This window comes from Melanerpes formicivorus, unplaced genomic scaffold, assembly GCF_026170545.1.
Source record: "Melanerpes formicivorus ecotype bairdi unplaced genomic scaffold, bMelFor1.0.p_v2 SCAF_131, whole genome shotgun sequence".
Lineage (NCBI taxonomy): Eukaryota > Metazoa > Chordata > Aves > Piciformes > Picidae > Melanerpes > Melanerpes formicivorus.
Window position 1 is genome coordinate 76,810 of NW_027142483.1, and position 288,358 is coordinate 365,167.

Below are 288,358 nucleotides of genomic sequence, written 5' to 3' on the forward strand. Positions count from 1 at the left end.
GAGCGCGGGGATAGGCTCTGATTCTCAACTGGCCGCTGCCGGCAGCGGCAGCTGCTGCCGTGCTGCACCGCGGGCGGTGGCAGCGCCCGGCGAGCCGGGACTGCAGCTTTGGGGCAGGGGGCTCAGAGCCCGGCCGGGAAGTAGAGATAGAGTTTTGCTGGGGTTTTCTTCCCCGGTGATTGAGCTTTTTTATTATCGTTATTTTTAATCCCTCCCTCCCATCACCACCACCCCGCCCGCGGTGCGTGTGCCACCGGGGAGGATGCGCGCCTCCCCCAAACCCTTCCCCGGCAGCTCTCGCCACGGCGGCGGGGCTCGCGGGGGGACGGGGCGCGCGGGGCCGCGCGGGGCCGCGGCCGCGTTGGGCCGCACCTGGCCACGCCGTTCTGCGTGGGCTGCACCCTCCGAAGTCCCCCGCCGCTTCGTGCCGCCCCTCGGTGCCTGAGCCCCAGCTCGCCCGTCTCCAGCAAGGCGCAGACACGCACGGAGGCACTCACGCACTCACTCACGGACCGACTCGCAGCACTCTCCCGAGCTGCCCAGGCTGCCGAGCAGCGCAGCGCAGTCCAACCGGAGCCCCCTCCCGTCTCCCCTCCCTCCCCGTCTCCTTCCCTCCCTCTCTCTCTCTCTCTCCTCCCTCGCTCCCGCCCGCCTGCCGCTCTGAAGGATGCCCGGTAAGTAGCAGCGAGGACCGGCACCTCTGCCGGTGCGTGATCTGACGGGTTAGGGACCGCTTTATAATGCAGCTGCCCGCGGCGGGGGGGAGAGCGGGGTAGGGGGGGGAGTGGGGAGGGCGAGGGGAGGGGAGGTGACTGATCCGAGGCAGGAGGCGGCGGGGCTTGCCGGGTGCTCCTCAGAAGGACTTTTAGCTGCGCGGCCGGGGCTTGGATGTGGGCACCGAGGGACGGGGTCTGTGCACCGCAGCGGGCACCGGCCGGGGCGGGGGCCCTTCTCCTGCTCTGCGGGTTGCTGCCTGCAGCACCGCGGTGAGTACGGGGCTCCGCGCCGCGCCGGGGTCCCCCGGGGACGGGGAAGGTGTGGAGAGTGCCTAGCCTTGCTGGGGGAATCCCTTCTCGGCAGCTCTTTGCGACTTGTTGGGGCGGGGGAGAGAAGGGCACGATGCCCCCGGCGCACCCCGGGGACTCTGCCGTGTTTCTTCCCTCCTGGATTTTGGCGACGTCCCTGGGGCTGACAGCGCGGTCCAGTGTTTCACGAGCCGTGGTGCCGCGGTCCGGGCAGAAGGAGCGTCGGCTGGCGCATCACCTGCGAAGGGGAGCACCCAGGTGCTGCCCGCCGGGACGCGCCGGGGCGGAGAGCTGAGGTCGGGCACCGCAGCAGAAGGGTGCCCGCATCTTCCCTGCCCGCTCCCCGTCCCGGCTACTCCTTCCCGGGCGCTGCAGCGGGTGCAGGTGGCAAACCTCTCGTCCTTTAGGGGAAGCTTAATGTTCGCAAAATGTTTGCTGCCAGTTTGTGCCTGGCTCCGCGAAGCCCGGGACTGCGCACCTCTGACTCCTCTAGGGCTGGGGTTCAACTCCGCATCCTGGGTACTGGGGACACCTGGCAAGGGGCTTTTTGTTCTGCTAGGCTGGTGAGATTGGTGGGAAACAGAGATGAAAGCTGACTCTTGCTGGAGAATTTTAACTGGATTTTGCTAAATAATTTCAGTATTTTTTCTTACTTTTACGATGTCTACTTTGACAGTGTTATCTTTTCTCACTGCGTTTTGCATCCTGGGTGTGATGTCTCCCACTGAAGTCGATGGCAAAACTCCCAGTTGACTTCAGAGGAAGAAAGCTCTGGCCAATACTGAGTACTTTTTGAGTGAAATGGACTGGGCAGAGGGTTGATAGATGGCAAAGCGAGAGTGATGTGCAAAAGAAACTTCCTTTTTAAAGGCTAGCTCTTCAGCAAAAAAAATATTTAGCTGCACTGTGTCAGAAATGTCTTCTAGATTTTCATTCCATTTTCCAGTGGAAAAACATCAGAGTGATTTCTTGACATATTTGGTGTCAAGACAGACAGAAGTCCATTGTTTTACCCACAGACACTATATACTATTACCATATTAACACCTTATACTTTTCTAGTGCTGTGTATCTTTTTCCTTCTGTATTTTTTGGTCACTAAAAAGTTGCAAGCAGGGGGAAACCACTGAGAAAATTGGATGGGTTCCCATTGACTTCAGTGGCCTGTGAATCAGGCCCAGAACAGCTCAATAGAGAAGTAACAAGAGAAATGTAGTGCAGTTTGTAGGGAAAGGTGTTGCATAAGCATTTAACTCATAAACAGCCACCCTCTAGGGAGGAGAAAAATCTAAATGTACATAAATTTTTTATCCTGTTTTTAAGAACTCTTTTGCAACACAGATACAAATAAGAAAGAATGCTTCTGATTAATAATTAAAAGGCTCATATTCATATGGGCTACAAAGAAATTTTGTGGAAAGAAAATCCATTAGCAAATGGAAATTCTAGTCCTCTGATCAGTGCAGTGTTTAGACTGAGAGCAGTCAGATATATAATGAAATAGCAAATAAGATTCAAATGGCAAAAGCTGCTTCTATTCCTGTAAACTGACTAAAAAGTTTCAATTGCTTGGAATGCCTTAAAAAGGAAAGTACAAAGACACACTTCCCCCCCCCCCCACCCCCACCCCCCCCAAAATCTGAGTATTGACAGAACCCAAAAAATACTGCATGTAGTCAACAACTTGTCCAGTGTCATACTCCATGAAGAATGTGACAGTTACATTGAAAAGTGTGGTGGGTTGGCTCTGACTGGAAGCTAGGTGCCTACCGAGCTATTCTCTCACTACCCTCCTCAGCTGGACAATGGAGACAAAATGCAATGCAAGACTCATGGGTCAAGCTAAGGACAGAGGGAGATCACTCATCAGGTACCATCAGGGATAAAACAGACTTGACTTGGCAAGATTTATTACCAATCAAATCAGTGTAGAATAAATGAGAAATAAAAGTTAAGTCTTCAAACATCTTCACTCCACCCCTCCCTTTTTCATGGGCTCAACTTCACTCCTATTTCTCTCCTTCCTCTCAGAAACACAAGGGAACAAGGAATTAGGGTTGTGGTCAGTTCATCACACCTTGTCTCTGCTGCTTCTTCCCCTCCTTCCTCCTCGGGGAAATATTCTTCCACTCTCCCCTTTCTCCAGCATGGGGTCACTCCCACAGGAGACAGTGCTCCATAAATTTCTCCAACATGAGTCCTCACAGTCTGAAGTTCTTCCACAAACTGCTCTAGCATGGGTCCTTTATGGAGTCACAAATCCTGCCAGCAAACCTGCTCCAGTGTGGGCTTCCCACAGTGTTACACTTCCTTTTGGGCATCCAACTGCTACAATGAGGGCTGCTCCTTGGGCTGCAAGTGGTTACCTGCTCTACTATTAACCTCCAGTGGCTGCAAGGGCACAGCCTACCTCACAGTCTTCATCCTGGCTGCAAGGGGAATCTCAGCTCCAGTGCTTGAAGCACCTTCTCTTCCTTCTTCTGCAGACCTTGATGCCTGCAGAGTTGTTTCTCTTGCACCTTCTCACTCCTCTCTCTAACTGTGGTTGCTATTGCACAGGTTTGTTGTTTTTTTTTTCCCTTTTTCTCGAGTATGTTATCACAGAAGTGCTACAACCACCACTGATGGGCTGGGCCTTGGCCAGTGGCAGGTCTGTCTTTGAGCTGGCTGACATTGGCACTGTCAGACAGAGGGGAAGCTTCCAGCAGCTTCTCTCAGAAGCCACCTCTGTAGCACCCCTGCTACTAAAAGCTTCCCCTACAAACAACACAAAAAATAGCCTTTCTCAGTTGTGGTCCAGCAATGATGTTCCCTCCTGAGCACAAGTTTGTGCTAATAGACACAGACAGAAAAAGTTTGAGGTGTTTTATTTGTAGGCATCTGATGGGACTGTCATCGAACGGAACCGAATGTGGTACTGGTAACAGATCAAGATGACCATGGTACAATGGAAAAAACCCTGTACAATGGACAAACACTTCACCCTCTTCTCTCTTTGCAACTACACAGAGTAGACAGAAACCTCCTTTTTAAATTGTCCTATTACAGATTCCTTTCTCATTTCCCTGTGAAATCAAGTCCTTTTACTGTGTGCCATGTATGGAGGTGAATGGTACGTGTTTTGTAGGACACTGCATGGAGAAAAGTTTTCTTTGGGTTGCTTTGTTGCTTCCTGTGTTCTCCACTCTCTCTACTATTTACTAACACATCATAACACTACAATCTAGTTTTGTTCATAATGCATCCAGTTTGAGTCAAATGTGAAAAGCAGTGATTATTTCCATATTGAGAGTTTTGGATTGTACTGGGCTAGCCTGATGGGTTTTTGTTGGGGTTTTGGGGGGGGGGGGGGGGGGAGGGGGGTGAGGCAGTTAAAGTTTAAAGCAATCTTTAATCCTCTTTGCTTACTTGGATGAAGAAAGGCAGAAGTCCTTAAAAATATTTGCATAAACCCTCAGTTTTGTCCTGGGAGCCACTGTTTGAAATTCTATATTCTTTTAGTTTTGGTATTCCAATATTTGTGCATATGGAAATGCAGCCAGATGTTCTTGTGGAGAGCATCTCTAAAATAGAAAGTTAGGTATCTTGGGGTCACCTGTAACTGAAAAGTATGGAAAATCTGAGAATTTCAGCTGGGGTTGAAACAAGCCATATAAGGAAGTACCTGGCATCTCCAAGACGTGATTCTGAATCTCTATTACTCACTTTCAGCATGTTTATAAACCTCATCCTGCTTTGAGGAATGAGCAATGTCCATCTTTATTCAAATATGTCTTTTTTTCACTGTCCCTCTCCTGACTCTGAAACACATTTATGGCATTGCATTGCTATGTTTTTTGAGTGAATGGCAGCAACTCTTTGCAAGCCTCTTAATACTGGAATCCAGGAAGCAATATTAGTGGGATTGTTGCATGCCACCTGAATTTTGCAGTTATTGCTTCTAAAAACTCTATCTGATTGCCAATGCTGCAACACATCCCTCGGCTAAGTTCTTTGGGACTATGTTCTTCCATCCAGCAATTTAAGAACAAAAGCCTCCACTGTAGCTCAAATCAATCAAAATATTGGTTTTAGGTTATACATTGTGCATATGGAACCTGGCATGTAAAGCAGATGGTATGTAAAATTATGCATAGCATGTCTGGAGAGCCATGCAATATCTAAATGCAGTGCAACAGAACAAGGAAAGAGTGTCACATGGAACTTAAAATATCGATTACTGGCCTACGTCTAGTCTCAACTGTGCTTTGTTTGTTTGTGTGTGTGTGTTCCCTTTTCTCTTCCTTCCATCAGGACATTTCCTTTGATATTCCCCAGAAAAAAAACCAAAAACATGCCACTGAAACGAAGATGCAAAAATAGTTTAGTTTGGTTCAGAATAAAAAATGCATTCAAATTAAAAACCAAAAAAAAAAATCCCAGAAAAAGAGAATTTTTAATCTTCTAAGGGAAATGGCCAGCCACCATTTGCTACCAAGACTGTGTTTTTCCTCTATTATTTATGCTCTTGGTTTACCCAGCCCAACAATAGCACTTAATAGTACTTCTGTGCTGTTGTGTAGGTACTCTGTTGTCTCCACACACTCTCTCTCAAGGATTACAAACCTGTAAGCAGAAAATTTCCTCCTGAACAAACAAGCATTGCTGTGCATTGTTAACACAATCAGATGAAATGCTAATGGCAGGAAGATTCACATCAACAAACCCCTTCACTAAATGTTAGTCTTTAAGCATGTGCTGACCTCACAGGGACCTAATCATGTCTTTTGTTGAACAAAGATGCTTTTGTGACCAATGACCATGAAATATATTAATTTTCCCAAGTTCATTCAAGTGTTTAAATCCGTGGTTGTACAATATTGTTGGCATCAGACAACTTTAATTCTTCACTTCCAGGGGAACAGCTTTAAGGGTTTCGATAGGTTGGACTCGATGATCTCAAAGGTCTTTTCCAACCTGGTTAATTCTATTCTATTCTATTCTATTCTATTCTATTCTATTCTATTCTATTCTATTCTATTCTATTCTATTCTATTCTATTCTATTCTATTCTATTCTATTCTATTCTATTCTATTCTATCCCATTCCATCCTATCCCATTCCATTCCATTCCATTCCATTCCATTCCATTCCATTCCATTCCATTCCATTCCATTCCACCCCACCCCACTCCACTCCACCCCACCCCACTCCACTCCACCCCACCCCACCCCATCCCATCCCATCCCATCCCATCCCATCCCATCCCATCCCATCCCATCCCATCCCAACTTTTCTGGTTGGTTTTATTCATGTTTTGCATGCTTTAGAAGCACTGCAGGCTATTGACAGTTAGACTTGATGATTTTGGAGGTCTTAATGATTCTATGGTTCTATTGACTCCTTTAAAGAGAGTTGCACAGCTGTACTCTTCAATATTCCTAATATAAAGACACTTTTCCAGATAAGATGTGAAGGATGAGATTCGTAACGAAAGACTGTCACAAACTGAACTCCAGATATAATATCAAGAACTAATACTGCATCAGGTAGATTTAAGAGCTCATTTTGCAAGATACAGCTGCGTTTCAAGAAGGCAAATTGAAGGAATGCCCTCATGTTTAAACTGTTGAGTACCCCTGTAATTTGTAAAGGCTTGCTGAGGTACCTGAGTTGATTTAGAAAGTTTCACACTGCACACACACACACACAAAGGTAATTCCTCTACTTTCTGTGCGCTTGCACTCTTAGTCCCTATGCATCTTATTGCTAGCAACAGTGCCCCTTGAGAAAATGCAGCTATTTGTCTGGAGGATTAAAATAACACATTTATCTGGTATGCTGCAGAATAGTGTCTATCAAGCCATTTCTCTTTGGGAGATGAAAGAACTTTTCTCCATTGAAATGACTGTAATATAATCTTGTATTATAATGGCCTGAACAATCTTGACTGCATGCGGGTGCTGAAGGCTCCAGAGGACTGTGATAAATAAAACTATTAGACTGCATTATAGCAGGCACATATTCAGAGCCTACCAAGGGGTGAAAGCATTTTACACTACAGCACAAAATCCCCCCAAATTGTCTAGGAATATAAAAAATGCTTGGAAGAAGGACTTCACAAAACAGTTTATAATCTGTGTATAGATATGTTACGTTTCTTTAAAAGTATGCAAAGGAAATATTAATATTAATGGATTCCTCCTATGTAGAATTCAGTGGAAGGTGGCTCATGGTTTGTCCTATGCAAAAGTTACTTGATCTTGCTCAGCAGCATGTAAACTTTCTGCACTAGCTGATGGATTTTCAAACCACATCAAAAGCTCCCCTTGCCACCTGGCATTGCTACTGTGATGACAGCACTAGAAAATCCCAACTCAGGCTAGACAAGTCAATTTCCATCAATGAGAATGGATTTATACTGCATCATGGATTCTGGGCAGACAGGTTTGGTTTTAGTTTTTCTCTTGCCAGATGCTGTTATACAAGGTATGACTTTTGACAGACACACAGACTAAACTGAGTTTTGCAAAAGCCTAAATGAGCCTGAAAACAAAGTTGGACGTGGTGGAGACATGGCAAAATGAAGTAAGAATATGTCAGGGTTTGTTTTATTGCTTCTGGGTGGGTTTTGGTTGGTTGGTTTTTACTTCTGATTTATTTCTTTTTTAAGAGAGAAAAAAAATGTACTTTTTTTTTTCCCCCTGAAAGATTCTTAAGAGAGGAGTAAACCAGAAAAATCGAGTTCAGCTGAGGTCAAAAATCAAACTATGAAAGCTGAGTTACCTAACATGGTCTGGCCACGGGAGAAGTAACTAAAGCTGACGTACTGATAGAATGGGAGCTTCAAAAGGAGACAAAAGCCAAGTAATAACTGTATCCCATGTTGGAAATCCAGATGGCTCTAGCAGATTTTGTGTGTATTTGTATGCACACTTATCTGTGTGTACACATGTGCATGGATCTCTCTCTATTTTTTTCCTCCCCTTTTAATATCAAAAATTGTATAATGCCCTACTTTGTTACTGTCTGGTTTCCTCACCCCAGCAGGGACATGCTGGTTTTGACCGTGAAGGCGCAGAGGAAGATGTGACAGCACAATAAATAGCTGAGAGTGGTTAAACTGTTTCCTGAAGGTAAAACAGCAGGGTCCAATGGTTCTCCTGCAGAATGTTTTAAACCCGAGGCTATAAATAATAGCGACTGCTGCCACCAAAAAAAAAGTAACTGAAGTAACTGAATCCTGAAAAAGGGGAAAACAAAATGAATCTTCACTTCAGTGTCTCAAGCCAGTGTTGCTTTATGTCCTGAAAAACGTGAATCTGAAAGACATTTTGTCAGCTATAGGCTAGTGTCATCTACGATCACAGTCAAGAGCTTCCTGTTAGGACTTGAAAAAGTAACTCCAGTCTTTTACTGCAGAACCAGGAAAGATTATCAGTGAATGTAATGTGGAGCTTTAGGAAAACAGAAGATGACAGTGGAGCAGGGGGATTGTTTAATACAGCACTGCATTTAATACAGTAAATAGATATACCTTTTTTATATACCAGCTTTCCATGCTGAAAAGACAACAGATTGGACTGAGTAGAACTAACTTGCACATGACATCAGAAGTAAGATTTAGGGGAAATTATTTCAGATCATTTGCTGCTGCACATCCTCACCTTTGTACCTGCTGTATGAGTATAAATAATGCCAGAGGTGGCATCAAATCCTTCCTATCTATAATTTCACATTCCTGCCTCTCGTAAAAAGATTAATCTCCAATGTAAATTAAAATGGGTTTTCAGTAGGAAAAAGTCTGTCAGTGTAGAGTCTATCAGGATAGTCAAACAACATGCCTTTAGTTATCTTCTGGTGGAAAATTACATTGCTGAATAGTGATGCACAATCTGGCTGAAATAATCTACTGTAATCATTTTGGTAAATAATTAAAAAAGAAAGAGAAAGATAAGAGAGAGAGAGAAAATGTGACTGATAAGCATTTAGAAACCACAGGGATTTCACTCAAAAAAAGATTTGAGAATTAGTGAAAATTCATTCTAGGATTAGAAGTTCTCAGTTTGCACATAGCAAGTGATCCTAGTCACAACTGACATTGCTAGCCACTCTTTCTGTATCCTATCTTCAATGATTTCTGACCTAAGAATGAAACTAACTTCCTTCAGGTGTAGCCTGACAGCCCAGGCTTCAAAATATGAGCTGTACAACTGCAGAAAATTGATGCCCAGACCTTCATTCAGACCTGCCTAAGACCATGTTCTATTTTTGTGGTTGTTCTTCCATCAGTTCCCTCATGATTGCTATCTGGCTGCTAGTGAGGCAGATCCAGGTGACCATGAATCAACAGCTCTTTCCTCCCTTATGTATCAGACTTAAAGTGTTGTGCCTGTCTTTGCTTCTCTCCTGGAGGCCAGCAAAGAGACTTTATGGTGCTGATGCTTCAGAGATACTTTTGTTGCTTCCATCTTACACAACTTAATAGCAAGGATGCATTTCATGACAGAAGCTTTGCTTACCAACATTATCCTTGAAGAGAAATCACTTTCTTTAACAATAATGGATCGAAACAAATTTATCTGTCATTCAGATGTGGCATCTTGCTTCTTTTGTAACAAAGCAAACCAGAAAGTTTTTGTTTTGTTTGGTTGGTTTGGAATTAATGTATAAGTTTCTTAAAGATATGCATGTCAATTTTTTGTTTTCTTTTCTTTTCAGCTCTTGCTTTTAGACAGGAAGAGTTGCAGTGAGGAAAAAAAAAAAAAGGGGGGGAAAGAAAAAAAGCTAAAAATATTTTAAAGCTTTCAAACAGTTGCCCCTTTTACACCAAGTAAATCTATTTGATGTCTCTTTATTGTTCATTACCTTGAAAAGAAGTCTGTCTTACATTTAAAAAGTGCATTTATAGTATCATAGTATCATAGTATCATTCAGGGTTGGAAGGGACCACAAGGATCATCTAGTTCCAACCCCCCTGCCATGGGCAGGGACACCCCACACTAGATCAGGCTGGACAGAGCCTCATCCAGCCTGGTCTTAAACACCTCCAGGGATGGGGCCTCGACCACCTCCCTGGACAACCCATTCCAGGGCTTCATCACTCTCACGATGAAGAACTTCTTCCTCACGTCCAGTCTGAATCTCCCCACCTCCAGGTTTATTCCATTCTCCCTAGTCCTATCACTACCTGAGAGCCTGAGCAGTCCCTCCCCAGCCTTCCTGTAGCCCCCTTCAGATCCTGGAAGGCCACAATTAGGTCACCTTGGAGCCTTCTCTTCTGCAGACCGGACAGCCCCAACTCCTTCAGTCTGTCTTGAATGCCACTGAAGAATGGATCAAAGCTTTGTATTGCAAGGATCTTACCCTTCAAAAATATTTGTCAGCTGCCATGAGAAAGGGGAAACTGGTTGAAATTTGAAAGTTATGCTTTTCAGGCCTATGAATTCCTTGAAATCAAAGCTGTCTGTAGAAAAGGCACATTTCCATACATTTTCTCTGTGCTGTGCTTATCTATCAATTAAAAGATGAATTTGTTTTTCTATAAGGTGATACAAAAGCTCATACGTCTGCAAAAATAACCTTAAAACCACAGCAATACCAGTCCCCCCAAATATTGGTGTGGCTCTTGATTTGTCCCTGATCAAAATTTGGGGGGTTTTGTTGTTGGTTTTTTTTTTCCCCTAAGCTTGTAGGATTTTCAACTTCCTTTTGCAGCTTCCAAAAAAAGTATTTCAAAATACCCAAACGTTTTTCCCGGTGGGAAGAATACTTCTTGCCCAGCTCTAGAGCACACACTGTTGGCTAGATCTTGTTTTCAGTCTAATGGACAAAGTGGAAACATTGGGAGGGTGGTTTCTTGGAAAGGCTCTTAGTGGAAGGTTGCTTTTTTATCTTGCATTGAGACAGACTTAAGGTTATAAAAGAGTGAGGAAAGGAAGTGTCTCTTTGCCAAACTAAAGAAAATAGCGAGTGGGAAATTAGGTGTGTCTTGTTAACAATTTTAGAAGGTAAATGTTCTCTGACTGAGCTCTATTTAGGCTCAGGATGGAAGTTTAAAAGACACTTAGTGACCAGCTGGAAAGAAATCCAGACTGCTTAGTCTGCTGTTTGAGGAATTTAAATTGAATACGTGTTGTTTATGTGACTTGACATGTATCAGTAAGAAATGGTTATGGACGAGACAGCTTGCCCCTGGACTTGGATGTATATCAGCACCAGTGCACTGGATCAATATGGAAAGCACAGCATGGAGATACAGTGTGAATCCCCAGCACAGTGGTAGACAGAAGCTGGCCACTCACTTCTGTTTATCCCCCAGGGACAACAAAGAACAGATTTGTCAGGGTTTGTCTCTTTTATTCCAGTAATAATGAGAGATTAATTGGGAATGTTTACTGTTGGGAGACTAATTGGGAAGGTTTGTTGGTTAGATATTTTTTCCCCCTATTTCAGCTGCTTTTCTGCTCCTTGCCTGTATTTTTTTTAACGAATAAAGCAAATGATGCAAGACCTCCCTCTAGTCTGGTGGCCAGCTAAGCATGGCCACTTCCATATGGTTAAACTCCCTTAGCCTCCCAAGCACAGGCTGCACCTAGTTTGGCTCTTGGGAATGGTCCCCTGACTGGGCTAGTGCCCTAGCTATGCCCAGAAAACCCTTGGGAGATGGCTGGTCAAGCAGCCAAGATCAGAAGAGTGTCAAGATCTGCTCTGATATTTTATGTTTTAGAAAATAAGTAGCTCCAGGGCATGGATTCGTGCTCTAGCACTGTTTAATTCACTTGCATAGATGTAGTCTCACTATTTAGGTCAGTGTGACTCCAAATACATACACATTGTTTATTCACTTTTCTTGTTATGAATGAACTCTGCTGATTTTTTGTGGTGTTACTACAGCACAGCAGGAGGTTTTCACAAATAGGGTAAAAGGGGCTTAATAACTGTTTGTAAGCAGTCATTAGCTGAGGTATATGAATAATGAATATAAGTCATGCAGTCCAGAGTAAGAGGAACTCTTCAGCAAACAGTTCCTAATGAGTAATGACCTAGTAGCTGGTCTCAAATCTAGTGTAGATATGGAATTTGCCAGAAGTTTGAGGTTAGCTTTTGAAGATGAGATCTTTTCACTCAGCCTGTTTCTTGGGAAAAGCTCCAAAATTATGACCTAGCACTGTAAATCTCTTTGCAAGCTGCTTTGATATCAAAACATTGCCATTTGTGGCAGAAGTGTAAGCATCTATTAAATATTTCAGCTCACGTTATAAAGGTACTTTGAACAGATGCTAGGCTGAGACATCCAGGGAGAAAGATCATGACACTTTTGGTGACAGTGTGGTAGTGGTGCCAACAGCTTCCTACAAACTATGAAAAAGCAGCTGTTACCTGGCCAGAACTGTACCTTCCTCTTGTCTGCTTTCAGTGGGCATCAGGCCTGACACTGACCCCACTAAACTAACCTTGAAGCTGCTGTTATGGTAATGGAGACCTCCCCATTAGCCTGGCCCTGCAACTATTTGGCACATGCTACAGCAAAATTGTTCTAGCCTGACTGTGTCAGCTGCCACCTCGAAAGTGGTACTGTCCACCTATAACTCAAAGTATAACTCTGTCATACATATGCTTAGTGCAGTATGGTTCTTAAAAGGCATTTTATTCTGCTGGCATTTTGGTTCATAGGCCTCTGGAGTCAGGTTGAAAAATTACACTAATGCTGAACTTACTCTGATACTCCAGGCAACCTTCTGAATGTTAAATAACTATCCTCACAAGGCCACCCTTCTCCAAAATTATCTTTAAGACTGCACACAGAATTTCAAGCTCAATTCAGTTAAAGACACACTGATATGCAGGCTGAAACTTATACAAATCTCAGAATTTATAGAGACCAGCAATCATTTTGGTGTTCATCATCTGAAATGCTGGCCTGTCGATTGCTACCTGGGTAAGCGTGTTACTGCAGTTGTTAATATTTGCACCCCAATTGCATTGTTGGTTTTGCAGTTGTCTGCCCATTCAAACATGTGGGATTATTTTGAAACCCACAGAGGAAATGCTCCTTTTATAATCCAAAATTAAGCAAAGTGAAAGACGGATGTCCATTTTTTTTTTCCAAACAATGGCATTCCTTGATCCACCTTCTTACATCTATACCAAGAAAATATGAGCTTGCAGCCTCTTTGTCTTGGGGAAGATGAATGTAAGTATTTCATGTTTAGTTTGCTCATTATTTGTTACTTCTGCTGATGTTTTTCTCATATTGTTGTTGATTCTCATCACACAGCAATCCTTGAGCCCCCCCAGCCTGTGTTTTACAGAGTCTTGTGGTGTGGCCTCTTCTATTGCAAAACTGAATCTGGTGATCCTTACTTACTCAGTCCAACCCACTGGGATGCTCCTCTGCCATCTACCTTCTCTGGTCTGACCCTGCCCTCACCCTCAGACTCTTTCCAAACCACAGACTGCAGTGGGCATGCAGCCATGGAATGGGACCAGCTTTTGGGCACAAAATAAACGCCACTGCTTGCAGGCAGGGACTGCAACCCGTTAGCCATCTGTTCTGTCGGATCATTAGGGATGAAGCCTACCCAGAGGTAGTTTTTTTTTGCAGGGCATTGAGCAAGTGTACCTTTCTGGTGTATTTGAACTCTCTCTTGCTTACAGCCTTAGAGGGATGTCAGGTCTAACCTTCTCTGTATTGAAAACAGGTTTTGAAAAGCTAAAAACAGTTCCCAGCTCACAGCTCATCTTCTTACTCAGCTTAACTGGAGCTGTTCTCCTCTGGGAGGAGGTCTTTTTGAGCCAGAGGGAAAGGAAGGATGAGCTCAATGTATTCCTTATTCTACCAGCTGCCACCAAACATACTCATCTTCCCTCCAAGGAACTGTGAGGCCAAATCCATTCTCACAGTACACCCTGATGAGACAGAGTGACAACTTCCATGATAGGTGATAAGGATGTGATTCCAGCCTCTTTTTTTCATCACGTCTAATGAAGAATGCCAAAGCAGATGTGTTTCACTGTTGTGCTTTCAGGAGCAGAATGAAGTAAAAAGCCTAGGATGGCAGCTACAGTGAAATCTTGCAGCGTGCCATGTACCTGGACTGTGAGAAAAGGATATTTTTTGGCTTCCCAGAGAAGTCACAGCCTTTACTGAGTGTTCCAGCAGGCTCTAGGAAGAAGATTTAACAACTTTTCATCTATCCTGCATTGGATCCTGCTTATTAACTTCGGCATGTGTCCAGCCCTTTGCTAGTTAGCAACGAGTTTCTAGAATGCTTCTTTGGCTCCTTCTAAGATTGTGTGTCTTATTTTTGGATTGACAGCAAACTGTGCCTGGCAGTGACATCTGCAAGCTATTCTTTCTGGGCCTGAATGGTTGCTTTTGTGCTAGATGTGTGATGCATAATACACCAGTTCTGCTCTTTGAGTAGAAGAAGGGCAGGGTTTGCTTCAGAGAGTTTATTTTGTCCTTGTCCTGGTCTAAAATCGTTCGCTCCGTAGAAACTGGGTGACTTGTTTTTCAGTTGTTAGCTGAGGAGGATAATGGTTCTGATTCTCCACAGGAGAATGCTCCAAATAATGCAAATAAGAAAGTAATGCTAATGCTCTATATTATTTAATTATTATATTTGTTAAAAAATGATTTTAAATTCTTATATTATTTAAAACCCCAAACATAAGGAAAAATAAGAAAATACAACGACATGGACAAGCTGTTCACAGAATCACAGAATCACCAAGGTTGGAAGAGACCTCAAAGGTCATCAAGTCCAACCTGTCACCACAGACCTCATGAATAAGCCATGGCACCAAGTGCCATGTCCAATCCCCCCGTTGAACACCTCCAGGGATGGTGACTCCACCACCTCCCTGGGCAGCACATTCCAATGGCTAACAACTCTCCCTGGGAAGAACTTTCTCCTCACCTCCAGCCTAAACTTCCTCTGATGCAGCTTGAGACTGTGTCCTCTTGTTCTGGTGTTGGTTGCCTGGGAGAAGAGACCAACCCCCTCCTGACTACAACCACCCTTCAGGTAGTTGTAGACAGCAAGAAGGTCTCCCCTGAGCCTCCTCTTCTTCAGGCTGAACAACCCCAGCTCCCTCAGCCTCTCCTCATAAGGGCTTGTGCTTGAGGCCTCTCCCCAGCCTCATTTACCTTTTTGAATTAATATCTAGAAGCAGGAAGTTGTATAAAAGGTGTATCAAGAAATCTTTATGTCTTTTGGATGCTCAAACACTTTCAAGAGTTCTGGGTGGCATCTTTATGAGGACAGAGTCCTCCTGTCAAACTATTCTGCTTGGTTAGTTGTTGTTTTCTCATCTGGGGATATATTTTCTACGAAAGAAAAAGATCCAAGTGGCTTTTCATTGCATTTTTCTTCCTCTTGGGAAATACACATAAAGTTGTCCCTCTTTTTGTGAATCGCTGTTGTGATTGTTATCTAACAGGATTCAGGTCCTGAGTAATGAAATACCATGTTACTCGCTTTCATCATGCTAAGTGATCCATCTCAATTCTCCATTCATATGAAGAATGACCTTTGCTTTCTTATCCTTTCCTCTCTCCAAGGCTCTGACACAGTATTTCAATGTCACAAGAAGAGAATAACATTGCATCTATGCAAAAATAATGTACTTTGTCATACATCATTCTTGGTAGCATCACTCTTTCACCTTTTCCAAAATTGGATGATGAATTAATAAATTGGAGTTTGTTCCTTCCATAATGGAAAACTGTGGCTACTTAACATGCTCATGCCCTCCATGTAATTGAAATCTTGCACATATTAATGAGATTATACCACTATTCTGTCAATAAATTTTATCAACTGAGTTAATTCACGTGGGGGCCTTGGAATGTCTGCAGAATAACTTCGCCTTGCCACTCTAAAGTTTCCAGTGTAAATCCAACAGACCCTGACTGCCTTTTTTAATTGACTCAAGTCCTCTCCAACTTTTGTACAACGTGTCTGTAGGTATAAAGTATACAACTTTAGGGGACACAGTCTCAATCTGCACCAGGGGAAGTTTAGGCTCGAGGTGAGGAGAAAGTTCTTCACTGAGAGAGTCATTCGTCATTGGAATGTGCTGCCCAGGGTGGTGGTGGAGTCACCATCCCTGGAGGTGTTCAAGAGGTGATTGGATGTGCCACTTGAAGCCATGGTCTAGTCATGAGGTCTGTGGTGACAGGTTGGACTCGATGATCTTTGATCTCTTCCAACCTTGGTGATACTGTGATACTGTGATACTGTAACTCTTGCACATGCAAGCAGAGAGAATGCATGCTGACATGGCTGCTCCTTATGGAAAGTTACAGCTCTTTGGAGCCTTGTGGTTGCTTCCCTAGCTGAAAATAAGTGACTGACAGATACTTTAGACCTATTCCACCCTTAACTTATTGCTGAATTAATATATATCTCTTGTAGGCAAAAAAAACATCCAGGAGTCTCTTTGGGAGACAAAGCCCAAAGTTCCTGCTTAGTTCTTATGCAGCATCAGTATCAGTATCAGTATCACTAAGGTTGGAAGAGACCTCAAATATCATCGAGTCCAACCTGTCACCACAGACCTCATGAGTAGAGTAGGGAGGACATCATCTTTGCAACAAAAGATAAACCTACAGTTAACAAACACCTTAGCTACAGATGCAAGGTTAAAGATGACTCTCTTCACACAGAGCATGGCACAGCCAGTGCTGGGCACTTCTATGCACAGGGAGAAGAGAAATATTGTTTAAATAAGGAAAGATTGTGAAAATAGTGACTATTCCATCATTCAAATGTTGTTCCTGGTGATAGAAATTCATAAAATCTTGACCTGACTTTCATCTCTGAATTCATTTCATACTCAGGATACTTCCCTGGCATATTAATTGAAATTTCCAACTAACAGATTTATGGCTAAATGGTACATGAACTAAGGAATTATTATGGTTCCTTAAGAAATAATATTCTCCCCTGCATTCATTTCAGGGCAGTAAGTAGAGAACTTATGAATAAAATACAGTCAGAAAATGATTGCAGAAACCATATGGTTGATTTGTCAGCCGCATTCCAGGAGTACTACTACTGCTTCAAATCCTACGGCAGCACTCAGTGGAGTATCAGAACAGGGGGAAAGGTGAGGCCCTCTGCAAAATGTGCCTGCACAAGTTCTTTCACTGTGCACTTGTAAATCTAGCTGTTCTTTATTGGTAATTCAGCATGCATTTAGACAATTATCACCTTTGGGTTTTTCATAGGAGCCTGTCCCTGGGCTCTGCCGCTGTGAACATCCTAATGTGAGCTTAAATGCTTAGTCACATATTCAGTCTTTTCCTGTCCCTTACATTCATAAACCAATTCATGCTGTCATATATTATATTTCAACATGGGCTGAGATTTGGAAGGATGTTCAGCTATTGCTATTTTAATATTTAATACTAGTATGAAAATCTCATCTTTAAGTATTTTGAGCGTATAAATTTGAATTAAGTTTTTTAGACTCTTCTTATCATTCAAACTTAGTACTTTGTACGTTCCTGTAGAATCTCCATTTGAGCAAATTAGGTTTCCATTTAGCTGAGCTATTGAATTTATTCTCCTCCCTTTTGTCTATCAGTGCATTTTTGTTTTTTCAAAATGGGCTATTTCCAATCACTTATAAGAAGAAGAAAGATCCCTAATGGGACTGAAAGTGCTCAAATGCTCAGTAAGAAAGGACACTGCTCCACTTGTAGGAGTGAGATGTCTGCACTAGAAATGATCAAAAGCTTCTGTCATTGCAACCACAGGCTTCTCTCTGATGAGACAGACACACTTCCATAAAACTCTTTCATCCCTTAGCTTCCACACCTGCCAGTTGAATACGTGACCAATGACTGGAACAAATTAATTTTATTGAACATTGTGGCATAATTAGACTAAATTATAATGATTTCCCAACAAGGCACCAGGTTTTCAGGACAATCTTTCACAACATGAGCTTTTAAAAGTATTTTTAAGAGAAACATGTGGCAAAAAGTCCCCAAACTTTACCATATCCAACCTAAGGAGCTGTCAGGTACTTCCTGTGTCTAACATAACAGAACTAATTGTTCACCTTTTCTGTTTGAGTTGGTTACTCCACAGTACTTGCTTGTTACAGAGTAGGTGGAAAAGAGAATGTTACATGTTCCATTGGTAAGAGGTAAGAGTGGTAAGAGGAGCAAAGTGGATGTGGGGAGAGCTGTGGATGTAGTCTACCTGGATTTCAGCAAGGCCTTTGACACCATTCCCCACAGCAAACTCCTGGCCAAGCTGTCAGCCTGTGGCATGGACAGTAGCACTCTGTGATGGGTTAGGAACTGACTGGAGGGCTGAGCCCAGAGAGTGGTGGTGAATGGTGCCACATCCAGCTGGCAGCCAGTCACCAGTGGCATCCCCCAGGGATCAGTGCTGGTCCCCATCCTGTTCAATATCTTTATTGATGATCTGGACAAGGGGATTGAGTCCACTATTAGTAAATCTGCAGATGACACCAAGTTGGGAGCAGGTGTTGATCTGTGATAGGGTAGAAGGGCTCTCTAGAGGGACCTTGACAGGCGGGACAGATGGGCAGAGTCCAACATGATGGCATTTAACAAGTCCAAGTACCGGATGCTGCACATTGGTCACAACAACCCCAGGCAGTGATACAGGCTGGGGACAGAGTGGTTGGAAAGCAGCCAGACAGAAAGGGTCCTGGGGGTACTGATTGACAGTAAGCTGAACATGAGCCAGCAGTGTGCCCAGGTGGCCAAGAAGGCCAATGGCATCCTGGCCTGCATCAGGATTAGTGTGGCTAGCAGGAGCAGGGAAGTCATTCTGCTCCATACTCAGAACTGGTTAGACCACACCTTGAGTCCTGTGTCCAGTTCTGGGCTCCTCAATTTAAGAAGGATATTGAGACACTTAAATGTGTCCAGAGCACAAGCCCTGTGAGGAGAGGCTGAGGGAGCTGGGGTTGTTTAGCCTGCAGAAGAGGAGGCTCAGGGGAGACCTTCTTGCTCTCTACAACTACCTGAAGGGAGGTTGTAGCCAGGAAGGGGTTGGTCTCTTCTCCCAGGCAGCCAACACCAGAACAAGAGGACACACTGTCAAGCTGTGTCAGGGGAAGTTTAGGCTGGAGGTGAGGAGAAAGTTCTTCCCAGAAAGAGTAATTTGCCATTGGAATGTGTTGCCCAGGGAGGTGGTGGAGTCACCATCCCTGGAAGTGTTCAAAAAGGGATTGGACGTGGCACTTGAAGCCGTGGATTAGTTACTCATGAGGTGTTGTGGGTCAGGTTGGACTTGATGATCATTGAGGTCTTTTCCAACTTTATTGATTCTATGATTCTATGATTCCCATGATCCAGAGCATCGCTCTGTCTAAATGTGGTACTGCTAAATGTAGAACCTTTGCATTGCTTTTGAAGGGCACTGAGATCTAAAGATTTAATCTACCATATAAAAAGTTAATTACCGCTTCTGCAGCATCAATAACAGCAATTCTATATATAGGTAAAGGTGAAGTCTAGGGTGAGATGTAGAGGCTTCTTTATAAGTTTTTGGAAGAATCTGATCCTGTTTGAAGGTTTAAAGTTTGACTGCATTGAAAAGTGAAGTATGTTGGGGGTGGTAAAACTACAATAGTGTTCATATTAATAATTCAGAAGTGTGTTCCCAGGTACTTTCATATCAAACCCTGTTGTCACTCTTATGGATGGTTGTGGTGTATGAGGCAAAGCATATACTGAGCAGGAAGCCTTGCCTGTAGACACCATCCCTAAGGATGGCATGAAAAAAGTGTGTCCATATGTAGGCAGCCATTTCCCAACACTATCCCCTAAGCATAATTTCCTAGTTGTTCCTTTCTTCTCAAACCTGCTGGCTTGTGTGTGTTTGTACAGCATCTAAACCCTAAGGTGCCCAGGATACAATCCCATCCCCTCTTATCCAGCTCTACAGAGCAGCTGGGTGATCACCATGAGTGTGAGCCAGGGAGAAGGGTGTGCTGTATCAGCACAGAAATGATCATGATGTGGCTCTGAGCAACCTGATCTAGTGTGAGGTGTCCCTGCCCATGGCAGTGGGGCTGCAACTAGATGATCCTTGAGGTCCCTTCCAACCCTAACAATTCTATGATTCTATGACTGGTGAAAGAAAGCCTGTGGTGGACACCCTTCTCTGTGGCAGCAATGTAAATGTCTGGTTGAGGAGAAAGAAGCTTGGGAATGCTCTGAATATGCTGGGAGGAGCTGGCAAGAGGATGGGGTGTCAACTCAAAGGAAAGGACAATGAGTCTTTTGGTTCAAAACTGCTCATTTGATTAGCTGGATCTGTAAGTACTGACTGACTAAACAGCATGAAGCACAGTCTGAGTCTGGGTTAAAAGAGACATAAGAACAGAAGTGAGATTTGCAGTCTCCTGGTGGTAACCACATAATTGTCACTGTTTTCTCAAGAGAACCTGTGGCACAATAGGGAAGGAGCTTTAATGTATAACCAACCAGCAAACCCAGCCTGAGACTGTAATATCCCCATAGCAGTAATTACAATTACCTTTGATGACAGACCTCTCTCTGTGCATTGCACCCAGTGCTTGTGACCTGAGATAGGTCCCACCATGGCTGAAAACATGGAAAGACAGCAGGCTCTCTGTGGTGGCAGCCCTCCTGTGGGTGAGCCAGTGCAGCATGGGCTGTGCTCCCAGCATGACTGCAGTGTAGGACATCCCTTTGAGATTCCCAGGTAGGACAAATTTTCAACAGCTGCCTTAGGAACTAATTAGCCTTCTCCATGCTTTGATATGTGGTTCAGTACTACATGATGAAAAGTCTTATTTACATATTTCCCACCTGTAGCCTGTTTTCCTGTCAGCCCAGGGTTTCTGAAAGTGTAATAGAACATCAGGGTTTCCCAGAGTGATAGTGTGTTTGAACTGGTGCTATTTACAGGACTCCAATTTTATCCTATTAAGACTGGAACCATATGTATCCCAATTATTTGTTCTTTTTCAACTGTAGTAAGTTTTCTTCTTGTTTCTCCTTAAATCTTCTTTCCTAGGAAGAATTCAGAGAAGTCTAGTGTAACAGTGACAAGCGGAGTCCCTCAGGGATCAGTCCTGGGACCTGTCTTGTTCAACATCTTTGTGGGGGACATGGACAGTGGCATTGAGTGCACCCTCAGCAAGTTTGCTGATGACACCAAGCTGTGTGGTGCAGCAGACATGCTGGAGGGAAGGGAGGCCATCCAGAGGGACCTTGACAGGCTGGAGAGGTGGGCACAAGCCAACCTCATGAAGTTCAATAAGAGCAAGTGCAGTGTCCTGCATCTGGGTCGAGGCAATCCCAGGCACAAATACAGGCTGGGCAGTGACTGGCTGGAAAGTAGCCCTGAGGAGAGAGACTTGAGGGTGCTGGTGGACAAAAAGCTCAACATGAGCTCTCAATGTGCACTTGCAGCCCGCAAAGCCAATCAGATCCTGGGCTGCATCAGGAGAAGTGTGGCTAGCAGGTCGAGGGAGGTGATCCTCCCCCTCTACTCAGCCCTGGTGAGACCCCACCTGGAGTACTGTGTCCAGTTCTGGAGCCCCTATTACAAGAGGGATGTGGAGGTGCTGGAACGTGTCCAGAGAAGGGCCACGAGGATGATCAGAGGGCTGGAGCACCTCTCCTGTGAGGACAGACTGAAGGAGTTGGGGCTGTTCAGTCTGCAGAAGAGAAGGCTCCGAGGAGACCTAATTGTGGCCTTCCAGTATCTGAAGGGGGCTACAGGAAGGCTGGGGAAGGACTTCTCAGGATCTCAGGTAGTGATAGGACTAGGGGGAATGGAATGAAGCTGGAGGTGGGGAGATTCAGGCTGGATGTGAGGAGGAGGTTCTTCACCATGAGAGTGGTGAAGCCCTGGAATGGGTTGTCCAGGGAGGTGGTCGAGGCCCCGTCCCTGGGGGTGTTTAAGAGCAGGCTGGATGAGGCTCTGTCCAGCCTGATCTAGTGTAGGGTGTCTCTGCCCATCGCAGGGGGGTTGGAACTAGATGATCCTTGTGGTCCCTTCCAACCCTGAATGAAACTATGAAACTATGAAACAGGAGGAGAAATTATAGCACACCAGCCTGAGGGAAGTGACTTTTTCTTTCCATTGACATTGAATAGGAAAAGGAGATACTCTGTAGTTTTTTGTTTAAAAAATAAAAAGGAAGAAGAAGAAAGAAAATAAAGGAAAGAAAATAGAGGAAATAAAAGAAATAAAAGGACTAGGAAAGTTAATATGTTTCCCATTCTTTTGATGTCACTTATACTAGGTTGTTACTCTGATGTCTTCAACTCAGAAAATGGCCATGACAGCCAGGGGTTCAGCTGAGTCCTTCCTTGCCTTGCAAAACTTTGGGCTTTGGTTTCCTTTGCATATTTATAGCTCTTGTACACAAGTAACTGATATTCCTGATAAGGCCTGGCAGTAAATAAGTTTGCATAGTAAGCTGATGCTTGAGTTTGTGAAGCAAATAAAGAAGCAGAAAAAGGCCAGGAAATTGCTTTTGTGATGTGTTAAAGTATTCTACACTGATCCAAAATCAAACCTTCCCCACAATGGGGATTTTTCTTATGGTCAGCTACACACTGTGGCATTCCCATGTGATAATGGGCTGTCCTTTATCACAGGAACATAACCTGGCACACACCCATGCACTCCTGGCTCTACTTCTGTCTGGGGTGCAATGCAGGTGCAATTGGGGGACAGGGGAGCTTCCATCCTCAGTGCCAATAATGTGAACCAAGAGAGAAAAAATGAGAGAGGCAACTGGCCCAGAGAGTCTCTGTGGTGTTCTAAGTTTATGTTCTAGTGTGTTGTACATGAAGAACTAATTTCTTATAAACTATTTTTGTACCTTTACAATGTCTACAGTAGAACTCATCCCCCCAAGAAACCCATTAGTTGACTTTAAATATTGGAATGGAATGGAATGGAATGGAATGGAATGGAATGGAATGGAATGGAATGGAATGGAATGGAATGGAATGATAGGATAGGATAGGATAGGATAGAATAGAATAGAATAGAATAGAATAGAATAGAATAGAATAGAATAGAATAGAATAGAATAGAATAGAATAGAATAGAATAGAATTAACCAGGTTGGAAAAGACCTTTGAGATCATCAAGTCCAACCTATCACCCAACACCATCTAATCAACTAAACCATGGCACCAAACAGCCCATCCAGTCTCTTCCTAAACACCTCCAGTGATGGTGACTCAACCACCTCCCTGGGCAGCACATTCCAATGGCTCAATCTCTCTTTCTGGGAAGAACTTCTTCCTAACATCCAGCCTAAACCTCCCCTGGTGCAGCTTGAGACTGTCCCCTCTAAACATATCTCTGAATAATTTCATTTGTCTCCAGATCCTCTTAGAGACAAAGAGCTATTTTAAACATTAAGTATTAATATTGTAATTCATATGTAAATGTCCATAACCATGTAACTGTACATTCTAATTAACAGTGTAGAAATCAAATTAGTCAGTTAATCCATGGCATACCATTACATCTGATATTTTAACCACGATGATCTAGAATTAGATGAACTATAAATTAGATCCAAATACTGTCCTGAGCATTTGTTGCAAAAGGGGACAATATATGGCTGCTTACCCAGGCACCATAATGATACATTTACAACAAAAGAACCCAAGCTGTGTATTCAAGGTTGGTTTAGTGGTGTTGGTCAGAACATGGCAGGAGTAATTTAAAAGGAGTTCTCTATCAGTTTTTGTCCACATTTTACACAATGGAGCAGTCTAACTGAATCATTAGTGTGCTAATTTTGGCTCCCTTAATAATGCTTCTGTTTTTTTTCTTTTGCATTGTGGAATCTTACACAATCTTACAATGATGGGGAATGTGTATAATTGTTGGTTGCACTAGCAGCTTGTCTGTATAAAAGGAGAGCTGATTTCAAAAATAGCCACTGCTTTCTCTTCAGTTTGAGAAGCCTTATTTAGTCATCCAAAAACCAGAAGAAGCCAAAATGGGGGGGGGGGTCAGGACATCAAACCAGTACCTTGCCTTTTAGCTACGCTGCAAGCAAGTGAGCAGCCATATAACAAGTGGCAAACACTTTAAAATACTGGGTAGGCTTTGAAATGAAGAGCTCAAATGTTAGGAGACAGTGCAACCAGGACACTTTGCTTTCAGTCCTTGTAGGGATGCACTACGATTCAGGCTTCAATTACAGGAGTGTGTACTACTTTTGCTGAAGGAATCTTGACTCCTTTCGGATGATGATTAGGATGGGCTCTCCAACCAGCAACATTTCAATTACTTCTCTCTATTGTTTACTGAGTGAACCTCTGCCTCACTCACTTCTTGCTGTCAAGGCCTTATTTCAGAGACAGAAATGCTGATTTTCTCATTGGCTTTTCCCAGTGTTCATTATTGTAATTTGCAAAAGTCACTAATGTAATTAGTAATTTTCCTGAAGAGGAAACAGGTTATCATCAGCCTGTTTTCACAGTCTAGAACTGAAGCTCAAGTGAATGTTAGGGGGGTTAGCCCATTTTTGCTGTTCAGCTTGAAATTCTACAACATAGGTATGAAGTTCTCAAAGGGAAATAGAAGAGAGGAGGTGGAGAAGAGGACAGCTGGATTCTTTCAGATAAAAATCCATACATCTCCTGAAGGAACATTCTAGCTGTTCAAGTGCTCAGTCCCAGGACATGACTCATCTTAAAAACCAAAACCAAATATTTTTTTCTTTCCTAAAACAAAGCAAAACTCAAACCAACAAAAAAATCCAAACAAATTTGGGAGTTCTTTCTATTGAAATCAGGAGTTCTGGTAGCCTGTGTGTGTTGAGAGAGTGCAATGGTGCCTCTCTAATCCCTGAAATGCTAACTAAGCCAGAAAATGTCTGAAGTCGATGGTGCTGCTGTTAGCCAATGTGTTGTACAACTAAAATGGCAGTCTCATTTATGAAAATATAGATTGACTCATTTATTTAATTATGCACTTCACTAGAATCCATAAAATCTTAACCAAGAACAGACCTAGAGTTTGATCTAAGCTGTATATTGGAGATGTATTATCATTTCAAAATGCCTGAAGTTTAAATGCTGGCCTTTTTCTTCCTGGATATTTGAAAGGCATAGTTCATCAACACGCTGGGTGTGTAGAACACATCGACAGTAAGTCTTTTTAATTCCCTTGTTTCCACACACATCATATTGGAAATACCTACTGCATAGGCCTTTACCTCTGATTTTTAGAATGGAATGGAATGGAATGGAATGGAATGGAATGGAATGGAATGGAATGGAATGGAATAGAATAGAATAGAATAGAATAGAATAGAATAGAATAGAATAGAATAGAATAGAATAGAATAGACCAGACGAGGTTGGAAGAGACCTTCAAGATCACTGCATCCAACCTTTTGTTTGCAAGGAGCCTTTTGTGTTGTTAATAATATTATCCATTTCCAATTATTACTCAATTTGATAGAATAGAAATAGAGTAGAGTGGAGTGGAGTGGAGTGGAGTGGAATGGAATGGAATGGAATGGAATGGAATGGAATGGAATGGAATGGAATGGAATGGATTGGAATGAAATGGAATGGAATGGGGATAGGATAGGATAGGATAGGATAGGATAGGATAGGATAGGATAGAATAGAATAGAATAGAATAGAATAGAATAGAATAGAATAGAATAGAATAGAATAGAATAGAATAGAATAGAACAGGTTGAAAGAGACCTTTGAAATCATCGTGTCCAACCCATCATCCAACACCATCTAATCAACTAAACCATGGCACCAAGCACCCCATCAATGGAGTCAAAAAGCAAAAATGCAAGATCTTCCAAAAACCAGTTCCTAATGATGCATCTATGGGTCTGTTGGGTTTTTTTCCCCCTCTCATAGACAGCTAATGAAACAATGTCCTTCCATGACACTGTATTTAGTGTTCATATGTATGTTATTCTACAAGGTGTTCAACCTCTTCTACCATAGGAAAAAAATACACTATGGTCCTTTTTACAAGAGCAAGGATGTTAAACTCTGGTGTCTTGGCTATGTTTCATGTTGATTAATTAATATTCTGCATAGTGCCCTTAAAAGTTTAAATTAAAAGATTGTTCTTTATTTAGACTTGTAGCAAATATAGTCTCTCACCTATGTTGCCCTCCTGAAAAGACTGCCTTTCTTACTGCAGTTTCATTTTATGAAGCCTTTTTAATTTTGAAGCAAAAATAATTGTTAAACTGGTAGTATGTCAGAAGAGATCAACTTTGGCTATTCGGAGCAATGCTTACCTGTAGCAGGATATAATATCTCTTATGGTAAATTCAACTTCATGTAGAAGATCAAGACTTAAATGAGACATGGGTGGTCCATATGGTACAGTACCATGGCAATGTTGTCACACAAAGATGAACCAAGATGGATTTGAAGATTCCTGTGACCTTACTGACCCCTGTGAGGACCAGAGCAATCAGAGTCCTTGAGCACAGATGTGCCCGGGGTTGTTAAGTGGCACTCTGCACTTGGAAGGAGATGGTGTGTTGAACACACTTCCCTTTCTATTGAACAGCACAGCTGGCCTATGCAGATCAGAGCATCTGCTGCTCCCTCTGAAATGCTGCTGCTGCAGTCCCCTCACCACAAGCTCTGCATTCTGCTTGATTCCCACACCTGTCACTAACTGAGAATCACTCCAGTGCAATAAAGAAAATACAGGATACAATAGAAGGCCTGACACCACATCATGCTGCAGCCAGCTTCAGTCCTAGACTCCAGACAGACAGGATTACCCATAGGGTTAGTGGGGCAAGGAGAGAGTCCTGCTTCTACACACAATCTCCTGAAACTCTAATGACATTTGTCCAAAAGTTTCTCTATCATGATCCCTGATGATATCTTGTCGTTTTTAATATTGGGGTTTTGAGACACTCAGGTGCATTACAAATCATTATTACCCCTAAGTCATAGCTTCTGGCTGGAAGCCAGCAATGCTTAGGCTCAGAAGAGCCAAAAAAATTCAGGCTATCCATTGGAGTGGTCATTTATTCAGTGTAAGTGTCACGGATCTTTATCCTGCTCACTGTCAGAATAGCAACAGAGGGAGAAATATATTCCTCCAGTGCAAACATTAAGGACTTTGTGCTATCAAGCCCTGATACTGCCACTGAGTCTCTTGAAAACTCCAGCTTCTTGGCAGCAGTAATTATGGAGAAGAGTCTGGTCCAGCTCATCAGAGACTGTGTGGAGGCCACTTGCAGAAGGTGGTACACAGGGAAGCTCAGGTGTGCAGCAGTGTGGTGGCTGATCAGGGACCTCTCATGCAGGTCACAGAGCCTGTATGACTGACACAAGAAATAATCTGCCAGAGCAGGACTCTGCCACCAGAATTTGACTCTGCCAGAGTCCCTGGTGGGTCTGAAGCCAGCTGCACGATTTAGAGATGCTGTCACAAGGTATAACATTCAAAAAGGACTTGTTCCAGCACTCTGACACAGCTCACTCCTCTCCCGTCTGTTTAGGAGACAATATAATGATCTGGGTCGTATGTTACCATCATGTATAGGAAATGAGCTGTGATGGTAAGAGCTTTCTGTTGTATACCTCAATATCTGACCCTATTTAGAGGTTTGAGTATTTTTCCTTTCATTTTTAATTCTTCACAGTTGATGTAGAGGTGAATGGCAAAGTGTTCTGGGCTGTTTTTGTCAGACCAGACCAGGAAAGGACAGTCAGTAGTATTTTCAGGTGGCACAACTATTAGTTTATAGCACTGCAAGACCAACTCAGTTCAAACAGTCTTTAAAGTTTACACTAACAGAAATGTCCCTAAATAAACACTGAAAACAGGAGTATCACTTTGTAGAACTTCTATGGACTAAGTTTACTCTTCTGCCTTCCATTACAACTGCCCCAACTTCTAAAGTGCCTGAAAGTGTATGACCACGAAATGATAAATGGATGTATTAATTACCAATGAGACAAGTCATCTTCAACTGGAATAAAAACCACCAGGTTTCGAGGCTGTAAATCCCTACATGAAACTCCTTTGTTCTGATAAAGGCAGCACTTTAGGCTAATGCCTTCTGAAGATGCAAAGAAAGAAGAGAGGTCTACAATTACTGGAAGTTTCATAAAACTAGTTCACATTCTCCTTTGAATGATGTTGTAATGATTGTGCAAGTTGTTTTAATGCTAACTGCCATCAATGTGTTGCATTATGCATTCAGTACCAGCAGCAGAATATTGTGTATCAATCTGAATAACCGAAAGCTGGAAGAGACATTTAGGCAGTCCACAAATGCATTATGAAAACGCTTAATCTGAAGCAAACACAACTGTGTATGCTTTTGCTACGTACTGTTTGGGATTTAGCTGTGATAGAGTATCTTACAGAGCATTCTAAAATGTTAGACAAAGTTGAATATGTTGCCTAAGTTCATCCTAATTTGAAGCAGCTATGTCCTGGGGTTTTATTAAGAGAACTTTCCCTGCTGAATACAGACACTCTCATGCAGTGCTACACCGTGCTACCATGCTACTGCTTCTTTTAGGCAGATAGCTGCTTTCTGAATGGCAATTTATTTTTTCCCTCTGAGTTTGCTTAATGATGTTATTCATAGAGTGATAATTTGTCACAGTGTGAGGCTGCCTGCACCAAAGGAACTCAGCAGGGGCTGGGGGCTGCTGTCTCTCTCAGGTCACTCCGCTGTGAGGCAACAGCTTGTATGCTAATGATCCACTTCTCCCCCAAAACAAACAGCACCCCTCAGTCGTTTGGGGGTCTTCTGGGGGGTGGTTGATGTTTGAGGTTTTTGTTTGGTTTGTTTCATTTGGGGGTTTTATTTTGTTTTGTTGCTGTGGGTTGTTTTTTTTTACCCAGTAGCATCTCAAAAAATTTCAAAAGAAATAGGAAATAAACTCCTACACAATGTACAGATGGATGCTTCCACTCAGATATGGATTGTATGAGTGCAGAGAGTGCTTTTTGCTCATTCTAGATGCATAAAGTAGGTTTTTGACACTTTAATCTTAATTTGCCAGCAGCTAATCCAAATATTAAGGAAGAGGACAGTTTTGTGACCCAGGTGCCAGACTAAGAGTCAAAAGTGATCATTATGTTCATTGTGGAATTAAGAGGTCTGTAGTTTGTTCACAACAATAATGAATTAAATAACTAAACAACCTTTCAATATCTTTTGACATTTCTTTTCAACGTCTGCCTTATATAGCTAGAGGCAGTGACTGCATATATGTGAGCACTACTTGATGCTGACATGAGTATTACTTGAAGCATTATGTCCAAACACGTCTTTGACACATCTGCATTTTCACTTAATTTCTCAAATTTCTCTGATTGTTAACTCTTGGAGCTTTTGGGGGGAGTTTTTGGGGCTGGGGCAGGGCAGTTTTGCTTGGGTTCATTTTTTGGTGGCCATTCAAAATAGATGGGAGTTATCCATTTGTTTTCACTGTGTTTTATTTTACACAGGTATCAGAAGGTTATTAAAGGATTAATGTTTGCCCCACTCAGTGGCTAATTTTGTGAAGTGGTCATTGTGATATATTCACTGAATGTTTCCTAATGACTTTGGAGAGCTCACAAACATAACATTTTATTAGGAGGAGCTGCAGTAAGTTGTGAAATGCAAAACTGAAGAGTCTAGTTGGGAAAAACAAAACCATCTCTCAATGTATTCTGCCTTGCACAGCCCTTTGGAATTAAGCATCTGTGTAATCTTCCTTTCTCTTCTCTGTCTTCTTTAATTAGTACCCCTGTGTACCTGCTGAAATCTTCAGCATCAAAATGTTGTGGAAGCGCACAGGAGTACTCAACTGCCTTGCCAGCGTGTGATATCATTTTTTATTCTCTTTCTTTAATTTACACTTCGTGTCATTGTGCCTTTGGACTTCCTGAAGGCCAGCAAGATGCTTAGTTCCAGTGGAATTGGCCTAGACACTCAGAGAGAGAGAGAGAAGCAGAGGGAGTTGGTTGTGGACAGTTTATCGAAAACATGGAATCAGGCATAATCCTGGACCTATGACTTTGCTTGCAGTAGTCTTGCTCTCTTAAGATAAATGGGAGATGTATAGGTTCAATGGCTTTGAAAATGAGGTTATATAAACTCTGCAGGGATCCTTGCTTGCTTTCGTGTCCTCATCCCCAGAGCCATGCAGAAGCCACTTGTGCCAAAGAGATTATAGTTTCCTATCTCCTGATGCCTTGTGTCTTCCATCCTTTCTTACATGGAAATCTGGAGTTCACCCGCTGGCTTGGACTGGGTTCATCACACACACAGCACAGTGCTGATTACACAGCTAAATACACACAGGAACATATCCTTCTATTTGGGGAGAGGAGGAGTGGAGGGAGTGTGAACTCTAGCCTGTGCTGTTCAGCACTGAAGTTGTCAATAGCTTTATCCAATGCAGCGCAATGTTTTGTAGAGCTCAGAAAGATAATTATAGGTTTTCTTCCCCTTTCTATGTGGAAAAGGTGGCAAATTCATATTATTCTGATGCTGAGTTGTTTGGAAGGATATTTTAATTTTCCTTTATTGGTTTATTTGAGGGCATCTCTGGAAGAACTGATAACTTAGACTCATTTTAACTTGACACAAAATCCATTGTTAATTTCTCTTTACCACAACACTTACCCCAAAGAATGGAAGTTTCATCATGAATCTTCAAGCTCATTACAGATCATGGAAACAGGGATGGATGGATGCTTTTGTTACTTCTGGAAAGTTAAATTCTTGTGGCAATTGTTTCAATGTGGTTGTATACCATCGAATTTAACAATGACAGTCCAATAAAGAAGCCTTAACAATTAAAGAAAATGGGTTAAGAAATAAAAACTAGGCCTATTTTAATTCTGGAAGTACTATAGACCAAGTTAGGTAATATGGAGTGAGCTGAGTCTTTTTCTTCCCTAGCAGAGTTATTTGCTTAAGTTCCACTCAATTACATTTATGTAATTCCATTGCAGGCTAATCTAAAGACAGTGGGGCGGCCCAGAATTATCTTGGGGTTTAATTTTGCCTTCAGAATCTTTATTACTGTTGATGATGTGTGAAAAGGAAAGAATACAGCTTGGCTTTAAGAAGCCAGAATGAGTTTGTTTGGTTGATGCTTCGGAAAAGTAACAAACAAAGCCTCTGTGAACTGGTCAGGGATGAAAACAGGGAAAGAAAACAATGGAATTCAAATGACTCCATTTTAGAATGTGATTCCATTTTAGAATGTAACCCCATTTTCACTTGTGGGTGCTGCAGAATTTATGTTGCAAAGTGGTTATAAAATGCTTACTTGCATGCCTTAAGCTAGGAAGTATGGTTACAAAGAGCCAGATCATATTATACAAAGCCGCATGACCAACTCTTGGCATTGCTCTTCACTGAACTCAGTGGTAAGATCTTGACTAAGAGTTAGATCCACAATGATTTGTGACAGGCTTTTTTCCTAACAACATAAAAAGGACTTCATTTTCCTAGGAAAATTAACAATCCTTAACTTAAAGCTGCAGTTCTACTCTGCTGAGCTTGGACCAGCATATGTTATGACTATTTAAATGACTCCCTAAGTTACTGAGAGGACACTAGTGTTGATGTTGACATTAAACATGATTTTATTAGACCCTCATTGATACAAACAAACCAAAACTTGGTCAAATGTCCTGAAAACAAAAAGCCCAACTGCTTTCATTGTCACCAGTCTTCTTCTTCCTCTCTCTTTTTCTTTGTAATCTTATTTTCCTCTCTGAAAGATGCATAATTTAGAATGACAGCCTATAAATATCTATTGGGCCAAGGTGGGAGCACTGTTTTGATGCAAATTTACATTCTACATCCTATACTTTGAGCTACAGGTAACTGGAAGGATGTTTGTCGCTGCTTAGGTAAATAGATGGCAAAAGCTTCCTGTGTGATTTTTTAATTCTTCTTTTCATGCTTTCCATGATTTTTGTATTTTAATCTGAAAAATCCATACATTTATGCCCACTGTAAATTGGTATTTGGAACACCAGTCACGTGTGATATGCACAAGTGTTATGGACAAAGAAATGTATCAGGCTCAACCAGAGGCCTTACAAGCGTGGCTGGTCAGTAAACAAAGGGAAATCTTCCTGTCTGCCTTCCTCTAATCATGAATAAGCAAGTGAGTTAAGAAATAGGATGTTGTTCTCCTTAGTTCTTCTAGGTAATTATGGTTATGTAGTGAGGTTTAGTTCTCAGGGATGGATTTATGAAGCCTGCTCAGATTACCTTCTCGCTTTCCACAAGCAAGTCTCTTCCTATTTATTGTTGTCTTCTATCTTCTGATGATTATATATACATATATATATATTCTGTATATGATTATATAGAGGAGATTTGGAATTAATTTAATCTAATTTTCAACATCTACAGTATTTCATTTACATGGCCTTGATAGCTGAAGAAAAGAAAGAATTTTAGAGTATTTGAGCCCTTTCAGATGTCTCCTACATGAATAGAGGAAACAAGTGCCTCGACTAGCTACAAAGAAAGCCTACAGGGACTAGATCAGATGTGAACCTCTTGTTGTGTTTACATTTACTCAAATTAGGAATCACAGTTTAGTGATTGGAATTAATTAATGGCATCCACTTCTCTACAGAGTTGATATACAAGTGATTTTTATCAAGCAAACTTTAGTATGTTGTTTGGGTTTTTTTCTCTCTGATTTGGCTGGAAGGGACTTCTATAGATCATCTAGTCCAAAGCCTCTGCCATGGGCAAGGGACCTTTTTCACTAGATTAGATTGCTTAAATCCCCATCTATCCTGACCTTGGATACTTCCAGAGATGTACTATCTACTGCTTCTCTGGCCAGCCTGTTCTATTGTCTCACACACTTACTGTAAAGAAATGTCTTCCTTACATCCAATACTTCCTTATCCTCCCCCAATGTAAAACCATTGTGCCTTGCCCTGTCACTGCAAGCCTTGATTGCAATTCTTTCTCTTTTTTATAAGTCCCTTTTAAGCACTGAAAGGGCACAGTAAGGTCTCCTTGGAGTCTTTTCTTCTCCAGACCAAATAACCCCAATACTCTCAGTCTTTCTTCATAGGAGATGTTTTCCAGCCTTCTGACCATTTTTGTAGTTCTCCTCAGGACCCACTTTAATAGGTCCATGTCTGTACTGCCCTGAGGACCCCAGAGCTGAGCACAGTACTCCAGATAAGATTTCACCAGAGTGAGGCAGAGGGGCAGAATCACCTCCTTGACCTGCTGGCCGTGCTTCTTTCTATGTATCCCTGACTAGGAGTGGCTTCTTGTACAATGCTGATTGTTGTTATTTCTGTCTTTTCCGACACATGAACTCTACCTTCAAAGGCAGCACATTATTATGGAGAGAGAGGGAAAGAGTGACAGGATAAAGCAAGGCAGTTGTAGGAATAGCTTAAAACCCAAAGTGGGATTTATAATGACATTTTGCAACCAAAATCTAATACAACAAACCTGAAATAATTTCCAGCATATCTGACTAAAATAAACAGCCCTTTAGAAAAAGGCTTCAACAGTTTCTTTACTTAGACCCTGCTTGCCCTTAAAACAATTTGCTGACATAGCTGGGCTGCAGAGGGGTGAGATATTTTCATCATTCTGACTGACATAAGTATGATAGCAACTCCCTGGATGTAGAAATGCCTCTAAAACAACAACAACAACAAAGCCATTTTGCAAGTACAGCTCATTCTGTTCCCCAAACAAAACTCCTTTGCTGTTGCTCTGTCTCCACGGTTAGGATTTCCCAATGTAACCACGGTGTAAAGTTTCTTCAGCAAATTCCTGTAAATCTAGACAAAGCCTTCTGGAAGAATCAGACCTTATATTCTTGCTTTCTGATACCATTATGAATCACCTCCAATGAATAACCTTTTCCTTAAGTGACCACATAAAAATTTCCCCGTGTTGTCTTTGAAACAAGTCCATTTGACCTTTTGTTGAGGATCTTTTCTGCTGTACAGCCATGTTATAGTGGTCTCTTGAGTGGTCACTGATCAGATATGTGTTTTCATTCCATAAAGATTGAATGTGTGCCCAAATGTTATGGCTTCCCCTCTTCATTTTTTGCCAAACACCATAAAAATCCTTAATAATTTCTGGCACATTGTGTCAGACCTGTGTATGACCTGAATGCATCTAGACATGTACTCTGCAGGGCCTTTATCTCTTCCTTTTCAATGGGTGGAAGACAGTCAGTTACTCATCCAGAAACTGCCATGTTTCATTCTTGAGGGTATTTAGGTTCAGAATATAGTAGGATTTGCATATTCAAGACATTCATTTTATGCCATCCAGGCAATATTTGGTTCTGTAACCTACTCTAAAGATGACAGGAATTCTTCATAGTGTGGAGGGAGGATGGTGCGCGCTGCTCTGTGCCCTGCAGAAGAGGTGGGCCAGCATCCCTCACAGCAGCACATTTGTCACACTGTTTTGAGTAAATCAGCTTTGGCTACTCAGAGCACAGTGGGGTTGTTAAACATTTTGGTCTTGTCATCTTAGGGGAAGTAAACTGGTGTTTGCAGGGACAGGGTTTTAAATGATGTAAGTTAAAGCTCCCTGTAAATTCTCTGGGTTTAGTAGCTTTATGTTTGGGCTTTTTGTGGTTTGGGGGTTTTGTTGTTTTTGTTTTGGCTGTTGGGGTTTTCATAGTTTCATAGTTTCATTCAGGGTTGGAAGGGACCACAAGGATCATCTAGTTCCAACCCCCCTGCCATGGGCAGGGACACCCCACACTAGATCAGGCTGGACAGAGCCTCAGCCAGCCTGCTCTTAAACACCCCCAGGGACGGGGCCTCGACCACCTCCCTGGACAACACATTCCAGGGCTACACCACTCTCATGGTGAAGAACCTCCTCCTCCCCTCCAGCCTGAATCTCCCCACCTCCATCTTCATTCCATTCCCCCTAGTCCTATCACTACCTGAGATCCTGAGAAGTCCTTCCCCAGCCTTCCTGTAGGCCCCCTTCAGTTTGCTTTGCTTTGGTTGCTTTGTTTGCTTTGGTTGTGGTTTGTTTCTTTATTTTTTTTCCCAATGAAAAAAGAAAACCCCAAACCAACTATTATTGCTCCACCCTAGGAGCATTCATATGAGGAGTTATACCTATATGATTTGTATGTTGTAAGTAAAGGCTTTATTCAGACAAGCCCTTAGAATAAAGCATATTATAGCTCACCAAGCCTCTCCTGCTCCTCCAAGTGTGCTGAAGCTGTGCTGCTGTTCTTGGGGGCATCCTGATTTGTATCCTGCATTAGCATAATGCCTCTTGGAGATGTGGTTAGAGCAGGATTTCCTGCCTATCAATTTGCCTTTGCTCTGTCAGTCCAGTAAATACCTTTGCTGCTAAAATAACCTCCCTACTTTTACCTTATTTACAGGCTGTCTAACAAAACAGTGAGCCAGCTTCCAGCTGCCTGGGCTTTCTCTTCCACCAGCTCACGCTGTCTCCTCAATTACTCCAGCATGACCATTTTACTGCTCTCTACATTAGATCTATAAAAATGATCCAGGCTAAAGTCACAGCAAGCCATGTGGTTCTGTGGCACAGAAACATGATACTGTTCCAGCTGATGTGAGATTTCCCTAGGACTCATGCATTTCAGTATGAAGTTACTAAGCTTTTGGTGGACCTCAGCATGACATGGAGCAGAAACTGTGTGTGATGAGAGTGTAGCTTAGTAAAAAACAAATGAGATCTAATTCAGTTGTGTCTAATAGGTGGAGGTTTTTTATAAGAGCTGTGCATAAAAATCTCATCTTCTGCAAAGCCTTTAATGGCATTTGCTCTTATTGCTAAACATTGTAAAATTCCTTCAGGGGACATCTAATACATAACATCCCATACATTATCCTGGAGATTCCTCATAACTTGCTGCCCCTGCTCTTTTTACCTCATGTTTTCTCCCTGAATTAACTCTTTCATAGGAAGAAGCACATCATGAGAAACAAACGTGTCACATTCTTGCCACGTTAGGCTGCTGATAACTGTCAAGAGCTGTGTCATTTAGATGAAATACTATAATCCACACTTACTGTTGCAATCCAAAGTCCAAAGAGAGAGAGAAGTTCCTGCTCATATTGAAGGTTTGCTTTAAGCAATGAAAGTGGCAGGAATTAGAGATATGCCATGCCACTTATACTGATTCAAATGGAAGGTTTAATTACCTCTAATTTTGTTATACTGTAGAACAGCAAAGAAAAGAAGTCTCTGCTGTGTTGCTGTTGGCTAGAAGAGCTGAGGAACTGACCAAAACAAGATAAGTTATTGCAAACAAGATTCCGTCTGGCACCTGGGGCTCTTTAATTAGCCAGGAAACTGAACTCTAATGAGACTAAATCACTAGAGGGGAGAGCTTTCTGAGTTTTCTTGCTTCTTGCTGAGCAAGAATATGGTGACTTGAAGATAGTATGAGGTAAAAGTTCAGACAAAAACTTGGAATTTTTCCAAACCAAGAGAAACTAGGTTTTGTTTGTTTGTTTGTTTTTCTTTTCTGTTGACTCTGTGGTGCTAAAACCTTTAGGCCAGAAGGAGAAGAGACAGCAGCCATGTTCTTCCTGGTGCAGGAGTGAAAACTATGCAGCACTCACTGCTCCATGTTTGTCGCTACCCTGATGAATGGTGTGTTGAAAGGTTCCTCACAAGCTCCCAGGGCAGAGTGAAACAGGCTATTTCAACAGCTTATGCTGCTAGTCTGAACTAAGGTAATTTTATCAGCAGTGGATTAGGAAGCAGTTGTATGATTTGTAGTGTTGGCCTCGTGCTGGGAGCAGAACCTTTGGTCAAAGTTGAAAAATCAGGAAAAAGAAACAGTGTGGTTGGGTGGCTCCGTGGAGTATGCTTCATGGTTGAGTTGTGGCCTAATTCTTTTTGCTTTGCTTAGCACTTAATAAACATGATACATTCAAAATATGTGCAAGAAGAAGCAGTCTCACATGCAGCCAGTCATTTTGGGAAGTCATCAGCAAGCTAGTCTAAAGTGAGTGGAAGAGGGAGAACAATCTTCCAGCAGGTCCTCTGAGTTAGATTTCTAATCTGAGTCACCACCGTAGGCAACCACTTAACTAGAAATCCCAGTGAATCAGATACTCATTTGTACAGCTCTCTTTGAGAGAAGATTATAGAAGAAGTGAGGCTGAAATATCTTAGGAGCACAGAACAGACACTGATTAAGCTGGATGTAGAACTGTATCAGTGCTGAATTTGTTCTGACTACTGCAATTGCTGCTCTTCTACTTGATGGCAATCAAATGTCCACACTGACATTAAGATGTCCACTATGAGATTACTTAAAATTGGCTCAATTCTTTTCTGGAAAGAAATGAATGTATCACTGAAAGTTTTGCACACATAGAAATAAAATAGCTGGTTAGATCAGTGTCAACTCCCCTTCTTTTATCCCTTTTGATACAACAGTGAAGTTGTTGAAAGGCACGCTTGCCTCTTGGTTTGGTTTTACTTCATACTTGGACAGCCATTCAAGCTATCCAAAATAAGAGCAGAAGAGATTGTAAAATGCTGTGTGTATGAAACACAGAGTAGGGACACCAAAATGAGCCCAATGGTGGGTTAAAAAAAATCCACTGTGTGCATCCTAGCCATGTAGGTTAGGTAAAACAGTGCTGTTCACATAATTTCTTCTCCAATACATACCTACAACTCAACTCTACAGAACATCTCTATGCCTGAGGCAGCACGACTTCAAAATCCCTCTTTGTATAACTTTCATCTTTAAAACAAGATTTCAGTGCCGATGGCCAAGAAGCTTCCCTCTTGGAAGATCAGAAACATTTGCTTTCTTCTGCGAGTTCAAGGACTTCAGCCTTAGCTGGCTCACTCCATTGGAAGTACAAGAGCAAAAACATCACCATTCCCTCAGTGTTAAACCAAAAAGGAAGTCCTATGTGGGAAAAGCTAAAAGAATGCTCTGGATTTGTTCTTCTGAGCTTGGTATACTTGAGCAAATTTTCTTCATGCTTTGAAACTGATCTGACCTGAAGTTATTATATACAATTGGGCTTGCTTTTCCATTTCAGAACTTTAGTGAGATAATAAAGGTGACCTTACTGTTGGGTAAAGACCAGACCAGTTTCATTGGTGGATTACTCAATTAGCTTTTTACAGCAAGTAATGCATCCATAATATGGTTGCTCTGATAGATCAAAACCCCCATAAAAGGCTAATTTTTTCCCTTAAATATTTACTCTATAAATACATTAGCGTCAGTGTTCAGACATGGAAGCTTGCTCCAGGTTTCTGTGCCTGAAATGCAAATGCAAACAACATTTAGTTACTCTAATATTGATCTAACAGTTAATTAGCTGGTGTTTTACATAAGGAATTAACATTGGGAAGTTTTTCTCTGAAACAAGCCACCCTTCTTTACCTTGTGTCAGTAATTAACAAGCAAGGTTTTCCATTTTGGACTGCGTGCAATGTGCTAGCTACTCACTGCTTGAGATTTGCACTCAGTTTAGACTGAAACCATGAATAAAATTAACTTAATTGATTTTGATTGTAGTAAGTGTTTATCTGTAGGACAAGACTATCAGAGACTCAGGCACAATTTGCAACACTTCCCAAGGCAGCATGAGTAAAACTGCAGAGGTGTTGATAGACACATTTTATGCCTTTTGGCAGGCTTTTGTGAGGCAACTTGCAGTGCTGGGCCCACCTCATGTTATTCTCACTTCTAGCTAATGGGTTTCCCACCACTGCAACAGGAGATCCAAGAACTCCTTAAAAGTCACCAAATTCACTCAAAAAAAAAATGGAATGGAATGGAATGGAATGGAATGGAATGGAATGGAATGGAATGGAATGGAATAAGCCAGGTTGGAAAAGACCTTTGAGATCATCGAGTCCAACCTATCATCCAACGCCATCTAATCAACTAAAGCATGGCACCAAGCATCCCATCCAGTCTCTTCCTAAACACCTCCAGTGATGGTGACTCCACCACCTCCCTGGGCAGCACATTCCAATGGCCAATCACTCTTTACATGAAGAACTTCTTCCTAACATCCAGGAGAGCTGTTAAGAAATGCTCTATGTTGGCAGATTCTCTGCTCTCGTAGTTTTGTATTTGAGCCTAAAGAAATTGGTAAACAATTTCTCAGTTTAAAGGAATTCTGGAAACTTGAAGGCACATAAAACTGAAAATGGTTCAGCTTGAAAGCCACCTAGAGAGGTTTGCCTTTTAGCAGTGTTTGAGCACTGCACATATTGATTCCAAACAACATGGGCTTTGGAGACACACGAGGACCCGGGTTTAAAATGCACATTGTTGATCAGAATGAGCATTTCCTTTTTGGTGGCACAATGAAAAATTATTGGACCACATCCAGGCCTTTAAAAGAGTTAATGGCTGCCTTCCTCCAACAGATGGTCACTGTGTGTGTTTTATGGGATGGCTTGGATCCGGGCAGCTTACTGCATCACTGACTTATTGCAACTAGTCGTGCTGCAGTTGGAGAAGCCACTTCCATAGGCAGCTGACATGACGGAGTAATGTATACAAATAATTATCAGTGGGCAGTCGAACCACTGTAATGAAAGGATTAATTTCTAGTGACTTGTAGAAAGTGTTAGAGTCAAAGAGGGTAGGTTATTACCGTTTGCTCATTCACTGATGGCCTAATTTATTCTGTATTATAATAAATTTGGTAATTGCTGACAGAAAAAAATTCAGACACACATGCCTACTTCCATTTAACTTAATGGTACCACAGTGTTAGATTGCTGCAGGAATGAAAAACTGGTGTGTTTCAATGGCTCAGCAGCTTGCAGTGACCTTCAGGAGAAATGAAATGCTCTGTTGGCTAGGGAAACAACTGAGCTGAAACCAGGGAGGCACAGTAAACTCAGAGACAGTCTTTCCAAATTAAAAGCTGTTATTAGCAGCTCAAAACAAGGCCAAAAAGTGAGAATATAACATCTTGCTGCAAGGTGATTTTGTGTGTGCACTGAAATGGGGCGGGAAGGAAGCAAAGTTCAGATCTAAAGGAATTCCCATTACCCTGAAGAATTTGGAGATTAGACTGAACATTAGCATCCAAAAGTAGCTGATGTATGAACACATTGTAGGAGCCATAACTTGTTGAAAAGTGCTGGGATAAATTTAGGCTACTGACCTTTTAACGCATTAGGGCATGAAATAAATCATTGGCGGCAAGTAGTAAATTTGCTACAATCCAAATGCTTTCCAAGTACTCCTAGTTACAGAATTCTGCAGTCAAGAGCACTACATGTCTGGAATAACCTCTTAATATTTCCATTATGCCTGAGTAGCATGGAGCCAATCCTGCATTGTTACATATCCGAAATTCCTATTAATGTCAATGACTGTTTCAGAGGGTAAAAAAGAAAAGGTCAGGTTTTAAATCAGCCACTAATGTCCTCACAAATTCCTGGTTATTTACAAACTGATCAAGAGCCTGGGTTGATCCCTAACAAATTTCTACAAATTGGAGCTTCAGTGCTTAGAGATATATTATTCAGTGTTAAAATGCACTCCCAAGGGGTTTCTATTCTATTCTATTCTATTCTATTCTATTCTATTCTATTCTATTCTATTCTATTCTATTCTATTCTATTCTACTCTACTGCCTGGGGAGGTGGTGGAGTCGCCATCACTGGAGGTGCTCAGGAGGAGACTTGACAGGGTGCTTGGTTGCATGGGTTAGTTGATTAGGTGGTGTTGGATGATAGGTTGGATGCGATGATCTTGAAGGTCTCTTCCAACCTGGTTTATTCATTCTATTCTATTCTATTCTATTCTATTCTATTCTATTCTATTCTATTCTATTCTATTCTATTCTATTCTATTCTATTCTATTCTATTCTATTCTGCAGCTGGTGCTGCAAGTTCCACTCCACACCCCAGACCTAACTTAATGTTTCAGAAACAGATTTTGTAGCCCTGTTTGCTGTGCCCTGCTGACACAGATGCAGTTGTATTTTCATCTCTTCTAGTAACACAGCTGGAACAAGAAGTCATTTCAAGTGCAGACAATGTTTTCCTCTTCTTTCTCTCTGTTCCAGAACCTTTGTTTGGATAATATGCAAGTGTTTACATAGTTTTAAAGGGAAACAGAGTATTGGTGTCTTGTGTTTGGGGGAAAGAATGGTATCTTCTTCTATCATTGTGCATTTTCCTGGCTCTGATGCCACTTTGGCATGTTTATCTTTGCAGGGGAAAATAAGTGTGTGTATACACACATACATATATATATAAATCATAGAGCACATATTAATCTACAAATGTTGAAAGTACATTCCTCAAGGTGGCAAAAGCTTCATTCTTTCCTCTGATAACTGTTATATGTAGAGCACATCATGAGCATTTACAGAAGTCCTCAGGTAACACTGCTCTCTTGAAAGCCTTGAGGAATTATAGGGGTTCAGCAGCTTTCAGTATCAGACCTTGGAAGAAGGGGAGATGTTCTGTCTCACTGCAGCAGGAGACAATGGCAGACCTCATTATATCTCTTTGTGAGGGGAATTGGAAAACTGAATGGAAGGACTCATAGAGTTCCTTCACTTCACCAGATCAGCAACATTTCCTGACCACAGCCACCCTGCCATGGCTCCCTCCTTGACTGTAGCAGTGAATGGTGGGTGATTAGGTTTTAAGAAAAGTAATTGATTTATGGAGTGCTATCCTGGGTGGGGTCCTATATGTTAAAGATCTCAACAACAATTAGTTAATTATCAAATCAATTTTTTTAGGTTCTTTTTTTCCTAGCAGTATCCAAGGGATCTATCTTGTCATGCCTGATTTGCACTGCTGCTGCCTTAGTACATTTTCCCTTCCCTGAAATAAGCATTCAAGGCATATGCTTTTGTACTGCTCAGGGAAATACTTCTCCCCAGACAGCTCTCGTAAGATTTTGAGTGAATAGTATGTTTGAAGTGGTTTTCTGCACAAATGTCTAAGCAAACCCAGAAGACTGAAATTTGCAGGTTTCCTTCAGTTTTGAGGCTGTACTAGCATCTAAAGAGACAAGAAGAGGTCAGGCACCATACACTGGTTTCTCCCCCAAAAATAAATGCATGCATGTATAAACACTTGGTGCCATGGTTTAGTCAAGGGGTCTGTGGTGACGGGTTGGACTTGATGATCTTTGAGGTCTCTTCCAACCTTGGTGACTCTGTGTGTGTGATTTGAGATGAATGCAGTCTCCTACTTCCAGGCTCGTCAGTTTAACAATGTTAAGGATATCGTGAATGATCATGTGCCTTTAATTTCTGATAGTTATGTTTGCATTGAGGAGCCATTTTCAGCTAGGCTTACTACCATCCAGCAAGACCGCTTTAATTTTACACTAAGATGACAAGCGGTGAAAAAGAAAAAGAAAGGGAAGGCAAGGGAAAAGGAAAAGAAAAGGAAAAGGGCAGAGAGAGAAGAGAAGAGAAGAGAAGAGAAGAGAAGAGAAGAGAAGAGAAGAGAAGAGAAGAGAAGAGAAGAGAAGAGAAGAGAAGAGAAGAGAAGAGAAGAGAAGAGAAGAGAAGAGAAGAGAAGAGAAGAGAAGAGAAGAGAAGAGAAGAGAAGAGAAGAGAAGAGAAGAGAAGAGAAGAGAAGAGAAGAGAAGAGAAGAAGCACAAATTAAGAAACCCCAAACCATGTCTGTTTTTTAACAGACTATGAACTTGTTTATGAGCAACTTTTAAAATGACTTCTCAAATGTACAATATTTGTTCATGAAGCTCTTTTATTTTGCCTTTCATGAGAGTTTCATAATGAACTTACACTTTTTGGATACGAAAACATCCTGCACTTGTAGTCAGCATAATGTTGGAGTTTGGAGCTCTGTACAGTGTAATATATAGGGCACTGTCTGCGTAATTCAGGTAATATGTCCTGCTTATTCAGTGTTCTTGGAATTTGGTGAAGTACAGAGTACAGAGTGGGAGGATTTGGGAGGACGCTGTGATAATAGTTGACCTTGCATGCGGTGATCAAGGACGTAAATAAGTTAGAAGAATTGTAAGGTACACAGTAAAAGGAACAGAAAAGAGGAGGGTGAAAGCTAAATAAAAAAGAGGCACTGGAAAGGCAAAAATTGAAGGTCTTTCACACTGAATGTGATGAACAAACGTGTAGAAGTCTTTTATTGGAAGCTAATTTTTACAGGGATCAAAGAAGAATGTATTCATCCTAGCTTTCCCTTCTGTTAGTGCTTTTTTGTCTCCCACACTCTTCTCATCCTTTATTTTGCTTCTCTTTTATTTAAAATCTTTCTACTCCTCAGCTTTTTGGGACATGGTTGAAGATGTGCGTAACATGAGCCTTTCACTTCTGCCTGTCCAACTTGGTAGCCTGTGCCCTATCAACATTTCATCAGAATTTAGAATAGAATAGAATAAACCAGGTTGGAAGAGACCTTCAAGATCATTGCATCCAACCTATCATCCAACACCACCTAATCAACTAACCCATGCAACCAAGCACCCTGTCAAGTCTCCTCCTGAACACCTCCAGTGATTGCGACTCCACCACCTCCCCGGGCAGCACATTCCAATGGGCAATCACTCTCTCTGTGTAAAACTTCCTCCTGACCTCCAGCCTGAACCTCCCCTGGCACAGCCTGAGACTGTGTCCTCTTGTTCTGGTGCTGGCTGCCTGGGAGAAGAGACCAACCTCTGCCTGTCTACAACCTCCCTTCAGGTAGTTGTAGAGAGCCATAAAGTCACCCCTGAGTCTCCTCTTCTCCAGGCTAAGCAATCCCAGCTCCCTCAGCCTTGAGGGTACAAGGTGTTGCTTTTAGTTGAGCATATCACTACAGGGAAAGCAAGGGCTCTATCTAGACATTTTAAAGAACTATTTGTATCATTATCTAGCAATCAGTGAGAGAGAAAGAAGTGATTGCCTGTTGGAGGGTCATGTGTCAATCTTACTGGAGAAAATATTGATGCTGATAGAGTCCTCACAAACAGCAGGCTTTGTAGTTAACATATTTTTAATTGGATGACTAAATCACTAGTAAGCACAGAGGATTTGCAGTAGAAAAGAGAGGCAACACTCTCCACGTTCTTTAGTTTCTCTTCAGCATGTTGACAAGTGTTCTCCTTAAGAACAGAGGGTATAATAACAGAAGGCTACAAACTGCAACACAGGTCGATATGAACTGAGAGTTCACTAAATGCTGAAAAGAATGTTTGTCTCAAAAATCTGTGTTGAGCATCCATAACTTCTTACTCCTATGGAGAATGTCAAAACCATTGACAGCAGCTGAATAGTAACTCTGTTGTCATCTGAATGTCCAACTTGAACGATCCCAAGAAATCCAATTTTCTTCAAGTGCTGAGCATAAGCCTTTTAGAATAAATTTCTCGAGGTGTGCCAGTTTGGGCAAAGAAACACTTGGATAAATAAATTGCTGGGGTTTGGAAATGTGCATGTAGACATTTCTGCAACATTATGCATATGCTGATCTTGAATAGTTTCCTAAAGATCATCACCACTAACAGAAACCCTGACTGGTTGTGTTCCTGCATGTGTGCGGTAAGTGAATTACAGGAAGCAAACAGTCCAGGCTCCAAGGGGACATTAAATGCATACAGTATACATTCAAAAATATTGCCTTTATTTATTTATTTGCTGGTGAAAATGCCTTATTTTCATGACAGTGTTTACTAATTTAAAGTGGTTCAGTGTACTTGTCACGAGAGTTCCTTTGGAATCCCAGCATTACCTGCGGCACACTCCATTATTTAAACCTGCTCTACTTCTGGGCTCCTGATAGTCTTCTGTGAATCCATTCTCCATCCATCATCCATTGCATTCACTTTTGTCTGGAGGATATATGTCTCTCTGTTCCTGCTGATCAGGAGATGAGGAATCAGTAGTGTGAAGACAAGAAGCTGAATTAAAATCAAGGTCCTTTGCCTTGTTGGTGTGGCTGTATACAGCTGTTTGCTGCTGGAAGCAAAGCATAGCTGGGCTCATTTAGCATTGAGAAAGGAAACTTCAGATTCTTGGTTTAGCATGAGCCAAGGAATTATGATGAAACAGTTGGTAGAAGTCTACCTACAAAATGTGGACCCTTTGTCATTATTAAATAAATATTAAGACTCCAAGCAAACACTAACCACCTTCAGCCAAGACCAACATTTCACCATGCTCTAGGTGAATCTACTCTGGCAGGGGCCTCTTCCAACTGCTCTACTTCTATGATTCACATTAAAAGAGGAGGAGAGCATGCTATTGTTGTCTTCTCTCCTGTCAGCCAGAATCTTTCCTCAGAGCTTCCTCAGTCCTTCCTAGAGCTACCCTTACACAGTGCTCAGCTTCCTATTAAGTCTTCTTTTCCATGCTGATATTCTTTCTAGTCACTCTTTGCAGCTGAGATGTGACCTTTGAAGCTCTAGCTCATGACAGCAGAGAGCTAATGAATTTTTCTTTCATTTCCACTTGTGTAAACTACGTCTCTCGTTTAGATGCAGCACTTGAAAACCTAAACTTTCCTGAATCCAAAGTGAGCAGTGGGCAGCATCTGAATAGGTTCCAAGTCTGAAAAGAAAATTGAATTCTTCATTTAGCAGCATTAATTAAAATTTTTTGTTTGTTCAGTGCCTTCATTGTTTATTTTAATATCAATATTTTATTAGGCATTGAGGAAAAAAAAAACCCTCAGCAGTCCTTGGTAAAATGCAAATTCAGTTTTGTTGCTTTAAATAAAAATGCAAATTCCCTCTTCCCACTTATCTCTTCAAAAAGAGAACAAAGTCATAGAAAAGGGGGTGGGGTGGGGGGAATCTTTCACCACCTGCATTTCTTTCTCTAGCCTTGGCCACACAGGGAAGTTAAATAGGTATGAAACAAAAAGTTAATTAAAATGACCTTGCTAAATAGGTGCAAGTCTGTCTGTGGACACCGTTTTCATTTTGCCAGTGTATTTTATGGGTCAGCTGAGACCAGCTTTATAAATGAAATCACCCTTTCACTGGTATAAAGCCTTGGACTCAGGAACACAGGCACAGAGGTCAAGGCATAAAGCAAATCACCCCAAGTAACCAAACCCATATTAACTCTCATTTAGGGTAGTGTGGATTCCTAGCTCTTAGGGAAGCTGCTTTATGGCTCTAACCAGTCTGAAGCTCTTTAGGGTGAGGATATCATCCCCAGTCAAAAATGAATATATTCATATGCTTGAAGATTAAAGGATATGTCCATAGGCAGCTACAGAGGCAAACTCTGTGTGCCATGGAGAGACAGATCTAGGATTAAACTGTATAGGCTACTACTAAATTGTGTTGGTAGTGGCCACATAAAACTTTGGATAGAGTAATTTACCCTACTTCTATGAAGTGTTTAGACATCTTTTAATGTCCATGCAGGTGTCTATCACAATATAACTATCAGCTTTGACATATTAGCAGGTGACCAGGTGGCAATATGTTATCAGGCCTCAGCAACTTCACGGTAACTGTGTGTTGTGCATGCTCCATTTCCTTATGATAAATGTGAGGCATGTGATAAGGGTTACCCTTCATGAAGAGGCTAAGCTTCTTGACATGTACAGAGGATGCTGCAGAGTAAGATTCTGTGTAAGGACACCAGAGCAGCTGATTCCTGGGACTACACTTGTCTGTTAAAGCTTTATGCCAGATTGAAATCCAATTTCAGTTAAATCAGTGCAATTCTGCCCTGCAGAAGGAACGTTAAGATTAGTAGTACACGCTAAAAGCTATGTTGCTACAATCTATGGTTTAAATACTCACCCAGTGTAAATGGGCATATGTTAGTTCAATCCTATAGGGAAGGGGAGTAAGTTACATTGATCTAAGGCCAAATTTACACTACAGATTTTGCTGGCATGGGTATATTAGCCAAAACCCTGACATTGCATGCTCTGATTGGCACACTTATAGGAGTAAAATTACCTAAAGGCCTGTCAAGAAACAGTTAAGCCAAGGCTATTAAGCTTGTGTCAGCAGCAGTGTACATTCAAAGATGCTGTTTCTGGCCACTCTAGATAAAATACCCTTAAGCAAAACTGTAATGAAGCAGAAGTGCTTGTTCAAAAGTCAGAAAAAAATTATTTTGATAGTGTATGTTATTCTGCTCAAGGAGCTGGCTTCAGATGTACCTGCAGAGAAAGCTATTTTATCAGAGTGATCTATTTCTGTACTACAAAGGAGTGGCTGGTGTAATTCTATCAATGTAGCTCTTATCACCAAACCTGTTAAGTGCAGCCAGGCTCTCAAGATAACTTATTTATCATAGGAAGAGAAAAGGTGTGCTCCAGTAAAGTATACTTGCTGGAGTACAGTTTCTCTGGTTTAAGCTGCCTTCTCAAGAGAAGCGTTTTGCTTGTCATATTCCAGCATAAAATACTCTTACAATGACCCTGACCTTAGAAAACTTTTTATCTGTCTTGTCAGGACTTACACCAACCTATAGCTTTCACTGTAAAAGTTAAAGTAATAACTGCAGTGGCTATGTCAAGCTGCATTAAAAAAAACTACTAGAAAAACCTACTTTCTGTAGACTAAAAGGCTCCAAATATTTCTCTTTAGAAGCTGTGGCTGAACTTTCTTCTCGGATAGCACTTAAGTGCTCTTCTCTGGCCCTGAGATTTGAGAAGGAAATGCACACAGATCTATGCAAAAATAAGGGATTTTTAAAGCCTTGCACAGCATAAAAAGGGAATTTTCCCTGGTGAGAAGCTGGAATACATCTATGTGGGGTTGATTGTCATCTCTTTTTGAGGTTTTAGAGATGGGCTACAACTGGAATAGCATGGTAGCTGTTACTGAGCATTAGCTTGAGACAGCATAAAGGACACTTTTCTGTGGTCAGTCTTGTTCATGTACCTATTCTTACACGGTTCATGAGACCCAGAAGAAATATTTTCCCACCATAGGTCAGCAGAGATCATTAAACTTCTCTTCACGGTGTGGTATGAGTGCTGCAGTGTGATTAACCATGCATGTCGTGCTTGTTCAACATCCACTTATTGCCAGACTTTTGAGAGACTATGACAGCCTAGTTTCTTGCCTTGCCCACAACAGGTTAATCACCTGCAGATCAAAAAGAATAAAAGAAATCCAGTCCATCCAAAATATTAGGTTCAAAACTGACAAACGGATGACATTTAACGAGCTGTGATATTCAGGAGGTCAGACTTGATGACCAAATGTTCTTTCTGGCATTAAATTGCCTCAAATCAATGACACATGAGGAAGCAGTGATTGTAAAGTGAGTTAGACATGCTTTTCACAAAGCAATACTGAAGTCTCCTATGCTGTCCAGAATCCCTCAGCTCAAGGGGAGAAAACAAGAAGAGCTACTTAAAACTTTTGTGAGGATTAAATGATGTCATTTTTCATTTAAGTTCCAGAGAACACAACTGAAGCATACTTTATTTGAGCACTGGTAAAGGTAAACACAATCCTTAATCTCTTAGGATTTCTTTTTAACAGTCTAGAGAGTTTAATGCTATCAGTTTCCCTCAGCTATTTTTTGCTTAGCCAAGTGCTTTGCTTTTTTTTTGGCCATAGAACTCAGCGTGGAGATGTAAATGCCCTTTAATTATAGGGCACTGCAGTGTGAGTATTGTAAAAAGCCAAGGTGCCACTAATAGAAAGAATTTTGGCAGGCTACATTAACTGGGGAAAAAAAAAAACACCTTAATTTTATTTGAATGTATTGACTCAGGATCTAAGGTAGTGATAGGACTAGGGGGAATGGAATGAAGCTGCAGGTGGGGAGATTCAGGCTAGATGTGAGGAGGAGGTCCTTCACCATGAGAGTGGTGAAACCCTGGAATGGGTTGTCCAGGGAGGTGGTCGAGGCCCCATCCCTGGGGGTGTTGAAGAGCAGGCTGTATGAGGCTCTGTCCAGCCTGATCTAGTGTGGGGTGTCCCTGCCCATGGCAGGGGGGTTGGAACAAGATGATCCTTGTGGTCCCTTCCAACCCTGAATGAAACTATGAAACTATGAAACTATGAGACTGTCTATAAGATTAGCCTTGGGAGTCTTTTTAAGTCAATGTCTCCCACTTGTGACCAAAGTGAATGTATGAACATGTAGTGATAGTGCAACCTGTTCAAAGCAAGGACAGCTTCTTGTGAGTAGCAAAACTGAAGGTATTGCACAGAGATGAGGAATCAGGTAACTAGAATTTAGCAGATTCTCTCTCTCTCTCTATTATGTGTTATGGTATGCTTAACCCAAGGAAATTTTTTTGCTTTATAGAAAGATCACATTATTTTGAGCTGTATAAGGTTTGAATATACTACCCAACATTAAACTACTTTTAAAGCTGCAGAGCTGCAGGCAGTTTTTAATGTGCCTCCCTACACTACTTTAAAGTTCACATTGCTCAGTGAATTCAAGGCACAAGGGAACAAACCAAAGTTAAGAGGCTAAAGACAATGTTTCCTCATGAGCGCTGCTGCTCAGTTGTATGAAGCACAGAACCATAGAGTCACAGAGTCATTAAGATTGATCATCAAGCCCAGCCATCAGCCCAACTCCACCATACCCACTAAACCGTGTCTCAAAGTGCCACCACTGGGGATGGTGACTCCACTCCTTCCCTGGAAGCCTGTTTCAGTGCTTGACCACTCAGTATTCAGTATTCCTAAGGTTGGAAGGGACCTCAAAGATTGTCGAGTCCAACCTGTCACCACAGGCCTCACGACTAGAGTAGGGAGGACACTACTGCCCACTGCAGGCTTGAACTCACAACCTTCCCATTAAGGGTCTTAATGCACTACCAACTGAGCCATTGCCTGTCTCTTTCAGTAAAGACATTTTTTCTTAATATCCAGCCTAAACATTCCATGGTGCAACTTGAGGCCATTTCCTTTTGTCTTATCAATAGTTATTTAAGAGGTGAGACCAACACCCACCCTCACTACAACCTCTTTTCAGGTAGTTGTAGAGAGCAATATGGTCTCCTCTTAGCCTTCTCTTCTCCAGAAATTAACTTGTAGATGAGTTCAAGAATGTCCTCATGCTTTAAGCCTCATCAAGCCTAGCTTGTTTCTTCCCACAACAAGGACTAATCATTATGCTAGTAGTATTATTGCTACCATGCAGCAGACACTCAGCAAAGGAGCCTTGCTTGAACTTCTCAAAGGCACAAGATAGTCTCCCACAGCTAAATCAGCTTGATTTGGTGGCTGCTTAATTTCTCACATATGCCAGTCAAAGATTCCTGTAGCTATCCAACAGTAATAGTTAATCACTTCATTTCCAGTTAAGCTTTTTGATGGTGCCACTTTGCACAGTGGCCACAGAACACGACAAATCCCCATTCCTCTTGTCACATCCCAAAATAACTGCAAAATTAAGCTCTAGGTTACTATGTGTTTTGGCTCTCTGCTGGAAAATACTTCATTGTGGAGTGAAGATGATTAATAATTAAATCCATGAGAACCACTGAATCCTGGAAATGTGTTTCTTCAAAGGGAGGAAAGGGATTTAATGAGGGTAGAGTAGCAGCTTCTTCTGAGAAGCTGTTGTGATGTGATTTGTCCTGTCATTACAGTCTGAAGAGGAGGCTAGAAATATATCCATCTCAGTTTTTGCACTTGCAGTACCAGCTCAGATATTTATAACAATGTGCACACAAATACATACCCCCCCAAACAGCCCTCCCAGAGGAGTGGCTTTGGGGGAAATGTCAGAATTACAGTGTTTGGAATACCTTCAGTCAGTGCCCAGGGTGTGTCAGGACTCAAGGATCACACAGTCACAGCCTGGTTTCTGCACACTCTTCCAGTGCACAGAAGAGCATCACAAGCAGCTGCATAGTGCACTTCTTTGTCCTCATGGTTTTGTTTCTACCAAGCATTCATGGTGCAATAGCTAAACTTATTCTGAATAAAGTGGTGTGGTTTTTCTTGTGCTTTTCCCTACTCAGAGGTTCATCACTGGAGGTATTTAGGAAGAGACTGGATGGGGTGCTTGGTGCCTTGGTTTAGTTGATTAGATAGTGTTGGATGATAGGTTGGACTCGATGATCTCAAAGGTCTTTTCTAACCTGGTCTATTCTATTCTATTCTATTCTATTCTATTCTATTCTATTCTATTCTATTCTATTCTATCCTATCCTATCCTATCCTATCCTATCCTATCCTATCCTATCCTATCCTATCCTTTCTATGCACACTCAGCATTTTCTGCACCTGTAATTGTCAGAATTTCTTCAAATCTGGTAGCAGGAAAATGAGTGACACATGAGCAGAGATTAATTCTGTCTAAACCACTCTTACAGCACCACACAAAAATTCTGTGAATTGATTATATTGCCAGAGTGGATTTACCATAAAAATCTGTTCTGTTCCAGTTCTGGAAATATTTGCCTTATCACTAAGCACATTGCTCCTCCCAAAGTGAAGAGCAAAAGCTCCTGCAGACCTCAGTCTTCTCCTCTGGATTGTTCCAGAGTCAATTGTACAGCAGATCTGTCACTAAACCAGACAAGGAATAAAAACAAAACTTAAATACAGTATATTGCATCCTTCAAAAATGGATCTTAAGGCATCAAAGAGCTATTTGAGAGTACGTCAGCAGGGCTGAGATGCTCCAGATTCCCTTCTAAATATTTCTTTCTTGAGGAAATTGTTGTATACACCAGAGAGTGAGAGTACTTCAGTGCTATACAACTGCTAGTGAAGTCACTTAAGATCAGTGTGGGTGAGCATTACAGGAAAAACAAGCACAGATTGCCAGGTGATTTCACACATATCTGACAGTCATTTCAAACTCTTTCCCCAGACTTCACAATGTTATTCCCTAGACCATCTCAATTGCTTGCTTCCCATCCAATTTGTTAGGCTGCTATCTAGTATATACTCATGCCCTGTCATGTTGTGCGATGTCTTTCTCAGACCACCCCCAGCAGCAGTTTCCCTGACTACTTACCTCTTAGTAACCTCTTCAACCTCTGTTTTTCTTACCTCATTTTGCCCTTTCTTTTTCCTGGGTGTCTTGTCTGTCCTGTTTCAACTCCTTTTATCCTGTTCTATCTCTCAGCTTCTTGGGCTCTGGGCCTTGTATTTGCTTCAGGATTGTCTTTCCAGGTATTCCTGCTGAATACACCTCTGAAAAACAGTCAATCCTAGGCATCTCATGAATCTCTTCATCCTCTCCCTATCTCCTACCGCTCTGGCTGAACTGTCCTACTAACAGTCTCCTGTTCCATACTCATATTACTTCTTCAGATTCCCTCTTCATCTCCAGACTTTCTTTGCCTCACTTTACCTTCTTGCTGATGCTCCTCCATTAGCGCACTTGTGCATGCACAGAGTACACCTAGCTCCTGGCCACTTATCTCTTCAGCTTGGGGGCTTTTCCCAACTGCACTGGCTGGGATGACAACTCCCTGTGCTCACTCCAAAGGCTCAGACTGGCCTTTGTGGTGGCTCATGCAGCAGCCCAGTACATGCCTACTGAAAATTGGATCTTCAAAGGAAGAAGAGAAGAGAAGAGAAGAGAAGAGAAGAGAAGAGAAGAGAAGAGAAGAGAAGAGAAGAGAAGAGAAGAGAAGAGAAGAGAAGAGAAGAGAAGAGAAGAGAAGAGAAGAGAAGAGAAGAGAAGAGAAGAGAGAGAGAAGAGAAGAGAAGAGAAGAGAAGAGAAGAGAAGAGAAGAGAAAAGAGAAGAGAAGAGAAGAGAAGAGAAGAGAAGAGAAGAGAAGAGAAGAGAAGGAGAAGAGAAGAGAAGAGAAGAGAAGAGAAGAGAAGAGAAGAGAAGAGAAGAGAAGAGAAGAGAAAATATAAGAAAGCAACAACAACATAAAAGAGCTACAAAAATCTAACCTAGTAAGTATAGAAGTACTGATTTAGGTTTTGACCCATGATAATATAATTTTAAATGTAAGAAAAGGTAAAAGGCATAAAAGTTGTATCTCTACAAGATTTGGAGGGCTTACTCCCAAAGCACTGGGGACTCTGAAATCTACAAAATGAGCTGACCCCAAGGGGTTACTGTGGGTGGGGTTTTTATCTGTTTGTTTGTTTGTTTGGGGGGTTTAAGCTTTGCTGTTTCCTAAGTGTATTTCTTTGAAATGGCTGGAATGTACCAAAATGTTGCAATCTGAAACAGATACTTAGGATGAATGCTCTAAGCCCCTCTTGACAATATTTCAGAGCGCTGCACCAGCTGGTGGAAAACAAGGCTGTAGCACCCCAACTCCCAAGCTCAATAAGCTATGCACATGCTGACAGGCTCACGTCTAATCTGTTCTTAGAAACCTTCACCAAAGAAGACTTCACAACCTCCCTAAGCAGTCTAATCTGCCACCTGTCTGCACTGTTCACAAGTCTAATCTAATGCCTGAATTAAGGCTGTAGTTTCCTCATGCTCCTATTCTGTCAGGAGCATGTCACGTGTAAGACGTGTCCCTCCCTCTCTGCAAGTGGCTGTGCATTTCCCACCTCCCTTTGAGCCCTGACATTTACTTATGCCAGTTCAGCAAGTTTGTTTTGTTTTGTTTTTCCCAGAGAATAAATCAGACCAGTGAAATGGCATGTTTTTATTCAAATGCAAAACTATTTCTTTTTTTGAAAGAACTTTCTTCTTTCTGAAGTCCACTTTAAAGCACAGCCATATGAAGAGCTGAATCAGCATAACTGAGAGAAATCTCCAAGGGGAGGACTGGAACAAGTGGCTGAATGCAGAGAAAGTAAATAATATCTGGGCTGTTATAAACAGCATGGTTAGTGTTAAACCACATTCTGCAGGTCCCTCGTAACAGAATCAGCCTCTTACTTGCTTCTCTGTTCCCAGTACATTCCTGATAGGAAGTTAAATTTCAAACAGAAAGTAGTCAGGAGTTCATGGTGTGTTGGATGAAAGGTGTTGGAGCTGAACAAATGTAATGACATAGATGTAATGACATAGATGGTTTGGAACACAAGCTCTATGAGGAAAGATTGAGGGAGCTGGGGTTGCTCAGCCTGGAGAAGAGGAGACTCAGGGGTGACCTTATCACTCTCTACAACTACCTGAAGGGAGGTTGTAGACAGGCGGATGATGGTCTCTTCTCCCAGGCAGCCAGTACCAGAACAAGAGGACACAGTCTCAGGCTGCACCAGGGGAGGTTCAGGTTGGATGTTAGGAAGAAGTTCTATACAGAAAGAGTGATTGCCCATTGGAATGGGCTGCCCGGGGAGGTGGTGGAGTCGCTGTCATTGGAGGTGTTCAGGAGGAGACTTGATGGGGTGCTTGGTGCCATGGGTTAGCTGTTTGGGTGGGTTGGATTGGTTGATGGGTTGGACATGATGATCTTGAAGGTCTCTTCCAACCTGGTTTGGTTTGTTCTAATAAAGGTTTATTCTAATACAATGAAAGATGTGGCTCCCAAACTATCTGCCTACTCTGCTGTTCCTTTTTCTTGTCCCAGCCTCTGCTACTCCCTATCCCCTTTCCCACAACTCATGTTCTCCCTCTTGTACAAGCTCTGGCACACTTCCAGCCCCCACAGTACTCTTACTCAGCTCACCAATTTGGTTGAAATATACTTGCACTCTTTGCTGGACTAATGAGCTGTAGTGGTTCAGCAAACTGTACCACAAGTAGCAGGTGTGGAGCCTGCACCATGGTGGAACAGGAATGAGAAAGTATGCTGTCACTGCATGCAGCACCCTGCTCAGGGGGGTCTTGAACTCATAGAATAATAGTATCATTAAGGTTGGAAAGGATCTCTAAGGTCATCAAGTCCAACCATCAAGCTAACACAACCACTAAACCATGCCTCAAAACCACTAAACCATGTCCCAAACTCCCTAACACCATAAGCAATAGCAAGATGATTTTCATTCCTTGTACTAAGTAAATCATGTGCCAGTGCTGCTGTCTCATCTGCAGGGCTTTTCACAAGCAAAACCTGGAGCCTTGTAGAGCTGTTTGTAGAGCTGTGTCTGCCAGGACTGCACCAGACTTCAGTCACTCTTCCTTCTCCTTTGTGTGACTAGACCCTTTGACTTCAGGAAAGCTCAGCACACTTAAGAAGTATTTACACTGGGAAAAAAAAGACTAGGAAAATGTCATTATTTTAATCAATAGAATGAGCTTCATTTGCCTTAAATATGACAGAAAAGAAAAAATAAAGAGGAAATGTAAGGCATGAGGGCAGTGTCTGGAAGCATGACAAACCCTACCTTGTTTCTTTGAAGGCATCAAGATACTTGAGCTTGAGCTCAAATCTCTCCCTGAGATAAGGAACAGCATTGCTCTGGCAGTCCACTTAACTATCGTGGTAGGTGAGTGGCTTCCCTCATCCTGTTAGAGCAGCTCAGTTTTGAGGGAAACAAGACAAGTCTTCAGGGAAGGACAAAGAACAAGCACCAAGGAGAGCTCCTCACCTGGAGCATAATTAGGGTGACCTGCTGTAAGAATGCCTTAACAGGGCAGACCGAGACTCCGATTCTTGTGCTTTTACATAATTTGTTATTCCAGAAGTAGGAAAAATATTGCAGAGACCAACACCTGAGATCCTCCTTTCTCCTCAAGTCTGTTTTTTATTGTAAACATTTCCTTCCTTTACTCCACTTTTCCTCTAAACTCTTACTTCCCATATTCCTAAACATTTGAAATTCTGATCTTTGTCTTGATGTTTAGACTACTTAATTTTAAGCAGAGGACAACAAATGCCCATCCCAGAAGATATACAAAACTTCCTATTAGATATACTCTCTCATGATAAATGATTAACAAATCATTTATTTGGCTTCTTTTCTTCTTTTCTTATGCTTCTATATCTTCTATTCTTATTTTCTTCTTATTTTCTCTATCTATTCTATTCTTCTATATCTTCTATTCTTATTTTCTTATTATCTTGTTATCATAGTATCATAGTATCAGTCAGAATTGGAAGGGACCACAAGGATCATCCAGTTCCAACCCCCCTGCCATGGGCAGGGACACCCCACACTTGGCTTCATGTTGCTGATCATCTCCACAGTTAAAGGTTAGGACCACTATTTGTATTCCACGTTTCTCCTCAAGTCTGCTGTGCTTGTGAACAGTGGATGGCACATATAGAAAGCAATAGGTAGCCCTAGACACTGATTTGCTCTTTCTTCCCTTTGAGGGTTTTGCTAAAATTAGGCTGGTATTACAGTTAGCTCATCACACAGTTGCTGCCTTCTCAAAGACTGACTATACATACAATAAGGCTTAAAAAAAACTTTCAAGCTGATTGAAATATTGAGGGTATGGATTTTTCTGCTGAATTGACAAAAAAGGGACCTCTGCTTACATTGTATTTCTTTATGGCAATGTTGCATTGTGTAAGAAGGAGCAAAAAAAACACCCAGCATCCGTTTCAAATCCAGATATGCATCATACATTCTTATCACATTATTTCTAGTAGGCTTTATACCCTAAGAAAAAAAGCATCTCTGTAGTGAGGAGTTGGTCTTTTAGCATCCTCCTTCCATCTTACAGCTTTTGGGATCAACATCCCATTCTGCTTAGGATTCTCATATTGTTCTAACTAAATCCAGGGGTTGAATTTTGCCATTAAAAATAACTTGTTCATAAAGCACTGAATTCCTCTTAGTTACTTGTCCTAAAATATTAATCAGTGGGAGACCATCCCTACTGAGAAATGCTTTAATTTATGGTTTCATCTATTTTAACCTATGATTTTATTTATGATTTTACCTAAATTTCCACAATTTGCCCTTCAGTACAGGTGCACACTACTGGTGTTTCTTCAAACTGTCTTTTATGGTATATTTGAAGAGAAATGGTGCTTCCACTATTGCAGAGTAGCAACAAGGATTCCTTCTTACTTGCTGCTATAAGGCTGTTGAAGAAACTGCAGAAGTAAATGGTAGTTACTGTGATTGCTTATTAATAAAAGTGGATTCCTACTTAACCTGTGCTACCAGAGTGCTTCAAATTAGCATGTCATGCACTTAGATACCTGTCATGGGACAATAAGAACTTCTCTCAATATTGAAGTGACAAACAACTTATGTATCTCCTTAGCTGAGCAGGTTTTCCAACAGCTGACTGTGCATCAGTACATAAAAAGTTGGTTAGAGCATTTTTTTTTGGTCTTTATTTTACTGTCTTATTTGATTACAATCTTCTTCATGCAGGCCTAGCTTTATGCAAAGTTCAAGGTGAAAAGCCTGGTTTGCAGAGGGCATTTGGAATTCCACTCTGATCCTTTAATGATGTTTTCATAATGACATCTGGAAGAAATCTGTGAATCCTCATTCTAAGTCTCATCAACTGCTAACTATTCTGAGCCTACAAAAGGAACAGTAACAAAGTATTTGTCATTTCAAGCCCACAGCACGATATACAGAAGTTATTGGTTTTGGTACAGTAAGCACTTCTAAAAGCTGATTCATTCAGTGTTTAGCACATCATTCTAGACTGCTTTTTGAATGCCAATTAAATTGAATCTGAACATTTGACAGCAACAGCTAACTAGAGGACAGGATTTGCATATATCTTACGTCAAGAGGTTGACACTGGTCATATGTATGAAAGAAAGATGGAAGGTTAAAGTGAAGTTGTGATTCTCAATCACTGGATTTGAGTAACAAGAGCAAACTGGAAAGCTGTACCACCACAGAGAGGTTTCAGTAATTCATGCCCTCATGAAGACTGTCAAGAAGTGTGTCGTTTATCTTTCTTAACAGAAGCTGATCCTTGCTACTTTAAAGTCAAAGCCAAGATCATTTCTGAAGAGAAAAATGAAATGAGAAGCAGAGGAGTAGATACATTTTGCACATTGCAAAAGGACTGAAAGCTGGATAAAATAGTTGTAGAGTTTTTATTTTTCAGTTCATTTTAACTTAATTCTCCTGGTAGTCAGTGGAGCACAGAGACAAGCTGCCACTTACAAAGGAGTTCACTTTGTTATATGGCACTGAGACCTGCAACAAGATTCAGCTCTGCTGGATGAGGAAAGTCCTTTCTGAGATTAAGGGTCATTCTTTAAGAAGTGTTTGCCCTTTTTCCTCTGTATTTAAATCAGGGAAATGGCCTTTTGCTACTGACAGTTGCTGCACTGTGCATAACTGTTCGGGTAGGCAGAGCACAGGCTACTGCTTTCCTTACCAGCAGGAACATCGGCATAAACTTCTGATACTTAGTTGATTAGGTGGTGTTGGATGATAGCTTGGACACGATGATCTTGAAGGTCTCTTTCAACCTGGTCTGGTCTGGTCTGGTCTATTCTATTCTATTCTATTCTATTCTATTCTATTCTATTCTATTCTATTCTATTCTATTCTATTCAAAGCATCCTGTAACTTGTCAGAAGCTCTCTCTACTAGCTTAATTTTCAAAATACTATGATACTATGATATGATAACAGCCTTCAGATATGGCCCCATATAGAGTAAGTTACAGTTTTCAAGGGCAGGGGATTTAATTTTAATCAAATGCAAGTTTCTAATTCAAACAGGATGATGTCCTCAGTCTTTATAAATATATTACAGCTGATAAACAAACACACCCCACAAAAACTCCCAGTTGTCTGAGAGTAATATCTAGATATCTGAGATATCTAGAGATGCTTAGAGATATCTGAGATATCTAGAGAATTAAGAAGATTTAGAATGTTTACAGGTAGAGGGCAGAAAGTGTATTCTGATAATTCATAGTATCTGCTAGAAGAGAGGGGACCCAATACAGGTCAGGTGGATGAGCCATTTGTGAGTATTTTTACATGTACATGGAAGAATTATCCAGTTGCAAGTGGGGATTTTAACTGTAGGTAGAGACTACTGCAGAAATGTGCTGCCCTGGAGTTTCTAAGCATGTGGCCATGAGAAGATTTGAATACAAACTTCAAGAAAGGATTTAAACGGAGACATTTTTCCGGACTGATTCCAGCCAACAGAAAGATATTCACTGAACTGTGAAGGCTGAAGACAACTTGGATGAGAATGACAGTGAATTGACAGAGTTCACAGCTTTTCAGAGGAGAGCCTAGAGAGCAGAATACCAAAATAAAAGCAAGCAGGGCAATTTGCAGACATTGAGATCTGAGAAGGGAGCTTGTTGGGAATGGAGTTAAGCAGAACAGGCAGTTCCCTTAACTATCAGTTTTAAAAGCTGAGCTTCACACTTTTCCTTTCTTAAGGAAATATTGAAAGGGACCAGCATAGCTAAATCACAAGCTGTTTGACAATTCTTAGACAAACAGAAAAAGCTAAAGAAAAGGAGAAGTAGATTGGATTACCTTGAACAAAGTGAAGGAAGAAAGCAAAACACCAAAGAGCGAACATGGAGAGAGCTACAGTTAGGAAGGACAGCAAAGTCCCTCTCTCAAAAGAAAAGAGCTATTAAGTGTTGTTCATTCAGACAAAGTTTGGCTATACCAAAACTGGTGCAACACATCCCCTCACCCTCTCTTTGTTACTCTAATATGTTGGTATGTTTGATGACATAAAGTACAAGACAAAGTGATAAGTTCACCCAAACTATTGGTCACAACAGAAGATTTATCTTCTAAAAGATAACTTTTTGAGATGAGTCATTGGAGGCTTTTGGTTGTTTGGCTTTTTTGTCTTTCTCTCTCTCTTTCTTTCTTTCTTTCTCTCTTTCTTTCTTTCTTTGTTTCTTTCTCTCTCTTTCTTTCTTTCTTTCTTTCTTTCTTTCTTTCTTTCTTTCTTTCTTTCTTTCATTTTTTTTTTCTCTTAAGGTCATAATTCTTAGGCAAAACAAGCGAATAAACAACAAATTGAGTTTGTTTTTAATGCATCTGTCATTTGGACATTCACTAGCAAACTGTATTCACTCTGCCACTACTCACCCATCAAACTCATGCAGTAAATGTTCAGATGAATCACAGTGGCAGGTGAAGGGGCAGGCTGTCCTGTGGAGTGCATATATCAGAAGGAATAGCAGGGAAAAAAAGGGAAGTAAGATAAATTCTACAGGACAAGGTCTGACTTTCTTGTTCATCCTGTTCACTTGTTACAACTTATTTAATTCTGCATATAAAAATGAGATTTAAATTATATTACCTATAGCCTAAAGCAATAAGCATTCATTCTAGTTTGTAAAAGGGTAAAGCATATTTTGCTGTCTGCATAGTTCTGTGTTATCTAATTTTGGGGGGGGGAAATATTGGCTAAAGAATGAATTCTGTCTTCTTGTGCTCTTCTTCAACATCCTTCTCTTCTGACAGAAGAGAGATAAAGAAATATTAATAATTTAATCTTTTCTTCCAAATCCAGTGCATGGTCAAAATATAGTCTAGGGCTCAGAGCAGACATTTCAATTTTGTAGTTCTATCTGGAAAATTATCCATTGGTTGGTTTGGCAATTTAGTTTCCACAAGATAGCTGCAATTACATGAAGGAAGTCTCTTTGCAACTGTCAGTATCCTGGATTTATATTCTACCTACAAAAATTCTTTGGGTATATTTTACTCCTTTGGGGAATAAAAAGCAATAAAATAGTTATGATAAAGCAGTCACTGATTCTGAAGCAAACTGCATTTCTCTTCTAGTGAAAGAGCAGAGCCAACAGTGTGTTACAGAGATTGTTGTAGGGTTTTGGCTTCTACTAAGACCACAAACATCAGTTGGTGATCTCTATGATTAGTGCTCCCTATTCAGAACACAGACATGATGGTTGTCACCATATTTAAACTACATTTTAGCAAGAACACCACTGAAAAGTTCAGCATGATCTTAACATAGTAGGAATCATAAAGTTTCAATAGACTTCAATGATCCACAAGGGAAATGCAGTATAGAAAACAAGAGAGAAGCTCAAAAAATACTCTTAAAACAAGAGAATGGCAGAAGCCTCATGCAATAAAGCAATTTAGTGATATAATTCTGTGAAACATTTGATGCAGACACTCCTGATTTGGGTTAAATTGTTAGTATTTGTTCGTGAACCCAACAGAATTTGAGAACAATATTTGTGACACCCAGCATGTGGATAAACCTTTAGAAGTGATTGAATGGTTTATGAAATTCCACCAGCCACTGTGCTCTGTCTCCTCCCACTCTTAAACCAGCAATATTCCTGCTGTTACAGGATTTTCTGTACCCTAGTACACATATTGTTAAAACAGCAGTAAGAGAAAGGAGATATTTCTCTTAGCAAGGTTATCACTTGTAGTTGGGGGGGGGGGGGAAATATTCAATCATTTTTTCTTCCTTGAAAATATTGGCATTATGACTAATATTCCTGATATTACTTTGATCAATACTTTTTTTTTTCTCCTAATCATTGAAGAAACAGGAATCCAAAGTGGTTTTGAGTCTTCTGTTTTAGTTGTGTAATTGTTACTACATCTTTGGCAAACTCTATCCCTGTTCTCTCCAAACCATAGCAAAACATCTGCCCTGTTGGTCTGAGAAAAAAGCCAATGTTATCCAACTACATTTAGGACTGCATTCAAAGTTTCCCACAGTAAATAAATAGCAGTTTCCAGCTACATCTGAATGTGACACTTGATATAAATTCTATGAAATTCTACACTCCAAGGGCTTTAGAATAGATTAGACTAGACTACAATGGAATGGAATGGAATGGAATGGAATGGAATGGAATGGAATGGAATGGAATGGAATGGAATAGAATAGAATAGAATAGAATAGAATAGAATAGAATAGAATAGAATAGAATAGAATAGAATAGAATAGAATAGAATAAGCCAGGTTGGAAGAGACCTTTGAGATCATCGAGTCCAACCTATCACCCAACACTATCTAATCAACTAAACCATGGCACCTAGCACCCCATCCAGTCTCTTCCTAAACACCTCCAATGATGGAGACTCCCTGGGCAGCCCAATTCAATGGCCAATCACTCTTTTTATGAAGAACTTCTTTCTAACATCCAGCCTAAACCTCTTCTGGTGCAGCTTGAGACTGTGTCCTCTTGTTATTTTCTATTATGTTTGTTTCCTGGATACATTGAATTTTTGATGTGAGATGTGTTGTGTGTGTGAAAATTTCACAGCTTAGAATGACACCAAACCAGGGAGCCATGCCTAAGGCAGAAACCATAAATTAAGGGGTCAAATAACACTGAAGTTAATCTACGTGTCAGTCTCAACAGGAGAAAAGAGTTCTTTATTTCATTTAAAATCACACTTGGAGTAGCTGAAAAAATGGTTTTAAAAAGAGAGAGAAGGTTTGTATTTTTAAAAAGCTATTTGAGATAGAAAATCTATTATTAGAACATGTGCTTACTGCTAAAAAGTTCCCAAATTGTAAACCTGAATTAACAAACAAACAACAAATCTCAACAAACCCCTATGCCCTGCACTGGAGAATCTAGAGAGGCACACACTTTCCTGAGGGCTTGAAAATCCCCAATATTATAAAGTCTAGAGTACCACAGCTACTGTATTCAGTTTAGTATCATTCATCAGCTCCTCATCTCATAGCTGCTGCTTCTGCTGCTTTAAAGAGCACTGTGCACAGCACTAATTTACTAACCTGAAGTTAAAGAACAGACACCCCCCATCCCCCACCCCACACCCCCCCCCCCCCGCTATGTTTAATCTTCAATCAAAGCTCACAACATCTCAAAGATGATCTTACAAAACCATCTCCTACCCTAGAGACTGCATAATATTATACATCTGCACAAACCTTTAACAAGGTTTCAGAGTCAGGAGAGTATAGAGACTGAATCAGATTTCTCTGTGCTCTCCCTGGGGTCAGTGACAAATCAACAGCTGCTTGGTGCCATCAATAATGGTCCATCCACTGCTGCTGCTGCTGCAAGAAAAAGAGACAAGTTTGAATTCTTGTGATTCAGCTCAGTGGGGTGGGGGACTGGCTGTACAGATTTCAGACCAGGTGCATTGTTGTTGGCTAAGCAGAATGGATAGTGCTGATGTTTAATTACTGCTTACTTGCATAAGTCACAGATCACACTGTAAAAAGAGGGAGGAAGAGTTACAAGGTAAGACATTCTGTTGAACGTGTTCTATACAACACAGCAAACACAGGATTGAGATTAGAAGGTGTTTGGTTGGGTTTTGTCGGTTTTGGTTTGGTTTTTGTTGTTATGGGGGATTTGGGTTTGGGTTTTTGGGGGGTGGTTGTGTTTTGATCATTATTTGTTTCATAAACTAGATTTGCTTCCTGGTGAAAACTCTTTCAGCTACTGCTGCAACTGATTTTCTTAATGATTTTCTGCAATGTGGTTGTATTTCCAGAAGGTCAGAAAGTCACCAGTGAGGGTGAGGACTAATGCAGTGAAAATTTCCACTGGTGATGATAATGAGATTCATTGATAGCTCCTATTTCTTCTTTGGGGAGTGAAAGAGTGGGAGTTTTCAGAAACCCACTTACAATCCTCCTAGTCTCAAGGGTTAACTCCAGTTTGAATAATTTATAACACTGTAAAGAGTAGCTTGTAGGAGTCAAAGTGCATTTCTTTCCATGCTTTTCCCTGTCCTTTGAACACCTGCCTGCTGGGAGCTGTCAGAAGGGGTGCTTGTTCCTTGAGACACTCCTGTAACTGTGACCTTTCTGCACGGAGAGCCCAAAGTGAATCTAGCAGCATTAAAATACCCCAGCAAAGCAAATCAAGCCTACTACTGATATTCATCGTAGCTCAGGTGGCTGGGACGCTTTAAAAAGATTATATATGTCATGCATATGTTCCTGACAGCAGGAAAGATGGAACCAGGCTCTTCTGAAAGGTACAAACCAAAATGGGGTGAGTTGCAATGATTGATGCCCCAGGTAAATACTGGGGTGGGAGAAAATGCTGATCCTTTCCAAGTCAGGGTGGTGAAATGCTGCACAGGTTGCCCAGGGAGGCCTAGGTATGACTCTTCTTTGGAGCTATTAAAAACTTGACTATATATTACTGTCACTAACCTGATCTAAATTCAGTGTAAGGTTTAACTTTAAAGATGGCCCTGCTTTGAGTAGGGAGTTGACCCAGGTAGCCTCCATAAGTCCCTTCAAGTCTAAGTTATTCCATGATTGTGATATAAACCTGCCTGCTTCCCAGCTTTGTAATCTTTCTCTACCTGCATCCTCAAATCTTTCTTCTCTGTACACTATGTTACCTACCACAGTAACTCACAGCAAGCAAAAGTTTTGCATCTTACCTCTCAGAAAGGGCAATTCCTTTACTATCTACTGACTTATTAAAAAATAGACAAAATTGAAATTCTCAGTCAGCTTCTCTCATCAATGAAAATGTCTACAAGCTATATTCAATTTGTTTCCAGATAGGCTTTCTGATTCCAGACAAGTCAGCTATCCAGGCTGCCTTTTTGACCTAATTATGTGCTCCACAGTCCAGAGTGCATCTTTTTCTAAAGCACACTTGATGTGATATGGATTTTTTATCCACTCCACATACAGAACAGCAGGAAATCGATGTGCACACAACTTATTCATGTCCTAATAGATGATAATAAAACAAAATAAAACAAAAGTACTGAGCATATATTTATATTTCCTGTCCAAAATGCAGTCTGTGCAGCGTGGAAGAATAATAGAAAGAGTTTGAAAGTTACTTGTGATTTTTTTTTTTTAAGGCAAAACATCTGCTACTATAAATTATTTAAACAGTCTTGAAGTCAATAGAGCTATGAAAATTTACAGCACCTGCCAATCTGTTCCTTGCAAATCATGATTTTCCACATTTTGGTTGGATTTTGAAACAAAACACTTCAATAATCTTATCTGGAGCCCAGCCAAGGCTCACTGAGGTGAAGGAAAATGGTCCCAGCAAAGACAAGCTTTTGATCACAACTGTTGCATTTATGTTACTTGCATTCCAATTGTTACCTCAGTTCTGGCAAAATAACAACTGGAGGGAAAAAAATATATCAGGAGCTCTGTTACATGCAGAAAAATTAAAGTAATAGATATTAAGGGAAGGAACTAACATTAAGACTGACTCAAATACCTTGGTATCTTAAAGAATGAGATGTCATTAGTCAAGCTTTGACAAATCATTGTGGAAAGCATTGTTGTGGAAGAGACCTCTTTTTCATCTTTGGCTACTTTATGCCAATCTCTCTCTTTTAATACTCTCCTTTCCTGCCAATTTGAGGTTTACACACACACACACGTGCCCTTAGAGTCCAGTTTCCTCAATGAAATTCTAATGGAGCTATCTTTTGATGGCAGTGCTATCAGAAGACGTGACATATTGCTATCTGAGAGGCAGTTCAAGTTTTCCTCTGTAGTCAGTGTCTCAGAAGGGGAGTAAATAAAATTCTGTTAGAGAAGCCATCGTGGTTTGGATATAGATAATGAAAAACAGGCTATTAAAGCTCTCTATTTCCCTTGTATCAGGAATAGTGTGGCCAGCAGGAGCAGGGAGGTCATTCTGCCCCTGTACTCAGCACTGGTTAGGCCACACCTTGAGTACTGTGTCCATATCCGGGTCCTTCATTTTAGGAAAGATGTTGAGTTGCTGGAATGTGTCCAGAGAAGGGCAAAATAGCTGAGGAGGGGTTTGGAGAACAAGCCCTATGAGGAGAGGCTGAGGGAGCTGGGGTTGTTTAGCCTGGAGAAGAGGAGGCTCAGGGGAGTCCTTATTGCTGTCTACAACTACCTGAAGGGAGGTTGTAGCCAGGTAGGGATTGGTCTCTCCTCCCAGGCAACCAGCACCAGAAAAAGAGGACACAGTCTCAAGCTGCACCAGGGGAGGTTTAGGCTGGATGTTAAGAAGTTCTTCATAGAAAGAGTGATTGGCCATTGGAATGTGCTGCCCAGGGAGGTGATGGAGTCACCATCACTGGAGGTGTTTAGGAAGAGACTGGATGGGGTGCTTGGTGCCATGGTTTAGTTGATTAGGTAGTGTTGGGTGATAGGTTGGACTCGATCTCAAAGGTCTCTCCTAACCTGGTCTGGTCTGGTCTGGTCTGGTCTATTCTATTCTATTCTATTCTATTCTATTCTATTCTATTCTATTCTATTCTATTCTATTCTATTCTTGTCCTGCTGCAGTGAATAGGTCTAAAAGCCTGTCTTGTTCCTTTCTCTTTTGTTTTTTGTCAGAATCAAGCTGGAACTGCTCCTCAGGTAGCTATAAGGGAAGGAAAGGATTGGAGAAGAGGGATTATTTTAGTGGCTTTTTTGTTGTTGTTTTTTATCAAGACCAACTACATTTTTGATCAGAATATTTTAAAGTATTAAGAACTGCCACATTAAATCTGGATTTGATGCCACACAGAACCTTCTCAAGCACATTCTTCCTTTTCACTCTAACACAAACAGTTTACAGTAATCTCCCATTAAATAGCTGAGTCATGAAAGAATGGGAATTTGTGCTCCATTGGTGCTTTGCTGATGTGCAGCTGTTGAGGAGTGATAGGCACATAAAAGAGCACGAAGGGAAACCTGACATTTACTTTTTAGGATATATTTTTTTTGTGCTGTCTGATTCTGCACCATTCTTCAGCCTATTAGAACATTTTGCATCAATGAAGGCATTATTTTAAACCTTAAAAGACATCCTTTGAAATCACTTCTCTGTTAGAAGACATCTCACACGGAATCAGCAATTGTGTCCTCTACAATGGCTTTAGATATTGTAATGATTTCAAAGATACTTTCTTTTTTTCCCCCTCAAAAAAAAAATATCTCTTTTAGCCTAATGAAAAGAAAGAACATTATGAAAGATTTGAATTTCAGTGGGACCATCCTCAAGGACTTCCTGTCTGCAGCATCAAGGAGACAGTTTATTCTCCCCTGATGTTGGGCTATGAAAGAAGTCTCTTGGCTTCCAGATTTCTTCCTGCTGGTACAATTTCACTGCAGTAGATAATAGATATCTTGGGGGGACAGGTTAATTTTGGCCATTTGTGTTGTCTGTCTTTCTGTAGGATTGCATTACAGTCTTGAATGATGATACAGTTTGTAGTGAATGGCTTAAATAAGAGATTCAATGCTAATTCCATACATGTTATTTGACTCCTTGCTCTAATATTGCTAGGCATTTAAGTTAGCAGATTCATTCAATTCATTAACAAAAAGTATGATTTCAGGATGTCTGGGACAAAGAAGGAAGTAACAGGTTTTGCTGGTTTTGAAATTGTGCTTCCTTAAAGCTTCTAAGGTAGCGCAGAGGTTTTTTTCAGGTATGATTTCAGCTAGATTTTGTTCATGGAGAATCTTGTAGGGATAATTGATCCAGGCTGTCATCAGCAAGCAGTACTGCCAATGGAAGAAAAGGTTTTGTTTAACTGACTCTGTCTTTTTGCTAGAAGAGCTCAGATATCATGAGCTTGTAAGGATTAAGCTGTATTTTTAATGGTTTTCTTTTTCAAGAGATTAGGACAGATTAAGACCAATCCCTTCTGAAGGGCTTTGAACTCACTTTTCTCTGCTAGGAGGACAACAAAGATGGGAAGATGATGCTGAGTGACTGGTGTTACAGTGGGTAATATTTCAGGTTTAAAAGTGAACAAATAAGACAAACCCCTGTTTTCCAGTTGTGGAAAAGTCTGCCTGGTGCAGGAGCACAGCAACCAACAGAGATACAGGTCTGATAAGCCATTGATCCAGAGAAAGATTGGAATCTGCCTATTGAAACTAATGCCAGCTGTCTGTAGCACCCCTGGGACAAATACACCAGATGGAGTTTGCCAGAACAGTATAACCATCTCCCTTCCCTGCCAATATGTTCCTTTACACCAGTGGGACCTGGGGAAAACACTGGAGCTAACTATGTCACAAGGGAACTCCTCAGCTGGGGCTTTCCTTTTCCTTTGTCCAAAAGATTTAATAGGAAAAAACAAACCAACCAAACAAACAAACAAAAGAGAAAGAAAGAAAGAGAGAGAGAAAAGAGCAGTGACTGTATCTCTGCATCTTCTTGACTGTGAAAGAAAAGAGCAGTGACTGTATCTCTGCATCTTCTTGACTGTATTTAACTTATCATCCTATGGTGCAATATTATGGCAAACAGGACTGCAAAGCAGAGGATGAGATTTCCTTTTGTCCCTATCCTGACAATATTTTCCTTAGTACTTTTGTCAGTGAATGTAGCTATTCGGTATGTTTCCTCTATGCTGCTTCTTTTGCCACTGAATAAGATTCCATTACGGTCTCAGTACCACAGCCTGGGATTTGGTTGCTGTTTAAACCCTTTGTGTGTGATTCTTCTCAGGACTTAGTTTCCTGAATTCAGAAAGGTTTATGCTTGAAGAACATTTGATTTCCAATTCATCAGGCACTGGGTTATGTACATTCACTGCTAAATCTGACCATTCCCTACTCCTTTCACTTGCATGCACTTCACTCTCAGAGGTAGTGAAGCTCTTGTGCTGCCCGTAGAGCTAGGCACATCTAGCTCTCTTTATCCTGAACCAGTGATAGGGCAGGACTCTACTGGTGGTCATCTGGTCTGATTTAATAGGCAGCTGTTAACAGATCCAGACCTAAATCAGTGATTAAAAATGCTTTGTGTAAGCTCTGTTCTCCTGTGCCCTTCTGGGACCTTGGCTTTACACATTTCTAGAAGGTGTTTTTTTTTCTAAGTTTGCAGCTATTTAGAAAGAACAGATGTTGTTTCTTCTTGTCCTTGTCATGGATGCATGGGAAGTGGTAATCTAACAGTGAGTTATTATGCTAAAAAATTCTGCTGTCTACTTCTCAAGTGTATAGAAAGAATAATCTTGCATGGATTCACCTGTTTGTTAGCAGAGGCAAAATGGGATGCTGATGTTCAGGAATGTAAAAGTGGGGACTTTGCTTCCTTCCTTCATTCAGTGCAGTGAGAGAGAAGAGTAGCTGCAATTCTTCACAACTGTCAGGAAAGACATGTTATGTAACTCTGATTGTAAGGCAGTAATTTAAACTCATTAAATTTGGGTTTGAATAGGGAAGTTATCTGGATTGCAGGCTAACCCAGCTATGGGTGAGGGGGTGCTCTGCATTGTGATGCTTCCAAAGCCAGCTTCTATTGCCACTGTGTTGTTAGCCTTGCTTTCCTCACTTATTCTTTACTTACATATTCTTGCTATTATATATGCTCTGTGTTATCCATGGTTGTGCATTCTCTAGGACCTTCTATTATCCCAGAAGTTCTGTACTATGAAGGTGGTGCCCAGAGCATCTGTGGCTTCATCCCTGGGAGCATTTAAGACCAGGCTAGATGAGGCTTCGAGCAGCCTGGGCTAGTGGGAGGTGTCCATGCCCATGGCAGGGGGGCTGGAACTAGCTGATCTTTAAGGCTCCTTCCAACTAAAGCCATTCAATGATTCTATGACATTTCCAGTGACTGTCTAACACAAACATTTGCCTACTGAGTCTACCTTCCCCTTGCATTCTGAAAGGAGAGTTAGACACCATGAACACCAGAGGCCTCTGCAAGGACAAGTTCCCTTTTCATTTATGATGAAAACAAAGATGGGAGCTACTTGCTTAGAGTAGTACATGGGCAAAGCTGCAGAGGTCCTTGGTGACCTGCAGTCACCAACTGACCTACAAGTAGCTAGGAAATGCTATAAATGCATATTTCTATATTTACCTGTTGCTATGCATTTTCACATTGATATGAAAGACTCTGCTGAAGTTCTAGAATCTCAAAATAAACCCAGCTACCATTTCAAGGCAAGAGGCTGCATAACAAACTCACTCCCTGCCGCAGGCTCCTTTTAACTGATTGATCATTACTGCAGGCAGCATTCACTTGCACAGCTAGTGTCTCTCGCCTTATCACAATGAACTTTCCTTCCTTCTTGAAAAGAAAAAAGAAGCAATCTCAATGTCAAACACTAAAGTATATTATGGTGACTTCAAATTTTCCACACTATTGGGTCTTTTTCTTCCCTGCCCTCCTCCTCCCTGAGTGATAAGCCACCGGTGAACTATCTGGATTGTCTGGCTCTCCACAGGCGATTTCCTATGGCTTCACTTTTCATTTTGAAACATGGGCAAACTTTCATCCCTTTTCTTGAATGCAGCCCATCTGAGAGCTCTGCATGCATGAGCTTTTTGTGCTGAAGAGGCAGGTTTCCCAGCACTGTGTCATTTTATGTAAATGCATTTTGACATTAGTTTTCCACATCCACATACTCATCCGACCTGCATATTGTATCTTCGGTGCCACTCAGAGTAAACACTAAACTTCTATCGTGTTTGTGATGCAATTGAGCAGCAATGCTAAGCACAAGTGAGGGCAGAGCTGATCAACAGTAAAATCTCAGGTTTCTGTTTTTAGCCAGGGTGGATGTGCTTGTGCTCCACAGCAGATGTTTCTGCCTTTGAGGCATTTTCAATGCTGAGCTATTTTAAAGACAGATTATTCTACATGAACAAGTAAATTCATAATTAATTCTGCTTTCAACTTTTCAAGACTTTTTTTCTTTCTTTCTTTCTTTTTTTTTTTTGCCACTGAGGGAAAAATGTGTTACTGCTTAAAATGTAAGCTCTGGGAGTTTATATAAGTCTCGTTTCATCAGACGGTGTTTCAGTGGCAAAGGATAATGCATTCTGACCAGAGATGGCTTTGATTCATACCTAATGCTGAGAGGTAGGACGTGAGTCAGATAACTAAAGGCTGTCATTACATAACTGAAGAGTGTCAACCAGACCTCATCAGAGCACATTGTCTAAAACTTCTCTCTCTCTCTGAGACAGGTGATGTTGACAGCACTTTTTTTCTCCCGTTTGCCCATAGACACTGTGTTTATCCAGTAAAACCTCACTTAGTTTGGAGATCCTGACTATGCAACCTCTTCTTAGAGCCATCTGCCAACTTTGCTGCAGTTTGAGGGTACCCTCGTTAGGGTAAATGAGGCCACTTTGCTGAATGGGAAGAACAATGGGAAGAACCCCTCAGTTTAAGAAGGACATCAAAACACTTGAAGGTGTCCAGAGAAGGGCAACAAGGCTGGTGAGAGGCCTTGAGCACAAGCCCTGTGAGGAGAGGCTGAGAGATCTGGGATTGTTTAGCCTGGAGAAGAGGAGGCTCAAAGGTGACCTCATTGCTCTCTACAACTACTTGAAAGGTGGTTGTAGCCAGGAAGGGGCTTGTCTCTTCTCCCAGGCAACCAGCACCAGAACAAGAGGACACAGTCTCAAGCTGTGCCAGGGGAGGTTTAGACTCAAGGTGAGGAGAAAGTTCTTCACTGAGCGAGTTGTTCGTCATTGGAATGTGCTGCCCGGGGAGGTGGTGGAGTCACCGTCCCTGGAGGTGTTCAAGAGGGGATTGGACGTGGCACTTGGTGCCATGGCCTAGTCATGAGGTCTGTGTTGATAGGTGGGACTCGATGATCCTCGAGGTCTCTTCCAACCTTAGTTACACTGTGATACTGTGAACAATGTTGGCAGTTCTGTGTATGCACTTGGACAGTTTCTGGAAGAATATTTTTGTAACTTCTAGGGATGTGATAAATGTGAATTGCTGTGGTGATTAGTGGTAGCACTTCCCTGTTCTGGCTTCCTGGAATGAAACTGAAGAAATTGTGGAATTGCAAATGGCGCTATCAGTGGCTTAGTATACATCTTAACTGCAAAAGGGAGCAGCACTTGTCCAGATGAAATGCTCTAGATATTAGGCTGCCCTATTTAGTCACCCAGGTAGACACAAAAAGAAGGGAAAAGCCACTTGTGCAAGCATAGACTGAGTTGCTTCTTCAGAATAAAATACTGAAATACATCAGGCTTAGGTGAGCTGAGGTATCTCCACAGCTCTGTGCATGGTTGTAGCCCAGGAGCAGTATAGCTGCACCTGAGTGGCACAGTGTACCCTGTAGTCCAGTGCTTTCAGTGTCCTGCTATTCTGACTCAACTAGATCTCTGTTTCAGAGGTGTGAGTCTTTCTTAGTTCAGGTTCCTCAGCAGAGCAGCAAACACTACACAAATATACCCTTTGATATGAGACAATGTTCAGATCTTTACAACTCTCCCTGCTTCAACTTCACCTTTATTGTTACCCTTTCAATGGCTGAGGTTTTGTGTAAGCTTTTTTGGTGCAATTATCAAAGGGATGTGATTATGTTTGCTTTCTTTTCAAGGGTTGTTGGTGCCCATATTATAGCATTTTTTAGCAAGTATTGTATTGCAAAGCTGACAGAAAACACTTTGTGTGAAGAAGGTGACCTTGTGGATACCAACACACCTCTGAATGAGGCAAAGTGAGCTTTGGGTCTTGGACTAGCTTCTCCTTTCAGTATATCACCCAAAGCCGCTGGTGGTGTACAGTGTTAGCAGTCAGCCTGCAGGGAAAAATGAAAAAATCATTAATGCTGACAGCAGGAACAATTGTTCTTCATGGCCTTATGGATTCACATTTCTTTTTTTTCTTGTTCCAGTGTGTGGGTGTTCTTGAGAACTTGTGGATAAGCATTCAAATGCATCTTCAGACAATGTAACAGTGTTTTTTTGATCACCTCTCTCGCTAAAGTATAAAAGCTTCTGTGGTTAATATCAAATTTTATAGTCTTATATCAGGGGAGAACTTTTGGGCTTTATCATTCTACTCCCCTTTTATGCTGGTTACAAGTTCTTTTTCCAATAGTATCTTCGGTAAATACTAAGGCAATGTTGGTCCTAGTCATCAAATAAATTTCTATCACAGAATTCAAGACCCCATGCTGGAGTTTTGGTGCTGCTTTTTCCTTCCTGAGTGACATTCTTCTTGCAGACTAGAAAACAGCAAGTCAGGGGAAGACGGAGGCTGGTGGAATAAAGAAGCAGGAGTGTTTTTTGGACAGGAAAACCTGTCATTTGGCTGCAGCAGAAAGTGACAGTCAATCATATTTTAATAAATGTAGAAGGAAGAGGACAAACTTGTAAATGCTGTATTCACATAACCTCAAGTCAATGAATGGCTCAGCATCAAAGACATTGTTTTTCAATTCAGAAACTGGTGTCTCAGACACAGGCTGACTCCTGGAGGCAGCCATTCATCCAAATGGAACTTGTGGACCAGAGTGAATAGGGTTTAGTCCTTAACAGCAAACAAAGGCAGACAAAACACTGTATGGAAATAGCAGATTCCTTCTTTTCCCCTCCCCACTTCAGAAGAAGCTTTTGCTTTGAATTGCCTTTATTAATTTTGTATTGAATTAAGTATACTGTCAAACTTCTTGTCCAGACTGCTCAAAACAGCACTTGGCCAAGTTGACAGCTATTACAAAAGCCTTTACTTGAGCCCAAATCATCTTTTCAGTGCTGCTGAAGTGCCTCAGAGAATATGAAGCACAACTGAATAGGCCGCATTTTATAACTGTTAATGAGCATTCTTTCTAGGTATATAAGACTGTCAAAAATGGTAAAACATTATGGAAAAAAAAATCTCTTGCCTCTTTAATAGTTCTTCACGTTGCCAGATCCCATGAGTTTTTGACAATCATTCATGTTATGTCAGTTTTAATGCTGTTGAACACGCTACAGGATTTCCCTTGGCTTTAACCTGCTTTTGCTATTTGTGTGCAGCAACTTTTCTTGACAATAAATGAGACTTGCTTTTCTCCTGCATGCTTTGTGGATTGCTTTTACTTCATTGTAGGGTTTCATTTTATTTTCTTTCTTACTCAGTGATGACTTTTGACCAACTCGAATGAATCGATGGGTAGCCGAGTTGTGCTTCCAGATAAGTAGAATCTAAATTGGCCCATGCAAAAGACAGACCAAATCTCAGTTCCAGAAAGTCCTTAAGAGAGTCCTTGTTTTTCCTGTCTTTAAGTCCCACTTGAGTCCTGTTCAGACCAGTTTGCTTCCTTGGTTTGTGCCAGCTTTCACCTCAAGGTGAGGGGAGGTTCAGGTTGGATGTTAGGAAGAAGTTCTATACAGAAAGAGTGATTGCGCTTTGGAATGGGCTGCCCGGGGAGGTGGTGGAGTCATCGTCATTGAAGGTGTTCAGGAGGAGACTTGATGGGGTGCTTGGTGCCATGGGTTAGCTGTTTGGGTGGGTTGGATTGGTTGATGGGTTGGACACGATGATCTTGAAGGTCTCTTCCAACCTGGTTTGGTTTATTCTAATAAAGGTATTCTATTCTAATACACCAAAGCATATAAGCATGTACTTAAGCTTTGCTGTTCGAAAATCAAGAGGTAAAAAGAAGTCAAAACAAGCCAGCATTTGCACTTGGTTTCATTTGCACTCTGGTTTTATGTATTCTGCTAATATTTTCACATTTTAGCACAGCTATTGAGGCCAGCAATATACTTAACAATTATAACTCAACAATCCAATAAAAAATAACTGCTGGAAGCTAGTTCTTGAAGAAAAGCACATCAGGAGACTCACAAAAAGTTATGGGCACTCTCAGCATTGAGTTGCCTCAGACAAACTACTTAATGTTGAATTATGGATTACATCTAATAGCAAAATGAGTAAGTAAATGTTTTAACAGACTACCTCTGCCAGGCTAGCTTTCTCCCCAGGCTTCTCTTAGGCTGGGTATGACTCAGCTCTGGTCCAGAAACTACATAACTATGTCTGTGTGTTGCTAATTTGCTCTGCTGTGTCTCACTTACTGTCTTCCTGGTTTGGAAGGCAGATGGGTCAGCTCCCCCCCCACACTCCCCCTCTAAAATACCATAACTGAAAGCATTTTTATTTTGCATACTTTAACTGAAACTTTTTCATATTTCACTTTCTTTTCTTTATTTTTTTCCCCTTCCTCTTTTAAAGACCTTCTGTTTCTCCTTGAAATCTGTACCCTACACTAGAGTGTGGTATTTTTGCAGCAGTGACTACTTTGGATCAGCTTCATTTTTGTCAGACAATGGGCAACAAATCACTGTGCTGAGGAGTTTCACCAAGAGTTAAATGTGTTATAAATATATTTCTGGTGCATAGTGCAGTAGGGCTACTTTAAAACCAGCTCTTTTCATAACATTCTTAGGGCACAACAGGGAAAATAAAAGATAATTATGTGATGCTTCACAAATCTGTATCTAAAGTGATTAAAAATGGGGATGATGCTTGCCGTTCCGAATCTTCTTAGTAATGACAATTGATAATGAAAGTAGACAAAGAGATGAAGTATTCCATCTTCTTTTGCATATCCTGGTGGGGTTTTATTTTTACAGTTGTCCAAATAATGGCTTCCTTTCTCAATAACATTTCTTTTTCGTTTATTTTTCTTTCCTGTGGCTGTTAATTACTTTTGTAGTGATCAAAGCGGCCTAGGAATCTTGATTTACAAGTGCTAAACCAGAGAGTTTAGTTCTCACAGTTCTGAATCTTCTGTGATTATGGTTTATTAATGTTACCAAAGACTTACAAGTGCTTATGAGGCTGAGGCTTACTTTTGAACAGAACAGAAGCTGTGGGAAATACTGGAAAGAGTGAGCATGGAGAATTAAGTTATTCTACCAGCATAGGCTATAATCCTGTTGCTGCTGTGTGTTGGTTACAGTCTTCTGGACTTGCACCTAAGCCAAGTATTTAAAAGTCAGATGTTGGAAAAGGGCTTCTGCCAGCTCACTCCATCACAGCACTGCCTGAGGGTGGGATTTGTTTGACCTAACTCTAACTGTCAGAAGATTAGGTGTCTAAAAAATATCAGTCACCTCTAGTGGCACAAAGTAGACAGATTCACATGCACAGAGATTTATCATCAGGGTCCATAGCTGGTGGCATACATTGACAGTTAAAGTAGCTTTGGGGAGAGGATAAAAACAGAAAAGGAGAGATTGAAAACAGAAAGTGAAAACTCTCCCTGGTGGCCATTAGGGGACAGAAGTGACAAGGTCCACAGCTGGGCACCCCCAGGGCCTGTTCCCATCAGCAGCAGGTCGTTCACCAGTAGACACACACACAAACTTCTGTAGTAATAGAACCATAGGTTGTTTTAAGTGGCAAAGGTCCTTTAAAGGTCCTTTAGTCAAAACCCTCTGCAGTGAGCAGGGATGTCTTCAACTAGATCAGGTTGCTCAGAGCCCCAGCCAACCTGACCTGGAAGGTTTCCATGGATGGGGCTTCTGCTATCACTCTGAGCAACCTGTTCCTCATTCCAAAACCAATTTTTCTCCTCCCATGTAGTCTGAATCTCTCCTCTTTTAGTTTAAATCCATTGCCTGTCACAACATGACCTGCTAAAAAGATGGAACTAGTTAAACTGTTCACATGCAGTTTATTTGGTCTACTGAGTAACCAAAGTGTAGGCAAAGGATGGAAGGGTGACTCACGCCAGTGAAAGCTGTTTCTCTTAAGAACCTGCCATAACAACGACTGAGGCTTTGCAGAGACAAGGATGTGAGAATGGCAATGGGAAAATAAAACCATAGGGCTTTGGGAAAACTCTGCTGTGGTGACTTTGATGAGAGATTTGAGCCAAGAGTTAACAGCAGCTTTAGATTTGCAAGTAGAAACCCTCGGTGATAGAAAACAAAAAGACACTGCAACACTTCCTTGGGAAGGGATGGACCACCCCAGGGAGATGCCTGTCTCTACTCCCTGCAGAGACATTCCCACTGAAGTTTGTTGCTTAGCTTTTAGTTCATGCCAGTTGAATCCTACTCCATATACACACATCTGACAGCATGATACTTTTAACGTGAAGTTCTGTATCTGCCTTGAGGAATCTTCACAGGCCATGCTGCTGGTAAGACTAGATTTGTCTTGGTATACTTACAGCTATCTTCAGCTTAGCAGCTTTTAATAGAATACTTTTATTTATATCAAGATGACATATTCTGTAAGGAGTCGACATGCTTCGAAAATAACCTGAGAAAATGACCTTGTCCACACTCAGCAGTTGCAGCGCTTCAACTGTGCCAGGAAGCTGAAAAAGGCCAGTATGCAATAACTGAAAATGATGCCTAAATATTTCAGCAGCTCATGTTGTTATGTCATCAGTTATATCTTGCTTATCCAGTCTTATTCCCATAGGGTTTAATGAACTGCTTAGAGTGGTAGTACTTCAGCCCCATTAGCAGCTGGAGAGGTAAAACAATTTCAGTAGAGGGAAACCTTTCCATCACAGAAATAGTTACACAGGCACAATACGTCATGTGGAGCAGGGCTGAGAAACCATTGTAGGATGATTTACTGACTACAGCCCTGGGTTTTTTATTCTCTTCTCTGCCTTTCACCACCTGCTGTATCCAGTTTTTAAGTTGAATTCTTCCTTTGACAGAGCATCATTCATGCAGATCTCTGTCCTGTTAAGGTTATTCTGATATATTCCCTTTGTGTGACTCCCTCTCTGAAGATCAGGCCCTTCACCCAAGTCTACAAGGCTGAAGAACTGCCTGCTGCTCTAACTATGATCTCTAGCTCAGGAGTGAAAGGACTAGCAGAAATAAAACTAGTCCTCAGGCTCTTTAACGTACAGTACCTCAGGTATAGTGAAGTGGCTTATCTGATCCCAGCTCTTGTTCTGCTCATCTCTTCTTCACTGAAGTGCCACTCTCAGCTTTTGCTGGGTGCTACAACAATCTGTAGGTCATACTACCCCACTGCAAATGTACAAACACACGGATGCCAAGTGCAGTTTCACCCAGGAATGACACTTTGATGGTCAGATTGACAGAACCAGTAACCTACATATCACTCATTTTTATGTGATTTGGGGCAGCTTCGGTTCCCAAGGCACAGAGATATTCGCTATTTCTATCAAAAGCAAGACATGTACTTGATAACCAGCAGTGAGCTTGGCTGGTTTGTCTGGAATGTGTAGATACTCAGCTCAGCACTCATGTAGGAGCATTTCTAAAACCATTTTTGTGAAAGAACTCCCAGGTTTGCAGGTATAAACCTTTAACAGAATAATGTGGGGTTGGTTTTTTCTTTTGACAGCTTAACTAAGTTTGAAAGCATCAAGCAACCTGATCTAGTGGAAAGAGTCCATGCCTGTGGCAGGGGGGTTTGGAACTAACAGATCCTTGAGGTCCCTTCCAACCCTGACAATTCTGTGATTCTGTGACACTCAGATAATGACACTGGCAGGAATGTTTTTGCTGCATTAGATGCCAATTAAATTACTGATTTCATAATTATAAATCAGCATGTTACAGTGGATAATTAATGTTGTCACACTCAAGCTGAAATACTTTATGTAAGCATAAGCCTTTCCTCTGTTGACTTGCTAATTCAGGAACCAGAAAATATTGCATATCATCTCTTAATATTTGAATACATAGCTTTTAGGATTCCTGCTCCTGCCTGCAGCCATAGCAGCACACTGTGCTACATAATGACTCACTTTGATGAGCGTGGACAGCGTTCAGAAGGGACATAATGATCTCCGGGGAGAGAACTGCTCATGTGAAATTAAGAAGAGATTTGGGAGCAAAAATACCCCAAATACTTTAAAATAATTGCCAGGTATGTCATTTTAAAAATAAGGAAAAATGATTGATAGGTCACAGCAGCAAGGGTTTGGTGCAGAACATTTTGTTTACTACTGTGGAATTGCTCTAAATTGTAGAAGAGGCAGTGAAAAGGTGCAGTCCTAGAATAAGGGCTGCAGTCCTGTAAAAATGGAGTGGAATGTCCCCAAAATTCTTGTCTAATTGAACTTAGTTGTGGCCAAGCTGATTGATTCTTCCATTGATAAGTCACATTAATAAATGTATAAAGCCTATGGTCATAGAACATAGTTTCATAGTTACATAGTTTCATAGTTTCATTCAGGGTTGGAAGGGACCACACGGATCATCTAGTTCCAACCCCCCTGCCATGGGCAGGGACACCCCACACTAGACCAGGCTGGACAGAGCCTCATCCAGCCTGCTCTTAAACACCCCCAGGGACGGGGCCTCGACCACCTCCCTGGACAACCCATTCCAGTGCTTCACCACTCTCATGGGGAAGAACCTCCTCCTCACATCTAGCCTGAATCTCCCCACCTCCAGCTTCATTCCATTCCCCCTAGTCCTGTCACTACCTGAGATCTTGAGAAGTCCTTCCCCAGCCTTCCTGTAGGCCCCCTTCAGATACTGGAAGGCCACAATTAGGTCACCTCGGAGCCTTCTCTTCTGCAGACTGAACAGCCCCAACTCCTTCAGTCTGTCCTCACAGGAGAGGTGCTCCAGCCCTCTGATCATCCTTGTGGCCCTTCTCTGGACACATTCCAGCACCTCCACATCCCTCTTGTAATAGGGGCTCCAGAACTGGACACAGTACTCCAGGTGGGGTCTCACCAGGGCTGAGTAGAGGGGGAGGATCACCTCCCTTGACCTGCTAGCCACACTTCTCCTGATGCAGCCCAGGATCTGATTGGCTTTGCAGGCTGCAAGTGCACATTGAGAGCTCATGTTGAGCTTTTTGTCCACCAAACATGGGGCAGCCTAGGATTAAAACACTATTGTCCATCGTTGAGCAGAAAATACAATCACAGAATCATTAAGGCTGGGAAAAAAAAAAACCTCTCAGATCAAGTCCAACCATCAGCCCAACATCAGGTTGTGGGATGGTTTTTATGGGTTTTTTTACCTCAGAAATATAGACCTAATGATGGCTGACCATGTGTCAGCACAATCATCCTACTTGCAACCACAGATGTGTTCTATTGATTTCGGCTAGGAAATAGGAGACCAACTCTAAAGGCTATCCCCATCTTCAGGAATTTTAGAATCCCAGCTCCCCTCACCTGGAGAACACCATCAAAGTAATGGAATTTCTCCATGAAAACATCTTCCAGACCACATTTGTTATCAGGCCACATTGAAACCAGGAATGTGAAAGTGGTGGGGCTGGAAGAAGAAGAAAAACTGCAAAAGACTCATTTCTGGTTGAAAATTTGAAGACACTCTTGCTGCTACCCAGATATGGGGTTTCAGCCTCTGCTCTCAGAACTCTTTATGCCTCTGTTATTCAATATTCTCATAACAAAAACATTATACCACAGCTGCTCTCAGCATGGCCATAAGAAAGAATGAATGAACTTTACATGGGCCCATCCCAAGCTGCGTATTCTGGTTTGTAAGGGGATCAGCCATGCATGGGAAGTTGCTTTAGGCCATTTGTCTTCACCATCTGCAGCTTCTAAAGCAGGCACACTGCAGCAAGCCAATTGACATTATTTTACTTTTCTAGCTCTTTTATTTCTTTGTTTTCTTCCTTTACCACCAAATTCTGGTCGTAAATCAGAAGGGCTTTCCTGAGTGCTCAACAGCATCTTGAATCCTCCAAACAATAGGTTTGAAATTGTGGAACCAGGAGAGTGCCCAGCATACACGGTGGGGAGAGTGGTTATGTGCTGACCTGGTCATTTAAGTTTAGACTGAAGGAAGCCTAAGTAAATACTTTATGATGTTGTATATCTACAAAGATATGCTTTTATCAGTTTATGGCTTTATGACAAAAGGATATGAATTGAAAACCAAAACTGCTCTATTTCAATGCAAGGTTTCAGTACTAAAGTGGGGGGAATGTCTTGCAAAATGTCTGTGTTCTCTTTATCAAATAAAGAAAGTAGAAAGGTCATTATGATGCTTTTAGGAATAAACAGGCATGATGCAATGACTGATTATCCCCATTTCTCTACAAACATGCACAGTCTCTTTTCAACATTAATGCAGCTTTGAAACATTTCTGTTGAGAGAATTAGCCCTGGGAGGGGTTTATGTCATTAAATAATTTTGCAGTCTGCAACTTTTGAAACTGAAAACTAAACTTCTTTTGGTTATTGAGACAAAAGCAACACTCTCTTGATAAATATGTATATTCACCCAAAGTTAATCAGTTCACTGTTCTGGAATTAGCTTGCCTTGGTGTGTTGCCAATTAGCAGGAACCCAGGGATACTGTCAGCTGACAGCTGGAAAGAGATCCCAAGCTCTGCAGAGCATACGGTTTGCTGTGTTGTACAAAACCCTCAGCTCATGCTATTAATGCTTTAATATTACTTATTAGAATTTGCATCAGCAATCTGTCTGCTACTTTTTTAATGAGCAAAATATACTGCTGGAACCCTGCAAGGAGCTGTTTCCCTCAAAATCGTACTCACAGTGGTGTTTGAAAAAGCAGCTTGTTGATTGGTGATAAAGGGATGATAAGGGCAAAACAGAACAAAGCCAAAAACAACAAACCAACCAACCCATAATCTAAAAAAAAAATAAATCATAGAATTGTCAGGCTTGGAAGGGACCTCAAGGATCATCTAGTTCCAATCCCCCTATCATGGGCAGAGACATCTCACACAAGATCAGGTTGCTCAGAGCCACATCCACTTGGCCTTGTAAACCTCCAGGGATGAGGTTTCCACCACCTCCCTGGGCAACCTGTCCCAGTCTCTCACCACCCCCATGGGGAAGAACTTCCTAACATCCAATCTGAATCTACCCACTTCTAGATTTGCTCCATTCCCCCTAGTCCTATACTCCCTGACACCCTAAAATGTCCCTCCTCAGCTTTCTTGTAGCCCCCTTCAGATACCGGAAGGCCACAATGAGGTCTCCTCGGAGCCTTCTCCTCTCCAGACTGAGCAGCCCCAACTCTCTCACTCTCTCTCCATATCAAACAGATAAACAGAATGGGGCTGAAGAGGAGGAGGAAAAAAGGGCATCTGACTGTCCAGGAAGCTGTGTCAAATTCAGATTGATTTCTGAATAGAACATGTTTAGAAAATGATTGAAAGGGTTTGCTCAATTTAATCCAGATTGAAAAGAAAAAAATAGATACTTTAATACAAAACATTTATTGCAACACATTAGGATTGTGCTTTTGAGGTCTCAAACCAGAGTCAAATATCTGTTTTTCTATAAATGACTGTGAAAGGCTGATGTTTTTTTTCTGACATAGACTGCACATGCACAAGTAGTCTACTGACCTAACAGGAACAATATAGAAGCAGTTTGCTTCTTTTAAATATTTAGAATAAATCATAGTTGATGTTTTTTTTCTGGTCTATTCGTGCTTCTAATTCTGAACAAGTAAACCAAAATTGCCTAAGAGGACCAGCAAGTTAAGAGTGAGCAACATGTATGTTATTTATTTACTGTGCTTAACTATATTCTCCTCTAGAGAAAAAAAATATGTTCTAGAGAAAATATCTGCTATACATTCTTATAGATATTTATAGAGATAGGGTGCAATTTTCCTTACATTCCATATGTGATTCGTAAGAGCAACGCTGATGTTGCAGCGCTCCTGAAGTCCCTGCTACAACTGGGAAGGAGCAACCAGCCAAAATCATAGAATCATAGAATCAATAAGGTTGGAAGAGACCTCGAGGATCATCGAGTCCCACCTATCAACACAGACCTCATGACTAGACCATGGCACCAAGTGCCACATCCAATCCCCTCTTGAACACCTCCAGGGACGGTGACTCCACCACCTCCCCGGGCAGCACATTCCAATGGCTAACAACTCTCTCTGTGAAGAAATTCCTAAACTTCCCCTGGCACAGCTTGAGACTGTGTCCTCTTGTTCTGATGTTGGTTGCCTGGGAGAAGAGACCAACACCCTCCTGGCTACAACCTCCCTTCAGGTAGCTGTAGACAGCAAAAAGGTCTCCCCTGAGCCTCCTCTTCTCCAGGCTAAACAATCCCAGCTCCTTCAGCCTCTCCTCGTAGGGCTTGTGCTTGAGAAGCCACAGCATGGGATGTGGCCAGAGTCATAAATAGAAGAGCTCCATGAGAATTACACACAAACAGTTCAAGATTAGTATTGATCTATTTTTGCATTATTTACAGTTGCCCTTGTGTCCACGTGCATAGTTTTAATGGAGCTTAGCTGCATTAGGATTCAAGCTAAATATCACATTAGAAGCCCCCCTCAGGGAGAAAGCTTTCTGAGTAGAGTAATAATGGAAAACACCTATCTGTGGAGTGCTAAAGATGCCTCCATAGCCTCCTGTGTTGGCTGCTTACATAGATTAACACATGACTGTGCTAAGTAATAGATATTTGTTGATAAGGTAGAAGTAATATGTGTAGGTAATGGAGTAAAATTAAACCTGCCACATTTCTTCCTCTGTCTGGAGAAGTTTCATCACTGAATTAAAATATTAGGAGAATAAGAGAAGGGAGGAAAACTTTTTCTGTCTTCCTTGCTTTTTTCTTTTCCCAGAGAAATTTGCAAACAGATTTATGATGGGAGGCAATGACCTTGCATGTTTAAAAAGCTGAAACAGGCTCCTGCTGGCAGCCTGTTGTTGAAGGGCAGATAACAATCCCTTGTTTTCCTCAAGGATTGCAATCACTGTCACGGGGCCTGTCATGCGCTGTCTGTGGGAGCAGCAGCAGAGTGCAGATTTGAAATCAGCATTGTCTGTCAAGAAGATTTCTGTGTGAGTTAGAGTCTTTTGAGAGGTACACATCCCCCATGTGAGTGTTGGCAGTTTGAGTGGATCCACAAGGAGAACTGCTGCGTCAGCACTTTCCTTGCAAAAGCTGCACAAGGATAGTTACACAGCATTGTCTGTCCCGTGCAAGGAGGGAATGCCTGCCTGAAGGGAGGTTGTAGCCAGGTGGGGGTTGGTCTCTTCTCCCAGGCAATCAGCAACAGAACAAGAGGACACAGTCTCAAGCTGCGCCAGGGGAGGTTTAGGCTGGATGTTAGGAAGAAGTTCTTCATAGAAAGAGAGATTGGCCATTGGGATGTGCTGCCCAGGGACGTGGTAGAGTCACTAACACTGGAGGTATTTAGGGAGAGATTGGATGGGGTGCTTGGTGCCATGGTTTAGTTGATTAGATAGTGTTGGATGATAGGTTGGACTTGATGATCTCAAAGGTATTTTCCAACATGGTATGGTCTGGTCTGGTCTATTCTATTCTATTCTATTCTATTCTATTCTATTCTATTCTATTCTATTCTATTCTATTCTATTCTATTCTATCCTATTTGTTTCCATTCCATTCCATTCCATTCCATTCCATTCTTATTCCTGTTCCTATTCCTATTCCACTTCCTATTCCTATTCCTATTCCTATTCCTATTCCTATTCCTATTCCTATTCCTATTCCTATTCCTATTCTATTCATGCAACCAGTGCTCTGCAGAGAGAGTGGGGTTGTGTGTGTGTGTAGCAACAGTTCCAGGCAGTAAAGTTGGTGTCAGGCAGTTTTCTTGGTAGGATAACTGGAAATACATTGCTGGCACCTCACTTTATCACTTTCTTCCAGACAGGGTCTGTTCCTCTGTATGCAAGCTGCAAGGACAGTGACCAGGAGAACAGCCTGTCCCTCTAACACAGTGTTCTCCCTTACCTGTGATAATTTTCTTTCTCAAGTAATACTGGCTTTAAGGGACAATACCTGTTGCAGTGTAACTAAGAACAGCTCCAACTTCATAATACCCTAAGTTAGAGATACAGGGGAAAAGTGCATTCATCAGTGGACATTAGAACAGACACTAGACTGGATACAAGACTTGCTAGCATGGAATTCACTAATTATTTTTAATAATGGATTGTAAGTGAAAAAAATACATCTAATAAAAAAAGAGTGAACTTGTTGGCTCCTTCCAACTTCTAGTGACCCCCAGCCTCCTATGTGATGGGGGAGTATGAGGAGCAGAAAAAGCCTTGACTTCGTGTCAGAACTGCTTAGTGATAACTACATCCCTGAATTATCAACACAGTTCCCAACACAAATCCAAATTCAGCCCCATACTAGCTACTATGGAGAAAAGTAACTCTACCCCAGCCAAAACCAGGACAACCAAATTCTTTTAATTAGTCTTTAGCACTCTAAGCTTAAAGCTTAATGAAGCAGTTCAGTTCAGGGAGGTGCCTTGATTAGAAAATTAAATCCCTAGCTTCAGATGATTAACTGTCATCACAGATCTGGAGTTTTTACACTTGTTTTTACTTTTTGCACTTCTGTTCTTTGAAGAATTCATCTTAATATGTTGTAAGACTGCATTGGAAACCTGTAATGTTGCCTTCTGTCTTAAAAAGCCATTAGGCTATGATGGATTTTTGGTAAGGTGGGCCAGAACAAGAGAAAGAAAAGTAAATCTGTGACAGCTAACCTCATGAAGTCTGTATTCACTGTTCAAATGCTTTGTAGAGCTAAACCAGCTCATGACAAAAAATCCCAGCAGAAGGATGAGAAATACATTTTGGCTTTTAGATTATTTACAGCTGCAAAGCTTCTGCAGGTTTTTTATGAGAAAACAGATCCTGGTTTAATAAGAGAAGAAAAAAGAAACAATAATTGAAAATTTTTCATTACTTAGTTTAATCATTCATTTCTATGCTGTATGCCAGTGTCATGCTAGACATGCTAGACAAATCAAACTTCCCAATATGCATGTTTCCAGCAGCTGGTCTTGGAACTCAGTCTTCTCTTTGGACAATGGGGAGGAAATCCTTGGGGTCTCTCATCAATTACAGATGCTTCTGCTAGGTCAGTTGGGCTTCCCTAGTGCATGGGCTATATGTGCTGGCCACCATGCAGCTCTATTTCATGCTACCCAGCCTCTTTGGAGCCTCATCTCCTTTCTGAAGATATAAATATGTATAAAAGAGTCAGCTGCTTGGTGTAGCTTGAGTGGTGGACATAACAGAAGATTGCATGTGTGTACACAGCAGAGAATATATCTGATTTAGCTGTATGAGTTGCATTTCATTTCTCCATGATAAGCTCAATATGCTGTATTTCTGGAGTTTACCTAGTTCACACACAAGTGTCAGTTTCCTTCCTGATGGTAAAAGTTGGATACTGTTTCCCTAGTATTTATCTGCCTTCTAAAGATTTGAAAGCATGTTTAGAGAATATAACAAAAAGGTAGACAAAATGCAAGTGATGTTTAGAATAGAGTAGAATAGAGTAGAGTAGAGTAGAGTAGAGCAAAGTAGAGTAGAATAGAATAGAATGGAATAGAATAGAATAGAACAGAATAGAATAGAATAGAATTAACCAGGTTGGAAAAAACCTCTGAGATCATCAAGTCCAACCTATCACCCAACACCATCTAATCAACTAAACCATGGCACCAAGCACCCCATGCAGTCTCTTCCTAAACACCTCCAATGATGGTGACTCCACCGTCTCCCTGGGCAGCACATTCCAGTGGCCAATCTCTCTTTCTGTGAAGAACTTCTTCCTAACATCCAGTCTAAACCTCCCCTGGTGCAGCTTGAGACTGTGTCCTCTTGTTCTGGTGCTGGCCGCCCAGGAGAAGAGACCAACCCCCACCTGGCTACAACCTCCCTTCAGGTGGTTGTAGATGGCAAGTAGGTCTCCCCTGAGCCTCCTCTTCTCCAGGCTTAGCAACCTCAACTCCTTCAGCCTCTCAGTATCACAGTATCACAGTATCACTTAGGTTGGAAAGGACCTCGAGGATCATCGAGTCCAACCTGACACCGCAGACCCCATGACTAGACCATGGCACCAAGTGCCACGTCCAATCTCCCCTTGAGGAGGCTCACAGGGCTGTGCTCCAGACCCCACCCCAGCTTTCTTGCCATTCTCTGGACACATTCCAGCAACTCAACATCTTTCCTAAACTGAGGAGCCCAGATGTGGACACAGTACTCAAGGTGTGGCCTAACCAGTGCTGAGCACAGGGGCAGAATGACCTCCCTGCTCCTGCTGGCTGCACTGTATGTAATTATGACCCCCCCAAAAAAAGACACTAAATAAAAAGAAGGAAGTAGAAGCAATTCAGTGAATGATAATCTTTACATCAAATCAATCCAGCAACAGTATTGAAAGAAATACTGAAAGTGCTCTAGTCTTAATATTTGCTCAAAGATTCAGAGCAGCCTTAAAGGAAAAGAGAATAATTATTATTCTTCCTAGGGCACATAAAATAGGACACCAAAATATAAAACTGAGTTTTCTGTTTCATGTGCTATTATTCTGATGGGGGGGGGGGGGGGGGGGGGGAAGTTGAAAGAAGTTAAATAATTTGGGGTTTGGTTGCTGGTTGTCGTTTTGAAATCTATGATTCACTAAAGAACATCTTCCAAAGTCTTGCATTACTTGGTACAGGCACTTTTATGATGATTCATAGCTGTGACAATTCAGCCTATTGATATCAAAACCACTTTGTGCAAATGCTCTGTGCTCCATTGTTCCCCTGACAATATGCAAACCCCTCCTTCTATCACTTGGGGGGGGGGGGGGGGTGATCCTCTAGCTGAACTTTGAAATTTCTGGCTTCAGCCATCTGTTTAATCAATACATTTTGTCAAGCAACAATGCTGGAGGATTGCTTTCTGCTGTTCCAGGCACCACTAGCATAAGGAATGACAGTGGTTTCGTGGGCTTAAGTTTAAAACAATGTTTTTACTAGCTGTTGCAGAAAACTACAATTTACATTCCTTTTGTGTTTACGTGTTGGATATGTTACAAAATGACTGTAATTATGTAGAATAGAAAGTGATGATTATATGGTTGGCTTTTTGCATTTGAAAAATATGAAAATACTGTACTAACATCACATGTCTGAGTTCCTCTCAGTAGAAAGATGAAGGGTGTGAGTTTCCTTCAGACTTCTAAACAGGCTGATTGTGGTGTATCTCAGGTCAACCCCCGTAGGTTGCAACCCGCAACCTATGTTGCAAGCCCTCCAGTCTACAGGATGAGCACAGTGGATGACTGTCTTTTGATTTAACCATTGTCTTTAAACCAAGACAGCCCTCTAAAAAGAATAAAAGAAAACCAGTTTTGGAATGTACCATCCTTTTATACAAAATTAACCAGCACCAGAACAAGAGGACACAGTCTCAGGCTGCGCCAGGGGAGGTTTATGCTGGAGGTTAGGAGGAAGTTTTACAGAGAGTGATTGCCCATTGGAATGTGCTGCCTGAGGAGGTGGTGGAGTCACCATCACTGGAGGTGTTCAGGAGGAGACTTGACAGGGTGCTTGGTTGCATGGTTTAGTTGATTAGGTGGTGTTGGATGATAGGTTGGACATGATGATCTTGAAGGTCTCTTCCAACCTGATCTATTCTATTCTATTCTATTCTGTTCTGTTCTGTTCTGCTACGCTACGCTCCGTTCCATTCCGTTCCGTTCCATTCCATTCCATTCCATTCCATTCGATATTTGCCCCAATGGCTTCCATTCTTTGGTACAATAAAAGCATTACAGTTGTATGATTTCTTGATTCTATTCTATTCTATATCACCTCCCTCTGTTGCTGCCTGATAACAAAAGTTTTGCACCTCTGACACAACAGTGAAAATGTTTTTTTTTTTAGTGAAACATGCTCTTTGACCTGACCACTCTGTGGGTTCCAGTTCTACCAAGGTACAAGAGTGTGACAAAAGAGAGAAACATGGTAAAATGTTTTCTTTACATAGAGTGCTAGACTTGAGATGCAACCCTGGTAGATCTGCAGCTTCTAAACCAAAGTGAATACTTCTGACAAGTGGCAGACAAGTACATTGGGTGCCGGGGGCTTTGTTCTCTTCACAGGGGAGAATAAGTGTCCTATTTAAAAGTGCTGCAACCTAAAGAGCCCCTGTGTGTGCAACTTTTCAGTCCTGGATGGGAGATAGTGTCAAATAAGTCATCCAACATTTACTGTGTTTGGGAAATGGAAGCCAAAAGGAAGTTTCAATACATTTGCATCTTTAAAGAGGGTTTTCTTCGGTTTGTTTTGTTTTGCTTTTTAAATGGAGCTCTTGTTTGAAGCCTTTTTGTGTTTTTTTTTTTACCTTCCAACTTATCAGCTTAGTTTTCCCTGTAAGCACAGACTTCAAAATTTAACTGGGGAAAAAGTACAGAAAAGCTTCTTTCCTAATGTCAAGATAATCTTTTAAACATAAAACCCAGAGGATAACGATATGAATGCTACCTCAAAAACTAGGTCACTTGTCACTCTTCTTAAGAAAAGTTATGCTCCATTCTTACTCTATATCAGCCGAAGCACAGAACTTTGATAGGAGTAAAAAAAACTCCTACTGCTAAAACAGAAGGATACATTTTACATTTATTTTTTTTGCTATTCCAATCCAGTTGTTTCTCTGACTTCTTCCTCTGAAAAGCTCTTGAGGAATGAGCCAAATCAAGTCCTTTCTGCTGTTCTTTCTTCCTGAATACTGATAACTTTATTTGCTTCTGAAGCCCTAGAACTACCTAACCTCTTTCCCAATTACTGCCAAAGGTTTTCTAGGCAACAGCAAACTTTTCAGAACACCTTTGGTTGCCTTTTCTTCAGCTTGATGACAGTGATTATCTCAATATATAAGAGGAACGGTGGTGAATTTCTTGTGCCCTCCTTGTACTCATGCTCCGCTTGGCTCGGTGGTGAATTTCTTGTGCCTTCCTTGTACTCATGCTCCGCTCGGCTCGGTGTGCAGATGCTGAAAGTCTTTACATGCTAACTCCGTTGTTCTGCTCCCCTGGAGAAAAGTTAAGCACAATTTGAAAGTAGGGGTTGGGGAAAAGCATTTCTTTGGTAAATTAATGCAGCATTTTTTAGGTCAGACCCTCATTAGTGGAAATCGATGCATCATCATTGACTTCCACGGAGCTATGGTAAATTACATCAGCTTAGTCTGTATGCAGAGATGATATTTGCATTTGTTGAGGCTGTGGAGAAGAGCCATAAAGCTTTCATATGGAACAGATTTGCTGCATTGGGAGTTCTTAAGGCTTTCTCTTTGGAGTGTTTGGAATTTGCTGGTTTTCCAATTATCAGCAGTGCTATAAAGCATCATATCATTTGTTCTGCTGGGATTTGCTAATTAGCAATGCTGAGCAGGAGTCCTTTTGGTTGTAGTGTGAATTGCTGCACCTCTGTCCATTTTGCACCTTTTTTAATGAATCCGATCAGAAACGTGTCTATAGGAATTAATTGCATGGCTACAGCTGTTACACCTGAGCTCTTGAACCTGAAAGTTTGTCTAGGCAAGTACTCATTTGAGAGCTCTAATCCAGTTGCATAAATATATTTGCAAATAAGATTACTCTGTTGCCTTTCAGCATACCTGGTTTGAAAAGTTTGAAATGTTGTCCTCAAAAAAAAATGCCCAGAAAATTATTTTTACCTAATTGTTATCCTTTCCTTTGACACTCTCTGATTTTAAGCTTATTTGCTGGCAAATCAGTGTTGTCCATATGAGTCACCACAGGGCTTATGGGTAAGCTGAGCTTCAGAAAAATGTGAGTCGAGGTTACATGCATGCTGTGACAGAAACGAGCCCAAAGGCACACCTTCTCCTCTGGAGAAATAGGGTTTAATTCCTTTGAGTCATCTGTCCCACAGGTCTCTAGAGAACAGTATAATAAAAAAGAAGTAAGAAATTTCTGGTCACACATCTTCTCAGACTGATTTAAGAGTGATGCTTTCTGTGTATTCCTCAAAGTAGTCCTTCCAAATGGAATATGAGGAGAGGCTGAAGAAGCTGGGGTCACTTAGCCTGGAGAAGAGGAGGTTCAGGGGAGACCTTATTGCTCTCTACAACTACCTGAAGGGAGGTTGTAGCCAGGTGGGGGTTGGTCTCTTCTCCCAGGCAACCAGCACCAGAACAAGAGAACACAGTCTCAAGCTGCACCAGGGGAGGTTTAAGCTGGATGTCAGGAAGAAGTTCTTCATAGAGAGAGTGATTGGCCATTGGAATGTGCTGCCTGGGGAGATGGTGGAGTCACCATCACTGGAGGTGTTTAGGAAGGGACTGGATGGGGTGCTTGGTGCTATGGTTTAGCTGATTAGATAGTGTTGGATGATAGGTTGGACTTGATGATCTCGAAGGTCTCTTCCAACCCGGTCTGGTCTGGTCTGGTCTGGTCTGGTCTGGTCTATTCTATTCTATTCTATTCTATTCTATTCTATTTTATTCTATTCTATTCTATTCTATTCTACTTGGCAGATTAAAATTCTTTCTCAGACATCTATCAGTCCCTGCCTGCTCAGGGCAGGGTTAGAGGACATGGCTGAAATTACGTCTGTGACTAGTCACAGTTTCAAGTCAGCTCTGCCTGTTGCCTTTCCTGTTGCCTTGATCTTGATGCTTCAAGAAAACCAGGAGTAAAAAAGGAAGATTTGCTGAATGTCAGTAGTGTCACTCAGCCCAAGTCAGTGGGGGGATAAGAACCAGAGCTGACACTGGCCTTTTGGTAGGCTCAAACTATGCCAATGTTCTGGCATCTGACATCCATTGTAGTCTCTGCTGCTGCATGCAGAGCATCAATGGACAATGGCCATTGATGATCATTTTTGGACACACACAGGCCATTGATGATCATTGTTGAACACACAACTAGTCGTATGAACCCAGTCTGCCAGTAAAGCATAGCTGGTGTCTGATCCAAAACTGACTTGCAAAACCAACAAAGCTCTCATGGTCTTTTGCTGATGGATATTTTGTTTAGTGTTTTGTTTGGGGCTTTTTGCTCCTTTGTTTGTTTTCAGTATTGCCAGTGCTCTTGTTTTGTTTGTAAGCACAACAATATTTTGTGGTCTTTTGTAAAGCCCAGAATCAAGTGAGCACGTAAGAACCTCAGTTTTCAGTGAAGAAAGAATTAAATTAAACCTCATGTTATAAGAAAAATAATACCTAGAAGGCATGCCCTGATTGCACAGGGAAGGCTTGGTGAGTAGAAAAGGATAGAAAATAATGCCTCTTATCATGAGGGCGGCGGGGAGGGTTAGGAAATCCTCTTTTCTTATTGCAATTCAAAGGAGGTTTTTCAGATGCAGATGTTTTGGCTTTTTTTCTGCTGCAGCAGTGGTGAGAACTCCCAAGAAAATTTGTATTCTGCATGTCTTTAAAGCTCATGGGTGGAATAGTGCACATGTGGAACTAAATCAGTGCTCTTCAAGCCCAGCTTGTTATACTGCGATGAATCTCTGCTTAATTTCTTGCAACCCATTTGCAAGTTCTCTGTGCAAAGCATTCATATTAATGTAAGTGGAAGTCTTATACTGGGGAAGGCCCAGAAGGGCTGCCTGGAAGTCTTCTTGATTCCATCATGTAACTGGGAGTTTCTGGTAGAGGTAGGTAATGGTTGGACTTGATGATCTTAGAGGTTATTTCCAACCATGGTGATTCTGTGATTCATAGATTAATTAGGAGATGTGACTGCAAAGTAGACCTGAAAGAGCCAAGCTTTGTCGCTAAACAAGCTTTCTATGCATCCACAGAAGCCCCACTACTCTTCCACATGGCTTGCTGAAACATCACAAGTGGCTCTGTTTCAGTATGTTTACATTTTCTGCTCATTTCAAGTGCTGGTGTTGTTCTTATCATCCTGGTGCCTGAGCACTCCAAACATCTATTGTTAATTTCCAACTACTGACATGCACAAGAAGCAATGTGACTGCTCACTAATGTTAGTCAGCTTCTGTGAAAACCAAAAGGCTTTTCAGACAGTACTGATCTTGGTACGCTTAACAGAAATAACAGAGAGTCACCAAAGTGAAAGGGAAGTCTTCAAGCATTCATACTCCTCTCTCAGTAATACAGCTTCTGTCACTCACTTGCCTATTCTTGACAACCTCCATTCACCACATGCCACTTTTTCAGTTGTTTTCCCCAGCCTTCCTATCAAACTGATGAAACACCACAAGCCAAAGACAGCAGTTCTTGGTAGTGTGTTCTAGAGAATCTGTTGTTTTTATTCCAGTGCTGGTAAACACATCTGCAAAGAAATAACAAGGGATGTGGGAAAGGCTTAAGCTGTCCCTCTTTTAATTTCAACTGTCCCTTTTAGTCTTTTTTGTTTTCTTTAAGAGTTGTTTTTTTTTTCTCCAGAATTGGCCAGTTCTCGAGCAACACTGGATAAAGAAGATCACATATAAGACTGAATATCTGAGAAATTTAATACTGATGGGTTGACCCTGTACTGTGTCTGGTTCTGGGCCCCTCAATTTAAGAAGGATATTGAGACTCTTGAACATGTCCAGAGAAGGGCAACGAGGCTGGGGAGAGACCTTGAGCACAAGCCCTATGAGGAGAGGCTGAGGGAGCTGGGAGTGTTTACCCTGGAGAAGAGGAGGCTCAGGGGAGACCTTATTGCCATCTACAACTACCTGAAGGGAGATTGTAGTCAGGTGGGGGTTGGTCTCTTCTCCCAGGCAACCAGCACCAGAACAAGAGGACACAGTCTCAAGCTGCACCAGGGGAGGTTTAGGCTGGAGGTTAGGAAGAAGTTCTTCACAGAAAGAGAAATTGGCCATTGGAATGTGCTTCCCAGGGAGGTGGTGGAGTCACTGTCCCTGGAGGTATTCAAAAAGAGATTGGACATGACACTTGAAGCCATGGCTTAGTAGTCATGAGGTGTTGGGTGACAGGTTGGACTTGATGACCTTTGAAGTCTTTTCCAACTCTATTCAGTCTATGATTCTATGATCACCACTGGAAGTGTTTAAAAAGAGACTGGATGAGGCACTTGGTGCCACGGTTTAGTTGATGAGTTGGTGTTGAGTGCACTTTATGATCTCGAAGGTCTTTTTCAACCTGGTTAATTCTGTATTCTGTTCTCATTCTTCCAAGTACCCACAAAGAGCAGCAAATCATTTTGGAACAGGCTGTAATTCTTGCTATCAGTCTTTCATGGAAAAGGATGGTGTGTTGAAGCTGATTGGGCAATGCTTTTTTTTTCTTGTAGTCTTAAGTAAAGTAAATATGATCATGGGGAGGAACTATCTTATCCCAATAGGCCTGATGCTGATCTCTTTTGTGCCTAAGTAAATCAATAATAATTTTACCAACATCAGTACAGCCACATCAGTACAATTCTAAGGGGACTATAGAATACAACACAGTACCTCTGTAAAGAATAATGGCAGATTGCAGTGGGAATTGTTATGTCTGTGTGTCTTTGCAGGAAATCAGTGGAATTTGGTATCTTAGATGGTTGAATTAAAAAAAACTTCTACTTTTAATTAATCTGGGCTGAGTTAATTAATCTGAAATGTGACAGGAGAGCACTATCAACCTTCAAGCGTGTCATCTGAGACTGGACTGAATACTTCTGCTCAGGAAAGGAAAAGCGCTTTTCTAAGCTGCTGTTGATACAGTGGTGGGCAGTGTTTGGGCAGGATGGAAACTCACATAAGAACAAATTCCAGATGAAGACTGCTGCAGCATCTCAAGCGTGGCTGTTAGGTGGTGCACAGCAGTTCTTTGTGTGTTTATGAAGGAAAAGACAAAACAGTTTTGTTAGCACAAGAAACTTTTTTGCATTCCTCAGGGCTGACAGTGTCTGCTCTCAAAATGGAGAACTGCTTTCTAAAAGAGGCCCTTTAGACTTTTTTGACAGGCTGGTTGTACAGACAGATACACGGTGCAGCCATACCCACAGCACTGCCTCATGCGTCTGGCAGCTGTCCCATGGTGTGCTCCAGGAGAATGGAGCATCTCTCTTATGAGGAGAGGTTGAGAGACCTGGGGCTTTTTAGCCTGGAAAAGAGCAGACTGAGAGGGCACCTCCATGGATAAATACATTCTACTCTGTGGTACTTTGAGCAGCACTCAGGCATGAATGTTGTCCATACCACTGGTGAAGGGTACTTTGGGAAAGTTTGCTCATGATTATTTTATGCTTGTTTTTCTTATCAAACATTTATTACAATAGAGTCTTGATATTTCAGACTACTGCCTCAAGAAATTTCCTGCACTTTTTGTTGTTGTTGTTGTTATTTGGTGGGTGGTGGGGTGTTTTTTTTACTTGCTGTAACTTTCTTATTCCAGACACACCGCACTAGGCTGACACCATAGTAACACTTTATTCAGCACGGAATGCTGATACCACTTTTTGCCTGACAGCTAAACAGGAGGAGCAGGAGGTTTATGCTTATTTTGAATTGTGGACACACTGTCACAGTGTGTTTACCAACCTCTGCAGAGTGATGCAAACAGTCCAAGTTGTGCTTTACCACATTCAAAATTGAATTCAAAGGGAAAAATATGCAGCTTATTAAAAAATATAGGTTGATGGTCATCAGCCTTTTGGTGGCAAAGCGTTGAGCTGCTTGAGATTCATTTCATCATGCAACCAAAATTTCACCAGCTGAAAAGCTGGTGATGAGCATGGTGGGGTGATGGTCATGATGACATGCCATGGTGTCATGCATCTCTAAAGCATTTTGAGTAATAGATGACTAGATAATACATAACATGGCAAAATTTGCAAGCATGGGTGGTTGTTTCCCTGAGGGTGACTGAGCTTCATACATATGTAGCAGCTAGCAGAAGCAATCTGCAGGAGCTCCTCTCAGATTTCATCAAGAATTCCTGGACTACCTGTGGTTGGCTCTTCAGGTCTGTGCTGGAGGACTTCCCAATGCCACTGCCCTAAGGCAATCTGTCAGAAAGGTTTACCCCAGAGATACAAACACCATAAGCTCTGGTTTCCTATGAGTTGGGGCAGTCTGACATGGTTGGATAGATGCCATAGGCTCAGAAATTTTGGGTTATTCTGAAAATGATTTGCACAGAGCAGAAGGAAGGCAAGAGATGAGAATCTGTGTGAGCACCCCAGATACTTCAGGTTAATTCTTCCTTCTTCTTCCCTAGTCACATAGTTGTGTCTCCCTGTATGTGTTTTTATGGCATTCATGACAGATTCATTGTTCTTATGGGGACCAGCTCTGACTGCGACTTGAACCTGCCAAAGCAACCCTGACACTTGCTACCAGGACAGCTTCTTCACTGCCATGGAATCAGCTTTAGCTGCTTTCTGTGCCTTTTTCACAGCAGGATCTAGAAGCTAATGTAGCCTCTCTGTTGTGCCTTGACTTATCATTTTTAATGGGTGGAGTCCACAGCATTAGACACTGGTGCAGCTACACAGCGTCTATCTGCCCTTGGTAGGAGGCCTGGAAAACAGTGTAAACCTTTATGCAATGCAGGTGACTCCTCTTGAAGAGTTTCTAATGAGAGACAATATCCTTTACTTTGAATTCAATGAGCTTTTGAAATGCTTTTAAGTATCAAGTGGCTGAGTAAGGGGTTTGCTCTCTTAATGGAGAGGAAAGATACAACTGCATCAATTGGTTGCTCTCTTTATGTTTAGTCCTCCTCTCCTCCTGTCTCTCTGTTAAGTGGAGGGAGGAAAGGCAGGAGATTTGTCATAAGAGCATGTAGGAGTATGTGAGGACCACAGCTAGCTGGGTTATGTTCAAACAACTGTGTAGGACAGAAGGTGTCCAGCCTGGCAAGGTCTAGTCCCTATGGCCTATAGGGAGCAATGTGGCCAGGCTGATGCTGAGGACATGTGGAGAAGCAAAGGGCTCATTTCAAAAGGGAGCAAAGTAACATGAGACAAGTGGGAACAGTTAGAAGACCAGGATCCAGCAGCTATTCACAGACCTTAAGAGTAGCTAAGGTTTTGGATGCAGGAACTGCTTGGATACCTCTACATTTTGCTTTTATTTCCTTATTGTTAAACCCTCTGGATATATCTGAGTGTGTCTAGTTTATAAAGAAAGCAGCTAGAAGGGTGGTTTGGGGTTTTTTTTATGAAAAGAATGTCACAATGTACAGGTTAATAGTGTTGACACTAACTCTAGCACCCTTACAAGAAGAACAAGCGAGGAATCCTACTCTGGGAAAGAACTGTGAAGTGCTTGGATACACCGTGTCTTTCTGCCCTCTTGTGGGGCATGGAGACCCCTGTGGATCCTGGCTGTGGAGTCTGAAAGAACACATTGCCCAAAGAATCTGGTCTTGATTAGAGCAGGTAAATGCACATAAAAAATGGACTGCCATTAGACACAACTCTGTAGTGTTCTCATTACCACCAAGAGTTCAATTAGAAATGGAAGTATGAAAAAACCCAAACAAACCAGCAAAAAACTAAACCAAAAAAGCCCATTATGAAGTTACCCTACTAAATTTGAGTTTTCACTTCATATGTATTCATTTAAACTGTTTACAGTGAATACATTGATGACATTTGTGACCATTATCTCTAATTACATGTATTGATATCTGCATATAGCCCATGTTGAATCGTGGCTTTTCTTGGTGGATCTGTCATTTCTGAAACTTATTGTTTATAATCAATAGGAGATCTCATCAAATGCCAGCAGAGAAATTCTATCTGTTACTGAGGCTGAAAACAATCTATTCTTGGCAGAGGATGTGTGCTCATTTAGGCTGAACACTATTTTATAAATGTCTACACACTGTCAACACATTATTGACTAGCCTCCTCAATCCTGATGGGGAACCAATCCATCCTGCCATTACAGAGTGCCTATAAAATGATAGGACTTTCAACAACAATATTCTTGGGGAGCTCAAGTACTTCCCTGGAAAAATTAGTTATTTAATTCATGTAAGAGGGGAGATGGAAATGTGTGTGTGTGTGTGTGTGTGTGTGTGTAGGACGACGGAGATTGGGAATCAATACGGCTGACCAATGTGATCGAGTATTGTTCCTTTATTGTTCCAGTGTTGCAGGCCTATGGAGCAGGCCTGTAGTGCAAGTATAGCACTGTAAAGTGTAGAAGAAACAGGAGACAGGAAAGGCAGACGAAGAAGTGCGTAGCAAGGCAACTGCTACAACTTATATAAACTCGGAGAGCCTCGTTGGCATAGCTCCATTGGTTCCCTGTGAGTGACCACACATTGCACTATTACAGATTATTGGTCCAACTACTAATGACACAACGAGGTTGTTGATGCAGGTGCATGTCCTGTTGTCCCAAGATAACTGTCCATGTTTATAGCTACCAGTGTCTTGTTTTAGTTACATGCTGCAGGCACAGCACTGTTTTGCTACACTGCTAGCTGATTCTGCATTTATGGCCCACCACCATGTCAGGCTCTAGGCCTGCACTGCCAGACTGCTCACACTGCTCGTCACTGGCATTGCCACATGTGTGTATGCAGCTTTCTTCCCAAAGTGTTTTTAAATCTCCCTCTTTTTCTCCCAAAAGCTCAAAGGTGATGGAGGTGGTCAAAGCAGACCCCTTAGAATGCTTTTTTTTCCCTTGTGATCAGTTTAGGTGAAAATCCTGTAATTCAGAACATAACTCATTTGCAATATGTCAAGAGCCCCTGGGAGCTCCCTCTTAAAGGGTTTATCACATTTGCTTCCCTCACTGTGTCACACATAGGAGTGGTGGCCAACACTGTTTGTATCTAACGTTACAATCTATATCCCTAAGTGTCATTGACATCAAAGGAATCAGACTCTGCTGATTTCCAGAGTCCTGTTCACACAGCTGAGAGGAGTTCCCGTGGCTTTTTCATGTGACTATTAAATCTCTTTTCCTGGGAGAGCTTGCGTGCTTGCAGAGGAGTACTGCAGGGCTCGCTGCTCTGTTTGTTTGTTTGTTTGTTTGTTTGTTTTCTGGAGCCGACCTATTAGTTTTCAAAGATATCGTTCATGACACTGGCACGATTTCACAGAGCACTGCTTGAGATGTTTTATTAGTTATTTCAGCTGAACATTCAGTCTGTGAAGCTAAGCTATCAAAAGAGGACTTTGGGGATATTATCAGTTCAATCCACTGTATGAGCTCAAATTATTGTATCATTATAATATGCTGCTTGGCATGGTTTTGCCATTGATTTGCCTACATTTTTTTAAATTGCTCAATCAGAAGCCATTTATCTGATAAATTATTAACAAATAAATGTTTCTGATGGGAAAAAAAAAAAAAAAAGAAGAAGAAGAAATCATTCAGGACTGTAAATTGTATCATACAGGCAACAGCAGACAGAAGTAAACTGCACTTGAGCCAAGTTGTTTTATGTAGTGTAGATGGAAATCATGTAGTGAAATAAGCATTTCATTGCAAAAAAAAAAGGGTTGGCTGTTATTTTCCTGCACTTATACCAGACCCTGCAGCTTCTGTGCTGTACATTTCTGTGCTATTTTGTCAGTGCATAACACAAAATTCAGCTTTAAAGTGTGCAAAACTATCTGCACTTGTCAGACTCTGACCATACTAAAAGGTGCTCATAAAGTGGTCATTTTTCCTAATGTTTCTGTGGAAACCTTTTGATTTAATTCTGCTTCTCCACTCAGAAGTGGTTTTCTTTTATTTTTTTTTCTCCTGACTAACAGGATAATTACAGAGTTAATGTCTTTTGGCAGGTCAAGTTGACATTGATGATTTTGAGGGCTTAACTGTATTTCAAATTCCTTGGGGCTCGATTTGCTTTGAAAGAAAGTAGATATGTTCGTGCCTAAAGCTAGGAATTGGAGTTTCCAATTAAATACCATATTCACATTTGTATCTGTGCCCTGTTTCCTCAATATGGAGGTGTAGGTAGATTCAATGCAATAATATAGAAAATGGGGGAAAAAAGGACAAGAACAGTAAACTAATTCTCACTAAATACTACTAACATTTTTTTCCAAATGGGTCTGGCACTGCTTTCAGTATAAAAGGAGTTTTCTCCCAACCCCTAGAATTCTGTGATTCCAGCCATTTACATAATGGCTGTAAAGTATTTATGCTCAATATCAGGGGTAAAAGGATAGAATAGAATAAAATAAATAGAATAGAATAGAATAGAATAGAATAGACCAGACCAGGTTGGAAGAGACCTTTGAGATCATCACGTGCAACCTATTATCCAACCCACCTAATCAACTAAACCATGCAACCAAACACCCTATCAAGTCTCCTCCTAAACACCTCCAATGGGTGGATCAAGAATAGTGTAGCCAGTAGGAGCAGGGAAGTCGTTGTGCCCCTGTACTCAGCACTGGTTAGGCCACACCTAGAGTACTGTGTCCAGTTCTGGGCCCCTCAATTTAAGAAGGACATTAAGACACTTGAACATGTCCAGAGAAGGGCAATGAGGCTGGGGAAAGGCCTCGAGCACAAGCCCTACAAGGAGAGGCTGAGGGAGCTGGGGTCGTTTAGCCTGGAGAAGAGGAGGCTCAGGGGAGACCTTATTGCGGTCTACAACTACCTAAAGAGAGGTTGTAGCCAGGAGGGGGCTGGTCTCTTCTCCCAGGCAACCAGCACCAGAACAAGAGGACACAGTCTCAAGCTGTGCCAGGGCAAGTTTAGGCTGGAGGTGAGGAGAAAGTCCATTGCAGAGAGAGTTGTTAGCCATTGGAATGTGCTGCCCAGGGAGGTGGTGGAGACACTGTGCCTGGAGGTGTTCAAGAGGGGATTGGACATGGCATTTGGTGCCATGATTTAGTAGTCATGAGGTGTTGGGTGACAGGTTGGACTTGATGATCTTTGAGGTCTCTTCCAACCTTGTTGATTCTATGAAAAGGCAGCAGAGTAGCAGTAGCATGTGCAGTGTGTTGCTTCTTGCCAGGAACATGTTTTTTGCCTGTAGCCCACTTAAAATACATGCAATTAGCAATTTGCTGTTCTTGGGAAGGGTTTTTGATTGATGCTTACTATTATGAAATATATTGGCTGTAATTTTCCTTCCCCTTCCTCCCTAACCTGCACTCCAGGTTGCAGGCTGTCAATGTTTACATGATACTGAGAAACGAGACAGTACTTCCAAAAACTTGAGCTGGCAAGTACTATCTCTGGGGCACTACTGCACAAAATTTCCCTCCAGACATAAAGAGAGAGGCTGAGTGCTTGTTTTAGTGTAGGCTTGAGGGTTGGTTCTTTTTCTTTTCAAATATGCAGCAAGCATCTTCTCTCTTTGCACAGGCTCAGCGAGGTGCACGCCAGTTCAGCAGAGATGTCTGATCTTCCCGTCTGCATACCTGGAGCTGCTTTCCCCCTCGATTGGTCTTTTCAGTAACCACTAAAGGCTTCTCAAGACTGAACACTGGAACAAATGAGTTAAATCCTTCCTGAATGTTCTTCATCAGAAGCAGATGTGTTGGATTTTCTGGATGTGCATAAGGACACAAAGGTTAGTGTATTCCTGAAGGTTCAGGGCTGTTTCATTTAACCACTAGCAGTGCAGACAACGTTTCAATTTGTTGCTTAATCACAGGTGATGAAATGGTGATAGACATCACACATACAGTTGAGATCATGCTTTTAGCTGTCATGGAATGAATGCACTTACTGAGCTGGTACAACTTAAAGCCCTCTAAATGACTTGCAGGCCAACAAGATCGAGCTCTGTCTGTTCTCTGAGCCTGATTGGCCATTCACCATTTTTGTAGTGTCTCTTTTAAATGTGGGTTTGGTGCATTGCTATCACACTCATGTGATGTACATCTGGCAAAAAGGGGACAACAAAAGTATTCTACCTCCCTCTGTTCATATGATGGTCCTTGTTTTCAGTCAGTGGGGCAAAGGCATAGATGTTTGTCTACCTGTGTGCTTACCTACTCTACACACAGCATGTGGGATTCAGGGGAGTGCCAAAGATATACAGAACGTGTTGGAGGAAACCATTTCTTCCTAATGGCAGCTATGCACTTCCTGGAAGCTTTGAGGTTTTGGTAAAATGCTTTTTCCCTCCCTTAATTTCTATTAAAGTATTATATAACCTATGGAAGCTATTCTGCCACCTTATAAAACCAGCCTTGATCAGGATAATTCACTGACATCACTTTATTGTGCTATGATCAAATATATGCAAGAAATCATTCTGCAAGCAGATCCATGCTCAGAAAGGTGGTGGAACGTGTGTGGGCATATGTGCACATCAAGTCATATCTCAGACACATAACTGACAAGGCAAGTAGCAAGATCATAAAGATACATCAGGAGTTTCAGCATCAATCCTAACACCATAAAAAACAATTAAAATAAGGAAAAGAAAAAAGGTCTCTATTGATGTGGCTAATGCTAAATGCACTAGGGAAGAAAAGTGAACAGTCAGTAACCCTGATTTATTCTATGATTGCCATCTGTTTTTCAGCTTCTGCAGAATACTTGTCAGGATTGTTGCTCTCTAGGGGTTTGGTGGGGGAGGGGGGACTCAACTTCTTTTCGGTTTCATTCTGTCAACCTCATCTTATTTGATTTGGCCACTTGAAAAAAAACAAACAAACAAAACAAACCAGCTAATTAGTTTTACAAACACTATTTGTTCATATTAAACATCTCCACTACCTATTAAAGTGGTTTCAGGAAACCTATTAGCTAAAATAGATGGAGTTCCAACTTGATGCAATTAGAATTACATGGATTGAGCTCTGCTTTCTCATTTTTGTGGAGGGATCCTAGTGATACCATCTGAATAATAGCTCTCTAATTAATCTCTTTTTGTCTGCTACTCTAGCTAGTATTTCTGTTTGCACTTGAAATGCCAAATCCCTGCATAAAGTAAACAGAAGACAAAAATATCATCCCTTATCAAAAGGAATTGTTTCCCTGTTGGCACCAAATGTCTACTCCAGATAGGAGAAGGGCAAGGAGGCTGGTGAGAGGCCTTGAGCACAAGCCCTACGAGGAGAGGGAGCTGGGATTGTTTAGCCTGGAGAAGAGGAGGCTCAGGGGAGACCTTATTGCTGTCTACAACTACCTAAAGGGAGGTTGTAGCCAGGAGGCAGTTGGTCTCTTCTCCCAGGCAACCAGCACCAGAACAAGAGGACACAGTCTCAAGCTGTGCCAGGGCAAGTTTAGGCTGGAGGTGAGGAGAAAGTTCTTCACAGGGAGAGTTGTTAGCCATTGGAATGTGCTGCCTAGGGAGGTGGTGGAGTAACCAGCCCTGGAGGTGTTCAAGAGGGGCTTGGACATGGCACTTGGTGCCATGGTTTAGTCATGAGGTGTTGAGTGACAGGTTTGACTTGATGATCTTTGAGGTCTCTTCCAGCCTTGGTGATTCTGTGAGAAGAAAGGGGGGGTGGGGGAGAAGTAAGAACACAGTTTTGTTTCATCTGAGTTCTCTTGAAGTCACTGAGTTTTTGTAGTAGAGTTCAACAGGAACAAGGGCATGGATTAAAAAAAAAAATAGAGTCCATTTAAAAGCAGGATAGAGGAGCTGCAAGATCTTGCAAAGGTTTCCATATGGAAAAGAGTTGTGTTAGTTCTGTGGGGTGCCCTCACTGCAAACCTAAATATTTGCTAAGAAAGTAAAATTCCTCTAGGTCACATGTAGTAGCTTTAATGTGTAGACTGCTTTTCCTAACACTACCTCTATTATACATTTGTGTATATTAAGAGGTGAATAGCTTACACAGGCCTCAAGTGTGACAAATGTAAACTCCCCCTCCTTGCACTGCCTGTGTGTTTGTACTTCTTGGGGGGGTTCATAATATATATTTGTGTGGACTGTTCCATATATATAAGGCACAGGATTACAGGTTCTGCAAACTCAGTCCAGTTGTTGACAGAGCCTTGCTATAATAGTTGAGGTGGTGCTAGAAGATTCTACTTATCTTCCTTTTGCTTACAGCATTGCTGCTAAAGCACACACTCACTAATACAAAGATATGAATTTGGCTGGAAAATTATAACACAACACCCCCCAAATATCCAAATGTAATTCTTTTGTGGACTTTGTGGTTTCTGCTACAACAAAGGTTACAAACATTATTTGGAGACTGGAGAGCAAACTTTCTTTGATAGGCACTGGCTATGCTCATTTAAAGAGTGCAAATACAGTGAAATAAAATAAAAGCCCTAAATGATGTGGCTGGCTGCAAACCCAGTGAAGTTACACCTGCTCAGATTTTCCATGATGAATTTTGTTACTGCCTGACTTACACCTTTTGCAAGGCAGGTGCAGCTAGATTTATTCACAAGGCTTGCAGAAGCTTAGGTAGTAAAAGCTAGAAATTATCCCCATGTAAGTGAATAAATGATGGTTAAACTGGATCGAGCACCTAGCTTATTAAATCAAAAGCACCATTGTGCATTTAATGAAGAAACACACAAAGAAAGATATGATGGCTTATGAAATGGGGAGTCTTTGGCATAACCTCAGATTTAAAACTGATCCTGGAGATTTTTGCTAAGCTTACAGCACACAGACTAAATCCTGGAGGTTACAGCTTCCTTTTGGAGGTTGGAAGAGTCCCCTGACATGCAGAATATTGAATTCTGCCCTTCCATGTCTTGGGAGGTTGGCTTAATGTGCAGAAAAAAGATGTCTTCTGTCAGATATATTTTGTGAAGGGGAAAAGCAGAAGTGATCTATCCACCGCTTCAGAAGTAGGTCAGAGCTGTGAATCTTAATCCAAGGCAACATGACTACAGCTCAGCATAAGGTCCCTTAAATTCCAGAAGAACTAGTTGTGTTTCAGATTTGTCTCTGCCCTTGTCATCACCTTTCCCTGACTTGCTGGCTCTCCTGAGAACCATCTTTCACACCAGAGTAACTGCATCTTTCTGTGTTGTTATGACTCATCAGTAAACCTAAAGCCATATACATCTACCCATACAGCAGCAAAGTAGGGCTTGGCCACGAGTTTGACCCCTGCTCCAGCTCCTCCACCCCATCTGTTCACATGGTCCCTAGCATGGTTTTGCCACACTGTTATTGATTCTATGATTCCATTCTATGATTCTATGCCAAGGATTATTTCAGGGAGCAGCATGGGGTAGGGACAGCTTCCAGGAAGTAGATAAAACAGCCACTGTGGCTTAGGAGGGAGGGACTGGGTCACCCACACCCCAGGCAGGAGAATTAGCCCTAATCTGTTTAATTTATGACCATCCACACAGCTGGTGAATGCTATATGATGAATGACATGCAAAGCTGAAGCCTTCTCTGACTAGCCATGGATCACTGATGTCCATGCAAGCTGTTCCATCACCTTCCTTTAACCTTTTCCCTGGTTACTACTTCAAGGACAGAGAATTTGAGAAGGAAAAACTGAGCCACTTCCTCTTCTATGTGGGAACTGCAGGCAGGGTGCAATGCACAGCATTTGCAGTAATTGTTGCTCTTCCACAGAGAAGCACAACTATTCAAACAACAATGGTGACTGCCAATATTTATCCCCAGATCCTTTGATTTTTTGTGGGTTATTTTGGTGGTTTGTTGGGGTTTCTTTTGGTTTGTCATGTTTTGTGGGGACTTTTTAGCATTTATAGCCTTAATGATAGAGAATTTTCATGAGTGAAGCTATGATTTCCATGCTGTTCTTGTGGGGGAAGTTTATCCCCTGTTTCTACTTGCTACTTTATGGTCCTTTGCTCTCAAGAGACCTAATAGTGACCTTCCAGTAGCTGAAAGAGGCCTACAAGAAGACTGCAGAGGGACTGTTTCCTAAGACCTATAGTGATAGGATGAGGGGCAATGGTTTGAAGTTAGAGAAGAGTAGATTTAGATTCAATGTTAGGAGAAAATTCTTTACCATGAAGGTAGTGGAACACTGAAACAGGTTGCCCAGAGCGGTAGTTGAGGCTCTATCCTCAGAGAGACTCAAAGACAGGCTCAACAGGACTCTGGGCAACCTCATTTGTTGGGGGATGTCTCTGCTTACTGCAAGGGAGTTGGACTAGACAGCCTTTGGAGGTCCCAAACCATTCAATGACTCTTTGATTCTATGCCTCTATGTTTGTATAGTCTTTTCTAGTTACTTTGCTTATGAGTTTTAGCTTACTAGTGTGTGGAACACCACTTCTCTTAGCTGATTCCAATGACATATTTATATTACAGTTTTTCTTTTCCACAAAATAAACTTGTAAAACTGGTGGGGGTTAGTTTACAATAATAAGGTGAGAAGGGAGAGAGGAGAGAGGAGAGGAGAGGTTCAGAGAGGAGAGGAGAGGTTCAGAGAGGTTCAGAGAGGAGAGGTTCAGAGAGGAGAGGAGAGGTTCGGTTCGGAGAGGAGAGGTTCAGAGAGGAGAGGTTCAAGAGGAGAGGAGAGGTTCAGAGAGGAGAGGAGAGGAGAGGTTCAGAGAGGAGAGGAGAGGTTCAGAGAGGAGAGAAGAGGAGAGGTTCAGAGAGGAGAGGAGAGGTTCAGAGAGGAGAGGAGAGGAGAGGTTCAGAGAGGAGAGGAGAGGTTCAGAGAGGAGAGGTTCAGAGAGGAGAGGTTCAGAGAGGAGAAGAGAGGAGAGGAGAGGTTCAGAGAGGAGAGGTTCAGAGACGAGAGGTTCGGAGAGGAGAGGAGAGGTTCGGAGAGGAGAGGGGAAGGGAAGGGAAGGGAAGGGAAGGGAAGGGAAGGGAAGGGAAGGGAAGGGAAGGGAAGGGAAGGGAAGGGAAGGGAAAGGGAAGGGAAGGGAAGGGAAGGGAAGGGAAGGGAAGGGAAGGGAAGGGAAGGGAAGGGAAGGGAAGGGAAGGGAAGGGAAGGGAAGGGAAGGGAAGGGAAGGGAAGGGAAGGGAAGGGAAGGGAAGGGAAGGGAAGGGAAGGGAAGGGAAGGGAAGGGAAGGGAAGGGAAGGGAAGGGAAGGGAAGGGAAGGGAAGGGAAGGGAAGGGAAGGGAAGGGAAGGGAAGGGAAGGGAAGGGAAGGGAAGAGGAAGAGAAGAGAAGAGAAGAGAAGAGAGAAGAGAAGAGAAGAGAAGAGAAGAGAAGAGAAGAGAAGAGAAGAGAAGAGAAGAGAAGAGAAGAGAAGAGAAGAGAAGAGAGAAGAGAAGAGAAGAGAAGAGAAGAGAAGAGAAGAGAAGAGAAGAGAAGAGAAGAGAAGAGAAGAGAAGAGAAAGAGAAGAGAGAAGAGAAGAGAAGAGAAGAGGAAGAGAAGAGAAGAGAAGAGAAGAGAAGAGAAGAGAAGAGAAGAGAAGAGAAGAGAAGAAGAGAAGAGAAGAGAAGAGAGAAGAGAATTGGAATGGAATGGAATGGAATGGAATACAATGGAATACAATAGAATGGAATAGAATTAACCAGGTTGGAAAAGACCTTTGAGATCATCATATCCAACCTATCACCCAACACCATCTATTCAACTAAACCATGGCACCAAGCACCCCATCCAGTCTCTTCCTAACAGTGATGATAAGCTTTATCAATCTAATAATCCAAAAATGAATAACAAAGGGTGAACCCATGAATTGTGGATATTTTGTTGCTGCTGTCAAAAAAGTTGAAAATCAAACATGTTTACAAAAGGAAGGCTTCAGAGGAGATATGACTTCCCCTTTCTCCATAACTCCACTCCCATAAGATTGAAAAAAATATTGGATTTACAAAAATGTGGGCAGTTTTTTTTTTTTTAACTTACTTTGAAGAATAAGAAGGGAGGAAAAAAAAAATGCTTTTTGAACAGCAGGATGTAATTTCAGACTATTTGCAGTCAAGAGGCCTCTGCTGAGCAAAATACTCATTCAATTTAGGAATGCAGATTATAATAATTTTCCTATCTCCCTCACAGCAGGATCCCTGCCATCGTTTTGCAAACTCACAGGTTGCAGTACTGAATGACTAGCTAACTTCAGTTCCAGGTAACACACACTTCAAGCATATTCTCATTAGCTCGACTTAGTTATAATGCAAAGCTGCTTAGTTTCACCAAGTGAAATGGGATACACTTAAATTGCTTCATCTAATATAATACTCCTCCTTAATACATGTAAAGTGGTTTATGGTGGCAAAGCTTGTAGAGCATGAAAATCGCCAGGGAAAGGAAGGTTTTCTGACTACAACCTGTCAAAAGAAAAAAGTCTTATTTTATGTCATTTCTTTTAGGAGAGGTTAAGAGTGAGGAAGGAGAGATCGTAGTAAGGAATAATCAGGCTAGAAAAATGTAAATTTAGTGCATTAACCTTTTGAATACATCAGCTCTACCAAACAAGAAAGCCATCAAGTAAAGCTGGTCTTTCAGTAATCTCTTCTGCACCATAAAATGAAATGTAAACCACACAATGGCCAAAACATATTGTAGTAAGAAACAGTAGTCCTTATTCAACCTCCTTTATCCAAAGAGTATTCTATTGTGCCCCATGTTTCCATTTGCTGGTGTTATTAACCCAGCTTCCTATGGCTCTATTAATTTGCAATGAGTTTTTAACTTGAGATATGGATAGGCATTTTTTTTTTCCTTCTTCCTTTAAATATTAACTGAATACGTCCAAGTCTTGCATATCTTGCAGATCAAAAGCCTGATTTTAATAAGACCCCAAAACAACACTGATAAAAGAATTTTTTTTCCCCACTACCCTGCACCTGCAGTCTGACCACAGGGCTATAAATCCTCTCCCTACAATCTTTTCCAATACTATTCAGAGAGAGGCTAAGCTGCTACAGGCTTTACAGATGACACCCAAGTGTGTATCTCATTTTCCACAGATGCAACCAGAGCCATCACAAAGAGTTTGCACTGCCTAGAGGAAAGTGGCTCCTGGAGAAGAGCATCTGGCTCAGATTGAGCTTGGGTGAGATCCAGACAATATTGGTTGAAAGACAGAAACGATCCAGACAGCCAGTTGAGCAAGATTCCTAGGCACATGCCTTCAAGCATTAGTTTGCAATGAGGCTGTTCAGATCTTTGGGGAAAAAAAAAAGCAGTGATAAGCATGTTGTTCAGCTGTGGCCCCAGAGAATGAACTAAGAACACTTCCCAGTCCAATTAAAAGCATCTGCAGCAAAAGTTTTCAGTCTTTCCAAGCTTTTTGCTGTGATTAGAAATGGAGGCTACAATGTCTAGAACATGCCTCCTTCCATGCTGCCAGGACAAAGACCTAGCCACGAAGAGCTCTTCATACTTTTTAAGGGGTTGACTCAACTCCTTGTACTGAGGACTGTGGCTCTTGAGCCACCATGTCTTTGAGGCTCCTATTTGCACTTGGATAGAAAGCACTAATCTTGTTCTCAAAGGTACAGTCGTTTTGGCTGTCTTGATATCCATGATTACTTTTACATTTTCTACAAATGGACAGCTTCTAAAAGAAACAAATTTAATCTTCCTGAGCAGAGAAGGCTCCTGAGAGATGTGTAATGCATGTCATCTAGTTATGCAGTGAGCTTTAAGAGACTGCATACATTGCAGAGTCCTTTCCACAAAGAATTTGACTTCCTGAAGTTCTGTATGTGTGCTAAAATTAAGCCATCTACTCTTGATAGGAGAATGGTGAAAGGCAAAGGATTTAAAAAGCATGTGAGGGGTTTGGAGCACAAGCCCTATGAGGAGAGGCTGAGGGAGCTGGGATTGCTTGGCCTGGAGAAGAGAAGAAGAGGAGGCTCAGAGGAGACCATTGGCCATTGCAATGGGCTGCCCAGGGAGGTGGTGGAGTCACCATCACTGGAGGTGTTTAGGAAGAGACTGGATGGGGTGCTTGGTGCCATGGTTTAGTTGATTAGATAGTGTTGGATGATAGGTTTGATTTGATGATCTCAAAGGTATTTTCCAACTTGGTTAATTCTATTCTATTCTATTCTATTCTATTCTATTCTATTCTATTCTATTCCATTCCATTCCATTCCATTCCATTCCATTCCATTCCATTCCACTCCACTCCACTCCACTCCACTCCACTCCACTCCACTCCACTCCACTCCATTCCACTCCACTCCACTCCACTCCATTCCACTCCATTCCATTCCAAACCTGGAGAGGTCATACAAACATCCCTCATCTGTGAAATGTCAGGACTCAACAGTGCTGGCCTATAAGGAACAAATAACTGGTGAGTGAAGGTGGAAGCATATGTGAAAGATGCACGTAAGTGAAAGTGCACAAATGGGAAGCTGGAGTCCAGTTTCAGGGTGGAACTGGCCTCTGAGCCCAGTCATGAGCACTAATAAAATGTCACAAGAATCTTTATGGAAGAGAAATATCTGTGAAACTGTTGGTATTCTGTCAGAATCTTAAACCTTCTCCCAGCACTTTGTTTTACTCAGCTCCCTCAACAGTGAGCAGGAAAAAAGGCATCCTGGAGTCTTACTCGTGAGGATTTTGTTGATGCAAGCAGTTACCTGCAGTTTATTCCCCTGGACTTTCTGAGGTCACAACATGACCTAAGATGTGCTCCTCTAAATATTTATCTTGTGTTTCCTCCAGATCACCTTCAGGAGTAAGCAAGAATAAAATGGCAACACAGGTCTTTAGTTTTTAGATGGTTTTGTTGGTTGGTTGGTTGGGTTTTTTTTTCCCTTAGTAGTGGCAGCATGGATTCAATTTTTGGTAGGTATTTGTCAAAGCCATTTCTGTTTCAAGTGAAAAGATGTTTTCAGACAGAACTCAAGTCCCCTTGTTCATATTCCAGACCTATTTCACACATATGAACACTGAGGATTAACCTTAAAGGGTTAATTTTTGGCCCTTGTAAGGAAAACACATTCCCTGAAAATTTTTCTCCTGGTAATTCCTTCCTTGCAGTCTCCTCAGTGGCTCAGCAGCTGTGATGCTTATCACAGCTCCACTCACTTTATGAAAACTATTTTAAATGCTCTCCATTAAGAAGCTGTGTGGAAAAACACAGTGCATGCTTGTGAGGCACTTGTAGGAGCACACAGTTATTGGGAGGAATAAAATACAAAATGCAAAGCTCCTTTTCAGCTGGTCTGTCTACAGCCATGCTGCACTTATTGCTATCATGAATAAAGCATTGGGTTTCCTAAATTGTGTGTGTATTCCTAGAGGGGTACTTAAGAGACAGAGCTTGTTAGAGAAGGCATAGAAACAATGCAGAATTTCTCCTGTTCCAGTGCTTGAATCATATGGTATAATCATAAATCCTGACTGCAGTCTGACCAGATAAAAGGGCACAGGGGACTCCTCCAGAAGTCTGGGAATTTCTTTTCCTTGGCCATTTGTGTAGGCCAGTCCCTCTGAGGAATGAACAGCCAACTGAGCCACTTTGAGGTCTACTTATGTTGTCCACCCCAAAAATGCCTGGTTGCTGTGGGGAGTCCCAGTGGAGCCAGGGGCAGAGAACATCCCAAAACACTTTCCTGATCGGTTTGACCAGCAAGGAGGCTTCTTGCAAACCAGAAGCTGGGGTATAAATATTTTATTCTCGAGGGGGTGTAATGAGGGCTGATGTGCTTTGACCTGGTAAGGCACTGACAGGAAATACTGCCTTGAAAATACTGGGCTGCTTGGGGAGGGTTTTTTTTTGATGTGGTTGGAGATTTTATTCCAGGTTTGAGCTGTGACTTTAAACTTAAATCCTCCTTCCTTCCCTAGAACAAAATTACAAACTCAGCTGCAAGTTATGTGTACTAAAGGATGCCAAATGCTTTCTGTGGTCTTCTTCATTGTTCTAATAGAAGATGCTATTTTTCCTCTTTTATTAATAAGATGATATCTTGACTGAGATCAAGAAAACTACTGTCTTAATGGCCTGACAAAGTGATCCCTGCTTTAATAGTCAATGCATAGTGCTTCAAACACCTATTAATATTTCAATGTACTCATTGCTCTAAAAACCTTAAATCATAAGTTTGGGGTTTTCTTTCTAATTAGTAATACAAAAGGCAAAATACATAATAAAAGATTACTTTGCCTTACTGCTTTTGATCCATTGTTCTCACTGCCTTTTGTATTGTGTGGCACAAATATCATTCCCTAATTATTTTTCCTCCTTGCAAATTAATGTGCATCCAAATGAGGGAGCAAAAGTATTTTCCTCTTATAAAGCACTTCCTTTTACAGCTGTACATATCACATGGTATATAAGCATACTGCTAAGTGAATATCCCTTGCAGCTGAAGCCTTCGTGCAGCCATAAGGCTTAGCCTAAACAGGCCTTGGGAATTTGGGTTTGCAGCATCTTGTAGGTGCAGCTTTCTACAGCTGTATAAATGCATACAAAAGATTGAATTTTTAGATGCACATCTGCTGTTCAATGTCATGTAATGCTGAGTTATGCTTAAGTTATGTCCTTAAGAACAAATGCTAATGTCCTTATAAAAGTTTCTGAGTTGTTGGCATGGTCCTAGAAAGGCACAAATAACTGAAGTGCAAAACAAGCAGAATTTGAATATAGAGTAGAGTAGAGTAGAGTAGAGTAGCATAGCATAGCATAGCATAGCATAGCATAGCATAGCATAGCATAGCATAGAATAGCATAGCATAGCATAGCATAGCATAGAATAGCATAGCATAGCATAGCATAGCATAGCATAGAATAGAATAGAATAGAGTTAACCAAGTTGGAAAAGACCTTTGAGATCATTGAGTCCAACCTGTCACCCAACACCATCTAATCAACTAAATCATGGCACCAAGCACCCCATCCAGTCTCTTCCTAAACACCTCCAGTGATGGTGACTCAACCACCAATCACTCTTTCTATGAAGAACTTCTTCCTAACATCCAGCCTAACCCTTCCTTGGTGCAGCTTGATGCTGTGTCCTCTTGTTCTGGTGCTGGCTGCCTGGGAGAAGAGATCAACCCCCACCTGGCTACAACCTCCCTTCAGCATCATTTTATGCTTTGTTTCGAGTTTTGGTTTGGTTTTATTTGTTTATTTGTTTGTTTGTTTTTAACAAATCTTTAATGCTCATTGATTGAGGATTTGGTAGTATCTTAGCTTTCAAGACAGACTGACACTTCAAATCCTGTGATCACACAACCTAGGAGCATTGCTTCACTGGCTGTGCTATGTATTCAGCTAATACTCATATTACACAGGCAGTTCAGATCTCATAAGCTAAGTTCCTCTAAAATCTTGTCTTCTGCACTGACCAGACACTGAAACTTTCTCAGTATCACAGTATCACCAAGGTTGGAAGAGACCTCAAAGATCATCAAGTCCAACCTGTCACCACAGACCTCATGTCTACTAAACCATGGCACCAAGGGCCACATCCAATCCCCTCTTGAACACCTCCAGGGATGGTGACTCCACCACCTCCCTGGGCAGCACATTCCAATGGCTAACAACTCTCTCTGTGAAGAACTTTCTCCTCACCTCCAGCCTAAACTTGCCCTGGCACAGCTTGAGACTGTGTCCTCTTGTTCTGGTGCTGGTTGCCTGGGAGAAGAGACCAGCCTATCACAGATTTTTAACATCTCACAGATATTTAACATGTCAGATCCCTGAACAGATTAAGTCTGTGGATATTTAAAAAAAAGGGGGGAAAAAAAGAAGAAAAAAAAATAACATAGAATTTTTTTTCTTTTGCTTTTGTCCTGTTTTGCAAAATTCAAGATGTCATATGAAAATGACCCCATTTTTTTTGGGCTCAGCTGAAAAGCTTCAGTTCCTTTCAGTTTCGTGTTCTAAAAATGGCATGGATCTGAGGTTTGTTTTCTTACTATCTCTTCTTAAAAACCAAGCAAACAGACAGACTGGAAATTTAGGCTTGCCCCATGTAAATAGTTTCCTCTTTCACCAAACATACCAGAGACTCTAAGTCGTTTTTAGGAGATATTGTTAGCTTCACCCAATCCTCTTATTCAGAGCAACTCTTGGAACCTGGCAGCTCAGTCAGGTGTGGAGAACAATCTCATTTTTATAAGGACTCTAAAGATGCAGGAATTTGGTTCCTCAGTAAATAGAAGACATGAAATGCCTTTTTTTTGTTTCTTCTTTTTCTTCCTCTTTTTTTCTTTGTTTTTAAATCAATATTCATCCCAAGAGAGTTGCATTGCTTAGCAGTGACAGTGAACTCACAGAGAGGAATGCAGCATTTCTGTTCTTACAGCAAGTGTGGTGGAGGCTTGAAGACATGCACTTGGATTCTTTGTCCCTGTTTCAGAATATCATGGCTCCTTTATTTAGAGTATGACTATAGCTCAAATATAAGCTAAAAATAAAATAAGGAAGCATTTTTTTCCTTCTTTTTTTTTCCCCCACTTCTTTTCTTCCCTAACAAACTGCATAGATCTGACAGGCCCAAACTTGAATTGTGCAATCTGTTCCTCGCCCTCATTGGAGGGACTGAGGAGTTTTCCTGCCTGGAAGCATAAGCACGTAGCAGAAGTCTCTAAATTGAGAACTTGCTCATTTTAAGCTGATTCTGTAATCAGCAGCCTGGTTCTGAATCACATTCTGGAAATGTTCATCTCTTGGCATTGATTATAGAGAGAGTTGAAAGTAATTTTGGTTCCCAGCTTAGGCACGTCAGCGAGAAAACCAGCACGACAAAGGGTGAATCCAGACCCGAAATTTGCCCCAGTCCTGTTCCAGATTCTCTGTGGAAACCTGGTGCAGCTGAAGCTGATGGAAGCTATGCCATTGACCCTAGGCAGCTAGAGGCTCTCCTCAGACCTTGATTCAAAACTTGCCAGAATGTTTAACCTTGGAAAGTAAAGACATACAGAAATATTTACACAGCCTTGAAAGCTGTAACTCAAGTGTGTCTCCAGTAAAACATCTCGAGCTTGTAGCTTTGACACAGGAATGGGATGATGCATAACTCAATGAATGCAAGAGATCTTTTCCTTTCAGACTCCAGGCATCAGTCCTCTCTCAGCAAAGCTAAGCAGTATATATCTCTTTGTCACTTGCCATGAACACTTGTTTACCAACCCCCTCAAGCCCACCGAGTGCAAATAAAAACTGGCAGGTAACACTGGAATTTAAGGTGCATGCATGCATGCTGCAGAGGCTTTTTAATTCATGCAGAGTTGTGTTGGGCAGCACCAAACACACTGAAGAAATGGGACCACTGCAATCACTTTAACAAGTTGTTTGGCTGCATGCATGATGTGATTCACTTCAGGGTCTCACAACTGCATTCAGCTTTATTTGTTAACCTAGCAGAACATTATTTATTAACAAGTTCTTCATGTTTTATTAAGCCTAATGTCAAACCACCTCTGTGGGACTCTAGGCATGTTCTCTCTTTCTCTCTTTGTGTTAAAGCCTTCTAAAGGAAACAAAAAATTATGCAGCAAAGCTGCAGATAAAACCCAGCAGATACCCATTCAATTACTCTTGATCCTGGCAGATGATGTTTCTGAATATTTGTGAAAGCACAGCATCTGATTGTGTGCTGGCTTAAATTAAAGCATTCTGCAATCTCAGATATATGTAATTAGGGTGCCTTACAAACCTAACCAGGCTACTGTGGTCTCCCAGGCTGGAGCTCTCAGATGGCGACCACTGACAAGTACACCACAGAAGCAGGATTCATGTCTTTTCTGACGAACTGAGAGTTCATGTCAGAGGGAGAGGGTTCTTCATGGGAACATTAAAAAGATTCAGACTAGTAGCAGGGTGAATTATCTGTGATTCTCTGTAACTTGAGAGGAGTACTATAGCTCAGGAAACTAATACCAAAGTTAACAAACTGTTTCACCCTCTATCTGATTGAATACCTTGTTGTCTAGCACTGACATGAGACCTTATTGCTGTCTACAACTACCTGAAGGAAGGTTGTAGGCAGGTGGGGGTTGGTCTCTTCTCCCAGGCAACTAGCACCAGAACAAGAGGACACAGTCTCAAGCTGCACCAGGGGAGGTTTAGGCTGGATGTTAGGAAGCAGCTCTTCACAGAAAGAGAGATTGGCCATGGGAATGTGCTGCCCCGGGAGGTGGTGGAGTCACCACCATTGGAATTGTTTAATAAGAGACTGGATGAGGCACTTGGTGCCATGGTTGTTTTGATTGGGTGGTGTTGGGAGATAGGTTGGACTTGATGATCTCAAAGGTCTTTTCCAACCTGGTCTGGTCTGGTCTGGTCTGGTCTGGTCTATTCTATTCTATTCTATTCTATTCTATTCTATTCCATTCCATTCCATTCCATTCCATTCCATTCCATTCCATTCCATTCCATTCCTATAAGAATACCCCAAGATATATTTCATGATTGTTCTACATGTGTTGTTGACATTTAACATCAGTTTAGCAACACCAGCTTGTGCACTACAGAAACATAAACAGAATGGAGCAAATGTGATTTTATGTGGTTGAAACAATGGCAATTCCCAGAAAATCCACACGTTCATCACTTTTTGCATGATATAGATACAAGCTTTGCATGTGTAAGTGCTCCTCAGATAAAGTTCTTAGTTTGCTGTCATCTTACATTTGAAAACCAACTTTTTAAGTATGTTTTTTTCAAAAGATTTTGGTTAGCAGACTTAAAAATAGCCTGTCAGAATCACCTGAGTTATCACAACAAGCTGAAATAGTATAAATCCCCCTAACCTGTAAGGAGGAGAAAACCCTACAGGTGGGTTCCTTTTATGAACACACAAAAGAAAGCACTGAACATCTGAAGCGACAAACACAAGTTTAGCTGCTGAAATGTAAAAGTTTTGTACAGCTGAGAAGTCATTTTGGTTTTACTGAAGACAAGAGTTTCTTTAAAGGTTTTAGTGGAGAGCAGAAATAAGGTATAGAGCCTTACATAAGCTCTCCACTCATCACACTAGCCTACATTTATGCATCTGATAAATAAAGCAGCAAACTTTGACCAGTAATGGAGGACAAAACCCCTTGCTCGTTTTCCAACCCCAGCAACAGAAATCCATGGAGAAAATTTCCTGGAAGGCCTTGCAGATAGATGATTTGGACACTGCATAATCACTGCTGCTTTATTTCCTATTTTCTTTTTGTAATTACTAGAAGTTATGAATATTTAATGTGAGCTTGTTTTGAGCTTTTCCTTTTTCTTTCATCTTGCTACTTTCATCATCTTCCACAACATCTGAGAGATCAATGTGAGGCAATGGGATGGTAGGGGAACACACCATATCGTTACCATGCCACAGCAAACACAGTTAATTGAGGAGGGGGATAGGACCTCAGCTGGTGGCTGTGAATGGAGCTGCCCTGGATTTTGAAGAAGCTGGCTGGTTACAGGCTGTCACACTGAGTCCTCTGGGCACAGGGATTTTGGTGACATCAACCAAAGGCTGCCAGACCTCCATGATGAATTGTTGTGTCCCATTTTATGCCATGTAGTCACTGAAACTTGGTTTACCCCTTCTCAGGGGGTGCCTAACCATCAGAGAAAGAGCCCTGCTTGTCTGGTGTGTGTTTTTTCTTTAGCAGCAGCTACAAAGCTGTGAAATAAACCAGTGGTGGTAGAGGAAGACTCTACTCTTTCTCCTCTGGTTATGTTTTGTGATAAATAATTGATCTTGCTACAGAGATTAGTGTGTAAATCCCAATGGGAAGGAAGCACCCCTTGCAAGCTCAGGCAAAAGTCTGAAATGGCATAGAGCAAGGATCAAAACTTAAGCCACATCCTTTTCATTGGTGCTTCTTATTGTTTAGCCTGGTTAACTGCAGAGGACTTCTCCTATGCAGGTCGAAGGGGCTTTCCCCATGTTATTTAGCTACCCCAGATTTTCTTCTTCCCAGTCTTCCTCTTGCCTTGCCTGTTACACACAGAATACAGTGTAGACAAGGAAGGGGTGTAAAGTTTGGCATTGCAGTGCTGTGTCCAGCTTGCCTGCTCTAGATCTGGCTCAAGAAGCTTCAGACTGCTCAAAGGCCAAAGAAAACAACTAACTTAGCTTCCAAGTCATAGGCAGTCCAGGCTGGTCAGAAGTCCCTCTCAGTCAGGCCTGTTGCAGGTATCACTGTTTTATCAGCTACTATTTCCTAGTTTTACATGTTCACAGACTTAGACTAATAGGAAAGTTGAACTAGAAGCTGTCCCATTGAACCCTTTATATACTTCTTTCATGTTTTTTTTTGTATCTTTTTGTGGTGGGGGAAAAATAAAAAAGCCAGTGAAATTGGATTTGCTTCTGAACCAGCTAAGAATAATTTGCCACTAAGACTTAACAAGAGTCTAAAAACTCAGCAGTAAGACATCTTAAACCGAAGGGAGTCTGTTGAGAGCTTGTTAGCTCCCTGTAGACTACAAGTAAGGCAAGCAAGCCTGCCTTGTAGAGTTTCCCCAAGAGGACACAATTAAAAATCATCCTGTGCAGGAGCTATTTTATATGCTTTTGTTTTTAATAAAGCCCTTTGAGACCAGCAGCAGGGTGTAGTATTCAACTTGCTTTTGGTTCGTGTCTTTATGTTGCTCTCCGACAGCCTACCATGCTTTCTTCTCAGTATTTTACTGTCTGAGGAGTGAACTCATGGTTAAATAGAAGGCTCCTTGTCTCTTTACATAACTTCAGTACAAACACAGCACAGGGGAGTGTTGTTTCATGTAGGTGATTTCCAGAAATACAATTGCAGCTGATTAATGGGGTTCTGTTATATTCACTTTCACATCAACACATCATTTCTTCACAATGCAAGTGGTCTATCTGCAGTGTACAGTGGTTCAGGCAGGTGTATGCACCTTTCACCGGGGACAGCAGGGGCATGTAGCTTCACTGGCCTCAGCCATCCACTGATTTTGGTACAATCACTGAGAAGGTACCTGCCACACTGTCTCATTTCTCTGCCATGAGCATATGAGACAGCTCACAGGAATGGTGAGGCACATTCTCATCTGTGCTGCTGTTCAGAAAAACCTGCTGTGGAAGAAACCATGAGCCAAGAGAGGGCTCTTTTGAGACTGGGGTTCAGCCCACCTCCGGATTTTGCAGAGCTGAGGACACAAAAATCCCCACACCTGCAATCAGTGCAGTTACTTGAGCACTTGTTCTGGAAATCAGAAAGAAAGCAAATATGCTCAAAGTGGCTGGGCTCTGGGTGGTGTCGAGATAGGGCAATTTCACTCAGTCATGTCATTTTTTAGGCTTTGCTGTACAGATGTGCAGCTCACCCTTCTGTGCCACACGGTAAAATATGACCGACTGCTGACACAGTAACGGCAAGGGAGAGACTGCCCAGGCATGCAAAATTAATGCTCTAATGATTGGACTTTTTGCTTTATTTTGCTTATGTTTGGAGGAAAGGCATATTTGGGAAGCTCCTCTCTCTCTCTCCTCAATTACTGCTGCTTCAGGCTGTTTGTGCTGTTGTAGCAGTTCTGGTAAACCCACAGAAGAGAATTGCCTTTTCTGTTGATGGCACATTTGCTGGCGTTTCTGCAGCAGCCTAGTAATATCTTTATAGCATAATGCTGTATTTTAATAGTCAATTAAAATTCTCATTGAACTGACAAAATGGACTTAGGAACTTCTGAAGACTATTTGGCTAAAAGTACTCATGAGACTGTTCTGATAATCACTGCCACGGCACTCTTCAAAATGACTCTAAAGCCTCACTCTGTCACAATAGGAGAAGTGGTGAGGCAAGAGAAAAGGTTCTTTTAAAGGAAGCCTGTTGAATTGAGTCTCATTGCTCTGTCATACCCATGTCTCCTCTCTTTTTTTCTTTGTCCTCCAGCACCACCATTATGTTTCTTCTGCCTTTTGTCCATTTTCTGAAATCCACTCTGGGTTATCTCTCTCTCTCTCTCCTTTTCTCCCCCCTTATTTTTCTCTCTTTCTTGTGCTATCCAATAATAACAAATTGTGCACTGCCTTTGTGATGAGAACGGGAAGGTGATGAATAGTCCTGTAGCAAGATTTCAGGGGCTTCACACAGAGTTTGTCTAATTTTATTCTTTTCATAACAAATGTGTTTACAGCCTGCAGGTTAAAATGAATGAAGGCAACAAGGAATACATAAGATAAACTCTGTATGAGTAAGTACACCGCAAACAGGGAACAGGGCTTGCAAACACATGAGTCATTCTAACTCATCCACTACTTGTTTCTGCCATCCCTGCAACGTTATCTTCAGTCCCACAATACCTGATGGATTTCTTAACACCCTAGCTGCTGGAATCATTTATTGCATGAAGACCTTTGCCTCCACCCAGTGTTTCTCAGTTCTCCCAGTTTCATTAGAGGATTTCTGTGGGGTTTTTTTCCCAGATGTCATCAGTAGATATTCTTTTGGCACTTTTCTGATGATTTCCTCTGGGCATCCCCCACACAAAGAGGTAACAAGCTTATGTAGTGTAGTGCACTGCCAGATGTGTTGTGGGATCATGTTCGTAATATTTAGCAACTCCTGCAATTGCTCCACAGAGGAAGCATCTTGCAGCTTCCGCAGGCAGGCTCTGCAAGCAAGGCAAATGACAGCTCAGGAAGAGCCATAAATAGGAAGCTCACAATTCAAGACACAAACAAATCCATAGGGCTACTGTGTGAGAGAGTAATAATAATTTTAGCCTTTTGAAAAGACCTGGGCAGACAGAACTGCAAACAGCATTTCAGTCTTCCTCATGCTATTGCCTCTGGCCTTTTGCTTCTCCAGCATAGTGTGCAAATAAAAGCGAATTGGCACCTTCAGATATACTTCTGGAGCCCTACAGATGTGTTATTAATGTGCATTTTTCAAGTTTCAAGGCACAAAAGGACTGTGATTGAATTATATGAAAACATAAAATAGAGTGGGCCTCTGCTTACATGGCACTTATTTACTTCCTTTATTTACTACAGATTGTGAGCAGAGATCAATGTTGGAGGAGCACAGAAAAAAATTCTTTTACCTTGAATAAATTCTGGGGTGTTATAGGCAAAGCAGAGTGAAAAGGGTAGAGGTTTTAAATGGCTGAAGCAGTGAAGTCCAAGGAAGAACTGCTGCAGCATGAGGCAAGGGTAGGGGGCAGTAACAGAAGGACAATCAGCAAAGAACTAAAGCTGGCATTTCTTCATCCTGCATTTCTTTGTAGTTACATCATTTGTTCCACCTAGCAAAGTGTTTGCTCCTTCTTCCCTGGTGGGAGCTCTGCAAGGCAGTGAGCAGCCTGGTTCCAATTACACACTTAGAACAAGGAGCAGAGACTTATGCCACATGGGAAACCAGTCCGAGTGCTCCTCAGCTGGGGTGTCCCAGAGATGCTACTGTGTGCTCCTGTGCACCCTCTTGGCACTCCCATGCAGCACAAATCTTTACAGACAAGCCTAAGCTTTCTGTCACAAAAAAAGTGAGGCTGCATGGAGAAATGACAGTGCTTTGTCCTGAAAACATGGCCAAGGTATGCACCCAGGGGCCAGAGTGGCTGAGCAGAGGGCTGATTTACTCCCCTTTGACAGGATGCATTAGATCACAGCCTTTAGATCATCATTACACACTATTCTTTTCAGACCTTTGCTTCATTCACTGCACAGGAGGGACCATGCACTGAGAATAAACCAGCAATACACAAAGAAATATGCTAATCTCGGTAGGATGCCTGTCTCGTGTGTGGTAAAAATGGAACTTACATGACAGCTAAGGCAGAAAAGTGCAGGAAAATTAAAAAATAATAAAGCACCTGAGGCTTCAAAAGTCAGTATGGCAATTTTAGCAGTTACTACCCACCAGCTGCTCCTTACTACCCTTTAGCTGGAGGTTTCTTCCTCCTCAACTGAGTTGCATTCAGCGCTGACAGTTTAAAATGGTTTAAAACTCCACCGACTTCGTGCTGAAGCAAGCTCAGACTTTTGATGAGGGCATTAAACCAGCATGTGGATGTGGTACCAGCAAGGAAAAGCAGCTTATTAAATTGCTTCAGCTGTACCCTACAGAAGACATACCTCAAGAGCAGACTCTACAATGGATTTCTTCTGGCCCCTGGTGATTGTGGGCAAGTGACTGAAGTTTAAGCTTTCACAGCTGTCCACTAAGTTCCTTCAACTTCCAGTTCATTGCATCTGGCTGAGCAAGAGGAAATACTTGGCCTTTGACTGACATAAACAGCGAACAACTTCCAACTACAGCTGAGGTTCATCCTCTGAGGGTGCCAGAAGAAAAGGACCAGGTTGAGGCTTTTTGGACCAACTTTCCAGTTAGGTGATAGTATTGACAATTCATCTTAAACCCCTGTAGGCTGATTTCCTGTCTTGTGGGAACACCAGCAATACTCTCATCCCATGTGGGCATTGTTGGGATGAATCTCAGGTAGTGATAGGATCTCAGGTAGTGATAGGACTAGGGGGAATGGAATGAAGCTGGAGGTGGGGAGATTCAGGCTGGATGTGAGGAGGAAGTTCTTCACCATGAGAGTGGTGAAACCCTGGAATGGGTTGTCCAGGGAGGTGGTCGAGGCCTCATCCCTGGAGGTGTTTAAGCCCAGGCTGGATGAGGCTCTGTCCAGCCTGATCTAGTGTGGGGTGTCCCTGCCCATGGCAGGGGGGTTGGAACTAGATGATCCTTGTGGTCCCTTCCAACCCTGAATGATACTATGATACTATGAATTTATTGCCTTTTGTGAAGAGCTTAATTACAGAAAGCCTTCATTTAAGGAAACTGTCACTCCTATTAGAGGTATAAAGTGAAATTCAGCCCATCTGTTGGGTACCGCTGTCCGATTTCAGCTTTTTCTCTTAGACTTGTAAAATTCTTGAATGTGACAAAAAAAATGACAACTTTTTTTTTTCTTCTTCTTCTTCTTTTAAAATTGCTCTTCAGAGCCATGTGGCAAATGATGCTTGAATATCCTTTTCACACTTGCAATGTGTGAGTGAAAGGATGTATAGAGAGACTCTTTTTTTCTTCGTTCAAGTGCAAGATGACTCCGTTGCCGGTATCACTGGGTGTCTTTCTCTCTCTGTGCCCTGCTCTCTGCATTACTTAGCATTATTCTGTCAACTCAGAGTAGTATTGATTAGGAAATCCCCATCCCTGGAAGTTTTTAAGGCCAGGTTGGATGGGGCTCTGAGCAAACTGCTGTAGTGTGAGGTGTCCCTGCCCATAGCAGGGGTGTTGGAACTGGATGATCCTTGAGGTCCCTTCCAGCCCTGACAATTCTATGATTCTATGAAATTGGTATAGTGACTAACAAGCTGTATATTATGTGATGAGTTCAGACAACATGGCATGTTTTCTTGATACTTCAAAAGCTGATAATGTTACAAAATGCACAGATGATTTATTTTCTGGACACTGGCTTTACACCATCACTAGAGGTTAACAGTTCTCTGCATCCCTATGATCCGATCACCATGCAGTGAACTAAGCATCGGCTTAGTTAGTGATCTTCCTGGGTGCTGCTTAATAATGACTCTGCATTTGTCAGGAAGAAACTGCAGTTTGAAATATCCCCTGCTGATAGTGCCAGAAGAGAGCTGGAAAATCTCCAGGACTCTCTCATTTTAAAAACATTGCTGAATTTCCTTGTGCATATATGAATATACAAATCTTGCTTATTTGAGCAGTGAGTGGCTTGGTTGGTTGGCTTTTTTTTTCTCACTTGACTGCACTTTCTTCTTGTAGTACATGTTGGTTCAAAAGAGATTAGAGTTTATCCCATGTATCAAGAAGGATGAGAGGTGGGCATTTCAGAACCATAGAATCAACAAGGTTGGAAAAGGTCTCAAGAATCATCAAGTCCAACCTGTCACCCAACACCTCATGACTAACTAAACCGTGGCTTCAAGTACCACATCCAATCCTCTTTTAAACTTCTCCAGGGACAGTGACTCCACCACCTCCCTGGGCAGCACATTCCAATGGCTAACAACTCTCTCTGTGAAGAACTTTCTCCTCACCTCAAGCCTAAACTTTCCCTGGTGCAGCTTGAAACTCTGTCTCAATAGTAGTGCTGTACATACTAAAAGTAGGACTTTATAATTACATATATATATATATATGTATTGCATTTTGTAAGTAAGGGGACAGTTGCAGAAAAGCTTAATGTTAAGGATGAATTGTCAGTGACTGAATTGTCAGTGTGACTGAATTGTTCCAGAATTGAAAGGCAGTTCTTTAACTCAGGTTACTGATTGGAAAATGGAGTAATGAATTGGTAAAACCAAAACTAAGAGAGTTGCAGTCACCCTTGTTTGAATACAAACAGACAAATTAGGAAACATTTTTGCATGCAGTCACAGGTGGAGGAATCTCCATACCCTTCTTTATTTTAGGTGACATCCTGTATTTTTTCTCTTGTGATGGTAGGAGGCAAGCCATAGAGATAACTCAAGCTTCGGGAGGAAAGCCTTGACCTCTCACAGCCTGCTGCCACCCTTCAACAAGCAGCTAGGAAGGCAGATACCCCCTTGAGCAGGGTTGGACCTAATTTTACTCCTGCCAGGGGCTTCATTGCAACCTTTGTCATTGCTCAGGAAGGACAATCATAACCAAAATTGCAACAAGACTTAAAAGGAAAAAAAGCCTGAAGGTGCTGGAAAGTTCAGTTCATCAGAAGAAGGGAGGGAGGGAAGAAAGCTTTCTCTTTTTCCTCTACTGCTGAGCTGCCAGTCGGCCAAAAGAAATTAGAGCCTAAAAGTTATGGCCCATGTGAAAGCAGTAGAAGGAAGCACATTAGAAATGCCCCCTGACTGCAAACCCAGGTGAACTGGATGCAAATTCAACAATGTTATTGCTCAGTGAGGAGGCTTTCTCAGGGATAAAAGGCAATAAGCACATAAATATCTTTGGGCAGGTGTTAGTCTCTAATAAATATCTTTGGGCAGGTGTTAGTCTCTAGTGTGACCTGAGCAAACCCAATTTTATTGTGAGCCATGTTAAGAAGGAGCTGAGCCTATAAGCCTTGCAATAGTAACAAAAAAAGCAATTTATGCAAAATGGGGGCAATCCTCATCTCACAGTATCTAGAGAATATGCAGTCATATAGGTGATTACTTTCCAAAAGAAAAAAAAAAGAGAGAGAAAAAGAAAAAGAAAGAGGAAATTAGAAAAGGTTTGGATAAGTTATTTAATAGCCTTTTGGAAGGCTGCTACTGGGAAAGCATTGAGAAAAATAGAAAGGGTATGGCACTGGAGGAGCTGGCAAGGCATTGTGGGACTATGGGATGAAATAAAGCAGGATTCATTTATGTAATTATTACAGGGACAGAGCAGTCATAGAGGAGTTAAAAGCTATGCCATGGTTCCCTAAAATAAACTTGTCTTCTTTATCCTCTGTCTTTTCTACTCAGTGACTTTTGTTGAAAGCAGAATAAATTTAAAGATGTAAAGAAAACAATAACTATTTCTAAACCACTCTTCTAAGCTCAGAGTTTGGTTTTCTTGGTAACTTTGTTGTTGTTCTTCTTCTTCTTTTATTTTTTTTCTTTCTTTTCTTCACAACACTTTCACAGTTATTTAATCTGGGCATTGTGCACAGAGCCACCCTGCAAAGGATTGTGTGCTGCTAGCTTTATGTGGATTAATCAGGGAGTTGGAAGACATATAGGTTTACATTTTCAAAAGCAGTCAGTAATTCACACTGAGTGCTCCATTAGATATGCACAGGAAGAAAACACTGAGTGTTAAATCAGTATTTAATATCAGGTTTCTTTAAGTGTGTAAACTTAACTACCTGACATCATTAATCTGTTTTGGTGTATCGGGCTGTAAATATTTACACTTGTTTTTAAAGTAACAGACAGTCATGGTTGCTGTTACAATGCAAAACACTCATTATGGTTGAGGCTTTCAGAAGAGCTAAGGGATAATAGATACTCTGTGTTAAAGCAGCCCAGTTCTGACAGCTAGAAACAATGTGGGACTTGGAGTTAAATTCAGTAAGTAGAATCAATAAGGTTGGAAAAGAGCTTGGAGATCATCAAGTCCAACCTGTCACCCAAATCCTCATGACTACTAAACCATGGCACCAAGTGCCTCGTCCAATCCCTTTTTGAACACCTCCACGGATGGTGACTCCCCCACCTCCCTGGGCAGCTCATTTCAATGGCCAATAACTCTTTCTGTGAAGAAATTTCTCCTCACCTCAAGCCTAAACTTCCCCTGGCACAGGGACTTCCACACCAATGTGGTTTTTAAAGGACATTCACATTTGTGTCGCCACTTCTGAGGGGCAGAAAGTCTTTCAGTAGTTGTTTATTTTGGGTCTCAAAGGTTTTTGATCCATTTTTTATGTTTCTGCTGAGGCATCAAAGGACTTTGGCCTTAGGGAATTTGTATATTTCCTGTGTGCAGGAGAGTGCATTAGCCATCAACCTCGAGTTTTATTTTGCTATAGCCACAAAACAGTCAGAGGGCTGTGTAAAGCACTAAAATGGGAAAAGCCAACCTTCAGGTTTGAAGTAAGCAGAGCCTTTCAAAGTTATTAATGAGCTCAGACCTAATTGGTACACATTGGTTTTGGTACATATTAACCCAGAGGCATTTCTCTTAGCTTTGCTCCCAGGCTCATGGAGGCACACATCCATCGCATGAGCCAAGTCCTTAATTTTGGTCTGGGGCTGAGATTTTGCTCCTACCCCTGGGTTTGGTGTTTCCTTCTGTTTTGCTCAACCAACTTTCCCCAGGCACATAACTGTGTTTCATTACACACTAGAATGTACTGCTATTTCTGACTTTATTATGGGCCCAGCATTAAAATTCCCAACTGGAGCAAGTTCTTGCCCATGACAGAGCTGCTACAGTGGAGGAAATCCTCCAAGCACCCACCTCAGGTGGTAAAGTAAGAATGTAACTTTAACATAGATGAACTTGAAGCCTGTCAATATCTGAATCCCCAAGGCACCAAAGCTTCTGCTTCTGTAAACCCCATGTATACCTAAATGTTAAATCCACCTCTGGACAGCTCTTGGGCAATAGGGAAGCCATTAATAAGCATGTTTAGAGCAAAGGGACAACCTAGGAGAGTGGTAGCAAGAGTCCTGACCATGGAATTGAGGTGTGGTGGTCAGTACAGTGATAACCAACCAACCAGTACTTCATCCAGGAGGGATTCCCATCACCTAAAGAGCATACAGACTACTTTAGGAGAAGGTTGTGGCATGTGGGATGAAAGGGGGAAGAAAAGGATGTGACAAAGATCTGCAGTTCCTGAGACAAAAATCTGCCCTCAGCTTCATCATGGCTTTTGGAAGCAACTTTAGCCCCTGCAGAAGCAGCAACCAGAGGATTATCTGCTGTATTTCAGCACTGAGTAAACAACCACTGTTTTTTAACTAATCCCTCAGATTTATGCCTGATTAGCCAGACACTGTTGATGGATGATTAAATACTTCCAGAATATACATGTAATCAACTTTTCACTCAAGTTTTATAGTTTGCAGAGAAAGTGGTAATTGGATAATGTAGGAATGCTCCTTCAAAACATGGCTATCAGCAAATCAAATACTAGCAGCGTTTTAAAAGTCTGCTCATGGTTTTAAAGCCTTTTTTTTTTTCCCCCCAGTCTAAAATATATATCCCAGAACACAGCTTTAGAACAAGAGCAAATTATTTCTTCAACTAAGTAGTTTATACTTGCCTTTAATTTATTCAATCTCTGCCATTATATTGTCCTTGAAACTATTTTGTGTCACTCTCCAACACGATAGCCTCAGGACAGAAATGAAAGTGAGACAATATATCTCCATGAAGCTTTTCTAGTGCAATCTCTTTTTAAAAGTTTTCCAATGCAGACATTTGGGTTTAAGTAGAAGTTGAAAGAACAATGAAACTGGGAGATTAAAGGAACAAAAGCATTTGTTTTAAATGTTTTCAATCTGTTTCATTCTGTTCCAGTATTAATCCTCGAACACCGTTATAATTGCACCAAATGATTTATATAGGTTAACAAAAATTATTCTATGTTGCTTCTGCTGTTCCTGTGTGAAGAGTAATGTCTTCTCTGACAGCCTCTTCTCTCTTAATTAGGGTTCCCAGGAATGTGTGACTGTGACATTTTTCTAAATATGGCCTTAATAAGAGGCTTAACTTTAATGTTTCATAAGATTATCCGGGCAATTCATGAGCAACATTAATATATTAGATAGTGTTGGGTGATAGGTTGGACTCAATGATCTCAAAGGTCTCTTCCAACCTGGTTAATTCTATATTCTATTCTATTCTATTCTATTCTATTCTATTCTATTCTATGCCATGCCATGCCATGCCATGCCATGCCATGCCATTCTTCCTCTTCTCTTCTCTTCTCTCTTCTCTTCTCTTCTCTTCTCTTCTCTTCTCTTCTCTTCTCTTCTCTTCTCTTCTCTTCTCTTCTCTTCTCTCTCTTCTCTTCTCTTCTCTTCTCTTCTCTTCTCTTCTCTTCTCTTCTCTTCTCTTCTCTTCTCTTCTCTTCTCTTCTCTTCTTCTCTCTTCTCTCTTCTCTCTTCTTCTCTTCTCTCTCTTCTTCTCTTCTCTTCTCTTCTCTTCTCTTCTCTTCTCTTCTCTTCTCTTCTCTTCTCTTCTCTTCTCTTCTCTCTTCTCTTCTCTCTCTCTCTCTTCTCTCTTCTCTCTTCTCTCTTCTCTTCTCTTCTCTCTCTCTTCTCTTCTCTTCTCTTCTCTTCTCTTCTCTTCTCTTCTCTTTGCATTTTAGAAACCAGTGTAAGTTCAGTGTGTCCTATTTTCCCATTGGAGAGGTACTCTAAGTAGACTAAGCAAACCCAAAGAGTAAGACTTCCATTGTTGCAATAGTGTGGCAGGAAGAGTGAGGCACAGAGATTAGATTTATGCTTTTGCCTTATTGGTGCAGTGCATGTTTTACCAATTGTTCATTTCTCATGTGTTATCATTTTAAGAGATTATATATTTCATGTACTTCTATTATATATATATATATACACACACACACATATATATACACATATATATATATTAACTTTATTTAACTACTATTACATTTCCTAAACATAAAGGTCACTTCCACAGACTGCCATGCTTAGAGGCAGAGTGACTGGCTGGCTCAAGGAAGTCATGTCTTACATTTCAAGAAACATGACTCAGACCTCCTTGCACTGCTTTGAGCGTTGCAATGTGTTCTTCACCTAGAGCTGCCTTTGCATGTTTGTTTGCCCTTTTCTTTTCAAGAATATGATTCAGACCTCCTTGCACTGCTTTGAGTGTTGCAGTGTGTACTTCACCTAGAGCTGCCTTTGCACATTTGTTTGCCCTTTTATTTTCCCCTTGTTTAGCTCTAGGAACTTCAACAGCCCCTTGTTAAAAAGGCAAATAAGCATAATGCCTCCTTCAAAGGGTACCTAAAGCTGACATGAAGAAGAGACACAGGAGAGGGCATGCAGATGTTTTACTGCTTTAACTCACTTCAAGTGTTGACTGAATGAAGGCCTCTCTGTATCCCTGTTACTTTGATACCATTTCTGATGAGCCAGAAATTAATTTATGGCAAATGATTTATGTAGGACTGACACATTCATGTAGGAGTTGGAGCACAAGCCGTTGTCCTTATCCTTACTTGCTTTGTGAAGACAGGATGGAAGGAGCCCAATTACTTTGTGATCTTACCATGGTACCCTTTCCCTCATACAAAAGGAACTTTGCTATGCAATGCTTCCCTTAAATTTGTTAAAGACATTTATATTTATTGATGTATAATACTAAAAAATAAACTAATGACATTTATTCCTTAAATTCTCTTAAATACTTCATCCTCTTGACAATTTCCTTGCCAGTGATTACTGTCCACTACTGAACAAGAGTATCAGGCAGGTTTTAATCTTTTCCTGAAGTGTTGTGGTTCAATATATGTGAAACAGCAGCAAAGCTGTTCAGCTTACCTGCTATTATACAGGACTCAGCTGCTTACTTTCCAGCCTATCCCTCCCCAGGGAGGGATATTGTGTGACCATGTTTGTGCATCTGCTCTTATACCTTTACACACGAGAACATTTTGGGTGATGCTCAACATTTTTCAGACACTGCTGGTTTGCTTGCTTTTCCCAGGCACACGGACCTGCAGACTTCTATATTTGTCTTCATTCATTGTCACACATTTTTGTACATAGTCACAACAAAGTTTTTAACTGCAAGTGCATACATTCAAAAGTGTAATTAACTGCCATATTATTCAAGTGTTTGAAAAGACATAAAATGTAGTCTTGAAAGGAGCTGCTGTCTGCAAATGCCCTTCTCCCCCGTCTTAGCATGCCTGTTTCAAGCCTTATTTTGCAGTCACCAGATTTCATCTACCCCTGGTCCCAGGTGTGCATCTTCTGCACACTAAAAGCAGTTTACCCACATGGATGGGTGGATGTGAACGAGACTGAGTCACAGGGAAATAAAATAGTTGTCGTGAAGGAATGGGTAAATACTAACCAGCATTTTTCAAACACTTTGCACAAAACAGCTAAATCAGCAGCACACACACACACACCACGTTTTAGAGAGAAGGAGATTTAGGCACAAAAAAAAAATAGAAAGCTTTTTGAAAGTGCCTATTAAAATTTGGATAGCTCTGGAGCTGGGCACCCAGCTGGGGAGATGCTGCTTTTTAGGGGCACCTGTAACTGTAATTGACCTTGGCATGTAGTGGGGGTGCTTTGCTGTGGAGAAACACTGGAGGGGCCGCAAAACTGGAATGCACTTACAAGAGGTGTGGGAAGTGCCAGCAGATGGCATGCACGAGTCCACCGCGGTGCTGTTTTCACAGGTGGAGGGGGAGAGTTTTGAAACAGCAAAACTTTCGTGAGTACCCCAGATGACTTTCTGTGCACAACTTGGGAGCATTACTCTGAGAATTGGATTTCTGAGGAAGTTATGCTAGGTAAGGAAAAAGCAAAAGAACGTCAAACTAATGAATACATTAAGGGAAGGATTTGCCTGAGTCATTAAAAAAAAATATATCTCTGCAGTAGTGAAAAAGCTCAGTTCCTTTTACAGATACAGATTAAAGTTGCTATTTGTAGGCATTTCTTGATCTTCACACTTGTCTTCTTTGTTTGAGTTTTAGAAAAACACATTAAAAACACCAGCATTGCAAAAAAAAAGGGGGGTTTAAAAGCAACTTGTCTTCTGGAAAATGTTTGTTTCATTGATGTTTGAGCTTGCACAGGAGAAGTAATAGAAACTGCATCTCTGATCACTGGAAAATGGATTCTTGTCAAAGGCTCTAACTGTCCTAATAGTGCGATGCTGTGTCTTGCTCATTCTCACTGCCAGGCTCAGCTGTGGAAGCAGCATAATTATATGAGTAGCAGCAATTCCCTTATCTAGAATGAACACTTGCTACTGCTAACTGCATTTCAATGTGCTGAAGGTGAAGCAGAGAATTAAAATTGAAGCCGAATTGGTTGGATTAAAAACTCCAAAAGAGACTGGGGTTTTTTCTGTTGGTTTTGGTTGTTTTCTTTTGTTTGGTTGGGGGTTTTGGTTGGTTGGGTTTCTCAGATTTACAAGTTTCAAAATTTGCCAGGAGCAGGTGATGTTAGCAGAGCCAGGAGCTGCTGCTGCCCAGGGCACACTACTTGCCCTCCTCTGGGCACTCTTGCCTTCCCTGCATGAATCTGAACCTGCTAAATTTCTGTTCTGCCTGGCTTCTTGCTTCACAGTCATTGCCATGACCCTGGGAATGTGGTCTATGCGAGCTAAGTTTTTCAACTAACCTCAGCAGAAAATTCTCCATTTCTGCCTCTCATTGCCCTGTAAGTATATTCCCCTAGTGTAGACATTACTAGTAAATCAGTCCAGATGTCCTCATGGTGAGGGGTTTGGAACACAAGCCCTATGAGGAGAGGCTGAGGGAGCTGGGGTTGCTCAGCCTGGAGAAGAGGAGACTCAGGGGTGACCTTATCACTCTCTACAACTACCTGAAGGGAGGTTGTAGACAGGCGGATGATGGTCTCTTCTCCCAGGCACCCAGTACCAGAACAAGAGGACACAGTCTCAGGCTGTGCCAGGGGAGGTTCAGGTTGGATGTTAGGAAGAGGTTCTATACAGAGAGAGTGATTGCCCATTGGAATGGGTTGCCCGGGGAGGTGGTGGAGTCTCCGTCATTGAAGGTGTTCAGGAGGAGACTTGATGGGGTGCTTGGTGCCATGGGTTAGCTGTTTGGGTGGGTTGGATTGGTTGATGGGTTGGACACGATGATCTTGAAGGTCTCTTCCAACCTGGTTTGGTTTATTCTAATAAAGGTTTATTCTAATGATATTGGTGAAGACAGTCACCTAACAGCAAAACATTCCTCGTTCAAAGCTTATTAATGTTGATGAAAGTTCTTCTAGAGAAAGAATGCAATATGAGGCAACCAGAACAACCAGGTTCTCAACCACCCAAAAGCCATATGGATATTCCCATCTCAGTAGTGAAGTAGTTGTAATGATGTTAAGAACTATTGAAGCTCTGATATTAGAATCTCAAGTTGTTTGAGTATGACTGGCAATTATTTCCAAAGCATCTCATGGAATCGCTGAAATAACAAAGACCTCTGTAGAGAGAAACGAACAAACATAAAACTTTTGAGCCCAAATAGGGGGGATTGGAGAAAATCCAGCTAAGAATGATCAGTTGAGATTCATTGTATGCCGAACAACCTAATTACAGTGATTATGGCTTTTGTCATCCCAGAGTTGATGAATATTTTCCAAAGCAAATGGAAATTTCCATCCCACACTCATTGTAGTTATCTAATATTGCTGTATATTAGTATCTTAGAGCCCTGTGATAGTGTCAGATATAAACAGATTACTGTAGACAATCACCAGCCAAAAACAACAAAGAAGCCAGATTATATCAAGGCTTTCTGATGATCAAAGCTTTAATATGCTTTATACACTGTTTCATAAATAATGAATGCGAAATTGTTGTGGCAGCAACATCAAGGCTTACATATTTTGGCAGTAATTATTTCAAAATTGAATATAAGTAAACATATTTTAAATGATTGTGTTTATTAAACATAAAGCCCCAAAAGGCCAAACACAAAGAAAGAGCTAAGGAGGAGGTTTATCATCTGTAGGTCACTTTTTTCCTATGTGTAATTATTCCTTTCCTGCACCAAAGAGCAAAGCTGCAACAACTTAGTAAAAGTGTCATCTAGCAAGAGATGGCCCTTTCTTTGGAATTATTTCTACTTTGTTGACAAGCTTCAGAAGGAGATATGCCCGCACCAGGATTTATTTGCCACCTTTTTTGTTTCATAAATGCTGATTTACATATTTGGCTGGCGGTGTTTAAATCGCATACCATCTTCTGAGAGCTGAAGAGGCTCTATTAGCAGCAAGGATACCAACTGCTCAAACTGGAAGGCATGACATTTCTTATCATTCCATATCACAAAATAGGCATCCTTAACTTTATAAACTATATGTATTATAAACTATATATATGTTATAAACTATATATATATTATAGGTTGGACATGATGGTCTTGAAGGTCTCTTCCAGCCTGGTCTCGTCTCGTCTCGTCTCGTCTCGTCTCGTCTCGTCTCGTCTCGTCTCTTCTCTTCTCTTCTCTTCTCTTCTCTTCTCTTCTCTTCTCTTCTCTTCTCTTCTCTTCTCTTCTCTTCTCTTCTCTTCTCTTCTCTTCTCTTCTCTTCTCTTCTCTTCTCTTCTCTTCTCTTCTCTTCTCTTCTCTTCTCTTCTCTTCTCTTCTCTTCTCTTCTCTTCTCTTCTCTTCTCGTAAGCAACACCTAAACCTGGTTGTACCCAGGAGGGAATTAGTCTCTTCTCTCAAGCAACCAGCAGCAGAACAAGAGGACATAGTCTCAAGCTGCACCAGGGGAAGTTTAGGCTCATGGTGAGGAGAAAGTTCTTCACTAATGGAGTCATTCACAACTGGAATGTGTTGCCCAGGGAGGTGGTGGAGTGACCACTCCTGAAGGTGTTCAAGAGGGGATTGGACATGGCACTTGGTGCAATGGTTTAGTCATGAGATCTGTGGTGACAGGCTGGACTTGATGATCTTTGAGGTCTCTTCCAACCTTGGTGATTCTGTGGGATTCTGTGTAATGTGAACACTCAATTTGCTCGTGTCATCTTTACCTGGACCTTTAAAGAATACTACTCAAAAACTTTTCAGTGCCCTGACAAATAAATTCAGGTGAAGGTTCAATCACAATAATGAGGAATTAATACTCAAATCATCCACATTTGATATACATTATGTTCAGCAATGCCATTTAAAACTTAAACCTGCAAGAATTATGGGAGCTCTCAAGCTAATATTGATCAAATGCCTTCAGCTCAGTGACAACATTAATTACTTTATCTTTTTTTTCTTCTTTTTTTTCAGATAATGTGGGAAGTACCCATGTTGTTAGAAACAGCAGATGACAGAAAAGTCCTTCTTCCAAAATGGGAAGGGAAAAAAAATTATTTCCCTATTTATTTTCACTACAGTTGATTCAAATTTTAACTCACACCATGTAGAAGTTTCCCATATGGGAAATAAAGAAACAGCTTACACCTGTGAACTTCTGACTTTTAAGGGACACTGGTTTAAGCTTGAATTAAAAATCCATTATAATTTGCTTTCTATTTTTATTGTTCCCTTCCCAATTGCTTCCTTTTTAGGATACTATAACTTACCTATCCATGGCCAGTGTGATATCATAGCATCATAGAATCAACAAGGTTGGAAAAGACCTCAGAGATCATCAAGTCCAACCTGTCACCCAACCCCTCATGACTAACTAAACCATGGCACCAAGTACCATGTCCAATCCCCCCTTGAACACCTCCAGGGACAGTGACTCCACTACCTCCCTGGGCAGCACATCCCAATGACTAACAACTCTCTCAGTGAAGAACTTTCTCCTCAGTGCATTACTTTCTCCTCAGTGCATTGTTCTGATTCAACACCCGAATATGCTTCTGCTCCTCCTTCCTTCTTTCAGTCCTTGCAGAGGACAGAAAGAAACCTATGATTCCTCTCCTTGTTTGCACTATATAAATTTATCTCTTCATTTAGTGCCTCCTTGCTGCTTTATGGCAGGCCATTGCTAAGGGCACAGACCACACACACACACACCAGTTTGTCAGGGGAAAGTTTTAGGGAGTAGTGGTAGTGTCATGGTCAGCTCCCCATGTGCACTTCAGCTACCTATATCTAAGGCTGCCCTGTGCAGCCTTAGAAAGTATGTGAATATATATATGAATATATATATGAGCATATATATATGAATATATATCACAGTATCACAGTATCACTTAGGTTGGAAAGGACCTCAAAGATCATCGAGTCCAACCTATCAACACAGACCCCATGACTAGACCATGGCACCAAGTGCCACGTCCAATCTCCCCTTGAACGCCTCCAGGGTCGATGACTCAACCACCTCCCTGGGCAGCCCGTTCCAATGACGAATGACTCGCTCGGTGAAGAACTTCCTCCTCACCTCGAGTCTAAACCTCCCCTGGTGCAGCTTGAGACTGTGTCCTCTTGTTCTGGTGCTGGTTGCCTGGGAGAAGAGGCCAACACCTTCCTGGCTACAACCACCCTTCAGGTAGTTGTAGAGGGCAATGAGGTCACCCCTCAGCCTCCTCTTCTCCAGGCTAAACAATCCCAGCTCCCTCAGCCTCTCCTCATAGGGTTTGTGTTCAAGGCCTCTCCCCAGCCTTGTTGCCCTTCTCTGGACACGCTCAAGTGTTTCGATGTCCTTCTTAAACTGAGGGGCCCAGAACTGGAACTGAGGGGCCCAGAACTTCATATATGTATGAAAATTAGGTCACCTATACGTGTTTGTTCCTTGCAAGTAGCTGAGACCCTATCAGTGTGGCAAACAAAACATCTTTTGCCAGACAGCAAGCTTTGTTTCTAAGTAACTCATATAAGTCAGTACCTCCTTAGTTAAAAAACTGCATATTGCTTTTATCTGCTCATTTGACACATCCCAAGTGTTCCAGTGTCCCCTTCCCTGGCTTTTATTTGCAAACTTCTGCCCAGTACCTATTTACATTTCTCATATCCTACGCAATACCTTGTTGTGTGCTTGCCGCAGACTGACCCTTCTCTCAGGTCTCACCTTTTCCCCTCTGGATGTCGCAGTGTTCTAGGCTGGGACTTTTGTTGGTTCTTTGACCAAAAAAATTGCTGAGAATTTATTACTTCATTGATAGTCCCTTTACATATATCTTGCATCTGAGATTGCTAATTCATGAATATCTGCTACACATACATCAACACTGCAGGGAATTTTGGTTTCTCTCAAATGCTATGTTCCCCTCTAACATTCTTTTCATGCCATTAAGCATATTGACTTTCTTCAGTGTCTGAGAGCTGATCTATTCCTTCTACTTATACCCACTGGTTTAAAAAACAGAACTTACTCTCCCTAAACACCTCCTCTGGACTTCAACCAGCAATGCTGATTTATGCCAGATTGTGTGGATGAATCTCTTAAATAGAAAAGCTTTGGGGAGATGTATGTTCCAAACCTATTTAAATAGGTCCTACATCTTAACAGTATTACAAGTTGTGTATCTTTCCCTGCCTATGAGACTAGCACTTTTCTTCCTACTTTTAGGATATTTTTGGAGATGAAGGGCCTTCAGGATGACTATAACATTTTAACTTCTTCATTTAGTCAGAGTGATGACTGCTGGAAGAGCTAAATTCCAGCAAAAGCAGTAAATTTTTATCTGTGGTGTAATTTCATCTCTCCTACAGACATGGAATTCTGTCTTTCTGCTGCTTCCTCAGTCTCTTCATTTCCCTTTTTCCTCTAACCAGGAATTCCATGTTTTTCCAGTGATGCAGAAAGAGAAAAGATATATACTACACTGTGTCACGGCCTCAGTACATTTCACCAGCAAGGAATGGGCCACAAAGCAGATCACTAGCAGGGAAGGGCCACAAAGATGATCGGAGGCTTGGAGCACCTCCTCTATGGAGGCAGACTGCAAGAGCTGGGGCTGTTCAGCCTGGTGAAAAGAAGGCTCCAGGAAGGCCTTAGTGTAGCCTTCCAGTACCTGAAAGGAGGCTACAAGAAAGCTGGAAAGGGACTTTTTACAAGGGCTTGTAGTGATAGGATGAGAAGTAATGGGTTGAAGCTTGAGGAGGGGAGATTTAGGCTGGATATTAGGAAGAAATTCTTTACAGTGAGGGTGGTGAGACACTGGAACAGGTTGCCCAGGGAATTCATGGATACCCCCTCCCTGGAGGTGCTCAAGACACATCTGGCTCAGTTGGTAGTGCATAAGACCCTTAATGGGAAGGTCATGAGTTCAAGCCTGCAGTGGGCAGTAGTGTCCTCCCTACCCTAGTCATGAGGTCTGTGGTGACAGGTTGGACTTGATGATCTTTGAGGTCTCTTCCAACCTTAGTGATATTGAAGACCAGTTTGGATGAGGTCTTGAGCAGCCTGGGCTAGTGGAAGTTGTCCCTGCCCATGGAAGGCATCCCTGCCCATGGCAGGGGGGTCAGAACTAAATGATCTTCAAGTTCCATCCCAGCCTAAACTGTTCTATGAACCTATTAATGTAATTCTCATAGAATCCTAGAACAACATTTCAACACTTCTGACACATGGGTATGATAAGTGTATGGTGTTTGGGGGGGGGTTCCTATATATTTATTTATTTTGTACATGAAAGAAAGGAAGAGAGGAGGAAATGCTGCTTCATGCAATATGGTCTGTGAAGCTGAACTGTTGTCATAGCTGGTATCTCCTTTTAACTTTGCAGGTCGTGATGAAAAAGGATCTGAGTTCAGGCAGTTATTGAGCGTATGCTCCAGTGACTAACAGATTGATGCTTCTGTCATAGAAGAATGTGACAATAGTTGCTATGGGTTTCTTGATTCTCTTAATTAGATTTTCCCCTGTATAATTAGCACATCTTTAGTCTGAACTTCAAGCTATGTCATCAATTTAGTTTAAAACTAGAGGAAGTGTTGGAGAGGATTTTATTCCTCTCATTTCTTACAAAGGTCTGTGCTAAGACCCACTAGGAATATCACAGAGCAAAATTGTTAAGAGGTCAGTATGTGATGTGGAAACAGGCTGTTTGACCTAGTTTTGGCTGTGGCTCAGACATCTGAGCTCACAGAAGAACAGCAGTGAGGAGAATCTCTCTTTGTTTCATTTCTCAGGATCGGGGTGAAGCCAGTGAGAAAGAGTGGGGTAGCTTTGCAATTAAATGAAACAGCTATTCATTTCTGGAGGTCATCACAGGCACAAAAGTATTTCCACAGCACAAGAAGGGCTGGCTCACCGTACGGGGAGGGAAGGAGGAAAGCAGCACTGCAGAGCAAAGAAAGGTACACATGCAGTATGAAACTTTGTAAGTCATTATATTCATATAGGTCACCACAGGAATTCCAAACCCTTTGCTTTGTCCAGCAAAGCTTCTGTCCTTTCATGGGCTTTTGCAGAACTATTGTAAAGCTATCAAAAGTTTAATCTTAACCCCCCCTGTTTCCATACTACACAATATACTGCACAGTTGTGAGAGTGCTGCTGCTGGGGATATTTGGCTGAGGTGGTGCAGTTAAGCTGGAGTTCACTCTATAAATCTTCAAACCTTTATTTTTAACATAAAATCTGTTACTGCTTTAAGGCTAAACAGTATGATAGATGCAGAGAAATTTGTCATTTTGAGAGGATTCTGAAAAACATGTCAGCACTTTGCACGAGCTGAAGCTTTGCTCTGTGTGCTGCAGCAGCTCCTTAAGGATTTTCAGTCGGCTGCAGTTTGCCAATACTTCACTTTGGAATTGTTTAAAAGCACATTAACATGAGGATACATTTCAGTGGAGTGGGAAGGAGCCAGCAGGGCAGTGTAACATCCCCATGCATGACCTGGAACAGCATGCTTCAAAGAAACCAACAAAGGACAACTGTATTCTGTGATACGCTAAGAACAGTGTGGCCAGCAGGTCAAGGGAGGTTCTCCTTCCCCTCTGCTCTGCCCTGGTGAGGCCTCAGCTGGAGTTTTGTGTCCATTTCTGGGCTTCCCAATTCAAGAGGGACAGAGAATTAATGAACAGTGTCCAACAGAGCACCAGAAAGACTACAGAAAGGACTGGAGCATCTCTCTTAGGAGAGGATGAGAGACATAAGGCTCTTTAGCCTGAAAAAGAGAAGACTGAGAAGGTATCTTATCAATGACAATCAATATCTGAAGGGTGGAGGTCATGAGGATGGGGCTGAGCTCTTTTCAGTGGTGACCAGTACTAGGACAAGGGACACTAGGTACAAATTAGAACACAAGAGGTTTCATTTGAACTTAAGGAATAACTTCTTTACTTTAAGTGTGCCGGAACACTGGGCCAGGCTGCCCAGAGCTGTTGTGGAGTCTCCTTCTCCAGAGACTTTCAAAATCCACCCTTTGTTGTCTCTCATGGATAGAAGTACTAAAATCACTTCTGCAGCACAGTTTTATGCTACTATTGGTTGCTGTTATAAACACCACTGACTAAACTTCCATTAATCCTAAACTATGATTTCAAAGCAGAAACACAGATGGCCCTGGAATTCCTTTGGAGAAAAAAACTGCTCAGAGAGTTTATGAAAAGCATAAGATAAAATAATTAGACAGTTTTAGGATATCTTATGTTTCTCCTGGAAGCTCTTTGCCTATGTGCCTTGAAACACTGATGTCCTCAATCCTAATGCTATTAAGTTAGTGTCATTGCACATACTGCTCCACAATGGGGAGCAACTTGTGTTAGTCCTTCTTCCTGTGAACTCCAACTCTTCAGCTACTTAGTTCCCTAAAATATCTTCAAAGTTTTGTAGCGTTTTGTGTTGTCGATCTAGGAAGGCAACTGCATAGGATCCAACTCAACCAGCACCTGCTTATGTGAGGCCTGAAGACTGGTTTGGGTTTCTGTGAAGGCCACTTGATATCTGCCTTCCTTTATGGTTGACCTTGAAGGAGAGTTCAGTTTGGTAATTTATGGCAAATAGCATCCAGGAAGACCCATTTGCAAGATTCACTGTCACTTAGTGCTAAACGATCGCTCCTGACTCTGAAGACAATCTGAGTCCCTGACAGGGCAATCCCATAAAAAATATTGCCTGGCCACCCAGGTGTCTTTTCCAATTATCTGGAGTAGAAATTAATACTTTTAAAAGCTGCTAGTTTTTGAAAGGTTATTACAATTTATTCCAGGAGTTTCTTTTACACATTATGATGAATTGGTTTATTACGCTGTTATTTTCCATGTCAGCTCTTTAGAAGATTGAATCATAATGTTGAAACATTAGAGTGAATGGCAAACATATTATTTTACAGCTGAGTAGTATATTTCCTCCAAAAAAAAAAACCCTCAACCCAAAACCAAACCACCCTGTGCTCTGTGTTTAATAAGAGGTAATTTTATGATTATATTGCTTAATGCTGGTGTCCCACACTGTTTATTTCTGCGTAGTAAGAGCTGGAAGACTTTCTTCTAAGGTGCCAGTGATATCTTGGACTTTGAGACACTTGAACAGGTCCAGAGAAGGGCAACAAGGCTGGGGAGAGGCCTCAAGCACAGCCCTATGAGGAGAGGCTGAGGGAGCTGGGATTGTTTAGCCTGGAGAAGAGGAGGCTCAGGAGAGAGCTGATTGCTCTCTACAACTGCCTTAAGGGAGGTTGTAGCCAGGTGGGGGTTGGTCTCTTCTCCCAGGCAACCAGCACCAGAACAAGAGGACACAGTCTCATACTGCACCAGGGGAGGTTTAGGCTGGAGGTGAGGAGGAAGGTCTTCACACAGAGAGTTGTTAGCCATTGGAATGTGCTGCCCAGGAAAGTGGTGGAGTCAACATCCCTGGAGGTGTTCAAGAGGGGATTAGACATGGTGCTTGGTGCCATGGTTTAGCAGTCATGAGGTGTTGGGTGACAGGCTGAACTTGATGATCTTTGAGGTCTCTTCCAACCTTATTGATTCTATGATTCTATATACGAAAGCACAATAATCCCCATTGTGAACAGTGCTTGGAAGCAAAGCAATTCATGACTTCTCAATAGCAGCTTAATATATGGAGCAGCTCCAGGGAGAATAAATGGTTAGCTTCACTTTCGTGGGATTCTAAATTTAGAAGCAAGTATTTTTAATGTCAAGTTTTCTTCTTCTTCTTTGATTTTTTTTTATCTTTTTTTTTTTTTTTCCTTCTTTCTTTCTTTCTGTGATAATCTCTGGGTGCTATTTTTGTTCCCCAAATCCTCTCCAACCGATCTATATAAGGATGGTAATTAGCATTTTAATGGGAATAGTTGAATCTCACTGTTTCCCTACAGCAAGCGTGCTCTTATTTGTGTGGAGCTCAGCAATACTCAAAGACGTAAGAAATTCATCGTTTCACACTCTCTTATTTTTTTTGGAAGTCAGGAGAGGGGAAGCCAGGGTGGGGGAGGAGGAAGAACAAAGCTGAAGCTCCCATCCCTTTCAACGCTGTATCTGCATGCCGAGTAAGGATCTTTTTCCAGCATGAATTACAAATTTTTGGCGCTCTGTCATCAGTTCTGCAGGTGGCTGAATGCTTTGAACTCCCATTGACTCCTTTCACAGCACAGCAAAGTTTCCATCCTGAGGTGCACAGCAATGCCCCGTGTATTTTTTAATTGGAACAATTATCTCAGAGTGGCTTAGCACAAAGTAGTATTTCAAAAATACAATTTCCTGTAGGTAAATGGTGTCAATTCCAGAAGTTGTAGGTTACTGCTAATGAGTGTCTGACACTATTTTTCAAGCAAGCACGTGGATAGATAAAGATTTGGAACTCAGCCCAAATGTTTAGGGAATAAGACACCTACAGCACAAATAGTCAGATAATGGCATTAAAAAAATCTTCCCTCCAAACCAGAACTCTTCCCCTTCACTGTCAGAAACCATTCTTCTGTTGGCTGTGTGCAGGGCACGATCTGAGCACCTCACAGTTATTCCTGTATTGCACTGGGCTGATTTGCATGGCAGCATGGAGAGTAAAGTCCTGGTGAATTCATCCTGTATGTGATGAAGAAAAGTAATTTAAGTTTACAGTATGTAATGTTTGGATTCCTGCTTCATGCCTCAGTCACAGGTCTTATGTCTTGCAATAGTTCATAAAAGGCAGTGTGGTTTTTTGGATAGGAAACTGATTATATTGCAGATGGACAAGGCATGATTCCTGGCTTAGCTGAGACAAGCTGATGGTGCTGTGAGTGAGACCATGGAGCTGGTCTGCCTCTGGGCAAAATGGTGAAAGACTTTAAGTTGCTGGAGTGTGTCCAGAGAAGGGCAAGGAAGCTGGTGAAGGACTGAGAGAACAGGTCTTGTGAGGAGTGGCTTAGTCTGGAGAAGAGGAGGCTAAAAGGAGACCTCTCTTTCTACAACTACCTGAAAGAAGGTTGTAGTGATGTGAGGGTAGGTCTCCTCTCCCAAGTCACTAGCAATAGGACGAGAGGAAATGACCTTAAATTGTACCAGGGGAGGTTTGGATTAGATATTAGGAAAAAATTCTTTATTGTAAGAGTGGTCAGGTGTTGAAACAGGCTGCCCAGGGAGGTGGTGGAGTCACCATCCCTGGAGGTGTTCAAAAGATGTGTAGACATGGCACTGTGGGACATGATTTAGTAGGCATGGTGGTGGTAGGTTGATGATTGGACTTGATGATCTTAAAGTGTTTTTCCAACTTTAGTGATTCTATGATTGAGTTGTGTGGCTCACCCTCACCCAGACCCCCTGCCACGCTTTTTACCCTCCACATGCTTCATGTGTGGTGTTTGTGCATATTCACACAACTTTGCTGAACACTGCTGTGCCTCATGAGATTCCTGGCTTTATCAGACTACAGATCAGTAAATCTGCAGCTGTGCTGACCAATCTGTTCATTCCTGAAGCAAATGTTTCCTGAGCCTATTCAGTATATTCCCTAGAAATGCTGGTAGAGATGAGTCAGGAAAAAATGGAGTTCCCAAGTCCTATAAATATTTTCCCCACTTTATCATATTAGTATCAGTGAAAAAGGTCACATAACTGAAATTCAAATCCATGCAGAGGCAATTTCCAGGTATTTCTGATTAAAACACTGAGACTATAAATAACCTGAGCAGTGTCTTGTTTTTCTGAATATCAGGATTTATTTCCCCTCCAGATAAATATTGACCTTGGCTTTAAATTGGTCAGAATTAATCTTTCTAGTCAATAAATCTTGGTATTCCCTTCCACAGAAATCAATATCTGTTTAGTATATCAGATTATTGAATGAAATTAATAAATTTAGCTCTGCATGAAGACTATCAGAAATAGTGAACACTTCAAATTTAGGAGGCTTCTAAAGGGCTCCCAACATCCTGCATGGACTATTTCAGTTTAATGTTAAGAAACCGCTGAACTGTGCATTAAATAAATTACAGTGTTGCTCAGAGAGTTACAGTAAGGTCTATTAAGTACTTATTTAAAGACTTGGCAAGAGTGAACAACAATAAATAATTCAAGTAGTACCTCTAATCTTGTTTTCTTTCTCCTTAATTGGTTTTACAGCATTGTTTTGACATTTACCCTTGAATTAAAAAAAGGGAAAAAAAATACTCACAAAGGAGAAAATGCATGCTGTGCACTAATCCAGCTGCCAATGCAGTGCTTACATATTGATGCATCAGAACAGGAGAGGAATACAATAGAATAGAATCAGCCAGGTTGGAAAAGATCTTAGAGATCAAGTCCAACCTATCCCCAACACCACTGATTCAACTAAACCATGGCACCAAGCACCCCATACAGTCTATTCTTAAACACCTCCAGTGATGGTGACTCCATCACCTCCCTGGGCAGCACATTCCAATGGCCAAACTCTTCTATGAAGAACTTCTTCCTCACCTCCAGCCTAAACCTCCCCTGGTGCAGCTTGAGACTGTTCCCCTCTTGTTCTGTTTGTGGCTGCCTGGGAGAATAGACCAACCCCCACTTGGCTACAACCTCCCTTCAGGTAGTTGTAGAAAACAATAAGGTCTCCTTTGAGCCTCCTCTTCTCCAGGCTACACATCCCCATCTCCCTCAGCCTCTCCTCATAGGGCTTATGCTCCAAAGCCCTCCCCAGCTTTGTTGCCCTTCTCTGGACACATTCCAGGAGCTCCCCTCTGTCTTCAGAGATGGCAAAGTGAAGTATTCTAGGTTTCTGAGATTGCAGAGAAGCTGTGTTAAAGAACTGCTTGTTTATACAGATTCAGATGTTCTAACACAAAGTTAATTTGAAAAACAGAGAGATGTTGCATCATCATCTCAGTGAGGCTTCTGAGAACATGTGTTATCTATAACCTAGGAAGGCACCTAGGCACCAAAAATTTGCCAGGAAGGACAGATGCACACAGAAGTGCTGAACAGCTGGAAAAGCCAAGAGTTAAAGGAGAGCCAACACTTTTGCTGTCCAGGTTTCCCCAGTCTGTTGAGAATACTGGAGTGACTCAAGCCTTCAGGTTTTTCACTCAGAAGGGTTGTGCCAAGTCCTTATTGATGCCTACAACTACCAGAAGGGAGGTTGTAGCCAGGTGGGGGTTGATCTATTCTCCCAGGCAACCAGCACCAGAGGACAGTCTCAAGCTGTGCCAGGGGAGGTTTAGGTTGGATGTTAGGAAGAAATTCTTCACAGAAAGAGTGATTAACCAGTGGAATGTGCTGCCCACGGAGGTGGTGGAGTCACCATCACTGGAGGTGTTTAGGAAGAGATTGGATGAGGCATTTGGTGCCATGGTTTAGCTGATTAGATGGCGTTGGATGATAGGTTGGACTCAATGATCTCGAAGGTCTTTTCCAGCCTGGTTAATTCTGTATTCTGTAAGTCATATTGGAGCTCAGCTTTTAGAACTGCAGAAATCATCATTGGTTTTGTTCCTCATTAAGTTTACAGAAAATGAGGCAAAACTTGGTTTCTGCATCAGTCTTTTGGAGATTTTGTGCCTAAAATATGTTGTGTTAAGTGACCTTTTATTCAAAATAGCAATTTTTAGTGACATGATTTCTTTCAGACTCCTTTTTCATTTATATTTTTCCTAAAGAAAAGCAAAAGTGGGACAAGAAAAGACACATCTTTTCCTTTCTTTGTGTTGTAATTTGCGTGTATGTGTGTATAATAGAGTATAAGTTTGCATCTGTGTGTGTAAGTAAATAAACACAGAGAGAGAGATGTGAGGAACTGGATTATACTGGCCGGTTTTAAGCAGTATATGAATATATTCAAAGCATACATTTAGTAGACGCCAAGTTGGTAAAAGTATGGCACTTACTGCTTTTAGATATCATATTGGCACCTCCTGGAACTTCAGATGGAAGTATTAACACTTTTGTCATGTACATATCACCTCCATGCATATTCATACTGAGGTTTCTATGCATAGTAAGTAGGTTTGGGGATTTTTTTTTTCTCCAGCACACACTGCATGGGTTTGTATGTGAATCCACTGTATGAAAAAATAACCTCCTCCAACAGATCCTTCTCTTTCTTTAATTCTAAAATCCATTTTTAAAAGTAACATTTTTTTTTTGAGAACAGCATTCTTCCTCTGCACTAAAACACAAAATGTCAAGACAAAGCATCGATTAGTCAATGTAAAACTGAAGAATATATAATACTATTACTAATGTTGTTATTGTTATTATTATTGTTGTTATTATTACTACCCAGAGAAAGGTGGAAATGCACTTCTCATTGATTTACAAGCTCTCATGCTCCCAACCTTCCCTTTAATGGGAGAGAATTCAGGGTTTTTAAAGCTGTTTCCTTTGTACCTAGCCCAGCAAGGTGTTCCCAGTGTGCAGAAGCCCGTAAACACCTCTCTAGATAGAGATTCTACTGAGCTGTGAAAGGCTGCAGTAAAGGGAATATATTCCCCCCTGACAGTAATGAATTTCTTCTCTCCCCATTGTGATATTCAGTTGGGGTGAGACATAAACACACCTCCCCACTAAATCTACACACTAAAGGTAAAGCCTACTGCAACCTACAGGCAACCAGCACCAGAACAAGAGGACACAGTCTCAAGCTGCACCAGGGGAAGTTTAGACTCAAGGTGAGGAGAAAGTTCTTCACTGAGAGAGTTGGTAACCATCGAAATGTGCTGCCCAGGGAGGTGGTGGAGTCACCGTCCCTGGAGGTGTTCAAGAGGGGATTGGACGTGGCACGGGGTGCCATGGTTTAGTAGTCATGAGGTCTGTGGTGACAGGCTGGACTTAATGATCTTTGAGGTCTCTTCCAGCCTTGGTGATTCTGTGATTCTGTGCTCCTACTCCCCATTCAATTTCCTACCTTTGTCTATCAATAAACATCCTTGAGATGCTGAATGTTCTTGCCATATTAATTAATTCACCTATATTAATTATATTTGATTCACCATGAAACAAATCTAATTAGTTCCATCGTTGTTTCCAGCCAGGATATTAAGAATTCATTACCAGGATAAAGTAGCTTTCACATATTTAGCCATCCACAAGTAAGGACTGCCTTGCTAACTCTGCTGATAGCCTGCCAAGTGAACTGTGTTAAGTCATTTCACTCCTGTTACTCCATTCTCTCATCAAGCAAGCAAAACATGCAACATTAAGTCTTTAGGACTCTGGGGAAGAAGTCTCCTCTACTTTATTAACATTTGTCTTGCCATACTGCAAGGATCCTTCAGTAAAATAACTGCATGGGCTCCATCTCCTTTGAGACTGAGTCAAGCCTGAGTTAGTTGGTTAAGAGCTGCAGAGAGAGGCCACCTTCCACAGGTGACAGGTGCTGTCTCCAAATGGCATCATGGGCTGAGATGAACTGCCTTTGGGATGTACATCTTAACTCTCTGAGAGAGCTCCCATAGTTTGCTTACTATTGAAACCTAAGGAATTAATCAAGGATCTAAATATACTTGCCTAATCCATTTTGAGGTACCCCAGAGAAGCACAACTCTGCTGAAAGTCTTCCATTGTTCCTGTGTCATATCTGTCAGCATCATGCATGTATATTGAATTATCCCAGAGCATCTCAATTAAATGCCTATGCCTGGGTACCTGAATCACTCCTCACATTTTAGGGCACTGCTGTTCAAGGAATCCTTCCTTCTCCCCATGTAACACAAAGTGGCATTAGCACAATGCTGCAGCACTTGGACAGGAGCTGTCTTGAGAACACACTTCCTCATGCAAAAGCAGAATTTCCTCAGCATTAAAAATACTGTTCTTTAATGTAAATTAATATTGTTTTTGGCAGCAAACTTCCTGTTTATCTACCCTAATACTCCACTGCTATTGAGCTTGCCTTAGGTAGCAAACTTAGTCATGGTAGCAAGAATAAAGCAATAACTGTGCGGTTTACACCCTTAAAATAATTATTCTGCTATGGTTACATTTTCTTTCTGTTTGAAGAATGTGTTCTGTCTGCAAACACATGACTTGTTTGCTAAAAGAGGAGCTCTTTCTCTAAGAGAGAAGAAAATCAAATAATATTGATCTAACTGTGCACTTCCTAACGAGCATCTCAGGAAAGCAAATAATTTGGGGAAAAGGAGGTGATATGTTTGTAGTTTGGCCATACCTATTACCATCTTAATTTCATAAACCTATAGGCTGACCTTGAATTGGTCATCCGCTTTGTAAGCTCAGGGAAACAGTTACACAACCAGATCAGCTTCCACTCGAGGGAGCACAAGCGTCCAGGGGACCAGTCATTTAAATTCAAGAAGAGATAAATCCTAAACCTGTAGCATTTGTATGCAATTTTAAAAGAAATCCCCACAGTGGCTTTGCTTTGCAGCTGCATCTCAGGCACTCTGTGCTTTAGAAAACTTTTGTCATTTCCTTCGACTTTACATTTGTCAATCCGAGTTCAGCTTTCATATCCTTAGCAAAACAGATATTAGGAGGCTCATTCTCTCCAAAGGCCTAATTCAGACTCATAGAATCACAGAATCACCAAGGTTGGAAGAGACCTCAAAGATCATCAAGTCCAACCTGTCACCACAGACCTCATGACTAAACCATGGCACCAAGTGCCATGTCCAAACCCCTCTTGAACACCTCCAGGGATGGTGACTCCACCACCTCCCTGGGCAACACATTCCAATGGCCAACTCTCTCAGTGAAGAACTTTCTCCTCACCTCCAGCCTAAACCTCCCCTGGCACAGCTTGAGACTGTGTTCTCTTGTTCTGGTGCTGCTTGCCTGGGAGAAGAGACCAACCCCCTCCTGGCTACAACATCCCTTCAGATAGTTGTAGACAGCAATAAGGTCTCCCCTGACCTCTCTCTCCTCTGCCACAGGCTAAACAATCCCAGCTTCCTCAGCCTCTCCTTGTAGGGCTCTCCCCATCCTCGTTGCCCTTCTCTGGACATGTTCAAGAGTCTCAATGTCCTTCTTAAACTGAGGGGCCCAGAAGTGGACACAGTACTCAAGGTGTAGCCTAACCAGTGCTGAGTACAGGGGCACAATGACTTCCCTGCTCCTGCTGGCCACACTGTTGTTGGCTTAAGGGAAACCTGAGTCATATACTACACACAGAGAAGTCATGCAGGATCAGCTCAAGAGTGCATTACTCCAATATCCCATTTCTAGCAAGAATAAATAAGTGTACTTATGGAAGTCTAAGAAACAAGGCAAATAGAGAAGGATACTTTAATTTGTGTCCTCACTTCCCACAGTAATTTGCATTTCAGAGACTTTGTGAGCTGTAATCACTTCACCATCTTTCTGATGGATGTTTTGTTGAAAGTCTTCAATCTGCCTTTGAATCCACTTATACTTTTGACATTTGCAAAGAGTTCCACAACTGAATTATGCTTTATTTGAAAAAGTACTTCCTTTTGTTTATTTTAAACCTCCTCAGGATAATCTCATTTGGTTCTTCCTTGCTTTTACATCCTGAAAAATAATGGATAATCAGCCTCTTGCTCAGTATCTCCATGTAATTCCTAATTTTATAGACTGAAATCATATTTCCCTTTGACCAATATTCCTTTTTCAACCTGAAGAGTTCCAGTTTATGTAATTAGCCCCCACAGGGAGATCATTGCCTAAATCTTATCATTCTTCTTTCATGACTTTGTAGCTCTGCTTTGACCTTTTTGAACTGCAGAAGAGAAGGCTTCAAGGTGACCTAATTGTGGCCTTCCAGTATCTGAAGGGGGCCTACAGGAAGGCTGGGGAAGGACTTCTCAGGATCTCAGGTAGTGATAGAACTAGGGGGAATGGAATGAAGCTGGAGGTGGGGAGATTCAGGCTAGATGTGAGGAGGAAGTTCTTCACCATGAGAGTGGTGAAACCCTGGAATGGGTTGTCCAGGGAGGTGGTCGAGGCCCTGTCCCTGGAGGTGTTTAAGAGCAGGCTGGATGAGGCTCTGGCCAGCCTGATCTAGTGTGGGGTGTCCCTGCCCATGGCAGGGGGATTGGAACTAGATGATCCTTGTGGTCCCTTCCAACCCTGAATGAAACTATGAACTATCTGCAGAACTCAAGAGGTACGTCAGGAACGCACACAGTGGCATGATGATGTTTCCTCCCTTAGTAGCCCCCTTCCTTTTCTGCCATTTCTTTATTTCATCTGCCCTGAGCACTAAGCTGTTATTTTGCACAGAGCTATTGGCATCCATTTCTCCTGAAGAGCTTATTTTCATGACCATGTGTTAGTGCACAGGTATACTTCAGTTTGTTTCTGCCAACATAGATTAGTTTGCCTTTTTCAACATTAAATGTGGTCTGCCCTCTCATTTTTCTGTCATTTGCTACTATCAAATTCATTCTGTAACTTCTCTCAATCAGGGTTTTGGTTCTGCACTAGCATCATATTTTGTCATACCAACAGTTTAACCTCACTGTTCAGCTCACTGTTCAACTCTGTCAGTTTTCTCTATGTGTAATGACAAACCCCAGCAGAGACTCTTTAAAGAGATGCTTGTTGCTCATTAGTGATTAAATATGTTCATTAGAAAGAGCCAGAATTTTGATGTAGTTTTTGAGATGTACTTTTACAGTGTCCTACCTTCCCACCTGCCTGTGGATATGCACCCTTAACGCTGGGTCTCTCTGAATCCCAGCTCCTCAAAGTTTCTTTTCTCTGATATATCCCCACTCATTCCCTCACCCTGGGCAGCTGAATGTGCCTTTACATTCTTAATTGGGATTAAACCAGTGTTTACTTCTTTCAGTGGCAATGGTGAGCATTCAGGGGTGGTGCCCTCCAGCCACTTACTCCAAGCCTTCCTAGTGTCGAGAATCTCATCCTCCAGCAAAACTGAACTCTCTTCTCTGCACTGAGCACGCAGATTTTATTGCCTGTGAGAACCCTATTAGTATTGGAAACAGACCTTATCTGAGCCAGGCATTTTACACATTTTAGTCTTGGTGGTACCTTGTGGGGTTTGTGAAGAACAGTTTCTGCTAACCTTTTCAACAGAAAACCTCTCCTCTGCCAGATCTAGAAGTGCTTATATGGCTTAGAATACAAGAGTATTTCCTTCAGAACAAAACTTGGATTATACAAGATGATATGAAATGAAAGATACATGCAAAGCCAAGGCACTACAACTTCTCTGCATCTGCAGAACTGTCCAAATTGTTCCTAACAGAGGCCACATGGAAGCCCAAGAAGTAATACAGAGGTTTAAAGGAAAACAGGTTATGTCAGTACAGGCAGTAGCAGTCAGGGAGTAAGGACAGGCCAAGTCTTGCTGTGCATGAAGGATTTCTTCATTTTCCAGAAGGAACTGAGGAGCTGAGGCTCTTGAGTTAAGAAGTTGTAGAGTAAGCAGTAGGCAAACTCAGTGCTGGAGCTTTCCAAAATATTTTAAAGCTTTGGATAAAGCTTTAGATGTGAATACCAAATCATCATGGGATTTAAATAGAAAAGGATATAAGAAAAGCAACAGCAAGAGAGCTGGCATATCGTGTACATTGCTGGGTGAAAAAGCACAGATATATTAGGTGCATCCCTGCAGGGAGCTGTGACAACAACAAAACCCTTGAAGTTAAAATACTATCTAACATGCCTTCATCAAAAGCCATGTGGACCTTTTGGATGCTCTCTTCCATCATTGCTGTGATTAACATCATCTGTTCTTTCTGGCAAGGAAATAAATAGATAACTAAAACATGCTCAGATGCTCTTGCCTGAAATGTGACAAATATGCCTTGCCAGCAGATGAGAAACATCTCTTTCCCAGGGATGGACCAAAGTCAAAAAGTTGTGAAGCTTTTTTTAGTTGATATATGCATGTGAAATTTGGGAGTGGTATCATTCTGGAGTAAAAAGCTCTCACGGATGTTAGTAAGCCTCTCGAGCGGGAACGGATAGCGAATGTGTCAGGCTGCGTGAATCAATTGACAAGATTAATTAATTCATCAGGGCCTTTTAAATCCTTTTTTAAATGTCTTGGGGTTGTTTTTTTTTATTAAGAAGATGTGATTTTTCTTAAATGTGCTGTCCATATTTGTCTGGCAGGCTCTGATGTCTTCCTATTCATTTTTCTAACCTATTGACCCAACTCGACAGACGGAAGGGAACTCAGGAATATTTATAAAGAGAAAATTAATACTTGAGTTAAGTTTTTAGCACAGCTCCTATTTGGGGCTATAAAATGGCTGTTTGCATGCTTGGAATACTTCCTTTTATTGTGTAGGGGGGTTGTGTGCCTGGATTAAAGCGGGAAGTGTTAAAATTCGTGGTTACAAGGCAAAGGTTTGATTGAATTTCCTTCTCAGTTTCATTACCTGCTGTGGAATTACATTTAAGAGTGCTGTGTAAATAAATAAGTAATTAAATAGATAAATAAATAAGTAATTAAATAGATAAATAAATAATTATTGAAGGTGTTCAGAAGGAGACTTGACAGGGTGCTTGGTGCCATGGGTTAGCTGTTTGGGTGGGTTGGATTGGTTGATGGGTTGGACGCGATGATCTTGAAGGTCTCTTCCAACCTGGTTTGGTTTATTCTAATAAAGGTTTATTCTAATAAAAAAAGGTTTTTATTCTAATAAGTAATTAAATAGATAAATAAGTAATTAAATAGATAAATAATTAAACATATTAATAATAATAATTAATTCTAGCAATGATGATGGTAATAATAATAATAATAATAATAATAATAATAATAATAATAATAATAATAATAATAATAATAATAAACAACCAGGTTGGAAGAGACCTTCAAGATCATATAATAATTAACTAGATAAATAAATAATCAAATAGATAAAGAAATAAGGAAACAACAACCAAGCAACAAACAAATACAAAAGAAAAAGGAAACAAAAGAAAAAGAAAGGAAATCTTTCAGGCTTCCAAATTCTTTTTCCAAAGCCTTTTTCTTGGAGGTGGATACAGAAAGCACAGTGCAGGCTGTGTGTTCTGTGATGTCTCAGGGAAAGAATTTTGCATCCAAAGAACAGCCAGCTGTCCCAGGTGTGTTGTTAACATTTCCTCTGGGCTGGTTTATCCTTCTCAACAACAAATTACAAGCTTGTACTGTGTACTGCACCTTGTAGGTGCAAACAGCCACAGCCACAAAGGAAAAGCGTTTCGAAATGGTAGGACTGTAATGGAGCCTGCACTTAAGAACAGACTTTATTAAAGGTTTCCACATATTTTCTGTGCCAGCAATATTGAAGTACCACCAACACAATGCTGTGCTTCCTGGTAGCTCAGTCTACGCCCTGACTTTGCTTTCATGCAAGGCATGAATCACAGCCAACATACTACATGTCAGTAAAAGGAGCTGTCATTTTCTTGATAGTGCATAGCATGGTATGTGTGAGCTTTTGTTTCCAAAAGGGAAGCTTTCTTTCAAGAGGCTAGATACTGGCATATTTCAAACTGTGTGCATTAGAATAGCCCCCAAAGAATAATCCTTCACAGAATCACAGAATATTAGGGGTTAGAAAGAACCTTGAAAGATCACCCTGTCCTATCCCCCTGCCAGAGCAGCATTACCTAGAGTAGGTCACACAGGAATGCATCCAGGAGGATTTTTAATGTCTCCAGAGAAGGAGACTCCACAACCCTTCAGGGCAGCCTGCTCCAAGGCCCGGTCACCCTCACAGTGAAAAAGTTTTTCCTCATGTTCCTGTGCAACCTTGTATGCTCCAGCTTGCACACATTGCCCCTTGTCCTACCCCTGGCCATCACTGAGCAGAGCCTGGCTCCATCCTCTCAACACTGCCCTTCACATCTTTATAAACATGAATGAGGTCACTCCTCAGTCTCCTCTTCTCCAAGCTAAAGAGGCCCAGCTCCATTAGCCTTTCCTGATCAGGGAGATTTTCCGCTCCCTTCAGCATTTTGTGCCTCTGTCCTGGACTCTTTCAAGCAGTTCCCTCGTTGTTCACATGTTGGTTGTTACTTCAAGAAGAGAGGTCCCAATTCTCATGATTCAATTTGCTTCACAAACTGGATCTCAGGCATTAACTTCCCATGGAGAAAAAGTTACCTAGAGATTGTAGATTATCTAATACTGGTAGCTTTCTTGCAGGCAATGAATTACACAGACCCCTGATTTAATCTACCTTGGCAATTCCTGTTGCCCCTGTGTACCTTCTAATCTCCTTGCTGTGGCTTCATATAGATAGAAATCTTTAACCTAGAAAAGGAAATTTGTAATTGTAGGACTAAAGAAAAGAAAACCACACAGTGTAAGGGGAAGGAAAAACTTTCTCATGATAGGGATGTAGGTGTGCTGCCCTCGACAGTGGAGCACACTAACAGCAGAGTTAAACAACAACGACTTCATGGCTCTGCTTTCACAGGTGTTTATACAGATGCTTTCTCCTCTCTTCCAGATACTCTTGCAGATAACCTTCCTTCTTTTCCTTGAAAGCAAACGTTCACATAATTTCCTTTCTCAGAGAGTGCACATTGAGTGAAATGACTTTGGCTCAGTGCCACGAGGGATTAGAAGAAAGACCAAAAAAAAAGAAAAACAAAGAAGACTTTGCTTCATTCTAAGAGAAGGAAGGAAAATGCTCCAGGTTAAATATGATGGAGATAGACAAGAGGAATCCATTCTGTCATGAGGGAAGGGACTCAGCTTCCCCTACCTGTACAAGTGTCCAGGGAGGTGGTTGAGGCCCCGTCCCTGGAGGTGTTTAAGACCAGGTTGGATGAGGCTCTGGCCAGCCTGACCTAGTGTGGGGTGTCCCTGCCTATGGCAGAGGGGTTGGAACTAGATGATCTTTGTGGTCCCTTCCACCCCTCACTGATACTATGATACTATGATATATGTGGTTGGGTTTTACTGGTTAAGTGATTGATAACAAACAGAGTATATAAACAACCACTCTGAGCAATAGTTACTTCAGTTAGGGACTTATGTTAGGAACAGCTTAGGGAGGTTTAGGGCTGTTTATTTATTTGTTTTATATTGATTTGGAAATCATTTTGCTAACCCCTAGTATAAAAACCTAGTATAAAGACCAGGCTGGATGAGGCTCTGGCCAGCCTGACTTAGTGTGAGGTGTCCCTGCCCATGGCAGGGGGGTTGGAACTAGATGATCCTTGTGGTCCCTTCCAACCCTGACTGATTCTATGATTCTATGATTCTAAGTGCAAACACCTTTTTAATTTGTAGGTCACACCTAAGATATAGTAATAATAAGAAGAAAAACAAACAAAAGAAAAAAGGAGAGAAAATATTCATCTCAAAAGTGCTGTTAACAGTTGGCAAGATTCCATTGTGGAGTAAAATTGAGTATGATGTTTCAGGTGAAGATTTGGAGCTGGATGGTCCAATTACAAAAACTAATTAATAGCTAACTAGCTAAATAAAAGATTTCTCCACAACTCTTTTCAAGCAGAATATTTCAGTCTTCTCTGTGATTATTCCCTGTTTTTTCAAGCCTTGATACCAGTAAGTCAGTTCATGGTTTGGAGGTTAGGGGTGGTCTGCATATTTGGAATTCTCCCCAAGGTGTCTGAAAACCAGTGAATGGTTTGCACACCTATAATGATTTTACTTTCAAAACAGCAAGTAATCATTCCCACTTCAAAAGACCTGATAAATTGAATAGATTTAGAGCAGAGACATGTTTTACTAGCAAAAGAAATAATTCTTTTGTGTTCTCCCCAATGTAATCAGGAAGAGATGACAATGAGACAAGGCTGCCTTATTGCCTACCTCTGTGCAGCTGCAAGTCACCTTGCAGAAGTTAGATAAAAGGCTGCATGAAATAACTCTTAGTCATATACTACACACTCAAAATGGAAACACAATTAATTTTCATCTTATAAGCATCCTAGCAGTTAATTCAGATCCTCTGCCTCTGTGCATACTTATTTCTTTCACATTCTTTCACTTACTCTCCTTGCAGGCTGCTATTCTTCCCCTTTCTTTGCTCTCTCCATGATAACTTCCTTGTGCTCTTTCCAATTTACTTTTATTTTTAAAAGGCACAGCTCCACACTGATTCTCTTCTTATTCTCTGAAACAGCTGAATTATTTTAACTGTGACATTTCCATGCCCAAAACTGAGGCTGAAAAAGACACCAGACAGGAAATTCAAGCCTGTGTCTTCAAAATCCAGGAAAGTTTGATGCAGTAAAAGGCATGTTCCAGTGTTAAAAAATAGCAGGGAATTTTTACTGAAGTCAGCAATATCCATCTCACCTTTCACTCCTTCATTTTTAGTGGAGCAGGGAATGTGCCTGAAGAGGTGAAAGAAGAAAAGGGTCATATTCAGGTGGTAAAAATGTGCATCTGTTGGACAAAAGACCAAATGACAACCTATTCATTTCATTGCCTGACCAATGCCAGGATTTCACTCACAATCATTTCAGGCTTGTGTTGCTGAATTAATTTTATTCATGCTGAGTTCAAAGGGAGCTAATGACTCTCAGCCCCTTGCACAAGTGAGCATTTACAAATAAGCTGGCCAGGCTGAGATGAGACCTGCAGAATAGTTCCCTCTAGACAAGGTATCCCACTCACTGGAGAAGAGAGGTTTGTCTGTGTTGGCACCCTGGAAAACAGCTGTCTTGGAAAGCTGAAAATTCCTTTGTAAGCACAAGTGTTGACATCAGGCTGGCTGTGGGGCTGGGGTAGCTTTGCCCTCACCAGCTGCTCAGGGCTGTGTCTCCATGTCCTCCATACCCTGCTGCACACCTGCCCAGCTTGCAATCCTCAAAACTAATGAAAAGACAAAAACACTCCAGTCTCTTCTCCCCACTACCTTCATGGGCTACTTGCAGTGAAAATCCCCATTGCCAGGTGGGAGGAAAGGTGTGCTTCTGGTGGAGAAAAGTGCAGGTCCCCTGCCTGAGACAAAGCAGTGTATTTCCTCAGCAGACTTCCATGGTCCATGCTAGAGCACCAAAGCCCCATCCACTGCTGCAGCTCATGGCACAGATACCTGCCACAGGCCACCTGAGTGGCACCTGGGCTGACAATGATGTTCTGTGGGAGTGTGTGCCATGGAACCAGGGCAGTGATACCAGGCTTGGATCTTAGGTGCCATCAGTGAACGCAGCTAGGCAGGTCTGGTGGATGCAGGAGTGTCATTTTATTGTGTGCACACGAGAAGGCTTTAGCTAATGTCTGTTCTCACTGCAGTGTGATTTGCTGAATTAATTTCTCTGATAAATTCAGACTTTTTTTGTTGTTGTTCTTCTTCTATCTGGCAGGAAACATAGACTAATTTTATTCAGGAAAACACCAGCTTGCTTTATTTGGCTGAAGTGAAAAGAAAGAAAGAAAATATTTTAGGTGTCCAGGTTCTCTTGTAGCTGGAATTTTGAAAAGTGTTTAGTAGCTTAAATCCCCACGTGGTCTGTCTTACCACTTGGCTGTGTCAGGCAGTTTGAAACAGCAAGTTTCATACATTATTTAAAGCCTCGTAGATTTGTTACTTCCTGAAGGCCATCCTAATTCGACGCCGCCATCCTGGTTGCTGGAATTTTCTCAGCCGAGCTGTCTCAAAGATTTAAGCTAAAACCAACAAATCTATCATACAGATAATAAAAATGTCATCAAATTGGAAGAGGGAATGGAGAGGGTTCTTAAATGTTAAAAGCAATATGGAGGACTGACGCAGTAAAGCAGAGATAGATTTTCATTTCCAGATACTTCAGGAGGGGTTTTCACTGGTTTGGGTTAGTGGTAATCTTCTTAAAGGAGTCCTTTAAGGGTCCCTTCCAACCCAACACATTCTATGATCCTCAGAGGACACCTTATTGTTGACTACAGCTACCTGAAGGCAGGTTGTAGCCAGGTAGGGGATGGTCTCTTCTCCCAGGCAACCCACATCAGAACAAGAGGACACAGTCTCAAGCTGTGCCAGGGGAAGTTTAGGCTGGAAGTGAGGAGAAAGTTCTTCACAGAGAGAATGATTGCCTGTTGGAATGGGCTGCCCAAGGAGGTGGAGGAGTCACCATCACTGGAGGTGTTCAGGAAGAGACTTGACAGGGTGCTTGGTTGCATGGTTTAGTTGGTTGGGTGGTGTTGGATGATAGGTTGGACTTGATGATCTCAAAGGTCTCTTCCAACCTGGTCTATTTCTATTCTATTCTATTCTATTCTATTCTATTCTATTCTATTCTATTCTATTCTATTCTATTCTATTCTATTCTATTCCATTCCATTCCATTCCATTCCATTCCATTCCATTCCATTGGAATGTGCTGCCCAGGGAGGTGGTGTAGTCCCTGTCCCTGGGAGTGTTCAAAAAGGGATTGGACGTGGCACTTGAAGCCATGGTTTAGTAGTCACGAGGTGTTGGGTGCCAGGTTGGACTTGATGATCTTGGAGGTCTCTTCCAACCTTACTGATTCTACGATCCTACGACTCTATGATTCAGCTTAGATGCGTACAACTTGAGTTCAACAGAAGTGTTTCAGCAGCCTACAGTCAGAATCAGGCCCTCACTCTTATATTTAGAGCTTGCTGGAAGTTTTTCACCTGAAAGGATTTTCAACAACAACAACGAGGAGCATTACTGATGAAAATGTTTGTGATTATAATCTACATTATGAACTGCCTCTTGAAACGGCTGTTTATTGGGTTTTGCCGGTCTCTGTCCAGCTGGCTTGAGAAAAATGAGTCTCTGCCAGATTTTTCCCTTTTTTTTTTTGTTTTTCTTCTTTTTTTTTTTTTGCTAGTCTTCTAATTGAAAAATACTGAGGGGAGAAAATGGCAACAATGTGAAACAAAACAGCACTTTTCAAACAACTGTTTGTATATTAAAAAATGCCAATTTCTCACCCCTTGAAATTAACAGCTCTGATTCTTATGTATACACGGAAGGAAGAGTCGTTCCACTAACTTGTCCCCTTAAGCAGGCAGGCTTGCCCATATGTCCCGCTTGCTCATGGCTCTTAGCCATTTTTCATCATATTTTGCCCATTTACATCCCTTCCCCACCCCCTCCATAGCCCTCTGCCATTTGTAGAACATTTGCAGGTGCTGCTTATCCCTGGCTGCTCCCACAGCCGGGTGACTGCTCCATACAGTATGCTGTCAGGGCTGCACATGGAGCCCTTGCCAAGATTTTCCCTCTCTCCTCCCTTGCCATATGAGTGAGTGCAAAATAAACTCAGCAGAAATTTGCATTCAAGCTTGCACGGTCTGAGCACTGAGTTTTGATGGACTGACCAAACTCAGCACAGGTTTTCACTTTTGTTTTGGTCACAGGCAGGAAGGTTGCCACATTTTCAGTTTACTGTACGTAAGAAAAGAGCTGCACACAGCTAATGAAAGTCATAGGAGCAGTTCAACTGTGCTGTTAGGTTCAGAGCATGAAAGATCATATATCACTGTAACCTACCTAACCTTCCCTGTACTAAATGACAAACTGCTGGAAATAGCCTTTGGGTCAGGTCTCACATTCACTAAAATACTTGTCCTTCAGCTGAGGACTCTGTTGAACTCGTATATCACTCAGCATCTTAAATCACACAGACTTGCATAAATGCTAAGCACTAATTAAGATTAAAAAAACTGGGGAAAGATAAAGTCCACCAAAGAGATCAAATCAAGGCTTAATTACATTGAGAATTTATCTTTTTAGGTGACCTGAAGGAGATTTAAGACTGCAGTTTTCTGAGAGCATATTAGGTTGCAACTGCACTTCACATTGCAACTCATGCTACACTCTCAACCCATGCAGACTACAAGTTGGTCACACTCAGCAATGGATTTCCAGCTGAACACTCCAAGAAGCAGGACGTGGTAACACGGCTGAGCTCACAGGGGCTTAGCTCAGAAGCGCCAGGGGAAGTTCAGGCTGGAGGTCAGGAGGAGGTTTTACACAGAGAGAGTGATTGCCCATTGGAATGGACTGCCCGGGGAGGTGGTGGAGTCGCCATCACTGGAGGTGTTCAGGAGGAGACTTGACAGGGTGCTTGGTTACATGGGTTAGTTGATTAGGTGGCGTTGGGTGATAGGTTGGACACGATGATCTTGAAGGTCTCTTCCAACCTGGTCTATTCTATTCTATTCTATTCCATTCCATTCCATTCCATTCCATTCCATTCCATTCCATTCTTTTCAATGTTTTCCTTACACAGTTTGATTACTAGATCTCAATTAACAGTTCTGAAAAGGTGGGGTTTTTTTTCCACATACAGGCATCACTTGCTGGCAAAATGCTTGGGGGTTTTTTGGCCTGGTTTGGTTGGTTTGGTTGTGGTTTGTTTTGGTGGTGGTTTTTTTTTTTTATTGTATTAATCTGAACTATTTCAAGGATTGATATAAAAATGCATTTAAAAATAAAGCAGGAACTCTAGGTGGTGGCTTGTGCAATTAGGTACACAATGAAGTTGGTAATTATTGCTGAAGCACTGCTCCATGCATCCTAAATGCTTTCCGAGCAGCATTTGCCTTGAGGAACAAAAAAAACCAAACACTAAGAGACAGCTAAATAGTCAGCAGAAACTGAAACCGGGAAGATGAAAGACAATTTATATATCACATCAATCAGTTCCTTGCAAGCAGCACGGCTGAAGTGTTGAGGGGTTTTATGTGGCAGAAGGCAGGAAAGCAGCGGATTTGCTCAGGGAAGTCAGGCGGTGAATAAGGAACTTTGAGGTGATGGAGAAACTGACAAAGTGGCTGCTTTGAAGTGAATTGCAGCGGGGTTTTCAGAACATGACTTTGTGGAGGGCACAAGATATAAATAATGAAAAAGAGAAGGAGGCATGGTACTGAGTCATGTGTTTTGAGAGAAGATCCGAGTTGCTGGCAGGAAAGTACAGGACTTACTCTGAGGACAGCTGCAGAGAAGACTCAGAGGGAGGTGACATGGGAGGGAAGAAAAAGCTACAGTGAAGGAGGTCAGAAGGAGTTTGCCTACCCATGACAAGCACTTGTGCATTTCAAAATGTGATGTTAGCACATCAGGCATACTTGAAAATTACTATGTGAACAAGTTTATTCCTGCCCTCTGCCCATTCCTAGAACCAGACCCAAAGGGTAGCACAGCACTGCCTCTGTTTACTGTCTCTTCTATTCACTTCTGCATCCGGACTTCTCTAAGTGTGTAATTACTGCTGGCCTCTGAGTCCCATTCAGCTGCTGCTGAAGCAGAGGTGTAATCCCCTCCGTCAGCCAAGCTATGGCGTGTGCTCTGCTGTTGGACTCTGCAGGTGTGGGTTAGTCCCTGGGAAACCATTACCAGTCAGTGGAATTTAGAGAAGGTCCAAACCTGCTTTCAGTTATACCCTAACTACAATATAAAAGGAGAAATGAAACACAAACAGCTTCTGTAAAAACTGCAGAGCAATGTTCTGCAAGGCAAGGAGGGAGAGAGCCTGGGGTGATTTTTCCTCTTTATTGTTTAAAAAGTCACAATATATCTGCAGTTATTTGAATGGCATTTAAAAGGAACCTCAGACAGAATTGTGATCCTTAGGTGTTTGATATGTCTTCTGATTAGTCTTTGTTGGAATTATCTGAACTGCAGAATAATTATCTATACACAATTCCCTGCATTGCCATTATAACCTAATCACATCTATATAGCTTTCTGTATGACTTTTTTAATTGGTTCTCTAATAGCCTCAGTGTAAAAACCAGTAACCTGAAGTGATTAGTCATTCATTATTTTCCCTGTTCCTGAGTCAAAAGAAAAGAGATGAGCTAATCAAACCCATACCCACTAGCCAGACTTTTCCAGAAGTAGCTAGAAATAACAGAAGTTGCTTTTGCAGGGCAGAAAATCGCTTCCAATTCTTTCCCCAGATGACTGCACAAAATTCAATGTGAAGCTTCTAAAAGATCTTCCTTGAAACCACTGTGGTTTTATTTACATCAGAGAGAGAATTCACCTAACAGTCAGTCACAGCCTCATTTAACAAAAAGGGGAAACACATTCCTTTCATGTCCAACACTATCTTACTGATAGGTGTTTCTTTTTGGTGAGGTTTTTCTTTTTGCTAGATTAATAAAGAGTAAAAGAAAAAATATGGTCCTCATCAAGCAATACAAAGGAAAACAGCACATGCAGCATTTATAGCATGCAGTTTACAACCCTGGTTTGTACTCTTCAATAAGAAAATCTGGAACTGTCATACAAAACTGAGAGCATTTTGTCTCTTGAGATGGGGGAAAGGCTATATGTTGTTTCATAGTCTCCATTTAACACGCAGTTTTATACATATGTATCATAAGTTGTTATAGGCAATGCACCAAAAAAAAGTATGAATCTAGTGTCCAGGCTGGTGAAAGTATTTCATTTTATATGTGTTTTACATACACTGTGACATACAGTGTGCTGCCCAGGGAGGTGGTGGAGTCACCATCCCTGGAGGTGTTCAAGAGGGGACTGGATGTGCCACTTGGTGCCACGGTTTAGTAGTCATGAGGTGTTGGGTGACAGGTTGGACTTGATGATCTTTGAGGTCTTTTCCAACCTTATTGATTCTATGATTCTACTATTATTTTATGGCAAGCATCATTTCAAGGTACAGGTGACCACCATTAGAGGTTAATATTATTAAAGCTATGGAAGTCACATTTACTGGTATGTATGTAGCCAATGCACTCTGTACAACACATCTTTTAATGTTAGTCACTGCAGAGAAAGTCCCTAACTTGAGCAGATGGAATCTAATTGGATGAAATGGAGAAAGGAAATATTTTAGGATATGGTGCTGAGGTATCAATGTAGTTAATCACTTTGCCAGTCAGTTGATAGTCATTAGGTGGAGGGAAACTGGGCCTGGATGTCCTGAGTCCTGATGATGTATTTTAAACTCAATAGCCATCCTTCCCTCCTAATGTCCATCCTGTTCTGTTATTCCCCTTTCTATCTTATTTTACTCAGCCCTGTACTTCCTTTTTCAGACAGAGTATATAGTGATCAAAGATGATGTTGGTGCCAGAAGATAAAGCTTCCATTAACAAGCTGATAATGTCAGATGCTGTTACCAATTTATTTATTAAAATACTGCAGATCTGTCAACAGAAAACTAAAAGGGAACTTGTGTTCCCCTGAGTCATGCCCCAAAGTTTTAGCAACTCAGCCAAGGGCATCAAGCTGGACTGATGTATCACAAAGACTAAGGAGCTGGTACTCAGCACCTTCATAGCCTAAGTGTTCTGCAGGTTTATCTACCATCCTGGGCTGGGCCTTAGGATGACTGCTAAAGGATCAGGAGCTCATGCAGTGTTCTTTATCCCTCCAGTTGCAGGGACTAATGAGGGAAGAAACAGGAAGACACATCAGATTCATACCTGGCTCTGAGCCTGGTGTCACTGGCAGGACTTGGGTGTTTTTTGATCATGGGTGGGTTTAAAAGGATACCAAGTCTGCTGGCAAGAGATGGAGCACACCTGTCTCAAAGTGAGTAAAAGGTTTTGCACATAACTTGGCAATGCTCAATGACAGATCTTTAAGCTAGGTGTGAAAAGGGAAAGGGATAAAACCAGGCTCACTAATGGTAAGCCTGGAGGTGGAATATCAGTGTTTGTGGGAAATTTGCTGGTGAGGTCCTCCAGTCTGCCATCCCAGTGAGTAGGAGATGAAGTGACATGTGATAGCAAAGACACAAAAGATATTGATGGGCTAGATGTCACAGAAGTGCCTAGGAACAATCAGGTAGGAATTACGTCTTCTTCCCTCCAAAATGTCAGAGGAAGCTGGAAGCCACTGTACAGCAGGAAAACAATCATGTGGTGGCCATCACAGGAACATGGTGCAGTGATTCCCACAACATTGAAGAGTTTATTCTTCAGGAGGGATAGGCCAGGAAGGAGAGTGGTGGAGTGGCTGTGTATGTTAGAGTATTTTAACTGTCTGGAGCTTAATGATGGTGGCAATAGGGTTGAGTTTTTATGGGTATACTGGGGAAAATGTTCATGGCAGGATAAATAAGCATGTGCACCTTCTAGTGGAAAATCCATCTCTCTAATCCTGTATCTCCAGAGGGCTATTCAAAATGGGGTTTAGCAATATAAAGATGCAGTATTGCACTCGCTAATTCTTAGGCCTGTTTGTGGTGGGAAAAGTGTCCTCCTAATCTCTTACTCCTGAGAAACATAAAGGAAATGAAGCCATTGATATAAGTGTCTGGACTCTGAAGAGATGTCATTGCCATTCTGTAACTACTCTACAGAGACCTTTCATCAGCATCAGGTTTTTAATTGTTTCAAAGCAATCCAACATTCAGTTAATTGTATGTCTTTTAAAAACTCCCTTTCTGCATAGAAGTAGTTTGAAATATTACCTTAATATGTTCCCCTTGTAGATATTTACATTGCTGGGTAGCCATGTCTTTTATACTTATTTGGCTGTGGAAGTTTTACTTGAGATAAAGGGATGTAGATATCTCAGCGGGCACGAGACAGGCAACATCCATTTAGACCTTTGCATCAACTTCTCTCTGTGCTTACCTAGAGCACTACCATCAGGTGTATGGGCAAGAATTGTCAACATAAGTGGGTAGGCATTTGCTTGTCTTTTCCCATGCATACTTCTGTCTGCCTTTTCCCATGCATACTTCTGTCTGTCTTTTCCCATGCATACTTCTCCTGTCTGTCTTTTCCACACACAAGGCAGCAACCTCCCAGTAGAGAGCCGCACTGCTCACAGGTGGAAGGTGGAGATGCTGCTGACTAGCAGGTTTGCTGCTAGGTTCCTGTGAGCAGGCACCTCTGAGCAGAAAAGCACAACAGTGTTTCTCCTGATTCAGTGTGCTATATGTCAAATGCAGCTTATTATGAGGCTTCAAAGCAGGGAAGGGGCTGTAGCACAGTTCTGCAAGAGGGTGACAATGCCAGCCTGGCTGGAGGGGAACAAATGGCAGGTATCAGACGTGGCCATCAGATACTCAGGCCAGGACAGCTCTCAACTGTTCAAAATTGTCTAAATCATGAAGTGCTCATGGCTTCACACAAAATGCTCCTAACACCAAGATAACAGAGTGCAGTCAGCTGCAAAAGTCTGAAAGATGAGATTTGTTTAATAATAGCAAAGAAAGGGGAAAGACAATGCTCTCCCAATACTGTTCTTCTAGCTGTGTCTTGAGTGCCTTTGGATTCTGTTGTCTCAGGAGTTGTTGGAGTTGTTGCATTCAGATGTTCAGACGAAGCTAAATCAGGGAACAAGTCACGAGCAGGACTTTGTCAGGGGTTCTGTGGTGTTCCTGCTGTGGCCAGCAGTGTTCAGCTGTGTGGAGGTTTCAGTCTGATCCACACTGATGTGGTTGTGCTGGGATCAGACTGCTGGAGACAGGGTTGATTTGCTTTTTCACTTTTATTTTTCATTTGCTGTTCACCATTAATGAATGCAAAACCCAATCTGATTAATAGCCAGAGTGTTGCAAGCCCCCAGCTGGCATGGGAATAAATGATTAGCCAGTGGAGCTTGCTGTCAAAAGAAATGATTGAGGACATGAAATGAATAGGATTAAATACATTTGGCATCAGAATTTTAAAACATGTAAGCAGGAGAGTACCACAGGCTGAGCGTAACCCAGTCACTCACTGAGGTTAGGAAGTAACTCTTCCATTAAGCAGTTCTTCTGCAAAAGTTCTTCTATAAAAGGGAGACCTTATTGCTCTCTACAACTACCTGAAGGGAGATTGTAGCCAGGAGGGGGCTGGTCTCTTCTCTCAGGCAACCAGCACCAGAACAAGAGGACACAGTCTCAAGCTGCACCAGGAGAGGTTTAGGCTGGATCTTAAAAAGAAATTCTTCACAGGAAGAGAGACTGGCCCTTGGAATGGGTTGCCCAGGGAGGTGGTGGAGTCACCATCACTGGAGGTGTTTAAGAGAAGACTGGATGAGGCACTTGGTGCCATGGTTTAGTTGATAAGATGGTGTTGGGTGACAGGTTGGACTAGTTGATTTTGAAGGTCTTTTCCAACCTGGTTAATTCTATCCTATCCTATCCTATCCTATCCTATCCTATCCTATCCTATCCTATCCTATCCTATCCTATCCTATCCCATCCCATCCCATCCCATCCCATCCCATTATTCTATTCTATTCTATTCTATTCTATTCTATTCTATTCTATTCTATTCTATTCCATTCCATTCCGTTCCATTCCATTCCATTCCATTCCATTCCATTCCATTCTTTTCTATTCTAATTATATTTCACTATGTTGTCTCTTATCCATTTTGTACAATTCAGTTCCAGGGAGAGGCAGAAGGAATATAAAGTAAAAATCCAGCAGAGTTTTGCCCACATTGGAAACTGCTAGCAATAATTTGCTCAGGTTCCCTCAGCAGAGGGGGAAGTAACAGCCTTGAACATAGAGGTCCAGCCTAGCACAGCCAGAGGCAGCAGAGCTAGCACTGTGTCAGGCACACCCTGTGAAGGGCCTATGGAGTCAAGGACCAAGAGGTACCACAGACAGGTTTTATCAGGCAGTTTGGGCATAGTGTAGGGTGCTGCCATCTACCTGGGCAGAACTTTCCAACCTGCCCACAGCACAGCCCTACTCTGCCCACAGAAATGGAGCCTAGGCAAGCTGTCAGTCAGGTTCAGTCTGGTAGAATCCCCTTTCCTAACAGCAGTTTCTGAGCTGTTTCACAATGTAATCAACTTTGATAGCCCTAATTCACGTGTACCTGCACAGATTCATTGCTTAACAATTATTACACTTTTGTGCATATAAACAGGCATAAAACCCATAGATTTCTAAGAAAAACAAATTGATGCAGTTGGGTTTTTTTTGGGTTTGGGGTGATTTCTCATTCATTTTGGTTTGGGGTGGGTTTTTTTATTACCTCAATCAGCCTTGAATCTCCCATTTCTGGAAATGTGATCTGAAAGAACCGAACAACCTGGAGTGGAGCATTGCATTGGAAATCAGCCCAAATCCAGCACTGAGCCTGGTCAATTGGAAGCACCGTGCCAAATGCGTTGTGTCAAACGCTTTGTACTGAATGGAAACTGCTTCCAAGAGCCGTGCCACGCACAGAAATCATCTGCCTCTGTGAACAATCATCAGGCATTTTTAAAATGGAATAATTGAATCCTGGAAGGAAATCCTGGAATTGCAACCACCAGGAGGGAATTTTCTTTTACAGATTGCCTGCCAGGCTTTTTCTGAGTTATTATCACAGATGGTGAAAACTTCCCATGGCTTCACCCTCATGTTCTTTTTCATTCCAAATGGAGTCCTTTGTGAAATACCAGCATGACTGCATATGGTTGAACTCTGACTGTCCACTTAAACGTATGCTGCACTTCAGTGGTGTGGGCTCCAGGAGATAGTGTTAGGCTCTGTTTCAGGAGGTTTGGAACAATTTATTCTCACCCCAAGGCCACTGAAACCTTGCCTAGTATTTACCTCTGCTAGACTATCCCCACTAAACTAGAACAGCCAGAGCTGAAACAGTCCATCATGCTGTGCTTAATCCAACAAAGCAGCGAGTTTCAAAACGTCAGCTCCAGTCAATCCCTGTCCTCTGTACATAACTCTATGTTCTCATCACTCAGCCCTCCCCAGTGACCTTTCTGCTGCAGTTGGTGGGTCTGCTTGCTGATCCCATGGAAAATGATGTGTGTCTGGCTCTGTGATCTCTTGGTCATTGCTCTGCTGGATGACCTCAGACAAGGGGCTGCAGCTCCTTCCCCCTCCCATTTATGGCTCAATAAAATGGGGAAATGACGGTGGTGAGGTCTCTGTAATTAGTTTCTATCCCAGTAAAAGATCTTCAGTGACAGTCTATTTCTCAGTAATTAAGGTGAGGCTATTTAACTGACAAGAAAGCCAAATTTCAGATTATTCAGGTGATGTGCAACCTGATCTAGGCTTGCCTTCATTAGCAGTGGGGTCGGACTAGATGAGCTCCAGATGTGCTTGCCAACCCCCACCATCCTGGGATTCTGTGTTATGACTTAGACCTCAGACCCCAGATTTTCTTGTGTCTGCAGTAACAGCTATGTAATGCCCATTTGTTACTTTGCACAATAGTTCTCAGAGTGAATTTTGAAAGTACCTTGCATCAGAGGTCTACAAATGAAATCCCAGGGGCTGTGAGCACTCTCAACAGCAGGTGTGAAATTTTGCATCTGCTGTAAGTTTAGGGTGGAAGTACTGCTCACATTTTGCTGCTAAGCAGCAGGTGAATGTCAGAAGGGGTGTGGGGGCAGTTGGGCAGCCTGGCTGCAATCTGTTTGCCACCTAAGATGGGCAGAGCTGCCTGCCCTCTGTCCTGCCTCACCCTCCGCTGCCACACAGTGTTGGCTGCTGTGACTGTGCACTGCCTGTGTTTGTAACCCCCGGGGGATAGCCTGTCATGATATACAGGTGTAATTTACCTGGACTGCTGCTTGTGGAGCAGTAAAAAACAGCTGGAGTGTGCTTATGGACTTGGCTTTTTGGTGAGTGGTGGTACAAGCCTTGTGTATCTGGTACTGGTATGTGGTAAATAAGCTGTAGGGAAATGGATCCATTCCAAAGAAAATGCATTTTGTGCTTCCTAATTAAGCAACTGATTTGGGGTTTTAGTTTGGAAATGCCAGTGGACAAAGCTGAGAACAAGTGCATGCTGTGTTTGCACCAGGAATGGAGGGCTAAGGGACTGTGCAAAACTGAGAGCAAGCAGAGCTGCTTTCCAGGTTAATGCTTGGATGTGTTTGAACAGATAGTTAATTGCGCTTTTTCCTTCACGGGTTTTATATAACCTGGTTTTAATTCCCCAGCAGAATTAGAATGCAGATTTAAAGAAAGTCTTGGCTGACTGATCTCTGTGAGTGTCCTTGAAAGTCCTTCTTTGTTATGACTCTGTACTTTTCCACTGGGAACCACGTGTTGTCCTGTAACTCTAAACCTCTAAAGGAGAAGCGTCCAGAAAACTTGGGTGGTTAACTCCAAATTGCTTTGCAGGGCCTGAGACTGACAACTGTTTTATACAATTTGGGCCAGTCTGTGTAAATGTTGAAAAATTAATAACCAGCAAAATCTGTCTCAAGTAAAACATGCACAGTATGTTCCATCCAAATGATACTAATTTTATCCACTGAAAACAGAGCCTGGAATAAACCTGGGTTCATTCATAGAAACCAAACCCATGTTTTTGCTCAATAAAGTGACAGGCAAGCATGTTTAGTATGAGCATGTACTCATCTACTATACATTATGTTATTGCTGCATGGATCTATGCATGTAGATAATTAGAGGCCTAATCCAGAAGAGCCCACAGAGGGAGAGTCAACATTATGCTGGGTGTTACATCAGTTCTGCACCACTGAGGAATCCACTTCACTTATGGAGAATCCCCACGAAAGCAATTACTGTAGTCAAGGAGCTGCTTTACACAAGTGGGAAGGCTTTAGTCATGCATGTCTAAAATGTTCTGTAGGAAAAGACATGATTGCCCTTTTTATGGTGTGTTGGACTTCACAGGGAGTCTGCTCCTAGCACAGAACATTTCTAAGGTATTGCATGCAATAAATGAATCCTCTAGACTCTTGTTTTCAATGTTGCGTGCACTCCTTTGGCGTGAAAACTTCTGTGGAGGCTTCATGAGCTAAAAACTCTCTGAGGTGAGGTGCTGAGACTCCAGGAAACCGAAGTGATGATGTTGTACCTCTGGGTATTTGTACTCCTGCTCTCCTGTATTCAAAAATCAATGCATGACGAAGGTGTGGGTTTAGAAGGTTCACTGCAAGCGACTGTTACAGTGGTATGAACAGGATCTTAGGCAACTTGGCATTTGTGAAGCATATGGGTGGTAGGATTGGCATGACATATGCCTGGCATTTGAGGAACAGTCATCAGTAGATCTGAAACAGAAGGTGCCTGCTTCATGGGTCAATACTCTGATGAAATCTGCAGAGAGTTGAATTGAAACTAAATAGTTGCTGGACCCAGTGCAATTTGGAGGAGCCATCAGGTCTCTATATTTCCCTTGTAAACCCTAGACTGAAAGAAAAGCTGCAGTCAACTGAGGAGGAGGCTTATTCAACAAAAACAAATGAGGTGATGCAGATGCCTCCATCCTGCAAATAAAAACATGCAATAGTGATGCACCTGCAGTATGGTAACGTGCCCAGTGTGTGTGTGGCAGCAGCTCCACAGGCTGTGCTCTGTGTGTTTTGAAACTAAATCTTTCTTCCTCCTATTGACTTCTTGCCCTCTGGTACATGGAGTTGGCTGCTTGAGATGCTTTCACTAAGTACAAAGTCAATTGACTGTAAGTGGTGATGAAGAAAACCTTGTGTGATTAATATTACAGTTCAAGCTTTTCTGATCAGTCACAGAAAGAGCAGTCAAATAAACTCAACTTCATTTCAAAGAATCACACAGTATTAATGGTGGAGAGTCTTCCTGGAGCCCAAAGGGAAAAACAACCCACTTGAGGCACATCTCTCTTCTTTTACATAGAACAAACTAGTTGAGCAGTGTTAAAAGCTGGCTATTGATTTGTGCCCAGACTGAAAGCCATGCAGTGATGTAAATGAAAATGTGTCAAGAGTCAATATTGATTTTTTTCCCCCCTTTTTCTTCTTCTGTTTTTTTTTTTAAAGGAAGGCCACCTCCCTTGGGAAATAGCTGTGCTGCTAGGCTTGTCAGGAAGTGAAGTAAGACTTTTTACCACAAGACTCTGTATGTCCCAACATCAGATTATCTTCTTTTGCTGAGCTAATGTGGACAACATGCTGAGAGCAACTATGTTGACAAAATTTCTTGAACTGAGAAAATTGTGAGATGGTGAAAAAGAAATTACAAAGAGAAGAATTTAAATGCTGGAGAAGATCAACTGGCTGGGCTGAGCTTGCAGCAGAGTAAACCCAATTTTAAAAAGACATAATAATCTGTGCTTGCAATGAGTTCCTGTAACCATAGAAATTATACTCAGCAAGGAAAGAGTAGAAAGAGAGTGCTGCTGTTCCTAGAGAGGTGTGCACTCAGATGGAGTAGACCTGGGAAGAGTTTCCCTTCAGAAAGATGGAGCCCACAGCAAGAAGACTTGCAAGAGACTCTCTTTTAAATGAAGGGCAGCAGAAGAGACATGTGATCCCTCTGGGGTAATCCAAGCATACCATTTGGTGAGTTTGTATCATCCTCACCTAGGGATATACAAAGCAGTTTAGGAAAATGCATCTAGCAGCTGCCTCTCTATTTGCCTTGAAGAATCAGATGCAAACTGCAATAGCCACCATTTTCAAAACCCATATTAGATTCTTCTTTAAGATTGCAAACAGAAATCAGGCTCTTCTAACCAAAATTTCTGCCTTGCAAATCTCTTAGTGAGTAATATTATTCCAGGTCTATAAGAAAGATTCCTTCTTGGTAACCAAAATAAGCTCACACCAGTCTATCCCATCAAATCTGGCAACTATTTGTCTGTACCTCATTTGGCCAGCCTGATCTAGAGTAGGGTGTCCCTGCCTATGGCAGGGGGGTTGGAACTAGATGATCCTTGTGGTCCCTTCCAACCCTGAATGAAACTATGAAACTATGAAACTGGATGTGGCACACAGCCCACTGGTGCTCTGATCTTCCAGGAATGAACAGAGACCCAGAGGGAAGGGTTGTATTTAGTGTGCAGGCAGCCTTGTGAGAGAGGTTTTTTACTTTATCAGCACTTATTAAGTCTTTGTGTACTTCCACATCTAGCTTTACCTCCTGGATGGAAGAAATACTGCTCCATTTATAGTGGTAGCTTCACTCTCTCTATTCATCCGTCTCTATTCACCTCTTTCCATTACAGAAGAACATTTCTCCTGACTATATATCTATCCCAAATAAATCCTCACCTCAACTATCATTTTCCTCGGCTTACAAAAGAAGTATTTTGAACTGAAAATAAGTAAATGGAGAAATGAAGTTCTGACTTGTGTGGGGAGCCAGACCAACTACCACAGCAGTAAACTGGCAATCTTTCAGCTACTGGCAGAAAAAGATGCCCCAGACTAGGAAAAAGCTGTGGCAAATCAAAAGTGTAATTCAAAGCATATTCAATGTGTGGAAATACCCCTATTGATTTCGTGTTGATGAGGTTCAGGTTCCAGCTGATTAAAATAAAAGTTCATTTTTAAGAGTCCAGCAAATTGAATTTGGCCTTCTATTAAGGGCTGCAACTGGATTACAAATGGATGCCTGGTTATCTGGGCTGAGGACCCGAAGGTGGTTGAATTAGAGATGAACACTTGGCTCCCTTTTTATTTTCCATCATCTCAGACAGGTTTTTAATCCCCTTCCCTTCCCTTCCCTTCCCTTCCCTTCCCTTCCCTTCCCTTCCCTTCCCTTCCCTTCCCTTCCCTTCCCTTCCCTTCCCTTCCCTTCCCTTCCCTTCCCTTCCCTTCCCTTCCCTTCCCTTCCCTTCCCTTCCCTTCCCTTCCCTTCCCTTCCCTTCCCTTCCCTTCCCTTCCCTTCCCTTCCCCTCCCTTCCCTTCCATTCCCCTTTATGTCCCCATTCCCATTTCCTTTCCCTTTCTCTTTCCCTTTTCTTCTCTTCTCTCTTTGTCCCCTTCTTTTGGTTGCCAAACAGAATGAGAACCATAAATGTAGGATCTCTTTTTCTGTTGAGAAGAAAGATGAGGCTAAGAGTGACTTCTGTATAAGCCAGGCACAATTTGCCACAAATCTGGAAAGCAAGGCAATCCTGAGGCTGCTGATGCATCCTGCCTGGTTTGTCAGACATGCTGCTTTTAATTTTACATCATAGCCATTCAGACTTACTATTATTAAAATTCAGGCAGAGGGAGACAAGAGAAGATAAAATTATTCCCCTGCTCTGTTGTGCACTTAATGTGTGGAGATATTCACTCAGCGGAATTCTACAATAAACAAAATTAACAAGAAATATGAAAGGCAAAACACTGATGAGCTGAATGCATTTTATAACTCTGGGTTTTAAATGCATGAATGGGAATGATCTGACATCAACTACTTTCCAAACATTTTACTTGTCTCATAATAACGCTCTTTGGCTAAACAATTTTGTTTTGTCACCACAATTGCCAGTGCAGTTTCTGGACACAGCAACTGAAACTAATATGAATGATTTCAGCCAGCCTTAGAACCACTTCTGCACATCTTTAAGAACTAAACACATGAAGGGCTCTGGGTTACACTCACTTAGGTGCTCAGGCATATAGAATACTGGTAGTGATACACAGAAGATTTAACAAGTATGCCCTGGGCTCCTCAGTTCCTGGCATGGTGCTCCACCTTGGAATTGCACAGGAAGGCACATGAGCAATCCAGGAATGAAATTAAGTGGAAAGAAGCATCTGCCACTGACGAGACAGAAATCTCCTTCCTCCTGATATTCTTGGCTGCAGACTCTGCCCTACAGTTAGATGCCAAGCCTTCTTTCTGTAGACAAAGGCATAGACACTGTGTAGACACAATGATGTTTCGCATTTTCCCTTGATATTTCTTTCATCCATTCATTCATTTTTTTTCAGTCAGTGTGAACAGGGCCTTGTGATCAATTATTAGTTCTGGAGCAAGGATGTGAATCCTGATAACTCAGCTGAGTAACCCAGCTGTTGGAAATACGTAATCCTGTAACTCTTAACACCGGCTTTAGACATGTTCTGAAGACATCTCTGTGATCTGGCATGGCTAGGGAAATGGGTGGAGAATTGCCTTGTTTGAGGATACAGCTTTAGGGATGCAGGGTCTTTGGTTTGTGCTAGGACTCTTAACTGGTGTGCCATTACTTTTCTTTAAGCCTGGCTCAGAAGAGGTACTGATAGCCCTAGCATCTCCTCCACCCCATAGGAAGATAAGTCAATCTAACACCAGTACAGCATAACAGGAACACAGCTGTAGCTGAATTCTGAGCTTTCTGAGATCTTGCTAAACTTTTGGAGGTATCTGCTAAGGCAGTGGCCTAACCAGATGATGACCTAGCAGACACTCAGCACCAGAATCTGCCCCAATGCAGATACAAGCTGCAGTAAACAAGGGAAGACCTCTTTTCCTCCTGCTGCACCTAACCAGTCACCTGGAAAGTGGGGGCTCACACACTTCACCAGCCAGGGCAAAGGGAAGGGCTCAGTTCAGGCTTTCATTCAGAGCAGTCACCAGTTTAAACAGCAAGGAGTCTTTGAAGCAAAGAGCAAAAAACAGATCTCTTTCCCAGATGAGCCCCCTCATTGCTGCCCCTACAGTCATAACCTGTTCTGCTCTCTGGCCCAAGCAATCCTATATTATTTCATGTAAAATAAAACCATTTTCTTAGGAGCAGCACAGAGCAATTCTTCTGTCTGAGTATTCATGTATGCATGTGCATCCGTAAAGACACCAGTTTGTAGATGGAGAGGTTGCAAGTCCCTTGAGAGGTGAGATATGTGAGTTTGAATCCTCTTAGGCTGGAGGGCAAGGGAGGATTAATTTTGTTTTGTTCCTAGTCTTATGCTAGAAAAAGGCTTTAATGGGGGGGGGGCTTGAAGGAGGAGAGCAGAGTGACCTTGGGAGTGTTGTATGCCTGGTGGTATCTGGCTGAACGCTGAATCGTTGAAGGGGAGAGAGGATGATAAGTAGGGAAAGAAAGGCAAATCAATTTATCTCAAAAGTATTGGTTAGATTAATCATTTAAATGATCCAATCTGGGTGCTTTATAAAATGTACACTTTTATGTGTGAGTCACTTGTCTTTTTTTACAGATGAAATGCTTTGAAGTCAGTGTAATGATACGTCCTATTTCTCAGCACAGGACAGAGAGGGTAGACATGATAATAGCTTATCTGGTTTTATTTTGAAAGGAATCTATCTGAAATATCTTTGAAATGAGATCATAAAAAAATGAAAAGAAAGAAAGAAAGAAAAAAGAGTAATAATATGGATTAAATAGCAGCTGTCCAAGAGCTCCACTTTCTCAGGGAGATATCTTTATAAGAACAAAAAACACAAACCAAAACAAAACACCCACCCAACCAAACCAAACCAAACTCCAACCAAACCAAACCACTAAACCCCAGTTCCATTGTTGAATGTTTGCTCTGTCTGCTCAGCTGTTACACTCAGGAGTGAATTCAGAGTGTAAAAGAGGCTTGTGCCTGAGTTTCAGGAAATAATGTAATATGTAACAGAGTTTGGAGAAAAGAGAAGGGGATGGGGAATAACTACTTTTTCTCTACGCTAATTCAACACTTGAACCTGCCTTTAACATTTGCCTTCTTTCAAGAACATGCTTCTGCCCCCTTGAATCCAGCATGGGCTCTTGCTCCTGGAAGAGGGAAGTGTCTCTGAGTCTCATTGCTTTCATGGGGGTGATGGAGTGGGGAGAGCAAAAGCAGAGGTTTGTGTTTTGTTTAGAAGAAAAGGAGACAGGTATGGGGAAGTAAATACTGTGCGAACAGGAATAAAGGTAATGCTGTCAAAAGCCTTTCAGAAATCCATTCCTCCTCTCTTTTCCCTCTGCCCATCCCATGAAATTATTCTGGGTTTGATCCCATCTCTTTCTCTCCCCCATTTGTTCAATGACACACAAGTAGGTGACCCATGCCCTGAAAGGTAACAATTCCATTTTCATTCCTGCTTAATTCAAATCAGGAGGAGAAACTGTTTTTGAAAAGCAATGGTTATGAAATAGATTTTTAATGTGAGCTCAGTACTTTTGGGGACCATTCACACCAGAAGAATTTAACCTGCCTGATTACATAGAAACAAAAGGAAATACAGGCTGGGAACCCAGCTAAAATGTGATTTCTGTTTTATTGTACCAGTTAAGGGCATATTTTAACTCAATTTGCCATGTTCTCCATGATTACTGTAAGCTTGTCAATGAGAAAAACTCTCCCAGTGAAATATCTGGATCCTTGCCCTTAAATAAAACCATATTGCTTATGTCTTCTAATCAAGGATATTGTTTACAGGGCAGATAACTGTTAAGACTTCTTTCCATTATTGACTACATAATTTATTTCCTTTTGCAACTGCATTTAGATGTGCTAAACCCTCTCTTGACTGTTTATCATCTTCTCAGTGCAGTTGCTTCAGTGTGTCAGTGTAGTGTAGTTAGACCAAAACAGCTGGGTGTGGAGTAGAATCTGAGCCATCAAATAGCTGTGGCCATCCTTCTGCTGCTTTCTGCTCTGTAGCAGAACATGTGAAGATGCTCAGGGAAGAGTGCAGTATTGGACATGGCTATAAAGACTTCAACAGCCTAATGGAACAATTAACTCAACCATTCTGCTGCTCTTGATCTGCAGAATTTTGCTTTAAGATTAGTGATAAGGTGAAGATTAGCACCTCTGGGTCAGTGGGGCTGATGAGACATGATTTATTAATCCTCAAAGAGAACCTTAATTGGACACTGGAGCGCTCTTTCCTTCATTGTTAAACACTGCCAATTCCCCAGATAATTAGGGTAGATGGTGAGTGTGATAGAGACTTATTGTAATTAGCTGCACCAAAACTAAGGTAATGATTTTTTCCCCTGGGTACACCATGTGTTATTCTCTCCAAATAAATCAGTGCTGAGGATTGTGAACACCTCAAAAGCACCCCCTACAAATGCTCATTGACTCCCCAAACATAACTTACAGAAGGGAGCTGGAGAGCAGGATTCATAAGGATCCTTTGATTTAGAGGAATTGTCTTAAATCCTGGCCTTGAGAGCACAGAGAATTTACTGTGCAAGCAGGTTAATGAACAGGTTGATTTATTCTTATTTTTTAACCCATCATTACTCACTGTTGCATCTGGTTCTTTCCATTAAGAGGCACTGATTTATGAGGAGAAGCACTCCTCACAGGAGTTTGGTAGGTTCAGAAACCAAATCTCAGGAATTTCAAAGAAATGTCTTTTTGCAGACAGGATAACAAATGGGTTCATTATAATGCAGCATGCAGCTAAAGATGGGAGGAGAAAAAAATCTGCAGGCAGTACAGTTCTAGCCACACTACCCCTGGCTCAAGAAACAGAGCTGTGTGACTTCAGGATTCATTAAGGCTCCTGGTGTGGTGCAGCCCTAATGAAATAAGTTAACGTTCTCATTAGGGGGTTGGAGCAATCATTTGGTGAAAAAAAAAAGGCCTCCTTTGCTACATTTGTTTACTGTGTCACAGGAAGCATGTCCCCACTCAGCTGGGATAATAATTGTCAGAGTTTTACATAGTTACAAAGCAACCTAACAAGCCAGATTGTTGAATTATGTCAGTCATGCCGAAACATCAACAAGCAAATTGCTGTATGCAGATGGGAAACTGTTCCAAAGTCGAAATATTCAGTGCAGTGTGAAGAGTGCACATTGTGAGACTGTAATTTAAGGCTAACATCTAGGGGGAATGTGACTTTCCACTGGGTGGCTCTGAAGGCAGATTGCTGTGTCTATTAAATTGTCTGGTGAGACTTCTGACATTTAGGGCACTGACCGAGGAGAACTTGTATCATTAAGCATTATGTCCTGTTTCTCCTACCCAGTCACTTTGCCCACTCCATTATCACAAGGGTATATTAGTTGTCTTCTTGTTGCCTCTGCTGGAATCCTCAGGATTTATTGCAGCATCACACCCAGACTGACTTCCCTAGGCTCTAGCTGAAGGGGGGACGAGAATCAAGCAGTGGTGTCAGAAAGACAGAAGAAAATTGTATATATTCTTACCCAACCCTGCTGGGGTTTGGAGTCAATTTTTAGCCCAGCTATCCTGATGTCAGTTGCCTGAGTGACAGACAAATCCTTTTGGCACTTGTCATCTTTGCACCAGATACCACCCTAGGGGAAAAGGGACCTGTTAGTGGCTGTTGGTTGCTGAGGGCTTGTGTGATTTCACCCTTTCCCAGGCTGATACAGAAAGGACAAAAGAATGGAGAGCTTAAGAAATTATGCTATAAAGCTTTCAGAATGTTGGGATGCTGGGAATGCCTAAACACTGAAGTGAATACTGGACAAGAAAGTAAGATAAAAAGTAAGACATTAATCTGCAGAAGAAAGATCTATGAAATTAATCAATAGGTCTTTTACAGTGGCAAATATAATTTAGTTAGAGAAAACATGGAGAGTGCAAGAAGAATATAGTGAGTTTTCCTCCTCCCCTAAAAGCAATGATGGAGAGGAGCAGTTACTGACAGGTTTATTCTTCAGAAAGAAAAAGTGTGCTTGGGATGGTGGATCTTGGAGCTGCAGTGGTTACAAACCCTCTTGCATGATATTGTCCCATGGGAGCATGGGAGATGTCCCATGGAAGCAGAGAAACATCACCTGATCAGGAATGCTGGAACGTAATACACACCAAAGCCAGTTCCTGGCTTTCCTCATATTTAGAGCAAAGCAAAGAAGAGAGGGACATTAATTCCAAAACAACTTTAACCGTCCTTTGGGAAGAAGATGAAACAATGAGAGAAATAATAATGCATATTGTAAGCAGGGACAAATGTCTGGGATCCTAGTTAATGGGAAGACCTCTCTGTTATTGTACTTACCAGTGTAAGTCACTCTTTCCATGAAGTCCCAAAAGGTTTGATGTTGGTTCTGCCAAGACATGAATTGGATTGTTCAGTCTCAATGAAATGTAGCCTTGTTTCTTTGCTGATAATATAGTGTGTCTTTATCCAGAGTTCTTGTATTCTGATACTGAAACCCCAGGTCTGGCCCCTCAATTTAAGAAGGACATTGAGACTCTTGAGCACGTCCAGAGAAGGGCAACGAGGCTGGGGAGAGGTCTCAAGCACAAGCCCTGTGAGGAGAGGCTGAGGGAGCTGGGGTTGTTTAGCCTGGAAAAGAGGAGACTCAGGGGAAACTTTATGGCTGTCTACAACTACCTGAAGGGAGGTTGTAGCCAGGAGGGGGTTGGCCTCTTGTCCCAGGCAATCAGCACCAGAACAAGAGGACACAGGCTCAAGCTGTGCCAGGGGAAGTTTAGGCTGGAGGTGAGGATAAAGTTCTTCACACAGAGAATTGTTAGCCATTGGAATGTGCTGCCCAGGGTGGTGGTGGAGATCCCTGGAGATGTTCACAAAGGGATTGGATGTGGCACTTGAAGCCATGGTTTAATAGTCATGAGGTGTTGGGTGATAGGTTGGACTTGATGATCTTTGAGGTCTCTTCCAACCTTACTGATTCTATGATTTTGATGGTCATTCCTTACCAATAGATGGCTGGTTTCATGCTGATTTGTTTTTCCAAAGACTCACTTGGCTACAGATTTACCTTCAGCCCTGCTGCATGTCCTTTTTTATTGCTTTCCACTGATTCATGATCCTTATTATTCGGGATTCTTTCATTCATCCTGCATGATAGGAAATTCTTGGTCCATATTATGTTTTTTCTTTACTAACCTCTCTTTGAAACACAGCCATCAGCTACCCAGAGCCCAGAAATGTGGCAACTCTGACTTTTGCAATATTTCTTCTCTGTGGCATGAAAAGACCTAACTTACATATTTTAGCTTTACTATTCCAGCTTCCCAAGGGTTTAAGTGTCACAATCTGAGTCAAGAATGTGTAGAATGTCCCCCCTAATTCTGAATGTTTGTGGCAAAACACAAGCATCTGCTTGTCAGCAACAGTTTCTTGAAGCTTGAAGTGAGAGGACAGCCAAAAGCACTAAATTAAACTATTAGTGTAACACACAGAAGGGACAGGAGTGAACAAACTTAACAACTGTATCATGCCCCATCTCACTGGAGTACTGATGTTATTAATTTAAAGCTGAACCAGCCATCTGGGCTCTTTAGCATCCATGTATGTTATGTTGGAGTCTGATTCTCAGAAAGGGGGAACCAGGGAAAACTTAATATGCCATGCTGTCGAAAGGCCATATTTTCCCTTTTTTGAGTGTGATGCAGCTTTTGCTGAGCAGGAATTTAGGAGGCCCATGGGGTCTGTATGTGCTAGCAGGCACAAAGGTTCATTTTAACTTCAGCTAGCCCTCTGGGAGACAGTAAACACACAGAGCATCTTTCTCTCCACATAGCTTCATAATAAACTTCCAGAGGAAGGGGAGCTTGACAAATCTCGTTGTACAATTCTAATTAAAATAGATCTTCCTTTTAAAAAGTCAATTCCATTTAAAGGGAAAAAACAAAAGAAAAACCAACAACAACACCGCCACTCCACTGTTCTGCTTCAATCTCACTCTCACTAGAAAGCCAAGGATCAGTAAGATGCTGGATCCTGTGCATAAAAACCCCACAAACCCAAACATACAAAAGCTGACTGACTGGTTTTAAAATGCAATAAATTAGAAATCACAGTTGACTTTTCTTTTCTTGATTGGAACTTGATTTGATTTGGAGTGAGTTTGTGTCCTTGCCCACTATTAATTAGCAGTAATAATACTATTGTTCTTCCATGGGAATTTCAGACAGATCTGCCTTCCTATAAGGCAGATGGTTGGTGGATCTCAAAGCACCCCCAGTCACAGCAGAGGTCTCAGCTCCATTACTTCTGTTAGCTGGCAAGGGAAGGCTCTGGTGGTAAAAACAATAACCCTGAACAGAAGAAGTTGTTGGTGAAATGAGTTTACCCTTTCCAAGCTGCAACCTGAGACAGCTACAAGCAGGAGGGGCTGTGGCATTCTCACAGCATGGCAGGCATCAAGGTTGGATGCTGGGACGCTGCAGGGAAGTGTATGGGAATGCGGTAAGGTGGCAGCTGGAGCTTGCTCTGGAAATCCAGGTGTTAAGCTAGTGCTGAACAATCTGATCTGCATTTTTATCTAAAGCATTAGGCTAGACCTTCCTTGGCCAAAAGCAAACTCAATTGCATTCTCTTCTGTTTGGTCAAAGATAAGCCCAGCAGCTGTTCTTGTTGTGCACCATTTACATCTTTACAGAGTCTGCAATACCAAGGGAACCTCCATGTGCAGGGACTGGCTCCCTCAGTGACCTGAGAAGGAGCAGCCCTGGCCAGAACAGTCTCTTCTTGCCAGGAGAAGACTGGGTGGATGGCTTAATTTCCCTTTCTCTTCTTCTATTATTTTTAACCTTCTGCAAACTAGTATTTAGTCTGCAGAAGTGCTTTCCATTAATATTCAGCTGACAGACTGAATTTCAAAGCAGACATTTGTTATTTCTATAGATGGAAAGAAACTGTTAGTATTCTAAGAGACAAAAGAGATTTATTTCCTCCCCCCCCCCCTTTCATTTTTTCTTTCCTGGTGCATCAAAGAAACAAACACATTCATAGTTCTACAACTGGTTTCTTCAGTGTGTCTTGGTAGAGCTGTGAGCATTGAGGATGAGGAGTGTGAACACTCATGGCGTGTTGCTTTCTTTTAATCAGCCCTGTTCTTCACCCAGCAGTATGAATAAAGCCCATAGCTGGGCACTGCGAAAACTGATGTGGATGACATCCTTAGGTGGGTGGAATGATGCTTAGTGCTAGTGATGATGTAGTACTAGCTTAAGGATCTATGCAGTGATCTGCTGCCTGACATATAAATAGCACAGGGAGCCCCCAGGGGTCTCAAGGTGTCCAAGTGCAAGGAAACACTCGCTCCCGGGGTCTAACTACCCTGCACAAGAGATCAGAGGGGACCATCTCCCTTGTGGCCTGGGAGTGTGGGCAAACTGGGCAGAAGCCTGACATCTTCTCCATGGGACAGGCTTCTTATCAACAGGCAACTGGGGAGAAGCAGAGAGAAAAGGGAACAGTCATCTTGCAGCAGGGAATTGCTGTTTGCCTGGGATATGTGTACTCATGTAAAAGTTTTGCTCCTGGAATCCCAGCAGGACCACAGGAATGGTTCCTCTGACATGGGGTAGTTTGAAAGACCTGCTATTGTTGAGGCTATTTTGACATATTTTCTGAGCCAGCACCTGAGATTATATGTATATATACACACATATACTCTGTATATATACAAACATATACTCACAAATACAAACGGGAAAGGCAGATGTATGTGTTGCAATTGAAAGCAAGCTTCAGCTCCATGATACCTTTGTACCTACTGCATACCTGTGTTTTACAAAACAAAATTTAGTAGCTTCCTTAACTCACCCACTACAACATAAAGACATCTCTACAGCTGCATGGTCTGTTAGACAGCATCAGGACCATTAACTTGGAGATAAGAGGTGCCACACTCATATCCCGCTCTACAGAAGCCTGATTCTGTTGATAATAACAATGTGGCCACTGACATCATGCCACCTGCTTGGATTCCTATTTGGGATAGAATAGAATAGAATAGAATAGAATAGAATAGAATAGAATAGAATAGAATAGAATAGAATAGAATAGAATAGAATAGAATAGAATAGAATAGAATAGAATAGAATAGACCAGGTTGGAAGAGACCTTCAAGATCATCACGTCCAACCTATCATCCAACACCACCTAATCAACTAACCCATGCAACCAAGCACCCTGTCAAGTCTCCTCCTGAACACCTCCAGTGATGGCAACTCCACCACCTCCCTGGGCAGTCCATTCCAATGGGCAATCACTCTCTCTGTGTAAAACTTCCTCCTGACCTCCAGCCTGAACTTCCCCTGGTGCAGCCTGAGACTGTGTCCTCTTGTTCTGGTGCTGGCTGCCTGGGAGAAGAGACCAACCTCTGCCTGTTTACAACCCCCCTTCAGGTAGTTGTAGAGAGCAATAAGGTCACCCCTGAGTCTCCTCTTCTCCACGCTAAGCAGCCCCAGCTCCCTCAGTCTCTCCTCACAGGGCTGTGTTCCAAGCCCCTTACTAACTTCATTGCCCTTCTCTGGACTCGTTCCAGCAAGTCAACATCCTTCCTAAACTGAGGGGCCCAGAACTGGACACAGGACTCAAGGTGTGGCCTAACCAGTGCAGTGTACAGGGGCAGAATGACCTCCCTGCTCCTGCTGGCCACACTGTTCTTAATGCAGGCCAGGATGCCATTGGCCCTCTTGGCTGCCTGGGCACACTGCAGGCTCATGTTCAGCCTACCATCGACCAGTACCCCCAGGTCCCTCTCTGCCTGGCTGCTCTCCAGCCACTCTGACCCCAGCCTGTAGCACTGCATGGGGTTGTTGTGGCCAATGTGCAGAACCTGGCACTTGGATGTGTTCAATCTCATGCCGTTGGACTCTGCCCATCTGTCCAGCCTGTTGAGGTCTCTCTGCAAAGCCTCTCTACCCTCTAGCAGATCAACTCCTGTCCCCAGCTTGGTGTCATCAGCAAATTTACTGATGATATCTGTGGGATCAATCCCACAGAGCTACTAAATGCCTTAAATTTAATCAAACACAATACATTTAATGCTCTCAGGAGAGTAAAAGTGCCTGCCATTTTCAGGAGTGGGAATTGCTCAAGGAAGCAGTGCAGGACACCAGCATGCTAATGGCACAAACCCCACCATGATTTTCTAGAGAAAAACAAGATGCTTGTTAGCAGCAGCAATGTTCATGCAGCTATGAGAGAAGAATCTTCAAAAGCAAAGGACTGAAGTGATAGGACAGAGTGCAATTTGAAAGAAAACAGTGAATTAATCCATAGCTGGCACTAGACAGAAAATTGTAGGCAATGCTGTAATATTGTGTCCTTCTTCTAGGCTGTGATCTTCACCTGCACACAAGGCCTGTGGCAGAGATACCAGGAGGAGAATTGTTTGCCTGAGTGGCTGTCACATGGGGGAAGAAGGGTGACACTGCTATCCTTCCTCCACCCTGACAGGGGCCTCAGGTGGGGATGTGCCACTGCTCAGCAGCACAGGCAGCCCTGTCACAACCTCTCACAGCTAGCTGCTCTGCACTGTTACCTCCTTGCAGACCTGAGTTTTTAGGTGGATGTCACTGAGTCTTCTTTGTATAAGGGAAACCACAGCTGGACAGAAATGGCCACAAGCCCTCTTCCACTAACGCTTCTCCTCCTTCTTTCTCTTTTTGAAGAGAGCTTCAGTTGAGGAGCCCTGGGAAGGGGCAGGAAACAGATGAGCCACATGGGCAAGAGGGGAAATTATTTTGATCCAGAGTAATTGAATCATAGACTCATAGAATTGTTTCAGTTGGGAAAGACTGATCTTCAAGTCCAACCATTCTCTAACTCTGCCAAGTCTGGTACTAAACCATGTACCTCAGCACTACATCTTTGTGCCTTTTAAATACCTCCTTTTCACCAGACTAAACAACTCCAGTTCCCTGTTCCTCACAACACCTGTCCTCCAAACTCATCATCAGCTTCATTGCCCTTCCCTGGACATGCTCCAGCATCTCAATATCTTTCTTGCAGTGAGGGCCCCAAAACTGAACACAATACTGAAGGTGTGGCCTCACCAGAGCTGAGTACAAGGGAACAATCACTTCCCTGGTCCTGCTGATCACACAGCTCCTGATCCAGGCCAGGATGTTGGCGGTCTTCTTGGCCACCTGAGCAAGAGTCTGCTCTTGCATCAAACAGTAAGGATAAAGTTTTCCTCTAGACTAATTAGCATGTTTGTTTAGATGTAAAGCAAGCTATCTATCCATCTGTCTGTCTGTCTGTCTATCTATCTATCTCTCTATCTATCTATCCATCCATCTTATCTGTTTAATGGAAGTCTGCCTAGTAACCTGCTACCTGGTAGGCGCGTCAGCAGAGCAGAGTGAGGGATGGCAGGAAGAGAAGCAAGCATGTTATGGAAGTAAACCAGGAGGAAGTCAATCATAATAAACATTTGCTTAAGAACATATTGTACATTCTAGCATGGCAAAAGACAAGTGCCTCCTTTACACTCTGCAAGGTGAAGGAATGGGATGGGATGGGATGGGATGGGATGGGATGGGATGGGATGGGATGGGATGGGATGGGATGGGATGGGATGGGATGGAATGGAATGAATAGAATGGAATGAATAGAATGGAAAGAATAGACTAGACTAGACTAGACTAGACTAGACTAGACTAGACTAGAATAGAATAGAATAGATCAGACCAGACCAGACCAGACCAGACCAGACCAGACCAGATTGGAACTGAGAAGCTGCTCCATTCAGATGTTATTGCAGCTGAGAAGGGATAAGATGAACCGCCTCAACAATTAACTTCAAGGAGACAAAGTTAAAGCATATAAAAGAGGATTCTCCGCTGAACTTAACCAGCGTAGCACATAATTTGTTAAGCTTTAATGGTGAATTTATGATGTGGAAAAATGTATTTCCTATCCCATCTTCCCACCTGAAAAAAAAAAAATAAAAGAAGAAAAAGGAAAAGATAAGGCAAGGAAAATAGAAATATTTCCTACATAAACTTCTGTTACATCTCCTGGTGAAAATGAGAGGATGAAAACAGTAATTAGGGTTCAAGGTCAAAATGAAATTCTATTCACATCTCAGACCCTTGCACATTAGTTTGTGAAATGAGAACGTTGAATAGGGGGGGAAATTAACTGATTTCTTTTAAGTTTAGTAATTGCAAATGCAAAATGAATATCATTCTGCAGACAGGGTGCCAGAGGACAGCGCAAGCTAACGAAATAATGGTAGCCCTGATAAATAATTTATGCGCCCTATCAAAAGCCGAAGGAGATAAAGAAATGGAGAACCCATTTGAAAATTTGGAAATTGCTCAAAGCTCTTCCTCCAGTGACTCCCAGGAGGAGGAGTGGGGAGCGCTAATAAACTCTGTGACCGTGTATAATTCATAGACTTTCCCTCATTTCTTGATTTTGCGCTGCTTACAGTTTACCGTTAACAAAGGAACAAAGAGCAGGAGAAAAAGCCTGATAGCAGTTGAGAGGAGAATATAAGCCAGCTGATTCCTCTGCTTAAGTCTATTCATAAAGGGCATCTGTTTCCATCCCAAACTGCACACATATCTGCCATTAAATTTAGCATGCTGAAAACGGGGGGGGGGGGGGGGGGGGGGGGGAATCCCTTCTGCTGACATCCTCGTGCCTGCTTTATATTTGTATTTTTATGACAGCTGTTACAATGTGAGATGATAACACAACAAAAGCCATTTTGGGATGGTTTTTATCAACAGCATTCTGCTGCAGCTCTTAGTTAATGTTCAGGCTGGATTTGTTGTGGGTCTGTTCAACGGCAGTAGAGCAAACTCGGAGCAAACCAGTGGATGCTACCTGAAGGCAGTGAGATGTTTCTGAATGCATCACATAGCAAGCCACAGCCATGTTGGAAAGACAAAAAGTAATCAAATCTAAAAATTATATTAAGCTAAGATCTGCCTTTAAATTATTTTGATGGTCACAGCTACAAGCCTGTGAAGTCATATTCATGAGGAGACATGGCTGGTAAGAGGGTTAGTTTTAACTCTGCACATCAGCAGTTTGTTGCTTGACTTCAGCTTGACTTGCACAGCTCAGCTGCACAACCACACTTGTGTAATCCAGTGTAGTGACTTGAGTGGCTTGATGGTTTGACCTTTAAGGGCGTGACATGAAATATTTTAAGGTGTTAAGATTTTTCCTCTCTAAGATGCCCTGGAGTTTTAATTTTTACATGTGCAGTCTATCTAGGAACAGGGGACAGTGTCATGTAAGCTTTCTGAGGCAAACCCTCTGCTTCCTACCTTCCTGCCAAGCAGAGCCCAGCAGCACGACAAGTTGCAAGCTGCTGAAGGGCTGTGATTGCACCTACAGCCTCTGCTGCACATGTCAGAGCCAGTGTTGTCTGGCTTCAGTGGGCACACCAGAAGCTAGTGGAACACCAGTGGAAGAATCTCCAAACAGCTTCCCACAGTCATCAAGGACACAAAGAAATCACACAGCACACTCAGGGCACCTTTACAGATCTGTGTTCTCCTGGGTGAGTAGATGAGAAAGAAGGTGACCACTATCAGCAAGCTACAGAAGTGGCCACAGGGCAGCTGTGCTTTGGTGATCCACTGTGCTCATCACCAGGCTGACAAAAGGGATCCATTCCTTAAGTTCTTCCCTGGCCATACTGCCTGCCACTGGGAGCCTGTTGAGTCTTACTCAAATATTGTTTACTTCATTAATTTCCTGCTACCATCAATTGATAAATAAATTGTTCATAGGCAAATGTGTAAATTTTTCTACTAGTTCCATTGATGATTGAATAATATTGACCAAATAAATTATTCAACCTTCTTTTTTCCCACCAAATGACAAATAAATTATCTGTGAGGGGGGGTTTATTATTATTATTATTATTATTATTATTATTATTATTATTATTATATCAACCCTTCAAACTATTGAGACATTTATAAGATGTCACTCACTCTGATGGTGTCACAATTTGTAATCAGGACTCTCTAGGGCCTATATTTTCATAGACAAACAGAACCAGTTTAACTTTATTGTATATTTCTATGGCAGTTACTCTAACTATTAGCCCTTTTAGAATGTGAGGAGGTGGTTTTGCATATTTCAAAGCCAATTAAACAAAGAACAGAGATGTAGAGATGTTCTGCAGTTAATTCTTACCCAACTAACACATTTTGACTTGTGCAGATTATTTTGCAGTTTCCTATATGAAATAAAACCAGAAAACAGTCAGTGTTGAGGCTGCAGCCAGCCCATGAGCCCAAAAGGTGTTAGGATGGAGGTTCTGTAAATGAGCATCAGGATCAAAGCCAAACCAGACAGCTACACTGAGTAATCACCACTACAAACGTGAACTGCATAGGCCAGAGGTTATTTCAAGTTCCTGGATAAATTACATGAGCTTTACATCTAGATACACCATTGTTTCCCTTTTCTCCCTCTCCTTTCACTGATTTACCACTAAGTATGTGGCAGACAAGTGACAGCCTCTTCTGTTGGCATCATTTCTAGCATGTTTTACCAGTCAGACAAAATGTGTCTGAATCCAAAACCATGGACAGTCCATGTGGTGACTGTCTGTATGATGGGTTAGAAGTTAAGACCCAGATTAGGCTGCAAAAAAACAATGTTCAGACTCACTCAAATTATTTTTTTTTTCATAACATTAGCCTGGAGAAGAAAAGGCTCAGGGGAGACCTTATTGCTCTCTAGAACTACCTGAAGGGAAGTTGTAGCTAGGGGAGGTTGGTCTCTTCTCCCAGGCAACCAGCACCAGAACAAGAGGATACAGTCTCAAGATGCACCAGGGGAAGTTTAGGCTGGAGGTGAGGAGAAAGTTCTTCACAGAGAGAGTTGTTAGCCATTGGAATGTGCTGCCCAGGGAGGTGGTGGAGTCACTGCCCCTAGAGGTTTTCAACAGGGGACTGGACGTGGCATTTGGTGCCACGGTCTAGTAGTCGTGAGATCTGTGGCGACAGGTTGGACTTGATGATCTTTGACTCTATGATTCTATGCCCACATATGCATGGAAGGGAGGGTATGTGTGTGTCACCTCATACATTTTTTCACACTGGGGAGTACAAGCTATGAGCAAAGGTCTACTTAGGTGTTTTTTACTGAGTGCAGTGTACCAACAAAATGTATTTGCAAGTTGGTTAAGTTTGGGCTGTTAGTTTTCCCATCACTGCTTTTGACTCCAAGTAATGTTGTGCATCTCAGTCAGGAAAGTCATAGAAAACAGAACTGTGCAGAGTTGCAGGAGGGCTATTACTGGAGGTCTTTAAGGAAAGATTGGATGTGGCACTTGGTGGCATGGTTTAACTGATGTCATGGTGTTAGGTCACAGACTGCCCTTGATGATCTCAGAGGTCTTTTCCAGCCTCAATAATTCTGCAATTCTGTGATCTAGATTTAGCCAACATAATGGCTAAGAGAAGAATTTACTTCAATTGTCTTTCAGTTTTAATTAATTAAAGAATTTCAAAGTGTCTTTCATATATTTTATTTCAGGTATTATTTGGGAAAAGGTAGCTTTTTTCCCAGGGGTTAAAAAAAAAGAAGCAATAGCCTACAAGCAAAGCAGTGGAAAAGTCACTTTATTTCTCATTGAATTACATTAAGCAATACTTCTCTGCCTTTACGCCCTCCTTGGTGCAGTGAAACTGTTCATGGCAAAGATATGACTCTAAATGAAGGGCAGAAGAAGAAAGCTCTGGCTACCTACCTGTTTAACTTTCTCTCTGAGGACTTATAATCTTTTTAAGTCTTTCCCAGAACTGAAAACCAAACCCTTACTCTCATTTGGCAGTGCTGGTGGCCCATCTTATGATTTCTCTTGTGACTTTTGCAGCCATTCTTTCCCTTCTCTTCCACTTCACTGTGTTTTGCTCCTCAACCTCTTTTTTTTTCCTTTTTGATTGCTATTTTTGGGTGCAGCTGTTGTAATGCCATCTGGAAGAAAGGAGGCTGGTATTCTCTTTTGAAGACTGTAAAATTAGTACCTATTATACACTTTCTGCAGTCAGCATTGCAGTTCCCCAGGTTTTCTGTCTTAGTGTCATCAGCTCCACTATCCCTGACAAATGGAGCAGACAAGGAAGGTGATCATTTCAGAAGAAAAGGAGGGAAGTAGCTGGGGAAACACCATTAATTCCAAGAAAAGGGCCAACCCTATCAGATTAATCTTGTGCTCTATGAAGAGCAGTGCAGGGTAATATACTCAGGATGCTGGCAAGGAGACAAGCATCTGTATTTTTGGACTAATGAAGTCCTATTAAGATCTATGTGCTTGGAAGCATTCCTGGAGTACGGTAGCTAAGCATGGATCATGGCAACCTAGTCATCATTCAGCAGAACGTGGCTGCCTGCCTGGCTGGCTCAGATGCAATAAGGCAGTTTTCCTAAGCAGATGTGTCTGAGACCTCAAGGGCATCAAAGCGTCTGAGATTCGTAACCACTCTGACAAGCTGGCAGCATATCTGTTTGGCACAGGGCACTGCAAAGGCAATAGTGGGCTTTGAAGTTGTTTCTCTCCTCCCAAAAGCATCTTGCTCGATGTCTTTCAGTAAGATGCACAAAAAAGAAGAGGAGGTCAGGCTGAGAAAGGAATGTGATAAAGAGCTGGTCTGGGCCTTCTGTACTGTTGTCACTTGACAAAGCAGCTACCTAGAGGGAGCAAAACTATGGATGGATGAGTCTTGAGGGAGTATGGAGTCACATGTCCTGTGGGCAGTGGACTAAATAAATAGCCATTGCCACTCTTTACAGGCTTCAGAGAACTCAGCTATCTGAGTGCATCACCCAAGACAGCCCTGATGGGTTTGGGATTATGAATCATCATTTTGGAGATGCTCTCCCAGAGCAAAGCAGGCTTTCACCACTTCTTTACACACAGAACTGGTCTCAAGGGCAGCTTAAAGGCAGTCCCAGATGTCAAAATTCTGTAACAGCAGGCTTTAAAAAAACAGTAAGTTTGGTGTGGTTTGTTGTGGGTTTTTTTATAAGTTATTATCACAGCTGTGACACAAGGTTATAGGAAATCTTTATGTTGGACTTTATCTGCATCATTTACTGTTTTCCATCAGCTTTGCTGGCATTTTCTTCTCCTCTCTTTCAGTCAATACGAGCCATGAGGAGACAAGGACATGTTTAGCACCCAGGGACTTGTTCCATGTGGTGGACACAGCTCCTTCCCTCACAAGCTGAGCTAAGCAAGCGGGCATTCATTGTATTGTATCCCACCCTACTCCTATGCTGGAGAGAAAAAGTCAAACCACTGTAATTATTCACCTGAATTAAATTTCTCCTTGATTATGAAAACATGAAACATCAAGGAAAAATTAAAGTAGAAATAAATCCAAATTCCATTTCTGAAGGCTCAGCACTTTACTGCTCCTTCAGGGGAAGAAAAAAAATGATATTTGCAAAGCTTTCAGTTCCCTTTATGTATTTAACTTTATTATGTCAAAAAGGGGAAGAATTTTGTCTGTTCAACGTTATTATTATAGAAAAATTCTCTCTCTAATGAAAAATAATGTTCTGCTTAATGGTAATTATTCCAGGTCTTTAATGCTGTCCAAATGGTGCACTAGTACTCCTGCAATTAAGCCCTTGAAGGGAAGGGTACTGGAGGAAAAGTACAGCAGGACTATACCTTTACCTTGCCACCAGCCTAGACATCCACCCACGGTGAGACAGCACAAGAGGAGAGGGAGGGCCTGGAGAAGACTAAAGGAGAAAGAACAGGACCAGCTATTCCAGACAGTGAAGATTATCATGAGATGATTCACACATTTGGAGGGATAAATTCCCTCCTTTCCCAAACACCAGGTGATTTCCAAGCCCAGAAAAAGTCCAATTGCCTGATTTCTATAAATTCTACTCAAAGCTGCAGCTAACAGCCAAGAAACAGGATGCAAAAATCAAGAGAAATGAAAGCATCCCAAGTGATCAGTTCCCTGACTTCTTTTCTTAGTCACTGTATTTAAATGCCACGTAAACTCAAAGAGCTCTTTTGAGTGCACAAAGATAAATATTTGTTGATCAACAGATGACCCCTGCTGGTGTGCAGAATCACAAAGGCTGTGCCAGCTGATAAATTCAACTGAAAATGCACCTTGTATTTATTGTTTTTCCAGCCTCCTTCATGCATATTTACCTGTGGTTTGTACATCACAGTGATTAATCACACCACTCCATCAAGACTGTATCTCTTCAGTCTGTTTAATCAAAGGACTGTATGTGGCCTGCCTTTCTTACACTTCTCTCCCCAATCAGCCACATGCTACAATTTATCAATAGCATCTACTCAGCTCTGCTCCCTGTGTCCAAACATTTCCCTCTGATCATTTTCAAACAAGTTCCTGGTGATCATTTTGTCTCATGATCTGTTTATTTGGAATAGAGGATTATAGCAACAGCTTCTGTTTTCAGTGCTTCCACACAACTTGTGCTGTTAGCAAACACAGACTTTTATCAGTAACATTGTCATTATTGGTATGGCTTATTCTGTTTTCTCCTGCTCATTTGACTTTGACCTGACTTGAACTTAAAGCTAACTTTTAAAGGAGTTCACCCAAAATTCACATTATTTGGCCAGCATGTGCAGTACCTCCCTTTATCCATGATCACTTCATCTTGTCAGGAACAGTCCAGCTCTTTTCCAATTGGCACTACCATGAGAGCTCTATAGAGCTGTGCTACGTTCTCTTGGCAATTCACTCAAAAACCCCAGTCCTCTCAACAGCAAGGATGGGAACATGGACAATGGGGTTGAGTGAGGTGTGCACAGCAATAGACTGATAAGCTTCCTTACTACAGCTAAACTAAGCTTCCTCTTTTAACTTTGCCACATGAATCTAACTTACTTCAGTTGTGCATCAGGAATCACAAAGCACATTACATTGGTTTTCCCTAGATGGCATTGCACACACTTCCATTTCTGGAAATTTTGCTTTCTACATCATGAATTCTTTTTGTTGGGGTTTTTATGTGTGCATTATGACTGTGTGGAGAGTAAAGAAGGGACTTGGATCGTACACAGATTGTTCAGGATAGAGTTTTCTTGGAGAATAAACTTTATGAGGACCAACTGAGGAAGCTAGGGCTGTTGAGTTTGGAAAAGAGGAGACTGAGGGGAAACCTCATTGCTGTCTGTAACTATCTGAAAAGGAGGTTGTGGAGCAGCTGGTGCTGGTCTCATCTCACAGGTAATTAGTGATAGAACAAGAGGGAATGGACTCAAGCTATGACTGGGAAGGTTTAGAGTGCACATTAGAAAAATACTTCTCACAGTAAGAGTGGTCAGGCATTGGAATGTGCTGCCCAGGGAGGTGGTGGAGTCACCAACCCTGGATGCATTTAAAGATCATTTGGATGTGGTGTTTGGAGAGACAGTTTAAGGGTGAACTTTGGAGGGTTAGTAGTTGGACTCAATGATCCTGAAGGTCTTTTCCAACCTGAATGTTTCTGTGATTCTGATGTAAACCCACTGTAGAAGTGCAACTCTACCCTGGCATCTCTTTGGCCACCTGCATGGCCCAGTGCCAATGATCCTCTGTGCCCTTTCTTGCTGATGAGCAATTAACCTTCTTCCTTTGCCTCCTCAGCCTGGGTGGGGGAAGCTGGGTGGAAAAACAGTTGGAGAAGACTACATGAGATTATCTGCTCTTAGCCACACAGGAAGAACAGCTAGCTGCCCTCATTCTCCTACATCTCAATTCCTCTTCAACACCCTTCATCCATTGGTTACTTGATGTCAGAGCCAAGCTCCACTTCCCCAGCTTGTATCCCTCCTTTGACCCCTTCTAGGGCTGTGCTTGGAAGCAAGTCCTCTTAGCAGTCTGGAAGCCCACCCCAGTATTTATCACATTCAGCATCTTCCAGAGATGGGGAATCATGGTGGTGTCCTCATCCTGCAGAGCATGAAGGGGAGAGATAGACCTAAGGAACTTCTCAAACAGCAGTTAGTCCTGAGGAGACACACTGTGAAGCTCAAAAATATTCTATTGTTGGCAAGTGCAAACCAATTTTCTTGGCCTCACACAGCCAGGCAGCTGGCAAGGAGTAAGCTCTGAAAGCCAGTCTGTGCTTGATAACCTTTTCAAAATCAGGTAGCTTCAAACCCCAAATCCATCAGTTCATCACAGCCAGCACCCGTGGATGATAGCAGAGCAAGCATAAACTGGAGTAGTTGTCAATCATGGCCCTACCTGACCGGGGGGCCACCAGGCCCCCCGGCCTTTGTTGTTCACCACCACCATCACCCAGTGTGCACCGTGGGCACTCACCAGTGATGAGAGGAGGATCCCTCAGCCCAAATGGGCTCAGCTCAGGGCTTCTGCCCTTCCTGGGGCTGATTATAAAGGGGAGTGGGTGGGGAGGATAAAGTGGCCACACCTGGGGTGGGAGGAGACTCCAACAGAGCCCAGGTGCTCTGGGTTTGAGGAGGAAAAGGGGTGAAATGAGTGGGTGGGTGGGGTGGAAAAGGGGCAGGCCTGGTGGGAAAGGGGAGGTGATGGTGAAAGAAGGGGATTTTGAAATAATTTTATTTTCCATCCATCTTTCATAATGCACAAGTGCAGTTCATGGTTTGCTTTGCCTCCATGCAAAAGCAACAAACCCATCAATACTTCACAAAACAAAGCTCAGTGGTGGCTCTTACAATGAAATCTTTCCATCATTATCATTTTGCTTGACAGGAAAACCTGTGCTTTTCAGACCAAATTAAGTTTTAACAAAACAAGCAAACAAACAAAAACAATTCTCCAAGTGTGAATTTGCTCCCTGGATACCAGCAGACAACTCCAAATGATTACAGCCCATCCCAGGAGGAAGAGCTAAGGTTGCATTAGCATGAACCTTGCTGCCTCACTCTCTGTCTTCCAGAGATCAAAGTGTTACTGAAGTGCACATCCTGAAAGAGCATCACACATGCCAAAACAATTCTGACAAGCTGTTAACACATTTTTCTGCAGTGAAACTGAAAGGATTATGGAGTTAATGACCAAGCCTTTTAAATCACAAGCTCACCCACTTCCCCTTCACCCTTCCACATGCAATCACCTCTTCCCTCCTCTGACCATCCCATTCAGAAAAAAATTGAGGCAGTTTCTCTCTCCTGAGTCTCTGCTGCACTGCTGGGCCTGTTTTTTCTGGTTTAAGAGCTTATGCACAGTGTTTTTCTCAGAAATAAATCACATTAAGATGTTGGTTTATTATGCATGAAATATCTTGGTGTGTACGTTCTACTGTGGTTGCAACAGGTCCCAACAAACGAAGGAATGGTCATTACATCTGTGAAGGAGGTGGTGGAACACACAAGATGAGGTTCACAGGATGCAATGCTAAAGAAGAAAGAGCAGGAAACCAATAACATTAGGACATTAGGGAAAAAATTTCCACTGAAAGAGTGGTCAGGCATTGGAATGTGCTGCCCAGGGAGGTGGTGGGGTCATTGACTCTGGATGTGTTTAAAAGTCGTTTGGATGTGGTGCTTGGGGCTATTGTTTCGGGGTGAACCTTGTAAAGTAGGGTTCTCAGTTGGACTTGGTGATCCTGAGGGTCTTTTCCAACCTGAATGTTTCTGATGTAAGCCCACTGGGGAAGTGAAATTCTACAGTGGCATCTTTTTTAGTGGAAAGTTCCACATTCAGCATCCATCTACTGGTAAAGTTCTGCCTGTGGCTTTCCCTGCCCTCTTCCTACTGGTCAGCAGCTTGCATGCCAGTTCAGTTGTCATCCCTGACTGAACGCACAACCTTTTTAAATGCCTTTATTTACCTCCAATAGCTGCTAAAACCTTGTCACTTTGCATTATATTTTATCTTGCCTTCTGGCTCCTTGTTAAACCTAAAAGCATGCATTCCTTACAGAAAACTTTGTGCAGCTGATATTGTCCCAGAGTTTTCACCTCTTCCTTTTTGTTTCTTCTTGCCATTTCATTTCAGTGTTGCCACATTAGTCTCCGGCAACATTTCTGCCTTAGGGACGTTCACCTGAATCTCATTCTGGTTGCATTAAAACCATGATTTAAATAGAAAAGTTTCTTCAGTCCTCATCTCTGTCACACAGAGATACCTCAGTGCAACCATTGTAAGATGTGGCCTGAGATGCTATTTCTCTACAGTATTTTTTATCATGACAAAACCCTAACATCTTAGGAATGTGTTACTGATGGCACAACCTCTCTGCTATAAAAGTCCTTCTGTGGACTTTAAATTAGATGCTGAAAGTGAGGACAAAAATTAAACAAGAAAATAAGCAATGTTATACATGCATAGTGGGTGTTTAATACTTGCCACCCCATGGAAAAGTTTTCTGTACTCAGAAACTTGCAAGCAAGTAGAGCAAATAGAAATGGGTTGGGTATTTTGCATTGAATCTTGTTGCCAACATTAATACTGAGGTCATGAGAACTTGTGAAATGTCTTTCAGGAAACATGAATTGATTTCATTATGGCCTGACGACCTCCACAGCATTAGTGAGGCTTGCAGGTAGAATTTAACTCTGGTTCAAGAGCCTGTATAAAGGAGCACATGGGGACAGCTCTTCAGTTTCATGTAGAGAGGGCTGTGTATGTGTGTGTGTGTGTGTATATACACACACACATCTATATATAATATATAGATATAGGTCTTGTGAAAGATCAAGATCAAAATCACCTGCTGTAATGCTGAAATGATGCTCTCTTTTAGAGAGAGCAGCACTTAAGGATTTAGAACTGGAAACCTGTGAAAATTTGTGATCATCATCATCACCACCAATGTCCTTCTCTTGCCTCTTTTTTTTTTCATTAAATAATTTATTTCTCAAAGTGAATAGCAGTAGCACATCAACATACAGCATCACTGCAGTTTTCTTAACCATCAAGCTTCAACTACAGATTTTCTTCCTTCCTCAGTGTTTAGAATTCCTCATTTACATGTCATTTGTATGCTTCCTTTTCAATGCTAAGAAAAAATACACCAAAAAAAACCCCAAACAAACAAAAGAGGCAAAAGTTTATCATGGAGTTAAGGTGCTAGAGAGGAATTCAGACATTTTACACGGAATCCTACTGCTGCTACAGGTTTTCCCTGTGACCTTGAGCAAATCACTTAATCTCTGTGTACTTCTGCTCCTCATTTATATTTTAAAGGTTGATAATACTTCTTCTGCCTGTCTATTTACATTGCAAACCCCTTTTACTCTGTGTTTTATGTGATTATTGTTGCAATAAGGATCTTATCTAAGAATTCTTATTATAGAGAGGCTTTAATCTATGCAAAAAGCAATATATCATGTAGGATAGATTATCCTGTATGATAGGTTATCCTGAGCTATGATCTGGGTGTATGAGGAGCTGTTGTTGTTGTTGTTGCATTAGAAGTGTATTAGAGACTCAGTCAGACTCAGAGCTCAAGAAAGGACCAAATGGTCTCATAAAGGCTTTATAGGAGGAAAATAAAGTGCTTGGAAATGACTATTCTACCACCCTTGTTAAAAAAACAATATGGAGTGGGCTGCATCCATGCTATTAGACTCAGCTAGCACTAAGGCAGGCAGGCTGTTCCTGGCTCATAGTAGCTCCAAAACTGTATGCTGGTGTATCTCGAAGTGACAGCCTAGGCTAGTGTCAGGCAGATGAAGTGCTTAAGATGTTCTCCACAGAACAGCCCAAGCTGATGCCCAGCACAGGGAGGGCTGATAAGATGCTCTGATGTCAAAAAGTCATCCTGGTGTCCTTCCCAGCTACATGCTTCTCAGGTCTATCATCTTGGGCTTGCTGGCACAGATCAGGAAATACAATGATTTAGATTTTTCTCCAGTTCACAATCTAATAATAAGAGAGGCATAGTAAGACAGGTCCCCACACACTGTGTCCAGAGGATATGCAAGCCTAATTCCTGACTGTTGCTGCTTCACTTGGCAGCAGAGCATTTAAATCTCTGTTGAAATCTAGCCCAGGCTGATTTTGAAGGGCTTAAAGTCTAAACATATTTACTTAGCAAAAGATCCTATTATAACACAAGCCTTTACATAGTCAAGACCCGCAGTGTGGCTGTCAGATAGACCTGGCAATGGTGAGCGTAGCTGAACTGTCACCTCCAGAATTAACATCTGATGCCAGACACTTTGCCAGGTGTTACCATGTGGGACAGAAAAACAGTAGAAAACAAACAAAAAAAAAGGTTTTAACCACTTGCTCTACAGTTGGAAAAGATTTTGCAAGCATGACTTAATCACTTGCAACAACTGATTGGACTGCTTTCTGATGAGTGTTTTATGTGTTCTTGTCTCTGCAGACTGAAGAAGTCCTGAAGATTGATGGAGGGCCATGCTATTCAAACAGCAGGTGTTGCTGAGACAGAAGCTCTTTGTGCTAGGCAGCCTTGCTATTGGAAGTCTCCTATATCTAGTTGCCAGAGTTGGGAGCTTGGATAGGTAAGTCATTAAGTATTAATTACAAATGGGTTAAGATTGCCTGAGTATTATATTGTATATGCTAGCGTTTACTCATGTAGAGAAAGACAGAAAGACTGTCCTTTCTAGCAGTGTTTTCCATTGTGCTTGCTTTCCCTTTGGAGAAGTGAACAGGGAAATAAAGTTGCAGATCATCCCTGGCAAAGTACTTCTGCCTGTCCATTTGTATTCTGAACGTATCGACACTTGTGTTTGGAGAAGAAACAAAGCAGCATCCAGCAGAAATGTCATCACAGTAGCTCGTTTCTGTCTGTGTGCATCTGTGTGTTGACCTCTAGTTTCAGCAGAACAGTCAGGATGTATTTATATATCATCTTTTTCTAAATTTATGAGTAAGCAATTAATGTGCTACAGCGGTAGTTAAAATTAAGTATGAGCCTGCAGAGTAGCTTGTCAAGTTTTGAACACTGTTTCACTTGAAAGATTGCTTCAGGGTTTGGGAATTTTAACGATGTTAATTAACCAGTATTTGCTGGAGCTGAATGTGCTAAATAAGTGGGGGGTTCTCTGCAAGTAATTTCCTGGAGAGCAGCAGCAAACCCAGCAGAGGAAATCAAAGAGTGTTTGGCACTTTTGACCAGGCTGAGTTTTGACTGGTTATTGACAGTGCAACAGTAGTGCTGCCTGCGCTGACACTGCTCTTTCTGTCACCTTCAAAGTGGCCTGGGCTTGCTCTGGTAGATGCTACACAAAGAGAGGACTGAAAAAAAAAAGAATTAATGAAACAAGACTCCAAGATTTCCAGAAGCTGGTGGACAGCTTGCCAGTGCTAATGGTCTATTAGTGTTCTTCTTTTAAATGATGGCAAATATTAATGGAGTTCAAAATTGTGACACTGTGCTGTGTGAATATGTAGTGCATGGAAAGTGCACTGAAAAGCAGAGCTACCTAGTGTCCATTGCTAGGTAATGTTGAGCTCCATCTGAGGTCACTGAGTGCTCTCTTCAGCTGCTTTAAATCCACTCCAAAGGAAGAGGGAGAGCCTGTACCCACTGCAAATTAAGCCTCAGAATTGTTATCTTTTTTCTGCAGTAGTCAAAGCATCTCTGATGCTTCAGAGGTAAAAACTGCACTGAGACTAATATGATTCTGTAAATGGAGGCAGAAAGCCTTACTGGTCCCTGCAAAAGTATATTTTATGCTCAGAGTCACTAAATCTAATTAACCTTATGCTATTATCTACACTTGCACATCTACCGAATTTACTGATGGCTATAAAATTATCTGGCCACAGTATTTGACTCCCTGACCCCCTGCAGCAGTGAATTCCACCAGTTTCATATATAACACTGCCAAGGGCAGGTTCTCTCTCCTGCATTACCCAGCATAAAAAAGTACCACACTGCCAAAACAACCAGTCCTTTACTTGGTCTTGCCATGAAAGAGAGAGAAAGAAGCACGAGAGAGGATGAGGCAGATGGATTAACTGGAGATGTTCTACCTCAGCACCAGGGCACAATCCAAATCTGTCAGTAAAAAGACACTGAGTAGCTTCAGTAGATTTAGGAATAATTAATGGTTGAGGAAGAAATGCAGATTAATTTATTCTTAATTTATGATGCTCTGATTTGAACAAGAGATCTGAGGATGGCTCATCTAATAGCCTCAGATAAGGCTCTTCCGTGTGGAGGTTTCAAGGCTTCTTAAACACAAAGGGCAATTACCACTAGTTTATCTGATTGATTGGGTGATAAAGTCCAATAAATTGAGCACTTCCCTCCAACGGAGGCCACTGTCCTTCAGCTCCTGGGTGCATGAAGCTGCTTCCCATAAGGAAGCTCAGATAGATTCTGCATCCAGCAGTTTTGAGATCTGGATCAGTCTTTGACTTGTCCAACTCCCTCATTTACAGCGTGGGGAATCTCCTCACACGATTTCCATGCTCCAAACCACCCCTGCTGGAAACAGTTTTATAATCCTTTGCCACTGTGACACCTCCATTGCATTCTGGGTGAGATATTCTGGAAGCATGCTCAATCAGGAGAGAGAGAGAACATTGCTACCTGTCATTAAAATTGCCTAAGCTCATTTTAGCTCTTTGAAATTTGTCAAAAATGCTGCTTCCCAAGATGAATTCCCAACCTGGTCTAGAGTGAGGTGTCCCTGCCCATGGCAGGGGGGTTTGGAACTTGGTGATCCTTGAGGTCCCTTCCAACCCTGACAATTCTGTGATTCTATGAATTGTTCTATGGTGGGTTTTGTCAAGAGTATTTGTGGATCCCTGCTGTAGTGGTTTGAGGAATAGTTTGGGGACAGAAACTTCAGTGCTATAATAAATGTCATATGCTCCTTCTCTTTTGCAAAGGCTTGTTGCTATAATGGGGGAAAAATGACACTAAAAAAGAAAATGAAAAAAAAATAGCCACATATGAGCAGGTTGTAATATAACAGTAAATAATTCCACCTGGGGATTCAACTGCCAAGATCTTAATACCAAGTGCTTGCTACCACCACTGCCAACATCTTTTAAAGGGTAATTTTATTGCTTAGAGAGAGGAGAAAAAAAAGGGGAAGAGTAAGAAACCTGAAATGTAAAGTGTTGAGGAACGACTTTTAACAGCATCCAATCTTTTCCCTTAGGCTAGAGGATGTCTTAAGTATTTATTTACTTTTAAAGGAAACCACCCTGTTTGACAAGCTGTTGTGTTACACTGAAGGCAGTGCTAACTTTCTTTTTGAGCAAAAGAGATAAAATTAGAGATGGGTCTGGAACTGGTACTGTGGAATCCTTTTTGCATGAAAACAAATAACAAATACACAGAAGGAGAGGGAAGAGGAGATCAGAGACAGCAACTGCAGCTTCTGTTTCTTATGCTTTTAACTGCCACCTTGCTGTTGTTGAAAGACTGTGCTACCAGCCACACCAGTCTCACCAAATGATACCACTGTCAAGACAAGATATTGCTTTCTGCTGGCTTCGTTGAGTGTTTTTTCATTGGCAGGTTTGCATTACTGTTGCAATGCTTCAGTCTTTGTGACCAAATCAAGCTCTTATTCAGGTAATGATGGAGAGCAAAGGAAGAGACTAGATACTTGAGAAAAGAAATAACAACAGGGCCTCCCTTATCATCACACCTTCTAATTAGTCTGCAGGACTTAGCTAGAGCTCCTGTGAACCCAGCAATGTCATCTGGGTTGTTTCTTCAGCTCTGCCTGGACAGGCTATACCTCTCAGCATCTGGATAATCAAAGGAACAGCTAGCAGGTCAGCCAGGATGATCACTCTTACTTTGCCCCAGCCATCCATTGCCCTAGCATCAGTGTCAAATTAGAGACCCCAACAAGCAGTGATGGATGGAAAAGACATAAAGAACTAAATAATTCTGTCCTGAAAGCAGGGTTGAATAACATACAGTAAATGAGTGAGGGACCACATGCTGAGCAACCAGAATAAATACTGCATACCTAAACAGCTATTAATGAGCATTGCCCATCTGGTATACTGGCTAAGGCAGGGGTCCTCTGAAAAATAATAGCATGTGGCCATGTAATTTAAGAACCATATCATAATATATATGCACAGTGAGTCCATATTAAAATTGCCTAGGCAACCTTTGTTCTTGCATATCCTTAATTTTGGAAAGCATGGCTCCACAAAATTATTAATGACATTTTTCTATAGGACTTCAGAAGCCCTCTACACCAATTTCATCTTCAGTGCAATACTGACCTGAGTAACACCCAAAGAAGTGGCTTGGGAGTGGAAGTGAGAGCTTACTCAAGGTTCTGTAGTAGCAAAATTTCAACATTTTCCTTACTGAATAATTTCTTGCATTCACTGACATCAAATGCAAGAAGGAAGCAGAAGAGGAGCGGAAAATAGGTGAAATAATTGCAGGTGACTGTAAAAGAAGAGTGCAAAAATGCAGGTGGAGAGAAGAAACAGCAAGGCACAAAATGAGGTTCAGAAGGAGGATACATAAGTGATGATAAGAAACTAATTTCTGTAATGCAATAAATGCATTTTAAAATCCTTTTCTTGCCATTCTTTCTGTGCCTTCCCAATCATGTCCTATTCATAGCCTTGGTCTTTTTGCTTCTGAATCACAGAGAAAACACTGGGCATCTTTTAAATGCTGAAAGCTGATGCCTATAAAGCTGGGTTTCATCCCTTTTGCTTCACTAGAAAGGACAACTCTGGATCAGCAGCTAATAAAGTCAGCACAATGGGAGGCACAGGAAAGAACTCAGGCTAGAACTGGAAAAGCATTGGAAAGAGATAACCTAACCAAACTGGATTTTCAGATCAAAGTGACCAAATAAAACAAATCTCACTAAAGCTTTAAAAATTGCACAAAGTAATGAGGAATGTGGGAGGTGAGGCAAGGTTCCAGAAGCCCCAAGAACAGTAATTATAGTGCCTACAAAGCAGAAAGGAGGAGCTAGGAATTACTCAGCTAAATCACAGAATAAACGATCAAATGATTTGCCAGCAATTTCATCCCTGGCAGCATGAAATAGAAGTTGAAAGATGGGAACATCACATCACATCACTTTGTGAAAGGTTTCATTGCCTCATACAGGAAACTCATCTTAAGACATATCTTCTCTTTACAAATACCTCTCGTTTTGCTTGCAGACTGCAGCCCCTCTGCCCTATCGACGGTCGGTTCGGCCCCCGCGGCCAGGAGGAGATCCCGCTGCGAGCTCTGCAGTTCAAGCGAGGGCTGCTCCACGAGTTCCGCAAAGGCAATGCCACCAAGGAACAAATCCGACTGCACAACCTGGTTCAGCAGCTGCCCAAGGCCATTATCATCGGGGTGAGGAAAGGAGGCACCCGAGCGCTACTGGAGATGCTGAACCTTCACCCCGCAGTGGTCAAAGCTTCTCAAGAGATTCACTTCTTTGATAACGATGAGAACTATGCCAAGGGGATCGAGTGGTACCGGAAAAAAATGCCCTTTTCATACCCTCATCAAATAACCATTGAGAAAAGCCCCGCGTACTTTATCACTGAGGAAGTACCTGAAAGGATTTACAAAATGAACTCATCTATCAAATTATTGATCATTGTCAGGGAACCTACCACAAGAGCTATTTCTGATTACACTCAGGTGCTGGAAGGTAAGGAAAGAAAGAACAAAACTTACTACAAGTTTGAGAAGCTGGCCATTGATCCTAATACCTGCGAAGTGAACACTAAGTACAAGGCGGTGAGAACCAGCATCTACACAAAACATCTGGAGAGGTGGTTGAAATACTTCCCAGTCGAGCAGTTTCATATCGTGGATGGAGACAGGCTCATCACAGAGCCACTGCCAGAACTCCAGCTGGTTGAGAGGTTCCTAAATCTTCCTCCGAGGATAAGTCAGTACAATTTATACTTCAACGCCACCAGAGGGTTTTACTGCTTGCGATTTAACATTGTCTTTAACAAGTGCCTGGCGGGGAGCAAGGGACGCATCCATCCAGAGGTGGACACCTCTGTCATTACCAAATTGCGCAAGTTCTTTCATCCTTTTAATCAAAAGTTTTACCAGATCACTGGGAGGACATTTAACTGGCCCTAGACTAAACTTCATTCAAGCCTTCCCGTTGCATCTGAGACGTGCAACAAAGGTCTCTGCTCAAATATGCACTTTTCATAGACACGGCTCTCAAAGTAACTCTTTTTTCCATGCATACGTGTGTATATGCAGTGTGTGACCAAATATGCAGTGGGATCAGATTTTTTTCTACAGAGTAGTAACTAACCTAAACTGACTGTCAGCATAGTTGCATCTTTTAAGGTATAACAATAAAGGGGAAAGGAGGTATTTAGGGAAATCAGACACGGTTAAAAGGGTCAGTGTTCCTCTCGCTTAGTGAAGTGCTTGTGACACACTTATTGATCTCAGCACCATAAAAACCCATGTCAAAAGTCTGTGAAGCTGTGAGAAAGCATCATCTTCGAGGCTGTATTTGGTATGCATAGTGCTAAAGGAATACTGACACTTTAAACATAGTGCTGCATTTTTACAATGAGAGTGGGTAATACTATTTTCTTATTATTTGAAATGAATATCTTATCCCATGCCAACGACCTTGTTCCAGAGTTCTTGTGGTGAGTTTGCACTATTGTTTTTATTGTATGGACCATAGTGTCACTTGTAGCATGTCAATCACGTGTCAACAGGAGGTCAAACGATTTCTTTCTTCTCTGCTTGTGTGTCGGTCGACAAAGCTAAATGTCGTGTACATAGTGTACAATGTTTGTAAATACCAGTTTCACACTAAGTAATTATATTTTGTAAACTGAATATGGCTATTTAATTTATTGTGGAAAAATTAAATTTATTGTGGTATTTAAAGAACAAAAAAAAAAAAAATGGAATGGATTAAAATTACCTATATGTGCAATGGCCTTTCACCTTTGCTTGCTGTACGTCTGCGTGGCCCCTCAGCCCAGACGGATCATGTGCACGTGTGTGAGAGAGAGCTGCATGTGTAAATGGAGTCTCCAGACAGGAGGGAAAACTGATAGATGTGGTGAAGCTGGGTTTATTAAAAAACTCACCCACCTGTGAATCTGGTGCAATGCACACCTCAAAGAACATTATTGCTGTTCTCTTGCAGCACTTGGCTAAAATTAATTCAGCTGCAGCAGCCCGTGAGGCTAAAGAATGACTGGGAAAGCTTACGGTGACCACGGATAGCAGAAAAGCAGAGCTGCCATCAGAACCAAACTGACAGGCAGGCAAACAAGAGGAGAAGAACAATATGAAGATTTCATCACCAAAAGCTGGTAATGTTGCAGAAGTCGAAGCAAACCACTGTGATACCTCTGCTTTTATCTGGTAATATATGCACTGGCTCCAAGCAAACAAACAACTGCAGGGCTGTTAGTACTGGTATAAACACACAGCTCATGGTTCCATTCAGTAAGTGACAAGAAATTAGCTCAGCAAATTAGTATTTTCATACTTTATACATAGCATGGCTCTTAAAGATTCATAAGCAAAAGACTAAAAGCAATTGAAAAATGTCTTTTAAAATAAGGAAGAAGAAAAAAAACCAAAGAGAGAAGTACAAAAGCAAAAAGGGAAACAACTACTTTAAAACTAACAGCTAAAGATTAATGGGGGCACACATTTTGGAAGGTGTCCAGAACATCTGAATATTCTGATCTACAGTAGCAGAGTAGCTGGTAGTTCAGATTATCATAAGATCAAGCTTTCCCTGTGGGCTGTTTGTCTTGCTCAGTGATTTGAAAGCATTGGTTTTCTAAATAAGTGATTTTTAAAACTCTTGTGAGAGATTGCTGCTTGTCTTGCTGTATCTTTAATCATACGTGCTAGCAGTGTGAGCAATGTGCCCTTTCTTCATGCTGCTTGGGAGCCTTGCCAGCGCACCACGGTAGAGCATATGAGACATTTTCTCCAGCAGCTACAATGCTACTCACTGCTGACCTGTGTGAGAGCCATCTAACCTGCCCACGACCAGACATAAAGGCTGAGATATTTAACTCAACTAATTGTGTTCAATAAAAAGATTTTATCCCATTCAACATTTTTGCAGTCTTCAGGTGAGCAGAGAGAGTCCAGACAGCTTTGGCTGATACTAGTTCCATACAGTCCTGGCTACAAACTACAACTAAAGGTTGTGATGTCTTTTCAGTGAAAGAGACAAATTAGGGCAAAGTTACCTCTAAGCATGAAATATACATTTGAAATTAATATCCTTCTGCACTGATCAGAAAAAGCACAGAGCCTGAGCTCTAACAGGCACGACTACGCACACTGCTGTTAAAATCAGCTGGCTTACCTCCAGTTTATCATTTGCAATTTTGGAGACACATGGATAAATTTAGGCAACCTCTTAGGCAAATCTGCTTCAAAAAAGCACAGAGGAATAGTCAAGAATAGAAGGGCAGGAAAGAGGGTTCAGAGGCATTGCAAAGTGTTAAGAAGCCTAAAGGAAGAGGAGAGTGAATCACTTCCACGGAGCCTTCAGTGGAACAACCTCAAGCCTTTTTGACATTACCTAGTGAAGAGGAAATCTCAAAACTGGTTCTTAAAGCATAGATCCAACACACCACACAAAGTACACTTCCAGGTTAATGGGGATTTTTCTGCTGTAATCATCACCAGTTTGAGAAGTTCTGACCTTATGGTATTTACCTCTTCAGGAGCAATTTGTGAATAATTCATTTCAGCCTCTCTGCTTTGCTTCCCAAATCCTGAGTGAATCATTTCTATTGAAATTGTTCATGAGAGTTCAGACTGGGAAGAGAGCTTTTAGCTGGAGTTTATGATTGCAGAGTGATGCACAGCTATATGAAGTTGCAGCTGTTAACTTATGGCATTCAAGTTCTCTAAAGACATTGCATCCTTCATATTTTCTGTGCCTCAAATTGCAGGCTTTACAGCTCTGATAAATGCTTGCATTAGAGCTGCTAATATTTCTGTGCATTTATATCAGATTGTCCCAGCTGCTATTTAAACTACACAGGATAACAATTTGCAGCATAAAGGAATATCAGTGGTGAATTGGAAATTCTATTTTCAGAGGTCAGTGTATAGGTAGATAAAGGACTGACATTTGGAGACAGTAATTCGTTTAACGTTAAGCCATGCTGCTGCTTTTGCTTGAGGAAAGCAGAACAAGCATGATGGAAATGTGTTTGCCCTATTTTTATGGATTTATGGTTAGGGCTTTTTTTTTGCCATGACATCTAAGCATACAAGAGAGAAAATGTTTTTAGTAACACACTTCGTTAGAATAATCCAAGATTTTTAAGAGGCAATGGGCAGAAAGTGAAACACAGGAGGCACTGTCTGACAATAAGGAAAAGCTTTTTTCCTCTGAGGCTGACAAAGCACTGGCACAGGCTGCCCAGAGAGGCTGTAGAGTCTCCATCACTGGAGATACTCAAAACCCATCTGGACATGGTCCTGGGCAACTGGCTCTGGGTGGCCCTGCTTGAGCACGGAGCTGGATACCTCTCCCAATATCCTTCTATGATCCTGTGAAGATCTCCCTCTGTTATTATTGTGAGGAGTTGAATGCTCTAGGGAATGGTATCTCTGCTTTCATTTAGAATGGCATAAAATAACATCTCTTTTCTGTGTAAAAATAACTTCAGAAACCAGGTTTGTAGGAGTCTACAATCCCATGGCAGTTTAAGTCAACCTAGCTGATGCCTTCTGAGGTCCCAACGTCTCTGTCTATGTGTTCTTTCCCTCTGCTTTACATTGACTCTCATGCTTACCTGCTCTTTCCACATGGAGCTGCTTCAGTTCACTGTGCCAGCCTAGCCTGTCCAAAAGAGGTGAGTAACATCACTGAAACTGTACTGGGCCAGAGCAAAGGCCTTTCCAAACCAGAATCTGTCACTAGAAGTGGCCAGTAGCTAATATTTTGGGAAGAACATAAAAACAAGGAAAGCATGAAGAAAGTCTCCAGGCTCCAATGGTTTGCAGTCATTGGATATCCTCAATGGGAGAGTGTGGTCTTTAGAGGTAGCCCACCAGGTATCTTCTTCTGTGTGCTTAACCAGAAACCCCTTCAACACACTGACAAGGTGTTCCTGAGCTGCACTCTAAACTTTCTCATGTTATCAGTTTGAATAAAATGAATCAGAGAAGTTTGGGTAGCAGCTTTAAAATCTGATACTGGATACAATAAGATGGCAATAGATGTTTTATTTCCCTTCCTAACTCACTTTGAAAATGCTATGCTTTGTTAGTCTCCTAAAAAATATATACTTGCCACACTCCTTTAACAGTTTTGGAGATCCCTGAGTAGACTTGGTCCTCAAATTTGTAAAAGACTGCAGGAACAGAATAATTTGTGGCAAATTTCACCTGTTAAAGAGCTTGTTTGGAGAGAAAAGGACTTCATATAAAGCCTACAAAGAGATTTTTAACAGTAATGCCAGACAGTCTTTGTTATTGTACCTGTCAACTCCAAAGACACCAACTGGCTATTTGGCTACAGTGTTGTTAGTCTTCTACAGTTTAGAGTCCATCATCTAAGAATTACTTCATAAAGGAGAAAGAAAATTACCTAAAAAAACTTAAGATAGATCTAGTGAGTCTCAGATTGCCTTGGAAGGACCTAATTTTGTTTCTGAAGGCTCTTCCATGTTACTGAAATGATGATATGCCCAGGCTAACCATCATCACTACCTGCAAGCTGATTTTTCCTTTATTTATGAGTTTCTTGGAGCTGATCAGCTCTGGCTAATCTGTTCTTCTGACAACTTTGAGACAGACATAATAAAACCACCCTCAGAACTACCAGCTATCACTAAGTGCATTTAAATTTATAGAGACAGGGTTTCCAGTTGCTTCTGCAGTAGTGCACCAATGAAACAGTCAAGCCCTTAGAGAACATCCATGTGTTATCAATCTGGATGCCAGGCTTTTTCCCAGGGCTTGAACTGACAAGTGCAAGGAAAGCACAGAAAAGACTAGAACACCACTGTCCATCTGCTGCACTGTGCTTAGCACATGGTAAATAAGATTACCTGCTGTTCTGAGATCCCTGCTAAAACTGGCTGATGTTGAACAAGCTATCTGCTTTTTTCTAGTTTATATCTGGCTTAGCTACACTTCAGCTTTGACTCCATTTAACTTCATGTCAAAGTTTTCTCTCATGGTGCACAGTGACCCCAAAATATCCTTGAAATATATGCCCTGAAACAGAAAAGGGAACATCAGCTGAGGCTGTTGCAGTCTGTGCCACTGTGACTGCAGAGAAAGATTGTGTGGCACAACAGATTTGATTCTGCTGATGTCCTTGTGATTCCTAGCTGATTCTAACCTCTTTCAAATGACTCTCCCCCCAGCAGCAGTGGTTACCACCTTAGAAGGTTAATGCTGCCTTGAAAAAGCCCTGATTATTGATCAGAATTCAGGCAAAATATGAAACACCTATATTGGGAACAGATTGCAGTCCTTTGATACAGTACATATACTGCACACATAATACACAGCAAATCACAGGACATGACAAGGAAACAATGCCACTTCAAATCATCTAATGTTGTGCCTCAGGCTGATTAAATAAACAAAAAGAAACATGACAGACTCGTGCACATCTTACTCCTGGCCTTAATTGCAAACAACTGTTTTGTAATGTATGAGGCCTTTGCCATCCAATTCCTTGGTTGATTTTCTACTGATGAAAGACTTTCCACTTCATTGAACTGTGAAGGCATCGTTTCTATTCCAAACCCATGGAGAGAGAATTAATTTGCAATTCCCTACTATATGAAAAAAGTGATAGGCATTTCATGAGAGGTGGGACTAGCAGCAGCACTATTACTAACTTCATCTTCAGAAGATTGCTTCAGCTGTGACAAGCTCCTGGGTGTAGCTCCACTGGCAGCACAGCTTTACAGGAACAGAATAAAAAGCCTTCTTACTTTGGATGGCTGTGGTGTGTCACAGCATCTTGGCAAGAAGCAACTCAGAGTTGGTGAAGCAGAGCCGTCATTTGTCTTCAAACATGAGAAGTGCCACATTTGCTATGCATTGAAAGGTTTGGCTTGCATCAAGAAGGTAAAGGAAATAATAGTTTGGTTTTATCGGGGGGGGGGGGGGGGTTAAGTTATTTTTAAGGCAAATCTTCCAAGAGGTAGCCACATGTAATGATCATTGCCATCAGCAGTAATTAGCAATGCATATCCTATACAATAGGCAGTTACTGTTACACCTTCAGGCTCATTTAAATCAATTTCCTTCAAAGAACCACAGGATTTACTGGAGGAGAAACTTGCAATCGGTGCTGGTTAGGGAAAAAGTCTGCCTGTGTTTCCATCTTGGAGTCTAAAACTGCCACCTGCCCTTTTACAGCAGCCTGACACTCCATCCACTGATAACAAAAGGGGAACAAGTACAGCTACTTGCACAAGTTCTTTTATATTTAAGACCCAGTAAAATTCCCTTTTGCAAAGTCACACAGGCTTTATTTTAAAAGGCTGCAAATTGACATTGAGTATTTCACAGCTGTCATGTTCACTTCCACTCTTGACACTTGGATATGAAAAGAAACCCAGAATATAGCTACTCAGACATCTTATCAAGCCTTGGAGCTACCTAAACACTCCAGATTTCTATTTTAACACGATGTTAATGGATTAGAATAGCAATGATACAAAATGCCAAGTTACTTGATAAATAAAAGTAGTATCAGTGCATTTTTATGTTGCATAAAAGAGTAGAAACAATGACAAGAGCAGGCTAAACCTGTAGGTGCCTTCTCCTCCTCGTTGTTTCCAAGTGTTAGCCTACAAGACTCTTCTTCCATCTTTCCTATTCAACTCCCAAAGTTCCCTGAGATACCTCCAAAGGCTATTTCTACATGCACCATGGCTAGGATTTTCACAAGCCTTGAAATTCCCCAGATCTGAGGAAACTCTGTAATATAAAGCAGATATGTGGGGACAAGCACAAAACAGAACTGCTGGCAAAGCAAGGTTGAGTGCTAAGAATGTTTTCTAGGCTTGCTCAACACCAGCTAACTTTGTAGCACCTCCTCAGGGAAGCCTAATACATGGATGTCATGAAGTCTTGGAGAGACAAGAGGCAATACTGATATTTCTGACATGGACTATACTGATTGCTGAATCATTGGAAGGGGTTGTCCCTTACTTGTGGTAAAGTAACCTAGCACCTACTTATGGGTTACAAATTCTGCAAGGTGGCTACAAAGTTTAGACATTACAAAAATGATCATCAGTTACCCCAGATATCATGGAGTGACACTCTTGAACTAGAAAATCTCAGATGTGAAATCAGGCTTAAGGTCTGCGAGCTAACAGCCAACTTAAAACCACCGTAAGAACAGTGAAACTAACACTGTCACTGCTTCCAGGAGAGAGATGAGACCAGGGACTCTCTAATATTTCATCTCTGAGTAGTGAACTAGAGGACTGGCATTGAGGATGTTCACATGGGGTGGGGAAACTGAATTGCTCTGACTAGTTTGGTTAAATGGCTGAGTGGTAGAACTGCTCTATTAGCCACCAAGCAGCCTTTAAACCTGGTAACACATGATGAAAACAGCGTTAGAGCTTGTCTGAGTAACACTGGTGATCTCATTTCATTTCCTTTACAGCTCTTTATTAGTTACAATTCAGCAGATCTGATGTCCTTTTAACTTGCACAGCTTTTTTGTGTAATCAAGCTGAAGGTGCAGTAGCACTTTGTATTCAATTAATTCCAGCTTTTCTGCTGCATCTTTTGGGAAGTGTGTTCTAAGGACCTAGAAGCAGCTCATTTTCTGTCACAGAAATAAAAGTCAAGTCTCAGCTAGAATCAGAAGCCACAGGAATGAAATACCACTGCCTTTAATTTAAGAGGCTCTGTCTGCCATATCTATAATAAAGTCATTGGGAGACAGCTCTGTTAAACCAAACTTTACGATTCTGTAGAGAGAAGAGAGAAGTTTCAGGTGTGAAAAAGAGAGGAGCATCACAGCTGGGGGAGACATTGTTTAATGCCTCAAAGGCAGACCAGGGCTGTGTAGTAAATAGGCTTTGTCTATATTGATTTTTGGTCCCAGCATACCCAGCCAGTGTATCTCAGCATATTTTCTGCTTGCATCCAGATTGGGAAATTTTCATGGGTCTTACACTGCCATGCCCTCTGTGGTAGGGTGGAGTAATCCTCAGAAACCTCTCTGGGAAACTGACACAGCACTCCTGTGAGCACACATTCACTCATTCTCTTCCTCACCTATCTCATCCACCTTCCCACTCTGAGTCCTGCATCATTTGGCTTCTCATAATATCTACCAAAAGGAAACACAAGTCCAGAATAATGAAAAATTCAGTGTCTCCCATGTAGTGTCTCTCCATGTGGACAGTGCTGACATGTACCAAAGGGATGAAAGCAGGGAAGCTTCTGAGCTACTCTCAGCTCATAAGCAGCCCCAATGTAGTTCCCAGGGTTGGGCTATGCTTCCCAGATGGCAGAGAGTCTTGGCCTTGCTCTGGGAACCCAAACCTGCAGTAAGAGGAAGGCAGAGGCAAAGCAGGTTGGTTTGCTGATGCAGTTATGCATCCTGGCCCATCACCCACCAAAATGGTGTGCTTCCTGGGAGGGCTGCTCTCATCTTCTCCTTAAGGATACATTGCAGGTACCTCCCTTGCTACAAAACCTGCCTGTATGTGTACATGTCCTATTCTAAATCTTTCATACACACCTGCTCTATCCTTGTCTCCTCATTTTCATCATACCTGAGTTCTTTCCACATCTGGTGTGGATCTTCCTTCAATCTGTCCCCAGGTCTGTTTGAAAAAATCTCTTGTTTTGGCCAGACTTTGTTGATTCACATAGATTGTTGTGGTTTTGAACTGGGGAAGGGACTCCACGACTTCTATGTGCTGAGCTGCTGTGCTTTTGTAAAGCAGTAGATATGCAACTTCCAGAGGGGCAGAAAAAAAGCTGCTCTGTATGTCAAGCCCAAGGTACTATGAGCATGACTGAGCATGACTAATCAAAATATAGAAGAAATTAACCACTTAAAAGGGGGCTAATTCCAATTGTCAGCTCAATCTTTCAAATGAAGGGAGATGTCTGCATATGTTTTGAGCTAATCTAAAGCAGGCACCAGCAAGCTGTGACTCCTAACCCACATTAATTTTACTCAGGGACAGTTCACACATGGCTTTCAGGCAAGGATTAGGTTATTTCTTCAAGACAGGGAACACTGTTGGGCTGCAGGATGCAAGGGAATCTGCAATTGTGAATGAAAAATTGTATGTGCTGTGATAGCCAACTTGACTTGTCCAAATGAATCACAGCTATAACCTTGCAACTTGCATCTTGGAAGGATAAACAGCTTCTCTCTCAGAATAAGAGTCACATACAAAAGAAAATAAAAGTGATAGACAAAAGGCAGTAGCTTCCTTGGAAGGAAAGAATACATAGAAGAAAGCACAGATTTAATGTTACAAAAAACAGGAATAAAAACCTGTGGACAAAAATAAATTAAACACAGGGAAAGAGAATAAAACAACTCAGTTGCCGTATGTGAGAGCCCAGCCTAAGGGATGAACACAGAAAAGTTCAGTGGCTCCATGCTATTTACTATTTTGCCAACACTGAGGAGTATAGAATCATAGAATCAATAAGGTTGGAAGAGACCTCAAAGATCATCAAGTCCAACCTGTCACCCAACGCCTCATGATCACTAAACCATAGCACCAAGTGCCATGTCCAATCCCCTCTTGAACACCTCCAGGGATGGTGACTCCACCACCTCCCTGGGCTGCACATTCCAATGGCTAACAAGTCTCTCTGTGAAGAACTTTCTCCTCACCTCGAGCCTAAACTTCCCCTGGCACAGCTTGAGACTATGTCCTCTTGTTCTGGTGCTGGTTGCCTGGGAGAAGAGACCAACCCCCACCTGGCTACAACTTCCATTCAGGTAGTTGTAGACAGCAATAAGGTCTCCCCTGAGCCTCCTCTTCTGCAGGCTAAACAACCCCAGCTCCCTCAGCCTCTCTTCACAGGGCTTTTGCCCAAGGCCTCTCTGCAGCCTCGTTGCTCTTCTCTGGGCATGTTCAAGAGTCTCAATGTCCTTCTTAAATTCAAGTCTTTCCCCAGCCATTTCCAGGTAGCATAAAATTTGGTGAGAGTATAAATAATCAGGACGCCAGCTGCTGTTACCCAAAGATTGTATTTTATTGTCATTTTGACCAAATATTCATCATTGGCTTATTGAACCTGACACAAAAAAAAGAAGGTGAAGATCAGATTCTATGCAGAATTGCTCCATCAGTGTCAAGACCATTTACATTATGTCTCCTTCAGTATCGCCAACCCTCCTCCTAATTTTGTTATCTGATAGTGCAGAAGTCCCTTTTGTGTCATCTGCAGGATGAGTTATCAGGATGCAAGGTAGTTTTGATAGCTGTCTGGGGGTTACTGTATTTCTGTTCTTTTTCAAATGCCTTCAGCATACAAAACATCTCTGCTGCACACAGCAGTTATGCTGACAAGGCTGGGATTTTCAAACACCTGGTGGCTTAGGCACCAGAGCTCCACTTGACATGCTGGATAGCCCAGACAATGGCCAGGACCTTTAAATCATGGCTGGGTGAATATTATTTGCAGTGGGTTTAAATCTCTAGGCAAAAAAAGAAAACAAGTGCACCTCTTTCAGGAGAATGGGAAGTTAATCTGTTTCATGAAGAAGCCTCAGAACTTATTCCACAGTGAAAGAGGTTTGTTTGACAACCCCCTTGACTGAAAGCTGATGTGAATAGTAAGAAATGTGTTTGATGGTCTTAAAGGTCTTTTCCAACCTTAATGATTCTCTGAGAAAAGGGCAACAAAGCTGGTGAGGGGTTTGGAGCACAAGCCCTATGAGGAGAGGCTGAGGGAGTTGGGGTTGCTTAGCCTAGAGAAGAAGAGGCAAAAAGGAGACCTTACTGCTCTCTACAACTACCTGAAGGGAGGTTGTAGACAGGTGGGGTTTGGTCTCTTCTCCCAGGCAACCAGCAGCAGAACAAGAAGACACAGTCTCAAGTTGTGCCAGGGGAGGTTTAGGCTTGAGGTGAGGAGAAAGTTCTTCACAGAGAGAGTCGTTGGTCATTGGAATGGGCTGCCCGGGGAGGTGGTGGAATCACCATCACTGGAGGTGTTTAGGAGGAGACTGGATGGGGTGCTTGGTGCCATGGTTTAGTTGATTAGATGGTGTTGGATGATGAGTTGGACTTGATGATCTCAAAGGTCTCTTCCAACCTGATCTATTCTATTCTATTCTATTCTATTCTATTCTATTCTATTCTATTCTATTCTATTCTATTCTATATGATATAGCCAAGAGCAGCATGAGTTACCCACCAAAAAGCAGGGCAAGAGAAGAGAGACTCATATGTCCCTTTCAGTCCTGCACTTTTTGGTTGATATGCATGACAGGGTCTCCTGTTCATACAGAATAAGACTTCAGACTCTAAAATACTTCATTTCAGTAAAATGAGCCAGGAATAAGGGCACAAACTGCCACAGCTGTGGTTTCTAAAGGTAAGAGTAGCTGCTAAGTGGTGGAAATTTTAGTGGTAGTTTTTAAACAAGGATCACTGAATGCAAGTTCGACAGAGACCCCTGAAGCCTGAAAACAGACCAGTTTAATGCCATCATAAAGATAGACTCTTCTGAGAGTTCCACAGATTGTAGAACAGTTCATCTACATCCTTTTTAATAAAGCATTAGCTAGCATTTTTTAGAGACCAGCTAGGAACACTTTAGAAACAAAGGAAAATATCCTTATTTAAGGGCAGGCAGCTTTCCTGAAGAGAAGCATAATCACGTTTCACTTAGAAAGGTAAGAAGAGGCAGCTGACTCCCATTAATCTGAAGTAGATCAAAAGGATACAGATAGTGTAATTAAAATTTCAGTGAGTGCATAACAAAGTTTCACAGTAGTTGTGAAGGGCTAATAGCTGTGAGAAGGGAAAAAAAAAATGGAATAAATTTGTCTGTTATTAATGTAGGATAAGCTTTTGGCAACAAAGAGACTTCCACGAATACCCATACTATTTTGCCTACTTAAAGCTAGAAAATCAACTGCTTCGTGAGATTAATATTAATGCCGGCTTCTAGCTTGCAAAATGGAAACACAGGAAGGCTATTTTCACAGGTGGCTTTCCCACGTTGGAGAATAGATTTTACAACTTGGAGAAAGCATCAACAAAAAAAAATCTCAAAAGCAGCAGCAAAGTCAGCAGCTGAAGAAGCAGCTGAAGAGCAAGATATTTATGAAAGCATACACAAATATGGATTTATGTTTCTAACCCTGGGCACTGAAGCTCGAAATTGTTGGCTTTGAGAAACATATGGGATCTGATAAAAAGGAAGGCTCATCGTACAATTAAGGCTCTGCTTGAAACTGCAGGCTCTGGGGGTTGGATTTCTGACTCTGCCTCGCTCTCCCTGCATGACCTTTGCAGGTTGCTTGTGTCTCAGTTTCTTTTCAACAAAGTGGGAGTCGTGTTTCCGTGCTGTGCAAAGGGTTATACCAGGTAAATTCATTAACATCTGAGCCTGACAACGCACAGCAGTGAGGAGCAAATAAATTAGATGTGTAGCAGAGAAGTTGGTGGCTATGAAAATCTGGGTTAGTGTGACAGGAAAAACAGTTTCACAAATGTGGTTAGGTTTGGGGTTGTTTGTTTGGTTTCTTTTTTTCCTTGACATTTAGAGCTGCTGGACTTTTACCAAATTGCAAAACATCTTCAAGCTTCAGTAGCCTGATAAGGCAGCAGATGCCACATGAGAGAAGACACCTGTTCTGCACCCTTGCCACATTAGGTAATCATGTGCAAAACAACTTAAATGTGCAATCCCTAAAAGTCAGACCACTGCCTCTGCCAGCATATTGAGCTACTCCCAGAGGCAGAGGGTGTGGGATGATTTTACAGCAGACTATGCCTTCTCAGTGAAATTTGTGTGTGCATCTACAAGTGTGTGTGCCTCTGGTTGTGTGTGAATCTAGGGATTCATACATTTATTTACCTTTTTTCCCCTCTGAGAAACTGGTAGATAAAGCAGCAACAGAAAGCTCTTATTTGTGTAAATGAACTGGAGCCAGATGGTGAAGTATTATAAAGTGAAAAGTTCATAAGGTCAAACAGACATATGGTTGAAATGCCAAAATGTCACTTTAGGTCAGGAGGTATCACCACAAAAAGAAATGCACAGGAGTATTTCTGCTACTTTGCAAAAGGCATAGGAAAGAGGTCATGATCCATCACTGATACCTTCTGCCTTCTGCTCCCACAGGTTCCGAATGAAAAGTTATTGTTCCATCACTGAAAAGTAATGTATTTGCTCTGGGCTGGGAGAGGCTGAGGGATTCTGTGCACAGAAGGAGCACAGGAGATGGCTGGATGGCCTTACTCCCCTGAAGATGACACAGAAATCCTGGCTGTAGAACTTTACTGTGTACTAACTGAAGAGGGACAGCTGGAAAAGCAGTGTTTCACCTTATTGCATACGAGTGGGAGATTTGTTCCATCTATTGGCTTGTTAGCATCTCTACACGTCCTTTGCTTTGTAGGTATTTTTTTCTTCTTCTGTGGATTTCACTGACTCATTTTCATTAACTGGAGCTCCCCCTCAAGGAATATGATGGGAAAAGAGTTTTGGAGTGAAAGAGACTGATTTCTCCTTTTGTCTAAAACAATATCCCAATATCCCAACCTGCAGGATCCTAGAGATTTTCTTCTAGCGTATTCCCTCGCTCACAGATGATAGATAACTTGCTAAGCAATTTCATGTAGAAGTGAAGCTGGTTTTAAATAAAGAAACCTAGGCCAGAAAAGATTAGAACATGGATCTGAGTGGCTTTGGGGACTTAAGTATGATTTTACTCAAACTACAGCTCTCGTAGTGGTCGAGACTCGCACTCTGTTGTAGTACAAAAAGACTGTGTCAGCGCAGCTGTGTCCCTCATGCTTCAGCAAAACTTAAATGATACTTCAATGAAACTTAAAACTTAAATGCTAGATAGTCCCTGTGTAGAGCATTTAGCAGAGCAGCTCTCCAACAGCCCCACTCTCCACTGTCTACCATATACAGAAGAATTGACAGGCCAGAAACTATCCCTTGGCAAAAAGAGGATACAGGAGGACAAGCCACCTGCACTTTGCCAGCTTGTAATATCCAGAATGCATCACAAATTTCTGTTCACTCAAGGAAGAATAGCTCTGTGCTCTCTGCTAGCTGGTTTTGAGATTTGCAGAGGCTGTAGTACCACAGGTTGAGTAGAAAAGAAAGGAATAATGCAGAAAATGCAGCTGATTTTGCTGCTGCTACCCCCACCATAGCGAGCTCTTTTCATTTGTCTTTGTGATGAGAGGGAGCCTTCCTGAGCCCCAGGTACATTAAAAAAGAATGTGTGCATAGGGTGTCCCCACTGTGTGGTTAACCCTAATGTTTTCAGGTCTCTTCAGATGGCTCCTGCTGAATTAGATGCATAAAGGAAGAGCTAATCCTGCTGAATCAGGAAATGAGACAATAGGGATATGCTATATGATTCTCATTACCTTTATACTGCAGTCTGCATGGGTTACAGCTCTGAATATATGTTACTTGTCTCATTCCCACTGAATTCAATGGGAGTTTGGGATACAAGCTCAAACAATCTGCATGGGGAATGTGGAGGACCCTGGTGACTGGAAAAGGATCATTTTCTGTATTATTCAACTACTTAGAGTTTGTATCGCAGTGCTTTGGGTCTTGTCTATAAAACAGGATTATCTAGGCTTCAGAGTAAAACCCAGAAACAATTTACAACCTTGTTCTCTAATATGCCTTAAGCTTCTCATGGTGTACCATTAAAATTAAGAAACACAAGGAAAAAGTTCCACTACAGAGCAACAAAGTTCAGTGGAACTGCAGAGCAGATGCTCCAATATCACCTATCTTTCTATATTAACTGAGCTACTGACATCAGCTTGATTTGTTGAATGAATAGATTGACTAATCTAAGAGAGCCATGGTACACATTCCCATTATCTTCCATTCTCTGCACACAAAAAAAAAGAGCAATCATGATGTGCACTTATATTAGGTTTGGTAAGTAAAATATGCTTGCTTGGTATTGTAGGCATTTGCATTTTATATACTTCAGCTGCCATCTGCTAATGGAAATTTAATCATTTAATAAATAACACTAAAGAGAGCAACATTAATGAAGATTGGAGACATTTTTTAATATAATGAATAATTTTGGGGTTATTTCTGAGAACTGCAACTGCAGCCACCAATAAAAAGGATAATCCATTAAAGCTAGAGCACAGTAATGAAAGCTGTTGTTATGGTTCTGGCATAGTGGATGACCAAAGTGGGCTGTAAATTCCCAGAGTGATAACTTTCCCTACCCTTTACTAAGGGATAATGTGTGAATCATAATGCTCTAGACAGATGAGACTACTCCAGAGAGGCTGTGACTGTCTGATAGCCTAGCAGAAGTTTTAGGAGGCATTTGTAGCTTGGATAACTGCAATGTCTCACGCAGGGCAGGAGGAACCTGGCTAGGACCAAACTCTTTTAAAGGATGAAGGCTTTAGATCCCAGTGCAAGAAAAGACTGCCTCTAAGGGAGGCCCTTGTCTATCTGAGCTTTGGAAATCTCCAAGGATGGAGACACTGCAGCCTCTCTGGGCAATATCTTCCTGGATTTAACCACACTCATTGTAGAAAATATTTTCCTAATTGGGATTTCTTTTTTCCCTTTCCTCACTCCAGTTTGTCAGCCTTTCTCTTACATTTGTTTCTGTCCATTGCGTGAAGCTTGCTTCTTTTATTTGTTTTAGAACAATTTCCTCCTAATTTCAGACATTTCCCCCTAGTTGCAGTACTGTCATGTGGTGATAGCTGCCATCAGTCTTTTTGAACATTCTGAGGGAAATTTCCACCCAAACTGAGAGGATTTTTCTCCCTTATGCCTATTAAATGCAGTGAAGTGGACTTTGCATCCACTGAGGTGGAAATGTGACTGCATCCCAGACTTTGGATTTTCTGTAATCCAAGATTAACTAGGACAGGAAAATTAATCATGTAACCAGTGACTTATTCTTGACTGAATGTGACTGATTGCTGTTAAATAATTTATTCAAAAATGAAGTTTGCAGATTGAACATTGCCTGCAGGTACAGGAAGATGTGGCATTAGCAAACAGTTTGTGTGAATGTCCTTCTGTGCAATTTCTGACCAACCTGTGGCTGTAGCAAGTACAGAATGCTTAAAGAAGACTTTGGGTCTGGTTCAGCACTTGCTGGTCAGTTGTTTCAGACCAGGGTGGCTATGCCCATGATAGGTGAGCTCAGCACCCTGCCTATGCCTGTCTCATCTGCTTTATTTTGATTGAAATCTTCTCATATGAAAAAATTTCCTCAGGGGAAGGCATTTCTCCCTCACTCTCTAATTTTTTGTCTTTCAGTTAAAGACCTGTTAAGTAATTGCCTGTCAATTAAATTACTCTTCCCCATTGATTGCAGTCATCCTACCATAAACCCAGAAAACAATCCCTCCTCTATTTTGGAATCTTTAGAGGTAAATCATTCCCTGGTCAACTACTGCACTAAATAATCCATGGCTTCCAGCACCTCTGGACTGAGGCACAATTTTATCATCATCATTTTAAAAGAAAGACAATGAAATATTTGATCATTGTCTTGACTAAGTGATGACCTCCCAGGCATGTGTTTCTGAGACACAGCAGAGAAAAGATGAAATGCAGACAACAAATATAGACAATGGTAGGTAGAGTGCAACAATAATGCAAAATTCAGTTGCAAGGACCAATGAAAGAAAAAGAATAAACCAAGTATGGAATGATGTGCTGCAGGAAGTGTGCTTACATTTTGGCTCACATATCAGACCAGAGGTGGACAAGGAGGGAGATTAATGGCAATACTGGCCAAAAAATTCTGCCTGAGTTCATGTAGCAGGACCAGGCTCCTGAAGTAGCCTGGGGCTAGTCAGGATTGCTGTGACTGTAGTTGGTGAAGGGGGCTTTTGATGGAGGGGCAGCTGCAGCAGTTGCAGCTCTCCAGTGGCTGTTGGTCTCTTGGGCATCACTAAAACTACTCACTGCAGTCTGTGCTGGCAGCAAAATTCAAGTGCATCCTGTACTGGGCTGGGCAGATGTGTGATGGCTGTGGTGACACACTGACTTCTCAGGGTTTGTTGCCATGGGAGCTAAAGCAGGAGCACCATGATCTAACTGCAGTGCCTGGCTTTTCCTCAGCTCCAGGCTGGTGCACAGGACCTGACACCTAAAGCCTCCTGTTCTAATGTTGACCAGTTCAGAGAGTCCTGCTGGACCTGTTAACCTCCAGGTTAGTGCTGCTGCCCTTTTCTTTCCTTTTCTCAGTTCACAGTCTGGCTGTTGTACATGTGGATTAGTCCATGGGGGAAGAACACACACCTCCATCCAGTGTGCTTCATCATCCACGTGAAGCCAGAGGGCTGCTCTCAGGGTATCCTGCATTTACTTCTGAATTCAGGCCAGAGACATTCTGGAGACAAAAAGAGCTCCACTGGACAATGCCTCCCTCTTGTAATTTGTAAGCTTATTTCCCAGTCCTTTAGCCCTGCAGAATTGCTCTGGCAATGAATGGCCTCTGCATTTTTCACTACTTCAAAAGGGATTTACAGTTTTTCCCAGGAGCATGAAGGGAAGATGACCGTTGCCCTCAGTGGGTTAATTTCCCTGAACCCAGCTGAAGTCAGCTATTTAGACTTAAGTGAACAGGAGCAGAGCCATCCCTGCTCTTTCTTACAGTTCATTTTGGTGAATTTACTTCCCATTGGAGGCATGAAAGCAGGTGAAAGCAGCTACAGCCTGCTTTGTTCTGATTATTTCTGGCTTGCTCTGAAAGCAATTCCCTATAGAATAACCCATGTTAGAAACCGGCTCTGCAATTTAACACAAAGAGTTTGAGCATCCTTCCTACATTGTCCTGACAAAGAAGAAGCCTCTCCCATGTTGACACAGTGGCTTGCTCCCCCAGCTTTTCCAGCATCTGGTTTGTCTGCTGAAACAGCCAGTGAGGTTTTCACTGGTAGCTGTTTTATTCTGGATACAGAATGGAATTTTGTTCTAGTTCTGGCAAGCCTATTAATTATGCATGTTCCAGCAAGAAGTTGGAGAGATGGAGTTGTAACACTCTACAGCCAAAGGGCCACTCATTAAGAAAAAAAAAAAAATAGAGAAAAGCAAACTTGAAAAATCAGTTTTATGCTTAGTGTTAGAATTGTGTTTAGTTCTTTCAAATCCATTAGCCTGGGATATTGACATACTGAGAGAATGTAACTTGGAGCTAAACAGGCAGCTTCAAGGCAGGGTAAGTATTGGACAGTTTGTCACTTTACCATTATTATACTAAAATCAAAAGAGCTGTGCCTGCTAAGGATGACTCAAGGATTTGCCTCACTGCTCTGTTAGAATGCCAAGCCATAAAACAATATTGATGCTGCCTGAGCTAACCAAATGGCCGTGCGAAGGCTGAAGTCATCCGAAACAACCCAACAAGCTGCCTTAGCCCTGTGTAGCTGAACTCAGTCGCCTCAAGAAGTATCCCAGTGGTGCTGGGAAACCAATCTATGTTCAGGAGGAGACTTGATGGGGTGCTTGGTGCCATGGTTTAGTTGTTTAGGTGGGTTGGACTGGTTGATGGGTTGGATGCGATGATCTTGAAGGTCTCTTCCAACCTGGTCTGGTCTATTCCTATTCTATTCTATTCCTATTCTATTCTATTCCTATTCTATTCTATTCTATTCCTATTCTATTCTATTCCTATTCTATTCTATTCCTATTCTATTCTATTCCTATTCTATTCCTATTCTATTCTATTTTATTCTATTCCTATTCTATTCCTATCCTATCCTATTCTATCCTATCCTATTCTATCCTATCCTATTCTATCCTATCCTATTCTATCCTATCCTATTCTATCCTATCCTATTCTATCCTATCCTATTCTATCCTATCCTATTCTATCCTATCCTATTCTATCCTATCCTATTCTATCCTATCCTATTCTATCCTATCCTATTCTATCCTATCCTATTCTATCCTATCCTATTCTATCCTATCCTATTCTATCCTATCCTATTCTATCCTATCCTATTCTATCCTATCCTATTCTATCCTATCCTATTCTATCCTATCCTATTCTATCCTATCCTATTCTATCCTATCCTATTCTATCCTATCCTATCCTATTCTATCCTATCCTATCCTATCCTATCCTATCCTATCCTATCCTATCCTATCCTATCCTATCCTATCCTATCCTATCCTATCCTATCCTATTCTATCCTATCCTATTCTATCCTATCCTATTCTATCCTATCCTATTCTATCCTATCCTATTCTATCCTATCCTATTCTATCCTATCCTATTCTATCCTATCCTATTCTATCCTATCCTATTCTATCCTATCCTATTCTATCCTATCCTATTCTATCCTATCCTATTCTATCCTATCCTATTCTATCCTATCCTATTCTATCCTATCCTATTCTATCCTATCCTATTATATTCCTATCCTATTCTATTCCTATTCTATTCTATTCTATTAACTGTCCAAACCACTTAACAGAAAGAGAAAAGGAGATTATATTATACCTAAGTCAGGAGTTCATATGGATGGTGAACAATCCTTAGAGTGTCAAGAGCGAACAACAAGCAAATGCAAATACATAACCTGAACCTAAGGGACAGAGTAATTTAAATGTTGAGGTAAGGTGCATGCTGCTGGGTGGTTTAATTCTTTGAATTAAACTCTGAGACATTTAGCAGGCAGATGCATTCCTTACATTCCCAAGGGAAACAATGAACATTTATTCCCTATACCCTCTTCACTGCAAACTGTTCAAACAACTGTGGCAGACCTCCACGGCAGAGCCAGCTGAGCCAAAATATCATAAAAAGCAATTTTTCTAGACATCCATTCAGAGACCCAGGAGTTCTCCTGCTGGCAAGAAAATAGCAGCTTGTGGCATTTGGACGCTGCCAAACTCACGTCCTGTGTGAAAGAAGACAGGCAACAAACTTGGAGATTGTGAACAAAAAGAGGAGACAAAGACAAGAAACCAGCACCAGTTGTCCTTCTCAAAAGCTGGGAAGGAAGTCTTTATCATTTTTTGCTGGCTGCACTTTGCACCATCAGAGGGTCTTGTTACTTACTGACATAAATTTGAGGTTAGCTTGTGTGGGGAAAAATGATAGGTTTAGGTCTGCTGCCTCAAACCGATGTGAATCAAATCCTTGTTTCATCTTCTGAGAACATATGAAAATGTGTAATGATAGGGAAGCCTTTAGGGGGCAAACACAATGAGAAAGAAAACCCCCCACATTTAGTAGTGCTGCAAAAGATCTAAAACTAACTCATCATCTCAGATTGAGCTTGTTCAATATATCTTGCATGGAAAGAAAGTATTCAAGTGTGATCACATTAGTTTCTTATAAATCAACACCGTATTTATGCTATGGAATTGGCTGGTTACGGATCCTCAGTAATTTCTCTTGTTTGTTGAAGATTTGCCTTTGACAAAACTCAGTTCTCATGACAGCCAACATTTCACCTGAGTGCAAGTCATTTCATTTCTATATTCTTGGCTTTACAAATGTCCAGCCATGTATTCAAACATATCCATGCATTGAGGAACACAAATTTCCTAAGAGGCCTAGGGGTTTCTCTGCTTGACTGGGAGGTAGTGCTCAAAGAAATTCACAGCAAAGGCACAGGAGAGTAGAAGAGATGCATTTATCAGGAAGTGGGCAAGTAAACAGAAACAAGACCCAAGCTTCCTGCAGAGAAAGCAGAAATTTAATGATTTGCAACTATCCCAAATACTACTGGATAGGAGAGCCTTTGAACATCATTTACTCACAAGGACACTAATTTGGCCACCCTCCCAGCAGGACACACGTGGGACTGTCTCAGTCCTAATGCTAACTATCCCTAACCTAACCCCAATCCTAAACACTACCACTAACCACTAAATCTAACCCTACCCCCTAACACAAGTTCTAAGCCTAACCCTACCCCTAAGCCTAATCATAACCCTAGCCATAACACTAATCATAGAATCTTAGAATCAGTCAGGGTTGGAAGGGGCCACAAGGATCATTTAGTTCCAAACCCCCTGCCATGGGCAGGGACACCCCACACTAGATCAGGCTGGCCAGAGCCTCATCCAGCCTGGTCCTAACCCCACCCTTAACCATATTACCTAACCCTAATCTCAGGCCACTTTCTCCCCTTTCTATAGTTGTCATGGGGAGGAAGCTCAGACATCCAGACCTCTAACAACTGGCATCATGCTCCTGGGCACCACAAGGAAAGATGTGCCAGCAGTCTCTGCCATGCACACATTGCTTAGGTGAAATGCAGTCACAGTTATTCCTCAGTTTCTGGTGTACCTTTCTTCACTAAAAGCTTGAGCTATCTACTTTTTACTGAAATAACTTCAAGGAGGCTCACCTTTCATGGAAAAAAGAATGACTGTGTTTGAGAATAAAGAATCCAATTCTGCTCTTAAAGTCACTGAAATTGCTACAGACTTAGTTCCATGTAAGTGGGAGCAGAAATTGGGGTATAATGGTGTGAAAACATTTTGAGGGTATCATTTCCCCCGGAGCTCCTTTATCAGTGTCTCTTGGTGTGTTATTTATTGACCACACATTATACTGCAGTTTCCTGACCGGTCTGTGACATTCTCCAACATCTTTTCAGTATTATTGTCAAAATTGTCTAAACTAAGAGCTAAAACTTTAAAATGATTGCTTTTGCCAGCTTGGTTTAGCCTTATCTTTGCCTCTGGAACCTTTCCAAAATCTATAAGAGACTGAAATCAGTCCAAATTGCCTTCTCTGAATTCCAAAAGAAAGGGAGAAGAGAAGAAAAGAAAAGAAGCTTTTGGAAGAAAGCTTAGCAAGTCAATTAAAAAGAAGTAATGTCTAAAGAAGTGGTTGCATGGTCTAGGGGAAAAAAAATCATTAGCAAAGTCTTATGGAAGACATTGAGTTTAAAGTCAGAATTGACACTAAGGACATCAAAGAGAATCAAAAAATAATGAAATAAGGTTTCTTCTTCCTAATGGAAAAGAAAGAAGAGCTTCAGCATTTTCTCTTTCGAATGGCTTTCAAAAGACACCCCAAAATACACCATGGTTGCTGTGCCTCACTGACATGAAACTTTTTGCTTAATTGTGTTGTCAAGTCAGTTAAAAATATCCCCTGTCATGCATGGAGCAGCAATATAATAAACTCCCAGTGTGACTCTTCTGAAACAAAACCTGAAAAGAGAGACATCTTATGCACAAGGGGCCTTTATTTAGGCTTGCTTCTCTCCAAATAAAGGGCTAATATCAAACGCTGTGCGTTAGCACTGGAAGCTTAAAATACAATCAGTTCTTTCCCTGAGCCACTGCTACAAAGTTAACCAAGTTCAGGACAGCTCTGCGGCACTGATTGCAATCAGCTTGTGGAGGAGTCTAGTGGCAGCTCAAGATAATCTGCCTATCCTGAGGCCACAAGGTGGTGACTGCAGCCTTTGGTAGGGTTGATCTGTCTTTGAAACTGCACATCTAGGAAGCAGATGCATCCTTCCTCTTCCTCAGACCCACACCTTCCCAGCCATCAGATGTCACCTAAATTATAGGCATAGGAAGGGTCCGGAGGAGAGAAAAACAACTTTATTCAAGTCATTTGTTGGCTCTGCAGAAAGGCACTTAGGATTTCCTGAACCTGAAAAAAGGAGAACTTGTGCAGCCATTGAGAACCACTGCCTTGGTAAATTAACATCAGCAACAGAACTTAAATTTTATCTTAAATTATGATTCACAGCTTTTTGGTCCTAATTCTGCATGTTCTATGCATGTGATGATGAAAACAAAGCTACTAATAGATATATGAGCACTCTGTTCTAGTTAAAGATGTCCCTGCTCACCGCAAGGGGGTTGGACAAGATGACCTTCAACTGGAATTTGCTGTTCTCTCTGTGAAACTGACCATATAAACTATGTAATGCATTTTGTCCCTTGTTTTTATCATGCAGGAGAAAAGCTATTTCCTAGCTATCTATGGTACAATATAAACACTGTGTGAATGAACAAACTAACCATAGTATATCATCTTGTCCTTCACTTGTTGTTCAACAGCCAATATGCACACAGAGACTTGAGATCCTGATTTGCAGAAGTCTGGATGCTAGATACACCTCCCAAAAATTCCTCGTGTATTATACACAATTTCTGTATCCCCAAACTACAGTTTTAAGGACAAAGTCCTAATATCTGATCAGTTTGCAGCTTGCCTTCAATTAAAGCAATAAAATTAACAGTGCATGTTCTGGGAGGGGTGGTGCTATAGGTAAGGGGGCTTCTCAGCTCAAAGGGATGTGGGTTTTAGCATTTTAGTAGGTTAGGGAGTGAAGTCGAGTCATTAGGAACATAAATTGCAACAGTTTTGCATCTTCATGAATGGCTGATAAATTTCTCCTGCTGACAGCAAGTTACTGTTTCTTTAGGCCTTGGTGTTCTTAGTATCTTCTTTAAGCTCTTTGGTTTACTTTGATAGGACCTTCCAGCGCAGGCTAGGCATCATCAAATCTGTCTGCTACTCTTCAACGACGTAGTTAACAGCAAGGCAGGCACTGTTTATTCAGAATTAACAGCTTTTATGCTCCTGATCAGTGGTTCTCCTTAGATGGCTAATGCTGGATGTTTATTAGAATAAACCTTTATTAGAATAAACCAAACCAGGTTGGAAGAGACCTTCAAGATCATTGTGTCCAACCCATCAACCAATCCAACCCACCCAAACAGCTAACCCATGGCAACAAGTACCCCATCAAGTCTCCTTCTGAACACCTTCAATGACGGCGACTCCACCACCTCCCCGGGCAACCCATTCCATAGCGCAATCACTCTTTCTGTATAGAACTTCTTCCTAACATCCAACCTGAACCTCCCCTGGCGCAGCCTGAGACTGTGTCCTCTTGTTCTGGTACTGGGTGCCTGGGAGAAGAGACCAGACCATCATCAGCCTGTCTACAACCTCCCTTCAGGTAGTTGTAGAGAGTGATAAGGTCACCCCTGAGTCTCCTCTTCTCCAGGCTGAGCAACCCCAGCTCCCTCAGTCTCTCCTCATAGGGCTTGTGTTCCAAACCCCTCAGCAACTTTGTTGCTCTTCTCTGGACTCGTTCCAGCAAGTCAACCTCCTTCCTAAACTGAGGGGCCCAGAACTGGACACAGGACTCGAGGTGTGGCCTAACCAGTGCAGTGTACAGGGGCAGAATGACCTCCCTGCTCCTGCTGGCCACACTGTTCCTGATGGAGGCCAGGATGCCCTTGGCCCTCTTGGCTGCCTGGGCACACTGCAGGCTCATGTTCAGCCTACCATCAACCAGTACCCCCCAGGTCCCTCTCTGCCTGGCTGCTCTCCAGCCACTCTGACCCCAGCCTGTAGCACTGCATGGGGTTGTTGTGGCCAGTGTGCAGAACCCGGCACTTGGATGTGTTCAATCTCATGCCGTTGGATTCTGCCCATCTGTCCAGCCTGTCGAGGTCTCTCTGCAGAGCCTCTCTACCCTCCAGCAGATCAACTCTTGCCCCCAGCTTGGTGTCGTCAGCAAATTTACTGATGATGGACTCAGTGCCCTCATCCAGATCATCAATAAAGATGTTAAAGAGCACAGGGCCCAGCACTGATCCTTGGGGCACACCACTAGTGACTGGCCGCCAGCTGGCTGTGGCACCATTCACCACCACTCTCTGGGCTCGGCCCTCCAGCCAGTTCCTAACCCATCGCAGTGTGCTCCCGTCCAAGCCATGGGCTGACAGCTTGGCCAGCAGTGTGACCATTTAACCGTAAGAGTGTCACTATAACCTGGGCACTCATTCAGCGAGTTTCACTTGGGTAACACATGTACTGACAGCTCAGTATCAGCCTGGAGCCCAGCTGCTGCCTTGGGAAAAGAGGAGCAGTTGATCTCAAAGAGTAAAATGGTACTTCTACAGGGCTTTTATTAGTTAACAAAACAGAAGCCGCACAAACTCCAGCACCGGGGAAAAAAAAAATAACAAAATCGGTTTTGCTGTGGGAAACTGCACACTGCCTGCCGTCTATCCCGGGAGACAGGCCGAGGGTGCAGTACCGGCCACCGGCCCCAACGCGGCGGAAAGCAATGCACACGGCAATCCTCGACGGTCCCAGGAGGGCGGCTAAGGACAGTGGCCGGGATTTAGGGCTAAGCAGTGGAAGGCCCTGCAGTTTTCCAGACACGGGGGTCTGCCATTGCCCCCACACATGCCGCCCGCCATGCCTGGCCCGCACAGCGCCGAGCACAACCACTCTGCCACGCATGCGCCAAAGGTCTCCGCTGGGGGGGCGGAGACAGAGCCTGACGCCCCACGGCGGACTGTACCACTACGCGGTGTAGGGACGACCAAGGAAAGTTCTGCCACCGAGAATTTATTTATGAATACTCCCCGCTAGCTCCTTCCCTGGATATCTGTGTAAATAAGTGACAAGGGCAAGGATAAGCAGGGGAAGCCCGCGCTTGCTCTCCGCGCTGTCCTCTCGGGCTCCTACTTTCCCTCATCTCCCCCAGCAGTGGCGGATTGGGCGCGCCCCGCGTGCTCCCCCCTCCCGCTGCCGATGGTTGGGCCCGCTCGCACTGCCCGTGGCCCGGCGTCGTGAGTTCCCGCTCTCCGGTGTCCGCCTTCTCCCGCCCCCTCCCTCCCTTCGTGCCGGCTCGCAGCTCGCCTCGATCTCCTGCTCCCTCCCCCCGGCCCCGACTCGGTGGCCCTATGGCGTACAGTCAGGGTGGCGGCAAGAAGAAAGTCTGCTACTATTATGACGGTGAGCGAGGCCGGCGCGGGAGCGTGCGTGTGTGTGAGAATGGGGGGAGACCCTCTAAAGGCCGACTGGGGCGGCCTGTCCTCATTCCCCGCCATTATGGGCGCCCCTTCCCCCGTGGAATGAGCCCAGCCCGGCTCCATGGCGACCCGGGCCGGGGGTCCCCGCCGCCTCCACCTGCCGCGCCCCGTTCCCGCCGTCGGCCCTGCGCACTCAAGCCCCTTCGCGGAGTTAAACCCCGGGGACCGCTGGGCGAGAGGGACGGGGCGGCGGGGGCGTGATGGTGGCGGTGAGGTTGGAGTCGGGCAAGGTGTTGGTTGGGGAGCTGCCTGGCCTGCCGCGGAGCGGCTGCGGGGCCCGGTGGTGAAAGCTGTGGCTATTGTTTCCCCCCTCCTTCACGTACGTGCCCCCCTCACTCCCTCCAGAAGAAGAAAAGTTGAGACACTCCCCTTCATCCGCTCGGCACCGAGGCGTTGGAGTTGCTGCTGTGTCTAGCTCCTCCCCTGCAAAAAAAGTCTAGGCCATGTGCAGCTCCGGCCCCTGGTGATTGTTGCGCTTAGGCCTTCCCTTTCCTCTGGCTTTCATGCAGAGCTCTGGTGTGCAGAGTCCGCCTGCCCCCCCCCACCCCCCCAGCCGAGCACACATCCGAGTTGGGGTTCGGCTTGCTCGAGCCTCTGTGGTAGCAAAACACAAAAGTTGCATGCGTAGGTGTCGGAGATGAGTGACATTTGAGTTGCTTGCAGGCCCTTCCGAGTTTGCAGGCTTGGCTGATGAGGACGCAGCGACTTTTGTGATCTGCGTTGTCAGTCGCGCTGAAAAAGTACATGAGGCTTGTGCTTAGTTTCAGGTATTTGCAACAACTTGTTTTGTGGTTCTCTTTGACCACAGCTTTGAGAACTTTTCGTTTTCTTCTTGAGTTTGCATTTGTTTTCATCTCTTTTTTTTTTGTGCTGGGAGGATAAGCTTGGTGGCCAGATGAGTCAAGAGATTTGTTTGGGTTGTTGTTTTTATTTCTAATTTTAATATTTCTGCTCTTTAAAATGACTCTCATAACACTCCTTTAAGTTGGCAGCTGAGACTGGTAGGAGCCAGGAAACGGAGGTTGAGGCTGTTTGGCTGTAGCACTTTGGTGTTTTCACCATTTTGGAGATGAAGATGGATGGCTGAGCTCACTAAGATATCAAAGGTGTCTGTTGCTGCAGCAAGGCTGCTGTTTAGAAATGGCAGATCTTGTGGGGCCTGTCTTGGGTTTTTTTCCTCACCACACTAAAGGAGGCAGAGTGGTGGTTGCCGCCCCCTTCTCTTTGTTACTAGCTCTGGTTCTTTGTTCAGCCTAAAGGGGAAAGGAGGCCCCTGTTAGGGATAATTTTGGTGAGGCTGGAATCTTAGATTTCCTAGAGAAGAGGAATCACTTCTCGCCTTTTTGAAAGGAAATCTGCAGTGATAGTTTAGAAGCCTTCTTTCTGCAAATATTTGCATGGTTTGCATTTTTAATGAGTATGCATTTTCTTCTTCTTTTTTTAATAAAGTCAGGTGGCTACAGCTTACTGTAGAATGATCTCCTCTGTTTTAGTGTCATCCCTGAATTTGGGTGCTCGTTAGTATCACTCTCTTAATAGCCCGTTGGTATCACTCTCTTAATAGCCAAAAAGCAATACTGCTGAGGAGAGGGGAGAAACGAGAAGGAAGAAGTTTGGAGGTGGCAAGATAATGGCAACTTAAAAGCAGTTATAGCTCGTGTCTTGCTTGAATATGTAGCCTAGGATAAGTGCAGTTAACAATGACGTTGAGAAAAGTATCTCTTATAAAAGTGTGGTTTGTTGGTTTGCTTTTTCAAAGTGCTTTCTGTGTGACAGAAATAAAGCAGCTTTGGGAAAGGTTTTTTTAAAGCCTTTTTATTACCTATTTTTATTGCCAAAGCAAACAGTTGTTTTACATATCTTTTGAAAGCAAAGTTGTTGCAAGAAGTATATGCAGTAGATATTTCTAACTTGTTCTTCATTTGGCTGAGCATTATGTAGCTGTTGTACTGGCAAAGTCTTGACTTGAAAGTGAGGGGAATATTTGAGGCCTTAGCCCAAAAGAGAACAAAAAACCCCGAAGATACCTCAAGCACACAAGTGAAGTAGTGGTGTATCTCCCAGGATGTCATAACTGACTGGTTTTTGTCATAAATATTCCTTCATATACCCTTGCACTCTGTTTCTGTAGAAGTATGCAGTAGAAAGTGTTAAAAATCACTAAAAGCATATATGCTTATCTTCTGGGATGCATACATTCCTACATGCCTGTTGTGAAACACAGTATAAATTAGCTTGCCACTTACCAATTTTGCTCAGAGTGTATTGCTGTTAACATTTTCTGATAATTAACAGTTTTAACAGCCTTCACATTGCATCCAGAGCCAATAAACTTTGGGTAGATGGAGCTTGATTTAATTTTCTGCAATTTGTTTGTAATAGCCTGCCAGCCACATCCAGTTTGCTGAATTCACGTTGCTTGTGATCAAGTTCAGGTCAGTAATTTGGTTTGAATTTGAGCTGGTGTACTATGGGAAGAATGACAACCATACAATTATTCAGTTGTCTTATCTGAGATTTTTTTTTTTTGAGTAAATGCTTCTAGTCTTAATATATATGGCCATGGCTTAGTGAAGGCTGTTCCTCAATCTACTTAGAGATATGTTACATCTGGAGGGATATTGTAACTTTTATTTTAACTTCTTACTATGTTGCTGCAGTGGTCTTGCAGCTCGTGGCTGGGGTTCGGTGGCCTCTTCCAAACTGCATGTGTTGTACAGTTGCCCATAGCAATGGGGACAAGGCCCAGATGGTCTTTCTAACTCTCTGCTTCTGTACAGCAAAGCACAGTTCTAGAGAATCAGGGAGCAACTATCATGGTTACAGTTAATGAGTGTATTCCATGCCAGTGCACTGGCAGTATTGTTTAGGTTGCTACTTGTGCTCTACATTCATGAAAAATTTGAGAGATCTGCATCAGAATGTGGTTGGTTCCACCCAGAAAGATGAGACTAAACCTGTTTCAATTGGGCAGTATGCTACTGTGTTCAGAAAAGTATTGAAGTGCATGAGGACTTCTAGTTTATCTTCAGATGTAAGCTTTAACAGAAGTGTTTCATGGAAATTCATCAGTGCTTTGCACAGTGGTTTCTGAAGAGAAGATCAGGTGCTCAGGCTATCTGCAATACTAGTCTTGTGTGCTCGGCCTCACTGTACCCATTTCTCATACATACACATACTCTGGTTACTCTGGCATTGTGTGCAGGGCATTTTAGTTGCATTAGCGAGGGAGGTGTTCCTCACATGCTAGCTCTTGGTAAGGATGTGATACATGAAGAAGACTTCTATAGGGTTTGGAATCAGTGGATGAAATGTTTGTAACAGGAAGGGCACCTTCCTCTTCACTGAACAAAGAAGGAGAGACTTTTGACACCTTTTTGACACCATCACCACGGTGTGATGTGGTATTGGCTGGAAATCAAGTTGCTAATGAAGAAAAAGGAACCCTTTGCATACCTTTTGTTTCCCCGCCTCTGCCAGCATGCATTATCACAACAGTCCCTTGAAATGCTTTACGTACTCTTAGTACTTTTTGCTCTTGACCTGCATGGGATCAAAACTGCAGGCTTGCAGGAAGTATCTGCAAGACTCCAGGCCCTACTGCCTGACAAGAAGTGCTAATCTTCCACACAAATGCCTAAGTTAGGAGCAGGTCCAATTTCTTCTAAGTTCTTAAATTAATGATAAAATTTGGTATTTCTGTTGCTACAGAATGACTGTGGGCTAGATGTTGAGTGATTGTTTTTCTAGATAAGTTCATCTTAACTTTATATTAGCTTATATATGTTCTTTGAAGTGTCATTACTCTCCTTGTCACTTTGAAAGCTGGATCTTAGAATGCTTTGGGACTTAAAGTCTTAACTGTAATGCTTGCTTCTCTTGGTAGTTGGTGATGCTACTGCAAGCTGACATTTTCCTTTCCTCCTGAGCTGAAGTTTATGTTGAAGAGGTGACACTAAAGCTGTTCTGTAGTGCTGCTTCTTACCTCTGTAAAGGTATTTGTAAAATAGTATGATGTTGTGAAAACAGTGTTTATTGCATTCCCAGTGGACAAGGCAGAGCATGTTGGAGGATGTGGAAGATAATGTAAAAAAGTTTGAGGGAGGTGAGGTTCACTGATCCTGCCAGGAAATTTGATCAAAAAAAAAAAACCCACAAACTAAGACACAATTGTGGAGTGGTTATGGAATTCTCCAGCTGAAGGCCACTGACAATTGGACATACCTTATAGGCTTGTCTGTGTTTCCAGAAACACATGGACTGCTAGTTCTGTTTGTAATGGTTCGTGTCTTGGTAGAGTCAAAGTGGAGGCAAGAAAACTTACTGGCCTGTGACACCAGCCATTCCTTCCTTGGAAGTGAATGTCAGAGTTGTATCTCAGTTTTGTGCTTAGCTGCTCTCCAGTTTGACCAAGTTGGGCTAATCTGGATCACAAATTTCTGTTAAGATGTTGTGGATCTCTAGCAGTAGGTGTCTGGGGAGTGTTTTTGTGGATGTGGCTGCAGCAATGGATATGAAGATAACATACGGAATGTAACTGCTTGGGTTAGTAGTCAAGGGCAGTCTCAGGATGGTATCTTACAATCAGCTCCTGCAAAAGAGTAGGTTTTACTACAGCCTCTGTTGTGGTATACCATGTCTTATGTCATCAATAGCTCCTACTTCCCTTTAAGTTCCAGTTCTGTTTCTCATTACTTTTATTCTTCAGTTCTGGCCTACTATTTTCCTTACTCTTGATTTGAAACTGTGTCTTGTAGGCATCTCTGTTTTCCCACTACTCTGCTTGTAGTAAAGGTGTTAGATTTGGCCTCCTTTTTGCCCTCTGCTTCTGACATGGAACCTTCTACGGGCAGTTTGCTTTCCTCATGGCCTTTTTGAAATAGTAATCCCTTTGTAGGGCTTGGTTGATTGTAATCATCTTGTCTCATTACCTTCTGAGAATGATTCTTTTAAGCAGCAACAAAAAGTTGTTTTGTAATATGAACATTCATTTGTGTTATATTGGCAGGTGATATTGGAAACTATTACTATGGACAAGGGCATCCAATGAAACCTCACAGGATCCGAATGACCCACAACTTGCTGTTAAATTATGGCTTGTACAGAAAAATGGAGATTTATGTGAGTATAAGTAATAGAATGTTCACTGAAGTGCTTGAAATTGTTTTTAAAGGGCTCCAAGTATTCTTACACAAATAGATGGAGAGAAGTGGAAACAGAAAATACTTAAATATTGTAAGAGAGCTCTGAATACAAGTGAAGCAGTATTTTTATGATAAGCAAGGATTATAGATTATTGTCCATGTCAGGAAGAAGTGAGTTAGAATCCCAGTAGGGAATTTTGACCAGTGTTTTTATAATGGGGGAGTGGGGTGTTGGAGGGCATTGGGGTAACTGCACAAAGAGTTAATCAAGTTGTATACTGACAGCAGAGTAGTCCTTGCTTTATATTGAGCAGCACTATCAGTTTACTTGTTCTCCCTTCAAAGTAGAGTAATTGCTTTTGAGTTGTCTGTCTTGGTGAATTGTTAATTCAGAGTGCTCTGCAAAATCAGCTGTTTCTGTAACTTGTTCTTGTTGTCAGCGGCCCCACAAAGCTACTGCGGAGGAAATGACCAAGTACCATAGTGATGAATACATCAAATTTCTCCGATCAATAAGGCCTGACAATATGTCTGAGTACAGCAAGCAAATGCAGAGATGTAAGTGTCAGAATTAGGCTAAATCTGTGTGGACATGCTTTGGTATTTAGCATTGTTGAAAGCCAAAAGTATTCACCTGTCCAGAGATACAAATATAGCTTCATGGCACGGGTGGCTTAGGAAAGCACCTATACAAGAGTTACATGTACCTGCCTTTAGCTACACTGTTTTGGGGAATTTACTATCAAAAGCAGCCATCTTGGCAAAAAAAAGGGGTTTTGAGTTCATGAAAGTTTTGCTTCTGCTTTCACAGGGTCTATTCTAGGAGTGAAATAACACTCACGGACTGAAGGTTTAACGCACAGATTAAACTTCAGTTGTGAGCTGTTTGCAAAAGTGTCTTTGAAGTGTTCTAATGCAAAATCTTTCTGAAAAAGAATGGCTTTTAGAAGAGTAGATAAGGAAAAAAAAATCAATGTGTGGAAATATGTTTAAGCCAAGAAAAGGAGATGCTCATTCCTCATGGAGGGAGATAGTAAAAATTGTACATTATTAACTTTTTGCCCTTTCCATTAATTTATTTCTTTAATTATAGGAATGGGCTGAAAGTACTGTTAAGACTGCAGTAGGACAGCTATTACACCAATTGAAAAGGCAGCATTGTAACCTCTTGATGGTGCTTTATTCTCAGCAAATTATTTTTCCAAGCAATTGCGCAGTTTTAAACATAGCCTGCATCAATCAGCACTCCTTCCAAAAATTATCAAACTTCTTGCTAATGAGAAAACTAAAAGGAAGAAAAGATACTTTGGGGTCATCTTAGATTATAAAGACTTTACATTGTTTTCAGTGTTTAAAATACAGCCTGGCAAAAATGAGGCAGGGGCAGGGGGGAGCAGTTGAAATGCTGAATGAACTATGCATTACATCTATAAGTGTTATCCATGTGTATAGCAGTGCTGTTGGAATGGTGGTTTTGAAAGTCAATACATTTCTTACACAGTTAATGTTGGAGAAGATTGTCCTGTATTTGATGGCCTGTTTGAGTTCTGTCAGCTGTCAACTGGAGGCTCTGTTGGTGAGTATAGGTTGTTTGCCAGAGGTTTGGTTGCATTTATGTCAGCAACTTAAAACTTTGATAGTGTACTTAAAATTGAAGTAAATATAAGTTGATGGGGTTTATTATAAAGACATAACCATCATATATCAGTTACAGGCAGTCAAATATGAGATATTTATAGGGAACTGCTTGAGAAGGTATAGCAAAGGCCTACAAAGATGATCAGGGGACTATAACATCTCTTGGTGCAGAAAGGCTGGGGGACTTGGGGCTGTTTAGCCTAGAGAAGAGAAAACTGAGGGAGTATCTTATTCATGTTTATAAGTATATAGAAGGGTGGGTGCCAGGAGAAGTGAGGCCAGTCTTTTTTCAGTGGTGCCCCCTGACAGGACAAGAGGTAACAGGCACAGACTTGAACATGGGAAGTTCCATATAAACATAAGGAGGAACTAACTTAAGGGTGATGGAGCACTGGAACAGGCTGTCTGGATTGATGGTGGAGCCTCTGTCTCTCGAGTAATGTAAAACCCTCTTGGACACCATCCTCTGCAAATCTGCTCTGGCAGGGTGGCTGGACTAGATGATCTCCAGAGGTCCCTTCCAACTCCTACCATTCTGTGATCTCTCAAGTACCTCAGTATTGCTAGAGATCAGATCTAGGAGCAGCATATTTATAAAATGAGATACTGCTTCATATAACAGATTTCAAAGCCTTCAGAAGTTTCTGACTCCATTTCCTTTCATTTCTGTGTGGTTTTTCTTTTTTGCAGCTGGGGCAGTAAAATTGAACAGACAACAGACAGATATGGCTGTTAATTGGGCTGGAGGACTTCACCATGCCAAGAAATCAGAGGCATCTGGTTTCTGTTATGTCAATGATATCGTGCTTGCCATCCTTGAGTTACTGAAGTAAGTTTATGATGGGAACAAGATAAAATCATAGAAAATGTCAAATTCAAGTATTTAAATGTTTGAAGATAAGGATTGTAATTATTATTTCAGTGAGTTTTCATAGCCTGTGTTGAACTTGTACAGTTTCAATTAAGAATACTGCAAGCTCAGCCCAGTTTGGCTTCAGCTAGAAGTTTAAACTAAAACACAGGCAAGCTGAAAAGGTAACTAATAGGAGATAGGTTTAAATCTGATATTTAGAAGTACTTTACACAGAAGGTAGTGAAATTCTGGACCTTACTGATACAGGAGGCTGAAGGAAATGGACAGCAACACAAAGTAGGTTAAACATGGACAGGAGGTCTCTACATGAGTGTTAAAGATCCAAGCAATAACACAGCCTGTAGAATTGCCATATGCTGTAATTCTAGATGGTATGAAAGTACTTGAGGAGCAGGCTTCAGAAAATGGACAGGTTTCCATGACTTCACAAACAGTGAACCAGATAGCACACTGCTCTGGCTGATTTTGCTCCCAATCAAGGTCTAGTCATGGTTCACGCCATGGTCTAGTCATGGGGTCTGTGTTTATAGGTTGGACTCGATGATCCTCGAGGTCTCTTCCAACCTTAGTTATACTGTGATCATGCATCTATTTAGTTTCTGACTATGCCTGCTTGTTTCCTACTAATTGAGTGGTTACTAAATCAAATGGGAATGAATACTGAGGGAAGATCATGCACTGAGTTTCCTTGGATTGTTACCTGAATTAATGTGGCTGTTATGAATAAATAATGAAATAACAGCTGTGCTGCTGACTGCAGAATGAAAAATAAGAGAGGACTGATGGAAAAAATGATCATGTAATTAACTTCAGCAGTAATGTTTCACTAAAATTTAAGATCCTGAGCATTACTTGTTCTGCTTCAGGGGACTACATCCTTTCTAACAGCTCATTTCTTGCAAAAAAATAGGTATTTGACTCTTGTGAATGGAGCAGCTGAGTCAGCTGATGAGAGATGGGAGAAGCAGCTGCAATCTGGAACTGTGTTTTAAAACTGGAAAAAGTTTCTAAAACCACTAAGAAATAATAAATATTTAAAAAACAAAAATAAAAGTCTTAATGAATGTATTAAAGTGCAGCCTGTATTCAGGAGCTGCCTCTGCAGTCTAAGAAAAGCAGTATAATCTTCTGTGGGCCACTCTTGAATTTTGTGGCTTAATGTGCATGCAAAAGAAGGAAGCTTTAAAATAGTTTTGGGTTATGTTGCCATAGGAAACTGTCTAGTTCAATGTCTTAAGTGAAAAATCTTAGCCCTACTGAAACTGGGCTGCTCAGACTCACTTTCCACAGCTCTATGCAAAGCATGAATAGAACACATCTTCTGATGTTCATAGTCTTTGTTCTCTACTGAACATCCTAGGATTTAAGGGATACTTTCTGTTGTTTCCACAGCTCTGAGGCCTCAAACCACTAGTTTCTTTCTCCATCTCAAAATGTTCCGAAACTTGGCAGTATTTGAAGAAAAACTAAGCAGCAGTATAATAATTTTGTGCTACTAGTAAATCTGATACACTTGAACATAAGAATGTGCTTTTCTTTGCAAGTTGCAGAGGTGAAGAAGAAAAGTTGATGGAAAACAAATATTTCATGTTTTTTATGGGTTTATAGAACATGGGTTATGCCTGCTCCTGACACTGTGCTATTTGAAGTGTGCATTAAGATGGTTTAGTGCAGGCTTTGTTGGTAATATTGAGAGGGTAGAAAGGAGGACACAGTCTCAAACTGCACCAGGGGAGGTTTAGGCTAGATGTTAGGAAGAAGTTCTTCATAGAAAGAGAGACTGGCCATTGGAATGCACTGCCCAGGGAGGTGGTGGAGTCACCATCACTGGAGGTGCTTAGGAAGAGACTGGATGGGGTGCTTGGTGCCATGGTTTAGTTGATTAGATGGTGTTGGGTGATAGGTTGGACTCGATCTCAAAGGTCTCTTCCAACCTGGTTAATTCTATTCTAAATGCCCTGTGAAAGGGGCAGATGCAGCAGATGTGAACCACAGGAAGTGGTGTGAACACAAACACAAGGTACAGCTGCCACAGAGTGAGGCAGCTTGGAATAAATACTAAATACATTATTTATTTTGATGATAAACTTATTACTCAAACTGTACTGAGAATTCTAAGGGAATATGGTCACTTCAACCAAAATCACCAGAATTATCATAATCCTGGCTTTTGGTGTTCTTTTGAAGGCTTTTTGGTAGGTTGTTTATTTCTCCTTGTTGGGTGTCAACATATTACGACCATAACAGCTAATGAGGATTTCTCACACATTATTTTTCTTTCTAGGTATCACCAAAGAGTGTTGTATATTGATATTGATATCCATCATGGTGATGGTGTTGAAGAAGCATTTTATACCACAGATCGTGTCATGACAGTATCATTCCATAAGTACGGTGAATATTTTCCAGGCACAGGGGACCTGAGGGTAAGGTTGAACATGACATTTCATTGGGTGATTAAATTCCTTCTTATTGGCTTCATTGTAGATTCTGTTTTAGTACAAGTTACAATAACTGTCCAGTGCAGCACACGTTCAGAAAATATGTTCAAATGAAAAAGGAAAGGCTAATGGGGAAGTAAATAGTCAACTTGTCCATGAAATCAACAGCTTCACTTCTGGATGTATTGTCCTACATTTTAGTGCAAACATTAATTATATGTGGTTTATTCAGATTTTGGAAGATGTGGTGGTGTATTTATAGTGATCATCTGTACATTTCAGTTCACATACACTGAAAAGTAGCTGTATGCAGATCACGTGGCTTCAAAACTTATTTCTGCTCTTAAAATAAATTCATGTTAGAGCTTAACAGGCAAAAAGTTTCATACAGTCAAGCTTCAGCTGCAATTTGCAGTTGTTTTGTTCTTTTTGACTAGTAAGACAGCTGTCTAACTTTTGGAGTATTCCTATGGCATAAAGTGTGCTTCAAGTTCTTGTGATGCCCACTGCTGAAGAACTTTAGCATGCCTCAGAAGATTATCATCTGAGCTGGTGTAGAATCTCTGGCAAAGTTGAGAATGGAAACCTGTTTTCCTGGCTGTTCATATCAATTTTAAATAAGTTAGTAATTCTTCATGTTAGACTCTTGTCATTTAGAACAGGAAATTGTTCCACTTCCCAGCTTGCAAGAGTATTTCAGGTATTACATATTAATACATTCCTAGCTTCAGACTTTTTACATTAAACCTCTTTTTATCAGAGGCAGCCCCAGAATAAGTCCCTCCTGGTATTCACAACTTGGTACGTTAGTTTGTACATATGGGCAGTCTCATTTTTTTCTTTTAGTTGTAAAGACCAACAAAAATGCTGCTTTGGGAAAGACTTCACTGGTTTTCTACTATATCTAAATTGATCCAAAAGATTCAGGTATTTGTGTTTCTGCTAATGCTCTCAAAATGTGTACTCCTCAGTGTGCTGATGATACCCAGAGGACACAGAAGTAAATGAAAGCTGAGCTTTAAATCAGTGGGGTGCTCAGCGTTCATTTCAGTGTGCCTGTTGGAGCTAAATGTTATTAGGGTTGTTAGATTCTGTTGAACTGTGTTCTAAATGGAGGCGGGTAGATGTCAGCTGAGACTTTTCATCCATGTGGTTTAACTTGACTGGCCACAAGGTGGTAGTGGTGCTTCAAACAAAGCAGCTCAGACCAGGATGTTTATCATGACAAGCTGTTGTTGCTGAATTCGGCCACAAGTTGGTTTTTTTGAAGGGTTAGATATCTTGGCTTTTTAGAAACAGCACTTCCCGTTGACAGAGAAATTTATGGACTCTTCACCTCACCACACCCAGGACAAAGAATTTAAAGATAACACTGTTGAAATAAATAGAAGAATGTTGTGTGCTCCTGGGATCTTTATTTTTCATTTCTTTGAGCAGTGTCAGTGACAAAGAGTGCCTCAAGCATGGTAACTTTCACTCTGTGCTGCTAGCTACTATTTTGAAATGAGCGTAGCTTGCATACAGATTTCAGTAGCTTTATTGCAATTATAACATCCTTGGTGTGGGGGAAAGCTTTTTCCTATCTCCACAGCTTGTAAACCTAATTGAACTAAAGAGAGAACAAATTCTGAGAAGCCAGTGTTCCTTCTGGAGGCCAGTGTTGTGCTGCTTGCTTCTGCTCAATTTGATCTGCCATTGCTGATTATTGACATCAACTTTGACTGCCAAGTCTTGTCTTTACTTTTGTCAGTGATCTCCATTCAAGCCTGTTTCTGTAAGTTTTCAGTTAGTTGGTCCAGTTAGCTCATCAGGTTATGCTTATTTGATGAGGAGCAAATAATAGGCTGATTCTTTTTAAGGGGACATACATATTCCTTCAAGGGATTTTTCCTTTCTACCTTTTTCTGCAGCTAGATCTTCAGCTTGTGTTTGGAGCAAAGAGCACTGAAAACATGCATATCACCTTGCAGCTCTTGGTTTTCCTTAACTATTTTGATCAGACTAAACTGATCAGTTATGGTTTTGTCTTAAATCTTTTAGTTAAAAAAAGAGTAAATATACTTGCTGCAGATTTAGTCTTGAGTATAGCCCATACACTCCAAAATGTTATGGGAGAACAGGAATCAAGTAAGCTACTTGGCCTCTTTTCTCTCACAGACATGAATAGTGGTACAAAATAGTTCAGCAGACTTGTGCAGACTTGTTTCCATGCTCACATTATGTGCTTCTATATTTGTAGTGAAGCATTTGTCATCTTTGCTTATAGGACATTGGTGCTGGAAAAGGCAAATACTATGCTGTCAACTTTCCAATGAGAGATGGTATAGATGATGAATCTTATGGACAGATATTCAAACCAGTGAGTACTACTTTGTTATGTCATTAAGCTCTCTAGAAAGATAGTAACTTCATTCATCATGTGAATTAATGACTTGCTGTTTTGTATTAATCATAGATTATATCCAAAGTAATGGAGATGTACCAGCCCAGTGCTGTGGTATTACAGTGTGGAGCAGATTCACTGTCTGGTGACAGGCTGGGATGCTTTAATCTTACTGTTAAAGGTAAGCAGAAAAGTGTTTGTAACTTTTTATTTAATAGACACATCTACCTTCATACTATTGTTCAAGACACTTGCATGATGAGGACTAGAGTCCATTACTACAATTAGTTGTCTCTTCTGTCCCTCTAGAAGAGTTAAGCAGCTTGGTTTTCTGTGTTCTTCCGAGCCACTCAAGTGATTCCCTTTCTTCTGTGCACAGACTTTTTGTGGCTTTTAAGCAGAGTTCTGGAATGACAGAACAAAAGCAGTTGTCCTCCAGCAACACTAATGGGCAGTAGCAACATTAGTGGGTCACTCAGGACCACAGAAACTAAACATCATACACCTTCTTGGGCATAAAATCAGTATTAATGAAACGAGAATACTCGCTGCCTTGTTAAGCTTAGAGTGGTGTTTGTGATACTGAGCCTTATGTTAATGTCAATTTTTATTAGCTTTCATAGAATTAATTTATTTCAGTATTACATAACAGCTCTACCCCAAAAAGTGTGATTCTCAAAATTGGGATCACAGTATAACTTGGGTTGGAAAGGACCTCGAGGATCATCGAGTCCAACCTATCAACACAGACCCCAAATGTTAATTCAGCAAACAGCATAACTGCTGCCATTATGATCAATTTTTGCTACTATTCTTTGAGTTGCTATTTTGAGTCTGTTATTTTTAATTAAATTATGAAATACTTCATATGTATTGAACTTGGTTTCTAAGTCTTGAGTCCAGCTTGTTGGAATCATTCCTTAGTTTTCTTGGGTTTGTGTTTTCCTAATGAGGCAATTAGAGTCTCTCTCAGGTCTGCAGTCTTTCAGGGTTCTTTTCTTGATTTGCACCAGGTGCCAAAGCTACTTCAGTTGCCCATACAGCTCAGATTTTTTTCCATCTTGCATATCTTGGAAACCAAGAGAGCTGCTGCCTCCTACAGATGTCTTTCAGTATGCTGTATCTCCCTGGAGTGTGTATTGTCTTGGCACCAGCTCAACCTGTAAGCAAGACTTAGCAACCTCTAATACAGGTTCAAGTTGAGAAGCAAAAAGGACCAAGTACTGATTTTTCCATTCCCCCTTCTTCCCCCCTTGCATCTGACCAAGAAATTTGCCCTAGGTTTGTCACTTCGGGTTGGTATCAGTTATGAAAAGACACAATGCTTAACTTTCTAAGATCATTTCAGAGCAGCTGTGCTAGACCATCATGCAAAGTCTTTGAAGACTGGGGTGGATGTTATGCAGTGTACTTTGTACCTTTCTGACTTGCTCTGAGGTTCTGCTTAGCTCTAGGGGAAGACAGTTCGGTTTTACCCGAATCAATCCGATTCTTCCTTGATAATTGTGATTGCATATGTCTGATGAAATAGTTCATTATGTATTTTGCTGCTCAGTAGATATTTAGCATGTATTGTCAACTTGTTCATGTGTTTGACAGGTCATGCTAAATGTGTGGAGGTTGTAAAGACTTTTAACTTGCCACTGCTGATGTTGGGAGGAGGAGGATACACTATTCGTAACGTTGCTCGATGCTGGACATATGAAACTGCTGTTGCCTTAGATTGTGAAATTCCTAATGGTAAGTGTTAATACCTAAATTATTACCTAAATTATTTTTTAAAGAAATAATAGCAAGAGTTAACAGATAGTAAATACTTCTCTAACTGCAATGCATTGCTTCAGAATAAAATGTAGAAAGTCATTGTTAGGATTTAGCCAAGAAACTTTCAGTAGCTTACTCACTAAAACTTCATGCATTTGGAGTGTTTTTTTTAATGCCTTTGCAAAAGATTTAAATGATTGGCCCATTTTTGGAAAATACAGAACTTGTAATATTTGTGGAAACATCCTTGTAACTATTTTTAACAGGAATGTCATCAGTATGATAAAATATGTACTGCAACGTAGACCTGGTCCTTACAGACATGGTTTTCGTAAGACCTTACAAGTATCCACTTTACATAGTAAAACATCAGTCATAGGTACAATGAAGAAACACTTCAAAGTCACTGTGAAAGTATATTCCAGTCTTCCATTTGGCCTCATTTTAGCTAGGCAAGCTATCTTAAAGGAAAAAAAAAAGGTAAAACAAACAAAAAGCTTTAGTAGTTTCTTTTGAATAGCTGAATAGCAGAGTGATTTCTCTGCCGAAGATCCCCAAAGATCCTGTGCTCCCTTCTGGCCAAGCATACTTTTGGCCATGTTTTTGGAATGCCTTCTCATGAAAATCAGTTATTTGGACTGGCTTGCACATCAGTCACTGGCAGTTTTCATATTGGGCTGTAGCTTTTGCTGATAACCTTTTGCTGTTCAAGTATCTCTCGCTGGATTCATAGCGTTTCCGTTTGGCTTCAGTGGAATGCTGCTTGGTGGTGAGAAAAGAATATTTGGACAGTACCTTTCAAAATGTGTATTTTTCTGTCTTGCATGTCAATATATATTCTTTGTCAGCCAAAGCTTGGAAACAGTAGTATCTCCTTATGTTGGGACTTTTTTCCATTATCATGTCCCATTCAGTGAACACATTTATATGATGCTTTTTGGATTTCTCTGGTTTTTTTTAACATTCCTCTCAAATTTGTGGGTCTCTGTCACCTCTGATCTGTTCTGAGAAGTAACAGTGCATTTCTAAATGTCACAATAGCAACTTAATCTTCCCATCTCTTTTCTGTCCACCTAACAAGATCACTTATCCTGTAATAACCTTAAATGAAGACACAACACAAGTTCAATTAGAAGTGGATTTCAGTGTCTTATTTCTAAAAGGTTCTATGGGGATTTCTTACTACTTTTACTTTGTCTGGAAAGATACAGTCCTATTCCATGTAAAATACCATGTTTGCCTGGATATACAGTATCATAGTATCAGTCAGGGTTGGAAGGGACCACAAGGATCATCTAGTTCCAACCCCCCTGCCATGGGCAGGGACACCCCACACTACATCAGGCTGGACAGAGCCTCATCCAGCCTGGTCTTAAACACCCCCAGGGACGGGGCCTCGACCACCTCCCTGGACAACCCATTCCAGGGCTTCACCACTCTCATGGTGAAGAACCTCCTCCTCACATCCAGCCTGAATCTCCCTGCCTCCAGCTTCATTCCATTGCCCCTAGTCCTATCACTACCTGAGATCCTGAGAAGTCCTTCCCCAGCCTTCCTGTAGGCCCCCTTCAGATACTGGAAGGTCACAATTAGGTCACCTCAGAGCCTTCTCTTCTCCAGACTGAACAGCCCCAACTCCTTCAGTCTGTCCTCATAGGAGAGGTGCCCCAGCCCTCATCAACTTTATTTTGGTGATAATATGTTCCAGTCAGGGGACCACTAACTGTCAAAATACACAAAGTGGGAGCAGGGGAAGGGGCAGGCCAGGGCATCACTGAAGCACTGTGTGGCACTGACTTGATATTAAAGTAGCTGTGATCTTCAGCCTGGAAATACACACTGTGTGTTTGACTGAAGGAGTATTTTGGATGGTTCACCTAGTTCTTGCAGGCTAACTCTGAAAACTGCTATCAGAAGTCATCACTTGATCTGTTTTCTGCAGAAGTAACTTTTTTTAACTCCTTCATGTTCCTTACATGTTGCAGTGTATGTTCCAATGTGATTATGGTAGAGTTTGCTTTGTATTTGCAAAACAAAATTAAATCCACAGTGGGAAGCTTTCAAAGAAGAGCACTGAACAGTTCAGACAGCAGGTTTGGTGTTGCTTACCTGAATGCCTCAGGTCTGATCGCTCTCTGTCTGCAATCTTGTCAAGGCCACTGTTGTATTTAAAACATTTCCAACCTTTTTTTTGGGGTCACAAAGTTGTCTTTTTGTGGTTTGGTTTACAGAGTTGCCATACAATGACTACTTTGAGTATTTTGGACCAGACTTCAAGCTTCATATTAGTCCTTCGAATATGACTAATCAAAATACACCAGAATATATGGAGAAGATCAAGTAAGTAATGATGACACTTACCCATCAAGCAGGTCACATTTCTCCAGAGCTTTAGCTTGAAGGCTCTATGCCTTCCCTTGTTGAACAGTAAAAGTTAGTACTGAATATCTCTGACATTTTAAATTGCTGTCAGAAGAGGGATGTTTGAGATGTCTGCTCCTACAACAGTCTATCTTATGAAGTCCTGCAACTATCAATATGAAAATTCAAGTCTCAGCTTGGCTTTTTCACTTTTTCCAGCAGCTAGAGCCATGAATGTTTTGCTTGGCTTCCCCTTCTAATGTTGTAGAAAGTTTATCTTGCCAGGAAAGAAGCTGGTAGGTATGCTGTGATGATTAGGATTTCTGATTTCCAGCTCTGTGTCTAAACATGAACTGAGGCTGTCATTCTTTGTAGCTGCCAGCTGTGAAAGTGAAAAGTCACATGTGAGCTTGGGACATCCCAACATGGAACCATGGTGCTGAGTGTGCAGGCAATTGAGTGAGTGTGGTTTGACAAATCCACAAGGTTTGAGAAATGCTCATTGCCAGGCTTTAACAGATAGGTGGTGTGGTGGTTTCACCCACCACAACAACTATCACAGGTGTTTTTAGCCTATGCCACTTTTGGTACTTGGTTTATTCTGCCTTACATCCTGAAGTTTTGATTGTAAACAAGTTTTTTTAACTTCAGGGATGGAGTAATGCATGCCAACAATCAATTCTGTACTCTACTGATAAGAGACAGTTGGTTAGCCTGAAGTACTCCTTGCCTGCCATAGCTTATCCCTGCTCTGGATTTAAAAGAATAAACCCTCAGCCTTGCCCCAAGTTTAACAGGCTGTTAATGGTAGACAGAAGTTCTTTTGGTTACTGGAAACAGCTGAATAAGGATTTAAAACAAATTCTGTAAGCTTGCTACTGCTGTTACAACATGTAAAGCTGTCAAACTGCAAATTTCACCAAAGCAGTTACTATTGTAACTTTTGAAGTGGGTGATGTATAGACTGTGATTGGTGCTCATGAGACAAATATAGAAATCACAGTCAAATGAAGGGGGTTTAGCTTTTAATCATCTGCAAGGGGGAAGAACCCAACCTATTGTTCATTGATAACATTCCACAGCATTTCACTGTACTAGTGTAGTGCTCCAGCTGGTGATCTGCCAGGCTGCTTGCTGTGGATTGAGCTTCCATGGTGCAAGTAGGCTGCAAAACTTTAATGACACATCCCTGGGTACAAATTGCATTTTCCATTGACAGAGCTAAAATCTAACATCTTCATGCTAGCACCAAGAAGAGCAATGGCCCATCATTTCAGAGAATCCTTCAGTTAGTTGTATGCTTTCCCAAAGACTTAGCTTGGGGGACCCCCTGGGTTGGCAAAACTGATTTGTCAGGTCACAACTTGAACAGAGGCAAAGACATTAAGGATTCCAAAAAAGCACCAACTTCACTTGGTGCCATGGTTTAGTCATGAGGTCTGTGGTGACAGGTTGGACTTGATGATCTCTTCCAACCTTGGTGATTCTGTGATTCTCTTTAGCTCTTCAAATTGTGCAGAAGGATACTAAGATAGTTTTTAAAATGCTTTCTGTCTGTTGGGATTTCTTTTGGAATGCTAGTTTTGAGTCCCAAGAAAAGTCCAGTGCCTTTCCTGTTCCTGCATGGAGTCCTTTGGAGTGCTTGAAGCTGCTTAGACAGGAGAAAGCTGCTTTCTGTTCTCCCTGAAACAGCCAATAAGGAATCTTCCCAAATCGGTCATGTTTGATTCTGACATCATTGCTGCACACAGCTGGGAAGTCTTTGTGCTTTTAAGTGTCTGACTTTCCATCTTTGAAACTAGAGGATAGTTTATTATCCAGCTTAATACTCCAGCTTCCTACAGAGTGATAGTTGGCTCAGCCCAGGTGGGCAGTGTTTAGGCAGCCCTTGTGAGGAGCTGAAGATTGAAGTTGATGGACCTAAGTGTTTGAAAAGTTCAAAGAAAACGATCTTCAAGTGCACTGTGGGTACTAACGATCTGTTAGAGATGGAAACTCTGAACTTGACACACCTTTTTATGAAGAAAGAGGGGGAAAAAAGTAAATGAAACCATGACTGAAGCAAAGCAGGTGACCTCTGAATGCAGAGCTGTCAGAATTGAATGCCAAATGCAGGGCGGTCTGTGGAGTCCTAACTTGTGTTTGTCTTCTGCTACTTGCAGGCAGCGCTTATTTGAAAACCTCCGCATGTTACCTCATGCCCCTGGTGTGCAGATGCAGGCCATTCCTGAGGATGCTGTTCATGAAGACAGTGGAGATGAGGATGGAGAAGACCCAGACAAACGCATTTCTAGTAAGGAAGACCTTTTCATGGTAGAGCATGTCCCAAGTAGAGTCCTTTGAGATGTATTTGTTCAGCACCGTAGTCCTGCTAGTGAAGTGTTGGAGGCCTGGCAGCTGGGGCTTTTTTTTGCCTGAGTAAAAGAATTTGCCACTTCCATGCAAATTTGCCCATTTTGTGCATATTTGTCAGATTTGTCTGCCAGTTTTACTGTTCTTAAGGTGCCAGCTCTGTTCTTAAGGAGGGATGTGTGCACAGACCTAAAGCTGTTGAAGCGGTCTAAACATCTGCTGATGGAACATGAGTGTTTGCATCTTGGTCAGGGTTGGTCTCTTCTCCCAAACAACCACCAACAGAACAAGAGGACACAGGCTCAAAGCTGCACCAGGGGAGGTTTAAGCTGAATGTTAGGAAGAGGTTCTTCCCAAAAAGAGTGATTGGCCATTGGAATGTGCTGCCCAGGGAGGCGGTGGAGTCACCATCACTGGAGGTGTTTAGGAAGAGACTGGATGGGGTGCTCGGTGCCGTGGTTTAGGTGATTAGATAGTGTTGGATGATAGGTTGGACTCGAAGGTCTATTCCTATTCTATTCTACAGTCTTGCCTATTGCAGTACTTAACTAGATACCCCAGAAATCTCAGATTAATTAAAGGAATACAGGAATTTGCTTCTGTCTTTTGCTGTTCACAAAGCATTGTTCCCCCTTGATGTACAGTGGGATATTGTGTTATCCAAAAGTGTTCTTTATCTGCTTTTTTGTTATGGAGCAGCACTGCCCTTCACTTTACTACCCTTAGCCATTGTCTGGACTGGGAGTTGTTCTTGTTTATCAGCTGTAGCTAGGAGTTTCCTGCTACACTTAACCTGTGGTGATTGGAATAATTGTGTAACCTCTTGCTGGTGCACTGTCCATCCTCTGAACTGTTGAAATCATACTGTTTTCTGCTGTGATTGATATGAATTTGATTTGATCCATGTCAAAATACTCTCACCCTCCCACTGCCCCTCTGTAAAGCTATTCGCAGAAGTCGCTGTGAGAGTCCCAGAGTATTCTGAATTGATAATGCTTTCATTCATCAACATTCAATGATTGTGGTGTATTATTACTCACTCTTAATTTGATAGCTCTTCTTTATTAGGCTTATTGTACTTGGACTTGCTGCTCAATTAATTTCATGCCTCTGACCCCTAGTCCGAGCCTCTGACAAGCGCATCGCCTGCGATGAAGAGTTTTCGGATTCTGAAGACGAAGGGGAAGGTGGACGACGAAATGTTGCAGATCATAAGAAAGGAGCAAAGAAAGCCAGGATAGAGGAAGACAAAAAAGAGACAGAGGACAAGAAAGCAGGTAGGACCCCGGTGTCGTTTCATCCTGTGTTTTAGAGCTGCCAGGAGCAAGATGTGGGGTTTGTTACCAGTTAATTAGCTGTTGAGATGATGGTTTCTCTTTTTCCATCCTATTTAAAGCATCTCTCTTAAGTGAATCGCTTTCAAGATACAGCCATTCACACTAGAACAGTATTTTCACCCAAGGATTATTGTTGCTTCCCCAGAATCTTAAAATCTTAGAGCCAGGGACTTGTGTAGCTTAATGAAAACAGACCTAAAGTGGGTTCTTGATTTAAATCCATTAGAGCAGGATTTTGTTGCTGTTCTCTCTTGTGGGGTAAGCCAGCTGGTTCTCCCTGAAACCAGAAGCTGGATAGGGGTCTGGGGGTAATGTAATTCTAAGAGCTCTTGACTTTTCCAAGAACAGGCTACGTCTTAGGGCTACAAGGGTATCACAAGGAACTCTGGGGAAATCCAAGGCTCATTACTGCATCCCTTCATTATGGCCAGTCAAGAGAGACTTGCCTTGAGGTGTTTTGTGCATTGTGCCCAAACCACTGTTTTAGAGGGATTCATTTAACACTGTACATTAATATGGAACCAGTGGCTGCTTTTAAAAGCTACTTCCTCCTGGCTAGGAGTGTGTACCAAAAAATGTGACTTGGGCCTGCTGTTTCTCTTCTAAGATGTTTTGAGGTTTTCTGGATGTATTTAAAACCTTGTTCTTTTTCAGATGTTAAGGAGGAGGATAAATCCAAGGACAGCAGTGGTGAAAAGACAGATGCCAAAGGGTAAACACTAATTAATTAATTGTGAATGCCCCCTTTTTGAAAAGTGCTTTATTAAATCAGTCTCTACAACTACCTGAAGGGAGGTTGTAGACAGGCGGATGATGGTCTCTTCTCCCAGGCAGCCAGTACCAGAACAAGAGGCCACAGTCTCAGGCTGTGCCAGGGGTGATTCAGGTTGGATATTAGGAAGAAGTTCTATACAGAGAGAGTGATTGCCCATTGGAATGGGCTGCCCAGGGAGGTGGTGGAGTTGCCGTCATTGGAGGTGTTCAGGAGGAGACTTGACGGGGTGCTTGGTGCCATGGGTTAGTTGTTTGGGTGGGTTGGATTGGTTGATGGGTTGGACACGATGATCTTGAAGGTCTCTTCCAACCTGGTTTGGTTTATTCTAAATAAAGGTTTATTCTAAATATTTTCAGTTCTCTAGAGGTCATGTTCAGTTCCTCATGGAGCTAAACATTTTACCACTTGTGACAGCAGAAATTACATTTCTACCCCAGTCAGGAAAAGAGAGAATGAAAACTGAGCAGTTTATGTCTTGCCTTTGTACAGAGCAAAATCAGAGCAGCTCAGCAACCCTTGAACAAAACGCAGCCTCTCCTCGAGTTGCAGACCATAATGCTAGAGCTGGAGAATACCTGGAAGAAGAGGAGGTTTTGTATTGAGAGAGAGAGACAGAGACTGCTGGTTTCATTTTGTACTATTTGGCATGGACTGTATTTATTTTCAAACGGCTTTACTCTGGTTTTTGGCAAGTGGTATTGTGAGTTTTCTTCTTTACGAGGCAGAAATTCCTTTCTTCACCATGCTTTATGTCATAGTATTTAAAAGGAAAAAAAAACAACAAATGGATGTGAGTTTATGTTAAATGTCTAAACTGATCTATTAAAGTAATTTGCCTTTCCTGAGCTGATTTTACCTTTTTTGTAATTTTATCTTTATTAAAAAAAAAAAAAAAATAAAATGCTACTTGCTTTGTCTTTTGTCCATTACTGAACTGCAAAGAGGAGAGACTGTCTGGGAATCCACCAGGTTTATCTGGGAGTAGATTTAAATAGACAGCTGGTGAACATAAGATCAGCTGTGTAACACCTTAACCTTTCCCCACTTTCTTTTCTCTCCCTCCCCCCCTCCTCTTTCCCCACTTTCTTTTCTCTCCCTCCCCCCCTCCTCTTTCCCCACTTTCTTTTCTCTCCCTCCCCCCCCTTTTTCCCCCTTTCTTTTCTCTCTTTCCCCCCCTTCCTTTTTCCCCTTTCTCTTCTCTCTTCCCCCCCCTTCCTTTTTCCCCTTTCTCTTCTCTCTTCCCCCCCTTCCTTTTTCCCCTTTCTCTTCTCTCTTCCCCCCCCTTCCTTTTTCCCCTTTCTTCTCTCTTCCCCCCCCTTCCTTTTTCCCCTTTCTTCTCTCTTCCCCCCCCTTCCTTTTTCCCCTTTCTTTTCTCTCTTCCCCCCCTTTCTTTTTCCCCTTTTTTTTCTCTCCCTCTTCCCCTCCTTTTTCCCCAAGGAAAAAGCTGGATGTTAGTAAATTGCCCTGCAGAATTTTACATGCTTCATCCCTCTAAAGGGAAAGGTTTTAAACCCAGTTAAGGTGGCACCTTCTCATCAGCCCAAATAGTCTAAAGCATGGGCAGCACCACCAGCAGCAGCCCATGACTCCGTGTGTGCACAGTGCATGAGAGAGGCCACTGCTCACTTTGTAACTGGTACTGGAATCACAGCTTTGTGGGTTTTAGAAGAGCTTTGTGCTGTGTTTGACTGGTAGGATGAGGACTAAGCACCACTACAGTGCTGTGCTGCTCTGCAAACTCTGGTGAAGCTCTCTTGTATGTAATGAAAAAGCCTTGCTCAGCCTTCAGAAGCAGTCCAAGGAGAGCAATTTGGGTCTCTGTTCAGCCTGAATTTTACTTTCTCTTATTTACCCCACACAGGCTGGTGTTCCTTAGCCTGGGCTGCATGCAGAGGACAGCTTTAAGACTCCCATAAGCTCCTAAACTGATTTAGTTTAGAAACCCACTTCATTCTTCGTGCCTTTCCCTGAAGCTATGTTTGCCATATCAGGGAGAAGCAAGCTTGGATGAAATAAAGCCAGCTGCTGGTTTCTATAAAGTTTGACAAAAGCATTTTCTGTTCTGTTTACCTTATTGGATGCTGCTTATTCCCACATGGATGGTGCCTTAAGTTCTAAAATGATGGGTTAGATTTCAGAAATGAGCTGTATTGGGTGCTTCATCCAAAGGAGCCATTTGGGATTTGATGCTGAGAGGCAGATAAACGGTTCTGCAGAGCTGCACCTCCAAATGAAAGTTGCTCTGAAGAGCCTGAAGGTCTTGCAGCCTCTAAATGGATGAAGTGAAATTTTGGGATGTGAGTTAAGCCTTTATGTGACAGTTACAATGATGACTTACTATGTATGTGCCTTTTTCTGGTGCCCCTGTGCTGCAGGATGACATGAAAAAAGGTTTCCAGCACTGTTACAAATCTACTTCAGTAAGGGTTGGCTGTTTCCTTTTCTCAGATTGGGAAGTTTCTCTTCTGAAAGCAAGCTGGGAGAACTGTAATGCAGGCCTTGGCACATCCCTATCATGCACGTTGTCAGTGTGTGGTAAGCATGTCTAGGCACGCTACAAAGAAGCAACAGTGCATGATAGCAGGGCTGGTTTGGCTCTTTGAAGCCGGGAGTGATACAAACCCTTGACAAACAGTTAGGATACCTCCTGCAGGGACAAGCGTTGAGACAGACTGCGTCTAAAGGCGTGTCTCTTAGAACACATTGGCCTGAAAAGACCTTGCTCGGCTTTCGGTAGCAGTCTTGCCAAGACAGAGTTCAGCTCAGTCTGATTTAAAATTAGGTCTCAGGTAGGCTGAGCTTGTGTATGAATTAAACAAAGCTTTTGAGGTGCTGGCTGAAAGCCTCCCAGCGGCAGGCACTTGAACTCTAAGACTGAAACTAAGATATGTGATAAAAAGGAAATAGAAGGAAAACTTGTTGCTGGACACATCAGAGGGTCCAACAACAGGACTCTCGGTCCTAGAGACTGTTTTATCAGTCTCCTCCACCACAGCAGTCTCATTTGTGCTTGTTTGAAAACAAGCAGGTCTTGGCTGCAGTCTCAACCAATGCATTTCCTACTCAAGCTCTCCAACAAGAGGATATGGGAGTTACCAGGAGTACTGAGCCCACCAAGAAGGGCCTTTGGGTATGTTATTTATGGAGTTTCAGATGTTGCAATGTCAGGTATGGTGCACTCCCCTGTTCCCTTTCTTTCAGTGGATCACTTCTATCTGTGGAACGTCACGCAGCCTAGTTCTGCTCCATGTGAGCTGGTGGGCACAACCAGTTTTCTGTGCCAGACCAGAACCTGAAGTCATTTCTGGGAAGCACGAACCTGTGGCTCTGAGGGGGTGGGAGCTAGAAAAGAAGAACTGGGGGGCTCCACCTCTTCCATCCTCCCTGTGCAGGAAGTTATGTAGGAGTTTGTCAGGCTGTCACTCTTGTGGGGACACTGCCTTCGAGACAAATAGAGGAGGTATGACCTCACTTAGCTCTGCTCCTTCGCAAGGAAGTGCTGTAAACACAGGCTGCCTGCACGTGATAGTTCTTGTTCATCTAAACACAGCCAGCACAAAAGATGTGCAAGGTCCTCCAGACAGTGTTCAGCACTACATCAGAGCCAAAAGCCTCATTAGCAAGCACTTAACTAATGTCCTTCTGATTTCTTTAAACAGAAGCTCAGAAAACACCCAGTGAACTCCTGAAGCCCTTTTCCTGAGCTCCTGAGTGGTCATTAAAATCCCTGTTGCCTTGATTAAAGAATTTGAAGTGTGTTCCTTAGGCTAAAACATGTTCAGAATATTCCCCCACCCTGCCTCAGTGGAGTAAGACCAGTCCCAAAGACAGAGCAGTCCATGATCTTTGCTCTCCATAGTATCAACCCAAGCATTTCTTTCTTCTTTTTCTCTTACCCTCACAGCCTGCATCAGTAGCACAAAGGTGCCGTAACAGACTGGGCTGGGGAACTGATCAGGGCCTTGGGATAACCCAGCAAAAAGGTTCTGCACTCTCATCCTCTGTGAGGCTTGTGCAGTGGAGACAGCAGATGGGAAGAGGCAGCAGTCACATAGTGTGGCACCAGTACTGCAAGAAAGGAAGGCTCATCAGTTTTTTTTTGGTGCTCTTTCTCCTTGTTACTTGTGGGGCTCATTTGGTGGGGTACGAATTGCAGCAGTGTAAAAGCAGTGTCAGTGAAGCATTCCACGCTGAAGGTGCCTGGTCTTTTCAGTAGCCGTGTTCAAGCAGTGAGTAAATGAGGCCTTGCTTAATATGACAATTGGAAAGAGCTATCTGATTTTTAAAATGAGAACAGTTTGCAATCCAAAGCAGCCTTGAGTGGTTGATAACTGAACACCTGTTGAGTTCCCAGGCTGCTGCTCTTCTGAGGACATCTTAAGTTGGTGACAAAAACTTGCCCTGCCTTTTCAGGGTAAAATCTTTCATGCTCCATTTAGAAACCCAGTGAAGCATCTGCAGAATACTTGGTCTTGTTTGATCTTTTCACTATTTCAGCTCTTTCTTTTTGCTTCTGTCCACACACTCAGGTAGCGAGGGCCAGTGTCATGCTGGTGCCTGTTGCCCGTGGAGCACCGAGGAGCTGTTCCAAACCACTGTTGTGGTCCTGCTGCTATGCGTAGTCCCTAGGTATTGTTTCACATCTGCTTGAAGTTTTGTTATGGACCAAAGGTTTGTTTGTAAATTCCTTTGGAGTTCCTCAGCTTGGTGAGGGTTCAGTGTGTCATTTCTGTGCCAAGAATACTTGGACATGGCCTTCAAATGCCCTATTGTCTTAGGCTTCTTGGAGACTGTGCTGAGTTATTTACTTACCAATGTAAAGTCCCTTCATAAACAAGCTGTTACTTTACAAAGCTTGGTGGCATGACCTGGCACTTAGTGTACTTCTGAGAGAACCCTTGTGAGTTAGGTGAGTTCTATTGTTCTCTCTTATTGATAGGGACAGGAAGGCAACAAGTCCTAACCCAGTACACAAATTAAAGAAGGTCTTTTATTGATTAATTACATTTTTTTTGGTGGGATCTTTTTTTTTTCATCTCCCTTTCCATCTCTTTACATTTTTATACCACCACTGAGTCTCCTTTTTGTGGCTGAAGCAGACAACAGCTCAAGATCCTGGAGAACGTAGCAGTGGACATGACAAATACCAGATACCGAGAGAGCAGAGTAAGTTATTAGCAACTCATACATTCATGTTGACCTTTGTCCTTCAGTGCCAGAATGCTGGTGCTACTTGAAAGCAACATAATGAGCAATTAATCACCTCTCTTTAACTCCACCCTTGCAAAACAAATCAGACAGTCATAGCACACTGTCACTGGCCTGAAATGGAGGAAAAAGTCCTTGTTACACACATGTAGGAATGCATTTTGGAGACTGAAAAAGGCTTGGTTTAGACAATCTCAACCCCTCACCCCCAGCCCTGAAGATGGTTAGCCTTCTGGAAAAGTCCTGTTGAAATAGCAGACCAAGTGATGTAAAGTGGAATGATCTGGGTTGGTGTGGTTTGAAGTGAAGAATTCATTCCCTTAAGTCATATGCCCCTGTATACTGCACTGGTTAGGCCACACCTCGAGTACTGTGTCCAGTTCTGGGCCCCTCAGTTTAGGAAGGAGGTTGACTTGCTGGAACGAGTCCAGAGAAGAGCAACAAAGTTGGTGAGGGGCTTGGAACACAGCCCTGTGAGGAGAGGCTGAGGGAGCTGGGGTTGCTCAGCCTGGAGAAGAGGAGACTCAGGGGTGACCTTATCACTCTCTACAACTACCTGAAGGGAGGTTGTAGACAGGCGGATGATGGTCTGTTCTCCCAGGCAGCCAGCACCAGAACAAGAGGACACAGTCTCAGGATGCGCCAGGGGAGGTTCAGGTTGGATATTAGGAAGAAGTTCTACACAGAGAGAGAGATTGCGCTATGGAATGGGCTGCCCGGGGAGGTGGTGGAGTCGCCGTCATTGAAGGTGTTCAGGAGGAGACTTGATGGGGTGCTTGGTGCCATGGGTTAGCTGTTTGAGTGGGTTGGATTGGTTGATGGGTTGGACACGATGATCTTGAAGGTCTCTTCCAACCTGGTTTGGTTTATTCTAATATGGATGCTATTAAAAAGCATTAGAAAGATTTTGCTCTTTTAACTACGTAGGCTTTTACCAGGTAAACTTTTCCTTTCTGCTCACCAGCCAAGAACCTGCTCTGCATAGAGAAGCTGCAGGTTACACAGGTGGGTTGGATCTAAATGTTGTGAATTTTACTACCACTGTACCTAAATTTTAATTGCCCAGAAGAGTGTAGATTCTTTAGTGGAGTTTCTGCATTTTCTGTGACATAGATGAGGCAATCACACTGCTGCACGTCAGAAAATCATTCTGCCTAGAAGCTGAGGAGGCCTAAGCCTGGAAATGTGGAGATTCTTGAAGGGCTTCCATTTGAACAAAAACATTTGGGATTTGTCATCATGTCATCCTGCAGTGAGAATGAGGATGTTCCTGAGCCGCCTCCAGAACTAGATGCAGCATAATCACATTGGACAACGTTCCTCAGGATGAAGTTCTGTTGATGGACAGCACTTGTTTGGTGCAGAACTATATGGACACGTCTGACCTGCGTTGAGCTGAACAAACACTGCCTCCATGCATGCTACAGCCAGGCATCTCTCTTGGCACTCCATTGCACAGCTGGCACAAGCTTTTAGATCATATTTTAGAGGAGAAATATAGGTTTTAACTTCTTAACATGCTTTGGCCCTTCTTTAAGTCAACTTCTGTCAATCTTTGTTGTAGTTCTGTTGATAAAGTCCATAATCCCCTTCTCTTATCCCAGGAATGGCCATGTGGAAGAAAATAGCCTCTTTATTTTGGGGTTTTTCTGAGATTCTAAACCTTGTTTAGGGTCAAGACAGAACAAAGGTTAACTAAATTACCTGTGTCAATCTGGTGTTCAGGGCCCTTGTTATTTTAGAATGCAATTCTGCTCTGTTCAGTTCTGTTACAGGAGCATTTGGCGGCCTGGTGGACTCATAAACCCTAGAAACATTCTTTTAGACTGAAATAATGCAGTTTCCTTGTAATGCATGAGTTGAAAACCCCGTAGTGACAGAGACCTAAATTAGGAGCATCAAGAAATGTTGAAGAGAATCACAGTTTAATGTATGGCCAAACATAAAAGTAATGACTGTTCAATCACTAAAGCTGGGGTTTCAAGGTAAAAATGTCCATGACAGTGCTGGAAAGGAGGTGGAAACCCAACAAGCTGAGGTGAGCAGGGGTAGAAAAAATTAATGTAGCCAGACCTGGTTATGTTGGAAGGCAAGGTACTTCCCTCTGATGATGTTTATCTTCTTCAGAATAAAAAATAACAGCTCTGAAATTTCCAGAGCTTTAAATGCCTTCCACCCTGAGAGAAAGTGGTAGGTGTTTCACTGCTGAGGACAAACCACATGTGCAAGCAAGGGTGGAGAGACCCGGGGAAAACACCACATTGCCACATTTACCTTAGTTAATGGTCTAGAGGGAAGCTGAAGGTTTTTACTGTTCCCATCAGAGCAATAGAAAAAGCACAGCATTATGGATGAGATTTTAGTCATGCCTATTAGGGGGGGGTGTGTGTGTGTGTGCACATGTTGCTCTCCCAACACAATCGTGCTGGAAATGGTTATTTCACCCAGGGCTGCACCTTTTAGGGGGACAAGTTTACAGTTTAATTTCCTATAAGCCCAGTAAAAGAACTGAGAGAGAAAGCACAAAGCATCCAAAATCAAGCTGAAATGGAATAAGCCTGTTGATCTGGCTCTTTTCAGCAGCACCCAGACTGATAAGAAAATCACTTTCTGATTGCCAGTTTAGCAGGTGTGAACCTCCCCAGCATCGTCAGCACTGGTGGTGTATCCAGATCTGTAACCCTAACAGTGAAGCTGGAACTCAGGGAATACAGTAGCTCTTGCAAACTGTATTTATACGTGGTGTGAGGCTAGTAAGTCTGTGCTGCTAGGATTGGTATTTGTGTCTGCTGCCCAGGGAGGTGGTGGAGTCATTACCACTGGAAGTGTTTAAAATAAGACTGGATGAGGCACTTGGTGCCATGGGTTTAGTTGATTAGATGGTGTTGGGTGAGAGGTTGGACTCGATGATCTCAAAGGTCTTTTCCAACCTGGTTAATTCTGTGTTCAGTACTCATTTAAATGAAAGATGTGGCTTTAATGTTTATGAAATACCAGTTTCTGTTCTCCACCTAGAGCACCAGGAGGTATTTGAAAGCAAGCAATAGGTATAAATCTGTAATGTGCCATCAGCATGCCTGTGTTCTGCTTGGAACTGGCTGCACTCAGCAGCAGTCATTTTGAGCTGCTTCAGCTTATTTCATAAAACTGCTACTCCCCTCTGTGTCAGCAACCAGTCCCTAGGCAGCCTGAGAGCAGGATCACCCACCCATTAAATCCCTCTGCAGGCATCACAGCTGGAAATAAAATCTTACAGCCTTCTGCCCCAGCAAGCTGCCTGTCTGTGCTGAGAGAGGGAGTGAAAAGTGGAATGTGTTTCTCAGGTAGATGTTTCCCCTGGGAGTCAGCCTGAGCACATCCCATGTATTTCACAAGAGGTCTCACTTGGTTAAATGCTCTGAGCTGTTTGTAAGAGGGGTAGGATCTAACTAGCCTGAGTGTAGGAAGGCATCAGACCCTGTTCTTATCTCCTTGAACTTCATCCAGACACTCACTTTTTCCTGTGTGCTAAACTGAGTTACAGTATCACAGTATCACAGTATAACTTAGGTTGGAAAGGACCTCGAGTTTCATCGAGTCCAACCTATCAACACAGACCCCATGACTAGACCATGGCACCAAGTGCCACGTCCAATCTCCTCTTCAGGAGGTGTATCTCCAGAGAGTGACCTGTAAAGACCAAAAGCCAAAAGGAGAGGAGAACAAGGAATCTCCTAAGCCTTCCATTCAACCCAAAAGACCTCCTCCAGGCCCACCACCAGCATCCTTCACCTAAACACAAACCCAGAACTAAACAATGATCACAGTTATGGTTTGGGGTTGTTGGGGTATTTTTTTTTTTGCTTGAAAAAAACCAACAATTAGACAAATGATACTTTGAAGAAAGTAAACTTCTTCTGGAAATGCTTGCTGCAGCCCTAAACACTCTCCGAAACACAGCAGCTTGCAGCTGGGGAAAGAGAATGCCACAACATTTATGTGTAATCATTAAGAATTATGTTAAACAGTTTAATGGGGAGAAAGTGCAGTTTTCTAGAAGCAAAATTTCTGAAGGCAGAACTTACAGCTTTTGGAAGCAAGACCCAGCGTGCCAGATGTCTCTGATAAGACTAAGTCATTTCAAATGATTCTTAGTACCACTGTGACTCGTTCAGCTTCATGGGGTTCAGCAAAAGCCAGTCTTTCTGCACAGACAAACTTCCACCCAGCCTTAGTATCTCCACTACAAGCCTGATCACAAACCCACTGAAATCAGCAAAACTTCTCTTCGTTTTCCAGTGGGACTGGGTTGGATGGAACATCTTATGCCTCTGGAAACAACAGCCAGCAGTGAAGCAAAGGATTATTGGGAATAAATTACAAGACACCATAGAGGATTAAGTCTTTATCATGAAGAAGATTCAGCATTTTTTGGGGAAAACCAAGATGCATTTCTTTTTGACCAGCTATAATGTTAACTACTCCAAATTCTTGTATCCCTCTGATGTTATTACCCAGCCCAGTCCTTGGAGTGATGCTATCATGTTCTCTTCTAGCTTCATTTCCCTTGCAGGGGACAGAGGAAAGAGGACAGAGATAGCAACAGAGAGTAAATAACATAAAAGGATGGTATTAGTAAATATATTTGTCTCCTGTCAATCTCAGCACAAACTGGTTTGAGGTGATAAGAAGAACCACTGCTCCTGTCTCCAACCAGGCACTTGCTTCCAGCTGGGGCAGACAGAGCAGAGTAGATTCCTCCATGGGCACAGTAGAGCCAGGACAACTGACTGTTGCTGCTCCTTATGATGCACTTCGTTGTGAGCATTAGTTATTCACTGTTGCAGAGCACACTGCTCTCACATTTCTCTTCTGATATAGGAGCTTCCTTGTCATATTTCACTATTCCCATTTTGGAGTAAAGCCAAAGACCTCAGTCGACAGAGGTTTAAGGCAGACTGGTTTCAGAGCCTACAGACCCTCCCTAGTGAATCCTAGAAGGAGCCAGGGAAACTGCCTTCTACCAAACCCCTCTTTGCTGACTGAGCACACTGTGTTCATTCCCTCCCTGTAGGAACTGACATGCTGCTCATTAGAAACAACACAGGACAGGCAGATATTTGATATCTGGACAGGCAGATATTTTGGCCTTGATGATCTTTGAGGTCTTTTCCAACCTTATTGATTGATTCTATGATTTGAACAGATGTATCTGCCCCTATGCAGTTAAGATGATAAAGTTGCTCAGCCACCACTGTTCTTAGAAAAGAAAAATAAAGAGAGAGAGAGAGGAGGGAAAAAGGGAAGAAATGGTTCTTTTAAACCCAGAAATAATAGTCAAGAAAGGATTTTATTTTGCATTTGGTATGCAGCAGACCCTCACATGCAGAACATCGAGGAAGTTCTTCACCCTGGAATGGGTTGTCCAGGGAGGTGGTTGAGGCCCTGTCCCTGGAGGTGTTTAAGACCAGGCTGGATGAGGCTCTGGCCAGCCTGATCTAGTGTGGGGTGTCCCTGCCCATGGCAGGGGGGCTGGAACTAGATGATCCTTGTGGTCCCTTCCAACCCTGACTGATACTATGATTAAAACAGACAAATAAAGTGTAGCCTGCTCGAGAAAAGCACAAAGGTGTAGGTATTTGAAAGACAAAGCCATGTTCTGTGGTATATTCTCTCAAAGGAGAAGATTGCCAGGCTGTGCTGCCTAGATCAGCAGCATTGGATCTTCGGTGAGCACAGGGTAGCAGTGAAATAGTTAACGAGCCTGGCTTTTACATTGTCGCAAGCAGACTTCATTGCTAGCATCCCACTGAGATGAATGAAGGCAGCTTATGTCTAGTGTTATTGTTTCCATGTGTTTGGCTCCAGACTCAAGCCAGCATTCCCCTCAGTTTATACTTAAAAGGTTATCTTCACAACCAGAAGAGACAGCAACTTTCTGTAAATATATGTACGTGTAAAGAGGAGGGCAAACACAGGTTAGCTCCACTTAGTCAGCCCCAGCTTTTCTGTATTAATGTCTTGATGGTTAACTCCACTCATTCAGCTCCAGCTTTCCTGTATTGATAGTTACAGGGGAAAAACAATAATAACAACGAAAGAATTCTGTTTACAGAAGCTTCTGATTATCTGAGTGGCTGAGATGTCCCCTACAGCCTATTTGTTCTGTTGTAAATGGCCAAACTGATCATGAGCAACAGAATTTTATCTGGTGGTTGGTAATTTTTAGTCTGGGCAATGAAGCACCAGCTAACAAAGAGTGCAGCAAGGAGTGCAAGGAGGAATTGCAAATGGGAGAAGCAAAGCCTGAGCGTGATTTTGAAAGGGAAAGGCAAACCATCTGCATTTAGGTAAATGAAAATACACTGCATGTAACCAAAGTGCTCCAGAAGGGAAGTGTGTGTGAAGAGTCTAAGAATTTCAGCTGGCTTGAGTTTCACCACGTGATCCTCTCTAAAGCCCGGGTTTGTTTCCCTTTCTCCACCAGCAATCACAGACTGCTGGGTTGGAAAGGACCTCAAGGATCATCTGGTCCAGCCTCTCTGGGTAATAGCATAGTTTAAAGGGGCTGGCCCAGCACCCTGCCAAGCTGAGTCTTAAAATTGTCCAGCGTAGGGGACTCCACTACTTCCCTTGAGAGATGATTCCAATGCCTAACTGTTCTCATGGTGAAAAATTTTCTTCTGGAGTCCAAATCTCACAGTAATCTACCACTGATGGGTTTTTTATTTGGTTGATTGGTTGGGTTTTTTTTGCAGGGAAGAGGATGTGTAACTGCTCATAACTTGTGCTTCTCTGGAGGCAAGAAACAGCTTATGCAAGATCATTATTTCTACCCTACCCTGAAAGTGATCAGTCTTCTCTGAAGGGCAGCAGAGAGAGTTGTTAGCCATTGGAATGTGCTGCCCAGGGAGGTGGTGGAGTCACCGTCCCTGGAGGTGTTCAAGAGGGGATTGGATGTGGCACTTGGTGCCATGGTTTAGTAGTCATGAGGTCTTAGGTGACAGGTTGGACTTGATGATCTTTGAGCTCTCTTCCAACCTTATTGACTGTATGCTTCTATGATTCTATGATTCAGATAAAGGATAATTATTGAAGCAAGTCTCTTAAGGAACAATGCAAATGCTAAGCACAGTGTTGCCACTGATACCTACTTTTTATTTTTGCTGAATCCAAAACTCCTCTGATGTGGAGTCTCATCCATACTTCCTGGCTCTAATAGTGTGGTTCTTGGTTTCTGTAATACTAGCTAACAGCTTGGGGTTTTTCCTCTTAAGAACATGAGATTTCTGTTTTGTTCTAAAATTGATCTATGAGGATATCATTCTACAGACTGTTTTATTGGAAACCTGGCAAGAAAGCAAGTAATAGGTTGACAAGGGTGATGTAGGAATGGTATTGCAGTGCCTAACTTCTAGAGAGCCCCACTTCTTAAGGTGGTAAGAGCCTCATAGAGAGTTGAGCCATATTCAGGTGGCCTCAGTTCTAGACTTGTGCTGAGCTTATCAGCAGCAGTCCTCTGAGAGCTTAGCACTACCATGAGGAAACATGAACTGAAGTGAAATTTAATATGCCTTAATATGGTGCCTGGGAGCTCAGAGAATCAGACTTACAAACACCAGTCTGCAGACTGGGATGCAGACCTGTAAGCCAACTGGAAATGGAAACAAGGAGGTAAATGTGTCAGGCTTGGTCTTTTTTTTTCAGGAAGAGATCCAGGAAAGGACTCTAACACCTCTATCACTTCTGTTCTATGGGAGTTCCTTCTCTAGGCACCTTAGTCCGAAGCTGAGGTCACAGTATCATTATTCACATGTCCTACAGCAAAAGCACAGGCACACTGAGGGGCTTTGTTGGCCCCCAAAATTAGTTATTCCAATAAGTTAGGGCCAGGCAGGCAATGTGAGAGCTACAACTCTTGCTGTAGGCATCAAATGCTCACAGACAAATTATTAAATCTACTATACGTATAAAATACATTAAAATACAAAGGCCATAAAATTACTTGTTGGGGAGGGAGTTGTTCATGTAAAATTCTCTTTCTCATGCTAGTGTCCATGACTGACTTTGCTAAACATCCAGAGACAAGGTACATTTTAAACTGTACTAATGTTCTGATAAGCTTTTGCTAAAGGAAGCTTTTGGCTGCCTCAGAGCTGAAAGGTGCAGGTCTATGTCTCCTGCAGCATGAAGTGATATGAGTGCTGCTCTGATCTACATTAGAACACAAGGACCTGCCCTACCAAGGCTGTGCCTCCATTCAGTTTAATCTCATACCACAAACCAACAGAGCTATTCAGGTCCATTAGCAATGTCAGTTCCCCCTCAGCCTTTAGCATGAGCTGTTCAGTGAAACCCAAAGCTGTATGTAACTCAGAGTCAGAAAGTCACCAGCCTGTCATGACAGCCAGTGCAAAACTGACATTTTCTGGGAGCCAATATGCAAAGTCTGAAAGGTCTTGCAGAAAGCCTGCGAGGTCTGAGCAGTGAATGCAGATGAGGTGTTCCTGAGAAGAGAAGCCAAAACCAATGTGGACAGGGTGACCTGGAAAGGACCAGCCTTTCAATTGTTGTTATGATGACATTTTGCTTGAACAATCTTAATTGCCACTTCATGAAGGTTCATTTTGATGAAGTGAAGCAGGAGTGAACAAAATTGTTGATTTTTTTTTAAGAGATACTGAAAGAATAGACTCCAATCAAATTACTCTCATCAGTTAATGACAACAGAACAGAAATAAGGCAGTTAAAGTAGCAGCAGGGGAAAAAAAAATAACCTAAACAGAGAAGTCATCATCTGTAGAGTTGCACACAGATGGATTTTGTCATAGCAAGTTGTGTAAATGTTTTCATCAAATCTAGAGAGACTTCAATTAGATAGCTATCCAGTGAAGACGGTTCCCAGGATAATGTATTCAAGATGCAGGATGGACCAAATGCCCTCCTCCTCCTCTCAGCTATGACTCAATCCAGTCTTCTTTCTGTACATCATCCTCCTGTCCTTGTGTCCAGTTCTGGGCCCCTCAATTTAAGAAGTACATTGAGACTCTTGAATGTGTCCAGAGAACGGCAACGAGGCTGGAGAGCAGCCTTGAGTACAAGCCCTACAAGGAGAGGCTGAGGGAGCTGGGATTGTTTAGCCTGGAGAAGAGGAGGCTCAGGAGTGACCTTATTGCTGTCTACAACTACCTGAAGGAGAGGTTGTAGCCAGGAGGGGGTTGGTCTCTTCTCCCAGGCATCCAGCAGCAGAACAAGAGGACACAGTCTCAAACTGTGCCAGGGGAAGTTTACACTTGAGGTGAGGAGAAAGTTCTTTGCAGAGAGAGTTGCTAGCCGTTAGAATGTGCTGCCCAGGGAGGTGGTGGAGTCCCCATCCCTGGAGATGTTCACAAAGGGATTGGACGTGGCATTTGAAGCCATGGTTCAGTTAGTCATGAGGTGCTGGGTGACTTGATGATTTCTGGTGTCTTTTGCAACCTTGTTGATTCTATGATTCTATTCCATGAACTCAAGAAAAGCTACAAAAACTCTTTGGGCTATTCTATGCCCCAGCTTTTACTGTTTTGTTTCCACAACCATCTCCTCTCAATCCTCTGGCACCACAAACTCCATCTCCCTTCACTGTAGAAATGCAGTAAGAACCAAACTGTGATCTGTTCAGCCCTGGTTTAATAAACAGCATTATGGGAGTGAAATGGTAACTAGAAAACATGGTCAAGGTTAAGTGTGAGCTGAATCTTTCGGTCTCTCTCACGCTCTTGGGACTCAGGTTCTCCTTTATGGCAACACACCAAACAATGTTATGTTCCCAGTGAGAAAGCAGTAATCTTGTCTGGGATGCTGGCTTGGAGCTCTTTTGGCTGCTGGGTGGGGAATGCAGTGGCTTGGCAGCAGGGAGCCAGCACAGCAACAGTTTCAGCCTCATGAGTTCCGCCAATATCAGCAAATTTATCCCTTTAACTCCCAAATTTCAAAAGCTCTGTTCCAGAAGAAACAAGCTGATAACACAAGTGTGTACAGCAGGGAAAATAATACCCGCAGGGAAGAGAAGGGATTGTGAGCAGGTAAACTTACCTGAATATGTGAGAGGTTCTCTTATGCTGCTGCTTGCATTTGCATCTCATACTGGCATTGAGTACCACAATTATTTTGAGTCTGCACAGGGCTCACCTGTGAGGTGAGGCACAGCCAGTGAAATCAAGGGAATGAGGGTTTCCACTTAGCACTACCTCCTGAGGGACATCTACATCTATGAAGCAATAAAAAGCAGAAAATGGGGTCACTCAGCCCCAGGGGAGTGAGGAAGGGTGGACCTTCCATAGTGGCTTACATAGACATAGCTTTTGCTTGTGCACAGGGCACCTGCAAAGGCAGGATCTGTTCTGTCTTGAGGTGTTAGGTAGGCAGTGGAAACTGATGAGAAGGTGACTTCCATGGTGCTAGCACTGCACAGCAAACACTCTCCTTTCTTCAGAGTTGTGGGAAATCCATCAGTGTAACAGCTGCAGAGGACACACACGAAGGACAGCCTCAAGCCGTCGCTTCAGGCAGACTCTCACCCCAGCCAGTGTGCTGCGTTCACAAAGCTGCCAGCAGGAAACCAGACCGGCAAATGCTCCACCATGGGGAACGGAGATCCCTTCCACCTTCTAGGGAGGAAGCAGGCAACAGGGAGGTCATATTGCATCCATGTGTGATGGTAGGCTCTGCAGAAATGCCATAAAACCAGTTCCAGAGCCACTTGAGCCCAGAAAGCTGCTAGAAGAGAGCTACATCTGTGTTTTCTTCTTCAGCCATACAAATTTTAGGGTGTTACACCTGGTCTTTAAAATCTCTTGGACATACCTCCATATGAGAAGGCTTGCCCAAGGACCACAGGCCCTTTGTACCAACTCTACAATGTCAGACCTACCAGCTCTTACGTTACAGATGAATACCCACACAGTACCATATTTTTTCTAGGCGGTCTTCTCTCACGTGGAGACTTTGAGTTGCTGCTGTAAAAGTCCAGTTTTCTTCACCCTGAAAAAGCAGATTTCACTTGCAGCTGTTTCCCTTCAGTTTGGAGCGCAAAGATAAGATCCTGTCAACAGCTGGGAAGAAACACTTAAAGATTTAATTACCTTTCTGCCGCTGATCAAATGGCTACTTAAAAGGCAGCGGCAATGAAGGCAGCCCTATGATAGCATGATGCTTTGAGGAGCCTTCGGGTCAAGCAAAGTTGTACAAACTAATAAAGAGAGAGCTACTAACAAGCTGGGAAATCAGAAAAATAGGAGTATGAAATCCTTTTCCTGCTCTTCACTGAATTCCTGGTTTGGAAAGTGTAGTGGAACTACAGTGTTTCCAAGAAAAATAAATCAATAAAGAATATAAAGAAAATAAAGGAAAGTTTGTTTAGGTAGAATCTAAGATGTCAAGTTTACTATTTGGGATTTATGAATGTTTGTGTCCAGTTTTCCCAGCAGCGTTCCTGATATGCAGGAGTTGGCAGGCAACATGACAGGGGGGTCTCTGTGGACAGAGGTCCTTGTGTTTGTGCTGTGTGGAGAAAGCACGTGTGGTTTGTGTGCAAAATTCTGACTAGAAGTACAGGGATGTCTCCCAGAGAGGGATCAGGTGCCTCAGTGACTCTAATTCCCCTTTCTGGCCATTGGCAGCCAGGACTGATGGAGATGTTGTTGGCATCTTTCATTACTTTACATATTTGAGAAAGGAACAGGCAAGAGTCAAGTGTAATTGGAAGGACATGTCCATTCTCTCCATCCATCCTCCCCATGCAAGTCCTTGATAATTCTAGGGAGAGAGAGAAGAAAATATTCAGGTATCAAAGAGAAGCTAGATCCCCTGGTGGAGCCACCATCCCTGGAGGTGTTCAAAAACTGTGTAGACATTGCACTTCAGGACATGGTTTAGTGGCCATAGTAGTGTTGTGTTGCTGGTTGGACCTAATGATCTTAGAGGTCTTTTCCAACCTTAGTGATTCTATGATATTATGTGCTAACAGCTTGTCAGAATTGTTCTGTCATGTCTCCTGCTCTTTCAGGATGTGCACTGCACTAACACTTTCATTTCTGAAAGACAGAGAGAGCGGCAGCAAGGTTCATGCTCATGCAACCTTAGCTCTTCCTCCTGGGATAGGCTGTAATCATCTGGAGTTGTCTGCTGGTATCCAGGGAGCAAATTCACACTTGGAGAACTTATTTTGTTTGATTGCTTGTTTTGTTGAAACTTATTATTTTGGTCTGAAAAGCACAGGTTTTCCTGCCAAGGAAAATGATAATGATGGAAAGATTTCATTGTAAGAGCCACCACTGAGCTTTGTTTGTGAAGTATTGATGGGTTTGCTCTTTTTGCATGGAGGCAAAGCAAACCATGAACTGCACTTGTGCATTATGAAAGATGGATGGAAAATAAAGTTATTTCAAAGTCCCCTTCTTTCACCACCACCTCTCCTTTCCCACCAGATCTGCCCCTTTTCCACCCAGCCCATTTTCCTCCTCAAACCCAGAGCACCTGGGCTCTGTTGGAGTCTCCTCCCACCCCAGGTGTGGCCACTTTATCCTCCCAACCCACTCCCCTTTATAATCAGCCCCAGGAAAGGCAGAAGCCCTAAGCTGAGCCCATTTGGGCTGAGGGATCCTCCTCTCATCACTGGTGAGTGCCCATGGTGCACACTGGGTGATGGTGGTGGTGAACAACAAAGGCCGGGGGGCCTGGTGGCCCCCCGGTCAGGTAGGGCCATGATTGACAACTACTCCAATTTATGCTTGCTCTGCTATCATCCACGGGTGCTGGCTGTGATGAACTGATGGATTTGGGGTTTGAAGCTACCTGATTTTGAAGAGAAGGCTGTCAAGCACTGACTGGCTTTCAGAGCTTACTCCTTGCCAGCTGCATGGCTGTGTGAGGCCAAGAAAATTGGTTTGCACTTGCCAACAATAGAGTATTTTTGAGCTTCACAGTGTGTCTCCTCAGGACTAACTGCTGTTTGAGAAGTTGCTTACGTCTATCTCTCCCCTTCATGCTTTGTAGGATGAGGGCACCACCATGATTCCCCATCTCTGGAAGATGCTGAATGTGATAAACACTGGGGTGGGCTTCCAGACTGGCTAAGAGGACTTGCTTCCAAGCACAGCCCTAGAAGGGGTCAAAGGAGGGATACAAGCTGGGGAAGTGGAGCTTGGCTCTGACATCAAGTAACTCATGGATGAAGAGTGCTCTTTGAAGAGGAATTGAGATGTAGGAGTATGGGGGCCAATAGTTGTTCTTCCTGTGTGACTAAGGGCAGATAGAATACAGAATTAAGCAGGTTGGAAAAGACCTTCAAGATCCTCAAGTCCAGCCTATCACCCAACACCATCTAATCAGCTAAACCATGACACTAAGTGCCTCATCCAGTCTCTTCTTAAACAGTTCCAGTGATGGTGACTCCACCACTTCCCTGGGCAGCACATTCTAGTCTCCAATCACTCTTTCTGTGAAGAATTTCTTCCTAACATCCAGCCTAAACCTCCCCTGGTGCTTGTAGTCCCCTCTGCCTGGTTTTCCACCCAGCTTCCCCCACCCAGGCTGAGGAGGCAAAGGAAGAAGGTTGATTGCTCATCAGCAAGAAAGGGCACAGAGGATCATTGGCACTGGGCCATGCAGGTGGCCAAAGAGATGCCAGGGTAGAGTTGCACTTCTACAGTGGGGTTACATCAGAATCACAGAAGCATTCAGGTTGGAAAAGACCCTCAGGATCATTGAGTGCAACTAATAACCCTGCTCTCCAAAGTTCACCCCTAAACTGTCTCCCCAAGCACCACATCCAAATGACCTTTAAACACATCCAGGGTTGGTGACTCCACCACCTCCCTGGGCAGCACATTCCAATCCCTGACCACTCTTGCTGTGAGAAGTATTTTTCTAATGTGCACTCTAAACCTTCCCAGAGTCCATTCCCTCTTGTTCTATCACTAATTACCTGTGAGATGAGACCAACACCAGCTGCTCCACAACCTCCTTTCAGATAGTTGCAGACAGCAATGAGGTCTCTCCTCAGTCTCCTCTTTTCCAAACTGAACAGCCCTAGCTCCCTCAGTTGCTCCTCATAAGATATATTCTCCCAAGAAAAATCTATCCTGGACAATCTGTGTATGATCCAAGTCCCTTCTTTACTCTCCACACAGTCATAATGCACAAATACAAACCCCAACACAAAGAATTCATGATGTGGAAAACACAATTTCCAGAAATGGAAGTGTGTGCAATGCCATCTAGGGAAAATCAATGTAATGTGCTTTGTGATTCTTGATGCACAACTGAAGTAACTTAGATTCATGTGGCAAAGTTAAAAGAGGAAGCTTAGTTTAGCTGTAGTAAGGAAGCTTATCAGTCTATTGCTGTGCACACCTCACTCAACCCCATTGTCCATGTTCCCATCCTTGCTGTTGAGACGACTGGGGGTTTTTGAGTGAATTGCCAAGAGAACAGACTACAACTCTATAGAGCTCTCATTGTAGTGCCAATTGGAAAAGAGCTGGACTGTTCCTGACAAGATGAAGTGATTGTGGATAAAGGGAGGTACTGCACATGCTGGCCAAATAATGTGAATTTTGGGTGAACTCCTCTAAAAGTTGGCTTTAGGTTTAAGTTAGGTCAAAGTCCAAAATACTACACAGTATATTTTACTACTGTGCAATAAAAAGGAAATCATATACTGTGACTAGTTCTGCCTTCCTCAGGCTTAGCAGATGGATCTTTTTGCCCAGTCCTGGCAAGGGACAATTAAACTTAATGATCTGCACTTCACACCATTGCCTGTCATGGCTTTAAATTAGAGCAGGGTAGATTTCGGTGGGATGTTAGGGAGAAGCTTTTCACTGTGGGTGTGGTGGAGCACTAGAACAGGCTGAGCAGGGAGGTGGTGGAAGCCCCATCCCTGGAGACATTCAAGGTCAGGCTTGCTGGGGCTCTGAGCAACTTGATTCAGTTAAGCATGTCATTCCTTTCTGCAGGTGGCTTGGACTAGATGAACTTTAAAGGTCCCTTCCACCCCTCTGCATCCTGTGGTTCTATGACTTTGAGAGTTTCAATTTCATGGTTTCTCACTTGAAATGTGTGAAGGGCTTTGTTGTTTAAACTGAGGGTGTTTGGTGGCTCTCAAAAAGCAAAATAGAAACCCCTCAAGAAAACAGAGTTAGCTTTTCCCATGCAGAGGGCTGGGCTGCTATGCCAGGATGAAGCTCTTAGAGATGCATTTGCATTTTGGTTTGGATACTTACCCTTAACTGCCAAAGGTGCTCCACTGAGTGTTTAAACAGGAGAGCATACATTTTAGAGCAGAAATTAGTGTTTTAGTCAAAAAGGGAACTAAAATTAGTCTCTGGTGCCACTTCCTAATTTGTAGACCAGCATTTCATGCCATTTCCATTGTGGCTCGTTTCACTTCCATGCTACATAGTTTGTACGGTCAGTTTGGTAAAATTTAGAAGCCTTGGTGAAGTTTTTTTCTTTTGGATCATTTATAATCTGTGTTGGGTTTTTTGTTGTGTGTTTGGTTTTTTTTAAGACTGAAAATTGCTGACAACATAGGAAACCTGGAGGGGCAAAGGAGGAGCAGTAGAAGCCGTCTTACAGGTCGTGTTTTAAATCACACAGACACATTTCTTTCAGGAAGTAGTTCATAGGCTCATTTAATTTTGGAAAGGATTATTTGCTTGAAAGGGATTCAGAACAGTGTTGGCTGCCTGTTTACTGATAAATCAACTTTTCTGGACATTTAATGACTCCTCTGGAGCTTTGAAATGTGTTTGCTCAGTTGGACAAGATAATGAAAAGCAGCCAGTCTGGCCATTAATTATTTCATTAGTTGCATTTAAATCAGCATTTACCACACTGTACATCAGAGTTAGGTCTTGCTCCTGTTGCATGCAGCAGCTCCATATACTGTCACTGAATCCAGTGAGAGGGGTCCCATGAAGCAAGCATGCAGCATTCCACAGGGGTAAAACTGAAGTCTTGCTATTTATTTCGGGCTGTTACAGCAAAAGCTGAATAAAGCACAGCAAGATAAAATCAATTAGCAGCTGAGGCCTGCACACAGAATATTGTTATGCTAGGGATTTAGTGCAGTGTTCTATATAAATATGGAGATTTGTTCCATTCTTTAATGAAGTTAAACAATGGGTGTTCCTTAACGAGGGACGTCCTTACACGTGTTGTTCTATGCATCTTGGGAAGCACAGGCAGCGTTCACTCTTGACAGCTATAGATCAAACTCCGAGCAAGCCACAGAGAGTTGTGTTTCTGCAGAGGGAACCCGTGGTCCCCTGCTGGGCTCCTGTGAAAGAGGTGGCCAGAAGCCAGCTAACTTTGCTTCCCAACTGCAAGGAGCCAGGCTGTATTACATTGTTGGCAGCACTCAGAATCCCCGAGGAGGCTTTTCTGAGCAGAGTCCAAGCACAGCCACCACCCAGGGCTGCAGGATCTGGTCTGCAGCTGGGGGAAGCTTGCACTGAAACTCATTGTCAGGGTGGTGGCCAGAAGACCCAGCCAGGACAGCTGGAGCCTTGTCTGTTCCAGCCACCAAGGCTGCTCCTGCAGGACATGTTGCTGTGGGTGCCACCACATCCACGCCTGTCTGCTCAGAGTCATTCCCACAGGCTGGGGGAAGAGTTGGCACAGGTGCTGCCTACAGCATTGTCCTCATGCTTGCACCACGTGGGGGCCACCAGGCAGGTTAAGGTACAAGATCGCAGCTGCTTGCTTCCCCATTTGCCCCTAGCTGAAATGGTTTGGGCTGATGGATGAGTGCATTCCCATCTCACATGCTTCCATAGAGAGGAGAGTTACTCACCCTGCAGAAATTGTCTTCACACAGGTGTAGCTGTGCTCTCACTGTGGATTGTGCAACTGCAACAGCAACCCAGTGACACAAAACCCAAAGCCAGTTTATAAATGGTACCTTTAGTCTGCACAAATGGCAAAGAGAGGGTAGCACTATATAAAGCCATAGCTCAAATGGAGGCGGTGGTGGAGCTGTCTTTACAAATGTCTCTTCTGACAGCTACCACTTCCATTGTTCACCAAAGTATTTGCAGCCACAACCAATATTGGGTTTTAAAGCTGCAGCTGATGTTCATTTGTGCTCGATGCCAGTATGCAACTCCTTCAAGATATATGGGATTTTATATAGATACACACACACTGTAAAAGTGGTGTTTCTTTAAAGGCCTGGTGAAACATCTCAGATGCTAGTAAAGAGCTTGGCAAGGTTGCCCTTTAAAAGATTCATGACTGAGCAGGGAGGATTTTAAGGGGGTTGGGTTTTTTGGGTAGGGATTTTTTTCTGGGGGTCACTTCTTATATTTCTCAAAGCACCCAGGATGGTTGCAGCTCTGTTAAAAAAAAAAACCAACATCCTAAAGGCTGTTTGGGTAAAGGTCAGTGCCAAACTTCATTTTAATTCAACTTAGCACCTCTCATTAATTTTGTGCATTCTTCTGGGACTGAGGATTTCCATATTTGGTTTTACTTTTGGATTGTGTCAGAAAAGTTTCAACAAAATTGTTTTGGCTAAATGAATGGGGGGGGGGGGGGGGGGGGGGAGGGAATAATCTTCCATATGTTATCAAAATCTTCTGCATCTATTTAAGTCAAAAAATGGCAAGCCAGAAATCTTTAGGCTGGCTCACAATATAAAGCCTCTTCAAGAAAATGCTCTTGGGTTTAAGAGAATTGGTTAAGCAGTTTTAAATCAACTTGTCATTTTTCTGCATGCTGCATAGACCTTTCTCATTTTTTTTTTCCCCTCTTGCCTTTTCCTTAATTTAGTTTTAAACCCTTGTTTAAAATGAGTTTGCCAGGGATTCATTTACTAAGAATATCTTTAATGACATCTCAGTTATGGATATATTTGTCAAGAACTCCAGCTGTTAAGGTCAATTGACTTGAAAAAGCCAGAGTGGATGCCATTGCTTCAGTGTGTGAGGGTTGAAAAGGTTGAGAGTGCACAGTCAGCTCTCTCTCCCAGTTCATTCCAGTTTAAGCACTAGATCTGGTGACCTCACTGAGGTCAGTATAGTGACATACTTTTGCATGTGTACAGTCAGACTGTTTCTCATCCTTTTCATCTAAAGCAGAGAAATAACATACCAAAAAAAAAAGACCCCTAGGCTAAATAGAAAAGTTGACAAATTACCCACTTAAAAGTCAGAAAATCACAAAGGCTGAGGCTGCTACAACAGTGCTAAGACTTCACACCCTCTTTATATTCTTATAAAGCTTTGAGAAAACCTTGCCTTTAGGAAAATAATAAGCCTTAGCTGAAGTACTTAAATCCAGGAAAAAGTAAGACTTAAAGGAGCTCATTCTCTGGTCCACTAAGTATTTAATAATTTGGAACCCCATGGGATATCCTCCATGAGAGAGATATTAAACTCTGCCTTTCCTACTCCTCTCCTGCAAGAGTGAATACTCTGGGGAGGCAGGGGAGGACTTTTCTTTGAGATGGGTATTCAAACCTCTTCAGCCAGGCATGTAAGCTTGCCAGCAGTTCCCAAGAGCACTCTAACTCTCAGCTATTGTGAACATAAGTACATAAAAACATATGTAGAAAGTCTCCCACATCCTTCCTTTCCACTCTTTCCTGTGTTTCCCACTGGCTAAACCAGGCAGCTGGGAGCAGGGCATTGGAAATGTCTTTCCCAGGTAGCTAACTTTCTCCAGACATTATAAAGTGAACCTAGACATCAAATCCATGTGTGAAGTTAAGGAGCTATGTTATTCCTCCTTATATAAGGAGAAGCACAGTGCAGAGTGATTAAACCCCAAACTTTTAAACAGTCCACTGCTTCTGCGTCTCTCATTCTCACGTAGGACAACTTAAACACCGAAGGATGGAGTGGTTCCATTCTGTTAGGTTAGACTGGCAGATATTCAGACAGTCTGAAAAAACAACCCACCCCACAAAATAACTCTAAAATATTGGACTGATCTGCCTGGGGTTGCATGGCAAATCAGAGGCACAGGCAGTGGCAGAGCACATTTCCCTGGGACTCCAGTTCTGAGCTCTGAGCACGCAGCAGTCCTTTCTCTTCTTCGTGCCTACTTTGCTACCTGAATTATAGGGATGTAAGATGTGAGAGATGCCAACCTCATTCTGCTCGGTTTTGAGGAACGCTGCACTGCTGATCTGCTGCATAAGTAACCACATCTCAGATGGTTACTGGCATGTGAGGGGTAGGCACCACTGAAAACCATGTGCTGGCTGAGTCAGGCACATTACAAAGAAAATCCTTCATGCTCAGAGTGACATTATTAAAGTTTCCATGCAAACTGTGTTTGTTCAAAGAGGATGAGTTAAGTTTTTCACGTGTAACTTTATTTTTTTGACAGTTTCTCAACCTTGGCTTTGTGCTCTATTTGCATTTCCTTGTTCTAAGAGGAAACTGGGCTCATAACAGATACTTGAAAGTCATACCCCTGCCTGTTGTTTTAGTGGATAAATGAGAATTTTTTGATACTTTGAAAAAAAAGAAAGGGGACAAAAATAGTTTGTTCTGAAGTGCTGAGACTGAGAGCAGGCTGAGATCAGGGAATCTGTCTCCACCTTGGTCAGAGTGGGGTGACTGGTGCTCATCAAGCAGTGGAAATCCACCATGCTCCCTGTTGGCACTTGGGTGATCAATCAAATGATGTGCACAAGGCCAGGTGGATGAATTTCCCTTGAAATAAGACCACTTGTACTCATAGGAGAATATTAAAATGTATACAGTAGGAGAAAATATCACATAGAGTAGTGTGTGTCCTGGGTAGACGTGATAGGTAGTAAATGAACTTGTGATGGGGCACCTAACATGACCTTCCCTGAAACCCACACTCTGTTCAGATGTGGTTAGCATTGTGAGGTAAACATGATCATCACTTCTGTTGTTTGCAGACTCCCTATATAAGTATGTACATATATGTGAAAATATATACACATAGGCACTCTGTATTATATAGTGTGTGTATGTGTATATACATAGAAATGTTATAGGCTTGGAAAGGGTGGATCTGTTTTCAGCAGCTGAAGATCAGTCCAAAAGGGAGAGCTCAGTGAAGAATGATGAGCATCCCTTTCTCTTTACCTAAAACTAATTATTTCGGATTAATCTCTCTTAGTGGTCAGCATGTTATGGATTTGCTACAGCTATATAATAATTATTATATATTCTAATTGATCACAGGCTGTTAGGGGTTGGAAGGGACCTCCAGAGATCATTGAATCCAAACCCCTGCCAGAGCAGGACCATAGAATCTAGCACAGGTTGCACAGGAATGCATCCAGAAGGGTCTTGAAAGTCTCCAGAGAAGCAGACTCTAGGACCTCTCTGGGCAGCCTGTTCCAGTGCTCTGTGACTTTCACGGTAAAGATGTTCCTCCTCATGTTGAGGTGGAACCTCCTGTGCTGTAGATTATAATCCATCATAGGTTCCAATACTTAGCTATACTTGCAGATATGTAAATAGCTACATTTATCAAACAATCCTTGTCCCTTTGGTCACTACAGACTTCAATGCTGGATGCCAAAGCCCTGGGACACTCCTGCTGAAAAACAATGTCTTCCTGAAAACAGAATGGCAATACCTCAGTGCTGTTTTGCTTGCAGCTTTTCCTCTATGCAGTCACAGAATCACCAAGGTTGGAAGAGACCTCAAAGATCATCAAGTCCAACCTGTCACCACAGAACTCATGACTAAACCATGGCACCAAGTGCCACATCCAATCCCCTCTTGAACACCTCCAGGGATGGGGACTCCACCACCTCCCTGGGCAGCACATTCCAATGGCTAAGGACTCTCTCAGTGAAGAACTTTCTCCTCACCTCCAGCCTAAACTTCCCCTGGTGCAGCTTGAGACTGTGTCCTCTTGTTCTGGTGCTGGTTGCCAGGGAGAAGAGACCAACCCCCTCCTGGCTACAACCTCCCTTCAGGTAGTTGGGAGATCTCATTTTTGCCCTCAGAGTATCTCATTTTTGCCCTAACTCCACAGTGTCTGTTTCTTATTTCTTAGACTGAATAGTTAACATGTAGCACAATATAATATTAGCAGTATTTTACCAAGTGTTTAATCTAATTGATTTCCAAAGCCTGTTCCTGCTTAGAGACGTTCCTGATAACTGCATTAAGGAGAACATGTGCCTCTGTTAGTGCATGTGTACTTTGGGTTAGTTGGATGTTTACACACACGTATCTCATGAGGTAAATTCTGGACAACTGTTATTGTACCCTCCCTTTCCTGTACACCAGCTTAACTTTTACTGAAACACATGACAAAGTTGTCCCACGTCTCTTAAGACCTTTTGAATATCAATACATTGAATTTGAATTCTACAGCAAAGGCATCTAGTTAGGGAAGGGATCTTGAGCTATATTTTTGGCTAGGTAGGATGAAGACAGACTGTCCCTTACAGATTATCTCTTCTAACCTCAAACCTCCACAGGAAAGAAGGTTTTCCACAGCTTTCCTGTTGTGCAATCTGTTAGACCATTGAATTATGCTTGTAGTCAGAAATCTTTTCCTAAAACTTAAGCAATATCCTCTTTCTTGCAGACTACATTAATTATTTTTGGTCTTGCCTCCAGCTGACAGAGAGAACATATTTTTTTTCTTTATTATAACCTTTCTCACACTGAAAAAAACAAAATGAAACTCCTAGCCCTCCAAATCTCTCTCTACCTGGAGTACACAAACCCAATTCTTTTCTTTCTGAAATGTGCATGTTGCCTTCCTGTGCAATTTCCATACTCCCTGGGACTGTTCTCAAAGTTCATCTTTCTTTAAAGATGCCCTAAATGATCCTCTTGAGCCTCTGCTGCTGCAGTCAGAAGAGGACTAATACTTGACTGATGATGTCTGTGAGCCATCTCAACCCCAGACTCCTTTCCTGTTGCCTGGGCAGTCCCCATTTTCTGTTTCTGAATTGGGTTTCTCCCCTTTCCAGCTCTTTGCCAATTTTCTGCATGACATTTTGGATCATGTCCCTAGTTTATTAACCCTGTGAAGTCCAGCAATATTCTGAGTTCCTTTTGTGTACACTTCCAGTCCTTGCAGTATGGCAGCAAACCATTTAGTGTTATACCTCAAGGTTTTTAGCTGACTTTGCTCAGCACCTATTTTCCTGATTCTTGTTTCCCTGGCTGGGCTCATGAGAACGTTGCACACAACAACATCAAAAGTATTAGTGAAGATCCATCACAGATCCTGGCCACTGCTGAACTACTAGGCTGAATATTCTGTCAGAAGACAAAAATTGCATTAACTTAAGATACTTTATTCCTGTGAGGCTGAGCTTGACTATTTCTTACTATTTTACTCCCCTTTTGCTGGAGTGTGTTTTCAGTTATCTTACTTGGCTGTGATTTCCCCTGTCTTTGATTGATGGTGGTGTTCTACATAACACCCATGGCTCTTTGTCCTTCTGCCAGTCCCTTTCTTTTATTGTCTTTCATTCCAACAACTGCTTCTCAAGTTGCTTTTTCCCTAGTTCTTTTGTGAAACCTTACCTAAAAGAGGTATATTAGTCTGGTGAGCTGGAGAAAGACAATCTCATTTCTTCTTTTGTTGTCAGAAGCCCTCACTAATGGCTCAGAAGTTGTTCAGCTGCTTTCCTAATGCTTTTAACTTACTCTGTCCTCCTCTTGGCATGCCATAGATAGAGTTCTCCAAGTTTAACACTCTTGGTAGCAGCAAGTGCTAGATGTCTCAGTGGTTACACTGGCTACAACAATTTGAGGGAAATTCCCTCCTATAGCTCTCCCATGCTGCTAGCAATAGAGAGGTTATAAATATAGCCAAACCACAAACATTTTTACCACTTTAGCTGCTTTATGCAACATGTTGGTGAAAATGTCATCGGGCAATCCCTGCCCTACCATTCCTCTCTATGTTAAAGGAAACATTGGAGAACTTTGTGAACCTGTGATTTTCAGGTAAGTGTCCCATGCTGATTTGGCACAGGGTGCTTGAAATGATAGCACATCCAAGGGATTTTATGAAACAGTGAGGCCACTCTTTTTCAGTGCCACGTGAAAATAAATACGAACAACCTCTAACAAACCTGCTTTTTCTTCTGTTTGATGCACAACATACACATGAATTTCAGCTCATCAGGCTTCTGGTTCATGAAGACTCACAGCATTTCAGATAGAATAGAATAGAATTAACCAGGTTGGAAGAGACCTCTGAGATTGAGTCCAACCTATCATCCATCACTATCTAATCAACTAAACCATGGCACCGAGCCACCCATCCAGTCTCTTCCTAAACACCTCCGGTGATGGTGACTCCACCACCTCCCTGGGCAGCACATTCCAATGGCCAATTTCTCTTTCTATGAAGAACTTCTTCCTAACATCCAGCCTAAACCTGGCGCAGCTTGAGACTGTGATGGGGCTGAATCAATTGCCCAGGAGTTCCATTTTCTTGTTTTTCTACAGGAAGCCAGCTAGGGTAGATACCTTTCTTCTTCTGCTACCTGTAGTTTTGAAATACAATTTGAAGTTAGCAAACTTCTTGCCAATATTCTTAGGAGCCAAGAATAACATCTGGGGAAAGGAAAGGAAATCTACAAAGAATCATCATTTTCATACTTCAATATGCCAATACTTAGTAGTCATGAGGTCTTGGGTGACAGGTTGGGCTTGATGATCTTTGAGGTCTTTTCCAACCTTATTGATTCTATGATAGGTGAGGATATTTTTTTGGTAGAGAATTAAAGCTTCAGACCAAGAACAAATAATTATAAGTAGAGGTACATAGATATAAACATGTAAATATCCCTCCTAAACTAGGCACCTTCCTTCCTCAAAAGCCTCCTTGCTCCCAGGGTGGGTAGGAGTTGCTGCCAGTGCATGAAACAGCCACTCGGAGTTAGACGTTATTCTAGTTTCAGTACACGACAGTGGCCTCAAAGTGTCACTAGAGAGCTATCGATAATCTGCTTTTAGCTACATTTTTAAGGTTTCGGGGCCTCCCTCGTGATCTTTTCACTCAAGAGCCACTTCAGCTTTCTTAGTGCTTAAAACGCCCATTGCTGTGTGTACGGCGATGAGAACGCCCTGCCCACTTAGACATGGGTGGCGAGGCTTTTGGTATCACAGTTTGACTTTTTTGAAGCATCAAGTGAGAAAAACTTGCAAACAACATAAATCGGGGGGGGAGGGGGGGGGCGAGAAAAAGGAAGTTGGTAATTTATTTCCCTCCCCCTTCATAATCTTGACTAAGACAAATAGAAATGCGATTTTAACAATGGTAGGAAGTGAAACAGCCTAACCTTTCTGCATTTAGCCTGGCTGCTCTTTCAGAGCAGACACTGTCTCTTGTGTATTTTTACACATGAACCCTGTACAAGCAAGGCTCATATTTAATCTGAGCCTTTTGAGCCCTAATAGTAGTTCTTATGGAAAGCAGTCCCTGAGCATACTCCTCTTTCGGGATTCCTTCCCAGCTGACCCTGTCCCTGTCATCTGCTATTGAATCCCTCTTAATGCAGCAGATTCATGTGAAGAAAAGGCTGCAGTAAGATGATGGAAAGGTTTTTTTAATGTCCAGTTTCACTTGCAAATGGTGCATTTCTTACACATGTGCTGCTTCACTCAAGTGCTACTGGGAACACCTTGTGTTCAGCTCCCTCTTACAGCATCATTTGAACTCGTGTGGCTTTCCTGAAGAGGTACACTGTGTGTGTTCCTGATTTTGTATTCATCACAGAGTGTATTATTTCCCCTAAAATCCTCAGGAACAACTCAGCACCTCCATCTTCTGCATCTCTACATGACACAGCCACCCAGAGCATTTCCAGTGATTGCTTCTTGCAGTTACACCTGGTACATCTACCATGAAGTGTTTAGGAGGAGAGAAACTTCAGAAACACTGTTTTACTTCTACTTATATATATATCCACAGATTATTCAACTAATGACTATCATAACATGCATGCAATAACAACAACAAGATGCAAGTCAAAGCCCTAAAGCCTCTTTAGATTAGATTAGATTTGCACTGGGATTTAAATAGGGAACAGTTGGTTTTGAATCTCTCTGTTTGTTAAAGTTGATGGTCCTAGTCTAACAAGACTGGAAAGACATTTCCCCCTTCTTCCTCCCCTTGGGCCCAATTTATAACAACATCAGAAGCTCCATGATCTTGAAATGCCAACTTTCCTTGTAGGCAACACAAAAGTGAAACATTCACAGCATTCAGTGGATCAGCACCAAAACTAATCAGGCTAACACTGAAAATAGCAAGCTTTTGTGATTACTTACCTGCACGAGCCTTTGAGTGTATTTCTGCATCATCACTTCAAGGTATTGGTTTGTCACCTGTGAGGCAGACTCCATGTGGCAGTGGCAGTGGAAAAGTTTGGCCTGATGGACCTCCAGGGTATAAACTCTTGTATGTAAAATAATGAGGATAAGCTTCCAGCAGCATTTTGGTTTTGTCATTTGTGGCAGCAAGATGTGAAAATGCTTCCTGTCCATTTTTGCCAGCACGGTCTTAAGTGTCTCCAGTCTCTTAGTTCATGCAACCACAGTCACTTTCATGTCCTTTTGTTGCATGCACTTCATTTTGGGTGGATTGCAGGTAGATGATGTGTGAAGGAATCAAATGTGTTGTTTCACTTCCCTTTCATGCATCTCAGTGAAAAGGAGAATGTGGCCAAAACGAGTCCTTCACCAAATTCATTATCCAATTTAGTATGCATGTGATATTATCCCTCAATGTGAGCACTAACTTGTAACAAAGTTAGGTGTTAAACAGCCTATTATTAAAATGGAATTCAAAAGCATCAGTATAAAACCATCCAGGGTAATAGATTCAGAGAAATGTTGTATTTATTCCCTCTCTCTCTACTGTTTCAAGTGTTCTTCCTGGCTATTCTTATTATTAGAAACCAAGCATATATGTAGGATGTGCAAAAATAGAACCAGGGGGTGGGGGGTGTAAATCATGTTCCTTTGTGTATTCTGAGCATCACTCCATGGTTTCTGCCATTTTGTGTGATTACTGAGAGGGAAAATATTTCCTGCTAAGTCTCCTCAGAGGTGCTGTGTCTGGTAAAGTTGCTTAAACAGGCCCCTGAATTGTGGCGGGGGCTTGTAACTGGTCCAGCAATCCACTCCTGAAAACCTTCATCAGTTCTGGACTTGGTTTACTTGTTGATTTTCAAATGGGCTTTTACCCTTTGGTGCAAATAGTGTCTCCTGTAATCAAGTTGTATTATTTTTAAAGACAGAATGGGGGTACTTTACACCTGTCATAGCCTTGCTCCAGAGGGCTAGGAAGGAAGAAAGAGAAGGCGGGGGGGAGGGGGGAGAGGGAAGGGGCAAGCAACTTCTTCCTTTAGTTCCTAAGTTTTTGGTGTGCTTTGCTTGCTTGTTTGTTTTTCCTCTCTTGCTCTTCTTATGCAGGTCTTCATTTCCTGGTCCAGAACGATTCTTTTCCAGCAAAGAGACCATTAGCCACAGCTCCACATTGAGTTTTGTTTCCTTGGAACAGCAGGTCAGCCTTGCATGCATGGCTTTTGCGTTGTCAGATTATTTGGAAGTATTGAAGTGGGTCTACATACCAAACTTCAGGGAGATAACTAGTATAGGCTAGCTAATAGATACTAACAGAATTTATTGCAGCTATTAGAATGAATCAGTAACTATGACTTCCCTAACCAGTAGATTCACAGGTATTTAATTTTCTCTGGTTTTTAGAAAGTAAGCTAGACAGAGTCTAGTTTGGACTGTACCTGAAAACATATCTCCAGTCACTTTGGTGTCTGCTAAGAGAACTGTTAAATACTTCATAACCAACAGTATCAGCTGTGATGCTGGAAAGGACCTCAGAAGGAAGCACTGCTTGGCTCTAAACAACTTCTCTCCAGCACTTTTCTAGTGCAGGTTATCACATCCATGGCCACAAAAATTGACAGAGGAATCCCAGATCCTGCAAAGTTTACCTCCTTGGTGATAATGCATAGCCCACAAACAACATTTGCCTTTATCTGCTCCTCTGAAATCAGGCTTGTGTTAGGCACACACACATACAAAAATTAACCAACCCCTCCTAAAATATTTTTGTTGTTTGGGTCTTTCCAACTTCAAGGATTAATGTCCTCTTTCACCTAGTATCTTGGTAGTCCTGTTCTGGGCAAATAAGTCTTCCTATAACCAAGACTGAGGGCAGAGATGCATAAATAATACTTGTAACCCTCACCAAGATTTGAAAACGTTTTGAAAGTGTTAACTGAAGTCCTCTGTCACCTCTATCAGATAATATCTTTATCCCCAAACAGGGACATTCTGAAACCAGGTCTCTTGCTTTCATATAGCAAGTGTACTCAATAATACAGCCCAAACTTACACATTCCTAACTCTGTACTTTATTGACAAGGCAACACTTTGATCACTCATCTGTTTAGCCATAATCATAAGTTTGATCCCATTGCTGGCCCTCCTTCACCTTCCCAATAGCAAATGTTCCCACTTCAGAGAGATCTCACCAGTTGTGTCAGCAAAGGCATCCTGAAACGGGCTGCTACAGCTTCCTTTTCTAAATCCTCGCATAAGCAAGAGGCCTTAAAAGCTCACCACCATACTGGCTTTCCCCAGGGCAAACAAACACAGAGACTTTCAGCAATCTTGTACTCCATCACAGCACCACCTCTCACATTCCTCTATTCAAGTAACAGGAGGCTGCCTGGCCCGTTTGCCTCTGCCCTGCTGGACTCAGTTGCAATCCCAATGGTTTCCATTCATTGTCAATTAGCTGAGGTCCCCAGGATTGTAAAGAGGACAAATTAACCCCACTGTCTACAGCATGTTATAAACACAACATACTATTTTCACTTGCTGCATACTTCAGGAAGAAAAGTACCTGCTTCATTCTATGCCAGTGACCTGAGTGCACTACAAAGACTAGAAACCTGGAAACAGGATGCTTTCCACTAAGGCAAATCATTATGAAAAAACACATTTTGCCTCAGCCTTTTAAAATCTGACAAATGATGAAATGAGTCCAATACCGCTAATGATGACCTTTTGCTACTCTTTCACTGTACAAATGGTACAAAGACTAAAGTTTTGGGACTGCTTTTGCAGGAAACAATGAACAGGTATTACAGCTTTAGTCTAGAATGTGCATTTGTTTAGATTGTGGTTGTTGTTGTTGTAAACCCACGCTATAAAAGGACTCAAAACTTGGAAAAGTCCAAACTATCAAAGCAGATGAAAGCGTTTGACCTTTATCCAGTCATCTGCAAGTGAAGTTCAAGAGCTGGCTGATTCAGACAGTCCTATAGAACATTCTTAAGACACAGACAGCCTTTTCCCTTATAATACAAGGGGTAAAGTACTTCTGTATGCAAGGTCTGCATCAAATACAACCTACAGGAGCTTTGGGTATGTAGAAGTTGATACATAGACATGATTTGTATACAGTGGATGTGTACACAAGCAGGATGCTAAAGGCACTCCAGCAGAAGCCAAAGCCTAGGCTCCATTTCCCTCACCCTCTTTGCCTTTCCCTTTTGCTTCCTTGCTTGCCTTAAGGCAAAGTCTCTACAATTTCACATTAATAACTATCAGGAGTAGAAACAGAACTCGAGTACTTGAGGTCAGATGTTGTGATCTGGCGAGTCTGAAACTATGTTTAGACATTACCAAGACAGGCATGAAATTTGACTTTCATACAACCCAGTTTTGACCTTGAAGAAGGAAGACTGCTGCCTCAGTCTATGTAAATAAACATAAGCCACCTCTGGAGCCCCTTAGTGAGGCAAAATCAGATTCCAGTGTAAATTTTACCTGAAAAAATATGGCATTGTTTCAGCACAACAGAAGGTATTTTGTTCATAGCAATAACAACAGCCTGCTCAAAAGGGACCACAGCCACCCAGATGATGTGAAAAATCAGCTTGAAATCACACATTTTTAAAGTCACATGCGTTCCACATCTGTGAGAATTTGTTGGAATCACAATGCCCATTATGACCAGAGATTTTCTCTGAGGCAACCAATGCAATGAAAAAAAAGTCCTAGCACTTTCTCAGCAAGATAAACCATCTCACCAGTCACTGACACCCAGCCCCTTCATTTGCCTTCTGCATAAATCAGGATGTTCTACAATTGCACGGGAGTGACCGTTCAGTCCCTGCGGGGCTGGGGGAGGAGGGCTTCTCTTGCACAATTCCCTGGCAGGAAGAGGCAGCTCAAAATTCCTCTATTTCCACTCTTCCAAGACCCTCCTTAGACCACACAGTGGAAAAGTGGTATCATCCAATCTCACCCATCTGCTGGGACCAGCGGGGTAAGATTATGCAAGTGGCTTCTTAAGATGTATTTTTGAAGCTCTACCAGCGCTAAGACATGGAAAGAGATTTCAAGTCAAGCCAAAGGATGGAATGATGAAGCCCCAGGCCAGAAGCCCAGCTGCTGAGGGAGGTTTCTGCACCCCCAGGAACTGGAAGAGCTTCAGAGAAGGCCATCAGCTGAGTGAGGAAAACCATGAAAGTCTGAGGAGAGCAGGTTAGGAAAAAGCTGGGGAAGAACTTCACTAGCAATTATTTTCTCCATATGTACAAAGACAGTTTGATAAAGAGAAGAAAAAAAGAAAAGAAGAAGAAATTCAGACTTCTCTTTAGGAATCCTTGGATTTAAATATATATATTTATTAAAAAGAGACATTGACTCCTTGGCCAAGATATCATGCGTCTCAGAACAGGTTTTTACAGCCATGTTATAAAAACCCCTTAGCAAAGCAGTTATGCACTAGACTTCAAACACATGTACTCCAAGAATGACACTGGTGTGGAGGAATCTTGTTTTACATCCATTTATTTTTGTCCCTCAGCAATTATAGCATAGTTTCAATACATTTCTAAAGCTATAGAGAAATACCAGGGCAACTAGAGTACATACAAGACAAAGTTAAAATGGTAGACAGCTGAATTAAAAGAATTCCAATGAAAAGAAAAGAAATAAAAGGAAATGAAATAAAATAACCCCCACCTCCCCCCAAAAAATAAAGAGTAAGCATTCAGCAGGAAATCTACTATACTTCATTCAGTTTAGGCTTTGTTCTTTAGGGAACAAGGTGCTAACGTGCCATTTTCTCATAAAATGAATCATAATTGCTTCCAAAAAAAAAGAGTTTCTGCTGAAAATTTAGGTGGAAGCAAGTAAGTGTTAACGCTAAACTCTCTCCTATAAAATTAGAAGCAACACTTTCCTTGGATCAATTTCCACCCTCCACCTACCACTGCTGTTTGTTGTTCTTGTCAGTCTTTTCTGTGTGTATGAACCCACTGTTTTATTAAGGCATGATATGCCCTGAGCAATATGCTGGAAATTAGCCAAAAAGAGCCCAACAATTAAAAGGTAAGCACCAAGTGATTATTTTTTTATAGACAAAACTCTGAACACTGCTTTGTAACTCACCTGTATTTTGGGAGCAGCACTTGAGGAAAACAAGAAAATATTGCTTTTAACTAGTCTGAGCAAAATGGCAGTGTTAACTCCCCCTTTCTTTCCCCCTCCAGGCTGAAGTTTTCAAGCTCATTGTCTAGGTACAGAACTGGGACCAGCATACCAAGACATGAGTGGGACAGCTGTTTCAAGAGCTGAATTTGTAAAGCAACTCCATGTAAGAAAATAAAAGTCAGCGCCCCACCCTAAGCAATTCAAGTTAAATCTTATTTTCCTCAAGAGGCAAGACTCTCAGATGCTGGATGCCTCTGGCCTTAAAAGCAAGATGGAGCCTGGAGAGGAGGGTCACACACTGTACAGGCTCAGACCACCTTCCAGTTTGCTTTTAAAGCCAGAGCATCCTTGTAAATTACCTGGTGCACTGCTCAATTTCTCTAAAGCCTGCACAGTGTGACAAAGAGTCCAGGACCTGGGAAGGTAGTTTGCAAAGTTAGTGCTGACAGCACACATGACTTTCCCTGTACAAATTTAGGCCATGCTGGCTAGCCCCTTTAAGCTCCCAGAGCGTCCATAAAAGAAAAAGACAACCAAATCATACATTTTATTCACATTTATTTTTCGCTTTTAGTGTGCTCACAGAAAATTAGAACACCTTAAGCAGGAGTTTAATAGCAATTTTTGTAAGCAAAGTTACATTCCATCTCTAAGTCAAATTGGTCAAAGCTTCTCCAGTATTTACAAAAAACATGATAGACAAGATGCTACACCAAAAAAAAAAACCAAAACAACAAACCAACCAAAAAAAAAAAACCAAAACAAACCAAAACAAACAAAACAAAACAAAAACAAAACCCCATTGCATCTGAAGAGTTTTCCTTTATTTTCAAAGACAACTGGAAAAGAAAGCATTGTCTGCTGTAATCAACAAAAAAAGAAACATACCACAGTATAAACAGTAACCATTCCACTTATCACAGCTTGGTTTGAGTTGAAAATTGGCGTCGAAAAAAAAGGTCCAAGATGACTGCAGTTATACAAAAAAAAGAACGGGCAGGGTGGAAAGAGTTGCAAACTTCATGTGCTTCTGGATCTCAAGATTGGAAAGTGTTTTTTGTTTTTTCCCCCCCTCTTTTTTCTTTTTTTGTTTTTTTTTTGTTTCTTTTTTATACAATAGTCACAGTTAAAAACACCCTGCTGGTAATACATAATTACACTTTTATTAAGGTCATAAACCAGCAATAAACAATAAAGCCTATACAACTCGTATTTCTACTTAATCACTGACTGATACAGCTAACATGAGATAAGTGAAAAGTTCCTATGGTTTAAATGAATTCCTAAGACTATGAATCTCTTTATCTGGGTACTGATTTTTTTTTTTTCTCCTTTTTTTTTTTAATCTTTTCTTTTTTTTTTAATTTTTTTGCGTGTTTTTTTTTTTGTTTTTTTTTTTCCTTTTTATCCTTTCCTTCTTAATCAAGACTTGTAGTGTTGTAAACCTTATAGAACATCTGCCTCACAAAATACATCGTAATAACTTTCTTTTTTTTTTTTCCTTTAAAAAAAAATGGTTTAAAAAAAAATAAAAGAATGAAAGAAAAAAAAGAAGAAAGAAATTAAAGGAAAAAAAAAGAAAGAAATGAAAGAAAAAACAACAACGACAAAAAAAAAAGGACTAACCCCCTTAACATCATTTCTGGCAGGGCGCGCTCCCGGCCCCAGGTTCCCCCATTGCGGCCCCTGTCACTTCATTTCTTATCCCTTTATTGACCCACCCATCTCCTTCATCTATGGGCACGTCCATAGACCGACCGGGAAAAAGTTGTACAATATGGAAGAGAGTTGCAAAAAAATACGACCAAAAAAAAAAAAAACCAAAAAAACAAACCCCTAAACCAAACAAAACATCGGGGGGGGGGGGAGGGAGGGGAAAAAAAAAAATCAAATCAAAACAAAATAAACCCCAACCCAACCCCTAAAGCCGAATAAACGAAACCCGAAGCAACGGAAAGCAAAATATTAATACTGATGAAAAAAAAAATTATCATTAAGAAAAAAAATGATTAAACAAAAATTTTTAAACGAACCCCAAAATATAGAGGGTTGGGAGAGGAGGAGGAGGAGGAGGAGGGCGGAGGAGGGCCCCCCTCCGCCCGTTGGAATGGCGGCAACACACACAACGATTTGAGATGGGAGCTGCGAGGGGAGAGAAAAAAAAGAAAGAGGACATCTTTTAAATCAATCCCTGGTTGTAGACAAGTTCTCCGAGACCAGTACCTGGCACCACTCCAACAAACAAACAGGGGGGGGAAGAAAAAAGTCCGTCGGCGAGGGGCGGCGGCGGCGGCGCTTACTCCGCCGACTCGGCGGCGGGTCCCTCCGGACTGCTCTCGGAGGGGGGCTCCTGCCGCGCCGGCGCCGGCTCCTCCGCGGGGGCCGCCTCCTGATCGCCGCTACCTGCCTCGCTCGTAGCGGCGCCGGCTCCCGCCGCCTCTTCCGCCGCTTTAGCTTTCCCCTCTGCTTGCTGCTGCTGCTGCTGCTCCTCCGCCGCTGCCGGGGCCTCTTCTCCCGCCGCCTTCTCGGGGGCGGCCTCGTCCGATTTGGCCTCCTGCGAGTCCCCCGCTTCCTCCTTCGACGCCTCGCCGCTGCCGGCGGCTGCCGCGCAGGCCTCCTCGGCGGAGGCTTTGCCTTCCTCGCTGCTCGCCGCCTCAGGGGACGCCGCCTCCTCCTTCCCGCCCTCCGCCGCGGCGGCGGCGCCGCCCTCGCTCTCGGCCCCCTCGCCGGCCTCCTTCTTGTTCTTCTTGAAGGAGAAGCCGCTGAGCTTAAAGGACTTCTTGAAGGAAAAGCGCTTCTTTTTTTTTTTCGGGGTCTCGCTGCTGGACGAGGGGGTTGCGCCCTCCTCAGTCTTGGGGGAGGCCTCGCCCTCCACTGGGGAGGCCGGCTCGGTGCTCTCCGCCTCAGCCGCCTCCTTCTCGGAGGCGGGCTCCGACGAGGCTGCCTCCTCCTTGCCCGTCTCCTCGGCGGGCGCGCTGCCGTTGGCCTGCACCTCCTCCTTGCCCGCCTCCGCCGCCGCGGGGGAGGCGTCGCCGTTCACCTTCACGTGGCCGTTCTCCTGCAAGACAGCGACGGGCGTTACCGGCGGTGCCGAGAGAGTGAGGGAACACGGGGCGCCGCTGCCCTCCCATCCCAGCGGCCTTTCCTCGCCCGTTTTCTGTTTCCGCCATTTACACCCCTTAGGCGTCCGCCGCCCCGAGTCGACCGAGGCGGGCCACGACGAGCGCCCCCAGCGGCGGCACAGGCGGCGGCCGCCAGAGGGCGCCACAACTCCACGCATCGGCCGCCGCGCCGCGCACCCCCCGCCCCCGGCGCGCCCCGTCCAGCCGCGGCGGCGGCGCGGGGCGGGGAAGGCGAACAAAGCTCTCCGGGCCCCGGCCCCCCTCCTGCCGCTGCCCCTCTCTGTCCGGGCGGTGCGGCGCCCCCAGCCCTCACCCTTCCCCCCCTCCCTTTTACATTTGCATCTTTCAGGCGCCCGGAGCGCGGCTGGCTGCCCCGGGCGGCAGCTGCGGGGGCGGTGGGGGGTGCCTGCCCGCAACAACGCCGCTGTTGCTGCGCGGGGCAGCGGGGGGCACAGCCAGCCCGGCAGCTGGCTCACGCGTCGGGAGAGGGGGACGGCTGGGGAGGTGACAGAATGCCGTACCCCACGGCTGGAGAGCCCTCGGCGGAGCTGCGGCGGGCGGCGCAGCCCCCGATCCATGCTCCCGCCCGAGAGGGTTCCCGTCCCCGCGCTGCCGCCGAGCCCCCCATGCCGGGTGGGTCGAGCCCCCCGATACTAGACAGCCAGGCTGCTACCGCGAGAGGCGTGCCGCGCTAAAGCACCCAACGTCGTCGGGAGAAGGAGGTTAAGCGGGCAGAAAAGCTGAGCGGTGTAAGATCCGTTTACGAGCCATTGGGACACTTCACCATAGTACACGAGGGATTTAAAAGGGGGGGAAAAAAAAATAAAAGGAGAAAATATGTACCCCCTCCCCCCCAGATCCCCCCGCAGGAAAGATAAAGGAACAAATCTCTCAAAGCCGAACCCGTGTTAAAAGAAAAATAAAATAAATAAACAACAAAGAAATCATTCCTTTGCCTCGAGTTGCAAAGATAAAAGGATCGACCGTATTCTCCATTGAATGTGCCACTGAGGCATCAAAGGAAGAATTAAAACAGGATGCGAAAGAGAGTCCGTCGAAGTTGGCTTAAAAAAAGGAGGAGGTTTAATTATTTTTTTTCAATTTTTCTTTTTTTTTTTGGTTTGTTTTTTTTTTTACCTGTCCATTCGCCTTGGATGGAGATGCAGCCACTGCTTCCCCAGGTTTCTCGGCGGAGGCTTCGCCCTTTGCAGCGGTCTTGGAGAACTGGGCACCCATGCTGTCTTTTTCAACAAAGAAACTCAACAGATCCAAAAGGAGGGGAAACAAAGAGCGTTGGGTTGGTATAAATACTGGGCGACCAGCAGCAGCAGCAGCAACACACACACACACCAGAGGGGGAAAAAAAAAAAAAGAAGAGAGAACAGAACCGATTATAATGC

General features: G+C 42.2%; 3 protein-coding genes across 7 annotated transcripts in view; 2 read left to right on the forward strand and 1 right to left on the reverse strand.

Annotated features, from left to right (window-relative positions):
• The first annotated feature begins 643 nt into the window (after positions 1–643).
• Positions 644–202,146, forward strand: HS3ST5 (heparan sulfate-glucosamine 3-sulfotransferase 5). 4 transcript variants are annotated; one of them, XM_068168083.1, is made up of 4 exons: positions 644–674; positions 100,321–100,528; positions 195,509–195,647; positions 200,266–202,146. In XM_068168083.1, the coding sequence occupies exons 3-4, from the start codon at positions 195,541–195,543 to the stop codon at positions 201,194–201,196; spliced, it is 1,038 nt and encodes a 345-aa protein (XP_068024184.1). In that variant the 5' UTR covers positions 644–674; positions 100,321–100,528; positions 195,509–195,540; the 3' UTR covers positions 201,197–202,146. The 4 variants fall into 4 exon arrangements, with proteins under 4 accessions (XP_068024184.1, XP_068024183.1, XP_068024185.1 ...); XM_068168082.1 differs by lacking the exon at positions 644–674 and adding an exon at positions 904–986; XM_068168084.1 differs by lacking the exons at positions 644–674; positions 100,321–100,528 and adding exons at positions 166,365–166,506; positions 168,655–169,176.
• A 24,719-nt stretch (positions 202,147–226,865) lies between these two features.
• On the forward strand, positions 226,866–248,933 carry HDAC2 (histone deacetylase 2). Its single transcript, XM_068168094.1, has 14 exons — positions 226,866–227,006; positions 232,092–232,204; positions 232,668–232,785; positions 233,729–233,803; positions 234,556–234,694; positions 237,024–237,165; positions 239,447–239,539; positions 239,636–239,744; positions 241,163–241,303; positions 243,559–243,667; positions 245,851–245,981; positions 247,162–247,317; positions 248,032–248,089; positions 248,642–248,933. Exons 1-14 carry the CDS (start codon positions 226,955–226,957, stop codon positions 248,670–248,672), a joined length of 1,467 nt encoding a protein of 488 aa, XP_068024195.1. The 5' UTR covers positions 226,866–226,954; the 3' UTR covers positions 248,673–248,933.
• Positions 248,934–283,175: 34,242 nt separating this feature from the next.
• Positions 283,176–288,358, reverse strand: part of MARCKS (myristoylated alanine rich protein kinase C substrate) — a 7,421-nt gene continuing 2,238 nt past the window's right edge. For both annotated transcript variants that reach the window (XM_068168092.1, XM_068168091.1), the window contains exons 2-3: positions 288,096–288,268; positions 283,176–286,894 (exon numbers count right to left, since the gene is read on the reverse strand). In XM_068168092.1, the coding sequence (XP_068024193.1) occupies positions 286,133–286,894; positions 288,096–288,194 (861 nt within the window). In that variant the 5' untranslated portion in view covers positions 288,195–288,268 and the 3' untranslated portion in view covers positions 283,176–286,132. The remainder of the gene's footprint in view (positions 286,895–288,095; positions 288,269–288,358) is intronic.

Bases quoted from the DNA above. Each gene is read 5' to 3' on its own strand.
- HS3ST5 (XM_068168083.1), top strand. From the start codon at position 195,541: ATGCTATTCAAACAGCAGGTGTTGCTGAGACAGAAGCTCTTTGTGCTA. The intron at 195,648-200,265 runs GTAAGTCATTAA...TTTTGCTTGCAG, and splicing joins AGAGTTGGGAGCTTGGATAG to ACTGCAGCCCCTCTGCCCTA.
- HDAC2 (XM_068168094.1), top strand. From the start codon at position 226,955: ATGGCGTACAGTCAGGGTGGCGGCAAGAAGAAAGTCTGCTACTATTAT. The intron at 243,668-245,850 runs GTAAGTAATGAT...TGCTACTTGCAG, and splicing joins GAATATATGGAGAAGATCAA to GCAGCGCTTATTTGAAAACC. The intron at 248,090-248,641 runs GTAAACACTAAT...GCCTTTGTACAG, and splicing joins GAAAAGACAGATGCCAAAGG to AGCAAAATCAGAGCAGCTCA.